This window comes from Heteronotia binoei, chromosome 16, assembly GCF_032191835.1.
Source record: "Heteronotia binoei isolate CCM8104 ecotype False Entrance Well chromosome 16, APGP_CSIRO_Hbin_v1, whole genome shotgun sequence".
NCBI lineage: Eukaryota > Metazoa > Chordata > Lepidosauria > Squamata > Gekkonidae > Heteronotia > Heteronotia binoei.
In genome coordinates, this window is record NC_083238.1 from 54,835,459 (window position 1) to 55,085,138 (window position 249,680).

At 46.9% G+C, this 249,680-nt stretch overlaps 3 protein-coding genes across 4 annotated transcripts; 1 reads left to right on the forward strand and 2 right to left on the reverse strand.

Annotated features, from left to right (window-relative positions):
* Nucleotides 1–40,889: 40,889 nt before the first annotated feature.
* Nucleotides 40,890–41,732, reverse strand: LOC132585256 (integral membrane protein 2A-like). The gene has a single exon (XM_060257059.1). The coding sequence runs from the start codon at nucleotides 41,730–41,732 to the stop codon at nucleotides 40,965–40,967; it is 768 nt and encodes a 255-aa protein (XP_060113042.1). The 3' UTR covers nucleotides 40,890–40,964.
* A 59,202-nt stretch (nucleotides 41,733–100,934) lies between these two features.
* GLS (glutaminase) lies at nucleotides 100,935–195,391 on the forward strand. Of its 2 annotated transcripts, XM_060257409.1 has the most exons (17): nucleotides 100,935–101,045; nucleotides 102,770–102,891; nucleotides 104,385–104,514; nucleotides 109,370–109,449; nucleotides 120,383–120,546; nucleotides 124,934–124,992; nucleotides 139,999–140,031; nucleotides 141,599–141,657; nucleotides 144,456–144,522; nucleotides 147,191–147,241; nucleotides 149,791–149,967; nucleotides 153,059–153,190; nucleotides 154,845–154,937; nucleotides 186,550–186,611; nucleotides 187,255–187,331; nucleotides 187,424–187,487; nucleotides 192,796–195,391. In XM_060257409.1, the coding sequence occupies exons 2-17, from the start codon at nucleotides 102,821–102,823 to the stop codon at nucleotides 192,950–192,952; spliced, it is 1,476 nt and encodes a 491-aa protein (XP_060113392.1). In that variant the 5' UTR covers nucleotides 100,935–101,045; nucleotides 102,770–102,820; the 3' UTR covers nucleotides 192,953–195,391. The 2 variants fall into 2 exon arrangements, with proteins under 2 accessions (XP_060113392.1, XP_060113393.1); XM_060257410.1 differs by lacking the exons at nucleotides 100,935–101,045; nucleotides 102,770–102,891; nucleotides 104,385–104,514; ... (1 more) ...; nucleotides 120,383–120,546; nucleotides 124,934–124,992 and adding an exon at nucleotides 137,139–137,282 and having other exon boundaries at nucleotides 192,796–193,140.
* Nucleotides 195,392–198,622: 3,231 nt separating this feature from the next.
* STAT1 (signal transducer and activator of transcription 1) lies at nucleotides 198,623–241,637 on the reverse strand. Its single transcript, XM_060257408.1, has 23 exons — nucleotides 241,499–241,637; nucleotides 240,855–240,999; nucleotides 236,450–236,548; nucleotides 235,618–235,707; nucleotides 232,143–232,221; nucleotides 229,868–229,959; nucleotides 228,964–229,115; nucleotides 227,026–227,184; nucleotides 226,845–226,937; nucleotides 225,838–225,897; nucleotides 224,346–224,375; nucleotides 224,162–224,252; nucleotides 222,208–222,246; nucleotides 220,427–220,510; nucleotides 218,151–218,249; nucleotides 215,670–215,805; nucleotides 214,401–214,450; nucleotides 210,795–210,889; nucleotides 209,336–209,475; nucleotides 208,134–208,319; nucleotides 206,374–206,446; nucleotides 202,298–202,397; nucleotides 198,623–198,973 (listed from the first exon to the last, which is right to left on the reverse strand). Exons 1-23 carry the CDS (start codon nucleotides 241,624–241,626, stop codon nucleotides 198,950–198,952), a joined length of 2,244 nt encoding a protein of 747 aa, XP_060113391.1. The 5' UTR covers nucleotides 241,627–241,637; the 3' UTR covers nucleotides 198,623–198,949.
* Between the last annotated feature and the right edge of the window lie 8,043 nt (nucleotides 241,638–249,680).

Below are 249,680 nucleotides of genomic sequence, written 5' to 3' on the forward strand. Positions count from 1 at the left end.
TATGGATACCCTGTAGGGCAGGGATGGCCCAACTTGCTTAATGTAAGAGCCACATAGAATAAACGTCAGGTGTTCGAGAGCCGCAAGATGTGAACAAATGTTACACACATGTCTTTATTAAAACTCTCAATAATTTCTTTGCACAGAAAAATGACATATATATGCACTTTCCAACATGACCATGCTAGGAAGAGACTTTTTTAAAAACAAAAGATGGGAATAACGGCCTCCATAAGACCAGCACAGGGAAAGGCTAGGGAATTATTTTTTGGCACCAGTGAGAGAAGAAAACACACATGTACCATAGAAATCACTGGCCACAATTTGACACCAAGGTTAGGAAATACAGCTCCTACAAAAGCTATGTAACTAACTATGTACAAAAGTCCTCTTTAATTTTGCTCCTCTTTCCAGTGGCTCTGTCAGCTCTTGTGCTCTCTTTCCAGTCTAGGTCTCCGGGCAACCTCTATGGTGGAGAAGAGCTCGCATGCCTGCCTATTTCCCCCTCCAGCCCCACTTCACACATGGCAAAAACAGTCATCTACCTATGGGTCAGTGCTCAGAGAGTGACTGAGGTCCTAATGCTAAACATGCTTACTTGAGCGTACGTTTGCATTAAGTTCCTCCTCAACCTCTGGGAGTTGCACAGTATGTGTGAAAGAGCTGCATGTGGCTCCCGAGCCACAGTTTGGCCACCCCTTGTGTAGGGTGTTCAAGACAAGAGACAGAGGTGGTTTGCCATTAAAGGTAAAAGGTAGTCCCCTGTGCAAGCACCAGTCGTTTCCAACTCTGGGATGACGCTGCTTTCACAACGTTTTCACAGCAGACTTTTGACGGGGTGGTTTGCCATTGCCTTCCCCAGTCCTCTACGCTTCCCCCCCCCCCCCCCAGCAAGCTGGGCACTCCTTTTACCGACCTCGGAAGGATGGAAGGCTGAGTCGTCCTGGAGCCGGCTACCTGAACCAGCTTCTGCTGGGATTGAACTCAAGTCGTGAGCAGAGGGCTCCGACTGCAGTACTGCAGTTTTACCACTCTGCGCCACGGGGCTCATTTGCCATTGCCTGCCTCTAAATACAGACCCTGGAATTCCTTGGGGGTCTCTCATCCAAGTACTAGACAGGAATAACCCTGCTTAGCTTCCGAGATCTGATGAGATCTGGCCAGCCTGGGCTATCTAGGACAAGAGCTGATAATTCATAGGTAAAGGAAAATGCAGAGTAAGGCTGAAAGTCTTGCCTGGTAATATTCAAACAAGTTCAGTATCATGACCTGCAGGTAGGGTTGCCAAGTCTAACTCAGAAAATACCTAGGGACTCTGAGGCAGAGCTAGGAGACTTTGGGGGTGGAGCCAGGAGACTTTCCCATTCCCTAAAACAAATAAATAAAAATGCAGAAGTGCAGTTCCCCTGAACGCAGTCTTCAATTCCTTATCCTCCAGCAGCTGGCTGCACTTCCACTTCCACTTCTCACACACACACACACACACGCACACTCATACCCATACTAACATACGAAGCAGCCCAAATGAACACCGTTTCTGACGTTCAACCAGCCAACGTGATCTTAGGATCCCCTCTGGCTTACGGAGATTGCACATACCTGAAATCTAGTGCTTTTTTTGAGCAGGAGTGCGGTTCGGGCTGGCTTTGTATCAGGGGGCGTGGCCTAATATGCAAATAAGTTCCTGCTGGGCTTTTTCTACAAAAAGCCCTGTGCAAAACAACGATGATGTCAGGGGGTGTGGCCTAATGTGCAAATGAGTTCCTGCTAGGCTTTTTCTACAAATAAAGCTCTGCCAAAATGTATGTCTCCAATGCGTGGGGAAAATATCCCCATGCCAAGAGAGTAGAACTTAGCCCCACTTGATCTTTTGAAAATCGTGAGCGGAACCTCCAAGGGAGGTGTGTAGCCCCAATTGGCAAAGCTATTTCAAGACCAGTGGGAAAGTTACCACTGCATTCTGTCTGGAGCAACTGAAGGCCCAACCCTCCGGCATCTATTTTGGGCTGTTTTTGTTGATTCTCCAAACACTGATTATTTTGAAAATGATTCAGGAGCGGTGTGGATAACTCCAGCTGGTGCCTTTTTATTTTTAATTCATAAGTGACGTCACGAAACGATGCAGAGTAATGTTAGGAACTCAGCAAACCTAACTGGTTCTTGAGCACAAGGGAAGCCATGAGGTTGGATTCGCAATCTCATGACTGCTGGAAGCAAGGAGATGCATTTAACATGCCCTAGGGTTGCCAAGTCCAACTGAAGAAATATCTGGGGACTTTGGGGGTGGAGCCAGGAGCAAGGTTGGGACAAGCCTAATTGAACTCCAAAGGGAATTCTGGCCATCACATTTAAACGGATGACACCTTTTAAATAAGAGCCCCGTGACGCAGAGTGTTAAAGCTGCAATACTGCAGTCCTAAGCTCTGCTCACGACCTGAGTTTGATCTCCGGTGGAAGCTGGGTTTTCAGGTAGCCGGCTCGAGGTTGACTCAGCCTTCCATCCTTCTGAGGTCAGTCAAAAGAGTTCCCAGCTTGCTGGGGGGGAAAGCGTAGAGGACTGGGGAAGGCAAGGGCAAACCACCCCGCAAAAAGTCTGCCGCAAAAATGTTGTGAAAGCAACATCACCCCAGAGTCGGAAACGACTGGTGCTTGCACGGGGGACCTTTCCTTTTTTTCCTCCCCACCTTTTAAATGCCTCACCTCCATTGGAAACAATGAAGGATAGGGGTACCTTCTTTCGGGGCTCATAGAACTGGATCCCTAACTCCAATCTTTTTGAAACTTGGAGTGTCTTTTGAGGAGAGGTGTTGGATGCTATGCTGCAACTTTGGTGTCTCTACCTCAAAAAACAATCCCCCCCCCCAGAGCCCCTGATACCCACAGATCTATTCTCCATTATACCCTATGGGAATTGGTCTTCACAGGGAATAATGGAGTGCCCAGCAGACATCTCCCTCCCCCCCTTCTTTCTGATAACCCTGAAGCAGGGGGAGGGCTTCCAAACTGGAGGACCCCCTGCCCACACCTGGGGATTGGCAACCCTAGCATGCCCCCTACCGGGAGGTCAGGGAGCAGATGACCTTGAACTCAAAACACTTAGATCAGGGGTGTCAAACTCATTTGTTATGAGGGCCGGAGAAGAGATAAATGAGACTTTTATCAGGCCGGGCCATGTATGTCACACAATGTAATGCCAGAGAGTAGAGATATAAACTTTATAAACGACACAAACACAACTAAAGGTTGTTTAAAAATGTAAAATAAAACATGCTTAAAACATTAGCACTCGTTGGTCTTAAAGGTGCTTTCTTTGTATCTCTCCCGTGCGATCCAGGGAACAAAGGAAGCTCTGGCTCTTTCCTTCCTTCCCCAGGGGACCAGGAGGGAAAGAAGCCTCAACCAATAGAAGGAAGAGAGGCTTGGCTCAGCAACTCTGCTGTGCGATTGAGGGGGCCTGGCAAAGCGAGCTCTCCCTCCCCCTTCCTCCCCAAGGGAGGACCCTCGGTCAACAGAGAAATAGAGGCTTTGCTCTGTAGCTCCTGTGCGATTGAGCAAGCCTGGCAAAGCAAGCTGTGACGCAGAAGGAAGCAAGATAGAGGGAGAAGGAAGCAGATGACAGCCAGGTGCTCGGGGGCCTGATAGGAGCCCTCTGGGAGCCTGATTCAGCCCCCGGGGCTGCATGTTTGACAGTTGACACCTCTCCCTTAGGCCATCCACAGGTGACCCTGCTGAGCTTCTGAGATCTGATGAGGTCAGGCTATCCTGGGCCATCCAGGTCAGGGCAAAAAGCATACAGAGATGGCTCACCATTGTCTGCCTCTGCAAAGCAACCCTGGACATCCTTGGTGGTCTCCCATTTAAGGATTAACCAGGGCTGACCCTGTTTAGCTTCCAAGAGCTGATAAGATCAGGCTAGCCTGGGACATCCAGGTCAAGGCACAGGGGCCGAATCAGGCTCCCAAAGGGCTCCTATCAGGCCCTCCAGCAACTGGCTGTCGTCTGCTTCCTTCTCCCTCTCTTGCTTCCTTCTGCATCACACCTTGCTTTGCCAGGCTTGCTCAATCGCACAGGAGCTACGGAGCAAAGCCTCTCTTTTCTCCATTGGCTGGGGCTTCTCCCTTGGGGAGGAGGGCGGGGAGGCAGCGCTTGCTTTGCCAGACTCTCTCAATCGCACAGCAGAGCTACTGAGCCAAGCCTCTCTCTTTTCTATTGGCTGAGGCTCCTCCCCCTCCTGGTCCCTTGGGGAAGGAAGGAAAGAGCCAGAGCTTCCTTTGCCCAGTTCCCTGGCTTGCACAGGAGAGATACAAAGAAGGCACCTTTAAGACCAACGAGTGCTAACCTTATATTTCTGCTCCCTGGCGTTACATTTTATGACACACATATCCCAGGCTGACAAGGTCTCATTTATGTCAGATCCAGCCCACGGAACAACTGAGCTTGACACCCATGATCTATAGCTTGCCTCTTCTCTTAAAACCCAAGAATATGCAATAGAATGTTTTATCTCACAATGGATTGGGATGAATTGACTATGAAGCAGCAGGAATTCCCACACCAGCAACATTTATTGTCAGCCTAGGCAGTTATGGGCGAAGGGGGTGGCGGGGGAGCTGTAGGCTGGCCTCAGGTGTCTAATCCACATGTATTTTCATGCCCGCACACCCGAGTTTGTTATTAACAAGGCGGGGTGGAAGAGGGTGCTAATTAGCCCACGCAAACATTAGGCTAATAAAGGTTGTTTATTAAGGTAGTTTATAAAACTGCAAGTCTTTCAGAAGTCTTCCCAGCACAAGGAGAAAGGCGGGACATTGGAGGTGTCCATGAGCGTTATGGAGCCTTCAGAGGTGGTGGATGAACATAAAATGCCCCCAGTTCATTATCCGACCCTGTCTTTATACCTTAGGCATATCAGTTCTCCAAGACTTGGAGCTATTTTCCTATTCAGAACGTAAGAGAAGCCATGTTGGATTAGGCCAACGGCCCATCCAGTCCAACACTCTGTATCACACAGTGGTCAAAAAACTCAGGTGCCATCAGGAGGTCCACCAGTGGGGCCAGGACACTAGAAGCCCTCCCACTGTTGCCCCTCCCAAGCACCAAGAATACAGAGCATCACTTGCCCCAGACATAAGAACGTGAGAGAAGCCATGTTGGATCAGGCCAATAGCCCATCCAGACCAACACTCTGTGTCACACAGTGGTAAAAAAACTCAGGTGCCATCAGGAGGTCCACCAGTGGGGTCAGGACACTAGAAGCCCTCCCACTGTTGCCCCTCCCAAGCACCAAGAATACAGAGCATCACTTGCCCCAGACATAAGAACGTGAGAGAAGCCATGTTGGATCAGGCCAATGGCCCATCCAGTCCAACACTCTGTGTCACACAGTGGTCAAAAAACTCAGGTGCCATCAGGAGGTCCACCAGTGAGGCCAGGACACTAGACGCCCTCCCACTGTGCCCTCCCAAGCACCAAGAATACAGAGCATCACTTGCCCCAGACAGAGAGTTCCAACAATACACTGTGGCTAATCTCTACTGATGGACCTCTGTTCTGTATGCTTATCCATTCCCCTCTTGAAGCTGTCTATACTTGTAGCCACCACCACCTCCTGTGGCAGTGAATTCCACGTGTGAATCACCCTTTGGGTGAAGAAGGACTTCCCTTTATCCGTTCTAACCTGACTGCTCAGCAATTTCACGGAGTGCCCACGGGTTCTTGTATTGTGAGAAAAGGACTTCTTTCTCTACCTTCTTTATCCCGTGCATAACCTTGTAAACCTCTATCAGTTTGGTGTAGTGGTTAAGTGTGCGGACTCTTATCTGGAAGAACCAGGTTTGATTCCCCACTCCTCCACTTGCACCTGCTGGCATGGCCTTGGGTCAGCCATAGCTCTGGCAGAGGTTGTCCTTGAAAGGGCAGCTGCTGTGAGAGCCCTCTCCAGCCCCACCCACCTCACAGGGTGTCTGTTGTGGGGGAGGAAGGGAAAGGAGATTGTGAGCCGCTCTGAGACTCTTCGGAGTGGAGGGCGGGATATAAATCCAATATCTTCTTCATCTTCTTCTATCATGTCACCCCGCAGTGGACGTTTCTCCAACAGCAATTAACTGATGGTATTTGTAAAAAGTGCAGACCTGGACAGGCCAGGCTAGCCCCGTCTCATCAGATCTCAGAAGCTAAGAAGGGTCAGCCCGGGTTAGTCCTTGGAGGGGAGACCACCAAGGAAGCCTAGGGTTGCTATGCAGAGGTAGACATTGGCCAACCACCTAGGGTTCCCAGGTCCAATTCAAGAAATATCTGGGAACTTTAGGGGCGGAGCCAAGAAACATTCAGGGTGGAGCCAGGAGACATTGGGGGTGGAGCCAGGAGCAAGGTTGGGACAAGCGTCATTGAACTCCAAAGGGAGTTCTGGCTACCATATTTAAAGGGACTTATCACCTTTTAGATGCCTTCCCTCCATTGGAAATAATGAAGGATAGGGGCACCTACTTTGGGGGCTCATAGAATTGGACCCCTTGGTCCAACCCTTTTGAAACTTGGAGGGCGTTTTGAGGAGAGGCAGTGGATGCTATGCTGAAAAATGGGTGGCTTTACCTCAAAAAACATCCCCCCCAGCCTGAGATACCCGCAGATCATTTCTCCATTATACCCTATGGCAATTAGTCTCCATAAAGAATAATGGAGTGCCCAGCAGACATTTCCCTCCCCCTCCCGGCTTCCTGAAGTGGGGGGAGGGCCTCCAAACTGGCAGATCTCCTGCCCCCAACTGGGGATCGGCAACCCTAATATGGGTTGAGCTTAGGGTTGCAAGTCCAATTCAAGAAATATCTGGGGACTTTGGGGGCGGAGCCAGTAGACTTTGGGGGTGGAGCCAGCAGCAATGTTGTGACAAGCACCGTTGAACTCCAAAGGGAGTTCTGGCCATCACATTTCAAGGGGCCGCACACCTTTTCAATGCCTTCCCTCCCTTGGAAATTGTGAAGGATAGGGGCACCTTCATTGGGGGCTCATAGAATTGGACCCGTTGGCCAGTCCTTTTGAAATGTGGAGGATCCCTTGCCTTGAAAACCCGATGAGGGGTTACCACAAGTTGTCTGCCACTCGACATCCCTTTCCACCATCATTTGCGAGAGAGTGGTCATCCGGAGATCCAGTTTGGTGTAGTGGTTAAGTGTGCGGACTCTTATCTGGGAGAACCGGGTTTGATTCCCCACTCCTCCACTTGCACCTGCTAGCATGGCCTTGGGTCAGCCATAGCTCTGGCAGAGGTTGTCCTTGAAAGGGCAGCTGCTGTGAGAGCTCTCTCAGCCCCCCCCACCTCACGGGGTGTCTGTTGTGGGGGGAGAAGATATAGGAGATTGTGAGCCGCTCTGAGTCTCTGTCCTTGAAAGGGCAGCTGCTGTGAGAGCCCTTTCCAGTCCCACCCACCTCACAGGGTGTCTGTTGCGGGGGAGGAAGGTAAAGGAGATTGTGAGCCGCTCTGAGACTCTTCAGAGTGGAGGGCGGGATATAAATCCAATATCTTCTTCTTCCTCTGCATTTTACTTGTGGGGTGGGGCGGTTTTGCAAATGAGAAAAGTCTGGTTCTGACTTCCTCTCAGGCCTTTATCAGTTCATTGGAGCCCGTCTGCCAATCCTAGGATGGGCAAACCCCAGGTGGGGGCAGGGGATCCCCTGGTTTGGAGGCCCGCCCCCTGCTTCAGGGTCATCAGAAAGCAGGGGGGTGGGGAATGTCCCCTGGGCACTCCATATTTCCTATGGAGACCGATTCCCATAGGATGTAATGGAGAATTGATCTGTGGGTATCTGGGGCTCTGGGGGGCTGTGTTTTGAGGTAGAGACACCACATTTGTAGCATAGCACCCGGTGCCTCTCCCCAAAATACCCTCCGAATTTGAAAAGGATTGAACTAAGGGGTCCAATTCTATGAAACCGAAAAGAAAGTGCCCCATCCTTCATTATTTCCAATGGAGGGAAGGAATTGAAAAGGTATGCAGTCCCTTGAAATGTGATGGCCAGAACTCCCTTCAATCATGCTTGTCCCCACCTTGCTCCCGGCTCCACCCTCAAAGTCTCCTGGCTTTTTGAGGTAGAGGCACCACATTTTCAGCATAGCATCTGATGACTCCCCTCAAAATGCTCGCCAAGTTTCAAAAAGATCGGACCACGGGGTCCAGTTCTATGAGTCCCAAAAGAAGGTGCCCCTCTCCTTCATTATTTCTAAAGTAGGGAAGGCATTTAAAAGGTGTGCGCTTACCTTTAAATGCGATAACCAGAACTCCCTTTGGAGTTCAAGTATGCTTGTCACAACTTTGCTTCTGGCTCCACCCCCAATGTCTCTTGGCTTCACCCCCAAAGTCCCCAGATATTTCTTGAATTGGACTTGGCAACCCTAGCCAATCCGGACAACCATTCTTTCTGGTAGTTAGGGGAACTCTTGGGCAAAACCCAAAGACCTCTGGTGAAAAAATGTATTCCGCTTTGAGGTGGTTGAGGCCGGGTCTAAATTGCTTTAAGAAGACTCACGTGAGTGAGGTGAATCATAAGGGGATATATTCAAATGAATGAAAGTCAGTGGTAACTACAGAGTGGTGACAGGTTTCCTAGGAATGTATTTCAGCTGCAAAACACAGCTGTGGGAAGTTCCAATCCAGGCTGGAGTCAAAGTTCTGGAAAGGGGCTTTATCTCTTCCCACTTTTCCATGCCTCTGCTGAAAATGCCACCCACCCGTGGTTCTGCTTTAAGCCCTAATAGAGAGGAAAAGGTAGGCACAATACAGGTTCCTCCCTCCCTCCCTCTCTCCTTCTCCTCTCCTCCTTCTCTTCTTCTCCTTCTTCTCTTCCTCCTCCTCTTCTCCTCCTCTTCCTTCATCTTCTCCTTCTCGTTCTTCTCCTCCTCCTCCTTCTTTCCTTCTTCTCCTTCTTTTCCTTCTTCTCCTTCTCCTCCTCCTCTTCTTCTCCTCCTCTTCTCCTTCTCTTCCTTCATCTTCTCCTTCTCCTCCTCCTCCTCCTCCTCCTCACTCTTCTTATCCTTCTCCTCCTCATTCTTCTTTCCTTCTTCTCCTTCTCCTTTTTTCCTTCTCCGTCTCCTCCTTCTTTTTCTTCTCCTCCTCCACCTTCTCCTCCTCGTTCTTCTTTCCTTCTTCTCCTTCTCCTCCTCGTTCTTCTTTCCTTCTTCTCCTTCTCCTCCTTCTTTTCCTTCTCCTCCTCCACCTTCTCCTTCTCCTTCTCCTCCTCCACCTTCTCCTTCTCCTCTCCTCCTCCTTCTTCTCCTCCTTCTCCTCCTCCTTCGCAATTGTGAGGCAGGGGATTTCCATTTGAGGAAACAGCACCTCAAGAAGAGTTAAAGCTCAGCACTAAAGCTTGGCCAGCTTCTCAGATATGGTTGCTAACCGCCAGGTGAGAGCTTCAGTTCTTCCAGAATCATAACTGATCTCTAAACCGTGGAGACCAGATCCCCTGGAAGAAAGGCCTGCTTTGGAGGGTAGACTCTAAGATCTGACAAACGTTCTAATATTTCCTCCCCACACAAAAAATGGGAAAGGAACCAAAACATATCAAGCAGACCAATGGAAATCTTCATCTTGCCCCTGGGCCACATAGGAGAAAGTAATTTCAAAAGTATGATGGGAGTAAGGTTTGATGATGACAATTCTAATTCAAGCAGCATTGTCAGGGAGATGCTGAGCTGATGGGATTTAATACACCTCCCGGTGATGTCAGGGGTGTGTGGCTTCTTCAAATGGGTCATGCTAATGAGCTCCAGAAGGTGGGGACTCTCACTGATTAACCGTAAAGCTCATGGGATTCCAATTCTGTGATCTGGACAGTCTGTGGCTGCCATCACACTTGCTAAATCATGCACTTTTGATCCACTTTCAGCGCACTTTCCAACGGGATTTTACGGTGTGAACTGGCAAAATCCAGTTGGAAAGTTCACTGACAGCGGATTGAAAGTGCATGATTTAGTGCAGGGGCGGCCCTACTGTGGGTTGGAAACCACGTGTGGCTCTTCCACACCTATTGTGTGGCTCTTGAAGCCCTCACTGCTCCATCGGCCAGCTTGGAGAAGGCATTTGTCTCTTTAAATCGCTTCTCCGAGCCAAGCTAGCTGGCAGCTTGGCGAAGGCATTTAAATTTAAAATTCCTTGCTTACCACCTCTCCCTCCCTCCTATTTGCTTTCCTCCCTCCCTGTCTTGCGGCTCTCAGACATCTGATGTTTATTCTACGTGGCTCTTAAGTTAACCAAGTTTGGCCACCCCTGATTTAGTGTGTGTGATCTCGGCCTATATGTGAGATCTAGTTGGAGTTCACCTCTTACATAGTGTTTTTTTTTTCCTTTTACACCCTTGTTACCTGCTTTGAACCTTTGGGAAAGGGCGGGGTAACCTTCCACACAAGTTAGCTGAAGGCTTGTTGGTGCAAGAGCATCGTATGGTTCCCAGTTATCTCCCCAAGAGTCAGAAGAAGATGCTTTTCCACAGGCCTCGGATTCAACAGGAGCGCAGCTCCTGAACCTTCCTGAGGGTTCCTCCTTCTCCTCCCCACCTACCTTGTCCATTGAATAGGAGGTGCAGCTGCATAACAATCCTCGGATTAGGAGAGCGGGCAGCCAGCCAGTTTGTACTTTGGCCGTTTGTACTCTGCAGAATATTTGAGCTTTGTGCCTCTTGTAAATGTTTGAATGTATTTTGAAGCTTGTAAAAGCCTTCGGTGAAACAGGCCAATACGCGTGTGTTCTCTGTTGTGTTCTCGTGCTGGACTGCCAATTACCCCTACACCAGCATGTGCCGGAAGAAACCTCTGGAGTGTTGGACTCTCCATTCACGGCCAACTTCTTTCCCAGATCTCCACCATAAAGACTATGAACTTCTATTATGAATTGAAAGGACATTGGGTTTCTGGGTGATTTCTTGCACTTTTGCTTAAACTGTTTGATAAGCTTTATATTTTCGTAATTGTGGCTGGTCTTCCATGGATGCCTTGGGGCTTGTTGCCTCTTTTCCTTTCCACGTTACTCTTTGTGTTGCTGCAATCCCCAGGTGGGGGCAGAGGATCCCCCGGTTTGGGGGCCCTCCCCGCCCCGCTTCAGGGTCATCAGAAAGTGTGGGGGGGGCAGGAGGGAAATGTCTGCTGGGCGCTCATTATTCCCTATGGAGACCAATCCCCGTAGGGAATAATGGAGAATTGATTGGCGGGTATCTGGGGCCTTGGAGGGGCTGTTTTTTGAGGTAGAGGCACCAAATTTGCAGCATCGCATCTGATGCCTCTCCTCAAAATGCTCTCTGAGTTTCAAAGGGATTGGACCATGGGGTCCAATTCTATGAGCCCCCAAAGAAGGTGCCCCTATCCTTCATGATTTCCAAGGAGGAAAGGCATTTAAAAGGTGCGCGGCCCCTTTCAATGTAATGGCCAGAACTCCCTTTGGAGTCCAATTAAGCTTATCACAACCTTGCTCCTGGCTCCACCCCCAAAGTCTCCTGGCTCCACCCCCAAAGTCCCCAGATATTTCTTGAATTGGACTTGGCAACCCTACCAGCCAACCACCACAGGCTTTGCCACGTTCCCAGCAGCCCTCATTAACCCCTGGAGAAGCCCACGCCACCTTTTCTCCACTTCTTATGTGATTTTGGGCAGCAGGTGACTTGCTGGCCTTTTGACTTGTGGGGGGGAGGGGACCCAGGAGAGCCCCAAGCGAGCGAAGCCTGCTTGGGCTGGCTGGATCTCTAGCCAGCCCAAGCAGGCCTCGCTCACCTGGGGCAGCATTTGCGAATGAGTTATGCTAATGAGCTCCTCCACCTATTTTTCTATAAAATGACCCTTGCTTTTCTACCATTATGGAGTGCATTCATACACGGTTGATATTTTCCCCTAGAATTGCCGAGTGTGGGAACCTCCGCATTTATCTTCGCCTCCTTGGAATAATCCATTTCTGTGTTTTTTATTTGAGGGTGATTTCAGAGGAACGCCTGCTATGGGAAACAAGGTGGAGCACATGAAGCTGCCTTATACTGAACTACAACTTTGGTCCATCAAGGTCAGTATTGCCTGCTCAGACTGGCAGCTGCTCTCCAGGTTTCAGGCAGAGATCTTCTCCCTCTCCTTCTCCTCCTCCTCCTACATCATCTTCTCCTCCTTCTCCTTCTCCTCCTCATCATCCTCCTCATCCTTTTTGTCCTTCTCCTCCTTCTTCCCTTCCTCTTCCTCCTTCTTCTCCTCCTCCTCTTCCCTTCATTTGGAAATAATGAAGGATTGGAGCACCTTCTTTTGGGGCTCACAGAATTGGACCCCTTGGTCTAATCTTTTTGAAATTCGAAATTTGAAGGGTGTTTTGAGGAGAGGCACTGGATGCTATGCTGCAAATTTGGTGCCTCTACCTAAAAAAACAGAGCCCCCCGCCCCGAGCCCCAGATACCCATGGATCAATCCATTGGGAATTGGTCTCCATAGAGAATAATGGAGTGCCCAGCAGACACTTCCTCCCCCCTCCCCTGCTTTCTGATGACCCTGAAGCGGGAGGAGAGCCTCCAAACCAGGGGATCCCCTGCCCCCACCTGGGGATTGACAACCCAAGGGCACAACCCACAGATTGGATCACCTAGAGAGGTGGAAGAATGGAGGGGGACACACAAGGGGCAATTTGGGGAGACCTGGATCTTACTTTGCCAGGCCCAGAGCATTATGGTCCATAAAAGCCAGTCGCACAGTGCATTTAGTCTACCTTCAAAGCACTTTAGGGATCATTTGTAAGTGGATTTTGCCATTTCACTCCGTAAAATCCAATCGCAAGGTGCATTCCTTCCACATTCAAAGCAATTTAGTGATTATTTGTGAGTGGGTTTTGTGATTTCCTGCAGTAAGATCCAGTTGCAAAGTGCAGCATTCAGCATCTGAGAAAACACCACCACGGGGTGTGAACTGTGGCTGTGCAGTATTCACAATGATGTGGTTCTGTTCTCAGTTCCCTTTTTTACACGATGAGAACTGAACAGGGGAGCCTCTTGCAGCTACTTCTTCTTGGAAGCAAAACGGAACTTAAGACCGGGATGTAAGTCACCTCACCTACGAAGTATAATTATGTGGATTTCCAATTATTTGGCTCTCACTGTAGGAGAGATCCATGACTCTTTCTCTGTGTCAGAGAAATGCTTGGAAAATTGCTGGCCTTTCTCATTTTAGTGGAAAGACGGGATTCGGGTTTTTTTCCCCCTTGCTCACAGGAACTCTAGTGGAACCTTAGACCAGGGATGGCCAAACTTGCTTAATGTAAGAGCCACATACAGACTAAAAGTCAGTTACTCGAGAGCTGCAAGATACGATCACCAGAGGGAGGGAGGGAGGAAGGAAGGAAGGAAGGAAGGAAGGAAGGAAGGAAGGAAGGAAGGAAGGAAGGAAGGAAGGAAGGAAGGAAGGAAGGAAGGAAGGAAGGAAGGAAGGAAGGGAGGAAGGAAGGGAGGGAGGGAGGGAGGGAGGGAGGGAGATTAATAGCGAGTCTAGACATACATTTCTGATCCTCTTGCTTGCCAGCAATCCTCCTGTTAACATTTTCTTGGCAAATGGTGTCAAATTTTTCAAAAATGCAAATGATGCTTCTCAGAGCTTTTTTTGTAGCAGGAACTCCGTTGCATATTAGGGCACACACCCCTGTTATAGCCAATCCTCCTGTAGCTTACAGGAGGCCTTGTATAAAAAGCCCTGTAAGCTCTTGAAGGATTGGCTACATCAACAAAAAAAAGCCCTGGTGTTTCTCATGATTGCCAACACCAGGTTGGGGGATTCCTGGATTTAGGGGTGGAGCTTGGGAGGGGAGGGTCCAATGCCATAGAGATCCACCTCCCCAAGCAGCCATTTTCTCCAGGGGGACAGATCTCTGTCACCTGGAGGTCAGTTGACTTTTTGGGGGAGGGTCTCCAGGTGGCAGTTAGAGGCTGACAATCCTAGGGATAAATGCCCCTGCTTTCAGCAGAGATAAGATAAAGAATTTAGAGCCTTGCTGTACCCTGAATAGCCCATGCAAGCCCGATCTGGTCAGATCTTGGAAGCTAAGCAGGAAGCAGGGCTGACTCTGGGAAGAAGAAAAAGAAGAGAAAAAGAAAAAAGGAGAAGAAAAAGGAGGAGGAGGAGAAGAGAAAAAGAAGAAAGAAGAAAAAGGAGAAGAAGAAATAAAAGAAGAAGAGAAAAAGAAGAAAAAGAAAAAGGAGGAGAAGAAAAAGATGATGATATTATTGGATTTATAGCCCACCCATCACACTGAATCTCAGAGTCTCAGAATGGCTTACAATCTTCTTTACCTTCCCTCCCCCCACAACTGACGCCCTGTGAGCAATATTCGCTCTAAGCTGCAGAGTCTTGTGAGCAAAAATTCTACTTAGTGAGCTACTGGCGTTAAAGTTGTGAGCCACTGCATAAATTAGTCTGCTCTGGTGCCCTTTTTCAGAGCTGGAGGCTAAGAAACTGTGAGCTAGCTCACTAACTCAGCTTAGAGGGAACACTGCCTGTGAGGTAGGTGGGGCTGAAAGAGTTCTCCCAGAAGCTGTCCTTTCAAGGACAACTCTTCGAGAGCTATGGCTGACCCAAGGCCCTTCCAGCAGCTGCAAGTGTAGGAGTGGGGAATCAAACCTGGTTCTCCCAGATAAGAGTCCAGGCACTTAACCACTACACCAAACGGATACCTGGATGGGAGATCTTGGAATACCAGGAGTTGGGAGGTGGGGCAGGTTTTATTCAGCCACTTCCTTAAATATCCTCCAGGCCCCCAGTTGGGATCAGTCACCAGAGCTTGCCATGACTTCCAGGTACGTACACCCACAAAAATACAACTTTAGAGAATTTAGAACTCTTAACTGTCAGTGCCTTCTAAGATAGCTTCTCCAACCACCTGGGGCGCAAGCCAAATTCATGCATGCATGTAGACTCTGGTCGACAGGGTGTAGATCAGAGAGCGATCAGATGAGTCACAGAAATACATGGAAACAGAGAGAGAGAGAGAGAGAGAAAGTGCCCATGTTTGAAGAAAGTGTTTGCGTTCGGCAGGGAGTGGGGGAATTTTTGACAACCGTTTTCTGCACATGAGTCAGAGAGGAGGTTGGAGTGGGTGGGTGAACACATCTGGGGGTGTCAGAGAGAGAGAGAGAGAGAGACAGCACAGATCGATGGCTGTAATTAAGTCGTTAGCAAAATCACTATAATAGTCGAACAAATTTAAAGGCACGGGTTTCAAATGGAGCCACACTTTTAAAAAAAAAAAACCTCTTTTTTTAGAAAGACAGGAAAATCTCAAGGCCATTACAATCAGGTCTCATTTTGGGCGGGAGCTCCAGAACTTCTATTTTAACATGCTCTTTATGCCAGTTTGGTGTAGTGGTTAAGTGCACGGAGTCTTATCTAGGAGAACAGGGTTTGATTCCCCACTCCTCCACTTGCACCTGCTGAAATGGCCTTGGGTCAGCCATAGCTCTGGCAGAGGTTGTCCTTGAAAGGGCAGCTGCTGTGAGAGCCCTCTCAGCCCCACCTACCTCGCAGGATGTCTGTTGTGGGGAAGGTAAAGGAGATTGTGAGCGCTCTGAGACTCTTCGGAGTGGAGGGCGGGATATAAATCCAGTATCTTCATCTACCTCACAGGGTGTCTGTTGTGGTGGGGGGGAGTAAAGGAGATTGTGACTACTCTGAGATTCAGAGTGTAGGGCGGGATATAAATTCAATATTTTTCTTCTTCTTCTTCTTCTTCTTCCCCCTCCCCCTCCCCAAATACTTGCTTCTGGGCTCCATTGTTCAAACCCCTTGTGAGTATTTTGCTGAACTCTAAGATTTGACAAACTTTCTAATATTTTTCCCCACCAAAAATGGTAAAAGAACCAAAACCTATCAAGCGGGCAGATGGGAATCTTCCTCATGCCACTGTGGCCACATAGGAGAAAGGAATTTAAAAAGTATGATGGGAGTGACGTTTTCTTATGACCATTCTAATTTAAGAAGCATTTTCAGGGAGATGCTGAGCGGATATGATTTAGTACCCCTTCAGGTGATGTCAGGGTGTTTGTGTGGCATATACAGATGAGTTGTGCAAATGAGTTGTGGTAATGAGCTCCAGTATCTCTTTTTCTACAAAATGACCCCCCCCCCCCCCCCGGGTTACAATGCTGTGACATCTGAAAGAACTTCAAGAAGTGCAGGTTGCTAGGTGAGAAAAATCTGCCTGTTGATTCCTTGAATCAAGACAATTCCAGGTTGTTTTCCGGGAAAGGGAAATTGTTCAACAGCTACCTGCGTGATCTCTTTGAGACCTGTTATTTGCTTGTAGCTGCGAATGGAGAGCAGACGCTTACCAGCAAAGAAAACAAAAACAATTTAAGAGGAAAAATGTTCTTTGGATTTGGTCACGTTTTTTATTTAAGGAAAGGAAAGGTTCCCTGTGCAAGCACCAGTCGTTTCCGACTCTGGGGTGACGTTGCTTTCACGTTTTCAAGGCAGACTTTTTACGGGGTGGTTTGCCATTGCCTTCCCCAGTCCTCTGTGCTTTCCCCCCAGCAAGCTGGGGTCTCATTTTACCAACCTCGGAAGGATGGAACGCTGAGTCAACCTCGAGCTGGCTATCTGAAAACCCAGCTTCCACCGGGGATCGAACTCAGGTCGTGAGCGGAGCTTAGGACTGCAGTACTGCAGCTTTAACACTCCGCCACGGGGCATTTTTATTTTTATTTAAAAGTCACTAATTTTGGTAAAAGGAGCCCCATGGCGCAGAGTGGTAAGTACTGTAGTCCAAGCTCTCTGCTCACGACCTGAGTTTGATCCCGGTGGAAGCTGGGTTCAGGTAGCCAGCTCAAGGTTGACTCAGCCTTCCATCCTTCCGAGGGCGATAAAATGAGTACCCAGCTTGCTGGGGGGGAAGCATAGAGGCAATGGCAAACCACTTCGTAAAAAGTCTGGCGTGAAAACGTCGTGATGCGACGTCACCCCAAAGTCGGAAACGACTGGTGCTTGCAAAGAGGACTGCCTTTTTAACTTTAATTTTGGTAAACGTTTGCCCCCTCGCCTTTTGCTAATGTCTAAGTTGCCAACTCTAGGATGGAGTATTCTCGGTGATTTGGGGGGGTGAAGTCTAGGGGGGGTTGGGGTGGGGAGGGGTGTCAAACATGCAAGCCGAGGGCTGAACCAGGCCCCCGGAGGGCTCCTATCAGGTCCTCGAGCAACTTGCTCTTGTCTGCTTCCTTCTCCCTCTCTCTTGCTTCCTACTGCATCTCAGCTTCCTTTCCAAGGCTTACTCAATCACATAGGAGCTTCAGAGCAAAGCCTCTATTTTCTCCACTGGCTGCGGCTCCTCCCTGGGCTCTTGCCCCTCTGAGTCAGTATCTCTTTCTCACTCCCTGTAAAGTCTAGGAAGATGATGAGGTAGGACCTCACCTGGATTCTTGTGTTCAGTTTTGGGCACCACATTTTAAGAAGGATATAGACAAGCTGGAACGGGTCCAGAGGAGGGCGACAAAGATGGTGAGGGGTCTGGAGACCAAGTCCTATGAGGAAAGGTTGAAGGAGCTGGGGATGTTTAGCCTGGAGAGGAGGCGGCTGAGAGGTGATAGGATCACCATCTTCAAGTACCTCAAGGGCTGTCCTATAGAGGAGGGCGTGGAATTGTTTTCTGTGGCCCCGGAAGGTAGGACCAGAACCAATGGGAAGAAATTAAATCCGAAGAGTTTCCGCCTCAACATTAGGAAGAACTTCCTGACCGTTAGAGCGATTCCTCAGTGGAACAGGCTTCCTTGGGAGGTGGTGGGCTCTCCTTCCTTGGACGTTTTTCAACAGAGGCTAGATGGCCATCTGACAGCAATGAGGATCCTGTGAATTTAGGGAGAAGTGAGTTTCCAGCATTGTGCAGGGGGTTAGACTAGATGACCCTGGAGGTCTCTTCCCACTCTATGATTGTATTATTCACTCCATTGACCAAGAACAACCCAAACTTCCCAGGCTCGAACCTGGCTTCTCTTAATTAAAGCAACTGGGAAGAGCACCTGAGATGAGTCACCGAGCAATGCCTTTGCCAGCTTCCCTTGCCCCACCCAAGGGAGGTGGGAGGGTGTTGGTTCCGCATGCGCTCTCAGTTTTGCGTGGGTCACCAATGCAAATGTCATCTTTGCAAACATATGCTGAAGAGTGTCTCTTCCTCTCCCTCCCCCCCTGCCATTTACTTTGGGGGTGGAAGAGGAGGGATGCAAATATTTAAGGAGAAACAGCCTCATGTCAAGTAATTCTTTGACCATCAACCCAAATACAGCCTGTCCCGACCCCCCTCTCTCTTTTGACTCCCCTTCTCCATCATTCTCCCCTTCCCCTGCTCTGACAATCCCTCCTTTCTTTCTCCCTCTCCTGCTTGTCAATATTCGTCCATCTTTCTCTCTCCTTACCATGGCTAGCCTTGCCACTAGGCAAATTTCCTAGGATGCTGGCCTCCTGGGATTGCCAAACTGGGTGCTCCGAGGGCTTTTTTTGTAGCAGGAACTTCTTTGCATATCAGGCCACACACACCCTGATGTAGCCAACCCTCCAAGAGCTTACAGGGCTCTTCGTACAGGGCCTACTGTAAGCTCCAGGAGGATTGGCTACCTCAGGGAGGTGTGGCCTGATATGCAAGGGAGTTCCTGCTACAAATAAAAAGCCCTGGTAACTTTGAATATGCAGTAATGATGACCAGGGCTTTGTTTGTGTGTCTAGCAGGAGCTCCTTTGCATATCCTGATGTAGCCAATCCTCCTGGAGCTTACAGTAGGTCCTGCACTAAGAGCCCTGTCAGCTCTGGGAATATTGGCTACATAAGAGGGGTGTGGCCTAATATGCAAGTTCCTGCTAAAAAAAAAATCCTGGTGCCCCCCATGTGACTTGGTGAGGTTATCAGTGCAGGGTAGGGTTGCCAAGTCCAATTCAAGAAATATCTGGAGACTTTGGGGGTGGAGCCAGGAGACTTTGGGGGGTGGAGCCAGGAGACATTGGGGCAGAGCCAGGAACAAGGGTGTGACAAGCATAATTGAACTCCAAGGGAGTTCTGGCCATCACATTTAAAGGGACAGTACAGCTTTTTAAATGTCTTCCTTCTATTGGAAATAATGAAGGATAGGGGCACCTTCTTTTGGGGCTCATAGAATTGGACCCCCTGGTCCAATCGTTTTGAAACTTGGGGGATACTTTGGGGAGAGGCACTAGATACTATACTGAACATTTGCTGCCTCTACCTCAAAAAACAGTTCCCCCAGAGCCCCTGTAACCTCCTGATCAATTCCCCATTATACCCTATGAGAATAAATCTCCACATAGGGAATAATGAAGTGCTCAGCAGACGTTTCGCTCCCCCTCCCCCGTTTCTGGTGACTCTGAAGCAGGGGATTGGCCTCTCTACTCACGAGTTGCTGCCAACTTCTTCCAAGTAACACAGACACCTCATCCCAAGAGGAAGCCTTTCAATCAGAGACTGGAGCCTCCGGAGGGGGAAAGGCACATGGTTCTCTGGGAGCGGGGCTTCCCCCCGCTGGCCAGCTGACTGGGAGCGGGAAGGAGCCTGGGAAAGCGGAAGAACCCCCGCTGGGACCTGGGGATTGGCAAGCCTAGTGCAGGGGGGCCCAGAAGTGAGCCTTGCCTAGGGCACCAGACAGTCTAGGGCCAACCCTTCTCCTTACCTTGATCTCCTCTTGCTGGGGGGGACCCACAAGACTTGTGGGAGGGATCCCATTCCCCTCCCCCTGCCCATAGCTGAGCCTGGTGCAGCTCCAAGCCTCCGGAACCACCCCAGGGACCCTCTGCAGCCGTGTCTGGGAAGGGCTGTGGGCCCATTATGGTGGTTCCTGGACTCTGCCGCTAGCCCCACGCTGGGACTAACCCCTGGCCTCATCTGTGCTTGCATAGAGAATGAGCTTTTGTTTGGGGCAGGGCTTTTTTAAATAGGAAAGGCCCAGCAGGAACTCGTTTGCAAATCAGGCCACGCCCCCTGGCATCGCCATTGTTTCACACAAGGCTTTGGGGGGGTTAAAAAAAGCCCAGCAGGAACTAATTTGCATATTAGGCCACACCCACTAATGGCACCATTGGTCCACGTGGGGCTTTTTTTAAGAAAAAGCCCAGCAGGAACTCATTTGCATATTAAGCCACACCCTCTGGTGCAAAGCCAGCCAGAATGGTGTTCCTGCTCAAAAAAAGCTCTGATTTGTGGGATAATTTACTCCCCAATGTGGGTTTTTTAAAAAAAAGATTTCAGATTTTTGTGCAAACCGGGGGGAGGGGAGCTCCCAAGTTTGCAGGGAAATCTTAGTCTTAGTCTTATATTTATTTAGCATTTAGATATCTGCAGATGAAGGACACTGTTCACTATTTGGGGAGGGACGGTGGCTCAGTGGTAGAGCATCTGTTTGGTAAGCAGAAGGTCCCAGGTTCAATCCCCGGCATCTCCAAAAAAGGGTCCAGGCAAATAGGTGTGAAAAGCCTCAGCTTGAGACCCTGGAGAGCTGCTGCCAGTCTGAGAAGACAATACTGACTTTGATGGACCCAGGGTCTGATTCAGTATAAGGCAGCTTCATATGTTCATTAGATATACAGATTTTTAAAAACTTTTTATTGTTAACTTTCCAAGCAAACAAGATCTCTACAACATGCTGACAAATATGCAAGCACACAACCCAGAATGAGAGGCACGTGTGCCAGTGTCACAATTAACAATCTCATAAGCAAAACGGTACAGAACCAGCACCTTCATCTCATAGTACTTCAAGGGCTGTCCTAGTATAGAGGATGGTGCGGAATTGTTTTCTGCAGCCCCAGAAGGTAGGACCAGAACCAGCGAGTTGCAATGAAATCAGAAGAGTTTCCGGCTCAACATTAGAAACTTCCTGAGTGGTTCCTCAGTGGAACAGGCTTCCTCAGTAGGTGATGGGCTCTCCTTCCTTGGAGGTTTTTAAACAGAGGCTAGAGGGCCATCTGACAGCAATGAGGATCCTGTGAATTTGGGGGTAGGTGTTTGTGAGTTTAGAGTGGTTCCTCAGTGGAACAGGCTTCCTCCTTGGGAGGTGGTGGGCTCTCCTTCCTTGGAGGTTTTTCAACAGAGGCTAGATGGCCATCTGACAGCAATGCAGATCCTGTGAACTTACGCAGATCATGAGAAGAAGGGAAGGGGGTGTTACATTTGAGTTTCCTGAACTGTGCAAGGGGTTGCTTTAGATGACCCTGGAGGGCTCTCCCAGCTCCATGGTTCTACGATCACCATCTTCAAGTACTTGAAGGGCTGTCATGTAGAGGATGGTGCGGAATTGTTTTCTGTGGCCCCGGAAGGTAGGACCAGAACCAATGGGTTGAAATTAAATCAAAAGAGTTTCCGGCTCAACATTAGGAAGAACTTCCTGGCCGCTAGAGCGGTTCCTTGGTGGAACAGGCTTCCTCCTTGGGAGGTGCTGGGCTCTCCTTCCTTGGAGGTTTTTAAACAGAGGTTAGATGGCCTTCCTGAGCATTAGAGTGGTTCCTCAGTGGAATAGGCTTCCTCGGGAGGTGGTAGGCTCTCCTTCCTTGGAGCTTTAGAAACAGAGGTTAGATGGCCACCTGACAGCAATGAAGATCCTGTGAATTTAGGGGGAGGCGTTTGTGGGTTTCCTGCATTGTGCAGGGGGTTGGACTAGATGACCGTGGAGGTGCCTTCCAACTCTATGATTCTATGATATACCTAGGACCTCTGCAGATTTTTGCTCCTTCAATGCTACAGGTAATTTCAGGCATCGTTCCTACAATTTATCAAGAGGTTCTTTTTTGTGTCACCTTTCGTGCAGAAAAAGTGGGTTTTGTATTTTATTTTATTTTATTGCAAAAAAGGGGGAGGTGGGATTTGGAATTGCGGCAAATGGTAGAAGATTTGGGGTGTTGTTGTTTTTTTAAAAGGAGCTCCTTGTGCTTCGAAATAGAAAGGAACGCCGAATAATAGTGACAATTTCCAGCAATCATTCTGATTTGCTTCATAATTGCACGCCCACCTAGTTTTGCTCTGATTAAACATGTGTGAAAGATGCTCAACGGCTGTTGGGCCGGGCCATGTAATGCTACCGGCTGATCCTAAGAGGTTGCAGGTCCGTTTTATGCATACACACACACAAGACAGACAATCAGGGATATGATTGCGGCCTGCAATCCAAACTCGGTGGAAGGTGTGGGGTCAAAGAGTCCAAGGCTAAACCCTGTGGGTAGGCTTCCCAATCCCCAGGTCCCAGCGGGGGATCCCCCAGCTTGTTGGCGGGGAAGCCTTACCCCCGCAGTCACCATGCAGCTCTAGATCTTGGACAGGTTTAGAAACCTGCAAACAGGTCCATTTCAAAATGTGTGTGTGTCTGCGTGCCTTTAAAGTTGAGCAGGAAGTACTTCATGGGAAGGGTCAGCAACACAGTCCCTCGGCTTGTTTTGCTTTCGTTTCAGAGCAACTAAGTGTGTTTGTGTGTGTGAGAGAGAGGGAGAGCAGCGTAGCCCCTGTTCTTTTCGGATGTCCTTGTGGAGGAACCAGACCCAATAAGTGTGTATGTGTGTGAGAGAGAGGGGTGCCAATCCCCAGGTTTGGAGGCCCCACCCCACTTTAGGGTCAGCAGAAAGCGGCAGGGGGAAGGGAAATGTCTACTGGGCAGTTGATCCGCGGGTATCTCGGGCTTTCTGGGGGGCTGTTTTTTGAGGTAGAGGCACCAAATTTTCAGCATAACATCCAGTGCATCTCCCCAAAATACCCCCCCCCAAGTTTCAAAAAGATTGGACCAGGGGATCCAATTCTATGAGCCCCCCAAAAAGGTGCCCCTATCCTTCATTATTTCCTACGGAAGGAAGGCATTTTAAAAGGTGTGCTGTCCCTTTAAATGTGATGGCCAGAACTCCCTTGGAGTTCAATTATGCTTGTCACACCCTTGCTCCTGGCTCCACCCCCAATGTCTCCAGGCTCCACCCCCAAATTCCCCAGATATTTCTTGAATTGGACTTGGCAACCCTACCTTTAGGTCCCCTTTGCTTTATTATTTTTTTTAAAGTGTATGAAGTTTTATTGAATATTTGTCAAAACAGATGTTTATTCTATAGGCAAGCCTCATTCAAGAGCCAGTTTGGTGTGGTGGTTAAGTATGTGGACTCTTATCTGGGAGAACCTGGTTTGATTCCCCACTCCTCCACTTGCAGCTGCTGGAATGGCCTTGGGTCAGCCATTGCTTTTGTAGGAGTTGTCCTTGAAAGGGCAGCTTCTGTTAGAGCTCTCTCAGCCCCACCTACCTCACAGGTGTCTGTTGTGGGGGAGAAAGGAAAAGGAGATCATAAGCCTCTCTGAGACTCTGGAATTCAGAGTGAAGGGTGGGGTATAAATCCAATATCGTCATCGTCGTCATCTTCTTCTTCATCATCATCATTTTAGGCAGGAGCTCACAGGAGCGGAGCTCTGGAACCTCTAAATTTTATTGTGCCTTTTCTATTTTACCCCTCCTTTCAAAAAAACCCAAACTTGCTTCTGGGCTCCATTGTTCAAATCCTCTGAGAATTTTGCTGAATAAGATTTAACAAACTTTCTAAAATTTATAAACTTTATAAAGCACACCGATAAACACAATTACAGATTTATTAAAGAAAACAAAATAAAATATTCTTAAAAGATTAGCACTAAAGTCTGCCGTGAAAATGTTGTAAAAGCAACATCACCCCAGAGTCAAAAATGACTGGTGCTTGCAAAGGGAACTACCTTTACTTTTAAAAATATTTTATTTACATGCGTTTTTATTTACATTACAGAAATCTCATGGTCAATGCTTTGAGCCTAAGACCCAGGGGGAAATGGCTGGGCATTGCGAGCTTTTGTACGCAAATTGCTTCGTGTGCTGGACAGCCAGTGGAGAAAACAGAGGTTTTGCTCTGTAGCTCTGCTGTGTGATTGAGGAAGCCTGGCAAAGCCAGCTGAGATGCAGAAGGAAGCCAGAGAGGGAGAAGGAAACAGACAACACTGAGCTGCTCGTGGGCCTGATAGGAGCCTTTCAGGAGCCTGATCCAGCCCTTGGGCTGCATATTTGACATCCCTGGTTGAAATGCTTCCTTACATACCTATCAGGCTACAAGTAAATCAGTGGTGATATTCATTGTTGTGCTATGCCATTACGCAGCATAAAAAACCCAGTATCCCTTTTTGCCGGCAGAGTGTTGTTACGCCATCTTTGGTGTGTAGGCAGCACTCCCAAGGACTGTTTCATTAGGAGCAGAAGCCCAATGGCAATTGGAAGATGAACAAAATTCATTCCAGCCGGTTTGTTTGTGAGTCAGAGCTTCTTCCGTCGGAACAAACGTCTGGAAGGCGCCACCGGACTCCTCTTTAATCCTGCAGGGTCACACGGCTTCTCCCCTAGAATTAATTAACAAGCCAGTCATTAATTAAAACTGCTCCCTGACCTTCGTTTCCAAGGTCAGCCGTGTTGGCTGGCAGTAGAACAGCTGGATGCAGAAGTCTCCGCCTTCAAAGTCCCACAGCATTCGATAGCCTAGTGTTGGAATGCATTGCTCCTCTATGACCTCAGAGCAGTTCAGCCAATAGCAACTAGGAAAACTGTAATTCCACTTCAATTCTCTGTGATACTAGAACAGCTCTTTATTGTTTGAAAATGTTCGCACGTTCATGTCTCACGTTTCTGCACTACTTAAACATTAAGGAGACTGAGATATATGTAACAGATATATAGTGCCATTTTCTAAGCTAAGTAACGCTCATTCCAAGAACACTTTCTTGTGAGTAAGGCTCTTCCTCCTCCTCTTCCTTTCCTCCTCCTCCTCTTCTTTGGTGTAGTGGTTAAAAGCACGGACTCTTATCTGGGAGAACCGGGTTTGATTCCCCACTTCTCCACCTGCAGCTGCTGGCATGGTCTTGGGTAAACCATAGCTCTTGCAGGACTTGTCCTTGAAAGGGCAGCTTCTGGGAGAGCTCTCTCAGCCCCTCAGTTGTGGGGGAAGGAAATAAAGGAGATTGTAAGCCGCTCTGAGACTATGATTCAGAGAGAAGGACGGGGTATAAATCTGCAGTCTTCTTCTCCTCCTCCTCCTTCTTCATTGTGTTTCCGAGGAGCCCTTTTAAGCCCTCTGGATTCACGAACAAACAACAGGACAAAAATTCATCAAGGAGATGAGCTTAGACTGCTGTTTTATCTCTGCGGAAGAAAACAGCATTCCCGCAGGTCTCTTTTCTACTGTCTTAATTCTAATTCTATACCAACAGGGCCCATTCCATTAAAAATAATAATCATAAAGAAGCTACGGTGAGGCACCACACAGCTGCGTGGACTGGTGCTCAGGAAGGATGATTCAGCGCGACCAGAGCCAAGAGAAGAGTGAGTAGGGCTCTCTGTGCGCAAGTGGACGTGGGCGGCTTAACTACAAGAGGAGCAAATTAGAATTATGTGTCAGGGACTGCCGCACATTGGGAGAGGAGCCCTGGGAGTTATTAATCAGTCGCAGGAAAGACAGTTTTTGAGTTTGTGAAGAGAAGCAAAAGAGTTTTTTTTTTTAAAAAAAGATGTTCGAAATACTATCTAGACAGCTATTATTATTCTGTACCCTGTGGGCTTTAAAAAAGAAACAAAACCACAATCCAATGAAGCATGACTTGAGCATGAATAAAAATTTGGCCCTGAGGTGGCTTTTCAGAGGGACGCCGCCGCCCCTGCGAGCGTGAGGCATCGGTTCGGAGCGCCTCAAACAAAAAATATTGTCAAGGCCTCCGTCGAGAGAAGCCGGCTTTTGTGAAAAGGAAGGCGAAAAGCACTCAGAGAAGCGCTCAGGCCGCAGTTGGGCTTCCTCACAGGACCTGCAAAAAACCAAATCAGCATAATTGGAGGCTGGAAATACACAACCCCTGTCAGCATTTGAAGCGACTTCGTTCCGGGACTGAGCAGTCACTGTAATTAGAGTGAGCCAGGTGTCATTGCCAAAGAGAAGGAACAAAATTGCAGGTCGGAGGGGTGACGCTGAGGCAGGTAACCAACAGACTGGTGAACCAAACAGGGAAACGAAACTTCGCGTCTGAACGTGCTGATTGCTCGTCTCAGAGGGCGGTGTCCGGGAAAACGAATGAGGGGGGACATGTGGTAAGGACTTGAAGGGCTGTCCTATAGAGGATGATGTGGAATTGTTTTCTGTGGCCCCTGAAGGTAGGACCAGAATGAACGGGTTGAAATTAAATCAAAGGAGTTTCCGGCTCAACATTCGGAAGAACTTCCTGACTGCTGGAGCGGTTCCTCAGTGGAACAGGTTTCCTCCTCAGGAGGTGGTGGGCTCTCCTTCCTTGGAGGTTTCTAAACAGGCTGGATGGCCATCTGACAGCAATGAGGATCCTGTGAACTTAGGGGGAGGTATTTGTGAGTTTCCTGCATTGTGCAGGGGGTTGGACTCGATGACCCCTGAGGTCCCCCTCCCCACAACAGACACCCTGTGAGGTAGGTGGGGCTGAGAGAGCTCTGAGTGAACTGCTCTTGAGCAGAACACCTCTAAGAGAGCTAGGACTAGCCCAAGGTCACCCAGCTGGCTGCATGTGGAGGAGCGGGGAATCAAACCTGGTTCTCCAAGATTAGAATCTGCGCTCTTAACCACTACACCAAACTTGCCCTCAGTAGTTGGATCACATGCCATGGAGAGTTATCAACGATGAGTTGGGAAATTCCTGGAGATTTGGGGCAGAGCTTGGGGGAGGGCGGGGCTTGGGGAGGGGGAGGATACCTGGGCAGGATACAATGCCATAGAAACTATCCTTCAGAGAAGGGTTCCAGATCCTCTCTGACCACTGACAGGGGCTGGAGGGTAGGGTTGCTAGATCGAGGCCGGGAATTTCCTGGATGCTTGGGGATAGAACCTGGGAACAGGCCCATAGCCACCAGAGGGTCTGTGGGGGCACTGCCCCTGACTTCCAGGTTTGGCTGTCAGGGGCACAGCCTGGTTTTCTTCTTTTTCTTCTTTGGTTATGGCTGAGCCGGGAGAAGCAACTCCAGCTGCAAAGTGTTTGCAGTGTGTCTACTTGAACGAATACAGACTGGAGCTCCCCTAGCCAACAGATATTCGTTTTTACAAAGCAGTAGACAAGTGCACCTTTAAGACCAACTAAATTTTATTCAGAATGTCAGCTTTCGCACGCTCGTAAGCAAGACTTCATTAGACAAAATGGGAACGGAAGCAGCAATTCTTAATATAAGTGGGCAGTGTGGAATCCTGGGAATGTTTTTAGCAGATTAAAAGAATCACAAATAGGGATCTGTGTCTGTTAGTGTTAGGACAAAGCGGGGCTGAAACAGCACTGGAGGCTGATAAAAAGCAGACTGCGGTTGTCGGTGCGAAGTGCCGTAAAGCGAGGTAACATTCTGGCTTTGTTCGTTTAAATAGAGGGCATGGTTTCTCAAGAGGTTATAACATCCGTTATAGTTTGCCAAAGGGGAAAAAAAGGAAGACATTAAAATACAGTGGAGGATGGGTTAGTATATGCAATAAGACAGACAGCCAATATCCCCCATATGAGTATGCCAATACAAAAAAAACAAAAACAACCCCCCCCCCAATATTCTGATACACTGTTCTAAAAGAAATAATATAAGTTAGCCATTACTAAGGATCCATAAAAACAAAAAAGGCCTCTTCCCTTTAATAACTCAAGACCCCTATAGGCCAAGGTGGCTGCAATTGGTCAGAAGCAACTTAGAAAGTATAGGATTCTCACTTGAAAACCTCTTGGCGCAGAGCTATGCCAAAGCAAAAAGTATTATCAAACAAAGAATCTGCGATATAGAGAGACAAAAGGATCTAGAACAGGCCCCCTCTTTTTTAGCATCTACTGAGACCAAATATGTTATGAGGACGGCCAAGTACTTTTTTTATTTGGAGGTACCAGCCCACAGAAGAGCCTTTACGTTGGCTCGATGCGCAGCCATGCCCTCAAAGGTGCTAGAAGGGAAATATAGAAAAGTCCCGTATGAAGACCGACGCTGTCCTTGTGTTATGGGAGAGGTGGAGTCGATGACCCATATGTTTTTTCGATGCCCTTTCCACCAAGTACAGAGGGATAGGTTTGTTTCCCCGTTTGTAGTTAAACCAATGGCAGACGCGGATGAGGCATGTTTGGAGAAACTTTTGGTGGATGCAAGTCCAACTATCTCTAGACAGGTAGCCAAATTTTGCCATTATCTTGTGAAGTTCCATACTAAGAAACAAGAAACTGCAGGTCTTGTATGACCTCTTGGAATTTTAGTTTATAAATGTTTTTATATACTCTGATTTAAAGGATTTATATAAATTGGAACTGACTTGAATTTTAAAATCGGTTAAATTATATTTTAGTTATCTTGGATTGTATAGGTGGGGAAATGTTCAAGTATTTTATGTTTTTTTAGGAGGGTATTTTATACTATCTTAGGTATTTTAAGAGGGTTTTATATGATGTGTCGCAGTTTTTATATTGGTCTATGACTGTAATAAAGTTCATTCATTCATCATTCAAGTTAGCCATTAGAAAAAAAACAGGTGATATATTCATTATTGTAATGCAAGGCCAGATCTGGGGGGGGGCAGAGGGGGGGGCTTGCCCCGGGTGCCGATTGAGGGGGGGGCGCATAATTGGGTATGGAGTCCATTGTATTCTATGGGACCATAAGACAGAACGACCCATTTATTTATTTATTTATTTCGATTTATATCCCGCCCTACCCCACCGAAGTGGGCTCAGGGCGGCTCACAACACAAAAATTCTAACAATAAAATTAAGAATTAAAATACATTAATAATTTGCACAATAAAATAAACACAATTCATCGGCGTGCTATCCTACAGTCTTCCTTCAAATATTCAGATGCCGGTCAGTTGTATGCCAACCGGAAGAGGACTGTCTTACAGGCCCTGCGGAACTGCCCAAGGTTCCGCAGGGCCCTCACCTCTTCCGGCAGCTGGTTCCACCAGCAAGGGGCTGTGATCGAAAAAGCCCTGTCCCTAGTTGACTTCAGACGGGCCTCTTTTGGCCCGGGGATTGTAAGGAGATTTTGAGAACCCGATCTCAGTACTCTCTGGGGAACATATGGGGAGAGACAGTCCCTAAGGTAGGCAGGTCCTAGGCCATATAGGGCTTTATAAGGGGGGCGTCATTTTTTAATTTTGCTCCCCCTCGAAAAACATGTAGATCCAGCCCTGTTGTAATGGCTGCATTTGGAGCGTAAAAGCTGAAGAAGGCATCTTCATTGAAACCGGTCTGGAGCTTCTTGATTTGGCTGCAGTATCCATCCCTTTGTTATTCTTCAATGAGCCATTTCAGGATAATTTGGGAATAGGACTTGGACTGTGCACGGGTATCGTTTATGGACATGATTTGTTTAATCTTTCAGACAGTGCCTGTTGGTCAGCTGCACGGATGTTCTTTACTGCAAGATACTAGAGGTTGGTTACAGAAATCGTTGTCATAATTGTTCCTTATTGGCACAGGACTCTTGTGCTACACAGTTTTCCATCGTTTACCAATGATTTCAAACTGTGGTTCTTCCTTGGTTTTGCTTGAGCTGGCAAGTCGTTATTAGCAGCAGCCGGAACCGGGAGAGCTGAGCAAGTCACAGTTCACTGCAGCAGCAAAACCGGCAGATGGAGAGGAGACGGGAGTGGCAGGGTGGAAGAAGCCATGGGGAATGGGCCAGGAAGGTGGGGGCGGATGGAGTTGCCCCACATGCATCATGTCCAAACGCAGGGGGGGGGAGCCGCCCGGCCATTTAGTCCCCCTCCCTACCGCAAGCCGCCCATGGGCCGTGGTCTCTATGGACTTCATAGTAGAACTCCCCCTGTCCCAAGGGAAAACGGTGATACTGGTGGTAGTGGACACCTTCTCAAAGCAAGCCCACTTCATCCCTTGCAAGAAATTGCCCACGGCCCGAAAGCTAGCCCAACTTTTCTTTAATCACGTGGTACGCCTACACTCATTCCCTGAGAAGGTCATTAGTGACCGCGGGCCGCAGTTCGTTGCCAACTTCTGGCGGGAGTTTTGCAAGCTAGCTGGCATCGAACAGGGTCTTAGCTCCGCTTACCACCCGCAGACGGACGGACAGACTGAGAGGGTGAACGGGCTTCTGGAACAGTATTTAAGATGTTACATTAACTACCAACAAACGAATTGGGTAGATCTCTTGCCATTCACCGAATACGACTACAACAACAGCTTCCACAGCTCTACCAAAACCTCTCCCTTCCAGATAGTGAACGGTTACGAGGGGAAGCCCTTCCCGAACCTTCCCCTCCCCGCAGGGCCTGCCGAGCCCACTTCGTGTCAGCCATGGTGGGAGAGGATAAAGGCCAGTTGGAAAGTGATACAGGAAAACCTGGAGGAGGCGAAAAAAGAGTACAAAAGACACTTTGACAAAAAACACGCCCCCCAATGGGATTTGAAAGAAAGGGAAACTGTATTTCTGTCTACCAAGAATCTACCCCTGCCCCAAGGGTGTCGCAAACTCGCTCTAAAATACCTAGGTCCATTCAAAATAAAAAAGGTGATCAACAAAGTGACTGTGGAGTTAGAGCTACCCAAATCCTTGAGTAAGATCCACCCTGTTTTTCATTGCAGCCTTCTTCGCAAGGATCCTGGAGCTACGCAATTCCATCCTCGTCCCCCGGAGCCGCCTCCGACTATAGTGAAGGGTCAGAGTCACCATGAGGTGCTAGAAATCCTGGACTCTAAGGTCCAAAGGGGGACGCTATATTACCTGATAAGATGGAAATACTTTCCCCCTAGCTGTGATGAATGGGTGAAGGCTAGTGATGTATCTGCACCGCAATTGCTCAGAAAATTTCACCTACTGTACCCGCACAAGCCCAAGCCGAAGAGCTTAGGGGGGGCAGTATGTCAGAACTTGTAACTTTATGTGCTTTGCTTGACTAAACTGACTCCATGTTATAACTTAGAGTGCCTGACAGCGGTCATTGACCCAGGCCCCTTTGCTATGCAAAATATTTAGGGCAGTAAGACAGGTGGCAGAAAGTCTCTGCTCAATATCCACAGGTGCCCTTTGAAGCCGGGCCGTTTGGCCTTCGCAATAGGGGGGCATCCTCCTTTGCTGATAACGAAGGCTGGGAAGAAGAGACAATCGCTTGAGCCCGTGTGACTTATTGTTTTACTATGCTTTGCTGTGGGCATAAAATGTAACCAACTGCCCAGACTCGCCATTACTGTTATTTCGTTTCTATAGTACTGTTGTTCTTCAATAAAGATCCTAACTTGCAACAAGTATTGGACTCGCTTGAAGTTCATCCAAGTTCTGACACAGTCCCTAAGGTAGGCAGGTCCTAGGCCATAAAGGGCTTTATAAGGGGGACGTCATTTTTTAATTTTGCCCCCCCCCTCAAAAAACATGTAGATCCGGTCCTGTTATAATGGCTGCATTTGGAGCGTAAAAGCTGAAGAAGGCATCTTCACCGAAACCTGTCCGGAGCTTCTTGATTTGGCTGCAGTATCCATCCCTTTGTTATTCTTCAATGAGCCATTTCAGGATAATTTGGGAATAGGACTTGGACTGTGCACGGGTATCATTTATGGACATGATTTGTTTAATCTTTCAGACAGTGCCTGTTGGTCAGCTGCACGGATGTTCTTTACTGCAAGATACTAGAGGTTGGTTACAGAAATCGTTGTCATAATTGTTCCTTATTGGCACAGGACTCTTGTGCTACACAGTTTTCCATCGTTTACCAACGATTTCAAACTGTGGTTCTTCCTTGGTTTTGCTTGAGCTGGCAAGTCGTCATTAGCAGCAGCCGGAACCGGGAGAGCTGAGCAAGTCACAGTTCACTGCAGCAGCAAAAGCGGCAGATGGAGAGGAGACGGGAGTGGCAGGGTGGAAGAAGCCATGGGGAATGGGCCAGGAAGGTGGGGGCGGATGGAGTTGCTGGCTGCAAAGGGCCAGGGTGGGGGAGAAGGAGGTGGAAGGAACCCCCCACCTCCCTGCTTGCATGGAAGGTGCAGTCCTTTCTCGACTCCATAGTTTTAAGATTGGCTGCCTCAAACTGGCCTCTTTCAGAGCCTTTAGCTTTTGCCCTGAACCCAACTTTTGCTCCCCGACTTTTAAAATCCTGGCTACGGCCCAGCTGGAGATGTCTGAGCCATCAGAATGGACATATGAAGCTGCCTTCTACTGAATCAGACCCTCGGTCCATCAAAGTCAATCTTGTCTACTCAGACTGGCAGCGGCTCTCCAGGGTCTCAAGCTGAGGTTTTTCACACCTATTTGCCTGGACCCTTTTTTGGAGATGCCGGGGACTGAACCTGGGACCTTCTGCTTCCCAAGCAGATGCTCTGCCACTGAGCCACCGTCCCTCCCCCTTGAAAGTAATGTGGCCTTGAAAGAGTGGGCCACCAGAGCCTGGGAATATAAATTCAAAGACATTACACGGGAGTGGATTTGGCGGCAAAATAGCGTTGCCAAACCCCAGGTGGGGCCGGAGGAGAGAGAGCCATGCAGGCATTCACGTTAAATCAACCTCAAACCGTTAGAAATTCAAGAAATATTGTTTATATAGCAAATTATTCATAGAAGATACAGCGTATCACAAAGTCCAAAGAAAAACTACTCCCGAAACAACCGTTCCTCTATTGATGTCGACAGTCTGTTCCTTGAGATTGGAGTCGGGAAGTGTGCAACGCCGTGGAAACAGAGTTTCCAATGTTTCAGTTCTTCTCTGTTAGCCAATATCTGGATGGAATGCAGCAAGGCGATAAGACGCGACAGGGATGCGCTCGATGCCGTTTCACGCGAGGCTTCAACGAGCTGCATAGATGGAAGTTAAAAATCACTAATACATAAACACTGCGATTTCTGAATTGCAGTGTTTATGTATTAGAATTGGAGCATTGGACTCTGTTTCCACGGCGTTGCACACGACTTTCCGGCTCCAATCGCAAGGAACAGACTGTCGGATATCAATAGAGGAACGGTTGTTTCGGGAGTAGTTTTTCTTTACGTTTTGTGATACACTGTGTTTTCTATGAATCATTTGTTATATAAACAATTGAATTTCTAAGGGTTTGAGGTTGATTTAACATGAATACCCGCATGGCTTTCTCCTCCTGCTCTACCTTTTCACATTACTCTGTTTCGTTGCTAAATCTGGTAGGGCCTGAAAATCACCTGGAATTAATTCCTGTCCCCCACCCCGAGAAAATGGCTGTTTTGGAGGGTGGGATTTATTCCTCCAGTGATACTGGCTGAAGAGCTGCTGAATGGAGAATGCTATGAAAGATACAATTGACTTTTAAACAATCCTTAGACAGCGCACCTTTTTAGAGGGTTGCCGAGGTACACACGACTGAGCGCTCTCGGTTTTGGTTTTCACCAGCGTACAACAGTTGCGAGTTGCTATAAATTGTGCTTTGCCCAGAGAGGAAAAAGGGTGAATGTCTATGGAGATTCCATGTGGTTAATCCAGCACGACCCCTGCTGGCTAGAGTATGGTACTGCGTGATTTCTTGTTTCTGTCTAACTTGGAACTCTAAATTCAAGAAGAATTTGAGAGGAGCAGAATTTTGGATGCTTCCCAGGATGTCAAGCCCTTAGTAGACCCTCAAACATATTAATTTAATATACAGTTTAGCTTAATTGGTCTTTTTTTGAAACTATTTAGAAGACACTGCTGCCCTCTGTTGCACTGGTAACACATCTGTTTTAAGAAGCTGGATTTTCAACCGTGTGATGCGGTGGCTAAAAAGGCAAATGCAATTTTGGGCTGTATCAACAGAAGTCTAGTGTCCTGATCACGTGAAGTGATGGTATTGCTTTACTCTGCTCTGGGAAGACCTCACTTGGAGTATCATGTTCAGCTTTGGGCACCACATTTTAAGAACATAAAACAAGAGAAGCCGTGTTGGATCAGGGCAATGGCCCATCCAGTCCAACACTCTGTGTCACATAAGAACATAAGAGAAGCCATGTTGGATCAGGCCAATGGCCCATCCAGTCCAACACTCTGTGTCACATAAGAACATAAGAGAAGCCATGTTGGATCAGGCCAATGGCCCATCCAGTCCAACACTCTGTCACACAGGGGCCAAAAAACCAGATGCCATCAGGAGGTCCACCAGCGGGGCCAGGACTTTTACTGGATTTGTAGCTTTATGGGTGCCAACTGTCTTTTCCGCAAACCACCCTGAACTCTGGAGAGGCAAGAGAAAATGGTCTGAAATAAATACCCGCATTCCCTTTCCAGCCACTTCATTGTCTGCCTCTCCCTCTAGCTTTGCATTTGATGGGAATTTGACTCATTGCAGCAAAGAGGGACAGGACGGAGCCTCCAGAATTCTCCCACGAGAAATGTCAAGGGATATGGCTATTTCTTGTTTTGCTAGAGTTGCCAATCCCCAGGTGTGGTAAATAAAAAAACCGCTAAGAGACAGCATACATTTTAAACAACAAAACAGTGTAATGTAAAGGTCAGTGGTGTCCTGACAGAGCTTGCACGCAGAACTTCAAATAGACAAGAGCGTGTAGCAAGAAGACATTAATGGAAGACAGTTCCAAAGCAGTCTTTCCAATCACCAAGGAGTGACAATTTCCCAGTATTTAGTTCATGGAACTAAAGGAGCCCTTCCAAAGACGTCTGTTCTAAATATCAAGACGTTTCACCCGTCTTTCTTCCGTTTGCAGGCTTTTTTATCGATAGAACTAGAAATATATACACACGTGTCATATTAAATTGTCATACGATTGTCAAAAAATAGTCAAACAGTTGTCAAAATGTTTTCGATCGCGGCCCCTACCCTATGGAACCGACTCCCCGAGGAGGTGCGGGCCCTGCGGAGCCTTGAACAGTTCCGCAGGGCCTGCAAGACCATCCTTTTTAAATCAGCATATTCGGACTGCTAAGAAAAATGGTAATCAAAGATCCGCCAATGCGGTCTAAAGATCTATACCGCAGTATAATTGTATTTACTAGACTGGTTCTTAATTTAATGTTTTAATGTTTTATTGTTCTATATTGTAATTCTAATGTTTTATTTATTATGATGTGTTTTTATGGATTGTTGTTAGCCGCCCTGAGCCTGCCAAGGTGGGGGAGGGCGGGATATAAATGAAATTAATAAATAATAAATAATAAAATAAATAAACAGAACACTCACCCCAATCTTTACAATACATTCACAGGAGACCAACAAGGTCCACAACATGTCTGTAGGATTTCCAGGTTCTCAAAACTCTAGAGCCATGTTGCAACATTTAAAAGACCAACAGGTGAGCTTAATTAAGCCAACAGCAGCCTCGTTAAGGGGCCCCTAACTATACATGTTCAAGCTAACTATACATACAAAAAACACCAAACGAGCAATTTATAAAAATACAGTGTAATCAATTGCCCTGTTCAACCCCATAGGTTCAGATGCTTTTAAATCATAAATGAACCTTGATTCTCTCTGTAAAAGACACCTCTGAATATCCAGTCTCTAAATGGTCATCAGGAAGTGTGTGGGAAGGGATATGCGTGCTGCCCATTCCATTATTCCCTACGGAGACCGATTCCCATACGGTATAATGGAGAATTGATCTGCAGGTATCTGGGTCTCTGGGGGGGGGCTGTGTTTTGAGGTAGAGGCATCGTATTTTCAGCATAGCATTTGGTGCCTCTCTTCAAAAGACCCTCCAAGTTTCAAAGGGACTGGACCAGGGGGTCCAATTTTATGAGCCCCCAAAGAAGGTGCCCCTATCCTTCATTCTTTCCAAGGGAGGGAAGGCATTTAAAAGGTGTGCGGTCCCTTTAAATGTGATGGCCAGAACTCCCTTTGGAGTTCAATAAGGCTTGTCACACCCTTCCTCCTGGCTCCGCCCCCAATGTCTCCTGGCTCCACCCTCAAAGTCCCCAGATATTTCTTGAGTTGGACTTGGTGTCCCTAAATGTGGTTTTTTTTTAAAAAAAAAAATCCCTGCCTACATTTCCAGTTGGAGAACTGTGTGCCAGGCTCTCCCTCCAGCAAGAACGTGGGGGGTGTGGCCTAATATGCAAATAAGTTCCTATGGGGCCTTTTCTACAACAACAACAAAAGTCCTGATTGTGTTTTTTTCAACCTGTTATTGGTTTGGCTGTTCTAAGGTTGCCAGGTCTTACATCACCCAGTAGCAAGGGTGGAATTCTAGCAGGAGCTCCTTTGCATATTAGGCCACACACCCCTGACGTAGCCAATCCTCCAAGAGCTTACAAGGCTCTTTTGTGTAAGGATTGGCTACATCAAGGAGGTGTGGCCTAATATGCAAAGGAGCTCCTGCTAGAATTCCACCCCTGCCCAGTGGTAGAACATAAGAACATAAGAGAAGCCATGTTGGATCAGGCCAACGGCCCATCAAGTCCAACACTCTGTGTCACACAGTGGCAAAAAATTTTTTATATACACACATACACTGTGGCTAATAGCCACTGATGGACCTGTGCTCCATATTTTTATCTAAACCCCTCTTGAAGGTGGCTATACTTGTGGCCGTCACCACCTCCTGTGGCAGTGAATTCCACATGTTAATCACCCTTTGGGATACAGATCTCCACCATCTGGAAATCAGTTGTAATCCTGGGGGGTCGTCAGTCCCCCCCCCCCCCCCCCCACAACTCCAGCGACAACATTTAACTATTAGATAGGTGCTCACAACCACCATCTTACTCTTTCACCATGACAGGCTTTGCGCGTTCCACAGACGCAACTGCAGAGGCACTCAAATCCAGGCACAGCTCAACAGAGACAAGCTGTTCTTGCCTGTCTTTTGGCTTAAACAATTCCCAGGTGTCTTTGTGCCTTTTGGCTCAGAAAGTAATTGCTCTGAATGCATCAACTCAGGGCACGGGAACAATATCTATAAAACCTATCCACATCAAAATGAAAATAAATTTGACAGCACAGTCGCGCCTTCAAACAGCAAGAAACCAAACAGCTTATAGAATTATAGAGTTGGAAGGAACCTCCAGGGTCATCTAGCCCAAACCCCTGCACAATGCAGGAAACCCACAAACACCTCCCCCTAAGTTCACTGGATCCTCATTGCTGTCAGGTGGCCATCTAGCCTCTGTTGAAAAACCTCCAAGGAAGGAGAGCCCACCACCTCCCGAGGAAGCCTGTTCCACTGAGGAACCGCTCTAACCGTCAGGAAATTCTTCCGAATCATAGAGCTGGAAGGGACCTCCAGGGTCATCTAGTCCAACCCCCTGCACAATGCAGGAAATTCACAAATACCTCCTCCTAAATTCACAGGATCTGCATTGTTGTCAGATGGCCATCCAGCCTCGGTAGAAAAACTTCCAAGGAAGGAGAGCCCACCACCTCCTGAGGAAGCCTGTTCCACTGAGGAACCGCTCTGACTGTCAGGAAGTTCTTCCTAACGTTGAGCCGGAAACTCTTTTGATTTAATTTCAACACATTGGTTCTGGCCCTCCCTTCCGGGCCAAGGAAAACAATTCCACACCCTCCTCTATAGAACAGCCCTTCAAGTCCTTGAAGATGGTGATCCTATCACAGCCGCCTCCTCTCCGGGCTAGACATCCCCAGCTCCTTCAACCTTTCTTCATAGGACTCGGTCTCCAGACTCCTCACCATCTTCGTCGCCCTCCTCTGGACCCCTTCCAGCTTGTCTAGATCCTTCTTAAAATGTGATGCCCAAAACTGAACACTGGACTCCAGGTGAGGTCTTACCAGAGCAGAGTAAAGCGATACCTTATCGTATTACACCACCTAACTAGCCTTCCAGCACTGATTGCTCAAGATCGGGCCAATACGGCTGACATCTTTTGGACACTTCAGCTGTGACAAGTATGTCTTAATCAACGTGTCCACGTCATCCATGCTCCCATGCTGCCTAAATTAAATTCTGATCCAATGGTCTAATTGTTTTAACTCCCAATCCATTTTAACTGTTTGATTGTTCTATTATTTCTCTGTGATTGTTTTACTATGTTGAATTCTGCCCTGAGCCCACTATGGGAAAGGGAGGACTATAAATTGACAGAAATAAATAAAAAAAATTGACTGGTTTTGATCCGGGTTAATTTCTACTAGTGTGCTCTGTGGTTTCTGGAATTGGGCTGCTATACTGCCTTGTTCCTCAAAGGGTAGGGCACAAAATAATTGAAGGAGCTTTGTATTTGCTGTGTCCAGCTGATTAACTTTTAGGGAGAATGGCAAAGTGTGATGTTCTCCGGGTGCAGGCAGGCAGGAGTCCAAAGCCAGTCCAAGGTCAAAGTCCAGGAAGTCAAGCAGGAGACAGGTAACCAATGCAGAATCACAAACCAGAATCAGAAGTCAATGTCCAAAAGCCAAAAGGTCAGGCTGCCAAGGAAATCAAGCAGGTCAGGATCAGGAAGGAGCATGGATGCAAGCCAGAGAATAGACTTGTTGCTTCCACAAGGTTACCAGGTCCTGGGTGGGAGCTATATGAGAGTCTTAATCAGCCTGCTTCCTGGGTGGTAATGACTCTGCTAGAACTCAGGTCTGAGAGATCTGAAGCATTGGCGTGCCTCATGTCTTCGCTCTGAAAGTTCTTTCTGGAGCCTGCATCAAACTCTTGAGATGGGAGGAGGAGAGCTTGGAGGAGATTGATCATCAATAGCTGACACTGGGGCCTGGAGAGTGATTGATGGGCCAGCTGTTGTTTGTTCAGCTGAGGAACTGGCTGGCAACTCTTCCAGGTCTGTTAACCCTTCCAGCTCCTCCTCGTCAGGGCTCATGACACAAAGGAGGAAAGATTTTGGCTTCATCGGGCTGATTGAAGCTCGCACAGATCATCCTATCCAGTAAGTCTGGCTGGTGAACATGAGCTTTCTTAGTCGGTGAAAATTTAATCAAAGTTCTATGTAGTAGAAGGCTGAATTCTCGTTGAGAGTATCGTCTTCCAATCCTTAAGGGGGCTTGATATGACAAGTGGCTTCTTGATCAGATTATACAAGGGAAGTTGGATTCCACACCTTTTAAAATAAGTGGCCCCAATGAACATCATTACTGGGATCCTAGGTGTGAAAGGTTAGAATCTCTCTCTCTCCCCAAATTGACCCCTGTAACTCTTCAACAAAAGTTTGTATAGTCAAAGTGATGGTATTCCCAGTAGTATTGTATGGCTGTGAAAGCTGGATCATAAGGAAGGTTGAACGCAGAAGAATAGATGCTTTTGAGATGTGGTGCTGGAGAAGAATCTTGAGAGTCCCTTGGACTCCAAGAAGATCAAATCAGTCAGTCCTAAGGGAAATCAACCAAGACTGTTCCCTGGAAGGTCAGATGCTCAACATTAGGAAGAACTCCCTGACTGTTAGAGCGACTCCTCAGTGGAACAGGCTTCCTCAAGAGGTGGTGGGCTCTCCTTCCTTGGAGGTTTTTAAACAGAGGCTAGATGGCCATCTGACAACGATGAAGATCCTGTGCATTTAGGGGGAGGTGTTTGTGAGCTTCCTGCATAGTGCAGGGGGTTGGAATAGATGACCCTGGAGGTCCCTTCCAACTCTATGATTTTATGATTCTATGCTGAAGCTGAAGTGCAAATCCTTTGGCCACCCAATGAGAAGGGAGCACTTCCTGGAGAAGACCCTGATGCTGGGAAAGACGGAAGGCAAAAGAAGAAGGGGACGGCAAAAGATGAGTGGGCTGGACAGCATGACCGACGTAACTAACACGAATTTGAGCAACTGAACAACGACAACTCTTTAGTAAATTTTAGATTAATAGGGAACTGAGTGGAACAAATGCTTTTTCACACTCTAAGAAGTAGGACAAGTGCTTTTTAGCATTTCACTTTCCCTACCAGTTAATCAGTTATCTTTGAAAGGAAAGACAGTCACTACAATCTGAAGATTATTCACCTGGAGTACATTCTTATTTTTTTTGAAAGGGGAGGAGGGTAAGTCCTTTTCTTGATATTAATATTAAATAAAGACCTTCTACAGGATATTACATTTTTAAAGGAATTTCTGAATAAAAGGGGCTTCCTGTGCTTTTGTATTCCTGATTCAGTGGTTTTCTCTTAAGAAGACCATTTGTAACAAACTCAGGTCTCATAGATAAATTTCAGTGTGTCACTATAAGCATAGTTCGTGACATCAGCACGATATCTCGAGACCTCTTTCCAATGTTCTCATCAGGAATTACCATATCATCTTTCCTCACTGAAATTGGGGTAGGTATTTGTGGGTTTCCTACATTGTGCAGGGGGTTGGACTAGATGACCCTGGAGGTCCCTTCCGACTATGATTCTATGATTGAAATAAATGAATCATTTTGGTTCAGAGAGTGGAATCTGTCAAGTTCCTCCACCTCCACCTGGTTCTGCTGCATTAAAGGGTCAAACCTATTTTGGGGGAAACTGGAGAGACATTAGGGTTTTTTTTGGTGTAGTGGTTAAGTGTGCAGACTCTTATCTGGGAGAACCAGGTTTGATTCCCCACTCCTCCACTTGCACCTGCTGGAATGGCCTTGGGTCAGCCATAGCTCTGGCAGAGGTTGTCCTTGAAGGGGCAGCTGCTGTGACAGCCCTCTCCAGCCCCACCCACCGCACAGGGTGTCTGTTGTGGAGGAGGAAGGTAAAGTAGATTGTGAGCCTCTCTGAGACTCTTCGGAGTGGAGGGCGGGATATAAATCCAATATCTTCTTCTTTTTTGAAGTCCTCTAGTCGGCTTTGTTTTGGTTTCCTGTTAAGATCACCATCCAAAGAACAGGACTGTTTCTTGTTTATTTCAGTAATTCCTAATATGAATCTATTCACTCTAACTGAGCGACACCAGGGGCCCAAAACAAACCAAAGCAGCAACGTCGTGACTTTGGAACGTGCCTCCCCCCCCCCTTTTCTTAAATCTAAGCAACACACTCACACACACAACCCATAATGCTTTTGATTATCACAGCACTTCTTTTTTAAAAAAAATTCTGTAGTTTAAATTGTAAACCTTGGACTCTTTGGTGAAGATGCGAGATTTGTTACTTTCCAGCCCATTCTTTTTCTTTTTCATTGCTGACAGATCTTGGTTTCCACAACAAACTCATTTTCAAAGTGCCGGATAGAGTGGCATTTTTCAGCAGAGCGTTTTGGGAGACCCCGGATCGTATCTCTGCGCTGAAGTCTGAATGTCCCCCTCCCTGCACAGAACCGATGAATGAAAACACCCAGATCTGACACGTTTTCAATCTCTTCTGTCACAAACACTTCTTCACGAATAAGGTAAGTCTGAGGCAGAAGGGAACCTGCTTCTAATTTTGCAAAGAGGTTGATCAGGTTCCGGGGAGGCAAAACAACTGAGGTATCCAGGGGGATCACATAGCAGTTACCCAGTTGCAGGTCGAGGTAGGCCGTCAAAAGCCTGTTGAAATCATGAATAATAGCCGCAGGATAGCCGTCCGATAAATTTGGAACCGGGATATCGATGATCGCCACATTATCATCCTCCCGGATATCAGCAACTTCAGCGATAGGCAGGAGGTACGATTCCGCAGCATTATCTGGATCAGACTCTACCTCATAGTATAGCTGTCCATGGAAGACTTCTTGCCTTAGAATCAAGTACTTGTAGATGGAGGCTCTACCAACCGCCACTCCTGCTACGACAAACGCAAGGCCCAACAGGACCAGCGCACAACTTCCAGGCGAGCTTTCAGGGCTGAGAGTTGCAACTGTTGGATCCTTGTCACTCACTGAGGCCTCCACCTCTTCCTTCTTAGGCTCATCGTTGTAGGCAAAGGGTGACTGGAATGTAGTGTTTGTCGTCTTCTTCACCATCGTGCTTGGGCTCGGGCCTCCTCCACTTCTGCGAGTGTCGCCGTCAATTCCCGCTACCGGCACTGCTTCCAGTCCGGTTACTGCGCAGGCAGTCTCTCCCTCGGTGAACTCCCTCGGTGAGCTCCCCCCTCCCTCATGCTGACTCTACCTGGGCCTCAGAATCCCCAGCAATGTTGAATGGGGGCTGCCTAGCAACCCACAAAATGTAGTCTCATGAGATCTCAGTGACACGTTATGGCCAGGGCTTTATTTGTAGCAGGAACTCCTTTGCATATTAGGCCACAATCCCCTGATGTAGCCAATCGTTCTGGAGCTTACAGCAGGCCCTGTGGTAAGAGCCCTGTAAGCTCTTGGAGGATTGGCTACATCAGGGGGCTGTGGCCTAATGTGCAAAGGAGCTCCTGCTATAAAAAAAAAAAAAAAGCCCTGATTACAGCTATGTTGTGAGTGTATGACAGATTACAGGTATTCAGGTACTCCGAACACCACAAATCCTTCTTCTAAATTTATGGAAAGGTCTTCAACTAACAAAACCTCAAAAGGTGCTGCTTTCGATTAGGTTTACAGTGGCTAAATCTGCTATTGCTGCTAAGTGAAAGGCACCCACTCCACCTTTGGTTCGTAGAGTTTTCCCCTCCCAAATGGCTAGAGCGTCCAGGTAAAACCATAGACTTTTCCCGGAAACGCCTAGAGCGGCTGTGAGTGACGTCACCAGCATGATGACGTCACTTCCGGGTGATGTCATTGTATTGCGTGTGCACAAAAGTCCCCCGCCAGAGAGCGCAGGGGACTTCGGAACCCTAGCATTTCCGTGTTTTCATTCTCCTTGTTTGGAAGTGCCTGTTTCTTGGGGGGGGGGGGGGGGAGGTTCCTGTCCCACATGTATTTTGCTCCCTCTAGTGGTCAGTTTGATATCACACTGGTTTATGGCTAGCATAAGAGCCAGAGTCCAGGCGCATCTGAAAGACTAACAAAATTTGTGGGAAGGGAGGAGTTTTCAGGAGTCATTGCTGCGAACGTCTTCAGATATTTCAGTTGGATTCCCAACTCCTCCTCCACATGCAGCAGCTGGGTGACCTTGGGCCAGTAGCAGTTCTCTCAGAGCTCTCTCAGCCCCACCTGCCTCACAGGGTGCCTGTTGTGGGGAGAGGAAGGGAAGGAGATTGGAAGCTGCTCTAAGACTCCAAGTGAAGGGTGGGGTATAAAATCAGCCTCCTCCTCCTTCTCTTCCATTTTATCCTGGCAACAACCCTGTGAGGTAGGTTAGGCTGGGAGCATGGGAATTCGAATGTGAATCTCCCCAAATCCTAGTTAATCACAGTGCTATACCATAATGGTTCTCAACAATAGTATTTTATTATTGTAAATGTAAGCTACCCTGAACACCTGCCTGAAAATCAGGGTGCAGCTTTCTTAAGCAGATAAAAACACAATATACTTTCCATTCTCCACAGAAGCGGAAAGACAAAGGAAAGAATGCAGCCCAGGGATGGCCAAAATGTGGCTCCTTCCTTCCTTCCTTCCTTCCTTCCTTCCTTCCTTCCTTCCTTCCTTCCTTCCTTCCTTCCTTCCTTCCTTCCTTCCTTCCTTCCTTCCAACTACCTACATCTATCTATCTAGCTATCTATCTGTCTGTCTGTCTGTCTGTCCGTCCGTCCTTCCTTCCTTCCTTCCTTCCTTCCTTCCTTCCTACATCTATCTGTCTGTCTGTCTGTCCGTCCGTCCTTCCTTCCTTCCTACATCTATCTATCTGTCTGTCTGTCCGTCCGTCCTTCCTTCCTTCCTTCCTTCCCTCCTTCCTTCCTTCCTTCCTTCCTTCCTTCCTTCCTTCCTACATCTATCTATCTATCTGTCTGTCTGTCTGTCTGTCTGTCTGTCCGTCCGTCCTTCCTTCCTTCCTTCCTTCCTTCCTTCCTTCCTTCCTTCCTTCCCTCCCTCCCTCCCTCCCTCCCTCCCTCCCTCAAACATCTGACATTCATGTCTTGCGGCTCTCAATCATCTGACTTTATTCTATGTGACTCTTATGTTAAGCAAGTTTGGCCACCCCTGGTGTAGTCTATGTTTTTGGGAACTGCACTACAAGAGAAACAAACAAACAAACAAACAAACAAACAACCTTTGGGCTGCATTGAACCTCAGCATGGACACTTCATTTGGATATCGCGTGTAGGCGTCTCAAGACAGCGCCTATAGCAGACTAGCGAATCTGTGCTGATTTTTTCTTTTTTGGTGGTACTCTCCTGCCACCCAGTGGGCAAAAATAAAATTCCCTCCTGCTTTCACCAAGGATGTCAAACTCATTTGTTACAAGGGCCGGATCTGACATAAATGGGACCTTGTCAGGCCGTGCCATGTGTGTACCTATTGAAGATCAGGTAGCAGAAACATAAACTTTTCAAGGACACAGAAAACACAAAGTTTTTTTAAACTCCTTTGCATCTTAGGCCACACCCCCTTGATGTAGCCAATCCTCCAAGAGCTCACAAGGCCTACTGTAAGCTCCCAAAGGATTGGCTACATCAGGGGGCATGGGCTAAAATGCAAAGGAGTTCATCATTGTTGCATACTCTGTGTTATCAGGGTGTTTTTTTGTAGCAGGAACTCCTTTGCATCTTAGGCCACACCCCCTTGATGTAGCAAATCCTCCAAGAGCTTCCAGGGCTCTTCTTACAGGGCCTACTGTCAGCTCCAGGAGGATTGCCTACATCAGGGGTGTGTGGCCTAAAATGCAAAGGAGTTCCTGCTACAAAAAAAGCCCTAGGTTTATTTCTACTGATATAGCTGAGAACTGTGGAATGTATTATATGTGTAAAATAGAAAACTTTGGGAGGGCTTGATAATCGAATGCACGAACTCATAGAGGTGCAGTTGCCAAACTCCGGGAGGGGCCAGGAGATCTGCTGGAAATACAGCTGGACAATTCAGTTTAATTTCTTTGGAGAATATGGCTGCTTGGGAAGGTGACTCAGTGGCATTCTGCACTGCTGAGGTCTGCCCCCTCTCCAAAACCCCACCCTGAAACATCCAGGTCTTTCCCAACCCAGAGCTGACAGCACTATGGGGCATGCAAGTCATTTCAGTTTCGCCTGTTTTGCTTTCCCATTGCACCCATTCATTTCTGCGCACGTGGCGCGATGACATCATCGCACAGGGCATGTCGTGCTGGGGACACTCTAGGATTCACGGTAAAACTCTATGGTGACTATAGAGTTTTTACCGTGAATCCTAGAGTGTCCCCAGCACAACAATGGGGCTCTTTGGGGGTGGGGATCACCCAGCGGCCTGCTCTGTGGCAGTGGGTCGGGGCCTCCCAAACTGAGGGGTCCCCCACCCCCGGCAGGAATTTGGTAGCCGTAGCTACTACTGTTCACTTCCACTGTCTCCTCTCCTGCCACCTTCCTTGCCTCACTTGATTGGCTGAGGGGCTCGGCCTGTTGTTTCTCACCAGCCATTCCTTAGGGAACATCATGGTGCCTCGGTTGGGGCAAAAAGAATATCCATGGTGCCAGGGAGAGACAGCTGAGGGAAAGTCTCCCACAATCCTCTTGGCTGTCTGTTTGGACAGCTGACCAACTTCCAGCCTGGCGATAGCCCCTTAAGTGGTCACAGCAGGTGGGCTTGTGGGAAGGGGGAGGAAGTCGTGGTAGGTGCAGGGGCAGAGAAAAAAAAGAGAAGGAAGTGGAAAAATCCAAGCCAAGGAAATGAATGTTTGTGTGTTCATTCATTCATTCATTTGTCTGTTCATTCATTCATTCATTTGTTCGTTCGTTTCATTCATTTGTTCGTTCGTTCATTCATTTGTTCGTTCGTTCATTCATTCATTTGTTCGTTCGTTCGTTCATTTGTTTGTTCGTTCGTTCATTGATGGGTCATTTCATAGAAAAAGACGTGCTGAAGCTCATTAGTACAACTTATTAGCAGAACTCCTTTGCACATGCCACATGCCCCTGACATCAACGGAAAGCGTACCAAGTTATATCAGCTCAGCATCTACCATCAAATGCTTCTTGAATTAGAATCGTTATCGTAAAACCATCTTCCCATTATACTTTTTAAATTACTTTCTCCTATGTGGTCACAGGGGCATGAGGAAGATTTCCATCTGTCTGCTTTATATGTTTTGGTTCTTTCCCTTTTTTTTAATGGGGAAAAATATTAAAAAGTTTGTCAAATCTTAGAGTTCAGCAAAATTCTTAGAGGAGTTTGAACAATGGAAACAAAGAAAGAAAGAGAACAATAAAATTTAGAGGTTCTGGAGCTCCACTCCTGTGAGCTCTTGCCCAAAATGAGGCCTGCATCCATCCATCCATCCATCCATCCATCCATCCATCCATCCATCCATCCATCCATCCATCCATTCATTGTTGGAACTCTCTGTCTAGGGCAGTGATGCTCTGTATTCTTAGTGCTTGGGGGGGCACAGTGGGAGGGCTTCTAGTAGTCCTGGCCCACTGGTGGACCACCTGATGGCACTTGGTATTTTTGGCCACTGTGTGACACAGAGTGTTGGACTGGATGGGCCATTGGCCTGATCCAACATGGTTTCTCTTATGTTCTTATGTGACACAGAGTGTTGGACTGGATGGGCCATTGGCCTGATCCAACATGTCTTCCCTTATGTTCTTATGTGACACAGAGTGTTGGATTGGATGGGCCATTGGCCTGATCCAACATGGCTTCCCTTATGTGACACAGAGTGTTGGACTGGATGGGCCATTGGCCTGATCCAACATGGCTTCCCTTATGTTCTTATGTGACACAGAGTGTTGGACTGGATGGGCCATTGGCCTGATCCAACATGGCTTCTCTTATATTCTTACGTGACACAGAGTGTTGGACTGGATGGGCCAATGGCCTGATCCAACATGGCTTCTCTTATGTTCTTCTGTGACACAGAGTGTTGGACTGGATGGGCCATTGGCCTGATCCAATGTGGCTTCTCTTATGTTCTTATGTGACACAGAGTGTTGGACTGGATGGGCCACTGGCCTGATCCAACATGGCTTCTCTTATGTTCTTATATGACACAGAGTGTTGGACTGGATGGGCCAATGGCCTGATCCAACATGGCTTCTCTTATGTTCATCCATTCATTTATTTATTCACTCACTCACTCATCTGATGCTTGCCCCATTCAGTCTTGTGGTCCAAACGAAAGGGACAAATGGGCCTTTCCTCTCAGTGTTTGGTCATTTATCTGGGAACGCATTTTAACTCCTGTTTCCTCAATAACAGTTCAGCTGAGGTTCTAAAGACGCAGAGCTGCTCCTTGGGGACCAGCCTGGCGCAGTAACATTTGAAAAGAAATCTGGCTCTCTGTTTTTTGGGCGTCGCAGCCGTCCCGGGAACTGCAAAAAAAGAAAACTAATCTTCACCCTTTTTGTTTAAAAAAAAAATCTAATCCCAGATTATCTATTTGCTATCGCAGAATAGAAAAAACGGACCGTGCGAGAGCAGGAAGCAGATTAATGGGAGGTCAGAGTAGGACACGGTTAGTAAATCTCTCTCTTCCCATCTCTCTGTTTCTCTGCGTGCGTCTGTCTGTCTCTCTGGAGCCACCGAAATACCATACGGCTGCTTCTGTGGTTGAAGACACAAGCGCAAGTAGCTTTGAATTTGGACAGATCGGAACAGAAGAAGAAGAAGACTGTAGATTTATACCGTGTCCTTCTTTCTGAATCAGAGTCTCAGAGCGACTCACAATCTCCTTTTTATCTTCTCCCCCCACAACAGACACCCTGTGAGGTGGGTGGGGCTGAGAGGGCCTTCACAGAAGCTGCCCTTTCAAGGACAACCTCTGCCAGAGCTATGGCTAACCCAAGGCCATTCCAGCAGGCACAAGTGGAGGAGGAGGAAGAAGACTGTAGATTTATACCCCGCCCTTCTCTCTGAATCAGACTCAGAGCGGATCACAATCTCCCATATCTTCTCCCCCAACAACAGACACCCTGTGAAGTGAGTGGGGCTGAGAGGGCTCTCACAGCACCTTCCCTTTCAAGGACAGAGACTCAGAGCAGCTTACAATCTCCTATATCTTCTCCCCCCACAACAGACACCCTGTGAGGTGGGTGGGGCTGAGAGGGCTCTCACAACAGCTGCCCTTTCAAGGACAGAGACTCAGAACAGCCTACAATCTCCTTTATCTTCTTCCCCCACAACAGACACCCTGTGAGGTGGGTGGGGCTGCGAGGGCTCTCACAGCAGCTGCCCTTTCAGGGACAACTCTGCAAGAGCTATAGCTGACCCAAGGCCATTCCAGCAGGTGCAAGTGGAGGAGTGCGGACTGGTGGAGGAATCCTTCTTGCCACTGGGTAGTCTTGCCATTTCTCTTGCTATTAGTATACTTGCACAGAGAACATGTGTCATATGGAGAGCCAGTTTGGTGTAGGGGTTAAGTGTGCGGACTCTTACCTGGGAGAACCGGGTTTGATTCCCCACTCCTCCACTTGCACCTGCTGGCATGGCCTTGGGTCAGCCATAGCTCTGGCAGAGGTTGTCCTTGAAAGGGCAGCTGCTGTAAGAGCTCTCTCAGCCCCACCCACCTCACAGGGTGTCTGTTGTGGGGGAGGAAGGTAAAGGAGATTGTGAGCTGCTCTGAGACTCTGTCCTTGAAAGGGCAGCTGCTGTGAGAGCCCTCTCCAGCCCCACCGACCTCACAGGGTGTCTGTTGTGGGGGAGGAAGGTAAAAGAGATTGTGAGCCACTCTGAGACTCTGAGTGGAGGGCGGGATATAAATCCGATATTATCTTCTTCTTCTTCCCCTCTCTGAGAGCCATCTTGGTGTAGTGGTTAAAGTGGCGGGCTGTAATCCGGAGAAGCAGGTTTAGAGTTGCCAATCCCCTGGTGAGGGCAGGGGATCCCCCAGTTTGAAGGCCCTCCCCCTGCTTCAGGGTCATCAGAAAGCAAGGGGGGGATGGAAATGTCTGCTGGGAACTCCATTATTCCTATGGAGACCGATTCCCATAGGTTATAATGGAGACTTGATCTGTGTGTATCTGTTGCTTTTGGGGGGGGGGCTGTTTTTGAGATAGAGGTACCAAATTTTCAACATAGCATCCAAAGCCTCTCCCCAAAATATCCCTCCAAGTTTCAAAAAGATTAGACCGGGGGTCCAGTTCTATGACCCCAAAAGAAGGTGCCCCTATCTTTCATCTGATATACATCGTTTTGTATTATAGCACCTTATCTGTTGTGGTTTTAATTCATCTATTTATTTAATGTATTTTATTGTATAATATATTTACTGTAATTCATGGCACTTTCCATGTTTGTGAGCCGCCCTGAGCCTGCCTTGGTGGGGAGGGCGGGATATAAATAAAATTATTATTATTATTATTATTATTTCCTATGGAAGGAAGGCATTTAAAAAGGTGTGCAGTCCCTTTCAATGTGATGGTCAGAACTCCCTTTGGACTTCAATGATGCTTGCCACACCCTTGCTCCTGGCTCTGTCCCCAAAGTCTCCTGGCTCCACCCCCAAAGTCCCCAGATATTTCTTGAATTGGACTTGGCAACCCTGCACACCCCTGTTGTAGCCAATCCTCCAAGAGCTTACAAGGCTCTTTTTTGTAAGCTCTTGGAGGATTGGCTCCATCAGGGAGGTGTGGCCTAATATGCAAAGGAGCTCCTGCTAGAATTCCACCCCTGGCTACCTACCTAAATCTACCTCACAGGGTAGTGCTGAGGAAAAAACTGAGGAGAGAAGAAGAATGTAAGTGTTTTGGGCCCCCGTTGCAGAGAAAGGCAGGGTATCAACGAAGTAAATAAATTTAAAAAGTGCTGAGGAAAAGCGGATATATCATCGTTGACGTGACCCTGTTTTCTCATTTCATCTCTGTAATTTTGACTTTTGGGAGAAAGTAAGCCAATCAGTCTTTGATGCGGAATGTTGCTATAGAAGGAAACTGCTGTGATGTGCAGTTCAACCGCCTTCTTATTTTCTGAAGCCAACGGATCAGCATATGTATGTCTTTGACAGCCCGCATCATCTTGCTGGCTCTTCTTCAGCGCTTCCGTTTTATTATCTCTTCATGTGCCTGGCCTCCGAAAATAGCAGGATTACTTCCATTTATGTCGCAAAAGAGTGAAACGGTGACAAACGCCACGTTGCGATGGTCAAAAAGCGGACACACACTCGCACACGCAGCGAGAGAAAAGAATCCTTTAGAAACAACGTTTTTGAATTGCGGGCTCAGGAGAACAACCGGCTGTTTAAATGGGTCAGGTGGAAGCAGCAATCCTAAAGACAGGAAGAGCAGGTTGCATAAAAGATTTAAGAAATTCATTGGAAAGCTCTGACTCAGGAGTAATCTGCCCATCGTACAAAGCTGGGGTATTTTTAGCTCGGCCCCAAACTTCTGAAAAAAGGAAACTTTGGAACAACACTGCAATAATGTGACTGTCGTTGGTGTGTGCCGCTACATCGTACCTTGAGAATCTGTAGGGTGGCCAGGTCTGTGTGGGAAGATACCTGGAGACTTAGGGGGTGGACCTGGGAAAGGGCGGGGTTTGGGGAGGGGAGGGGCCTCAGCATGGTCCAATACCATAGTGTTTGTACCGAACTATGTAAGAAACCCACATCTGGTAGTATCTGTCTTTGTTTTGCTGGCATCTAACCAGCTCCTTTGCATATTAGGCCACACACACCCTGATGTAGCCAATCCTCCTGGAGCTTACAGGGCTCTTTTTTGTAAGCTCACAGAGGATTGGCTACCTCAGGGGGTGTGGCCTAATATGCAAAGGAGCTCCTGCTAGAATTCCACCCCTGCGTCTAATCTATCCGTCCCCTTTACATGAGCTGGGCAAAAACCCATTTTGATGTAGTGGTGAAGCACGTGGAGTCTAATCTGGGAGAACCAGGTCTGATTCCCCCACACTTCCACATGCACCTGCTGGTGTGACCTTGAGTCAGTCACAAGTTCTCTCAGAGCTGTTCTACTCAAAGGCAGGTCTGGAAAGAGCTCTCTCAGCCCCACCTCCCACACAGGGTGTCTGTCATGGGGAGGGGAAGGGAAAAGAAATTGTCAGCCGCTCTGAAACTCCAAGTGAAGGGTGGGGTATAAATCTTCTCCTCCCATTTTCCAAAATCCCTTGGTGGCTTTGGGACCCCTGCTGTAAGGAGGAGAACATACTTTGGTAATCTGGTCATCTCTACTAGGTAGCCATTTACTTGAGGAATAGGGTTGCCAAGTCCAATTTGGGGACTTTGGAGGTGGAGGCAGGAGACCTTGTGGGTGGAGCCAGGAAACTTTCGGGCTGGAGCTAGGAACAAGATTGTGACAAGCATAATTGAATTTCAAAGAAAGTTCTGGCCATCACATTTAAAGGGATCACACACCGTTTAAATGCCTTCCCTCCATTGGGAATAATGAAGAATAGAGCAGTGTGAAATAACAGTCCGATTTTGAAAGTACTACCTTACAAGAGCGGTGTGAAATAACATTCTGATTTTGAAAGTACTACCTTACAAGAGTGATGTGAAATAACATTCTGATTTTGAAAGTACTACCTTACAAGAGCGGTGTGAAATAACATTCCGCTTTTGAAAGTACTACCTTACAAGAGCGGTGTGAAATAACATTCTGATTTTGAAAGTACTACCTTACAAGAGTGGTGTGAAATAACATTCCGATTTTGAAATACTACCTTACAAGAGTGGTGTGAAATAACATTCCGATTTTGAAATACTACCTTACAAGAGTGGTGTGAAATAACATTCCGATTTTGAAATACTACCTTACAAGAGTGGTGTGAAATAACATTCCGATTTTGAAAGTACTACCTTACAAGAGTGGTGTGAAATAACTTACAAGAGTGGTGTGAAATAACATTCCGATTTTGAAAGTACTACCTTACAAGAGGGGTGTGAAAGAACTTTTTGATTTTGTTCTACAGATATTTCATGAATTTTGGTTTGTGATGATAATTGCATCATGGTGAAAGAAATTGCTTAAGCATTTGTTTGCAGCATAAAAACGCAATGGTTTATTTATAGTGTTTGCTAATCAGTACACGGCAGTTTCCGGTTTGCCCCACCTGGGGATCGCCAACCCTATGGAGGAAACTGTCCTTGGGGGTTGTTTTGCAGTCAAGAGCTTGGTTAGCCGTTTAAAAAATCCTTTCACAGTGCTTACAAATCAGCGTTCTTAATTTTGCATTGGCTTCTGTTCCCTACCCCTGACACACATCGGCCCACGAGGAGTTCCCATTGCCAAGTAAATCTTTTGCTCTCTGAAGCAGGTTTTTGCAGGCTGAATCAGCACTTGCGGATGACTCATCTGTGGTATTTTGTTTCCCCACAAAACCAGGCCCAGAGAAGGACAGGATGCTTGGCCTCCAGGTGGGCTCTGGAGAGCTCCCCAGATTACAACTGATCCCCAGGTGACAGAGATCAATTCCTGTTGTAAGGAAAAATTGAGCCAGTTTGGTGTAGCCAGGGCTTTCTTTGTCGAAAAAGCCCAGCAGGAACTCATTTGCATATTAAGCCACACCTCTTGACACCAAACCAGCCGGAACTGCGTTCCTGTGCATTCCTGCTCAAAAAAAGAGCCAGTTTGGTGTAGTGGTTAAGTGCATGGACCCTTATCTGGGAGAACCAGGTTTGATTCCCCACTACTCCAGTTTGGTGTAGTGGTTAAGTGTGCTGTCTCTGATCTGGGAGAACGGGGTTTGATTCCCCACTCCTCCACTTGCACTTGCTGGAATGGCCTTGGGTCAGCCAAAGCTCTTGCAGAGTTGTCCTTGAAAGGGCAGCTGCTGTGTGAGTCCTCTCAGCCCCACCCACCTCACAGGGTGTTTGTTGTGGGGGAAGAAGATAAAGGAGATCATAGACCACTCTGTCCTTGAAAGGGCAGCTGCTGTGAGAGCCCTCTCAGCCCCTCCCACCTCACAGGGTGTCTGTTGTGGGGGAAGAAGATAAAGGAGATCATAGGCCGCTCTGAGACTCTGTCCTTGAAAGGGCAGCTTCTGAGAGAGCCCTCTCATCCCCACCCACCTCACAGGGTATCTGTTGTGGGGGAAGAAAATAAAGGAGATTGTAAGCCACTCTAAGGCTCTGATTCAGAAAGAAGGGCAGGATATAAATCTGCATGTTTCTTCTTCTTTCTCTGGAGAAGATGGCAGCTTTGGAGGGCGGGTTATGTGGCATTGTACCCCACTGAGGTCCCTCTCTTGCCCAACCCTAGGGCTGCCAGGTCTGAGTCAAGAAATATCTGGGGTCCTTGGGGGCGAAGCCAGAAGACTTTGGGGTGGAGCCAGGTTGTAACAAGCATAATTAGACTGCAGAGGGAGTTCTGGTCATCACGTTTAAAGGGACTGCACACCTTTTAAATGCCTTCCCTCTCTTGGAAATAATAGAGGACAGGGCACATGGAATCAGGCTCATAGAACTGGACCCCCGGGTCCAATCTTTTTGGAACTTGGCGAGTTTTTTGAGGGGAGGCTCCTGATGCAATGCTGAAAATCTGGTGCCTCTATCTAAAAAAAACCAGTTCCCCTCTCCAGAGCCCCACATACCCACAGATCAATTCTCCATTATACCCTATAGGGAACAATGGAGTGCCCAGCAGACATTTCCCTCCCCTCCCCCTGCTTTCTGATGACCCTGAAGTGGGGGAGGGCCTCCAAACTGGAGGATCCCCTGCCCCCACCTGGGGATTGGCAACCCTGCCCAACTCCCAGCCTCCTTAGGTTCCACCCCCAAATCTCCAGGAATTTCCCCACAGGCGGTGGCAACCCTAAATCCTCCAAAGGAGAGAAAGCATTTGCTGTGTGGGAGTGGGTAGGAGACAACAATTGGAGGAGGCGTTTTTTTTTCTGGCCCTTCGTGAAGATTGATGTTAAGCCCTGGGCCTCTTAACCATGACAAATGTCTCTTCAGGAGCCTCTTACGTTGGAGGCTGTGAAGGTGCGCACCAAAAAAGCACAAGGTCAGGTCAGGGAACACAATACCACAAAGCATCGACAACAGCTGGACACCATATTCTCAATCTCAATGCGCGTTTGCTGAGAAAATAGAGGTCATTTCCGGGGCCTGGCCCTAGAGTCCCAGGGATAGGGAACGTTGGCTCTCCAGATGTTTTCTGCCTACAACTCCCCTCAGCCCCAGCCAGCATGGGGGTGCCCAGTTCGGCACCCCAAAAAGTCCAGTGCCCTAGACAATCACCTGGTTTGCCTAGTGGACTGTATTCTCCCTCTCCAGACCCCTCCTTTCACCAGAATTAAACTTTGTTGGCCTTAAAGGTGCCACTGGACTTTGTTCTGTGGCTTCAGACCAACATGGCTGCCCACTCGAATCTATCTTCTGTAAGTGTGTGTGTGTGAGAGAGAGAGAGAGAGAGACAGAGACAGAGAGAGACAGAGACAGAAAGAGTTTTTCTTTCTCACACACATAACAGTCAGTAAGCTTATGACAGATCAGAGTATCAATTCGGTTCTCCTCAGCTGACCTTTCTGGTCTGACTGTAAACAGCCCTCGGCCATGGGCTGAAGTTGCGTCCTCTCTCGTGTCTCAGCAAGGCACGCATACTTTGGATTTTGGTCCAAATGACGCTCACAAAGCGACCAAGGTGTCGTCGTGAGCGGTGTGTTCGGGCACGTGGCTCCATCGATTGTTTCCAAGTAGGCACCTGGGGGTAGGAGGGCAGCGGGGGACACCGGCCGACGCTGTCTGAGATGATGTGGAGCGGAGGCCAAGTCTCTCTGACTCGGGGGCAGAACGATACGTGAGCTGCTTGACCTATGAGACCTGGAACCCATCTGGGCATGCTTTTGCTCATTCGAAGGGGTGACGGCCCTTTCTGGGACTAGAACGGCATTCCTCGTATGAGTGACATCTCACATGACCTTTGCACTACTGAGTGTCATTCACCTTGTTGGCAGAAGAGCTATCTTTATATTTGGGGAAGTCAACATGGGTCGGGCCGCCGAGGGCAGGGAATTTATGTGCTCCCTCCTCTTCACAAACTATGCTGCTGGCCTCACACACACACAGTCACTCCTTGTGATTGTCATATTAGTTTCACCCGGGGTGGAATTATAGCAGGAGCTTTTTTGCATATTAGGCCACACACCCCTGATGTAGCCGATCCTCCAGGAGCTTACAAGGCTCTTTTTTGTAAACTCTTGATGATGATGGTGAGGATGATGATATCGGATTTATATCCCACCCTCTGCTTCGAATCTCAGAGCAGCTTACAATCTCTTTTATCTTTCTCCCCCACAACAGACACCCTGCGAGGTAGGTGGGGCTGAGAGAGCTCTGACAGAAACTGCCTTTTCAAGGACAACTTCTATGAGAGCTCTGGCTGACCCAAGGCCATTCCAGCAGCTGCAAGTGGAGGAGTGGGGAATCAAACCTGTTTCTCTCATATAAGAGTCCGCACACTTAACCACTACACCAAACTAGCTCTCTTGGAGGATTGGCTCCATCAGGGGTGTGTGGCCTAATATGCAAAGGAGCTCCTGCTAGAATTCTACCCCTGGTTTCACCTAACTTTTGAATGGGTTTTCAAGGCCAGATGAACCATTAGGCCAAAACTTCTATGGCATATGGTTGCCACCTGCCAAATGGGATTAAAACTGATTCACTAGCAGGGGTCATTTTGTAGGAGGAGGGGAAGAAGAAGAAGAGGAAGGAGAAGAAGAAAGAAGATATTGATTGATATCCCTCCCTCCATTCTGAATCTCAAAGCGGTTTACAACTTCCTTTCCTTTCCTCCCCCACAACAGACACCCTGAGAGGTGGGTGGGGCTGAGAGAGCTCTCTCAGAAGCTGCCCTTTCAAGGACAGAGTCTCAGAGCGGCCTACGATCTCCTTTATCTTCTTCCCCCACAACAGACACCCTGTGAGGTGGGTGGGGCTGAGAAGACTCTCACAGAGGCTGCCCTTTCAAGGACAACTCCTGCCGGCTGACCCAAGGCCATGCTAGCAGGTACAAGTGGAGGAGTGGGGAATCAAACCCCGTTCTCCCAGATAAGAGTCCGCGCGCTTAACAACTACACCAAACTGGTTCTCATTAGCCAAAGCTCATTAGCACAACTCATTTGCGCATGCCACTCTCCCCTGACATCACCAGAAGGTGGACCAAATAATATCAGCTCTGCATCAACCTTAAAATGCTTTTTGCATTATAATTGTCATAATAAAAGCTTACTCCCATCACACTGTTGAAGTGACTGTCTCCTATGTGGCCATAGTGGCACGATGAAAATTTCCATCTGTCTGCTTTAAATTTCCATCTGTCTACTTTATATGTTTTGGTTATTTCCGCATTTTTTTTGTGGGGAAAAATATTAGCAAGTTTGTCAAATCTTAGAGTTCAGCAAAATTCTCACAGGGGGGTTGAACAATGGAGCCCAGAAGCAAGTATTTTTTTGAAGGGGGGGTTAAGAAAGAAAGAGCACAATCAAATGTAGACGTTCTGGAGCTCCGCTCCTGTAAGCTCCTGTCCAAAATGAGGCATGTCCTTTACGTAGAGTAACTTCATCCGTGAAGGGTATCCACAAAGCTGAAAACTCTCAAACGCTCAAGTGGAACCATTTCTTGTATTCATGCCCGTGAAGGGTGAACTGTGCTGAAGATCACTGAACAAGGAAGGTACATCCTGCCAACAAGTTTCAAGGGTATAATTCAAACAGCTCATGCCATTTTTCCCCCTTGATTTGGAAAACCATTTCAGGAGTTGCCAATCCCCAGGTGGGTAACAACCAGAATAAACCACTGAGAAATTATACATCGCAAACGAATGCTAAACAAATCTCTTTTATATCCTGCTTCAAATATAAGTATGCTTTCTTCACAGACCACGATTCTTATCAATGTCCGTAAATAAATCAAGATGCAAATACTTCTCCATCAATTTTGTAAGATGGTACTCAAGTCCACTGTCCTATCACTCATGTTGAAAGATGCAGACAGTACCAAAATTTGAACCATTTCTCAGTTGGGTAGCGGACCGAAATCTGGCAGCTGCCCAGGTCCTAGGTTCAGTCTGTATTTCGTTCATCTTCCACTGCCCGCTTGTCTTTACATTCCGGAACTTCAACATAAATAAAATCACCATTTAACATATAAAACATACAACAAGACACGCAAATTATACTCTTAATATATGGCCATCAATGCTCACCCCATGCTAAAGCAATTGCTCATACAACACATAGCTCACAGATTTTTAGCCTTTAGCGCACACTGTTCAAAGACACTAAGTGGGTGCCTTTTGGGCCCAGTTGTAGATTCTCAACATAACCTATCCTCTTGGGGAATATTGATTTAAAATATTTATATCACTCCCTAAACTCAAAACGACTCACCCAGCAGCAATAGGTGGAAGTCTGCGTCCAGGGGCACCATTAAGACCAACAAAGTTTTATTCCAGGTATGCATGCCCACTTCCTCAGATACATTGAAGCGGAAGTTGCCCGCCAATACATATAGGTAGAAGTTGAACAGCAAATCAGCATACGACATAATGAAGATGTTTTAGAGGAGATGGATGGAGCATAGCAGGTTCTCAGCTGATTACTCTTAGCACTTTGCAATTGAATAGGGTTGCCAGGTCCAACTCAAGAAATCTCTGGGGACTTTTGGAGTGGAGCCAGGAGACTTTGGGGGGTGGAGCCAGGAGCAAGGGTGGGACGAGCACAATTGAACTCCAAAAGGGAGTTCTGGTCATCACATTGAAAGGGACTGAACACCTTTTAAAGGTAGGTGGGGAGGAGGAGGGGGAACCCTCAGGAAGCTTCAGGAACTGTGCTCCTGTGAGCTCCTGCTGAATCTGAGGCCTGCCAATATATACTGTACTCAAATTGTAGCAATCATTATACTGATAAGTGACATCATTGCCCGAGGCCTTGGAGGACTTGGCAACCCTATCTTCTGTTCTCAGGAAGGCCTCAGCCTCTCTGCTCTGTTGTTGGCCCTCCAGAGGAACTGGTTGGCCACTGTGTGAGACAGGATGCTGGAGAAGATGGACCCTCACTGGTCTGATCCAGCAGGGCTCTTCTGATGTCCTTCTCAGGGGAAGGCCTTGACCTCTGTGCCCTGCTGTTGGCCCTCCAGAGGAAATGGCTGGCCTCTGTGTGAGACAGGATGCTGGGCTAGATGGACCACTGGTCTGATCCAGCAGGGCTCTTCTGATGTTCTTAGGGAGGCCTCTGTGCCCAGTTGCTGGCTCTCCAGAGGAACTGGTTGGCCACTGTGGGAAACAGGATGCTGGACTAGATGGACCCTCCCTGGTCTGATCCAGCAGGGCTCTTCTGATGTTCTTAGGAAGGCCTTGGCCTCTCTGCCCTGTTGTTGGCTCTCCAGAAGAACTGGTTGGCCACTGTGGGAGACAGGATGGAGGACTAGGTGAACCCTCATAGGTCTGATCCAGCAGAACTTGGCAGATGTTCTTATTGAACCCAGGGCCTTCTGCATGCCAAGCAGATGTTTTACCAATGAGCCACTTTGCCTGGATCAGCAGCATGTTGTTTGTTGGCTGGCGAAACCACATGGAACACCTTGGTAATGGAATAATTTGTGCACCATTGTCAGTTATTAATTGGGATGGGCCAAATACTTTCTCCTTCCTCTAACTCTGCCAATGTCCCAAACACTCCGTCATCACCTGAAATTCTCGTGCCTCAGAATGCTTTGGAAGACAATTACCTTGTTCAAACGCAATGACCTTCGACTGGAATGCAACATTCTAAGGCGCTGTTGGTAGCACAGGACTGAATTAACGCTATGGAGGAAAAACAAATATATTCCAGTGCCTTCAAAAAAAAATGAGTTCCTCTCTAAACAAACATAGATACCCAAAGCAAAAACCAAATTACTTGCTGCTAATTCAAGAAGCGTTGAAAGGCTTGTTAGATCTCAGAAGCTAAGCAGGGTCAACTCTGGCAAGTACTTGCCAGAGTACCTCCAAGGAATACCAGACCCGGGAGGCAGAGGCAGGATTTATTCAGCCACCTCCCTGAATATCCTCCAGGCCCCCAGTAGGTGTCAGTCACCAGAGGTCGCCATGACTTCCAGAAGCACACATGCGCACACATGTGCACAGATAGAGCACCCCCCAGAGGAATAATGTCACTTCTGCGTGACATAGGTACTTTTTATAGCAGGAACTGCTTTGCATATTAGGCCACACACTCCTGATGTAGCCAATCCTCCCTTACAGTAGGCCCTGTATGAAGAGCCCTGTAAGCTCCAGGAGGATTGGCTACATCAGGGGTGTGTGGCCTAATATGCAAAGGAGTTCCTGCTACCAAAAAAGCCCTGGGTGACATCATTGTGCCAGGTGTGCTTTTCACACACGAAGAAGGTAAGAACTGGCCATCCTACTGCCGGCTGGAGATAGGGTTGCTAAACCCAATTCAAGAAATATCTGGGGACTTTGGGGGTGGAGCCAGGAGACTTTGGGGGTGGAGCCAGGAGCAAGGTTGTGACGAGCAGAATTGAGCTCCAAAGGGAGCTTTGGCCATCACATTTAAAGGGACGGCACACCTTTTCAATGCCTTCCAAATAGGAGTACCTATTTGGGGGCTCATAGAATTGGACCCCCTGGTCCAATCTTTTCAAACCTTGGAGGGTATTCTGGGGAGAGGCACTGGATGCTATGCTGAAAATTTGACGCCTCTACCTCAAAAAACAAGCCCCCCAGAGCCCCACGGATCCATTCTCGATTATATCCTGTGGGAATCTGTCTCCATAGGGAATAATGGAGTGCCCAGCAGACATTTCCCTCTCCCCCAAGGCTTTCTAATGACCCTGAGGCGGGGGGAGGCCTTCCAAACTGGGGGATCCCCCACCTGGGGATTGGCAACCCTAGCTGGAGATCAGTTATAAAAATGGAATATCTCCAGGCCAGTCCGGGTGGCTGGAAAACCCACTCCCAAGCCGCTGACTCCCTGTTGTACCATAGGACCACAAAACACGATGCTAAAAATATGAGTGAATGCAGGGATCATTTCGTAGAAAAAGAGGTGCTGGCGCTCATTTGCATGCCTCATTTGGTATGCCACACACCCCCTGATGTCACTGGAAGGGGCACTCAACTGTTATCAGCTCAGCATCTACCTTAAAAGGCTTCTTGAATTCTAATTGTCATTATCGAACCTTACTCCCAGCATATTTTTTCAGTGGCCACAGTGGCATGAGGAAAATTTCCATCCGTCTGCTTAATATGTTTTGGTTTTTTCCCCATTTTTCGTGGGGGGAAATAGTAGAAAGGTTGTCAAATCTTTGAGTAGAGCAAAATTCTCACAGGGGGTTTGAACAATGGAGCCCAGAAGCAAGTGTTCTTTTTGGGGGGGGCGGGGGGGTTAGAAAGGGCACAATAAAATTTAGAGCAGGGGTGTCAAACGTGCAGTTCGGGGGCCGAATCAGGCCTCCGGAGGGCTCCTATCAGGCCCCTGAGCAGCTGGCTGTCATCTGCTTCCTTCTCCCTCTCTCTTGCTTCCTTCTGCACCACAGCTTGCTCTGCCAGGCGTGCTGAATGGCAAAGGAGCTACGGAGCAAAACCTCTGTTTTCTCCATTGGCTGAGGCTCCTCCCTTGGGGAGGAAGGGGGGAGGAATACATGCAAACAATAACAGCATTGTGCCCACGGTGTAGGAGCTCCATTAAGAAGTGGCACTTCTATTGGATGAGGCTCCTCCCCCTCCTGGTTCCCTGGGGAAGGAAGGAAAGAGCCAGAGCCTTCTTTGCCCAGTTCCCTGGATCCCATGGGAGAAATACATACCCACACAGCTTCAAGAACGAAAGTGGTTCATGTCCTATTTCCTGGAGCCTTCACCTAATGTTCACTTTTGTCGCTTGGGAGGATGAAAAGGTTTTTTTTGTGGCCCAGCGAAGATCAAACTTCCCATAATCTATGGAGCAGGCCCCGTTGCCATAGGAACAAGTTTGGACTTTAATCCCATGAATATTTCCTTTTGGAGAGATTCCAGAGGTTTGATCTACTCAGGGTCAGTGTCTCCAAACAGAGGACGAGTTTCCCATCCCACTAGATGGTCTGTAATGTGCCTTACAGGGATGCCAGCCTCCAGGCAGCACCTGGGGATCCCCTGGAATTACAGCTCATCTCTGAGCTACAGAGGCCAGTTTCCTCTGGAGAATATGGCTTCTTTGGCGGGTGGGCTCTATGGCATTTTACCCTACCGAAGTACCTGTCGTATCAAGACTCCATCCCCAATTCTCCAGGAGTTTCCTAACCTGGATCTGGCAACCCCATTTGGGGAGGGATGGTGGCTCAGTGGTAGCACATCTGCTTGGCAAGCAGAAGGTCCCAGGTTCAATCCCCGGCATCTCCAACTAAAAAGGGTCCAGGCAAGCAGGCGTGAAAAACCTCCGATTGAGACCCTAGAGAGCCGCTGCCAGTCTGAGTAGACAAGACTGACTTTGATGGACCGAGGGTCTGATTCAGCAGAAGGCAGCTTTGTATGTTCATTCCCCCCCCCCCCAAATTTCCTGCCAAAGTAGGGTTGCCAAGTCTAATTCAAGAAATATCTGGGGACTTTGGGGGTGGAGCCAGGAGCAAGGTTGTGACAAGCATAACTGAACTCCAGAGGGAGTTCTGGCCATCACATTTAAAGGGACCACACTCTTTTTAAATGCCTTCCCTCCATTGGAAATAATGAAGGATAGGGAAACCTTCTTTGGGGGCTCATGGAATTGGACCTCCTGATCCAATCCTTTTGAAACTTGGGGGGGTACTTTAGGGGGAAGCAACGGACACTATGCTGGAAATGTGGTGCCTCTACCTCAAAAACAGCCCCCCCCAGAGCCTCAGATACCAGCAGATCAATTCTCCATTATACCTTATGGGAATTGGTCTCCATAGGGAATAATGGAATGCCCAGCAAACATTTCCCTCCCCACCCCTGCTTTCTGATAACCCTGAAGCGGGGGGAGGGCCTCCAAACCGGGGGATCCCCTGCCCCCACCTGGGGATTGGTAACCGTAGGTCAGAGGGAACTTGGCAACCCTACTACCCCCCAAAGTCTTCAGAAATTTCCTAGCCTGGAGTTGGAAACCCTAGGCAGCAGCCACAAGGAACAGTTATGAGCCCCTGGCCTTCTTTTTGCCTCAGTGCCCCCTCGCTTAGCCTCTGTGATTGGCTGGGTCAGAAGTGAGACATTACAGGAAGTGTCTTGGGTTTCCAGGGCCCTTTTAACTTCCCCCTGCTGCGCCCGGTGTGCATGAAGTCGCAGGTACAGGAGAGCACAAGTCAGCATATTTGCTGATCAAATGGAAACTGGGCAGAAAATGAGACCAGCCCGGGTGCCCTTAGAAAGCGAGGGTGATTAGAAAGGTCAGGGAGGTCAGCTGAGAAGGGCAGAACTCCCATGAATGCTGGAGGAAGCCGGCTTCTGTGTTATGAATGTCAACGCAGCTGTGCCGAAAGCAAGCCTGGCTTGTTTTGCTTTGGGTAGCTGGCACTGTCCATGTGACTGCCTCTCGGCGCACCACAAAAATTCCTTCTCTGGCTCGGTTAGAACCTGCAAGGTTTCCCCAGGAATTGATGTAACGATGCATTGCAGCATCACGCCCTCCGTGATAATGTAATGAAGAAGAAGGAGGAGGAGGAGGAGGAGGAGAAGATGATATTGGATTTATCCACTCCACTCCAAATCTCAGAGTCTCAGAGCAGCTCACAATCTCCTTTATCTTCCTCCCCCACAACAGAAATCCTGTGAGGTGGGTGGGGACAAGAGAGCGATCCCAAAAGCTGCCTTTTCAAGGGCAGAGGGGCTTACAATCTCCTTTACCCTCCTCCCCCAGAACAGACACCCTGTGAGGTGGGTGGGGCTGAGAGAGCTCTCCCAGAAGCTGCCTTTCCAGGACAACTCTGCAAGTGTTATGGCAGACCCAAGGTCATTCCAGCAGCTGCAAGTGGAGGAGTGGGGAATCAAACCCGGTTCTCCCAGATAAGAGTCTGCGCACTTCACCACTACACCAAACTAGCTCTCATTCTAGCTGAGAATGAATAACTGACACAAAGTCACCCCAAAGCTTTCATTTTTAGGCATTGCAGAAATCCAGACTTGGGTGATGACTGATTGGATGTTAGCACCTTTAAAATTAAAGCTGGGGGTGGGGAGCTTTGAAAAGAGGGGCTGAAACTATATTCGTAAAGCTTTGGGGCGGTTGAGTTGATTTGGAGCCAGAGTAGGTCAACGAGATGCAATCTCCTTGTATATACATACTTAAAATTTGCTTAGGAGCCCTGCAAATCAGTGTAGGTCAAGGAGATAAGATAAACATGTCAACGTTGAACAAGAACTTTCCAGGCGAATGGTCTGTGTGACTGTCATGTGCACAGATCTGTTGATAGGAAGGCAGCCACGCTGTCACCTTTCTGCTTTCTCAAGAAACACTTGTTGAATGCGGTTGGATTCTGGATTTACCCATATATATGTGGCAGAAAGAAGTTTAACATTCTGATATTCTGCAGTGTTGATAACAAGTCCGGGCCTCATTTTGGGCAGGAGCTCACAGGAACGGACCTCTGGAACCTCTAAATTTTATTGTGCTCTTTCTTTTTTACTTCCCCCCCCCAAAAAAAAATAATCTTGCTTCTGGGCTCAGTTGTTCAAGCCCCCTGTGAGAATTTTGTTGAACTCTTAAGATTCGACAAACTTTCTAATATCTCCCCCAACAAAAAATGGGAAAATAACTAGAACATATCAAGCAGACAGAAGGAAATCTTCATCATGCCACTGTGGTCACATAGGAGAAAACGAGGGGTTTTTGGTAGAAAAAGCCCAGCAGGAACCTATTTGCATATTAGGCCACATCCCTGATGTCACCATTGTTTCACACGGAGCTTTTTTGTAGAAAAGGCCCAGCAGGAACTCATTTGCATATTAGGCCACCCCCTGATGTCACCATTGTTTCACACTGAGCTTTTTTTTGTAGAAAAGGCCCAGCAGGAACTCATTTGTATATTAGGCCACACTCCTGATGTCACCATTGTTTCACACGGAGCTTTTTTGTAGAAAAGGCCCAGCAGGAACCTATTTGCATATTAGGCCACACCCCTGATGTCACCATTGTTTCACGCTGAGCTTTTTTTGTAGAAAAGGCCCAGCAGGAACTCATTTGCATATTAGGCCACACACCCTGATGCCAAGCCGGCCAAAACTGTGTTCCTGATTTTAAAAAGCCCTGGGAGAAAGTAATTCAAAAAGTATGGTGGGAGTAAGGTTTTATTATAATTCAAGAAGCATTTTAAGGTATATACTGAGCTGATATAATTTAGTACACCTTCTGGCGATGTCAGGGGTGTGTGGCATAGGCAAATGTTATGCAAATGAGCTGTGCTAATGAGCTCCGGTACCTCTTTTTCTATGACAGGACCCCAATTAAGTCTATTTCTAAGAACTGGTGGTTTCTTTCTATGCCACTTAGACATGATGGTTTCAGGGTGCAGCTCTAGGAATTGCCAGAAACTCGATTATTTCACCATAGAGTTTCCAGTGGTTGATAGAGCTACTTTTTGTCATTTCTGGTTTTCTCTGGAAGTGATGTAACAGAGTTCAAACCAGTCTGGGGAGTTATTCCCCACACCGTTAAGACATTCAAACAGAACACAGGACTGCAGGCAGTTCCAGGTTCCAGTGGGGTGTGCGGGCCTGTGCCTTCATGAATGGGAAGGCGGGGCACAGAGCGAGAGAGAAGTCCTTTGGCTATGTCACTTCTGGATGGAGACCCAGAGATGACATTATTGTGTCAAACAATGCTATGGAATTTCCCCAATCTCTACGGTGAATATCATAGAAACTGAGAAGATTCCTAGAGAGGAATGCTATAGCCATATGCCTTCTGGACTGGGGAGTTAACTCAACCGGGTGCTTCTGGCTGATTTGCAACATTTCCCATGTTGGGACAAATAATTGCTGAGAGGCTGGGGAGAAGCTGTGGCTCAGTTGTAGAGGGTCTGCTTGGCATGCAGAATGTCCCAGGTTCAATCCCCGGCATCTCCAGTCGAAAGGACCAGGGAGGAGGTGATGGGAAAGACCTCAGTCCGAGACCTTGGCGAGCCAGTGCCAGTCTGAGGAGACAAGACTGACTGTGATGGACCCAATGGTTTGATTCAGTATAAGGTAGCGTCAGCTGCTTGGAATGCAGAAAGTCCCAGGTTTGATCCCTGGCATCTCCAGTTAAAAGGACAGGGCAGGAGGTGATGGGAAAGACCTCCACCTGAGACAAAGGAGACCCTCTGTCAGTCTGAATAGATTATACTGGCTTTGATGGACTGAGGGTCTGATTCAGTGGCAGAGCCTCTGCTTGGTATGCAGAAGGTCCCAGGTTCAATCCCCGGCATCTTCAGTTGAAAGGTCCAGGCAGGAGGTGATGGGGAAGACCTCTACCTGAGACCCTGAAGGTCCCAGGTTCAATCCCCGGCATCTCCAGTTGAAAGGACCAGGTAGCAGGTGAAGGGAAAGCTCTACCTGAGACCCTGAAGAGCTGCTGCCTGTCTGAGGAGACAATACTGACCCTGATGCACTCTGATTTAGTTCATGTGTGTTCACATTCATGTGTGTTCATGTGCTATCAGACCACTTGCCTGAGCAGTAAACATCTGTGGTGTTGTGTCCCCAGGACACGACTAAATTTAACATGTCCTAATGATCCTACGAGGTCATGAATATGGCCTTCTCACGTTTCCAGAAACAAAGGCTTAGATAAGCTTCCTTCCACCAGGGGTGGAATTCTAGCAGGAGCTCTTTTGCATATTACGCCACACACCCCTGATGGAGCCAATCCTCCAAGAGATTACAAGGCTCTTTTTTTGTAAGATCTTGGAGGATTGGCTCCATCAGGGGTGTGTGGCCTAATATGCAAAGGAGCTCTTGCTAGAATTCCACCCCTGCCTTCCACGAATCGGATAACTTGGCATCCGCTTTTCATTTCCCATTTCATTTTCATCTGTTATGATGGTCATCGTATTTGACACAAAATGACATTTAGCATGGTGGGTTTTTTTAAAAATAGCTGCAGGTCAGCGCCTTCAGGCGGCACGAATGACAAAACTTTGGTTCCAAACCGCTTTACCCTTCTGACAGAAAGAAAGAAGTCTCTCATGTTCAGATGGTGTTGGGCAGGTCGCGCTGAACTCGACGCCACCTGTTTTTAAAGGAATCTGATTTTTTTTTAACTGGTTTGATGTTGGTTTTAATCTGTTTTTGTGAGTACTTGATGTCAACTGCCCTGAGTCCGGACATCGGGAAGGGCACTCTTAAATCTAATCTAATAAATAAATAGTAATGACTGATATTTGATCCCATAAACATAGGACTGCCAGCTTTGAGTGGGGAGATATTTGGGGATTTTGGGGAGGTGGAATCTGGGGAGGAAGGCTTTTGAGGAGGGAACAGACGTCAGCAGGGTACGATGCAATAAGGCCCACCCACCGGGGCTGGCCTTAAACTGTGTGGCTAACTTCTGGTTCCCCCCCCCACCCCCTGCTCTGATAATGTCACTGAGTCACATGAAGGAAGAAGAAGAAGATCAGGGCTTTTTTTGAGCAGGAACACACAGGAACGCAGTTCCGGCTGGCTTGGCATCTGGGGGTGTGGTCTAATATGCAAATGAGTTCCTGTTGGGTTTTTTCTACAAAAAAACCTGATGATGATGATGATGAAGAAGAAGAAGAAGAAGTAGATGATGATGATGAGGAGGATGCTATTGGATTTATTTCCAGCCCTATATTCTGAATCTCAGAATGGTCACAATCTCCTTTACCTCCCCCCCCCCACACACGCAAAACAGACACCCTGTGAGGTGGGTGGGGCTGAGAGGGCTCTCACAGCGGCTGCCCTTTCAAGGACAACTCCTGCAATAGTTATGGCCGACCCAAGGCCGTCCAGCAGCTGCAAGCAGAGGAATGGGGAATCCAACGCGGTTTTCCCAGATAAGAGTCCGCACACTTCACCACTACACCAAACTGGCTCAGCAAAATGCCCAGCTTGGTGCCCCCAGAAGGCTGGTGCCCTAGTTTGCCTCCAAAGCAGCCATTTTATCCAGGGAAACTGATTTCTCTCATCTGCAGATCCACCATGAAAGCTCTAGAGTCCACCCCTGATGGAGAAATCTCCCAAAATGGAATTTGGGGGACTCTCCAGGTCCCACCTGGAAGCTGGCATCCCCATAGGACCCTCCATTCTACTTAGCTTTTTATCCTTGTAGGTTTCATAACCCTTAGCGTAACCTTTTCGGCACTAGAAGGAGAATCCCCCGCTCCCTTTTTCACTCGTAGAAAAACTGTCTGCATCCCACCCATAATGTTTGAAACCTGTTGTTAAAGGACTTTGGACAGCTGGCCTGGGGGGAAAAAAGGTTTTGCCAGCCGCAGTAGACAATTTCTGCCTTTTCAGACTTCCAGAATGACTCAGCGTCAGAAGGCTGCGGATGGAAATATCTGGCAATGCACCAAGGTGGGAAAGAGCTTGCCAAGACCAATTGTTTGGTGGAACACTGAGGTCTAAATTCACACGTGGATTGGTGGCTTTGGTGACTTCCCTTTTGGTGAAGAATCCCACAATGCTTTGTTAGAATCATAGAGTTGGAAGGGACCTCCAGGGTCATCTAGTCCAACCCCCTGCACAATTCAGGAAACTCACAAACACCTCCCCTTAAATTCACAGGATCTTCATCCCTGTCAGATGGCCATCTAGCCTCTGTTTCAAAACCTCCAAGGAAGGAGAGCCCACCACCTCCCAAGGAGGAAGCCTGTTCCACTGATGAATCGCTCTAACAGTCAGGAAGTTCTTCCTAATGTTGAGCAGGAAACTCTTTTGATTTAATTTCAACCCATTGGTTCTGGTCCTACCTTCTGGGGTCACAGAAAAAATTCTACTCCATCCTCTATATCAGGGGTGGCCAACGGTAGCTCTCCGGATGTTTTTTGCCTACAACTCCCATCAGCCCCAGCCAGCATGGCCAATGGCTGGGGCTGATGGGAGTTGTAGGCAAAAAACCTCTGGAGAGTTACTGTTGGCCACCCCTGCTCTATATGACAGCCCTTCAAGTACTTGAAGATGGGTGATCCTATCACCTCTCAGCCGCCTCCTCTCCAGGCTAAACATGCACAGCTCCTTCAACCTTTCTTCATAAGACTTGGTCTCCAGACCCCTCACCATCTTCGTCACCCTCCTCTGGACCCGTTCCAGCTTGTCTATATCCTTCTTAAAATGGGGTGCCCCAAACTGAACACAAGACTCCGGGTGAGGTCTTACCGGAGCAGAGTAAAGCAATACCATCACTTCACGTAATCTGGACACTATACTTCTGTTGATACAGCCCAAAATTGCATTTGCCTTTTTAGCCACTGCATCACACTGTTGACTCATGTTCAGCGTATGTTGCCAATCTGTAGGTGCTTGGAGATCTCCTGCTATTACAGTTGGCCTCAAGACAACCAAGATCAGTTCCTGTGGAGAAAATGGCTGCTTGGGAGGGTGGAGTCTATGGCATTATATCCGACTGTAGTCTCTCCTTGTCCCAAACTCCGCCTTCCCTAGGCTCCACCCCCCAGATCTCCAGCTATTTCCCAAACCAGAGCCGGCAACCCAAACGGTGTGAATATTGACTAGGAGATGAGGTCAGAAGCAGATTGCATGTTGTGGCAACCCATCCAGTGATATGGTTGCCAACTTCCAGGTGGGTCCTGGAGATCTCCTAGAATTACAGCTGGTTTCCAGGATGCAGAGATTAATTCCCCCAGAGCAAATTGCTGTTTTTTTTTGGGGGGGGGGTCTCTGTGCCATAACAGTCTGCCGTTCCCAGACTCCACCCTCATATCTCAAGGAATTTCATAATTTAAACCAGGGATGACCAAACTTTCTTAATGTAAGAGCCACATAGAATAAATGTCTGATGTTTGAGAGCTGCAAGATGGATTGATGAATGGATGGAAGGAAGGAAGGCAAATAGATGGGAAGGGTGGGAGAGGTGGAAAGAAAGCAACTTTAACTTTAAATGCATTCTCCAAGCCAGCTGATAGGGCAGCGGGGGCTTTGAGAGCCACACAATATGTGTGAAAGCCACAATTTGCCCACCCCGGATCTAAACTTTTACTCAACTTAAATAACTTGCTAGTGGAACTTGGCTGTTTCAGACATCTTTGCAGTCAACCTGCAATTTTGCCAATTCTCTCTGGAGCGAGGCGTAATCTGTTTAAGTCCTGGGTGGGCGGGAAACCCACTTTCTGGGGGGAGCATAAAACTGCAGATTTCCTTCGCCAAGGGACATTACATCATATCAGATTTCTTTGCTATTATCACTCTCGCGAGTTTCTTCCTGCTTTCCTCGGTGTACCATATCTCAATCTGAATATTAGGCTACTGTTCCCCAAATGTTTGCCTTCTACAGCTTCCCCCCTCAGCTTAAAATTACCATAGTTACTGTTTATACATCTGTTCCTTTCTCCTCTGAGGAATCTGTTGAGTAGGAGCTATTCCCATTGGATGTGGAATGACTCCGAGAGTTAATTGTAATTGGTGTCAGGATACAATACATATTATTTGAAGTGTGCAGTGCCCCAAACACTCTCCCATGAGCCAGATGCATGCCCCTGCGTGTTACATTCACACTAATAAACAGTGAGCTTTGCGTGTGATCGCTAGGTGCTTTCTGCTGAGAAAAATCTGCACCCCTTTTTTCTGTTTGGAAAGGCACTTTCCCCTATATCATAAGAGAAGCCGTGTTGGATCAGGCCAATGGCCCATCCAGTCCAACACTCTGTGTCACATAAGAACATAAGAGAAGCCATGTTGGATCAGGCCAATGGCCCATCCAGTCCAACACATGTGTGTCACATAAGAACATAAGAGAAGCCGTGTTGGATCAGGCCAATGGCCCATCCAGTCCAACACTCTGTGTCACATAAGAACATAAGAGAAGCCGTGTTGGATCAGGCCAATGGCCCATCCAGTCCAACATTCTGTGTCACATAAGAACATAAGAGAAGCCGTGTTGGATCAGGCCAATGGCCCCTCCATTCCAACACTCTGTGTCACATAAGAACATAAGAGAAGCCATGCTGGATCAGGCCAATGGCCCATCCAGTCCAACACTCTGGAGGTCCATCAGTGGGGCCAGGACACTAGAAGTCCTCACACTGTTGCCCCTCCCAAGCACCAAGAATACAGAGCATCACTTGCCCCAGGCAGAGAGTTCCAACAATACGCTGTGGCTAATAACCACTGATGGACCTCTGCTTCAGATGTTGATCCAATTGCCTCTTGAAGCTGGCAATGCTTGTAGCCGTCACCACCTCCTGTGGCAGTGAATTCCACGTGTTAATCAGCCTTTGGGTGAAGAAATACTTCCTTTCATCAGTTCTAACCCAACTGCTCAGCAATTTCATTGCATGTCCACAAGTTCTTGTATTGTGAGAAAGGGAGAAAAGGACTTCTTTCTCTACCTTCTCTACCCTGTGCATACTCTTGTAAATCTCTGTCATGTCACCCCTCAGTTGACATTTCTCCAAGCTAATATCAAATGTGGCATAGTCAATGAAAGCACTTAAAATAGCCAAGTTGATGTCATTTCCAAGATAAACCTTATTTTCTACTGCTTATCTAGAAGCCCCCCCCCCCCCCGCGGTGTTGGTGGGTGTCGAGCTCCCTCACCCACCAACACCTTTCTTGAGGCCCACCAATGCTTTTGGGAAGCAGGTGGGGCCAAGTGGTGCTTTTCCCAGCAAGGCTTCCAATTGGCCACTGGAGATTTGATTGGCTTTGCAGATTTCTAAAAAATCCTGCTTTGGCAGCCGCTGTTACCACAGCACAAGGCTCTTCGCTGTGTGGCTGAAGGCAAGCTGTGGCAGCCATCTTGGGATCCAGGGATCCAGCCAGTGGAGGGGGAATTACTCCTCCCAAAACAAGCAAGGAACCAGAAATAAACGTGACATGTCTGTCTATGTCACTCATAAGCGATATAGGCACATCGGGGCTGTCGGGGGCGACGTTCTAGTTTCTGGGTGAAGCCTCTATGGTAGATGTTGTGTCCTAGGCTCAAATGGGAGAACTGTTACTTTGGAGGGAAGCCGAACAGGCCAGAGCTTGAACTCCACACCAGGGTTGCAGAGAAGTCCTAAGCGTGCCCAATCAGGGGAAGGTGAAACTTAAGTAGCCAGTCAACATCCAGGCTCATACTGTACCCTGATAGGCCCTTAGGCCCCTGTAAATAGCCAATCCGTGTAGATAGTTAAGGACCAATCAGAAGGGGGCAAGAATTGTATAAAGGAGCGGGCAGTTTGAACAGGTCTGTGTTCCTGAAGTAAAGCTTCCTGAAATCACTCTCCGACTCTGGTCTCTTATTGCGCCGACCCCAGTACCTTACAGTTGAATTATCTTCTAACCAAAGTTTTGCCCCCAAACTAGAGCATCATCCTGCAACATCACTGATGTGTCTACATCACTTCTGACACGTCACATTTATTTCCAGCTTCTTGCCTGTTTGGGGGGGAGTAATTTCCCATTGGGCAACCAGCTGGCCAGTGGTGCAGAGGAGCTCCCAAAACCAGGGAACCCTAGTCCCTTCGGCAGTGTGGTGTGGACAGTGTGATTTGTGTGATGACATCACCTGGAAGTGATGTCATCGTGCAGGGCATGTTGCACCGGGGTCACTCTAGGATTCATGGTAAAGCTATATAGTTTTATTGCAAATCCTAGAGTGTCCCCAGCACAACGCTCTAGGATTTGCAGTCAAAACTCCTAGAGCATCCCCAGCACAACGTGCTTGGTGTGATGACATCACTTCCAGGTGACATCATTGCACAGGGGACATCAATGGGCACCATGTCCTCCCCCCACCCCTGTTTCAGTTATTTTAGCTTCATGGGTGAGTTCAGGCATTTGGTCTACTGTGGAAGAAGAAGAAGAAGATATTGGATTTATATCCTGTCCTCCACTCCAAATCTCAGAGTCTCAGAGCCGCTCACAATCTCCTTTACCTTCCTCCCCCACAACAGACACCCTGTGAGGTGGATGGGGCTGAGAGGGCTCTCACAACAGCTGCCCTTTCAAGGACAACCTCTGCCAGAGCTATGGCTGACCCAAGGCCATTTCAGCACGTGCAAGTGGAGGAGTGGGGAATCAAACCCGGTTCTCCCAGATAAGAGTCCGCACACTTAACCACTACACCAAACTGGCTCTCACCATTTTAAGCAGGGTTGCATGAGATTATGCCAAGGGCACCAGAATTCTTCGGTGTATGTACACCCATGCATTTTGTGCCTTTTATGAACCTCCCAGTTAGTCAAGTGACCACGTCCAGGTCAATCAGCAAAGTTTATCGTCCCCGACAGTTGTGTAAAAATAACCAGAGGTGTTCTAAGAGCTTCGACTTCTCAGCCAACAAATTGGAACGAGTTCCATCAGGGCATATATGATAATATTAAGTTAAGTTATTGGGATTTAGCCCAATTCCGCAAGGCTTGCAAAACAACATTATTTCGAATGGCCTTCAACCAAAGTATATAGTATATAGTGTTTAACATCATAGTATGGAACTAGCACCGAAACTGTTGTTTTAAAATTGCATATTGTTTAATTTTAACTGATTATTGTAACTGTTTTTTATTGTTTTATTGTTCTATTGTTGATATCCAATGTTGTTAGCCGCCCTGAGCCTGCTTTGGTGGGGAGGGCGGGATATAAATGCAAAATAAATAAAATAAATAAATAAAAAATAAATAAAACGTTAGTGACCGCAGTAAGGTTCTGTCATTTGGTTTGCATTGTTGGTGTGTCTAGAGTAAAGGTACAAAGTCCTGGGTATTTCCTCTCTGAGGCAGTTGCAGGCAAAGAGGTATGTGTTGCTTACACAGAATTTGACAAGCATAAATATGTCTAGGAATTGTAAGCAACGTTTCCCGTGGCCACCTTTACCCTGGCAGGGATCCTAATGATCTTCGCAGCAGAACAAAATAGGAGTCCATTGCACTTTTAAGACCAACTTAGTTTTATTCAGAACATAAGCTTTCATGCGCTCTTAAGCACACTTCATCAGACGAGGAATCCGGCACAGTGAACAGAGCCATACATAGCTGAGCAGAGTCATACAGAGCTGGTAGGCAGTGGCCCAGAATGCAACATGGTACAGATTTAAGAACCAATGACAGAATAGTGAAATTATCTGATGGGCAGTGGTTTAGAATGTAAAATGGTACAAATGCATGACAGAATAGTAAAATTAACAAATTGGGCAAACCTTTGATCTGAGCAGCATGAGCATGCGGAAGCAACAAAACAGCAGTATGTCAAAATGTATTGACACACTCAATATTGGGGTATTGGTTGTTTATCCCATTACATCTACTGAACCCATCTCTCATTATATTTTAATGTATTTTTCTCCTAAACACAAACTATATGTATCTTGCATGTTAAAAGGTAAACTAGCTGGATGGGAAAACTTCTGAGATAGAAATTCCTTCCTTTTGGCCCAGGTTTATAACAATAGAGTCATTAACAGACACTCTCACATTTTGACGTACTACTGTTTTGTTGCTTTCACGTGCTCATGCTACACAGGTCAAACGTTTGCTCAATTTGTTAATTTTACTATTCTGTCATCGGATCTTATATTTGTACCATTTTGCATTCTAAACCTCTGCCTACCAGATAATTTTACTATTCTGTCATTGGATCTTAAATCTGTACCATGTTGCATTCCGGGCCACTGCCTACCAGCTATGTCTGGCTTTGCTCACTGAGCTGGATTCCTCTTCTGATGAAGTGTACTTAGAACACAGGAAAGCTTACGTTCTGAATAAAACTAAGTTGGTCTTAAAGGTGCAACTTGACTCCTGCTTTGTTCGACGGCTTCAGACCAACACGGCTGCCTCCTTGGCTTGATCACGGCAGGCAGAGATCCAGCAGGGCTAGCCATTTATCTGGCCCAAAAGTACCTTAAAATTGCACGCCTTACCGGTTGAATTTCTTCCTGCAGTGCTGCTCCCGACAGAAGCACGGCCGGAAAAAACAACAACAACGGCGCCGGCGCTGAACTAATGAATGGAGCCAAAAGAATCTCCAAACCCAGCAAATCTAGAATGGAGCCGCCGAAAAAGAATGAAACTAAACCGGGGTGCGTGCATGCATGTTAATTCTCTCCGAGCTGCTGCTAATATCTGGCATGGCGTTTTTTTAAAGCTTGCAAGCCGACTGCTTTGTTTCCAAAGCTTCGTTGCTGTGCGGCGCCAAGCGCTGAAAACCTTTAGAAAGAATAGTCACTAATAACCTGAGAATTCTCCCCTTTGACTGTGTATTATAACTCTGAATTATAAAGCTGCAGACAATTACAGGAACTTTGAACAAAAGCCATGAAGCTGCTTTCTGAGAGTTGAAAGATGGAACTTCAGGGGTCCTCAAAGTGACGGCTGTGGGCACCGCAGTGCCCTTCTTCCTGGTGCCCCCAAAGTGTGCTTAGAAAGTAGGTGGAGCTCAATGAGGCTTTTACCCAGCAGGACTTCTGACTGGCCACCGGAGAGCCAATCAGCTGCACAGATGAAAACAACGTTGTTTCGGAGGCAGCTGCCACCATAGTAGCTGTTGTATTTTCTCTCAGTCCGATTTCCTAAGTGTATTTTTAAAATTACCCCTCTTCTCCCCTGCCCTTGGGTTTCCTTTGTGTGGTTGGCTCCGCCTCTTTCAGCAGCCATTTTGCAATTGCGCCCGCCACCTGGTATTAGAATTCCAAAGGTGCCCATATGCTGAAAAAAGAGTGGGGACCCCCATGTTGCTTCCTGTTTTCTTGGGAGTCCATTAGGATTCTGGTTTTTGGATGTCTATTTAAAGAATGAGAGACCTATGTCTGTAAATTATTCGGTTAGCTACTGTAAGTTTTCTTTTCGTCTTCTTAACCCAAGATATATATTCACTCACTTAAATATTCAAGAGAGCCTGAACAAACTGTGCTAATGACTTACTGCTAAGCTACTGCAGGGGTGGCCAAACTGTGGCTCTTTCACACATATTGTCTGGCTCTCACATATTGTGTGAGCCAGTCTGGTGTAGTGGTGAAGTGCGCGGACTCTTATTTGGGAGAACTGGATTTGATTCCCCACTCCTTCACTTGCACCTGCTAGCATGGCCTTGGGTCAGCCATAGCTCTGGCAGAGGTTATCCTTGAAAGGGCAGCTGCTGTGAGAGCCCTCTCAGCCCCACCCACCTCACAGGGTGTCTGTTTGGGGGGAAGAAGATATAGGAGATTGTAAGCTGCTCTTAGTCTCTGATTCAGAGAGAAGGGCAGGTTATAAATCTGCAGTCTTCCTCCTCTTCCTTCTGCTCCTTCTTCTTCTCTCAAAGCCCCCACCACCCCCGCAGGCCAGCTTGGAGAAGGCATTTCTCTCTTTAAATCATTTCTCCAAGCCAGGTGGCAGCTTAGAGAATGCATTTGAAGTTAAAGTTGCTTTCTTTCTACCTGTACCTCCCCCTCCCCATCTTCCTTCCTTCCTTCCTTCCTTCCTTCCTTCCTTCCTTCCTTCCTTCCTTCCTTCCTTCCTTCCGTCTTGCAGCTCTCAGACATCTGACACTTATTCTATGTGGTCCTTACGTTAAACAAGTTTGGCCACCCCTGTATTAGAGCTACCATGCCCATTTATTTATATATCCATTTCATTCCCTCCTTTTCCCCGGAAGGGGGCAGCACAAAAAGGACACGTCACGAAAGTCACTTGTATCCATGGCAACCTCAGTGTGACATTGCAGCAGCTGGTTCCAGTTCCAACACATTTGGAAGCACAACACACAACAGGAATAGAAAGTGCCGCCTATGGAATATGCGTCTTCAGCAACATACAAACTGCGTTAGATGCCGGTTCTCTAGGTGGCGAACAATCATTGTATTTCCATTTTGACTTTTTTTTTTTTAACAAAGAGAAAAAGAATCTCTCTGTTTTGGTGTTAGAAAACGGAAGATACACTTTACTTGCTAAGTTTTAGGATGCCTTTAAAGCCAGAATGCTTAGAACGGTCGTAAGGAATAGGGTTGCCAATTTCAGGTTGGGAAATTCCTGGAGATATGGGGGGGGTGAATTCTGGAGAGAATGGAATTGGGGGAGGACAGAAGCCACCCTCCAAAGCAGCCATTTTCTCCAGGGGAACGGATCTCTGTATTGACAGGGGTGGAATTCTAGCAGCAGCTCCTTTGCATATTAGGCCACACACCCCTGATGCAGCCAATCCTCCGAGAGCTTACAAAAAAAGAGCCTCGTAAGCTCTTGGAGGATTGGCTGCATCAGAGGTGTATGCAAAGGAGCTCTTGCTAGATTTCCACACCTGAGTATTGAGACCAATTGTAATTCATGGAGATCTTAGGGTTGCCAGGTGTGTTTTGGAAAATACCTGGAGACTCTGGGGGTGGAGCCAGGAGGGGGTGGAGTTTGGAGAGGGGAGGAGCCTCAGTGTGGCACATTGCCATAGAGTCCACCCTTCAAAACAGCCATTTTCTCCGGGGGAGCTGATCTCTGCCAGCTGGAGAGCAGTTGCAAAAGTGGGAGGTCTCCAGGCCTCACCTGGAAGCTGGCAACCCTAGGAGATCTCCAGGTCCTACCTGAAGATTGGCAACCTTAATTCCAAAAGTCTGTTGTACATATATATTTTTTTAAATTTTCAACCTGTTTTTCTGCTTCTGCTGTGGTTCTAGCAAGGTTGAACCCAACGCCTGACGTTCCCCGCCCCTTTTCTGTTTTCGCGGGAAACGTTGATACGAGAATCTTGCTCAAAACGATATCCTCGGTCCCTTTGCTCCCTCGTTTCTTCTCAAGTAAAATGGTTTCGCTGAAACTTGCAGAAGTGCAAAGAGTGGGTCTATAAACGAGGAACTCGGACAGAAATGCAAAGGTAAAAAATGAGAGAGCCTACAGGAAGGGAAAATACATTTATTTTATTTATTTTTATTTATTTATTTAGAATTTATATCCCGCCCTTCCCACGAGTGGCTCAGGGACTCATGAAAGGAACAATGGTGCATTATATCTGTCAATAGGACCTTCCAGCTAAGACCCATGTCCATAAAACATACGTTCAATTTGCAAGCCAGAGTAGATGTTTCTGCAAACCCAAGAAAGACCCCCCTCACCATTCCGACTTTAAAACTGAATGGAAATGTTCAGGGCTTTTTTTTTGTAGAAAAAGCCCAGCCAGTACTCATTTGCATATTAGGCCACACACCCCGACGGCAAGCCTGCTGGAACTGCATTCCTGTGCGTTCCTGCTCAAAAGAAGCCCGATTGAAATGTTTCAAAACAGTACGCTTTCAATCCGCTTTCCAACTGGATTTTCCTGCATGAAACGACAGCATCCGCTTGCCAAGGGGCGCCAAAGTAAAGTGGATTGGAGCTGCGTTATTTAGCATGTGTGGCCAAGCCCTGTAGTCTTGTACAGGAAGTGTTTCATTTAAACTACTACTTTATGATTTTATTATTTCGTACCGCTTTATTATGTATTATTGCTACTACTTTTTATAATGATTATTATTGCTGTGTCCGTAATAACCGTGAGGTGACTGCGCTTGCGAAGGGTCACTGAAGTGGATTGGAACGGCGTTATTTAGCATGTGTGGTTCTGTACAGGAAGTCTTTTGCTTAAACGACTACTTTATGAAAGAAAAGCGTGCTGGTTATTACCTTTAAAGCCCTATATGGCCAGGGTCCTGCATACCTTGGGGATCGCCTTTCCCTGCACATGCCCCAGCGAGCACTTCGGTCCGGGTCTCAAAACCTATTGACAGTCCCCAGCATCAGAGAAGCGAAGCTCAAAGCAACAAGAGCCAGGGCCTTTTCCGTTGCTGCCCCTCGCTGGTAGAATGAGCTGCCGGAAAAGATCAGGGCCCTGCGAGAGCTTTCACAGTTTCGCAGGGCCTGCGAAACGGCACTCTTCCGCCAGGCATTTTTATCACGATAACATCTGCAGCAGCGGGATTGGCCCATAGAAACATCACCGATGGTCTACCTCTTTATGTTATTGCGATCCTAGGAGCTCTTAGAAGGGCTAACCACCAATCAGTTCGCTGCCTGAAACCTTGATGCCAGTATAAGTAGATGTTTTTAGAAATTGTTTTTATGCTTTATGTTTTTATTAGGGACCCTCGTTATCATGTAAACTGACAGAAATAGTGTCAGGAACATCATTGTTACTGTCAGATTAAGTTAACTGTGAATTGAATTGCTTTTAAATAATGTTAATTTTAAAGCCTGTATATTTATTGTATTGTATATCTATGGATGTTGTTAGCCGCCCTGAGCCTGCTTCAGCGGGGAGGGCGGGATATAAATAAAATTTTACTTTTATTATTATTATTATTATTATTATTATTGTTGTTGTTGTTGTTGTTGTTGTTGTTGTTGTTTTATTTTATTTGGTCACACAATGTAACGGCGTGACCTCAAATTTGTGAGCCACCCTGAGGCTGCCTCGGCAGTAGGGTTGCCAATCCCCAGGTGGGGGCAGGGGATCCCCCGGTTTGGAGGCCCTCCCCCCGTTTCAGGGTCATCAGAAAGCGGGGGGAGGGGAGGGAAATGTCTGCTGGGAACTCTGTTATTCCCTATGGAAATTTATTCCCATAGAAAATAATGGAGAATTGATCTGCGGGTACCTGGGGCTCTGGGGGGGGGGCTGTATTTTGAGGTAGAGGCACCAAATTTTCCGTATAGCATCTAGTGCCTCTCCCCAAAATACCCCCCAAGTTTCAAAAAAGATTGGACCAGGGGGTCCAATTCTATGAGCCCCAAAAGAAGGTGCCCCTGTCCTTCATTATTTCCTATGGAAGGAAGGCATTGAAAAGATGTGCTGTCCCTTTAAATGGATGGCCAGAACTCCCTTTGGAGTTCAATTATGCTTGTCACAGCCTTGATCTTGGCTCCACCCCTAATGTCTCCTGGCTCCACCCCCAAAGTCTCCTGGCTCCACCCCCCAAAGTCCCCAGATATTTCTTAAATTGGACTTGGCAACTCTACTCGGCGGGGAGGGCGGGATATAAATCAAATAAATAAATAAATGATTATCATTATTGTGTATTACTACTTTAAAAAAAAAAAAAGATTGTTATTCCTGTGTCCATAATAACCATGAGACGACTGTGCGCTTGCAAAGGGTCGCTGAAGAGGATGGGAATGGCGTTATTTAGCATGTGTGCGGCAGTGTTGCACAGAAAATCTTTTATTGAGACGATTCCCTTATGATTTATTGTGACTTTATTATGTATTACTACTACCGCTGCAGCTTTGGAATGATTACTGCGGCGCGGAACAACTGTGAGGCGCCTGAGGCGTCTCTCGGCGCCCGAGGCGGGAAAGCGCAGCCTCCGCCCTTCCCCCTCCCCTCCCCTCCCCAGCGGCCTCTGCGGGCCGGCCTCCAAGTGCGCCACATCTTCCACGCGCCCGGAGGGGGCGGGGCGCCTGCGGAGCGACGGCGGCGCGGGCCAATGGGCGCGCTCTGCGCCTGACACCCGGGCGGTGCCGCCCAATGGGCTGGGCGGCGAGGCGGGGCTTGGAGGACGGGCCGCCGGGCGAGGCACTTCTCCCCTCAGTGGCGGCGGCGACGGCCGAGAAGGATGATGCGGCTCCGGAGCGCGGCGCTGTGGCGGGACCTGCTGAGGGGCGGCCCGGCGTGGGTGGCGAGCGGAGGGCCAGGGCCGGGCTGGGGCTGCTGCCGGCGGGTGGCGCTCAGGAGGCTCCACGCGGCGTGGCCTGCAGCCTTCCTCCGCGCCCTGCCCGGCGGCCCCGCAGCCGCCTTCTGCACCCGCTCCGAGGGGGTCCTGGAGGAGCCCGGCAAGGGAAGCCCCGCCCCCAGCGCCCCCCCCGCCGAGGCCCCCCCCGGGACGCCCCCGAAGGAAGAAGCAGCAGCGGCAGCAGCGGGGGCCGAGAAGTGAGTCCCTCCCCTCTTCCCAGCCATACTTTCCCTTCTGGCCCTCCCTCCCCTCTTTCCCTCTTTTCTCCCTTCCATCCATCCTCGCTTCTAGCCTTCCCTTCCTCTGTCCCTCCATGCCTTTCTTTCTTTCCTTCCCTCTTTCCCTCCATCCTTCCGTCCTTCTAGCCTCCTTTCCCTCTTTCTAGCCTCCCTTCCCTGCCTTCCTTCTTTCCCTCCATCCTTCTGTCCTTCTATCCTGCCTCCCTTCCATCCTTCCTCCCCTCTTTTCTCCTTTCCATCCATCCTTGCTTCTGCCCTTCTAGCCTTCTTTTTAGCCTTCCTTTCCTCTGTCCCTCCATACTTTTCCTTCCTTCCATCCATCTATCCTTCTTTCCTTCCCTCCATCCTTCTTTTCCTTCCAGTCTTCCGTCCTTCTAGCCTGCCTTCCTTCTTTCCCTCTTTCTAGCCTCCTTTCCCTGCCTTCCTTCGTTCCCTCTTTCTATGCTCCCTTCCCTCTTTCCATCCATACTTTTCCTTCTATTCTTTCTTTCCCTCCATCCTTCTTGTCCTTCTAGCCTCCCTCCCATCCTTCCTCCCCTCTTTTCTCCTTTCCATCCATCCTTGCTTCTGCCCTTCTAGCCTTCTTTTTAGCCTTCCTTTCCTCTGTCCCTCCATACTTTTCCTTCCTTCCATCCATCTATCCTTCTTTCCTTCCCTCCATCCTTCTTTTCCTTCCAGTCTTCCGTCCTTCTAGCCTGCCTTCCTTCTTTCCCTCTTTCTAGCCTCCTTTCCCTGCCTTCCTTCGTTCCCTCTTTCTATGCTCTCTTCCCTCTTTCCATCCATACTTTTCTTTCTATCCTTTCTTTCCCTCCATCCTTCTTGTCCTTCTAGCCTCCCTCCCATCCTTCCTCCCCTCTTTCCTTCTTTTCTCCCTTTCATCCATCCTTGCTTCTGCCCTTCTAGCCTTATTTTTAGCCTTCCTTTCCTCTATCCCTCCATAATTTTCCTTCCTTCCATCCATCCTTCTTTCCTTCCCTCTTTCCCTCCATCCTTCTTTTCCTTCCGTCCTTCTAGCCTTCCTTCCTTCCTTCCTTCTTTCCTTCCATCCTTCCCCCTTTCCTTCCATTTTTCCTTACTTCCCTCTTTCCCTCCATCCTTCTTTTCTTTCCTTGCTTGCTTCTGTCCCTTTCTTTCTTTCTTCCTTCCTTCCACAAGGCAGGGGTGCAGGACTTGTGCTTCTCTAGTTTTTGACTTGCAACAACAACCCTGTGAGGTGGGCCAGGCAAAGACAGAATGGCTGGTCTGAGATTAGCCAGAAAGGTTCGCGATCCCTTTCCCCCCTTTCTGTTCTAGTTCCATACCAGTTCTGCAAGGTAGGTGATGCAGAGAGAGGGTGGCTGGCCCAAGATGTGCTGGAGAGGACCATGATCCTTCCTAGGCTCCCTCTCCCTTCAAGGATCTTCAGGATATTCTTTCTTTCCTGGGAGGATGGATGCTTAGGGCCCGTCCTGGCTGGCCTTGGGATGGGCAGCCTGGTGCTCTCTCTCTTGGCCTCTAGCTCCTTTTGGGTCGGTCCTTCCTTCCTTCCACCAGTTTGGAGTGCAGGCCTTGTGCTTGTCTAGTTTTTGACTTGCAACAACAACCCTGTGAAGTGGGCCAGGCAGAGAGAGAGAATGGCCAGCCCGGGGTCAGCCAGAAAGGTCCATGCTCCCTTCTTTGTTTTCCCCTGTCCTGGTTCCATAACAATTCTGCGAGGGCAGGTGATGCAGAGAGAGGGCCAGAATTCCACCTAGGCTGCCTCTTTCTTCTTCAGGGCGTTCTTCTCACTTTCCTGGGTTGTTCACTGTTATATTTGCACCCTGCCTTTGTCCCTGATGGGGACCTTCTGTCCTTCTCCTGTATGCTCAGTTAATCTGTACAACAGCTCTGCAAGGTGGGCTGGGCAGAAAGACAATGAATGGCTGCCCAAGGTCATCCAGGAAGGTCCACGCTTCCTTCTCCTTCTGTTCTATTTCCGCAATGTTCCTGTGAGGTAGGCGTTACAGAGAGGGTGTCCAGCCCAAGATCTTCTAGAAAGGAACATGATTCTTCCTGGACTGCTCCTTCCTTCAGTGATCATCAGGGTTTTCTTCTCTTGGGTTATTTAGGAATTTATTATATTTGCACCTTGCCTTTATTCCTGATGGGGACCCAAAAAGCCTCACATCTTTCTCTTGTAGGCTCCATTTTATCTGTACAACAACCCAGTGAGGTGGTCTAGACAGGGAGAGAGAATGCCCAGGGTCAGCCAGGAAGGCCCACAAAACCCTTCTCTTTCTTCTGTTTTACTTCCACAATGATCCTGAAAGGTAGGTGGTGCAGGGAGAGAGTGAGCAGCCCAAGATCCGCTAGAGAGGGCCGTTTTCCTTCCTAGGTTGCCCTTTTCAGGGATTCTTCTCTCTCCTGGGTTATTTGGTCATTTAGAGCCTGTTTGGTGTAGTGGTGAAGTGCACGGACTCTTATCTGGGAGAACTGGGTTTGATTTCCCACTCCCCCATTTGCACCTGCTGAAATGGCGTTGGGTCAGCCATAGCTATCGCAGGAGTTGTCCTTAAAAGGGCATCTTCTGTGAGAGCCCTCTCAGCTCCAACCACCTCACAGGGTGTCTGTTGTGGGGGGAAAAGATATAGGAGATTGTAAGCCGCTCTGAGTCTCTGATTCAGAGAGAAGGGCAGGGTATAAATCTGCAGTTCTTCTTCTCCCTCACGTGCACCCTGGCTTTGTCCCTGATGGGGACCCAAAATGTCTCACGTCCTTCTCTCATTTCCTCCATTTTATTCCCACAACAGCCCTGTGAGGTTGACTGGGCAGAGGGACAGAATGACAGGCCAAAGGTCAGCTAGAAATGATGCTTCTTTCTCCCAACTGTTTTATTTCCACCACAACCCTGTGAGATGGAAGGCGGCTGGCCCAATATCTGTCATAGAGGGCTGTGATGCTTCGTAGACTGACCTTCTTTCAAGAATTCTCAGGCCGTTCGTCTCTCTATTCAGTCATTTATTATGTTTGCATCCTGCCTTGGCTGCCCAGCAGGAACCCAGAGTCTGAAGATCCTTGAAGGGCAGCCTAGGAAAAATCATGTCTCTCACTAGCAGAAATTGGGCCTGTCATCTTTCCTCTGTATTCTCCATTTTATCTCCACAGCAGCCCTGGGGGAAGGGTTAGGATGAGACTGAGACAGCATGGCTGTCCCAAGATCTGCCAGGAAAGTCCGTGATCCTTTCTTTTTTTATCTGTACAACAGCATTTGGAGATAGGTTAGGCCAGGCGTGGGGAACCTTTTTTCTGCCAAGGGCCATATGGATATTTATAACATCATTCGTGGGCCATAAAAAAATTATCAACTTAAAAAACAGTGCTCTGCTGAGGGAGAATGATTCAGGCCAGCAAAATTAATGCAAATAATTGTTCTTCTATTTGAAGTCATGTGGGGGAGAGCCTAATCTGGCGTGCGCGCACACACGGCCCGCCGTCCTAGGCAAAAGCCCAGCAGGAACTCAGTAGCATATTAGACCACATCCCCTAATATTAGCATATTAGGCTACACCATCTGGGATAACCAAGTGCAAACTGAACGGTGACAGTAACTTTAACTGGCCCTGCAGCAATTCTGGCCGGCCAGCCAGGCCCCAGGGAGGCTGCCGCACAGTGCATCTGGGCCCTGTGATCCCTGCCTGGCCCTGCGGATGCTGCTGCACGGTGCGTCTGGGCTCCGCAATCCTCACTGGTCAGCCAGGCCCCAGAGAGGCTGCCACATGGCTCGATGGCTGGGGCTGATGGGAGTTGTAGGCAAAAAACATCTGGAGAGCTACCGTTGGCCACCCCTGGTGTAGAGGACTGGGGAAGGCAATGGCAAACTGCCCCGTAAAAAGTCTGCCGTGAAAACATCATGATGTGACGTCACCCCAGAGTCAGAAACGACTGGCGCTTTCACAGGGGACTACCTTTACCTTTTTAAAAAATCTTGTGGCAGACTGTTGAGGCAGACACAGAGAGGCATAAGAGGAGCCCTATTGGATCAGGTCAATGGCCCATCCAGCCCAACACTTTGTGTCACTCTGTAAACCAGGTGCCATCAGGATGTCCACCAGTGGGGCCAGGACACTAGAAGCCCTCCCACTGTCACCCTCCCCACCCCCCAAGCACCAAGAATACAGAGCATCACTGCCCCAGACAGAGAGTTCCAACAATATGCTGTGGCTAATAGCCACTGATGGGACCTCTGCTCCATATGCTTATCCAATCCCCTCTTGAAGCTGGATGACTAGCCCAAAGTCAGGCAGAAAACATTCTTTCTCTGCTTTGTCTCCACGACAGTGCTGTGGGGGTAGGTGATTCTGATGAAGAGCACACCTCCTAGGGCACCTGGTCACTTATGGGAAAGTGGGGTTTTGCACTTGAGTCTCACCAGCTGTATCGCAGCGTTCTGCTCTTATTCTTTCAGTCCGTAGGGCTTGGATCAGTGGTCCTACTGTGTTTTGTTTCCACAACAGCCTTGTAAGGGAGGAGAGAATGAGTGCGTGTCACAGGCCCAAGCTCACCCAAGAAGCTTTGAGGCAGAGGTGGAATTTGAACTTGGGTCTTTCTCAGGCCTCTGATTCAGCGGGAGCTCACAGGAGTTTAGCTCCTGAACCTTTCTGAGAGTTCCACCTCCTCCTTCCCACCTCGTCCATTGAATACTAGGTGCAGCTGCATAACAATCCCTGGATGAGCTCCGCCACCTATTTTTCTACAAAACAACCCCTGGTCTTTCTAGTTTGAAAGTCAGACTCTACAATTTGGGGTTGGATTTTGTGTGTCTCCTTAAATGGTGATGAGTCCAGTAGCACTTTTAATACTTAACAGATTTTCGAGAAACACAGGTTTTTTCGTTAGATCCATCCTCTGGATCTTAGATGATGACTCTCTAGGAAGTGAAATATCAAGGGGGGGGGTTGTTCTACGTGTATCATTTTTTTACTTGCTTTTAAAAGCATTCATTGTACTTCACATGGGTCCCTCCCATGTGTCGTCTTCACAACAACAGCCCTTAAAGGTAGGCTGAGAATTTATATCTCAAGATGCCTCATTGTGTTTCATGGCTGATTGGATATCTGAATCCAGGCCTCTTTGGTTCTTGTGCGACACTAACCACGCAGGCTCTTCTTTTTTAAAAACTTTTTAAAAATTACTGCTAACATTATTCAGTATACAGTCACAGTTGGCAGCTGCATCCCATGACCACAATGCAGGAGAAAACTTCTCTGTTCTTCCTCAAAATTTGAGTAACCTGGTGAATTTAAGTGTTGGAATCCAAGGTACCAGGACTTGGTCTTCGTATCAGTGTTCATCACTTAAGTACTTAGTTTTTGGAAACTGTCAGCACCCCTGGGCATGTGCTGGGATCTTTCCCTTATCTCTGAGTAATTGCAACAGAAGTCTTGTGGCATCTTAAGGGCAACAGGATTTATTCCAGCATAAGTTTTTGTGAGTTAACAGGTTGCCTTTTCAGATGGTATGTAGAAGAAATAATATTTTATCCTTTTGTTGAAAAAACTTCTAAAGAGGAGGGGTGAAACAGAGGAGTTGGGCCAGAAAAGTTTGTTGTGAATCCTGTTATCTAAATCTTACAAGTGGGATTCTTTGTGCAAGGGACTGAAGCAGATGGAAATGTTACAGCTGAGCAAAGATGAGAAAGATCCGAGGTTCCAATCTGTTTTTCGTGCGGTATAGAAAGACAAAAGTGTAAGTAGTTAAGATAAAAAGGTAAAGGTAGTCCCCTGTGCAAGCACCAGTCGTTTCTGACTCTGGGGTGACGTCGCATCACAGTGTTTTTATGGCAGACTTTTTACGGGGTGGTTTGCCATTGCCTTCCCCAGTCATCTACACTTTCCCTCTGGGGACTCCTTTTACCGACCTTGGAAGGATGGAAGGCTGAGTCAACCTTGAGCTGGTGACCTGAACCCAGCTTCTGCCAGGATCGAATTCAGGTCATGTGCAGAGATCTTGGACTGCAGTACTGCAGTTTTACCACTCTGCGCCACAGGGCTGCTAAGTAGTTAAGATGAGCCGCATTAAATGAAGATGTCTGAAGCTGTTTGAAAAATTAACTTACATCAGTAAAGGATTATAATACATTACCGTGTGTTAGCAGCTGATTAAAGTTTGGAAAAAGTGGGTCCTGTTGAGCTGTTAGAAATTATGAGGTGAGAGAGGCCTGGAATCTTTGACCTGCTATCATCCCTTATGCATGAGGACCAAATCTGGTGCAATCTCTTAGAGAATCACACCTGGAAAATTTATGACATGATTCACACCCAGCCTCCTTGGGTAACGTTTCTGTATGAAATGTGGAATATGTTGTCTTTATAGCCTCCGAGAGATTGGACTCTTGACTCATGAAACCGCTCGCTGTAATAAATGTTGTCACTCTTTCAGGCGCCATGTGCCTTTTGATTTCTTATTTTGCTTCTAGTGGACTAACACGGCCCGCCCCGTTGGAATTAATTGCCGCTAACCCTTGCTGCTGCTAGTATTTCTGAGCAATGTGGCATGTAGGTCAAAGAAAGAGTCTGGTTTCACAATGGATACCGGGACTTCATTTCCCTTTGAAAATGAAGCATTGCTGGTGTTCACGTGAAACATTTTGCTCGAAGTAGCCCCGTGCTGGGGTAGTTACTGTTTCAGTGCTTCTTAGCTTGTCTGTTGCAATAAAGGGATTGAAAGAAACTGTAGAAGCGTGATTCTGTATCCCATTCCTCGTCATTTCATGTCTGAGGAAATGCGCTGTTCTGCTTGATATGTGTTTTGGATCAGTGATTATAGAGGTAATCTTTTAAGTTTCCTTGCGCTTTCCATTATGTTGAGCTGTCACCCACCCATCTGTCTCATCATCCCCTCTGCTTCTTATGACGATGTTGGAGGGAAGGGATTAAGTCAGGGGTGGCCAAACTGTGGCTCTTTCACACATACCATGTGGCTTTTGAAGCTCCCACTGTCCCAACGGCCGGCTTGGAAGAAGGTATTTGTCTCTTTAAATAACTTCTCCAAGACAGCCGACGGCTTGAAGAATGCATTTAAAGTTGCCTTCCCTCCCTCCCTCTCTCCTGTCTTGTGGCTCTCAAACATCTGATGTTCATTCTGTGTGGCTCTTACGTTAAGCAAGTTTGGCCACTCCTGAATTAGGGAAATAGGGCCCTGAAATGCCACACTGGCTGTTGTGCCATCCTTAACAACCCTCAGACGAATTCTGTCCCCTGCCAGTCGCCAGCAGCAAGAACTAAGCTTTACTGGAGCATAAGAAGAAACTGCTGGTTGTGCCTTTAATAACACGATCCTGGTACATACTCAAGTGTTGCCACGGGCACGGTTTGAAGTGTTCTAGCCGTCTGAGTCGCTTTCCTGTGGACCGCATGGCTCTTCTTTTAGAGGAAGATCCGCTTCCTTACGTTGGAGGAAGGCTGCTTAGAACGTCTAGCCAAAGGAGAGATGCGCACCATTCCATATTGCCTGTGAAGAATTTTCTAGCTGAATGAGTCACACTGTAACAGTGAGTCTGTACTGGTACAAGAGACAGGCTGCCTTAGCAATGAACTGCTTTTTTGACAATTGTGGTTGGCCTTCTTAGGAAACAATGCCATAGGAATATACCGCTGCATAGAAATATTCACCAATTACCGGCTTCCTTCCACATCAATTCTGATGCTTGCTGGTTTGATTTCTATCTCTCTCTCTCTCTGCACGCTGGAGAAATTATCTAAGCCAGCGACAGTTGGTAATATTAGATTAACGTGTTTGCGGTAGCTGCTTATCTCAAGGCTGTGCAGCTTTCCATTCAGAGAGCTGAAATGGTTTAATTTTCATTGCCGGCCTCGGTCACTGTTTCTAGAAGGAGGAATTTCTCCTGAATGTTGTCTTTAGAGCTCTTAAGGTCTCAAGCCACGCATAACTTATTTTTGCCTTGGTGTGGTGGTGGTGAGTGTAGAGTTGCATTATCACACAGCAAGTTTACTCAATGGAATCATCACGAAAACCATGTGTGGTTCATTCAGACTCTTCTCACGTGCCTTTATTAAGAACCTAAGAGAAGCCATGTTGGATCAGGCCAATGGCCCATCCAGTCCTACACTCTGTGTCACACAGTGTCCAAAATTTTTTTATTTATATATATATATTATAATTTTTTTGGCCACTGTGTGACACAGAGTGTTAGAAAACTGAAAGCATCCTCAGGAATCTGAAAATCAGAGTTGAAGAACTGATGGTGGGGACAGCGGCAGGGTTGCGTAACCTCTTCATCTTCCACTCTTTTTCTGCTCAAAATTACACCCAGCTCCTGCCGTTTATCTCCTGGGGTTGAGAAAGAATTTACACTGTCGTCTTCTGGTAGCGCAAAGGCGCAGGATTGGGGCTGATTTGAGTGGGAGAATGTCTGGAGGGGAGGTTAAAGTTCACTTATGCTTCTCCATGCAGAGATTATAACCTTCCAGGGCAGCTGTTTTAAACATCTGGGGAAGGGTGGGGGGAGAGGTGGATGTGCCTGCATCATATTGAGTTTTGCCCCTTGATATGAGAAGGATCTTACTGTGTTCTGGTCCAGAAAACAAGAATGTGTCTGGTTCTCATGAGAAGATGCTGAAATCATGGAATCAGAGTTGGAAGGGACCTCCAGGGTCATCTAGTCCAACTCACTGCATAATGGAGGAAATTCACAATTCCCTCTCCCCCCCCCCCCAGTTCAGGATCCACATTGCTGTCAGATGGCCATCCAGCCTCTGTTGAAAAACCTCCAAGGAAGGAGAGCCCACCACCTCATGAGGAAGCCTGTTCCACTGAGGAACCGCTCTAACGGTCAGGAAGTTCTTCCTAATGTGGAGCTGGAAAGTCTTCTGATTTAATTTCAGCTTGTTGGTTCTGGTCCTACCTTCTGGGGCCACAGAAAACAATTCCACACTGTCCTCAATATAACAGTCTTTCAAGTACTTGAAGATGGTGATTGTATCACCTCTCAGCCGCCTCCTCTCCAGGGTAAACATTCCCAGCTCCTTCAACCTTTCTTCATAGGACGGTCTCCAGACCCCTCACCATCTTTTTCACCCTTCTCTGGACCCATTTCAGCTTGCCTATATCCTCCTTAAAATGTGGTGTCCAGAACTGAACTATAGGTGAGGTCTTACCAGAGCAGAGTAAAGCGATACCATCACTTCACGTAATCTGGACATTTTGCTTCTACTGATACAGCCCCAAATTGCATTTGCCTTTTTAGCTACTGCATCACACTGTTGACTCATGTTCAGCATATGGTCCACTCAGACCCTAGATCCTGTTCACGCAGACTGTTGCCAAGACACATCTCCCCCATCCTACAACCGTGCATTGGATTTTTGCTATCTAAATGCAGAACTGTACACTTACCTTTGTTAAAATTCATTTTATTGGTTTCATTTCTGTTTTCCAGCCCATCAAGATCATCCTGTATCCTATTTCTGTCCTCTACTGTATTTGCAACCCCTCCGAATTTAAATCAGTCTCTGAAACCAGATGATGACTGTTTGAAACAACAGGGGATAAAACCTGATTCTAACCATCCAGCTGCCTGATTCTAATTCATGTTACCACTGATTTGATGCCCCTCGAATTCATCATGTCATCTCTCTATAGCTCTGCTTGTTGCTGAAAAGAGCAAAAATTCTGTACCTATCCCAGGCTATTCAGTTGAAACCAAGTATTCTAAAAGCAAGCTAGTTTTGGGATTTATTTATATTTTTGGTAGGACAATTTTAGTATTTTTAACACGGTTTTCTAGCGTGGCATGATTTTCTAGTCTTCAAGCAGTTGCTGTTTCATGTTCTGGGCAGACTATGTTTCTAAATCTGAAATGAGAACATTTTCAGCAACCATACATTGGTGCTGAAGGAACTGCTTTTGGTGGAACACAAGGAGATCAGATAAAAGGTTCATTCAAAGAGTAATGAACATGTGGAATTCACTGCTGCAGGAAGTGGTGGCAGCTACAAGCATAGCCAGCTTGGATAAATATATAGAGCAGAGATCCATCAGTGGCTGTTAGCAACAAGGTATAAATTGAGCGCTCTGTGGGGCAGTAATGATCTGTATTCTTGGTGCTTGGGTGGCAACAGTGGGAGGGTTTCTAGAGTTCTGGCACCGCTGTTGGATCTCCTGTTGGCCCCTGGGTTTTGGCCCGTGTGTGACAGAGTGCTGGACTGGATGGGCCACTAGCCTGATCCAACATGGCTTCTCTTACGTTCTTATCTCTGGGGCAGTGATGTTCTGTTTTCTTGGTGCATGAGGGGCAACCGTGGGAGGGCTTCTGGGGTTCTGGCCCTGCTGGTGGACCTCCTGATGTCCCCTGGGTTTTGGCCAGTGTGTGACACAGAGTGTTGGGCTGGATGGGCCACTAGCCTGATCCAGCATGGCTTCTCTTATGTTCTTATGAGTCAAGTGTTGATTTCTGAAATTGCAATTTTTAGGAGAATAAGCGTGAGTCTCATTTTGATATCTCTAGATCATTGTTTCCCAAAGTGGGCGATATTGCCCCCTGGAATGGTCCAGGGGGGTGGTGGTAGCCTTGGGTGCAATTGGGGGGCGATGAATAAAAATAAGGGGGCAGTGGAAGCATAAAGGGAGAAGAGAAGAGGGTGGGAGGTGTCAAAACATCACATTTCTTGGAGGGGTCCAGAATCTTTAATTTAGAGAAAAATTCCGGTTAACAAAAATAAAGGGTTCCTTTTTGTCTACCACTTAATCCAAATTCACCCAGTTAGACTAGTCATGAGGATCAGAACTCCTTCCGCATAAAATATAAGAAGGAAGCAGTTTATTTACAAGATAGAATAAAAAAAAAGAGGTGTACAGATAAACAAGAAACACAGAAACAAGTCTATCCTAGCCAATACTTCCTACAACTAGCAGCCTCTCAAGGTTGCTTGCAGTTTCTCTCTCAGCAATACAGTTCAAGTCAGGACAGTGGAAGCACTGAGGCAATTGAACAAACTTCTCTGAAGAGTTCCAACCTGTAACTTTCTCCTCACAAGGATTTCTGCGGAGTGTCAAGCTTCTTACACTCCTCTGGTTACCTGATGGTTGCTTCTGTTGATTTCAACCAGCTGTAATGTCCCAGACACAGAGTGTCTTCTGCAGGACCAGTGTGTGGGAGTAGATGGGATAGGTGACAGCCTAGGGTGCCACCCTGCCAGGGGGTAATGCTGGGCGCTGCCTTACTCCCCCTTCCCATATGGCATGATCACGCCAGCCAGCAGGCAAGCCAAGAGCTCTGGGCAGCACTACCATGTCACTGCTTTTCTTTGCAGGACAAACGTTGCCTGTGCTTGTAGAAACCTCCGAAGAGCACCCCATTTTACCGCTGCCCGCTGCTTTCGTGTTGAAAGCAGCTGGGTGGTGGCACCTTCCCATTGCACCAGTCAGAGCTGAAGGTTTCCAGGGGGGCGCTGAGTATTTTTTTTTTCTGAAAAGGGGGCGTTAGGCCAAATAAGTTTGGGAACCTCTGCTGTAGATATGAGAGAGGTCAGTTTAGTCCTGTTTTCGGTGCTTTACTTGCTCTGCTAAGGTAGTTTCAGGGGGTAGCTGTGTTGGTTCGGAGTAGAACAGCTCTCCTCTGACAGAGGGAACTTGGACTCTTGAAAGTTTAAAATCTTGTTGGTGTCTAAGATGCTACTGGACTCAAATCTAGCTGTTCTGTCAAAGTAGAGTCATAGAATCATAAAAGTTGGAAGGGATCTCCAGGGTCATCTGGTCCAATCCCCTGCACAATGCAGGAAATTCACAAACACCTCCCCCTAAATCCACAGGATCTGCATTGCATTGCAGTACAACCCAAGTAATATGGGTTGTATTTTTCTCTCATGTATCTATAGATATTTATCAATACAGAGAGAGGGAAAATAAACAGTTTAGTTTTGCTGTGTGTGTTGCTAAGTACACTGCTTGCTTTTATAATGGATTTTTGAACAACAGAGAAGCAAGTTTGGGAACATCATTTCCCTTACCAACAAAATGTTTTTGTTTAAAAGCAAGGAGAGTGTCTACTTTGTGTATTTTCATTCTGCATTGGCAGTTCTAAGTGAAGGCGCATGAAATCTTCCAGGGAAAGAAATAGCGCTCGGTGGGTGGAGTTTTGTGTCTGGCCTCCATAAAATTATCACGAGAGTAGTGATTGCCTCTTTTTGAGTTATCAGATGGTCTTCATCCTAAGATAATAACCCACACATGACCCTCTCGCCCTCTTACAGCTCGTTATTCTATCACACTCGGCGTCCCCAGCAAGTGCCGGCTCAAAAATATTACTGACTGAATACATTTCAGACCCTTCTCTATGGGATACTTCGTTGCCTAAAATATTGCAAGATGACATTTTCTCATGTGTAACTCAAACCACAGGAAAGTGATAGATCCAAGTGGGTAGCCGTGTTGGTCTGAAGCGGCGGAATAAAGTAGGAGTCCAGTGCACCTTTAAGACCAACAAAGTTTTATTCAGAACGTAAGCTTTTGTGTGCTCCAAGCACACTTCATCAGACGAGGAATGAGGTACAGTGAGCAGAGCTACATGGAGCTGGCAGGCAGTGGCTTAGAATGCGAAATGGTACAAATTTAAGATCCAATGACAGAATAGTAAAAACAACAAATTGAGCAAACCTTTGATCTGGGTAGCCAAAACTGCCCTCTTTTTGGCCCGGGCTTTTATAATGTAGTGATTGATAAACATTCTCACATTTTGACATATTACTGTTTTATTCCTTTCTCACGCTACCCAGATCAAAGGTTTGCTCAGTTTGTTAATTTTACTCTTCTGTCATTGGATCTTAAATTTGTACCATTTTGCATTCTAAACCACTGCCTACCAGCTCTATGTAGCTCTGCTCACTGTATCTGATTCCTCGTCTGATGAAGTGTGCTTGGAGCACACAAAAGCGTACGTTCTGAATAAAACTTTGTTGGTCTTAAAGGTAAGCTTGACTCCTACTTTGTTCCACAGGAAAGTGAGTATAAACATCATCATCGCTCCTTAGCAGCTCACATGTGAAAAATACGGACATATCAGAGATCCTGTTATAGTTCCCTACATCTCTAGTGAGGTGTAGCTTTCACATCCTATTCCTGATCCTGAGTTTATTCCCTGGATGTAGCAATTTGTGTTGGTCCATATTGAATTTTCACTATCCATGTGTATATATATTTATAAAACTTACACCCGTCCTTTCTGCCCTCTTCAGGGCCATCAAAGCAGCTAACGCATTAAAACCCCAACTTATAAAACCATTAAAATCAAACACAATTAAAGCAATTGATACTGAGCTAAAATACACATGAAAAGAATTACCTATACTTTTCGCACCGTAAGGCACTCCGGACCATAGGACGCACCTTCCTCCTGGGGGGCGATCTGCCTCCGCCTCTGATCCCCGCGCTTCCCCCGCGCCTGCCTGCCTGGCTCCAGCTATGATGCTTACAGCAGGCGCCAGGATCGCTCCCTCCGCACTCCGATCCCAGCGCTTGCTTTAAGCATCAGAGCTGGAGCCAGGCAGGCAGGCAAGGACGAAGCACGCCACCCTCTCCGCAGCCGGCGCTCACGAAGTCAGTATTGTCTTCTCAGACTGGCAGCGGCTCTCCAGGGTCTCAAAGCTGAGGTTTTTCACACCTGTTTTCACACCTGTTTCACACCTGTTTGGACCCTGTTTAGTTGGAGATGCCAGGGATTGAACCTGGGACCTTCTGCTTCCTAAGCAGATGCTCTACTACTGAGCCACCATTCCTCCCTGTTCCACAGGAAAGTGGATGACTTACGCTGTGTGAATTGTTTTCTGTATTTGTAATCTGCCCTGAGGCTCAGTGGAAAAGTTGGGCTGTAATCGAAGTAAAACGAATGCAGGAATGAATAACTTTATCGAAGTCTTTGAAGGCAGAAAAATATGACCGCGCAAATGGTATACTGTAAATACGTGAGGACAGAAATTCTCTCCTTATCCTGTGTTCCTTCCTCCATCTATTTTCCAAGTAAGACTTAGTATAAATGAGGGTGAAAATCAGTGTTCCCTCGAAGCTGAGTTGGTGTGAGCTAGCTCACAGTTTTTTAGCCTCTGGCTCATTCATTTTTGTCTTAGCTTCGGAAGGATGACCCCAGAGCAAACTCATTTACACAGTAGCCAAATGGCTTGCACACAGCTTTAATACCAGTAGCTCACAAAGTAGAATTTTTGCTCAAGGACTCCACAACTTAGAGGGAGCATTGGTGAAAAGGACAAACGTGGGAATGGGCACAGCTGTCTTGGTGCCTTCATTGTACGGGCTTGTTTTGGTCTCAAGGAAAGAAGTACAGCAAGGTATGCTCTTTTCTTCAGCCTAAGATTTGGCAGTGCTAGATTTCAGGCACCTATCTTTGTAGTGAGAGAGGAATTTGTATGTTCTTTCTTTGATCCATTGAGTTTGCTGCTTTGTGTGTGTGAATGTTCTCCTGGTAGGCTTGGGAAAAGGTCGCAGCGTTCCTACTGCTAGTAGAGATCTAGTCCTGCCCTTGCTGATCTGCGTTCTTGTAATTGAGGTCAGAAATAGCACATCGATAACACTGATGTCTGTGCAGAAGGGTTTATATGAGTACTTTTGTTTCAGCTTCGTTCTTAGTAGTTTAAGGTAGCATATTTGCTGCTTTCCCCACTGTCATATCAGTTACAGTTTCTAGAACCCAGAGTATCTTCCCTCTGTGTGTGTGTGTGTGTGAAATTTACACAGTTGCTCAGTTTGCAGAGAGAAAATGTTCATGCAGGGTCTGATTAAGGAACTGTGAGCAGAAAAATCACAAAACAAACATTTCTTCTTCTTTCTATGGAAAGTTGGGGTCAGTTGGCATGACATGGCTTGTGGGAACATGGGAGGTGAAGGGTGCGGGTTGATTCTTGCAGGGCTCCCCCCTCTCTTTTTCTGCCAGCTCCCCCCCCCCCAAGGTATATCACTCTTTGTTCAAAACTCCATAAGGTTGGGGAGAGGAGAGGAATAGGGAAGACACCATTATGTGAACTTGACTCATGATTCATTGACTCCAACCCAGCGTTCAGGAGTTGAGCGTTCGGAGTTCATGTGACCGACTTCAGTGTTCTAAAGTAACAGAAGGATAGCAGATAGTTACAAGATGCTATGTCAGGTACAGGGAAACTTTTGACCTAGGGATCAGTCTGAATTTACTGAAGGTCCAGTACCTGTTTGTGGATACATTTCCCACATGCGTGTAGCTTCTCCTTGTGGATTAGGCCTGATTGTGTCTGTGAGGCTGTACTTGGTTTATCCAGCCGCAGTCCTCATCTTGTGTGTTTTTATGACATTATTTTGGCTAACTTTATAACTCCATGTTCAATTTCTTCTGAAGAAGAAGACCAGGGGTGGCCAAACTGTGGCCCTCAAAGCCCCCACTGCCTCATGTTTGGAGAAGGCATTTGTCTCCTTTAATCACTAACGCCAAGCCAGCCGGCAGCTTGGAGAATGCATTTGAAATTGCTCTCTTTCCACCTCTCCTCCCTTCCCCATCTGTCTTCCTTCTGTCTTTTGGCTCTCAAACACCTGATGTTCATGTCTTGCCACTCTCAAACATCTGATGTTTGATCTATGCGGCTTCTACTTTAAGCAAGTTTGGCCATCCCGGAACAAGACACTGGTTCTTTTACATGGATTTTTTTCCTTATACGCATCTTTCCCTTTGACTAAGAGGTATTGCACAGTGGCCATTTCAGCCCCATAACCAAAGAACTACATACGACACCAAGAAAACTATATTTGATAAGTGTATTTTATAGGGTAGATGATGGAAGGACGTAATTCAGTCACCAGAGTGATAACTCGGAAGAGGCAATGTTCCCTCTAAGCTGTGGAGTCTTGTGAGCAAAAATTCTACTTTGTGAGCTGCTGGCATTAAAGTTGGGAGCTGCAGTGCTTGTCATAGCTGCAAGTTAATTTAGTAAAATTGGAGGATGAGACAGTTTGATTTGTTTTTAAGAAGAATTGTTTAGTTGTACAGTGCTTTACTAGCTTACTAAAAGAACTATTCTTTTTTTTCTTTGTCCTGGTAAAAGAAGAAAGGAAGGTAACATTTAATGGAGATTCTTATACTTGTAGGTAAAAACATTAGAGAGGTGGATTTATAATTAATATATTTGTACTGGTTTCTGTTTTCCCCATTCTGTATGCTCCCTTTTCTTGCTTTTCCCTTTCTTTTATGTATAATCTGCAATGCTGCTATCTTGTAGTAGTTGAAATCAATAAAACTTTTTAAAAATCTAAAGTTGTGAGCTGCTGGCATTAAAAGTTGTGAGCTACTGCATCAATTAGTTTGCTCTAGGGCTGTTTTTCCTGAGCTGAGACTAAAACGTGTGAGCTGGAGGCTGAAAAATTGTGACACAGAAATTGTGACATCAGCTTAGAGGGAACATGGGCGACAACTAGTTTGTTTTTTTAAAGAGATCTATAGCCCTTATCTGAAATGTGTAGTCTTAATAACATAAGAGAAGCCATGTTGGATCAGGCCAATGGCCCATCCAGTCCAACACTCTGTGTCACATAAGAACATAAGAGAAGCCATGTTGGATCAGGCCAGTGGCCCATCCAGTCCAACACTCTATGTCACTTAAGAACATAAGAGAAGCCCTGTTGGATCAGGCCAGTGGCCCCTCCAGTCCAACACTCTGTGTCACTTAAGAACATAAGAGAAGCCCTGTTGGATCAGGCCAGTGGCCCCTCCAGTCCAACACTCTGTGTCACATAAGAACATAAGAGAAGCCATGTTGGATCAGGCCAGTGGCCCATCCAGTCCAACACTCTGTGTCCCATAAGAACATAAGAGAAGCCATGTTGGATCAGGCCAGTGGCCCCTCCAGTCCAACACTCTGTGTCACATAAGAACATAAGAGAAGCCATGTTGGATCAGGCCAGTGGCCCATCCAGTCCAACACTCTATGTCACTTAAGAACATAAGAGAAGCCCTGTTGGATCAGGCCAGTGGCCCATCCAGTCCAACACTCTATGTCACTTAAGAACATAAGAGAAGCCCTGTTGGATCAGGCCAGTGGCCCATCCAGTCCAACACTCTGTGTCACATAAGAACATAAGAGAAGCCATGTTGGATCAGGCCAGTGGCCCATCCAGTCCAACACTCTATGTCACTTAAGAACATAAGAGAAGCCCTGTTGGATCAGGCCAGTGGCCCATCCAGTCCAACATTCTGTGTCACATAAGAACATAAGAGAAGCCATGTTGGATCAGGCCAGTGGCCCATCCAGTCCAACACTCTATGTCACTTAAGAACATAAGAGAAGCCCTGTTGGATCAGGCCAGTGGCCCATCCAGTCCAACATTCTGTGTCACATAAGAACATAAGAGAAGCCATGTTGGATCAGGCCAGTGGCCCATCCAGTCCAACACTCTGTGTCACAGAAGAACATAAGAGAAGCCATGTTGGATCAGGCCAATGGCCCATCCAGTCCAACACTCTGTGTCACAGAAGAACATAAGAGAAGCCGTGTTGGATCAGGCCAATGGCCCATCCAGTCCAACACTCTATGTCACTTAAGAACATAAGAGAAGCCCTGTTGGATCAGGCCAGTGGCCCATCCAGTCCAACATTCTGTGTCACATAAGAACATAAGAGAAGCCATGTTGGATCAGGCCAGTGGCCCATCCAGTCCAACACTCTGTGTCACAGAAGAACATAAGAGAAGCCATGTTGGATCAGGCCAATGGCCCATCCAGTCCAACACTCTGTGTCACAGAAGAACATAAGAGAAGCCGTGTTGGATCAGGCCAATGGCCCATCCAGTCCAACACTCTGTGTCACATAAGAACATAAGAGAAGCCATGTTGGATCAGGCCAATGGCCCATCCAGTCCAACACTCTGTGTCACATAAGAACATAAGAGAAGCCATGTTGGATCAGGCCATTGGCCCATCCAGTCCAACAATCTGTGTCACATAAGAACATAAGAGAAACCATGTTGGATCAGGCCAATGGCCCATCCAGTCCAACAATCTGTGTCACATAAGAACATAAGAGAAGCCCTGTTGGATCAGGCCAGTGGCCCATCCAGTCCAACAATCTGTGTCACATAAGAACATAAGAGAAGCCATGTTGGATCAGGCCAGTGGCCCATCCAGTCCAACAATCTGTGTCACACAGTGGCCAAAAAATCCAAGTGCCATCAGTGGGGCTAGAAGGCCTCCCACTGTGCCCCCCCCCCCCCCAAGCACCAAGAATACAGAGCATCACTGCCCCAGACAGAGTTCCAACAATCTTATTTTGCAAACGGAGAAACTATATTGCAGAGGATGAGAAGGAGCACTATTCTGAAATCTCTTCGTAGCCTTGTATTGGGTGTTCCAGCACTTGTTTTTGTTGACTGCCACGTGTCCTGTCTTCACATTAATTTATTTATACATGAAGATTGCAGCTTCGCAGAGAGCAAACACTTCCATATAGATATTATCTCAGTCATGACAATACAAAAAACAGGTGTGCTATCTTGGTTCCTTTTTTTTGGCATCCAGAATGTGTGCTTTTTTAAAGTGTTTAATGGCACTAAAACACTGCTCTTAATCTGAACAAACATTACATAATGTTATTGACCTGAGAAATAGGGGGAGAAAAAGCTTATACTGCAGTTTAAACTGATAAGCTCTGTCCAAGAATAGTCGATTTGGGGGCATTTTCTGTGTGTCAAAGTGAATGTTGGCCATGTTTGCTTTGTCAGCCGGTTCAATTTCACAGCTAAATATTGAGCTAGTCTGCTTGATTTAACAGCCGCAGATGGGAAAGATACCTTGGAAAATTTTGTGTAGATTGTATTTATTTCACAACATTGAATAGTCAGAATTTTGAATGCTAGGCACTTAAAATCTTAAAATATACCATGCCTCGTTAAGTCAAAACTAATATCAATGGGTTGCACTTGTATTTACTGTTCCATTGTGTGTCTTTTCAATGTGGACACTCAGGTAGGTAGGTAGATAGATAGACAGACAGCTAGATGTTTTCATGGCTGAGATTGTGGCAGTTTCCCCATAAATGTCCAGTGGGGTGTCTATTCAGGATTTTTTTTAGACGCTATATTTCAATACTTTTAAGTATTTTAAGAGATTTTTTTTTACAGAACTCAAATTCTGATATTTCTCTAAAATGTAAGCAGTTTGCTGTAGACAGGAGATCTGCACATCTTGAGGATCTCTGCATCTGTGCTTCTCTCGCATCATCTTCTCATGCCTCATATCAGTCTCACTTCTGAAACTGTAGAGCTGAAGCTCCTAAGGAAGTGTTATAAAAAGTCAAAATCCAGGACCAGGCTTCAGGCTTTATTTCCTTGTCCTTAGCTGGAAAGTATCTTCAGATACAGGGAATCAGTTTATTCATGAGCCCCTTAATCTGCTTTTGCTGTTGTTTAAATTAAGAAATATTAACAAAAGCCTTCACGCCCAAATTTAATACTGCATGCTGGCTTCGTTCCTGTAACGTGCTTTTGCAAATGCAATATTGTGAAATGACGCTTTTCCACTGACAACACTTACCTGCGAGTAGGCCCCATTGACTAGATCTCAGCAGGATTCTGAGTAGGTATTGTTGGAGTAGTATTGTTGGAATTCTCTGTCTGGGGCAAGTGATGCTCTGTATTCTTGGTGTTTGGGGGGGCCACAGTGGGAGGGCTTCTGGTGTCCTGGCCCCACTGATGGACCTCCTGATGGCGCCTGGGTTTTTTTGGCCACTGTGTGACACAGAGTGCTGGACTGGATGGGCCATTGTCCTGATCCAACATGGCTTCTCTTATGTTCTTATGACTGGGGCAGTGATGCTCTGTATTCTTGGTGCTTGGGGGGGCCACAGTGGGAGGGCTTCTGGTGTCCTGGCCCCACTGATGGATCTCCTGATGGCGTCTGGGTTTCTTTGGCCCCTGTGTGACACAGAGTGTTTTAACTGGATGGGCCATTTGCCTGATCCAACATGGCTTCTCTTACGTTCTTACGTGACACAGAGTGTTGGACTGGATGGGCCATTGGCCTGATCCAACATGGCTTCTCTTATGTGACACAGAGTGCTGGACTGGATGGGCCATTGGCCTGATCCAACATGGCTTCTCTTACGTTCTTATGACTGGGGCAGTGATGCTCCGTATTCTTGGTGCTTGGGGGGGCCACAGTGGGAGGGCTTCTGGTGTCCTGGCCCCACTGATGGATCTCCTGATGGCGTCTGGGTTTCTTTGGCCCCTGTGTGACACAGAGTGTTTTAACTGGATGGGCCATTTGCTTGATCCAACATGGCTTCTCTTACGTTCTTACGTGACACAGAGTGTTGGACTGGATGGGCCATTGGCCTTATCCAACATGGCTTCTCTTATGTGACACAGAGTGTTGGACTGGATGGGCCATTTGCCTGATCCAACATGGCTTCTCTTATGTTCTTAGGTTTGCTTTGGATTATTCTGTAAGGTTCCATTCAACAGACTTACTGTAATGAAGCACAGCTTTTTTTTTTAATGGAGGAAGGCTAGGGTTGCCAATCCCCAGGTGGGGGCAGGGGATCCCCTGGTTTGGAGGCCCTCCCCCCCTTCAGGGTCATCAGAAAGCAGGGTGGGGGAGGGAAATGTCTGCTGGGCACTCCCATTACTCCCTATGAAGATCGATTCCCATAGGGAATAATGGAGAATTGAACTGCGGATACCTGTGGAGGCTATTTTTTGAGTTCGAAGCACCAGAATTTCAGCATAGCATCCAGTGCCTCTCCCCAAAATACCCTCCAAGTTCCAAAAGGATTGGACTAGGGGGTTAAATTCTATGAGCCCCCAAGGAAGGAGCCCCTATCCTTCATTATTTCCTATGGAAGGAAGGCATTTAGAAGGCGTGCTGTCCCTTGAAATGTGATGGCCAGAACTCCCTTTGGAGTACAGTCATGCTTGTCACAGGCTTGATCTTGGCTCCACCCTGAGGTCTCCTGGCTCCTCCCCCAAAGTCCCCAGATATTTCTTGAATTGGACTTGGCAACCCTAAGAAAGGCATCCCTTCAGTGAAGAAAAGGCTGTTTTTCGTTGGAGTCGCAAGATTCAGCCCAATATTTTTTGCACAGCTTTAGCTTAACTGGCAGGTGCTGCTTCTGAAGCGTTGGCTGCTTTTGGCTTAAGGTCTGTGTTGCTAATTGGAAAGGAATGATACAGCAGGTGTTTTTAGCGGTGCCACATAGCCCACGTGGATCCAAGTGTTTGACTGGTAATTTAATAATCGCGGTTACAGGACAGCAGGGACGGCACTGGAGCTGTTTTCTCACCATGGGTCCTTTGTTTTGTTTCTTTTTAGTAAGACGAAGCAAGGCCTTTTGCCCAGCTTGGAGGACTTGCTGTTCTACACCATTGCAGAAGGGCAAGAGAAAATACCAGTTCATAAGTTCATTACGGTAAGTTTTTTAAAGCTTTAAATCACTCCTCTAAGTCAAGCTTGCCAGCTGCTTGGAGAATGCATTTAAAGTTAAAGTTGCTTTTTTCCACACACCCCCTCCCTCCCTCCCTCCCTCCCTCCCTCCCTCCCTCCCTCCCTCCTCCTTCCTTCCTTCCTTCCTTCCTTCCTTCCTTCCTTCCTTCCTTCCTTCCTTCCTTCCTTCCTTCCTTCCTTCCTTCCTTCCTTCCTTCCTTCCTTCCTGTCTTGCGGTTCTCACACATCTGACATTTATTCAGTGTGGCTCTTACGTTAAGCAAAGTTTGGCCACCCTTGTTCAAGACCAACAAAGTTTTATTCAGAATGTAAGCTTTGTTGTTTATGCACACTTCGTCAGATGATGAAATGGGGTACAGCGAGCACTGCTACATATAGCTGGTGGGCATTTCACTACTTCGCCATTGGTTTTTAACTTTGTACTACTTTGCATGTTTAACCACTGCCTACAAGCAATGTGCAGCAGTGCTTACTGTAGCCCATTTCATTGTCTGATGAAGTGCGCATGCACACGAGAGCTTACATTCTGGGAAAAAAAACTTGGTTGGTCTTACAGGTGCTGCTGGAATCCAACTTTGTTCTGTGTGTGTGTTTTAATTACACTTGTCCCTTGCTCTTGAGATTCTTCTGGGTTTGTGCACGGCTGCCTCCTGCAGTGGCCAATTTATGGTTGTGCCCACCATCCCTTGTCATGATTCTAAAGGTGCCCCCAGGCTTAAAAACTTTGGGGACCACTGCATACTGAATTTAGATCCAAGTGGGCAGCTATGTTGGCCCAAAGCAGTAGAACAGTTAGAGTCCAGTAGCACCTTTTTTAAGACCAACAAAGTTTTATTCAAGGTGTGAGTGTGCACCTGAAAGCTTGTACCTTGAATAAAACTTCGTTGGTCTTAAAGGTGCCACTGGACTCTTGACTTTGTTCTGCATACTGAATTGTAACTGCCCTCAAGCATTTCCCCTCTGCTCTGCTCTAATCAAGTTGATTACGCTATGCATGATACATTTACAAGCATTCTTTCAATACCCCTCCTGCCTTCTGACTAAGGGATAAGGCCTTGTCTCTCCATTCCTACTTGTGTTTGATGAAGGGGACTTTAACTCTCCAAAACTTATACCCTGAAAAATCTTCTCAGTCTCTGAGGTGCTACCAGATTTTAATCTCTCTGCATGTTAGCATGCTCTCAAACATGGTTATGCTGAGGGACTAGAGAGCAGAGGTACCCTGTTAGCTGGCTGCTGCGTTGTGTTGGGAAACTCAGTTTGATAGTGCTAGAGTTGTGTGTTACGTGGACAGGGTCTTTTCTGCTCTGGCCCCTATCTGCTGGAACTCTTCCAAATACCCATGCCCTGCAGGACTTATTTCCATTCCGCAGGGCATGTAAGGGCAGGGCATGTAAGCTGTTCCGCCAGGTGTTTGGTTGAGAACAACGACAGTCTTCCATCTAGTCTGGTATTCTTTTTTTTCCCTCTGTCTCCATCCCCTCTGAGACAATGACATTCTAGGAATTTTGTAATTTTGTATTTTAATTTCTGAAATCTCTTTTGTACAATTTGTAATTTTATCATTGCTGTAAGTTGCCCCCTGAGCCCTGTTTTCAGGGGACGGTGGCCTAAAAAAACGAAGTTAATAGTAACAACAACAAAAGAGAACATTCATGATCTTCTTCTCTCTCCCTTGAAACTCTCCAGGCTCTTAAATCTACGGGTTTGCGTACCTCTGATCCAAGGCTGAAGGAATGTATGGATATGCTAAGACTGACTCTGCAGACAACCTCCGATGGTGTCATGCTAGATAAAGATCTCTTTAAAAAGTAAGGAACTTGTAGATTTGAAACCACGGGCTGAAACTTGCAGCGTTCCGTTCAGTCAGGGAGATGAAAAGCTAGCTCTCCCCATGGCGCATGGCATTTCGGAGACTGGTGGTTCTAAAAAGAGCAGGCACCGTTTACTGTGCCCTGTAAACTTTTGGGGTGGCCAGGTGGAAGGCTAAGAGGCTGCAGGCAAGGAAAATTTGCAAAACCTTCAGAGTAACATTCCTCTAAACTTATTTCATATTAGCAGTCCGTCTTTGCAGAATAGCCTTTACAGAAAACTAAGTATCTGGTATAATACATCCTGCTGAGCAGCAGGGATTGAATTCTAGCAAATACTCCTTTGCATATTAGGCCACACACCCCTGATGTAGGTAGCCAATCCTCCAAGAGCTTTCAAGGCTCTTTTTTGTGAGCTTTTGGAGGATTGGGTACATCAGGGGTGTGTGGCCTAATATGCAAAGGAGCTCCTGCTACAATTCCACCCCTGCTGGGCAGAATTACACCATAATATTTTCTGGGACTTTTCCCTCCTCTTATTGCTGAATGACAAGGAGTTGTAGCTCATTGTTAGAACATCAGATTTGCACGCAGAAGATCTCAGGTTCAACCCTTGGCATCGCCGTTTAAAGCTACCAGGTAAAATTTAAAAGGATCAGGTAGAGGTCTTCTGCATGCGATGTCAAAAACCTCTTCCCGACAACCAAGAGAGGCGCGACCAGTTAAGAGTAGACAGCACTGACCCTGATAGATCAGTGATCTGGCTTTTGGTATAAGGCGGGGTTGTATGTTCATGAAATGTTGGTTTCTGAATTGTTGACTCATTCGCCATGCCTATTAAGTAGTATTGTGGAATGATACAGGCATAAGAGCCCTCTCATAGCGGTATTTGCCGTTTGTTCATCTGAAAGTGTGGTATAATTCCAACATTTGGGCTGAGAAGAAGTAGAAGAAGGCTGCAGATTTATACCCCGCCCTTCTCCCTGAATCAGAGACTCAGAGCGGCTTACAATCTCCTATATCCCCTCACAACAGACACCCTGTGAGGTGGATGGGGCTGAGAGGGCTCTCTCAGCAGCTGCCCTTTCAAGGACAGAGTGGCTCACAATCTCCTATATCTTCTCCCCCCACAACAGACACCCTGGGAGGTGGGTGGGACTGAGAGAGCTCTCACAGCAGCTGCCCATTCAAGGACAACTCTGTGAGAGCTATGGCTAACCCAAGGCCATTCCAGCAGGTGCAAGCGGAAGAGTGGGGAATCAAACCCGGTTCTCCCAGATAAGAGTCAGCACGCTTAACCACTACACCAAATTGGCTCTCTTGCAAAGAGCCAAGTTAAGCCCAGTTTAAAATTAAATTAAATTAAATTAAAATTATTTCTTGCCTGTAATGTTTGGGGAAAAAACATATTTATTCACTTTTCTATATGTGGGGGCTCCTATAAAGTAATATTCATACTTGGACCTTGGCATTTTTTTTTTTTAATTTTACAGGTGCGTTCAAAGCAATATCGTCTTGCTTACTCAGGCTTTCCGGCGGAAGTTTGTGATTCCTGATTACGTTTCCTTTACCTCTCATATTGATGAACTATATGAGAGTGCTAAAAAGCAATCTGGAGGAAAGGTAAACAACCATGAATACTGTGGTGTTCTGAATATTTCCCTAGCATAAGAGCCGTGTTTTTATTACTTCCTTTGGCATATATTCTTAAGGTCGTGGAATCTGTGAATTAGGCTTTATTTATTGGGGTGCATCTTTGCTGCCTCATCAGAGTCCACCTTGAGGCAGCTTATGCTGAAGCTCTGTGTGTGTATATGTATGAAGTGCTGTAAAGTCACTTCTGTCTTAAAGCGACCCTGTGAATTAACGTCCTCCAAAACAACCTCTATCATTAGCAGCTGTTCTCTTGCAAACTGAGGGCCTTTGTGTGGCTTCTTTGACAGAGTCAATCCATCTCTGGTCCCTCTCTTGTCTTGCTGCCTTCAGTTTTTCCCAGGATTATTGTCTTTTCTAGTGAATCTTGTCTTCTCATGATCAAAGTGCAGTAGCCACAGTTTAACCCAGGGGTGTCAAACATGCAGCCTGGGGGCCAAATCAGACCTTCGGAGGACTCCTCTCAGGCCCCCGAGCAACTGGCTGTTATCTGCTTCCTTCTCCCTCTCTCTTGCTTCCTTCTGCATTGCAGCTTGCTTTGCCAGCCTTGCTCAGTCGCACAGCAGAGCTACAGAGCAAAGTCTCTATTTTCTCCATTGACTGAGGCTCCTTGCTTCGGGAGGAAGTGGGGAGGGAGAGCTTGCTTTGCCTGTCTCTCTCACTTGCACAATGCTGAGAGCTACTGAGCCAAGCCTCTCTTCCTTCTATTGGCAGAGGCTCCCTTGCTCCTAGTCCCCTGGGGAGGGAAGGAAAGAGCCAGAGCTTCCTTTGCCCAGTTCCCAGGATCCCATGGGAGAGATACAAAGAAAGCACCTTTCAGACCAATGAGTGCTAATGTTTTAAATCATTGTGTTTGTTTGTGTCCTTTATAAAATTTATTTTTTTGCTGCCTGATCTTAAAAAGGTGCACAAATGGTCCAGCCCGACAAGGTCTCATCTATGTCAGATCCGGCCCTCATAACAAATGAGTTTGACACCCCTGGTTTAGCCATTTCAGCTTCTGGGGGGAGTTTAAGCTTGATTTGGCCTAGGACCCACCGATATTTCTCTTTGGCTATCCACGGTATCCATAAGACTCTCCTCCACGTTTAAAACTAATTTTTTTCTTCCTGTCTGCTTTCTTCATTGTCCAACTTTCACACTCATACGTAGTAATGGGGAATACTATCAGGGCTCTTTTTTTGTAGCAGGAACTCCTTTACGTATTAGTGCGCCCCCCTCTGATGTAGCTAATCCTCCAAAAGTTTACAGGGCTGTTCTTACAGGGCCTACTGTCAGCTCCAGGACGATTGGCTACATCAGAGGTGTGTGGCTTAACATGCAGAGGAGTTCCTGCTTCAAAACACGCCCTGAATACTATGTTATGAATTAACTTGACTTTGGTCACTAGCGACACATCCTTGCACTTTTCCGGCTCTTTCGTGACTGCCCTTCTTCTGAAGTGCTGGATCTCTGAATATGCATACGACTTATTCGTAACGGCCGGCAGCTAGGCCACACCACAGCTCAGCAGTCATGTGTGGTGGATTCCTTGAGGCTCCCCCCTCTTTCCTCCGGTTTGTGCAGAGCAGAAAGTTGGCAGAAATTCCTGCTATTTGTGCAGTCTCTGAGCTCAGCCTCTGATTCCTTCCACTTCCTCTGGGGCTTTTCGCTTAGAGCTGTATGGGATAGCGTGGTGTGCCTTTGGCCAGCTGCTGTGTTCACCTTATGCATTCTTCTGCTTCCCCTAAGGAGCTTGGGATGGCATACGTGGTTCTTCCTTCCTCCCATCTTGGAGCTACAACAGCCCTGTAGCCCAGGGGTGTCAAACTCCTTTGTTACGAAGGCCAAATTCCTGTTAACAGGAGGAGGAGGTGGAGCCTCAGCCAATAGAAGGGAAGAGAGGCTTAGCTCAGTAGCTCAGCATTGCGATTGAGAGAGCCTGGAAAAGCAAGCTCTCCCTCCCACATTCCTCTCCAAGAGAGGAGCCTCAGCCAGTGGAGCAAATAGAGGCTTTGTTCTGTAGCTCATGTGCGTTTGAGCAAGCCTGGCATAAATGAGACCTTGTTGGGCTGGGCCATCTGTGTCATGATATGTAATGCCAGGTAGCAGAGATACAGCCTTCGAAAAGGATGCAAATAAACACAATTAAAGATCGCTTAAAAAAAAAAAAAGAATGCTTAAAACAGTAGCACTCGTTGGTCTTAAAGGTGCTTTCTTTGTATCTCTCCCATGGGATCCAGGGAACTGGGCAAAGGAAACAAAGCCAGTGGAGAAAATAGAGGCTTTGCTCTTTCCTTCCTTCCCCAGGGAACCAGGAGGAGGAGGAGCCTCAGCCAATAGAAGGGGAGAGAGGCTTGGCTCAGTAGCTCAGCATTGCGATTGAGAGAGCCTGGCAAAGCAAGCTCTCCCTCCCGCATTCCACTCCAAGAGAGGAGCCTCAGCCAGTGGAGCAAATAGAGGCTTTGTTCTGTAGCTCATGTGCGATTGAGCAAGCCTGGCGAAGCAAGCTGTGATAGAGAAGGAAGCAGATGACACCTAGTTGCTTGGAGGCCTGATAGGAGCCCTCATTTGGCCCCCAGGCTGCATGTTTGACACCCCTGAGGAAGAGAGGGCCTGAGAGAGTGCAGTTGGCCCCAGGTCATTAATGCGAGGAAAAGTTGAAGGCAGCAAGAAAAGAGGAAGACCCGAGATGAGACGGATTGAGTCAGTAAAGAAAGCCGTGGGCCCCAGTTTGCAAGCAGTGATCCCTCTAAGCTGCAGAGCCTTGTGAGCAAAAGTTCTACTTTGTGAGCTTTGGCATTAAAGTTGTGAGCTCCTGCGTCAATGAGTGTGCTCTGCGGTCATCCTTCCCAAGTAAAAAATGTGTGAGCTGAAGGCTAAAAATGTGTGAGCTGGCTCATTCCAATTCAGCTTAGAGGGAGCACTGTTTGCAAGGCTGTTCTGGATGGGACGTTTCGGAGGACATTCGAGTCATAGTGTTGTCAGAGGCGGATGGACAGCATTTAACACACACGGATGCTCATTGAGCATCACGACTTAAGTTTGGTTGAGGAGAGGCTCTGCAGTCTGCTGTAATCCTAAAGGGCATTTGATATTTGAAAGAACTTGCATCAGATTGGGCCTTGTGACCCAACGCCAAAGCATGATCTACAAGTCTGTAAAACTTCCACTCTACCTTTTGCTCAAAAATGTTTGTTATTACTGGTTTAACGTGATTAACATGTTTGTCAGTGGTCCCATTCAACTGGCGTATGCAGGTGTGAAATTCTAGCAGGAGCTCCTTTGCATATTAGGCCACACGCCCCTGATGCAGCCAGTCCTCCAAGAGCTTACAAAAAAGAGCCTTGTAAGGGGTGGAATTCTAGCAGGAGCTGCTTTGCATATTAGGCCACACACCCCTGATGTAGCCAATCCTCCCAAGAGCTTACAGAAAAGAGCCTTGTAAGGGGTGGAATTCTAGCAGGAGCTGCTTTGCATATTAGGCCACACACCCCTGATGCAGCCAGTCCTCCAAGAGCTTACAAAAAAGAGCCTTGTAAGGGGTGGAATTCTAGCAGGAGCTGCTTTGCATATTAGGCCACACACCCCTGATGTAGCCAATCCTCCCAAGAGCTTACAAAAAAGAGCCTTGTAAGGGGTGGAATTCTAGCAGGAGCTGCTTTGCATATTAGGCCACACACCCCTGATGTAGCCAGTCCTCCCAAGAGCTTACAAAAAAGAGCCTTGTAAGGGGTGGAATTCTAGCAGGAGCTGCTTTGCATATTAGGCCACACACCCCTGATGTAGCCAATCCTCCCAAGAGCTTACAAAAAAGAGCCTTGTAAGGGGTGGAATTCTAGCAGGAGCTGCTTTGCATATTAGGCCACACACCCCTGATGCAGCCAATCCTCCAAGAGCTTACAAAAAAGAGCCTTGTAAGGGGTGGAATTCTAGCAGGAGCTGCTTTGCATATTAGGCCACACACCCCTGATGTAGAAGAAGAAGATGAAGAAGATATTGGATTTATATCCCGCCCTCCACTCCAAAGAGTCTCAGAGCGGCTCACAATCTCCTTTACCTTCCTCCCCCACAACAGACACTCTGTGAGGTGGGTGGGGCTGGAGAGGGCTCTCACAGCAGCTGCCTTTTCAAGGACAACTTCTGCCACAGCTATGGCTGACCCAAGGCCATGCTAGCAGGTGCAAGTGGAGGAGTGGGGAATCAAACCCGGTTCTCCCAGATAAGAGTCCGCACACTTAACCACTACACCAAACTGTGCATATTAGGCCACACACCCCTGATGTAGCCAATCCTCCCAAGAGCTTACAAAAAAGAGCCTTGTAAGCTTCTGGAGGATTGGCTACATTGGGGGTGTGTGGCCTAATATGCAAAGGAGCTCCTGCTAGAATTCCAGCCCTGGGTGTATGTAAGCTGGCTTCTGGATGATTTTTCTTTTTGTATGCCGTGATTGATGAACATGCTCTTGCTTGTATCTTTTCATGCAACTAGCGTCCTTCCCCTGTGCCCCCCCCCCTTTCATGTGGCTCAGACTGAAATATATAGCAGGGATGGCCAACGGTAGCTCTCCAGATGTTTTTTTTGCCTACAACTCCCATCAGCCCCAGCCATCGGCCATGCTGGCTGGGGCTGATGGGAGTTGTAGGCAAAAAAACATCTGGAGCGCTACCGTTGGGCACCCCTGATATATAGAATTGAAGGGCCCTTTTAGTCAAGATGGAGGGAGAGATTAAAGGATCTTGGGTTTGCTCTTCCGACTGAACCTTTCCCCTGGGCGTAATTTTGTTAACTATACCGCAAGACTTGCAGACCTTAAACTTAGCAGCATTATTTCTGATCTAAATAGGTCGCCGACTATATTCCCCAACTGGCGAAGTTCAGCCCCGATTTGTGGGGAGTGTCTGTTTGCACAGTGGACGGACAGAGGTAGGTTGAAACATTTTTAAATATCTGAGCTGCCCGGAGAATTCCAGCTGATGGAGGCAGAATCTTATCTGTGAGGAGTCAGAATCGCCATGGTAGTTTTGCAAAGCTGCCCTTACGAAGTTAGCTGGAAGTCTTTTTTTTTTTTTCATAGAACTTTGGGAATAGTCGTTGCTTGGCTAAATTCTCGTTGAAAAACTTCAATTGGCTGAGTTGCAGAATTTAGAATTCTGATAAAACTGGTTCTGTTCAGACTAACAGCTATAGAACTGAGATATTAAAATAGCTTCATACAATGTAAGTTATGATGCTCAATAGTCCGGTATTATGGATTTCTCAATGTGAGGGGAAGGTTATTGGAACGAGTACAACCTGAGCTTTGTTAGGAAAACCAAACTGTGAAGTTGTTAGCAGAGGTGAAAGGACTTGTGAGGTGCTGATCGGCAGTAGAGGCCAGTTTGGTGTAGTGGTTAAGTGTACGGATTCTTACCTGGGAGAACCGGGTTTGATTCCCCACTCCTCCACTTGCAGCTGCTGGAATGACCTTGGGTCAGCCATAGCTCTCGTGGGAGTTGTCCTTGAAAGGGCAGCTGCTGTAAGAGTTCTCTCAGCCCCACCCACCTCACAGGGTGTCTGTTGTGAAGGGGTGGGAGGTAAAGGAGATTGTGAGATTCAGAGTATAGGGTGGGATATTAATCCAATATCTTCTTTTAGTTGGTACTGGGCTTTCGAAAACGCGAATACAAGTTCAGGGGTAAAAACTATGCTGTGTGATATTTCTAGATATAGTTTTGGACTGTCTGGGCAACAGTGCCTTTCATACTCTCTCAGCCAATAAGACTGTAGACTTATTCTAAGGAATGGGGAAGAAATAAAAACAAATGATCATTAGGTATGCATGCTCTCTTGCCCAATAGCAGCCTAATTCTGGACAGAGGCCAAAACAGCAGATCATAAAAGGTACAAGGAGGGCAGTTGTGTAAAATGAATAAGGTTATCATTAATGTCTGTGGAATTAACGTAGCCTCTGTGGTGTATGTTTTGCTTTCTTCTAAAGTTTTCCTCTAATTTTGTAGTCTAGCTCAGTGGCTCTGGATAATCATACAGTGATCCCACGCAACAATCCTGTAACAGTGCTTCATTTGTCTGTAGTAGCGTGTTATTTAATTTTGTTGGTTGTCTGTCTTACATCAGTGTGATTTAACCGGTGTGATCCACCTCGAGTCTTGCTGAGGAAGGGCGGTCTATGAATGAAGTAAATGTAAGAAATTTAAACCTCAAATGATAGAAGTGCAGTCTGCGGCTTTAATTCAAAGAATGCTGAGCAAGATCTTGCAAGAGGCAGTTTGGTGTCGTGGTTAAGCGCACGGACTCTTCTCTGGGGGAACCGGGTTTGATTGCCCGCTCTTCCACTTGCACCTGCTGGAATGGCCTTGGGTCAGCCATAGCTCTCATAAGAGTCCTTGAAAGAGTCCTCTCAGCTCCACCTACCTCACAGGGTGTCTGTTGGGGGCGGGGAGGTAAAGGGGATTGTGACTGAAGGTAAAGGAGACTCTGAGATTCAGAGTATAGAGTGGGATATAAATCCAATATCATCATCAAGACAGTGGTGAGATCTTGGCTACTGTTTTCCTTATTCGTACCTTTATGCATTTAAAACACTTGCGTGCTGAATCTTCAGAGACCTGGTGATTCAAACGCAGATTAATTGCAGGAATAAATGTGTAGAATCTGGGTATGCAGTCATGCACTTTTAAGTGTTATCTTTGACTTTCAAAAGCCACAAGAGAGTTGCTATTGATTCTGGCGGGTGGCAGTTTGTACCCTCGTAGCAGCTAGAATCCTTTTTTGCCCATCTTCTGAAGACATGCTGTCTAATGCTGACGTTTGTGCTCCTAATAGAATTTTTGGCAAGGTTCTGCGTTTAGGAAACCCACAAACAATGGAAGTAACTTGCTTATCCAAAGCACCCTAGTTTCTTGACGCATTTTGAGCGTAATGCCTTCCTTTGCGGCTGCGGAGACTGATTAGAAAGCATATAAATATTGATTATAAAAGCAAAGTTTGTAGTAGAGCTGAAACCACGTACTGTGTGGGTTTCGTTTTCTTTAGTGACAGTGGCCACTTCCAGTTTGTATCCCAACCCAACCCCCCCAGTCTTGAGTTTTTTAGTGTTCACAGGGGACCATGCTTGAAGCTCTAAAGCAGGGGCATCAAACATGTGGCCCGGGGGCCAAATGAGGCCTCTGGAGGGCTCATATCAGGCCCTCGAGCAAGTCTGCTTTCTTCTCCCTCTCTCTTTCAGAGATTGTTAAATAAAATATTGCAAGAGTGCTAATCTTTTAAGCATGTTTTATTTGGACAGAAGTCTTGGGTGTGTGCTCGATGCAATGAGCTCCTGGTCCTCAGGGAACGAGTTCGTACCCTTGAGGCCGAGGTGACTGCCCTGGAGAAGCAGAGACGGTCAGTTAGGCACTTGGGGAGGACTCTCGGGGGCGTATTAGATGAGCCCCACTCTGAACGTAGCAGCCCCGTTGCTGCCAGAGAGCGTGAGGGTCAAGAGGGAACAGGGCACTGTGCTGAGGATAAGGGGAATGCACCCTCAGAAGGGACCTCTTCTTCGGTTGGTGAGTGGGAATCCTTTCGCGCCAAGGAACCATCCCTGAGCAGGGGGAGAGGGGGGGGTTTGGTAGTTGGTGATTCGATCCTTAGGCAAGTAGACAGCAGGGTGGCGAAACCGCGTACTGACCGTATGGTGACTTGCCTGCCTGGTGACTTGCCTACACATTACGCGTGTAGTAGATAGACTGATAGACAGTGCTGGGGAGGAGCCTGTGGTCGTGGTGCATGTTGGCACCAACGATGTGGGGAAATGCAGTCGTGAGGTCCTGGAGGAAAAATTTAGGCTGCTAGGCAGGAGACTTAAGGCCAGGACCTCCAAGGTAGCCTTCTCAGAAGTGCTACCTGTTCCACGTGCAGGGCAGGAGAGACAGGCACAAATTAGAAGTCTCAATGTGTGGATGAGACGATGGTGTAAAGAGGAAGGGTTTAAGTTTGTTAGGCACTGGGATGCTTTCTGGAACAAGCGGGAGCTGTACAAAAGAGACAGTCTCCACTTGTCCCCGGATGGAACCAGGCTGCTGGCGCTTAAAATCAAAAAGGTGGCAGAGCAGTTTTTAAACTAAATCTTGGGGGAAAGCCGACAGGAGATGAAATGTCTCTAGTTCGGGAGGACTTGTCTCAAAGAGATGAAGGGTTGGCTGCTATTTTTCTACCGGGTAACGGACCAGAGTTGTCCACTGTGATGATGACAAACAGTATGGACTGTCTGCCTGAGTCTCGAGGCGGCAGGAGGAAGGTGGCGGGCCTAGCTTGCCTGGGAAATTACAGATGTTTGTATGCAAATGCTAGAAGTGTTCGAAGTAAAATTGGTGAATTGGAATGTTTAGTGTTGGGAGAAAACATAGACATTGTGGGAATTTCAGAAACTTGGTGGAATGAGGAGAATCAGTGGGACACGGTGATTCCTGGATATAAGTTATAACGGAAGGAGGATAGGGAGGGAAGGGTTGGAGGTGGGGTGGCTCTGTATGTCAGAGAGGATATACGGTCCAGTAAGACTGAGGTCAGGATTAGATTCCCTTTTAGAAATGCTTTGGGCTGAAATAGAGGGCCCAAAAAGAAATTTAACTATGGGAGTTTGTTATCGCCCACCAAATCAAAAGATAGACGACGATTAAAATATGATGGAAGGCTTAAAGATAGCGGCTAAACGTAAAAACTGTGTTGTCATAGGTGATTTTAACTACCCGCAGATTGATTGGGTCAATATGTGTTCTGGTTGAGAGAAAGAGATTGAGTTTCTTGATGCTCTCAGTGACTGTGCTATGGAGCAGATGGTCTCAGAACCTACCAGGGGTGGGGCGATCCTGGATTTGGTCCTAAGTAATGCCCAAGACTTGGTGAGAGATGTAAAAGTGATTGCGCCGCTTGGGAGCAGTGACCATAATGTTATTGATTTCACCGTTTGTATAAATAGGGAGTTGCCCAAAAAGACCGCCACAACCACGTTTAACTTTAAAAGGGGTAAATTCACTGAGATGAGGAGGCATGTGAGGAGGAAACTGAAAGGAAAGGTAAATACGGTCAAAACCCTTGGGGAAGCTTGGAGACTATTTAAAACTATAATCCTAGAAGCGCAGATAAAATACATACCACAAAAAGGCATAAGAAAAGGCCTGCATGGTTAACAAACAAAGTAATGGAAGCTGTAAAAGGTCAGAAGGACTCCTTTAAGCGGTGGAAAACCGGTCCAAGTGAGATTAGTAAAAGGGAACACAGGCTGTGGCAAATCAAATGCAAAACTGTGATCAGGCAGGCAAAAAGAGACTATGAGGAGCATATTAAAAAAACATAAAGACCAACAATAAAAATTTCTTCAAATATATTAGAAGTAGGAAACCAGCCAGGGAGGCATTGGGGCCCTTGGATGACCATGGGACAAAAGGATTACTGGAGGAGGATAGGGAAATGGCTGAGAAGCTGAATGAATTTTTTGCCTCCGTCTTCACTGTGGAAGATGAGAACTTTTTGCCTGCCCCAGAACCACTAATTTTGGAAGGGGTGTTGAAAGATCTGAGTCAGATTGAGGTGACAAAAGAGGAGGTCCTACAACTGATGGACGAATTAAAAACTAATAAGTCACCGGGTCCGGATGGCATACATCCGAGAGTTCTGAAAGAACTCAAAGTTGAACTTGTGGATCTTTTAACAAAAATCTGTAATCTTTCATTGAAATCTGCCTCTGTTCCTGAGGACTGGAAGGTAGCAAATGTCACCCCCATCTTTAAAAAGGGTTCCAGAGGAGATCCGGGAAATTACAGGCCAGTCAGTCTGACTTCAATACCAGGAAAGTTGGTAAAATCATTATCAAGGACAGAATGAGTAGGCACATTGATGGACACGGGTTACTGAGGAAGACTCAGCATGGGTTCTGTAAGGGAAGATCTTGCCTCACTAACCTGTTACATTTCTTTGAGGGGGTGAACAAACATGTGGACAAAGGAGACCCAATAGATGTTGTTTACCTTGACTTCCAGAAAGCTTTTGATAAAGTTCCTCATCAAAGGCTCCTTAGAAAGCTTGAGAGTCATGGAGTAAAAGGACAAGTCCTCTTGTGGATCAAAAACTGGCTGAGTAATAGGAAGCAGAGAGTGAGTATAAATGGGCAGTCTTCGCAGTAGAGGATGGTAAGCAGTGGGGTGCCGCAGGGCTCGGTACTGGGTCCCATGCTCTTTAACTTGTTCATAAATGATTTAGAGTTGGGAGTGAGCAGTGAAGTGGCCAAGTTTGCGGATGACACTAAATTGTTCAGGGTGGTGAGAACCAGAGAAGATTGTGAGGAACTCCAAAGGGATCTGTTGAGGCTGGGTGAGTGGGCGTCAACGTGGCAGATGCGGTTCAATGTGGCCAAGTGCAAAGTAATGCACATTGGGGCCAAGAATCCCAGCTACAAATACAAGTTGATGGGGTGTGAACTGGCAGAGACTGACCAAGAGAGAGATCTTGGGGTCGTGGTAGATAACTCACTGAAAATGTCAAGACAGTGTGCGTTTGCAATAAAAAAGGCCAACGCCATGCTGGGAATTATTAGGAAGGGAATTGAAATCAAATCAGCCAGTATCATAATGCCTCTGTATAAATCGATGGTGTGGTCTCATTTGGAGTACTGTGTGCAGTTTGGTGTAGTGGTTAAGTGTGCGGACTCTTATCTGGGAGAACCGGGTTTGATTCCCCACTTCTCCACTTGCACCTGCTAGCATGGCCTTGGGTCAGCCATAGCTCTGGCAGAGGTTGTCCTTGAAAGAGCAGCTGCTGTAAGAGCCCTCTCCAGCCCCACCCACCTCACAGGGTGTCTGTTGTGGGGGAGGAAGGTAAAGGAGATTGTGAGCCGCTCTGAGACTCTTCGGAGTGGAGGGCGGGATATAAATCCAATATCTTCTTCTTCTTCTGCAGTTCTGGTCGCCGCACCTCAAAAAGGATATTATAGCATTGGAGAAAGTCCAGAAAAGGGCAACTAGAATGATTAAAGGGCTGGAACACTTTCCCTATGAAGAAAGGTTGAAACGCTTGGGACTCTTTAGCTTGGAGAAACGTCGACTGCAGGGTGACATGATAGAGGTTTACAAGATAATGCATGGGATGGAGAAAGTAGAGAAAGAAGTACTTTTCTCCCTTTCTCCCAATACAAGAACTCGTGGGCATTCGATGAAATTGCTGAGCAGCCAGGTTAAAACGGATAAAAGGAAGTACTTCTTCACCCAAAGGGTGATTAACATGTGGAATTCACTGCCACAGGAGGTGGTGGCGGCCACAAGCATAGCCACCTTCAAGAGGGGTTTAGATAAAAATATGGAGCAGATGTCCATCAGTGGCTATTAGCCACAGTGTGTGTGTGTGTGTGTATAAATTTTTTGCCACTGTGTGACACAGAGTGTTGGACTGGATGGGCCATTGGCCTGATCTAACATGGCTTCTCTTATGTTCTTATTTAAAGCTTTAAAACAATCTTTGATTGTGTTTTTCCGTGTAGACTACAGTCCCGAATCATTTATCCAAGTAACTTTGAATCCTTTAGTACAGTGTAACCCTGTTGCCTGCATAGGAAAAGCTTTTTGAATGATTCAGTTTTGCGTAGATCCAGGTGGGCAGCCATTTTGGCCTGAAGCAGTAGAACAAATTTTGAGTCCAGGTGGCATCTTTTAAGACCAACAAAGTTTTATGCCAGGTGTGAGATTTACACACAAAAAAGTTTTTTGCAAGGTGTGAGCTTTCATGTTCAAAAAAAGTTTCATTCAGACCGCGAGCTTTCTGAGGACGTGTGCTTGCGCACAAAAGCTCACACCTTGAATAATACTTTGCTGGCCTCTAAGGTGCCACTGGGCTCAAAAGTTGTTCTTTAGTTTTGCAGTGTGTTTGCAGACGTCCAGGAGAGAAGGAAGCCTTGTTGATCTTCTCAGGCGGAGAACACATTTTGTGGGTAACACAGTTTCACATGCAGCTTCTCTGTACAGCCATCCTTCTCGTTGGCTTCTATGCAAAACCAGAGACTCTTCCAAATAAGCCTCGTAAAACATCATACCATTGGAAATATGGCTCAGTTGGTCCAGGAAGTATGTAATAGAGAAGGTTAAGAATACAGACCTAGTGTATTTAACAATCATCAGTTTTCCGTTGAGTAGGAACAGAATGTCCGTTTTAGATAATACAAGGCTTTTAGAATGTCCTAAGCTTTCTTGTACAACAGGGGTCCCCAACCCCTGGGCCGTGGACCGGTACTGGGCCGTGGCCTGTTAGCAACCGGGCTGTGAGTGGTATAATTATTTCATTATATGTTATAATGTAGTAGTAATAATAATACGACATTGGATTTATATCCTGCCCTCCACTCTGAATCTCAGAATGGCTTACAATCTCCTTTATCTTCCTCCCCCACAACAGACACCCTGTGAGGTGGGTGGGGCTGAGAGAGCTCTCACAGCAGCTTCCCTTTCGAGGACAACTCTGTGAGAGCTATGGCTGACCCAAGGCCATTCCAGCAGCTGCAAGTGGAGGAGTGAGAAATCAAACCCAGTTCTCCCAGATAAGAGTCTATATACTTAACCACCACACCAAAATAAAGTGCGCAATTGTATCATCCCGAAACCATGCCCCCCGCTCCCCCCCAATCCATGGAAAAATTGTCTTCCACAAAACCGGTCCCTGGTGCCAAAAAGATTGGGGACCGCTGTTCTACAACTGCTTTGGAAATACATAATATAAAATAGTTTATGTAAATCATTAGGTTGCACTCATGACCAGTGTTCCTTCTGAGCTGTGTTAGTGAAAGCTAGCTCAGTTTTTTAGCCTCCAACTCACACAGTTTGGTCTTAGCACAGGAAAAAATGGCCCCAGAGCAAACTAATTTATTCAGTACCTCACAATTTTAATGCCAGTAGCTCACAAAGTAGAATTTTTGCTCACAAGAATCCACGGCTTATAGGAAGTATTGCTTATGACAATATAGAGATCAATAAAACTCACCTGAAATATAGAGCTTCATTCTTGCCAGTTTTATTTCTAGAAGTAAATAGCGGAGGCCTAGCAAACTTTGATAGGCGTTCTCCCTTACTCTTGAATCATGTTTTAAACCACCATAAGATAAACTTAGTTCTAGTCAACATTTGCTTTGTACGTAACATTGTGATAAAGATTGGAACTAATCAGTTTTGCAAACTTGCTCCGATAACGTTTTTGACTTTGTGCATATCTTTTTGTCCGTGTGTACTTGCTGTGTACGGGCCGCTAAGTCGAACAAATACATACATGTGTATGCATGCCTTCTAGGTTTTTATTTGTACCTTTTGCTGTTTTGGGTCGGTGGTAGCAGGTGGTTATTAAGACCTTGGTGGGCTAAGATCAACTCGGAAGATAACTAATTGTACAAGTCTGGTGGCTTAGTTCTAAAATATGTAATAAAGCTTAGGTTTTGCGGGGGTTTTTTGGTTCAAGTCTAATTTCTGGATGGCTTTGCAGTCTCGAACTCCACTGAACAAAAACATAAAAGGCTCAGGAAGTTTAAAGTGAAGTTAAAGTAACAAAGTTTGGTTCCAAACGTGGGTTCTTCCAGCAGAATATCATGACGCATTTTCAACACAACACCTTGTTTTTTCTTTCTGCCAAGTGGGATAAAGATGGACAGGTGTAAAAATCAAACCATCTGATCTTTTGAGCCAGTGTGATATACCATTATTTACGCGGGGGGTGATGAGCAGTTACTGTTCATCCGTTTGTATTTTTATCAGTTACTGGAGTGCTTCCAGTAACTGATAAAATACAAATGGTTTGTTCAGTTTCTTTCGTCTCCTTTTCTTTAAAAAAAATGATATATTTGAGATCTGCCCTGATAATCTCGTCCAATGAAATATCCTGCTACAGTTTCTAATTAAAATTAATATTTTGTAAAAAAATAATTTGAAAAAGAATACTTGGAGTAACGGTGGGGTTTCAGAACTCTTTATGAACTGTTTCTGGAGGACGGTATTTGGAGAAAATACATTTACCTCACATCTGCAAGTTGGGAAATAAGCTAGTGGTTTTGGTGTTGGCTCTCATTTTGGCTCTGTTTTCTGGCAGATAGGACATTGAAAGCAAGTGACATGGGCTTAGTTTTTAACGCTTTCAAGGGTTCTGGGTGCCTGTTATTCACACTGTACTTTCCCTATGAAGAAAGGTTAAAATGCTTGAGGCTTTTTAGTTTGGAGAAATGTCGACTGCGGGGTGACATGATAGAGGTTTGCAAGATGATGCATGGGATGGAGAAAGTAGAGAAAGAAGTACTTTTCTCCATTTCTCACAATACAAGAACTCATGGCCATTCAATGAAATTGCTGAGCAGTCGGGTTAGAACTGATAGAAGGAAATATTTTTTCACCCAAAGGGTGATTAACATGTGGAATTCACTGCCACAGGAGGTGGTGGCAGCTACAAGCATAGCCAGCTTCAAGAGGGGATTAGATAAGCATATAGAGCAGAGGTCCATTAGTGGCTATTAGCCACAGCATATTGTTGGAACTTTCTGACTGGGGCAGCGACGCTCTGTATTCTTGGTGCTTGGGGGGAGGCACAGTGGAAGGGCTTCTAGCCCCACTAGTGGACCTCCTGATGGCACATGGGGGGGGGGGTGCCACTTTGTGACGCAGAGTGTTGGACTGGATGGGCCATTGGCCTGATCCAACATGGCTTCTCTTATGTTCTTATGCACTGTTTATGGCTCTGCCTCAAATATTAGGGGCTGTGACTCAGAAGAGGAGCATCTGCTTGGCACGCAGAAGGTCCCAGGTTCAATCCTCAGCATCTCCAGTTAAAATATATGGCAGTAGGTGATGAGAAGGACTTCCACCTGAGACTCTGCTAGTCTGAACAGACAAAATACTGACATTTATGGGCCAAGGGTCTGAGGTGGGAGGGGCCATGACTCGCTGGAAGAGCCTCTGCTAGGCATGCAGAAGGTCCCATGTTCAATCCCCATCATCTCCAGTTAAAAAAGACCAGGCAGTAGGTGGCAGGAAAGACCTCAGCCTGAGGCCCTGGAGAGCTGCTGCCAGTCTGAGTAGACAATACTGACCTCATAAGAACATAAGAGTAGCCATGTTAAATCAGGCCAATGGCCCATCCAGTCCAACACTCTGTGTCACACAGTGGCCAAAAAAACCACAGGTGCCATCAGGAGGTCCATCAGTGGGGCCAGGGCACTAGAAGCTCTCCCACTGTGCCCCCCACCCCAAGCACCAAGAATACAGAACATCACTGCCCCAGACAGAGAGCTCTAACATTACGCTATGGCTAATAGCCACTGAAGGACCTCTGCTTCGTATGTTTATCCAGTCCCCTCTTGAAGCTGGCTATGCTTGTAGCTGCCACCACCTCCTGTGGCAGTGAATTCCACGTGTTAATCACCCTTTGGGTGAAGAAGTACTTCCTTTTATCTGTTTTTAACCCGACTGCTCGGCAATTTCATTGAATGCCCAGGAGTTCTCATATTGTGAGAAAGGGAGAAAAGTACTTCTTTCTCTACCTCCTCTGTCCCATGCATAATCTTGTAAACCTCGATCATGTCACCCCCTCAGTCGACCTCAACGAACCCGGTGTCTGACTCAGCGTAAGACAGCTTCATGTACCACCAGTGCATCCAGGCATCCTTTGTTAGTATTAGAATAAAGTGAAAAGGCATTATTTCCCCCCCCCCCCGCCCTGCCCCGAAAGGTTGTAAGGAGCAAAGAATGATGTTAATAGAATCCCTCTCCCAAGCTCTTGCCAGAGGACATGACTATATCTCTGCCTCCGAAGATATTTGGCAGCAACTTTAGAAGTCTCCGATTGTATTTGTTTCTCACAGGCATTCTATCGGAGATACCAAAGTCCCGTTTTGTCTCCAGTCCTGCGTGAAGCCTCTGAAGTATGCGATCGCTGTTAATGACCTTGGCACCGAATACGTGCACAGATATGTCGGCAAAGAACCGAGTGGTCTGCGATTCAATAAATTGTTCCTCAACGAAGACGGTACGTTACCTCTTTATGTCTTATCAGTTAAGCAACGTTCAATCCAACAAAGCAGTTCAGAGAGGACGGGGTTTGTGGACAGACGGAGGAGGGAGAGGAGAAGGGGCTGGCATTTGCCCATCCTACTCATGAACTCCCTCACGCATCTTTACTCAGTAGGAGATGTTATATTTGTTGCTTGTGTTTGAGATAGGAGTAAACAAATGGCCTTTGTTTTGAACAAAACGTTTGAGAAAGTTGTGAGCACTTCCGATTACGATGGGCAGAAGCGTCAAGCGGCACGCTGACTTCCAAAAATTCTTAAGCCACCGTGTCCCTGGTTATTTTCGTGGACCCAAGGAACTGACACTGGTTTTGCCACTGGGCAGAGTCGTTGCTTAGTTTGCTAGAGACGTTGCTAGGGACGGTGGCTTAGAGGTGGCGCATCTGCTTGGGAAGCAGAAGGTCCCAGGTTCAATCCCTGGCATCTCCAACTAAAAAGGGTCCAGGCAAGTAGGTGTGAAAAACTTCAGCTTGAGGCCCTGGAGAGCCGCTGCCAGTCTGAGTAGACAACACTGACTTTGATGGACCGAGGGTCTGATTCAGTAGAAGGCAGCTTCATATGTCATATGTTCATATGTAGTTTCCTTAAGTCTAGGATTGGTTGCCATCAGGGTGTTTGTTTGTTTTTTGTAGCAGGAACTCCTTTGCATATTAGGCCACATGCCCCTGATGCAGCCAATCCTTCAAGAGTTTACAAGGCTCTTCTTACGGGGCCTACTGTGAGCTCTTGGAGGATTGGTTAAATCTGGGGGGTGTAGCCTAATATGCAAAGGAGTTCCTGCTACAAAAAAAGCTCTGATTAATATTAGTACATCATCAGTATCTCATGCAGTTCTCTTGCACCGGAGACTTAAAACAACTTAATCCACAAAAACAATGGGCATTTAAAAAAGTACAACCTAGCAATTCAGTATAGGATGGTACATATGTCTACCAGTTCTTGGGATGATCTGTGTTGTGATCTGTGTCCATAGTCACTGCCAGTAATTCTTGTTTTTTTCAAGGTGCATTCTTAGCAGGTATCAGTAGTTCTGATGTGCTGCTAGCAGATTCCTTGTTGCTCTTAAATCTACTGGTAACGCTTAATATAATTTCTTGCCCGATTTGTGCGTAATACAACTGGTGTGCATAATACAAGCCAGTTTGGTGTAGTGGTTAAGTGTGTGGACTCTTATCTGGGAGAACCGGGTTTGATTCCCCACTCCTCCACTTGCACCTGCTGGAATAGCCTTGGGCCAGCCATAGCTATTACAGGAGTTGTCCTTGAAAGGGCAGCTGCTGTGAGAGCCCTCTCAGCCCCATCCACCTCACAGGGGGTCTGTTGTTGGGGGAGAAGATATAGAAGATTGTAAGCCATTCTGAGTCTCTGATTCAGAGAGAAGGGCGGGGTATAAATCTGCAGTCTTCTTCTGGATTTCATTAGTGAAAAACGCCCAGTTTGGTGTAGTGGTTAAGTGCGCAGACTCTTATCTGGGAGAACCGGGTTTGATTCCCCACTCCACCACTTGCACCTGCTGGAATAACCTTGGGCCAGCCATAGCTATTACAGGAGTTGTCCTTGAAAGGGCAGCTGCTGTGAGAGCCCTCTCAGCCCCACCCACCTCACAGGGGGGTCTGTTGTTGGGGGAGAAGATATAGAAGATTGTAAGCCACTCTGAGTCTGTGATTCAGAGAGAAGGGCAGGGTATAAATCTGCAGTCGTCTTCTCCTCCTCCTCCTCCTCATAGTATAGCTTCTTGCCTTCTAAACTATCAGTCCCAACAGTTCCTACTGCCATGTCTGCTTGGCCATAATGGTAAATCACGTGGATATGATGGATAGGAATCCCCTGGGCGTCGGCAGCAGGAAAACTGCTGCAAGCTCTGTGTGTGTGAGTCGTCATTATTGTTCACACAAGTGTGTTGCCTTAACAAAATGTTGTATCCCGGAAGGTGCCAGATGAGTTGGGTTAAACTTGCCCTTAATTCTTTTTTTCCCCCTCAGCTGTTACTGGCAGACAGCTGTGTTAAATTAAAGCAAGAGTTACATTCCTGAAAGCTTTGAAGGTCAATTTCAGAGTTCTGGCTCCTGTAAAACTGCCCTTCCCTAAATTAAAATGTGTTTGGTTTTGAGGGGAGCGGGTACAGCAGAGGATAAGGAGTGGTTATCACCACCAAGGATTGTGTTTAAAACTGAATTGAGTTATGTTTTGGTGATATATTTTAAGATTGAAGTGAAGCACTGGATTTCATTAGGGAAAAATGCCCAGTGGCTCTCACTCCGTAAGACAAGACCAGCACTCTGTTGCTACGATACAGAATTAATTTTTAATAGAATGGGAGGAAAGATGTGGCATTTGTCAGCCGTGTGATTCATTCACGGAGGAATAGCTTTCCTGTGTTTGTCTGTTTGGGATGAAATGTTTCTTACGCCTTAAGTTGAGTTTGATAACTAGCGTTTAAATGGCGGACCCAGAAAGCGTTATCCTAATTTTCACGGTATTTGCAGCCAGTGGAACACTCTGTTCAAATAGTATTACTACTTTTCTAGTCATAAATTGTGGCATTCGTGTTTTCTGGCCTGTAAGTCCTATTACATTTGTTTCTAAAAAAAAACAAATACCCAATTATCTTTGAACAGAGAGATTCCAAGACAACCATAAAATGTATAAATTAAATGGAAACTGCTGAAGAACAGTTAGTTCTCGGTGTCCTTTCAGTCTTTCAGTGTTGAATATAGGCTCGAAGCACACAAGTTAAGTCAAACCAGTGATGACTCTCCCAGTATTTCTGGAAGCCACCTCCTGTACCAGTCAGCTTCAAAACAAAATTTAATTCTAAACGAGATGTTTATAATATTAAAAAAAAATAATGATCTTTGCAGACAGAAGTTTGCTCGTTCAATATAACATGTCTAAACTTCATTACTTTTCTTTTGGTTTTTGATCCCTGTATGGTATTATTAGCTTTTGTGCAAAGTAACTTGGTCCAAATTTTAGACTGAGTAATCTCTTCCATCCAGAAGTTAATCTCTTAATACAAAAGAGCTGATCTACCTTAGCGTCCTTGGTATAGTTCCAGCTGTCTAATCTGTGCCAAAGGCAAAAGCCATCGACCATTGCATCTAAAAATTACCACGCCGCCCAGCTCGATGTTTCATTAGTATATAGTGCTTGTACTTTCATTGACTGTCCTAAATATAGCCTGTCAGTGACATCTCAACACAGGATGACCAGTGTTGGAATACTTAAAATGGTTTTGAATTACAAACTTTTATTAAGAGACTCTATTTCTATGTAACTATTTTGTATTAGGCAGCTTGAGAATCATGGATCTTGTATTTGATTTAACTTCCCCCTTTATTCGGAGTTTTTAGCCAATACGCGTCTGGTCTGCAGAATAAAATGAATAATAATTAAAGCTGTCACGCATTGCAGTATTGAAGTATATAGGGAAAGGTCATGCATTAGTAGCTTACAAAGTAGTTCCTGTTTAGTAACTTTAGCGGGGGGTTTTAAATATATAAATACTGTTTTAAATGTAAAATTGCTTTTTGTAACGTTTCTTGGTACAGTGGTAGGGGAATTAAAAAAAAAAGAGTGACCGCCCGCCTCCTAGAAACATTTGGTGGTCCCCAGGAAAGGTGTTAGTGGGTCCCTTGGCACCCGTATGATCCATGTTGGAGGCCTGTGCTTTTAGGATGTGTAGCAGCTGACAGGAGGTGGCCTGCCATAGTCATTAGCTGTTTGTTGGAAACAGCTGAAGGGGTGGGTGGGTAGCAGGCCCATAGCTGGAAAATTCCAGTTGGGGGAGCCCACGGAAAAAATTTTTGAATGGAGAGCACCCCCCCTCTGGCGACCCCCACTCTCTCTGCTGCCACTTTTTCCCCTGTGACTCTGGATGCCCTGCCCTCCTCTGTGCGGCACCTCCCCCTCCCACACTGGCCGCCCCAGCGCTGAACTTGCTGATTGTGCTGGAAAGCTGGCATAGACACCGCCGTCTTCTGTGCGGTTTTTCTCGTGATCATGTGGTCGGCAGGGGCTGCCTTGCAAGATCCCCAAGGAGCCTACTCTTTACTTTTTCACCCCATTAGTGGGTGGGAGGGAGTGGGAGATGCCACGCAGAGGGGGGCTGGGCTGCCAGAGCCGTGGGGAGAAAAGTGGCAGCGGAGAGAGTGGTGGCCTGAGAAAAGAGGGGCCATAAAGATCCAGGGGGGGGGTTGGGGGGGCGTGCCACCTTGGGCCCCTCCATGGCTACGGGCCTGGTGGGTAGGGTATATTCCTGATATACAAGGTAGCTTTTCCCCCCTGGTTGTGGTATTCATCGCTTGACGAGATCACACGACTGAATTAGCTTCTGTTTTGCAGACAAACCTCACAATCCTATGGTGAACGCTGGAGCGATTGTGGTTACCTCCTTGATCAAGGTAAATTGTTTATACTTAGTTCTCCCGAGAGCTGCATTGTGAGCGGGGTATTTTTTTTGTATGTGTGGGAAGTTACGTCACATTGCTCTAGCTTTTCTGTAGCCGCAGAAACTTGATAACTTGAACTGCTCTCTGTGCTAGAGAGATGTAAGCAGAAAAACTGTGGCACCTGCAAAATCCAGGTTAAATCCAGAGGGGCTTGCATCTTTTCCCGGAGCTTTCCCACAAGCTGTCCCCTCTCACAACGTTCAGATCATGTACAGATCTGGTGCACAAATGTTTGAAAGGGAAAACAGCGCTGGTATTTATGCCTTCTATTTCTCATTGTTTGGTTTTTGATCATCTCCCGGTTTTTACCACTTGTTCCAAATCCCAAATTGTGTTCCAAAGCTAAGGGAACAAGGGGCAGGGCCAGATCTAGGGGGTGGCAGAAGGGGGGTGCTTGACCCGGGCGCTGACAGTGGGGGGGGGGGCACCAAATTGGGTATGGAGTCCATTGTATTCTATGGGACCATAAGATAGAATGGCCCATAAGAAGGCACCATTTTTTAATTTTGCCTCCCCCCCTCAAAAAACATGTAGATCCAGTCCTAACAAGGGGAGAGGACCCGTTTTGCGGGCACCTTCTATGAAAGTTTATGTTAAAAGTGGCAATGTATACAGGCCCTTCTGGATGTACACACTCCCCCCCCCCCCGAAAATGCTACAAAAATAAAAAAGCACCAGATAAATGTAACTCCTTCTGTTTAGCGCACACTGGAGCATGCAGCTAACTTTAAATAATCATTTTTAGTGGAAATGTGATTTGGACTTTTATGCATTGGTTTTAACATGCACTTTAAAGGGTTTGCTAAATCTTACTCAGAGTTCTTGAGGTAGTGGAGCTCTTGTAAAAGGTTTTACAAGAAAATGCTTAATTATACACCATGGTATGAGCATGCTTGATAGATTGACAGTTTTGTGAAGTGCATTGTCAAATCCCTTCACAGTTCTTTAAATATTAAATATTCTCATGTTTTATTGTGTTCTCATTTGCAGGATTTTTTTCCTTAGATAAATGTCTTTGGAAAGCAGTTGGCTTAGTAACTTAACTAACACAGGGCCACTGGATATGTTTTATTTCATATATAGCATGGTCATGTTTAATATATTGTAACTCATTCAGATTTCTGCATCACTAATACACCTTAAGTACTATAAATGCAATTTGTATTGTGAGAATTTAAAATCTAATTTTGCACCTGTGGATTTCTAGAAACGAATGAAAACTCTCATTCTGTAGTTTCGAAGTAGATTTCTAAAATTTGGCAGCTTTTATGATATTTGCATCTTAACCTCCATTCATTTGTTGTAGAACTTTCAGTTATGAAAGGCTGTTTTTTTTAGACGGCTCATTATTTTCTGCTTTTCTTTATATTGAAGAAAGTATTAAGAACATCCTGTTAAAACATTTATCTTTAATAGCTGTAGGTGAAGGAAAATGGCCTTAAGTGTGACAGGTAAATTTATTCATGTTTAATTTTTTCCCCCCTCTGTAGGTTTAATGAACATAAACGTTGATAATGAGTTTTAAACAGTAGATACATCGTCAAGCGTACGAGTGCCCTTTTTTTTTAACTTAAGTACTCGCTTAGTTGGAAGAAAGTTCCATTGAAGTTAGTTTGATTTTAATTTACAACTTGGTGGCTCAAATCCAGCCCGTGTGTTTTTTTTGGAAGGGATTTATCCCCAGAGGGTCAGAGAGGATCCTTCAAGAATATCATGGAGCGTTGGGGAGGGACTGTAGCGTGGTGGGGGAAATTAGACCCTCCCCAACAAGTTTCCCTGACGAGAGCAGTGGCGGACTGGCCAGGGTGTCAGCTAGCCCGATGGCAAGTGGGCCCCTGTAGGCCCCCGATGAAGTGAGCCCCCTTAAACATTAGACAATGTTAAAAATGTCAGTGATCTTTTAGTAGCTTGAAAATATAATTGAAGTTTCAGTATTATTACTGTAATGCAACTAAAATTTATGTTGTATTTGGGGTTGCCAGCCTCCAGGCGGGGCCTGGGGATCTCCCGCTTTTACAACTGATCTCCAGCTGGCAAAGTTCAGCTCCCCTGGAGAAAATGCAATCTGTATTTACATTTAGTATCTACTGTATGCTGCCAGTGATATGTACAATATATGTACACTGTAATTACTTACATATATGTATTTCTCAAAGGTTTTAATTGTACCTTTTCCCACTTGTGTATTTTTTGAAAATGTTATTTATTTCTTACAAAAATTAAATGAAAGCCTTATAGTTGTGGGTGGGCCTCCTACGTCTCCAGGCGACCAATGTTTTTAGACCCAGTCCGCCACTGCAAGAGAGAATATACTTGTTCCCTCATCTTCCTGTAGACCGCTTCCCATTTGCAGAAAGGTAGCCTCCAAATCAACGTATGGCCTATCGAAGTGAAAAACATAACTCAGCATTACGCAGCAGCGTCAGTGTAAGTTTCCCCCTGTTGCTACGTAGCGCAGCTTAAATTGTCACTGCATGCAATGGTGACAGTATCCCAAGGAAACCATTAACTCCTTCTCCAGCCAGTACTGGATTGCACTGAAACTTTGCATGTAGAGGTACCTGCATGTCCAGCAGCCATAAATCACTGTCTTGCATCATTTGTCGAGAGAGACCATTTCATGTGCTACATCCGCTAGGAGGCTATCGACGAAAGTCAGAGAAAACAATCAGGAGGATGACTTAGCTAATTGGAACGCTAAAAGGACGCTTGGCTTGCTTACACTTCGGCAAAAGTTTTCCAGAATTAAAGCGGCCCGTCCCCTGAATTAAAGCAAGTTTTTAGTGGCATCCTTAAGAGCAGGCTGCTCTCCTGTTTCATTGGAAATGGGACATACTCCTTAGTAAGAGCATGTAGGATTTCAACAGCCTTATAGGTTAGCCCACTGGGTCATCTCAGTGGCCTGTGCAGAGCATTTTACCCTGAAAAGAAGTGAAAAAGGCAACTGGTTTTGTAAACCTTCTCTGCCTAATCACCCAGAGGCCTTCCTCGCTCATAGGGGATAATCAGATGACTTGCCTTTTCCGTGTCTGTACTGAGCCTGTAATTGGATTTATTGACAATGGGTATAATCCTCAGCGGCTTAGTAACTTAAATGTTTTATTCATTTGTGAGACGCCCAGGCCTCAGATTCAGCAGGAGCTCACAGGAGCGCAGCTCCTGAACCTTTATGAGGGTTCCCCCTCTTCCTCCCCACCTACCTTGTCCACTGAATAGTAGGTGCAGCTGCATAACAATTCCTGGATTGTGAGAGTAGGCAGCCAGCCAGCCACCAGGGGCTTTGCCACACCCCCAGCAGCCCTCATTAACCCCTGGAGAAGCCAGCGCCACCCTTTCTCCACTTCTTATGTGATTTTGGGCAGCGGGGGGCTTGCTGGCCTTTTGACTGGGGGGGGGGGCAGCCCAGGAGAGCCCCAGGTAAGCGAGGCCTGCTTGGGCTGGCTGGATCTCTAGCCAGCCCAAGCAGACCTTGCTTGCCCGGGAGCTCCTTTGTTGCGTTGGGTTGCTTTTGGCTGGGGGGATATGCTAATGACATGCTAATGAGCTCTGCCACCAGGTTTTTTTTTTACAAAATGATCCCTGGATTAAAACATGGATTAAAAACATAGACCAATAGTGTTAACTTTGCTACTTGTTCCATTATGTTTTCTTAGCTAGCTTAAAAGTAGTAACATGTCATGGTACGTGACATCATTTAAAAGTGCACTGAGTTATGTAAAAGTACACTCGTAAGTTCTGTGGGTCCCAGACAGTGTCTCCTCTAAACTGGGTTTGTGAGCAGCTGTTCATTAACACCAGAAGCCATGCTCAGCGTCGGTTTGGAGCCACACAGGGTCTTGCACTGCCCGTTGCCCGTTTTAAGATGACAGCAGTTATATTTTCTGCTCGGGATATGAACTGCTTAGCTCAATACCGGGGGTGGTGGTTTGTGTGTGGATTAGAGGAAACATTGGCAAACGAGTGCTTACAGTGACTCGAATTTTTAAATTGCGCTTTGCGTCGGTGCACTTTTTTAGTAGACGAAGCTGTGTTGAAAAACAAGAAAGGGCAAAGTAAACCGGTGGATGTCTAAAACTTACCCTATGCACAATACAGCTTTGTCTGAGGCCCGATCAGTGCACGCAGTGATACGGTAGTGACACAAAGTTTACTGTTTTCTACGATCTCCAACCTTTTTTGAGCTTGTGGGCACATTTGGAATTCTGATGCGGTATCGTGGGCGCAGGAACAAAATGGCTGCCTCAGGAGGCAGAGCCAGTCACAGAAGGTTGGCCACAGTTTAACTGTAGCGACACAGTTTAGATTCTTGTGCTTGCGGTGGCAAAGTCTACACAGCCAGTCGCATCTCCGTTAGCTGGGCAAAAGCCCTACTACCTGAAAACACTTAGCGGGCAGTAGAAAGGTTAGGGGCCCCACCCGTAGATTAAACGTTTCATGTAAGCAGAAAATTTAGCATAGCATGTAGAGACTTAGGCTAAAGTTTGTCTTCTCGGTGTGCTATTTTTTTTGTGTTTTCAGGGAGAGCATAAAGTGTGTCTCTCCCTAGAGTCTGAAGCTGCCCAACCACTTCCTCATTCAGCTGCCCTTGGGGTGAAACTAAAGAATGGAGCATTGCTAGGTAGCTGGAGATAAGATGGTGGCCATAGATGGATCTTCAGTTCAATTTAGGAAGCCAGTTCTCTTTCAGTGGCTTGGAATTCTGGGATTTGTGCATGCTGACTCACCATTGACATGATCAAGATGTGCCCACTTAGGGTGGATCTGATGTTATGGTAGTCACGTGAAGAGTTCCTGAAAAGGCTCCCATTGGTGATTGTTGCACGTGTCTGCTTTAACACATGAGAGCTACCCGGCCAGGTGGAGATTACCATCTCGGTATCTCTGTAAGCATGCCAGTACACTTTTATTGGAGCAAACAGGAAGTTAATTCCCAGTCAAATTCCCATGCAGACTGAAGGTCAATTTTCACTTTCTTCCACTGCGTAGTGTGTACCTCCTTAACTTTATACAGGATGTATTTTCTTGAATAGACTGTGCAGTTTTCTGACTCCGAGACTTAAATAAATGAATTTTGAAGGAGTTGCTTACATGCATAATCTTACTAATCCATGACAGCGTTGAGCTGTCATTCTTGGCAGGTTGAATTTTTTCCCGTCAGTTGTTCTTTCAGGCAGATACCGCAATATTGGGGCACAGTGGGAGGGCTTCTAGTGTCCTGGCCCCACTGGTGGACTTCTTGATGGGTTTTTTTGGCCACTGTGTGACAGAGAATGTTGGACTGGTGGATGGGCCATTGGCCTGATCCAACATGGCTTCTCTTATGTTCTTAGTATTCCCTTTGAGAATAGACGATGTGAATATTGTTTATTGGAACCCGATTCAGTTGCCTTGTGTTTTGTAAGATTCGTCAGCAACTTCTTGGCCCTGTTATCTCTAATTGCTCTGGTCTTCCAGAAAGAATTACCCAGTGTTTTCTTGCTGACAAAATCTCCCAGATTGACGGAACTAGTAGCTTAGTATTTGTCTATTGTACTACACAAGGGCTGTTATATTTCTAGACTAAGACTGTGAATATTTGATCTTTTTTGCTTCTGCGTGCCGCTTCTCTATGATATTGTTTTTACTACCCCTTGGACAGTATAACTTTTACCGGATTTTACCCATTCTGATCCTGCCCGTACTTTTTATTTCACTCTTTTATGCCATTAAAGGTTTTTTTTTAATTTGAATTTTGAAAGTCACCCCCTTCCACGGACAGAAATCTAAGTTGAATCCAGCCTAAAGTCTAGGGTTCTGTCGTTTTAAACTTTAAATATTCATTTATTATTTATTAATTCGGTATATATCCTGCCCTCCCCGCCGAAGCAGGCTCAGGGCAGCTTACATATTCATAATACATCACATAAAAACCAGTTGATCAACATGTTCCTAGTACCTTAAAACATATAAAATGCACAAAACAGTTTTAGGTGCTATGATAATCCTTAAACGATAGTTTATTTAATTTAATAATGCCGGATAGCTGCCTATCCAATGGTGTCTAATTTTGCCATCAGCTGTTACTACCAGATGTTCCTTAACGAAAACAGATCTTAGGGTTTGAGGTACTTGTACTTTGAGGTGGTTCAGATCATTCAATTTCTATTGCGGTCTTCAATCTTAGTAAATGCTTGGTGGAAGAGCACCATCTCGCAGGCCCCTGTGGAACTGTGGAAGCTGTTACAGGGCCCTAACCTCCTTGGGGAGCTCATTCCACCAGCAGGGAGCTGCCACAGAGCAGGCCCTGGCTCTGGTCATTGTGAGCCTGGCCTCTTTGAGGCCGGGGATTGAAAGCAGGTTTTGCAACCCTGACTGAAGTGCTCTCCAAGGAGCATGTGGGGAAAGGTGGTCCCAAAGGTATGCAGGTCCCTGGCCCTGTAGGGTGGTCCCGAAGTTATGCAGGTCCCTGTATGAACCCTCAATGCACACTAGGAAGCCAGGTATGACACTGTTTGTGCAACTAATTTTAATATCAAAATATAACTTTATTGCATTGTTTTAGGAGTGATTATATCAAAACGATCATTTGCGCCAGGGTCAGTAAACTTAATTTAAAAGTAAGCATGAATAGGTGGCCTTGAGTTCTTGAGGAAAAGTTGAGTTTCAACAGCGATTCTGCTATATATATATACACACACACATGCGTGCGCACACACACACATACACATATATACAGGGCTTTTTTGTAGAAAAGCCCAGCAGGAACTCATTTGCATATTAGGCCACACCCCTGACACCAAGGCAGCCGAAACTGCATTCCTGTGCGTTCCTGCTCAAAAAAAGCCCTGTTTGTGTGTATATATATATATTAGACTGATCATCAGTTCGTGTTTTTTGCTGCGTTCTGGTGCGTGTAGCCCAGAATGCGAACCAACACCCCCCACCCCACCCCCGGCTAAACTATATCCTAATGTATGCTGTTGGACCTTTCTTATTACTTTTTCCATTTAAGGTAATGGAAGAATTTCTCTGCTTCTAAAATATCAGTATTGAAAGGTGTGAGTAATACTATTTGGCATTCATTGTATCTTTGAGGCTGGCAGAGTGTAACATTTTTCTCGACTGCTGATTGTCTAATTAAATTTATACCGCTGCCTTAGGTCCTTAATTTAAGGATATTGGCTTGAATCCTAACTTTCATTTTTGCTCATTCCAGGTATTTTGTTTACTGAGGAAGGGGAGGGCCATTTTTGCTGACCCCTCCCACTGTTATTGCAGCCCCCCCCCTTTAGCCCCCATAGTGTTCGTGGGATTTCACTGACTCAGAGGGGCAAAGTTTCATGGGTTATCAAAGCCCGCAGGTGGAGGGGGGTGACATTTTCTTTGTATGCTCCGCAGCTGTTTCTGCGGCATACAGCCCAGACCTATAGAAACATATTTTTTTATCCTGTCGATCGTTATACTAATAGCAAAGGGGGGTGCTTTTTGTTCTGGATTTTTTTTGGGGGGGGGGGAGCCTGTTGCAGTATTGTCTATGAGTGCTAGGGGGTGATTACATGGACACCACCAAGGGTCAGTCTGTCCCTTAACAGGCATATGGGATTAGGTCTTCCTGCCCCTACACCCCGAGTAGGGTTGTTCTAAATTTAGATCGGTGATATGCTGTGGCCTTTCAACTCTCACTCTTTATATTTTTAATTGATTTTTTTAAAAAAATATACAAGTTAATATCAATATTAATATTCATATACCATTAATTAAACTTATGGAATCAGGTTGTAAACAAGCATAAATACTTACATGCATACAATAAAATATCGAGTAAGGATTTTAAGTTATAAAGATGTATCTAGATATGTAGACCATTTTCTATCCAGGGAGAGAGGTCAAGATGAAAACGAAATTAAGATTAAGACAATTATTCCTGTATCAAAACACAGTTGATCTAATTGAACCCATATTATCATTTAAACTATTAATTATGCATTGCTATGAATTCTTAACTGCCTAAATATTCTCTATGCAAACTATTACAGGTTATTCCATAATTTACTATCTGGTAATTATAATTAGGTGTGATCCATGACTAGCACAGTAAAAGAAAAGGAAGGTAGAAAAAAAGAGAAATAAAAAAAACATTAGTAAATTGAAAAGAAACAAAAAAACACAACTGAGGGAAAATTTAAAAGACTTATAAGTAGAGAAGATCAACTCTCCATTTAGTATATTAACACTTCAGGGTCTATAGATTTAGAATATTTCTACGTTGCTTTATCAGAGCCCTACTCAAGGTGGTATAGAAGATGAAGATATTGGATTTATACTCCACCCTTCTCTCTGAATCAGAGTCTCAGAGCGGCTCACAATATCCTTTATCTTCCTTCCCCACAACAGATACCCTGTGTGGTGGGTGGGGCTGAGAGGACTCTCAAAGCAGCTGCCCTTTCAAGGACAACCTCTGCGAGAGCTATGGCTGACCCAAGGCCATTCCAGCAGCTGCAAGTGGAGGAGTGGGGAATCAAACCCGGTTCTCCCAGATAAGAGAGCTCTGGCTGACCCAAGGCCATTCCAGCAGCTGCAAGTGGAGGAGTGGGGAATCAAACCCGGTTCTCCCAGATAAGAGAGCTCTGGCTGACCCAAGGCCATTCCAGCAGCTGCAAGTGGAGGAGTGGGGAATCAAACCCAGTTCTCCCAGATAAGAGTCCACACACTTAATCACTACACCAAACTGGCTTCCAACTGAAAACCGCTGTACACAATTGAAAACTGCAGTATAGAACACAAGCCATTGAAAAATACAAGCTGTTAGACATAAGCGGCATTAAAACTATCCATAAAATGGAGCAGACCATTAAAAGTTGATGAGATAAACTCCTAATTAGAAGTTAGGCTAAAAAGATGTGTTTCAGCCTGGCATTTAAAAGAAGGTAAAGCGCGTGCGCAGTTCATGTCACAGAGGAAGGTGTTCGAAGGGTGATAAATATAAAGGAACGTCTTCAAACACAGATAACCTTTTCTGATCCTGGCCAACCAATTGTTATTTCTTAGCATTTCAAATTAGTATGTCTTAGAAATGTTTTGAATTTTCCTTTAAACCACATAATCTGCCATTCCTTTGATAATGAGCAAAAATCTGCTTTCTCAAACGTGGTCCTTTAGGGCAGGGTTGGCCAACGGTAGCTCTCCAGATGTTTTCTGCCTACAACTCCCCATCAACCCCAGCCATTGGCCATGCTGGCTGGGGCTGATGGGAGTTGTAGACAAAAAACATCTGGAGAGCTACCGTTGGCCACCCCTGCTTTAGGGTCTTTAAGCCTCCATTATTCCCGTATATAACACCTGAGTGGCAAAAGGATTGTTGCTTCCATGGTAACAGCCCTTGAAAAATATTACATTTGTTTTCATTGTTGTAATCTTCCGAAGTTTCCCAGTGAGTAAGTAGTGTGTTGCTGGGATTTGAAGCCTTTGTTCCAGGTTTAAATATTTCAGAATATGGGTACAGAAAAGAAAGGAACCATTTTAAAATGCAAAGAATCATCCCCAAAGTCAAGTTAATATGTAATTAAGGGGGGGGGGGGAATATAATAGAATTGCATAAAATTAGGCATGTAGTACAGAGATTGGACAGAGAGAACTTCTCTATCTCACAAAATACTAGAGCAGTAGGATGTAGCAATGACCATAGGTATAGGCAGTTTTAAAAGCGGGTTGGACAGATTCTTGGACGTCTGTCAGTGGCTACTAGCCATAGCGGCTGAAGAGAACTTGAACATTCAAAGGCACTAATCCTCTGAATCCCAGAGACAGGAGGCAACATCAGGGGAAGGCCTCAGCCTTTGTGTCCTGTTGTTGGCCTTCTGGAGGAACTGGTCGGCCACTGTGTGAGACAGGATGCTGGACTAGATGGACCACTGGTCTGATCCTGCTGGGCTTTTCTGATGTTCTTAGGAAGGCCTCGGCCTCTCTGCCCTGTTGTTGGCCATACAGAGGAACTGGTTGGCCACTGTGTGAGACAGGATGCTGGACTAGATGGACCATTGGTCTGATCCTGCTGGGCTTTTCTGATGTTCTTAGGAAGGCCTCGGCCTCTCTGCCCTGTTGTTGGCCATACAGAGGAACTGGCTAGCCCCTGTGTGAGACAGGATGCTGGACTGGATGGACCATTGGTCTGATCCAACAGGGATCTTATGATGTTCTTATGAAGGCCTCAGCCTTTCCCGCCCTGTTGTTGGCCCTCCAGAGGAACTGGTTAGGCCCTGTGTGAGACAGGATGCTGGACTGGATGGACCAGTGGTCTGGCCCTGCAGGGCTCTTCTTATGTTATAGATAGATTCATGGAGGATAAATCTGTCGCTGGCTACTAACAATGGTGGCTGAGGGGAACCATCACATTCAGAGGCACTCATCTGAAAACCAGCACCAGGAGGCAACATCAGGGGAAGCCCTTGGCCTCTCTGCCCTGTTGTTGGTCCTCCAGAGGAACTGGTGCGAGATGGGATGCTGGACTAGATGGACCGCTGGCCTGATTCCTCAGGTTTCTTCTCATGTTGGGAAGGGTCAATGCTCACAGTACTGAGTTTGCGTCCTGAGCTTTTCCAGGTATTGAGGTGGTATACGATGCTCTGGCTGGGTTAAAGTTCGTATCAACACGTTAGTGTAGAAAGTGGCTCGTTGAAAGACTGGTTTGCCAGTTTTTGTTGTTATCTGATAAGATCACGATATCTTTTGATGCAGAATGGCTGTTGAGACATACGTTAATATTGCCCTGACCTGGCTAGCCCAGGGAAACTTGATCTTGTCAGATCTCGGAAGTTAAGCAGGGTCAACTCTGGCAATTACTTGGATGGGAGACCTTGGAATACCAGTGGTTGGGAGGGCGGGCAGGCTTTATTCAGCCACCTCTCTGAATTATCCTCCAGGCCCCCGGTAGAGGTCAGTCACCAGAGGTCGACATGACTTCCAGGTGTACACACATGCACATAGAAATACAAAAAAATACGTACACTAATATTTTAAACTAGGGTGTAGGGTGCAAAAGTCTATGAAGTTCAATACAAGCAATAGTATTAGCAGCCAGTGATTTGTATGTATATACCTAGGCATCATGTACATACCAAAACTGAAATTATTCGGTTTTAGAAATTGTAAGAATTGTTGCACGCCAGTAAAACTTTAGTATGAATAACATGGGGGCGCAGCCACTAGCAGTGACGCTGACCCAATTTAAAATGGTGCGTGAGTGAGGGTACGTTCCATTGGATCTTCTTGGTCTTAAATTAGGTCTATGTTCCTCGATGTGCATTTGTATATACACGGTAGAGTGAGTGTGTGTATATACACATAAATATACATGCAAGCATGCACACGGTCAGTGTATAAATGTATATCTTATGTTGTGTGAAGTTACATTTTTTTTTGCATGGTACGTTCATGGAATTGCTTGTAAAATGTCGTCAGTAAAACCTGGGAGAATTTAGAAACTGGAAAAAAAATCAGACCCCCGAGCCATAAATAAAACATCGAAGAGAACAAGAACTGCTCTGTCTTCCATCGTCAAATTGCCAGGGAAAAATGTCAGGATTTCCAAGGGGGGAACAAAAAACAAGGCTTTGTGTTCTGTTTCTGTTTGTTACAGTGACTCTACCTACAAGTTATGTCTGTTTAAAAGAAAAAGACAACTCAAAAGCTAGGAAGGCAAGTTCTCTCTCCTGGGAAGTGGAGGTTCTTAAGAGCTTTGAGAGCATTATCTCTACGATGTAGGGGCCTTGACACACGCCAGCACTTGAGCTGGTATATAGGAGAAGGCTGTGAAAAAGATGCAGTGACCTTTGCGGGTCAAATCCTAATGCAATGTTAAAAGAAACCAATATCTGCCTTTTAATAAAAGCTGAAATAAGTTTGCTTGGTCGGATGCTCTGTTGCTATGTGTATTTTGTTAAAAATGAACTTATAAGAGTTCTTTTTTGCTGTTTAAAGGGGAACAGACAACCAAACTGTTCTGTATTCTTGCATTAATAACCTATCTTCCCCCTTCAATGCAGGGGAGAAAAGCAAAACTTGTTTCAGTTCCTATCTTTAACCATAACCATACAGAAATAACCACTGCAGACTCTCCCATGACTAATGCCCACCCACTTTTCCCAGAGAGACTTTCACTGTGCATTTAAAAGGTTTTTTTTTTTTGTGGTTTAAATGTTGTTACATATTTTACAGCATTAGGATCTTTGGAATATTTTGACAACTGCAAGAGTTCAATGAAGTTGGTAATTCCTTCTTTTAATTATTTTTTTCATTGAACAGATTTGGAGTTACTTTTTAACAAAAAAGCCTTTGTTTTTTATTTTTTTTTAAAAATGCCTTTCGACACAATGCTTAATATTTTTGGCATACTTTTAGATAATCGTTGACTCTGTGGGGTAGCGGCAGTTTGAAATCTGTTGGTGCATAACCCTTGACACGGCAGTGTGGTGTATTCTTTCATCTGCCTGCAGATCACTAGAGGAACTGGTGCGTGTGGCTTCCCAGGTTATCTGCAACACCCTAAATCCGCTTTGTAGAATGGGAAATGAGGCTGGCTTTATGCATTTTGTCGCGTAGGATGCTGGTACATATAAAACCACCGGGGTTTGTTTTCCATCTTTGACACTAAATATAGTAATGTTTTCTTTAGATTGCAAATCTAACTTTAAAAGTTTAAAACAGGCGTTTCTGTGGCAGGCCCAGTTGAAATCGAGGCGTTCTGTTGTTAAAATAACAGAATTGCAGCAGATACCTCTTTCGGAAGTATCTAACGTGGGGAGTCCCCAACGTGGTGTTCGTGGGCACCCCGATACCCACTGACACTATCTGGTGCCCACCAAGTATTTTTTAAAAAGCGGGCCAGGCCAGGTGAGGCTGTCGCCCAACAAGGCTTCTGGTTGGCCTGGGAAGATGTGATTAGCTTTGCGGATTTGTTTTTTTTTAAAAACAGCATTGCTTTGTCAGCAGCTGCCACCACAGCACAAGGATTTTCACTGTGCGGATGAAAGTAAGCTGCAGCAGCCATTTTGGGGCTGATTCCGCTTCCTGCAGAAGCCACCGCACTGTGCGCAAAGTCCAAACATGCCCTGTGCGCAAAGTCCAAACATGCCCTGTGCGAAAAGTCCAAACATGCCCACAAGCTCAAAAAGGCTGGGGACGCTGGTCCAGCAAGATAAGGATAAGAGCTGTTGTTGTCTCTTGTTCTGAGTTCTCCCATCTGTTGCCCTGTTAAAACCCCTCCACTAAAACCTTCCTTTATGCCAGAGTGGCCTCCCTCTGTAACTCTACATGGCTGTGTATCCCTATATATATATAAGTTTGGCCACACAACTCTAAATATTTGTGCAGAATTAGGCTCTCTGTTATAGGGGGGGGGAGGGACCTTGCTAGCCAAAGGCCAAATTCCTATGGAAACAACCTTTAAATATTTAGGTTTCTAAAAAGTATCTGTAACTTCTGTAGGGAAGAAACCTGCCCCGCAAGTGGAGCACTTTCTATTCAGGATGGTGTCCCCCCCCCCCTCCCACGCACTTAACGTAGGGCCAGGGTTCATAGGAGCCTGGTGACGATGCCCCGGCTTTATCCACTCGCTGCAGGAAGCATCAGTGCAATGTCAGCGCTTCTGTTGGCAACTGCAGTGTGTTAGAATTGCCCACGAACTTCCAGGGCGTATCGTTGTGCCGAACAGAAAGAGACCATAAAGCTCCCCCCCCCAGCAGAGAAAAGAGGGCATAAATATTGTGTCCAGTCCTTTACTGCCCGCCCACTTAAAACCGGGTCGTTAACTTTAATATTTGCCACTTTTTTTTAAAAAAAAAAAATCCCAATTAGCTGTGGGAAAAATTATTTCTGCTAACCCAGTTTCTGGCACACCGGGTAGTCGTCATCACCGCAGTGCCAGCGAACCGCTGTTCGTTGCGCTCTGCTGGTGGAGCTCCCCGAATCTGCACTCGAGATGCAGGACCGGGTCCCCAACAGTGTGAATTCCCAACAGGGCTCTTTTCATCCCCGCCAACTCTTTTGCGCGTAGTTTTCATTAGAGCAGTGCTCTGTACCCAGTAGCAGGCTGAATAAGCAAGACTAGCCTGATTTCGTCAGAGCTTGGAAGCGAAGCAGAGTCGACCCCGGTTCGTACTTGGATGGGTGACCACCAAGGAGGAGAGGGGTCGCTATGCAGAGGCAGGCAACGTCAAGCCACCTCTGAACATCTCCTGCCTTGAAAATCTGACGAGATCACCGTAGGTCGATTGTGCCTTAATGGCACACATTATTATTGTTGTACCCAAGTAATGAGTTGTTGGCTATAACACAACCAGTGTTCCCTCTAAGCTGAGTTAGCGTGAGCTATCTCACAGATTTTTAGCCTCCAGCGCACACATTTTTGTCTTAGCTCAGGGATGACCCCAGAGCCCACTAATTTGTGCAGTTTAATGCCAGGAACTCAGAAAGTAGAGTTTTTGCTCACAACTTTAATGCCAGGAGCTCAGAAAGTAGAGTTTTTGCTCACAAGACTCTGCAGTTTAGAGGGTACATTGAACACAACTATCTGCATAAGAACGAATTTCCTTAGTATCCAGCATAATAGAAAGTGTATCCAGTGATTACAGTAAATTGCAGAGGCAATTCCTGGCCACTCATTTATAACTGTTCAGTAAAGAACATGTAAAATAAAGCTAGCCTTATTCAATGTTCAGCCCTATTTCTTACATATTAGAAACTTATTAATTAAAACTTTCTATAGTATTCTTTGAGCTTTATGTAAACAGTTTAGTTTCCTAACTTTAGGCAATTAGATTAATAAGTAAAAGTAATGATTTAATGTTTAATAATATTGAAGTAGCCATAGATAGACGAATTAGAATTTATTACATAGGTTTTGCTTTTTAAACTAAGTGAAATTAGATCAAAAGCTTTCCCTTGTATTAACAAACTTTGTAAATGTGTTTTCTTTCCTTTCAGCAAGGAGCAAATAATGCAGAGAAATTTGACTATGTGAGTGAGTCTTACGCATTTTAAAACTTATTTCCATATATAAGTTTGTATGTACGTGGCTGTATTGTATTGGTGTATTTTCCATTTCCCCTTTTCTTCTGATTTGTGGGAAAGCTTTCTGCTAATCAGAATCTGTTGACTGAACATAACGTGTGTGCATCTAAATTCTACTTGTTGCTTAATGCCACTGAAATTGTGGAGGGGTCGTGGCTTGGTCATAGAGCATATCAGGGCTCTTTTTCTAGCTGGAGCTCCTCTGCATATTAGGCCACTCCCCCCTGATGTAGCCAATCCTCCTGGAGCTTACAGTAGGCTCTGTACTAAGAGTCCTCTAAGCTCATGGAGGAGTGCTTACATTGGGGGCGTGGTCTAATATGCAGAGGAGCCCCTGCTAGAAGAAGAGCCCTGGAGCGTATTCTTGGAATACCAAAGTTCCCAGGTTCAATCCCTGGCATTCCCAGTTAAAAAAAACGATCAGATGGTAGGTGATATAAAAGATCTCTACCTGAGACCCTGGAGAGCTGCTGCCAGCGAGAGTAGACAATACTGGCCTCGATGGATACCAGTGTTCATGCTTGGTATAAGGCAGCTTCATTTCGGGAAGGGGCTGTGGCTCAGTGGAAGAGCCTCAGCTTGGTATGCAGAAGGTTCAATCCCCAGTTTCTCCAGTTGAAAGGACCAGGCAGTAGGTGATGGGAAAGACCTCAGCCTGAGACCCTGGAGAGCCAGGAGGAGAAGCCATTGCTCAGTGGAAGACCCTCAGCTTGGTATGCAGAAGGTCCCAAGTTCAATCCCCAGCTTCTCCAGTTGAAAGGACCAGGCAGTAGGTGATGGGAAAGACCTCAGTCTGAGACCCTGGAGAGCCAAGAGGAGAAGCTGTGGCTCAGTGGAAGAACCTCTGCTTGGCATGCAGAAGGTCCCAGGTTCAATCCCTGGCATCTCCAATTAAAAGGACCAGGCAGGAGGTGATGGGAAAGACCTCAACCTGTGACCCTGGAGCGCCAGAAAGAGGAGCCATGGTTCAATGGAAGAGCCTCAGCTTGGTATGCATAAGGTCCCAGATTCAATCCCAGCTTCTCCATTTGAAAGGACCAGGCAGTAGGTGATGGGAAAGACCTCAGCCTGAGACCTTGGAGAGCCAGAAGGGGGAGCCATGGCTCAGTGGAAGAGCCTCTGCTTGGCATGCAGAAGGTCCCAGGTTCAATCCCCGGCATCTCCAATTAAAAGGACCAGGCAGGAGGTTATGGGAAAGACCTCAGCCTGAGACCCTGGAGAACTAGAAGGAGGAGCCATGGCTCAGTGGAAGAGCCTCAGCTTGGTATGCATAAGGTCCCAAGTTCAATCCCCAGCTTCTCCAGTTGAAGGGACCAGGCAGTAGGCGATGGGAAAGACCTCAGCCTGAGAGCTTGGAGAGCTGCTGCCCATCTGAATAGACAATATTGACCTTGAGAGACCCAAGGGTTTGATTCAGCATAAGCGGCTTCATACACACAGTGAATCTTCTTGCTAGCTTTATGATAGGATGTGTTGTACTCCTGAAAAAAAAGCTCTGATGCTTCTTCAATAGGTGATGCAGTTCATGAATAAGATGGCTGGAAATGAATATGTCGGGTTCAGTAATGCCACGTAAGTATTTTTGTTGTTTGTTTTGAAATTCACCTCCCAATCAGGTACCTACCACGAGCCCAGGTAGCAATGGATTTAGAACATGTGCCAATTACTCTGGAAAGTAATTTGGTGTAGTGGTTAAGTGAGCGGACTCTTATCTGGGAGAACTGGGTTTGATTCCCCACTCCTCCACTTGCACCTGCTAGCATGGCCTTGGGTCAGCCATAGCTCTGGCAGAGGTTGTCCTTGAAACAGCAGCTGCTGGGAGAGCCCTCTCCAGCCCCACCCACCTCACAGGGTGTCTGTTGTGGGGGAGGAATGTAAAGAAGATTGTGAGCCGCTCTGAGACTCTTCGGAGTGGAGGGCGGGATATAAATCCAATATCTTCTTCTCTTTTTTTTTTAAAGGGCCTGCTAAAACTCTTACTTCATTGGCTTATTTCCAGCCAACTCAAACCATCCAGAGAAAGAGATTTTTAGAGTACATTTGAAAGACATTGATGCTGGAGTGTAGCCGGGGGAGTAGCCATTGAAAATGCTTCTCTGCAGTTTTTGAACTCAGGTCTCAGCCAGTAGCATAGTTGCTGCGACTTGAGGAATGCTGTGCTCTCTCTTTGGTACATTGGGCCCAAATGGTTGAGGGAAGCTGCAGTCTGAGCTCTCTGCTTATGACCTGAGTTCGATCCCAGCAGAAGCTGGGTTCAGGTAGCTGGCTCCAGGTTGACTCAGCCTTCCATCCTTCTGAGGTCGGTAAAATGTGTAAAAGACTGAGGAAGGCAATGGCAAACCACCCCATAAAAAGTCTGCCGTGAAAACATCATGATGGACGTCGTCCCAGAGTCGGAAACAACTGGTGCTTGCACAGGGGACTACCTTGACCTTCTAATGTACACAATGCAAAACTGTATCTTATTTTTACCATGCTTAATTTGGGAAACTAGGAATTGATCTGCAGTTTCTTGTTCTTTCACCAGTTTTTGTCTCCAGAACCGTTGCTCTCCCCCCACCGTGCCAGTGACCTAGCTGATACCCTGACTAGCTTAGCAGGACCTGGTTTGCCACCTTTCAGCGGCACAAACTCCCCTGCTTGTTGGCCAGTGGGAATGTGGGGGCCGGGGGCTGGTTGCACCTGGCTCCCTGTAGCCACACCTGGCAGAGCAAGCAGCCACTAGGTTACTTAGCTGTGGCCGTTTTAACTAAGCCATGGCTTCGCTTCACTTTTGAACCAGCCCTGTCCCGCTTAGTTGCATAATACCTCTACTGTAAGAATGAATGATTTCCTGCTGCGGAACTTTGCAGCGTGGCATCATAGTTTTGAGGGCAGGTGGAGAGGTTGTGGCAGGCCTATAGCTAACCACGGGGCCTGGCCCCCTGACAGTTTTTTAGAGGCCCTCACCCCCATCCCAGGGCTGCTCCTTTCCCCCCCCCCTCTCATGCGTGAGGGCTAGTGGGTGCTCCTTCAAGCCCCTCCCGTGTGATTTAAATCACACAAGAGGGAGAGGGACAGCCCCAGACTCTCCCAACTTCCTACTGTCCCCTTGCAGCCCCTCCCCGCCACAGCCCCTAGCTACGGGGCTGGGTTGTGGCTATATTTTATAGCCAATACTCGGCCAATCTTGAGCTCCTCTGTCTTCTGCACTTCCTTAGGTTTTTGTTGTATCATAAGTTTGTTCAGGTCATTCACCCAAGAAATACTTAAGTGAGAAGCACCCCCTCATTTTGAGGATTAGTGTCCCATAGCACTGACTTCTGTTCTCTCATCAAAGTAATCCCCACAAATCCAGTTTCTCCTATTAAAGTTACAGCCAGTGCTTTGCCAGTCGTGTCCTTTCCTTAAAAGGAACCTCCACTAACAGTGCTAAGCAGAATCAGTGATGGAGGGTGGAACATTTTCCAAAGCAGAGATTCTTCCGATGAATATAGAAACGGGAAATTTTGTGCCACGCAGACAAAAAAAAAGTGTGCTAGTTGGGTAAACGTGGGATATGAAGCATAGAGAAACCCCAGTGCGGGTACATGTTGTATTTGCTTTTCTTTTGTTAAATTATTTATCTAAAAACCTGAATCAGAAAATTTGCTAGCAGATTTTCCTATTCAGATTTTTTCCCCCAGAAAACGCACATCAATGAACAGAGTAGACAGGCCCGCAGCCAGAAAATTTTGGGTGGAGGGGCCCAGGAGCTAAAAAATTCGGCGGGGAGGGGCCCTGGGGCTCGGCTGCTGCTTTCGTCCAGCAGCCAGCTCACCCGGCCCCAGCTCTCTCACTGTCCCCCTCTCTCATGCTGCCATTCTCTCTATCTCGTTGCCACTCTTTCACTGTCCCCCCTCTATATCTCGCTGCCCCCCTGCTCTATCTGCCACCGTCCCCATTGCTACCCCCTCACTCTTTGCCCCTCTCCTGTTCTTCTCTTGCTGTTCCTCTCTCTCTCTATCCCCCCTGCTCTCTCACACTCTCTCTCTCTCGCTGGTCTGTTGGAGGGACCCTACATAGGGGAGGGGGGGTTTAATAGGGCGGCCTGCCCCCCCCCCCCCGGTCTCCCCCATAGCTACGGGCCTGAGAGTAGAGGACAATGATCACTCTGTCTTTTCATTTTTCTTGTCATACTGTTTTTCTGAAATGGTTTGCAGTAGCTTAACAGAAATATCAAAATGCAGGAATAGTTGTGGGGATATGAGAATTCTAACTCCCCTCCAAAACAAGTTTCTAGATTAGTAGCTGTTTGTATGATCTCATTTTTAAAAAAATTACACCTAGCTAACCTAAAAGGACATACCCGTGTCAGAAGCACTCAGTACTGCATTTCTGTACCTTATTAGGTTCCAGTCTGAAAGAGAGAGCGGAGACCGAAACTTTGCTATAGGCTATTACCTAAAAGAGAAGAAGGTAAGTTTTGAATAAATGCAGTGGTGTCTTACAAGATGATATTGTATCTCAGCTTTTTTTTTGGGGGGGGGGGGACCCAGCTAGCGAGAAAAATAGAATTTCTGCATAGTCTATAAAAGGGGGTATGAATCTAATTTCCAAATGGAGTTATACGCATACAGTAGAACCACAGTGACTGCTCTGAAGCTGCAATCAATACAGTCTATCCAAGCATACCTTTTCCTGTGTCAGGAAAAACCAGTTCTGCTGCCGTCCAGCAGAAGGTGCTTCTCCATAGCCCAGATTGGCCAGCGCTCGTGATGTCTTGACCCTACCCTGTCCACATTCTCAAAGCAGTCTACACCTTTTTTTTTAAAAACAAACCCGTGCTATAAGAACGTGTTGTGCTTTTAAAGACTGAGGGAAAAACACAAACAGATGCCCTGCCTGAAGCATGCTGAAGGGGCAAAACTAGCAGTTGGATTTATATTGAAGCAAAAGGTAGTTGGACTCATTTTGCTGTGGGATAACTAGTTTGATATCCAATTGTGCTGGCTTAAAATCAATAGGTTTAGGTTTGCATGAACTTCAGTGAGATAACCTGCGAGATTTCCTACTGATAGATTTGTGTTGAAGTTAAGCCAGTTGACTCCTTGGGGATATACTGTCATGGTTTTAGGACTGGGGTGGCTAAACTGTGGCTCACACATATTGTTGAGGCTCTTGAAGCCCCCACCTCCCCAGTGACTGGCTTGGAGAAGGCATTTGCCTCTCTAAATGACTTCTCCAAGCAAAGCAAACTGGCGGGTTGGAGAATACATTTAAAGTTAAAGTTGCTTTCTTTCCACCTCTCCCTCCTCCCATTTATCTGCTTTCCTTCTTTCGTTCCTTCCTTTCAGCTCTCCCAACGTCTGACATTCATGTCTTGCTGCACTCAAGCATCTGACATTTATTTTGTGTGTCTCTTACATTAAGCAAGCGGCCCCATGGCGCAGAGTGGTAAAGCAGCAAGTATTGCAGTCGGAGCCCTCTGCTCACGACCTGAGTTAGGTTCCTGCGGAAGCTGGATACTCCTCTATCTGGCCTGGAATATCAGACTAGGCCTCAGTTAAACCCCTGATTTGAACACGTGTGAGTGAGAGAACCGCCCACTTGAATAGTCTTCGCCTAGCCAACCTGATAAGGGCCCCGTGGCGCAGAGTGGTAAAGCTGCAGTACTGCAGTCGGAGCCCTCTGCTCATGACCTGAGTTCGATTCCTGCGGAAGCTGGATACTCCTCTATCTGGCCTGGAGTATCAGACTAGGCCTCAGTTAAAACCCCTGATTTGATTTATTTATTTATTTATTACATTTTATTTATATCCTGCCCTCTCCGCAAGTGGACTCAGGGCGGCTCACAGTATCTACACAATTAAACCAGTACAATATATAAAACCATAATTTAACATTTTCAGTTTAAAAAACATATTACAATTAAAAATTATTAAAACCATTTTAAAGTGCTGGGTGATTTGAACACGTGTGGGTGAGAGAACCGCCCACTTGAATAGTCTTCGCCTAGCCAACCTGATAAGGGCCCCGTGGCGCAGAGTGGTAAAGCTGCAGTACTGCAGTCGGAGCCCTCTGCTCACGACCTGAGTTCGATCCCAGTGGAAGCAGGGTTCAGGTAGCTGGCTCGAGGTTGACAGCCATCCTTCCGAGGTCGGTCAAATGAGTCCCCAGCTTGCTGGGGGGGAAAGTGTAGATGACTGGGGAAGGCAATGGCAAACCACCCCGTAAAAAGTCTGCCATGAGAACGTCGTGAAAGCAACGTCACCCCAGAGTCGGAAACGACTGGTGCTTGCACAAGGGACCTTTCCTTTTTTCCTACATTAAGCAAGTTTGGCCACCCTTGGTTTAGGGCATCTGTTATGGTATGACAGGGAAGCAACTAGGTTGAGGGAAGGAGGGCGGGCCCGGCACATGCTGAAATGGCATCCCAGGCACCCCAAACTTTTATTCCATTTAGGAAGTTGCTCTGGCCTTCTGCTAGTTTTTCGTGCAAGTAATTGCTGGGAAGGTACAGAGCTACATGAAGAAGCTTTACTCAGGGGTGGCCAAACTGTGGCTTGGGAGCCACATGTGGCTCTTTCACTCACATTGCGTGGCTCTTGAAGGTCCCACCACTGTCAGCTGGCTTGGAAAGGGCATTTGTTGCTTTCAGTCATTTCACCAAGCCAAGCCAGCTGGCGGTTTGGAGAATGTATTTTAAGTAAAAATTGTTTTCTTTCCACACCTCTCTCCCCATCTATTTGCCTCTCTTCCTTCCTTCCTTCCTTCCTTCCTTCCTTCCTTCCTTCCTTCCTTCCTTCCTTCCTTCCTTCCTTCCTTCCTTCCTTCCTTCCTTCCTTCCTTCCTTCCTTCCTTCCTTCCTGTCTGCTCTCAAACACCTGATGTTTATTCTATATGGCTCTTACATCAAGCAAGTTTGGCCACCCCTGGCTTTACTTTAAGTGTTCATTTAAGGGATGAAAAGAAACATTGGATATATCCACATCTGTGAAGTTGCTTCTAAGTAATGGTGATATTGTATAACTTGAGTACTTCGCCAGAGTTCAGTCGATTCTGCAATATCTCGCGATCTTCAGCTCACATTTGTTGAATTCCTTGGTGTGTCACAGTGTGTTAAATTTGCTACGATGTTTTCCAGTGTTTTCCAGAAGGCACAGATATGGTTGGCATCCTAGACTTCTACTTCCAGGTAACAGCTTAATCGTCACTTCTGTCATTTAAAAATGAAAATTATTAAAACCCAGAAACACTTCAAAGACGGACAACCTTTTCCACTCGATAAGCTTTCATGAATCAAAGCTCGCTTCCTGATGATGTGAACTCTGACTCACAAAAGCTTATCTACTGGAAAATTTTGTTTGGCTCTAAGTTACCTCTGCACTCAAATTTTATTGTGCTTCTACTGACTAACATGGCGATCCAACCTGAAAGGAAAAAAACCCATAAATCTGCAGAATTAGGGCAAGTATAATGAACATATGAAGCTGCCTTATACTGAATCAGACACTTGGTCCATCAAAGTCAGTATTGTCTTCTCAGACTGGCAGCGGCTCTCCAGGGTCTCAAGCTGAGGTTTTTCACACCTACTTGCCTGGACCCTTTTTTGGAGATGCCGGGGATTGAACCTGGGACCTTCTGCTTACCAAGCAGATGCTCTACCACTGAGCCACCGTCCCTCCCCTCATGTTGCCTGATAGTTCAAAATTATGGCTGACATTAAACCCTACTACAGTACCAATTCCATCACCCTCGTGATGCAGCTGAAATTCATAATTTCTGGCTTCTGGTCACCCAGTTTTCAGCTGCAGTCTCTAAAGGGCATTATGTCCTGAGAATTCTTTTTACCACTTGTCACGACTCGGGGGATATTATCAATTGCTGCCACCACTCTGGGTTAAGGGTCTCCCTTGAGAAGGCCCAGAGTCCGCTCTCAAGCCCTTCCTGGCTTCCCTTAGCTTAGGCCAAATAATGGGCGTGAGGACCAGGCAGAGTGAACAACAAGAAGGTTTATTTTAGTGCAATATAAATTAAGATGCATTAACCAGTAAAAGGGTGAAGGGAAAATAAACAAATGCCCTAACTCGTCTATGTATACAGTCCCTAAACTAATGCTAACACTTACCCCCTTGGGGTAAGGGCCCTTCCCCTGCTTCAAGCTCTTTAGGCACAGCCTGCCTCCAGCTTAGCCTTCCAGGGAAAGAACACTCACTTCCTGAGCTTGGCCGTTATGTATTCTCTTCCCAGGCCCCACCCCCTCCAAAATCTTTGCTACCCAATCAGAGGGACAGAGGGGATCCTGGGAGATGTAGGCTTTCCCCAGTAACTCCTAAGCAGGCTTCCCTGGGGCCTGCAGGCCTCACTAGGCCCGGGATCGTGACACTGCTTATCTGGATTCTGTGCAACCAGGCTGATACACGGCTGCGCCTCTCCCCAGTCCTGCAGTTCCAAATACATCCCCGGAAATGTAATTCCACAAAGCACGACTGTGTAGCGTAACAGTGCAGTGAGACTTTTCGTTGATTTGCCGAATTTTTGGTGGTTTTCATTGGAGTTCATGTGCCAATATCCACTCATCACACTCAAGCCTAGAAGGGATTAGTTTACCCTGTTTACACTGCACAGCTTGGGGTCTTTTGGCTTGTGTCTCCCTGAACTTCAGTTGTCAGTTCAGCTATATTTACACCACTGGATTACTGAGGCTTGGGGAAGTGAGCAAGAAAGCTAATTCTCTAGCCCCAGAGGCCTGCAATGTTGCTAATTGTACTGTGGGGGAGGGGGGAGGCTTTTCTAATTGTTCCTCACCCTTGATACCTTGTAAGCCCACAATTTTTTGGGCTAAAGTGAATTTGTCATGATTCTGGGTTAAATTTTGTGAACCAGACAGCATAAAGAACAAAGTGAATTTGTCATGATTCTGTCTTAAGATGACAGGCTCATTCTCTAATAGATGGTATGTTTTGGGCACCAAGAAAAAGTAAGATACGATACATTGTGAAATTAGAACCATGTTCTGTGTTGTGCTAATGATGGCTGCTATCAGATTTTTCCTATCCTTTAAAGTATTTCCTTATCATCTGCTGAGAATGCGCGAGTACAGTCTTTCATCCTACTCTTGACTCTTTCGGCCAGTTTGGTGTAGTGGTTAAGTGCATGGGCTCTTAGCCGGGAGGACTGGGTTTGATTCCCCACTCCTCCCCTTGCCGCTGCTGGAATGGCCTTGGGTCAGTCATAGCTCTCGCAGAGCTGTCCTTGAAAGGGCAGCTTCTGGGAGAGCTCTCTCAGCCCCACCTATCTCTCAAGGGTGTCTGTAGTGAGGGAGGAAAGTAAAGGAGAATGTAAGCCTCTCTGAGACTCTGAAATACAGAGTGAAAGGCATGGTATAAACCCTATATCTTCATCATCTTTTTTTTTTACTTCTTTCTATATACAATCTCGACAAAGCTGGAATCCAGTGGCATTTTTAAAACCAGCCACGTTTTATTCAAGGTATAAGTTTTTGTGTGCATGCACACTTCCTCAGATACATGCACACAAAAGCTTATATCTCGAATAAAATTTGGCTGGTCTAAAAGGTGCCAATGGACTCCAGCTTTGTTCTTTATGCTGTCTGGTTCACAAAATACTCAGTAGCCCTGCTATCCACAGTGAACGTCCAACTGCGCACTTGCACGATAATCGCCTTTGTGCTTGGGGGAAGGAAGGGCGGACACTGAACAAGCTCGCTTTCTCTTTCCCAAGCTGTGCTCCATCGAAGTGACCTGTGAGTCGGCCAGCGTGATGGCAGCGACCCTGGCGAACGGCGGGTTCTGCCCCATCACCGGGGAGAGGGTCCTGAGTCCCGAAGCCGTTCGGAACACCCTCAGCTTGATGCATTCCTGCGGCATGTACGATTTCTCTGGACAGTTTGCCTTCCACGTAAGTATGCCTTTCTCTGCACTCGGATTTCAGAAGAGGGCTGTGCTAAGGTTCCCTCAAGCATACGGACAACTAACTTTTATTCTGTCAAGCAGTGGACTCCAGGTCCTTTATTAAGAGGGGTGTAGGAGATCTACTAAAAGGTACCATGTCCTAGACTGGAGGTGGCCAAACTGTGGCTCTTTCACACATATTGTGTGGCTCGAAGCCCCCACCGCCCAGTCGGCCAGCTAGAAGAAGACATTTCTCTCCTTAAATCACTTCTCCAAGCCAAGCCAGCTGGCAGCTTGGAGAATGCATTTAAAGTTAAAATTGCTTTCTTTCCAGCTCTCCCTCCCCATCTAATTTCCTTCCTCCCTCCCCTGACATTCAAGCCTTGCAGCTCTCAAACATCTGGCATTTATTCTATGTGGCTCTTACATTAATCAAGTTTCTCCGCCCCCGCCCTAAGCACTAATAGGTCAGTCCAGGTATGAAAGTTTGCTGTGCAACTGAGGTTGCAAAGTCTGTTCATGGAGAGCTGCCCAGATCCTGTGTTTCGCTGCTCCTTAAATATTGGGGCACGTGCCTGCTAGACAGTTACCTGGCATTCAGACGGCAGGCGGCATTTTCCACGTGGCAGAGTCCTGATCTCGGCAGGAAAGATCTGAAGAGGAAGAGTTTGGATGCATTGAGACAGAACTTAAATTTCCCTTTTGTCTTGCCTGGCCTCCAGATCACTTTCTGTCTTGTCTGCTGTTTTCATTGGCACATGCACCTTTCACAGATGAGCAGGGATTCCTCTCTGCTTGCCCTCTTTCTTTTTCTAAAGGGCAGACTGGACTCTGTTCCTACCAGAATCCTCCACCTGTTTCGGTCCCAGCTTTTCAGTCTTAAGAGAAATATGTTACAAGGTTTTCTTTCTTTAGCTGTCAGACCACAAGAGCACACAGAAGATCCTTGCTAGATCAATCCATCTAGTCCAGCATCCTGTCTCACACAGTGGCTGACACATTCTTCTGGAGGACCAGCAACAGGGCAGAGAAGCCGAGGCCTTCCTAATAACATCAGAAGAGCCCTGCTAGATCAGACCAGGGAGGGTCCATCTAGTCCAGCCTCCTGTCTTACACACTGGCCGACCAGTTCCTCTGGAGGGCCGACAACAGGGCGCAGAGACCAAGTCTTTTCCCTGATGTTGCCTCCTGGGACTAGTATTCTGAGATCACCATTCTCTGAATGCAGAAATTCCCGATAGTCACCATAGCTTGTAGCCACTGGTGGACCTCTCCTCCATAAATCTGTCTATGCCTGTAGCCATTGTTGCATCCTCTGGCAGCAAATTCCACACATTAATCACTCATTGAGTAGAGAAGTCTTTCCTTGTACTTCATCTCAACTCACAGCTGCTTGCATTAAAATCAGCAAACGGGTCATCGTCAACATGATAGAGGTTTACAAGATGATGCATGGGATAGAAAAGGTAGAGAAAGAAGTACTTTTTTCCTTTTCTCACAGTACGACTCGTGGGCACTCAATGAAATTGCTGAGCAGTCGGGTTAGAACGGATAAAAGGAAGTCCTTCACCCAGAGAGTGATTAACAGGTGGAATTCACTGCCACAGGAGGTGGCGGCAGCTACAAGCATAGAGGGCTTCCAGAGGGGATTGGATAAAGATCTGGAGCCAGAGGTCCATCAGTGGCTCTTAGCCATAGAGTATAGCTGGAACTCTTGTCTGGGACAGTGATGCTTTGTATTCTTGGTGCTTGAGGGGACACAGTGAGAGGGCTTCTAGTGTCCTGGCCCCACTGATGGACCTCCTGATGGCACCTGGGTTTTGGCCACTGTGTGACACAGAATGTTGGACTGGATGGGCCATTGGCCTGATCCAACATGGCTTCTCTTATGTTCTTATGTGACACAGAGTGTTGGACTGGAGGGGCCATTGGCCTGATCCAACGTGGCTTCTCTTATGTGACACAGAGTGCTGGACTGGATGGGCCATTGGCCTGATCCAACATGTCTTCTCTTATGTTCTTATGTGACACAGAGTGTTGGACTGAATGGGCCATTGGCCTGATCCAACGTGGCTTCTCTTATGTGACACAGAGTGCTGGACTGGATGGGCCATTGGCCTGATCCAACATGTCTTCTCTTATGTTCTTATGTGACACAGAGTGTTGGACTGGAGGGGCCATTGGCCTGATCCAACGTGGCTTCTCTTATGTGACACAGAGTGCTGGACTGGATGGGCCATTGGCCTGATCCAACATGGCTTCTCTTATGTTCTTATGTGACACAGAGTGTTGGACTGGAGGGGCCATTGGCCTGATCCAACGTGGCTTCTCTTATGTGACACAGAATGTTGGACTGGATGGGCCATTGGCCTGATCCAACATGTCTTCTCTTATGTTCTTATGTGACACAGAGTGTTGGACTGAATGGGCCATTGGCCTGATCCAACATGGCTTCTCTTATGTTCTTATGTGACACAGAGTGTTGGACTGGAGGGGCCATTGGCCTGATCCAACATGACTTCTCTTATGTGACACAGAGTGTTGGACTGAATGGGCCATTGGCCTGATCCAGCATGGCTTCTCTTACGTTCTTATGTGACACAGAGTGTTGGACTGAATGGGCCATTGGCCTGATCCAACATGGCTTCTCTTATGTTCTTATGTGACACAGAGTGTTGGACTGAATGGGCCATTGGCCTGATCCAACATGGCTTCTCTTATGTTCTTATGTGACACAGAGTGTTGGACTGGAGGGGCCATTGGCCTGATCCAACATGACTTCTCTTATGTGACACAGAGTGTTGGACTGAATGGGCCATTGGCCTGATCCAGCATGGCTTCTCTTATGTTCTTATGTGACACAGAGTGTTGGACTGAATGGGCCATTGGCCTGATCCAACATGGCTTCTCTTATGTTCTTATGTGACACAGAGTGTTGGACTGAATGGGCCATTGGCCTGATCCAACATGGCTTCTCTTACGTTCTTATCCTTGTTTGCATAGCAGCAGAAGTGCCACTGTCACAGCAGCCATCTTGGCTGGACGTTGCTCCAGTGCTGATTGACACCGTCGTCTGCTTGTTCTTCCCTCCCGTTTAGGTCGGTCTTCCTGCAAAATCAGGGGTTGCCGGCGGCATCCTCTTGGTGGTTCCTAACGTGATGGGAATGATGTGCTGGTCTCCGCCTCTGGACAAGATGGGCAATAGTGTTAAAGGGATACACTTCTGTCATGTAAGTAAGGTTTCCATGGACTCTTCCCTGCTCCCTGGTCCCAAAACTATCATTTATTAGGCTGTGTTCTGCACAGGTCAGAATTCGTCATTAGTTTTCCTGCTTGTCTACCAGCTTCAGGCTCGCTCCTTGGTGTTTCTGAAGATTTGATCAAGACGGGTCACGCTGTGTTAGTGTGCCCATAGCAGTAGAAAAGAGGAAGAATCCAGTAGCACCTGAAAGACCAACAAAATTAGTGGCAGGGCTTTCGAGTTTTTGTGAGTCACAGCTGAACGGTATCTGAAGCAAGCGGCAACTCACACATCTCATCGTTTTTGTTAGTCCTTAAGGCACTACTGAACAAGAACAGAGTGTTAGACATATGGAGTGCCAGCTATTTGAAGGAGGGCTGAACATAAAGTGAGTCCCCAGCTTGCTGGTGGTAAAGCATAGACAACTGGGGAAGGCAATGGCAAACCACCCCGTCAAAAGCCTGCTGAGAAAACGTAATGCGACGTTACCCCACGGGCCGGTGACGACTCGGTGCTTGCACAGGGGGGCTACCTTTACTTTTTTTGAACGTATATGTTAGTCTGTGCTTGTTTTATGTGTAGATATTGTGTTATGTCTGTAGCAGTAGGAAAAAAGCAAGAGTCCAGGAGCACCTTAAAGACTAACAGAATTTGTGGAAGGACAGGAGCTTTCGTGAGTCACTGCTGTCTTCAGCAGAATTGAGGAACCGAGCAGCAGTGACTCCTGAAAGTTCATCCCCTGCCACAGATTTGGTTAGCTGGACTCTGGGTCTCTTCTTCTTCTTTATGGATAGAAATACTTTTTCCCTTCTCTTCTTTCCTATTCCCCCAAATTGGAGTATTGGCTCCGTGTGATGTGCTGTGCTAGTTATTCCTGTGTTAATTGTCGCATGGGAGAACGCCTCCGGGAGGAAGGAGCTGTCTGAAACAGCAGTACATGCGTTGCTGTTGAGGCTTTGCCTACACCCACAGTTGAAGTTCAGCTATTGAAATGTGAAGCATCTTAACTTGCGTTTTTGGAACTTGAAAAAAGGCTTCAGAAAGGCTACTGGAACTTTTGCACAAGGAATTTCCCCCAGCACTAGCGCTTTAATTGACCCGCGGGAGCGGGTGAACGGATACTCATGCTTTGAAGTCAGAAATTGACACGCTTAGAGAATATATGGATTTTTCCATTCCTCTTCCTTAATAAGTGTAAATTTTGTATGGATGTGATGGTTTCTTGTTTATGAAATGTATTTTTGATATTGAGAAAGGACATGGAGAGTTTTTTGATACACTGTAAGTTTGTTCTGTCATTTTTTCATTATTTTTCCACAGCCTTTTTTTTTTTTTGGTTGTAGTTTTTGATTACAGCTGAGCCTATAAATGATTTGGGTTGCCTTCAAATTTGGTCAGCGGATAATACCAGGGTAGCATGAGGTTTTTCTTAAGGGTGAGGAAGCGAAGCCTTATAATTTGTATTTGGGGGCAGCAGGTCATGCTCAGTTAATACTTTTTTTCCTCCTTAAGGGTGAGGAAGCGCTACACATTATGGTTCATACTTGGACAGTGGATAAATGCCAGTCTTTAGGTGACACAGACATAATACTGTGTAATGTGGTTTTGCTGTGTCCGATAATGCGATGCTTCGGTCATTGCAGGAACTGGTTTCCCTGTGCAATTTCCACAATTACGACAACCTGCGGCACTTTGCGAAGAAGCTCGATCCTCGGCGAGAAGGGGGTGATCAGCGGGTGAGTCCCGGGGGTGCCTCAGTGTGTCGTGTGCCTTGTAGTTGCTTCCCGTTCCCTGTTATAGGATTGCTCAATGACATGTATCGCATCAATACTTCCGTCCTGAGTGTGCAAAACGGCACTTACATCGGGCGCTGCGCATGGCGCGTTAGCCGCTGGCTTCAAACGTTCTCCTTTAATGGCAACCTGGCGCATCGCAGTGCTTTTTTTGTCATACGCTCAGGCTAATTTGAAGGAAGTCTGTGGCTGGAGTTTGCCTGCCTCTCATTATCGGTAGGCCTGACTTCCTCCTGGGTCAGCGACTGCAAAGAAAAATAGGCAAAATCTTCCATGCCTTTGGGCTGCTCAGCTCATACAACGTTAATTTGTAGATGTGAAATGGGAAGGCCCTTCGCTAGGGTTGCCAGCTCCAGGTTGGGAAATGCCTGGGGGTGGAGCCTGAGGAGGGTGGGGCTTGGGGAGGAGAGGGGCTTCAGTGTTTCACAATGCTAGAGAGTCTGCCTTCCAAAGCAGCCGTTTTCTCTAGAGGAACTGCTCTCCATGGGATCATTTCTAACCCCGTGAGTTCTCCAGCCACCACACGGAGGCTATAACCAACTGGGAAGGAGAATCACGGACAAGACGGTAAAGCCACGATATAATACCGTGATCAAACAAAAAATGCCACCTACTTAGAAATATAAATCTCTTGTGTATTGAAGAAGTAAACTGCAGATTTGTACCCCGCCCTTCTCTCTGAGTCAGTGTCTCAGATCGGCTTAGTCTCCTTTATCTTCTTCCCCCACAACAGACATCCTGTGAGGTGGGTGGGGCTGAGAGAGCTCTCCCAGAATCTGCCCTTTCAAGGACAGAGTCTCAGAGTGGCCTACAATCTCCTACATCTTCTTCCCCCCACCCAACAGACACCCTGTGAGGTGGATGGGGCTGAGAGAGCTCTCCCAGAAGCTGCCTTTTCAAGGCAACTCCTGCGAGAGCTAACAAAGGCCATTCTAGCAGCTGCAAGTGGAGGAGTCGGAAATCAAACTCGGTTCTCCCAGATAAGAGTCCGCACACTTAGCCAAGCTCCAGACTTATTTGGTAACCAAGATTTTAATGCAACAATTCATAAATACAGTTTTAAAGTAAATCAGATTCATGTGTCCATAGAAATTTATGCCGTCCAAACTCGATGGGCAGAAAGTGCTCGTAGCAGAAAGCGCTTCTAGTGCTCACATTTCCCCTCTTCTTATGGGTAAAGAACTTCTCATGCCTTTTTCTATGGAGACACCAGCCTCAGTAATCCTCCATTTCAAAGAGGCCTTTATCAAAGAGGGGTCGAGAAGCGACTCAGAACTCCAGCATTTCTTATTTCTTGAACATTGCAAGCACCAGTTCTTCGGAGATTGGAATCGCTTCTGCCTTGTTTCTGCCTTTTGTCATTATTTCAGTTAGCTTTTAACCGAATGATGACCACTGCCGCAATATTAGATTTAATTGGATGTCCAAGAACACTGAATGCCATCCTTAATCATACGGGATTAGCACCAGATCGTTTAAACTGTTTATTTTAATGTTTATTTTATAAATTGTTTATTTTAATGTTTAACTGTTTTTATCGTTATTCTATTATTTTTGTGAGCTGCCCTGAGCTCGCTTCGGCGGGGAGGGCGGGATAAGAATCAAATAAACTTAACTAAACTTTCCGGTTTGGCGTTTGGGCTGCATAAATTTCTGTAGATGTTTTGAAACTGATTTACTTTAAAAATGTATTTATGGATTGTCGTATTGAAATCTTGGTGACAAATAAAGTCTGGAGCTTCAGTATGTAAGAGATTTATATTTCTGAGAAGGTGGCACTTTTGTTTAATCACGGTATTGCAGGAAGTGGCCAATGGTAGCTCTCCAGATATTTTTTGCCTACCAACTCCCATCAGCCCCAGCCAGCGTGGCCAGTGTCTGGGACTGATGGGAGTTGTAGGCGAAAAACATCTGGAGAGCTACCCTTGGCCACCCCTGCGATATTGTATAGTTGTTTTACCACCTGGAGGGTGTCATACCTATCCTTTGCTGAGTTTTCATTTGGAACTTGGAACCATATACTTGTCCTTATACAAATGTAATAAAGGCTAGAAGTTCTTAGTTAACTATATCGGTCCAGAGATTGGTGAGAAAAGAGCCCCAGTGTTTTTTCAATACTCCGTTCAGCAGCAGCGAAGGTTGTTCTGTACTCTCCGAGCATTCTGACTGCAGGAGGAAACAGGAGCAAAAGGAACGCACCTCTTCCAGTTAAAAAGGAATTCAGGTACTTGCTGGGACAGAAGGGGCCTGAGTGCACACCCAAAGGCCTTGTTATCCAAGCAGTGCTCAGTGTAGACACCTTCAAAGGACCTTCCCCTGGGGAAGGAAGGAAAGAGCCAGAGCTTCCTGTGCCCAGTTCCCTGGATCCCATGGGAGAGATACAAAGAAAGCACCTTTAAGACCAACAAGTGCTAATGTCTTAAGCATGTTTTATTTTAAGTTTTTTATAAAAAATCTTTAGTCATATTTGTCTGTGTCCTTTGGAAGACAAAAGATGGCAGTGAAGTATGTAAAGGGCCTTTGAACCCAAAGGATTGTTTGGTTGCTCCTCTGTAGCTTTTTGAGGTCACGGCGTTCAGAATAAAGACCAGTTGACTAGGGGAGTAGAAGCATGGCTTTGTAAAAGTCTCATAACTAGTTGTTGTAGATTTTCCGGGCTGTGTGGCGGTGGTCTTGGCATTGTGAGATCTGACGTTTCGCCAGCAACTGACTGGTCTTCTCAGAGGTGTAAGCCAGAAAACACAGCGCGGAAAATCTACAGTAACCAATGGGCTCTGGCTGTGAAAGCCTTTGACAACATATAGTCCCATAACTTGTCCGGAAAAGCATTGTTCCCACATCTGTCACAGATGTTGAGGCAGCGGAGGGTCAACAGCCTGGTCAGCCCTCCTTGCTAAATATCAGTAATTCTAGAATGTTTCTTTTGTGCTGGCAAACTAATAAATCATGTATGTTGCTTGAATAACTAGCATTCCTTTGGACCGTTGGACTGTGAGAGCCTCCAGTACGAGCTTGCGTTAAAAGAGACTGTGTGGAAAAAAGTGTCACCCGAGTCAAATGAGGACATCTCCACTACTGTAGTGTATAGAATGGAAGGTCGGGGAGAGCAAAACTGAAGGAGCGGGCTCTAGTTTCATGGTTCATTTTTTAAAATCTTTTAAACGCACTCCGATTCCTCTAGATCAGGGGTGTCAAACATGTGGCTGTCATCTGCTTCCTTCTCCCCCTCTCTTGCTTCCTTCTGCATCTCAACTTGCTTTGCAAGGCTTGCTCAATCGCACAGGAACTACAGAGCAAAGCCCCGTTTTCTCCATTGGCTGAGGCTCCTCCCCCTCCTGGTCCCCTGGGGAAGGAAGGAAAGAGCCAGAGCTTCCTGTGCCCAGTTCCCTGGATCCCATGGGAGAGATACAAAGATAGCACCTTTAAGACCAACAAGTGCTAATGTCTTAAGCATGTTTTATTTTTAAGTTTTTTATAAAAATTTTTAGTCATATTTGTCTGTGTCCTTTTAAAAGTTTATATCTCTGCTACCTTATCTTAAATAGGTATACACACGGCTCAGCCCGACATGGCCTGGCCCAACAAGGTCTAATTTATGTCCGATCCGGCCTTCATAAGAAATGAGTTTGACACCCCTGCTCTAGATCATGGCTTTCCAAATATTTCGGTTTGATTTTTGTTTTTGCTTTCTTCTGTTTTCTTTGATTTGTAAATAATGTTTAAGATACCAAAAAATAATACCTAATTTTATACAGATTTCTCTAAATAGTTTTTTCAGGAAGCACTGGGAGGGTGGGGAGGAAACCTTGTGAAGGTGTCATTGCGGCTAAAAATTTAGTTGCATCGTGTTCATAAGGAATAAGCTCGGAAGGGAAATTCTGTAGGTAGTGTAGAAAAATTTGCGGTGCAGCAGAAGATGAAGGCAAAATCGTAACAAGCAGCAGCAACAGAGGTAGGAGAATCAGTTCCCGAAACAGTTGAAAGAATAACTCGGTGTTCCCTTTAAGCTGTGCACATGAGCAGCCACTAAGAAGCTTCGCTCAGCAGCAATCTGTCCCATCACCCTGTTTAAGATGACAGCAGTTCTATTTTGCTTAGGATGTGAACTGCCCCACTCGGGGGGGGGGGCAGGAATTAAAGGGAACATTGGCCGTTCGTCAAGTTTTCAGGGAGTTTTGGGTGGTTCGGCAAACAATATTCCTCCCATTAAACTGGGTGGTTCGGCAAACAATATTCCTCCCATTAAACTAATAGGAAAAATAAATCCAGCTCCAATACCTTACTCCCAAAAAAGGCATTGGGATGGTAGCACCATGATTAGAAGGAAACCAGCTGCTTGTGATCGTCTTCAGATATTTGCACAGGGTGGGTAGGTAGGTTCTGCCGCCGTTCCTCTGCTCCCATTTTTGAAAGGTCTTATGCATGAGAGAGAATACGTTTCTTTCTTTGTGGTCTGGAGTCTGGTCTTCCTTGCCAAGAGACTGGAAGCTCCGTGTGTTGGAAGGGGCATCTTTTGGATCTTGCCCATTTACTCGCAAGCAAGTTGTTGCCCTCAGTCTCTTCAAGTAAAGTCCATTGTTTAACCTAAACATTGTGAGCAAGACTGAAAATTAGGTCACGATAGCAAGGCTTTTATTACGAACATTATATGTCAATATGTTTAAAAAAATATTAAAATGTATCACAGTATAGAAAATAGCATTCCCAAATTACTCACAGCATATTGTAATAGTGTTGCTTATATTGAATATTTTAATGATTAATTATATTTTTGTGACAGTAGCCCAGGCAGAGAAGGGCAGATTGAGATAGTGCCTCCGACAATATACCAAGAAAGTTGTTATCATATACGCTGAGCACAGTCAGGTTGCATAAAATTTCAGGAGTAGTAGTCAAGGTGTAACTTTGCCCTTGATTATCAGATATCAGGGTGAGCAGAGAAACAGTGATCTATAATGTACCTCCCGTGACCCAATTTCAAGGACACTCCATGGCATTCTGGCAAAGCGTTAGATTGATGTTACCTGGAAAGACGCTTCTTGAATTCTTAAGCAAGGTGGATAATTTAGCATAATTTAACACACATTATTTATGCTTTAGTTCTGAATTCCAGTCTATAGTAGTTGCAGACTGGTGTGTTGGGAGATCCCGACACTGGAAACTTGCCCTGTCAGTTTCAAAACACAATTGGGAATTATGGAGGAAGAGCCATGGGTCAGTAGTAGAACATCTGCTTGGCACGCAGAAGGTCCCAGGTTCAATCCGCAGCATCTCCAATTAAAAACAGCTGGGCAGTAGGTGATACAAAAGACCTCAGCCTGGAGAGCTGGTGCCAGTTCAAGTAGACAATACTGACCTTGATGAACCATGGGTCTGATTCAGTATTTTTGTATATTTTTAAATACAGGATATGAAACAAAAAATTATAAACCTGTTCACCGTTAATTGATGCGCGATGCCCGTATTTTATATTGGGGAGGGGGGAAATAGGGTGAGGTCCTGGCTGATTTTGGCACCTGCTTGCAAAGTAAATTGAGAAGGGGTTCCCCCTCCAAGAAGTTTGAGATCCACTTCCTTAGAGATCCCAATCTCTTCACCCTTTGAAGAAGATAAGTCTGCTTTGGCAGTTACCCCGGGATTCAAGGAGAGCCCTATTTTGTGTGGCATGGAAACTCACAAAGAGTTTGCAGGGCCTGCAAAACAGAGCTATTCCATTGGGCCTTCGAAATGAAGGCAGTGGGCGTCCCAATTAAACTAAGTTGACCTCCCTCGCTGAAGTATCCCTTCTGCTGAAGTATTCTGTCCTCAGAAGGCCCAGTCAAAGTTTGATGCTACCCTTTTGATCTGTTGGTTCCAGTTTGAAACTGTATTTAATCCAATCAATTCTGTCTCCTGCTCTGAAATCAGGTGGTTTTAATTGTTTTAATGGTTATGTTTTATTGATTTTAACTGCTTTGATCTTGTTGTAATCCGCCGTGAGCTCATTTGTGGGGTAGGGCAGGATAAAAATCCTCTAAATAAAATAAAATATAAAGAAAGAAAGAAAGAAAATGGGTTCTGACCTCATTGAAACGAAGGTCGGGATGGGGAAGATGGCCTCCTCACCCTGTAGCAATTGTCTGGCGGCAAATATTTTGCATCTCAAAGCATTTGGCAAAGGCTGACGTCAGTGCCATGGGGAAATGACGTTCAGCAGAAGAAATGCTCTTCTGTTTGACATCGATGCCTTCTCTGACAGAGCAAATCATTTGCCTACACCAACATTCTAAAATTGTCATTTTGTCACCCAGTAACAGCCCCTCTGACGGAACAGCTTTTCCGTCTGCAGGGGATTTTTTTCTGTTCTCCCACACTCTTGGATCCGGTGACTCGAAGGGGCACAGTAATAGGCTGGAGTGTGGGCACAGAAGGGGACAAGGGGGGACACGGAGGAGGAAATCGCCTCCTTTTAGTGAAACTGCACTCACAGTGCTTAAGACCCAAGCTGTAATACCTGCCCCCCCTCCCCCCACGCAGACACACAAGACTCAAGGTGTTTTCATACATGAAGACTGAACGGGAGTTTGAGCCTATTTCATAGGGCCAGTGAGCGTCCCTCCTGCAGGATAACAGTTTGGTAAGAAAGCTCACTGATACTACAAAGCAAGCTTTTAAAATTCACCTTAAAAATCAGCTGAAGCAAGAATTGCTCTGGAGCCTTCTTCAGGAAAACGGCCCATACACAGCAGCCTTAGAGAGTAGGATATGTGGTTAGTCAGCTAATGGAGAACAGGGGCTACATTCAGGAGTAGAATTCACATTCAGGAGAATCTGTATTGTTTTACGAGCACGGCTATGATTATGGTGTTAAAAAGGTTGACAGAATATTTTGTGTTTTGTTGAAGTTATATCATTAATAAAGCTTTAGCGTACATCTGTGTTAACAACAACTCTAGTTCTTGATATTCAAGTATTATATTTGTCGTTTTCTTTTTTGTCCTGTTCCCCCCCTCCCTTTCCCTTTGCTGGCATCATTAGCACTTCCTTGAAATTGTAATCTTTGTTTTGCCCTTTTAACCTTTGTTTTGGCATGTGTTGTGATGCTTTTTTTGCCTCGGTTTCAGCGATCCGTTGTGTGTTCATGTTTCATTTGCACCGTATGTTATTTATGTATCTTCAGCGCACATGCTTTTGTATAATAATAAATTTATTTTAAGCTGATCCTTCTGTATTTTTCCTTTTTGAAACGCTTCTTTAGCATAGCTTGCCTCTAGGAATAACAGCCTTGCCAGATTTTTTTACACTAAAAAACCCAAAAGAAATTAGTATGCTGCGTGAAAGTGATCCATCCCCATTGGTATCACATTTAGTTATTAGTTAGGCTTGAGTAAGAATTCAGTTGTTTGTCTGTCTGATTCTCGTGTTGCTTGTTACCTTTTCTCAGTGTTTCATTTCTCTGACATAGCAGAAATGCTCTGTGCAGTCTTCCATGCATCCGTTAGGGTTTTCCTGACCCCTTTTCACCACACACCCCTTCCCAAGCTGTCCTCAGGATTGGGGCAAATCTCTGAAATCATATTTAATGGGTGGGTGGGGGGGTAGACCAGAAAACCTCCAAGGAAGGAGAGCCAATCAACAGAAGTCTAGTGTCCAGATCACGTGAAGTGATGGTGTTGCTTTACTCTGCTCTGGTAAGACCTCACCTGGAGTCTTGTGTTCAGTTTTGGGCACCACATTTTAAGAAGGATATAGACAAGCTGGAACGGGTCCAGAGGAGAGCGACAAAAATGGTGAGGGGTCTGGAGACCGAGTCCTGTGAGGAAAGGTTGAAAGAGCTGGGAATGTTTTGCCTGGAGAGGAGGCGGCTGAGAGGTGATAGGATTACCATCTTCAAGTACTTGAAGGGCTGTCATATAGAGGATGATGTGGAATTGTTTTCTGTGCCCCAGAAGGTAGGACCAGAACCAGTGGGTTGGAATTAAACCCCATCAGCCCCAACCATTGGCCATGTTGGCTGGGGCTGACGGGAGTTGTAGGCAAAAAACATCTGGAGAGCTACCATTGGCCACCCCTGCTCCAGAATATCTTAAATATACTCTTTCAAGCCTTCTTTAATCCACTTACTTTGATTGATTGTTAAGCAATAGAGGTCAGTGTGTAATCTCTTTTGGCTGTAACCAGTGTCCTTTTATGAACTGATTTACAGACCATTGAATGATTGCATCCCTGAAGTCTGAATGAACACTCAGTTTGTTATAGAACAAAACAGTAGACAGGTTGCATCTTTAAGACCAACTAAGTTTTATTCAGAATTTAAGCTTTCGTATGCTCTAAGCAGACTTCATCAGACAAAAATGGAATGGCAAGCAATCCTGAATATAGAGAAAGTGGGTAGTGAGTTGGTATGTAGAGTCATGGAAATGTTTTTAGCAGATTAAAAGAATCACAACTTGGGGTCTGTGTTTGTTAGTGTTGTTAACTGGGCTGAAACAACAGTGGAGGGTGACAAAAAGCCAGATAGATGTCGTAGGTGTGAAGTGCCATAAAGTATGCCCTTCACACAACTAGATACACGTCCAAATGAAGATTATGTATGTGGTTATCCAAACTGAAGAGGGTTCCATGATAAAGTGTGACCTTGGCAGTGGATCCAAAACCTGTTAGGGTTCATGTATACAGATGGGCATGAACCAGCTTGCGAACCAAACTTCATGATGAGTTTTCGGCTGATTTGCTCTTCTGCTGTTTTGTGGCAGTCTGCTGTCTCACAACTTCACAGACTTTTAAAGGTCAGTGGTAGAGCGTCTGCATGATACGCAGAAAGTCCCAGGCTCAATCCCTGGCATCTCCAGTTAAGGATCAGGTCATAAGTGATGTGAAGACCTCAGCTTGAGACCCTGGAGAGCCGTTGTCCATTATGAGTGGACAATACTGACGTCTGTAGATCGATGTTCTGATTCAGTGTAGGGCAACTTCCTATCTTTATATGACCACATTTCACTGTGAACAAGAAAACTCATTTGAATTGGAGGAACAGGCTGGACAAAATCCTTGTACTTCCTCCTTGGGCGCATCGGTAAATCTGATTTTCAGTGTGGCTAAATTGTGGATACCTACATCCAGAGGCTGGGGCCAAGGTTAGACAAGATGGGTCTTTCTACAAACTTGAAAAACTCCCCAGCTTTGCAGAGAATCCTCAGCCTCTAAAACAGGGGTGTCAAACATGTTGTCCAGGGGCTGAATTAGGCCCCCAGAGGGCTCCTATCAGGCCCCTGAGCAACTGCCCGTCATCTGCTTCTTTCTCCCTCTCTCTTGCTCCTGTCTGCAAAACAGCTTGCTTTGCAAAGCTTGCTCGATTGCACAGGAGCTGCAGAGCAAAACTTCTGTTTTCTCCATTGGCTGAGGCTCCTCCCTTGGGGAGGAAGAAGGGGGGCAGAACTTGTTTTTCCAGGCTCTCAACTGCACAGCAGAGCTACTGATCTAAGCCTCTCTTCCTTTTATTGGCTGAGGCTCCTCCCCCCCCCCCGCCAGTCCCCTAGGGAAGGAAGGAACGCGCCAGAGCTTCCTTTGCCCAGTTCCCTGGATCCTATGGGAGAAATACAAAAAAAGCACCTTTAAGACGAACGAGTGCTAACGTTTTAAGCATGTGTTTGTGTCCTTTATGAAGTTTATATCTCTGCTACCTAATCTTAGGTACATACATGGCCTGGCCTGACATGACTCGGCCCACCCAACATGGCCCGGCCCAACAAGGTCTCATTTATGTCATATCCGGCTCTCCTAACAAATGAGTTTGACACCCCTGCTCTAAAATAATAAACGTTGGGGTTTTATAATATGCAATGAATGCCCTCAGTGGCCATTGCTTGGCAAACGCAACCATATCACCTGTCTTAAAAGGCAGAGGCTGGGCCCATTCCAGGGAAGTTTTGGGCTTTGGGAGAGGATTTATCGGAGAAGAAGGAAAGAGAGAAACATGGAGGCTGTAGGGCAGGGATGGGGAACCTTTTTTCTGCCAAGGGCCATATGGATATTTATAACATCATTTGTGGGCCATAAAAAATTATCAACTTAAAATACAGTGCTCCACTGAGGGAGAATGATTTAGGCCAGCAAAATGAATGCAAATAATTGTTTTTCTATTTGAAGTAATGTGGGGAGAGCCTAATCCGGTGCACACACACACACACTTGGTCCGCCGCCCTAGGCAAATGCATAGGTCCAGAGCTTTATTGTAGAAAAAGCCCAGCAGGAACTCAGTAGCATATTAGGTCACACACTCATTAGCATATTAGGCCACACCCTCTGGGATAATCAAGTGCAAACTGAACTGTGACAGTCTTTTCCAGGCTCTGCAGTAATTCTGGCCAGCCGGCCAGGCCCCAGGTAGGCTGCCACACAGTACATCTGGGCCCTGTGATCCCTGCCTGGCCCTGGGGAGGCTGCTGCACAGCGCGGCTGGGCCCCACAATCCTCGCTGGCCAGCCAGGCCCCAGGGAGGCTGCCACATGGCTCGGTTCAGCCCAGCAATCCCCGAGGGCCACACCAAGTGACCTCGAGGGCCGTATAAGGCCCTCGGACAGAGCTTCCCCACCTCTGCTGTAGGGGGCTTACAGGAAAGGAAATAGTAGGGAAGAGGACAATGAGAGGTGTCCCAGTTATAATTATTCTATTTACAAAGTCCTTAATCCTAATTGTATTATAACTGCAGAATCGCAAGATATCAATTAGAGTTGCCCTACTTTAGTGAAACTGATTTGAAGCCACAGCCCATTCCTAATGGCATATTTACACTCGCCTGCTTTAAATTCAGGTTTCTAGCTTCAATAAATTGTCTTGGAGATTTGGTTGTATCATCGTAAACCACTAAAGCAGGATATCGCAAGCGTTTATTCTGTTTTTGGTACCTGAATCTTCACACAATCACTGCATTCCCCCCCCCCCAAGGTAAGTTTCCTAATCTTTCTTGACCATGACTTGTTTGTTCGATAAAATGGAAATCTCTAAAAAACACACACACACACCGTAATTGCTGCTATGAACTTGGACTTCAGCGAACATCCCAAACCCATGAGATGTTCCAATCATCAAATTGTGTCTTGATATTGTAATGTCACAGACGCCATTTAAGATTTGAGTCACCAAGTTGATTAATTCTTACAATGTTCTGCAATACTTAGTGTAAATGAAAATGTGCGAGAGGTATGTTTTTCTTCTAAAGCTGCGACCTCTTTGTACTTCTTCCCAGTCCATTCCTAGGGGTTCTCCTGCTCTTTTAGAAAAGCTTTTGGGGGGCTGCAGAGGGAAAGGGCAAATCTATTATGTGCGTTTTCAGTCACAATTCATAAGCTTCAACTGAATTTCCCAATGCCTTGAAAACACTTTTCTCTCTCTCAAACGTAACGTTAAAAAGATCTCTTCTTGAGCGCTTCTGCTAAAAGCTCATTTCATCTTCTCTATTCTGGAAGGCCTTAAATGTGTTCCAAAAAGGCAGCTCAGTCACCAAATAAATAAATAAAATAAAATAAATAAATTTCTTTTTCATAGAAAACCTCTTATATTTCCCTGCTTTCAGTCCTCCTTTGATCCTTGCCCGAATATTCGTAACACCTGCATACCTGTGGGACGTAAGTTTTCTGAGCTTTGCTTGGTTTCACACTCCTGGCTTGCTTTTCTAATGCATGAAACTTTGCCTCAGTTAGCAGAACTGTTATCAGCTTTCATTGGAGAACGTTTTCCCTTTTGTGCTTGAGATTCTGTACTTTATGACACTGGTGTGAAATCATATATGCAGCCTATTGACTAGTCTCTAACTGCTAACTATCAGACATTTCTACCAGCTGGGAAAGGAAAGGAAAGGAAAGGTCCCCTGTGCAAGCACCAGTCGTTTCCGACTCTGGAGTGACGTTGCTTTCACAACGTTTTCACGGCAGACTTTTGACGGGGTGGTTTGCCATTGCCTTCCCCAGTCCTCTACACTTTCCCCCCAGCAAGCTGGGGACTCGTTTTACCGACCTCGGAAGGGTGGAAGGCTGAGTCAACCTTGGGCCGTGCGCCACGGGAGGTACAAATCCATCCAAGCCCGAGTCCCACACTTAAACATTCCACAGTGATTTCTTCTTCACGTTGTATGGTTTCCCACCAACCTCTGCTTAAGGACTGATAGGGCACCTATTAATCTTCTGCTTCTCCATTTCTAAGGCCCACTGGGTTCTTTGAAAAGATGAGGACAACCCCTGCGCCGCTGGTGTTCCACATTCATTTTGGTCTGCCTGTTCTCCCATCTTGGATGCCAGCAAGAATTCAGACACATTGGCTGTCTTTGGCGATAGAGGAAGGGGCACGGGGTGGATAATCGAGCCAATGAGAAAATCCATGAGAGACTCATTCCGAGAATCAGAGCCTGAAATCCTGACTATATGCAACATTAATTTACATTTTAGGGACAGCAGCGTATTTTACCAGCTTACCAACAGTTGAACATCTTTATACTTGATGGGGCCTGTTTGAATTGTGTATTATCAGGTGTACTGATTGTTTCAGTTGACATCTACGGTCCTTTTTGATTCTGAGCAAGACCTACCAAAACTTTGCTATCTGCTAAGAATTTTAAGAACATAACAGAAGCCATGTTGGATCAGGTCAATGACCCATCCACTCGAATACTGTGTCACACAGTCACCAAAAAACCCCCAGGTGCCATCAGGAGGTCCACCAGTGTGGCCAGGACACTAGAAGCCCTCCCACTGTTGCCCCCCTCACCAAGCACCAAGAATACAGAGCATCTAGAAATGGTTGATGGACTGATGGACCTCTGCTCCATATGTTTATCCAATCCCCTCTTGAAGCTGACTGTGCTTGTAGCTCCACCACCACCACTATTTCGACCCAAAGCATTTCTAGAAGCGAATTTTGCGGAATACAAGAAGACCAAAGCATGCTGTTTACAACACGGGGTATGCCTATATATAATAATCCCAGTGGGAAAAAGAAGGCTGAACACACGGCCCAGATGATTTCAACTGGATTTCTTTTCACCTAAGCTAGAAGAAGGATCTTTGTACTCCTCCATTGTTTTCATTCCCTGGTTCAAAATATTTGGTACTGGTGATTGTAAGATGGTTAGAAATGCACGTAGAATACCACACACACACCTGTGGATGCTGCAATAAAAACCTTGCTGTGCAATCCTAAAAGCACTTTTCCTGGGAGTAAACCCCCTTGAATAAAATGAGACTTACTTTGGAGTAGACTTGCTTAGGATTTCCTAGCCAATGCTGTTTTGCAGTAAGGGGAAGGGGCAGGTAGGTGCGCAAAGGAGACACTGCCTACTGATCGTTCCCAATGATCTGCGCTGTGTAGGATTTACACATTTATCACAGGGTCATTTTTATTCACCATCTTTTGAGTATGAACTGACTGGGTAGAACAGGGGTGTCGAACTCATTTGTTATGAGGACTGGATATGACATAAATGAGACCTTGGTGGGCTGGGCCATGTGTGTACCTATAAGATTAGGTAGGAAAGATGTAAAGCGCACAAACACAATTGAAGATTTTTTTAAAACTTAAAACATGCTTAAAACATTAGCACTCGTTGATCTTAAAGGTGCTTTTCCAGGGAACTGGGAAAAGGAAGCTTGGGCTCTTTCCTTTGTTCCCCAGGGGACCAGAAGGGGAAGGAGCCTCAGTCAATAGAAGGAAGAGAGGTTTGGCTCAGTAGCTCTGCTGTGGGATTGAGAGAGCCTGGCAAAGCAAGCTGTGATGCAGAAGAAGATATTGGATTTATATCCCGCCCTCCACTCCAAAGAGTCTCAGAGCGGCTCACAATCTCCTTTACCTTCCTCCCCGACAACAGACACCCTGTGAGGTGGGTGGGGCTGGAGAGGGCTCTCACAGCAGCTGCCCTTTCAAGGACAACCTCTGCCAGAGCTATGGTTGACCCAAGGCCATTCCAGCAGGTGCAAGTGGAGGAGTGGGGAATCAAACCCAGTTCTCCCAGATAAGAGTCCTCACACTTAACCACTACACCAAACTGGCTCTCCTGGAAGGAAGCAAGAGAGAGGAAGAAGGAAGCAGATGACAGCCAGTTGCTCAGGGACCTGATAGGAGCCCTCCAGGGGTCTGATTTGGCCCCTGAGTGGCATGTTTGACACCCCTGGTGTAGAAGCTCCCTCAAGCTCTGCCAATTCTGAATAGGATGACTCACCCCCACAGGGAGGGCAGAAGCTCAAACCCTAGCTCATCTTCATACACACGTGCATGGGTGCATACATATACACAGGCCCTGAATTCAGCAGGAGCTCACAGGAGCACAGCTCCTGAACCTTTCCGAGGGTTCCCCCTCTTCCTCCCCACCTAACTTGTCCATTGAATAGTAGGTGCAGCTGCATAACAATCCCTGGATTAGGAGAGCGGGCAGCCAGCCAGCCGCCAGGAGCTTTGTCACGGCCCCAGCAGCCCTCATTAACCCCTGGAGAAGCCCACACCACCATTTCTCCACATGTGATTTGGGGCGGCGGGCAGCTTGCCTTTTGATTGCGGGGGGGACAGCAAGGAGAGCCTCAGGTGAGCGAGGCCTTCTTGGGCTGGCTGGATCTCTAGCCAGCCCAAGCAGGCCTTGCTCGCCTGGGGCTCTCCTTTCTTGCGTCGTGTTGCTTTCGACTGGTGGGGCGTAATGACATATGCTAATGAGCTCCACCACCTATTTTTCTACAAAATGACCCCTGTATATACACGTCTCCCAGCCTGCTAGTGGTTAAAAAGAGCCAGGGAAGGGAAGCTCAAAGGGTTGGGGAGGAATTCTCTTGATGGCAGTAGCTTCCTTACTGAAGGACCATTCTCGGGAGAGCGTTCAGAAGGTTTGCATGTATGTGTGTGTGTTAATAATCCATTGAACACATGAAGCTACCTTCTGTTGGGGGACCTTTGGTCCCTCACCGGCGGTATCGTCTGCTCGGATAGGCAGCAGCTCTCCGGGGTCTCAAGCTGAGTTCTTTCCCATCACCTACCACCTGGTCCTTTTGACTGGAGAGGCTGGGGATCGAACCTGGGAACTTGGGCACGCCAAGCACAACCACAGCCCTTCGCATCTTATCTGGGAGAACCGGGTTTGATGCCCCACTCCTTCACTTGCAGCAGCTGGAATGGCCTTGGATTAGCCATAGCTCTCGTAGGAGTTGTCCTTGAAAGGACAGCTTCTGGGAGAACTCTCTCAGCCCCACCCACCTCACAGGGTGTCTGTATTAACATTACAGAACAGACATATGAAGAATTAGTTAAGCAACATTCAGTAGAAAATAGCATATAAGCACAATAACTCTTAGCAAGTGAAATATACCAATATTGTTAAGAGTAAGAGTCTACATCATGTATCTGTGAGCATTACCTAAGGGTAAGGTTTTCGTAATAATATTAAAATATGAAAATATTAACATGGAAGTACTGTCTGACATCAGCCCAAATTTCATTAAAATAAAAATAACAATACTAACGGGAAAGGAAAGGTCCCCTGTGCAAGCACCAGTCGTTTCCGACTCTGGGGTGACGTTGCTTTCACAATGTTTTCACGGCAGACTTTTTACAGGGTGGTTTGCCATTGCTTTCCTCAGTCCTCTACACCCCCCCCCCCCAGCAAGCTATACTCCTTTTACCGACCTTGGAAGGATGGAAGGCTGAGTCAACCTCGAGCCGGCTACCTGAAAACCCAGCTACCACCTGGGATCGAACTCAGGTTGTGAGCAGAGCAGAGCTTAGGACTGCAGTACTGCAGCTCTAACACACTGCGCCGTGGAGCTCGTGAATACTAACAACAGTAGTAATAATAATAATAATAATAATAATAGTAATTATAATAATAATAGTAATAATAATAATAATAGTAATAATAAGTGAAATGTGAAAGAGAGAGAGAGAAGATAATAATACAGATAATAATATAGATAATAATATAGATAATAATACAGATAATAATACAGATAATAATATGAGGTAAGTAGTATATAAACAAGATTAATACTAAATCTGAGTCAAAGATTCAGAGAATTTTTCTATAAGTTGAGTTGCTTGGCAGGATATCTTGAGATCTAAGTCTCCTGTTTAATAATTAACAAAAGTGCTTTGGACCTCTCTGCTTCACAAAAAAGATGGGAGTACAAAAAAAGAATCACGCAAAGCAAGAGATGGTGTCAGGTGGTGCCGAAGAATTGTTCGGCTTTGCTGGGACATTCACCTTCCAGTATCCTGAAACACAATTCTTGTTATCTGCGGAAGCAGATACAATAACCAGATGCTGACTCTTACTTCCTGTCTGTATAATAGGACAATGCCCTTAGACATCCTCTCTTGTTGTATGTTATCAACCTGGCATTTCCATGTTATGTCTCCTGCTCAGTAGATATAGCAGGAAGCCTGTCGGTGGCTTCATTTACCGTCCCCCCCCTTGCTTGCTTATCTCTAAGCTTGCTATCTCACTAGTTGGTGCAGTTCCAAATTCTTAATTTATGTAAATATAATGGCTGTTAGGTTAGAAACACTCAGATGAGGACGTCCCTTAACACTGTTGACTTTTTGGAAGCAGAATGGCTCACACACCAGGCAGAACTAGTCTCACACCAGGCTCACACACCAGGCAGAACTAGTCTTGCAATTTTTTGGGTTGCATTCTGTGAGAAACACGATCCTCAGCAGTGTTCCCTCTAAGCTGCGTTAGCGTGAGCTAGCTCACAGATTTTTAGCCTCCAGCTCACACATTTTTGTCTCGGCTCAGGAAGGAGGACCCCAGAACACAGTAATTTATGCAGTAGCTCCCAACTTTCATGCCAGTCGCTGACAAGTCCCCAAGCCCTTCAATAAAAGAGGCTCTTTGTAATTCAAAAAAACATTTTAATGGAAGGCAGCTTGGTATACTTCAGACACTAGGTCAGTGAAGAAACGGACCTAGTTCAAAAATGGCACAGGTTATGTAGGCCAGGGGTGGCCAACGGTAGCTCTCCAGATGTTTTTTGCCTACAACTTCCATCAGTCCCGGCCATCGGCCATGCTGGCTGGGGCTGATGGGAGTTGTAGGCAAAAAAACATCTGGAGAGCTACCGTTGGCCACCCCTGATATAGGCGGTTAATAGCGGCCGTAAATCTGAGCGAGCAAGCATTTCAAACTACAGGGGTTAAACAGTTACATCAACAAGCTTAGTGAGGTACAGAAAGAGATAAAGGTATTCTAAGGTGGAAGTCAATGCCCTTGAAATGGGTAGTGCTTTTGGTTTTGTTTCTCACAGCTACATTCCAAGTACACATTCCAATAGAGACGCATAACAGACTACAGGGACTTGGCAGCAGCTCACAAAGTAGAATTTTTGCTCATAAGACTTTGAAGCTTAGAGGGAATCTTGATCCTCAGTATATATTTTTTTCATGATATGCAACATGAAAGTTGGGAAGTTGAGCAGGGCGTCACTGGTGTGTTCATCCTGATCAATGTTTGTTTCACTGGGTTCATCCACTCTAGGTTTTTGTTGTTGTTGTGAGGCTGGGAGGTAACTGGATGACAATCCAGCTACCTAAACTTCACGAGTGTCTGTCTTCCGTGCCTGGAGAGAAGTCGGCTGTGGAGTTCGGCCTCAAGGCTGTTTTACGTGGAGAAAAGGAGTAGAAATTGAAATGGTGATTGAATTTTTATTGGATCATACAGGTGGTGCTTCTGGATTATTTTGAATGGCAGCCCCTTCTACAGCACATTATAGTAGTTGATCTAGAACACGGATCTTCCAGCATGTTTTATTCTATGACTCCTCTTTTCTGGTGTATTTTTAAAATTTACTTCCAGTTTGGTGTAGTGGTGAAGTGCACGGGCTCTTATCTGGGAGAACCGGGTTTGATTCCCAACTCCTCCACTTGCAGCTGCTGGGGTCAGCCATAGCTCTCGCAGAGCTGTCCTCGAAAGGGCAGCTTCTCGGAGAGCTCTCTCAGCCCCACCTACCTCACAGGGTGTCTGTTGTGGGGGAGGGGGAGGGAAAGGAGATTGTAAGCCACTCTGAGACTCTGATTTAGAGAAAAAGGTGGGGTATAAATCTGCGGTCGTCTTCTTCCCTGCACTTGAGCTTCCTCTGTGTGTGCAGTTGACTCCATCTTCCACAGTGGCTGTTTTGTGGTGGCACCCATCACCCTGTGACAGAATTTTAAAGGTGCCAGCAGGCTCAAAATGATTTGGAACCCATGGCCTAGAGGCAACACACATTGGGTGGGGGAGGGAATCCTGAAAATCAATTTGCGTTGGACAGTTCTTGAAACGTTGACAAAACTAGAAATGTGTTACAAGTCTGTCGCTTTGATGATGAGAATGGAAAGATATTCCTTGGATCATAAATCATCTCAAAGGAGGCTATATCTTCATGGCTGAGTGGGTTACAGAGAAGTGAGATCCATAAAATTGCACACTTTGATATACCAAAATCAGTTTTATTATTGATGTCTCCAGAATGGGATGTAGTCTTCAATTTCAACATAGAAGGGACTATTTCTTCTTCCCTCTGTATTTGTACAGTTACTGGTGGTAAACATTTCTTTACAGGGATTATTTCTATGAACTTTGTGGAACATCTGGCGTGATAAATATTTCAACTCAAGGCTGTTTTACGTGGAGAAAAGGAGTAGAAATTGAAATGGTGATTGAATTTTTATTGGATCATAAACTGCCGTGAGGCCTATTTCGAGGAAAATGTGGTCTATAAACTTTAAAATAAAGCAAACTCAATTACCTCAGCTTTTCACTCAGAAAGAATACCATATGGCTGCAGTGCACAGGGAGGGGCCATCTGCTAGGCATGCAGGAAGTTACAGGTTAAATCCCTGACATCTCCAGTTAAAAAGACCAGACAGTACGTGATGGAAAAGACCTCTGCCTGAGACCCTGGGGAGCTGTCGTCCGTCTGAATAGACAATACTTCCCTTGATGGACCAAGGGTGTGATTCAGTATAAGGCGGCTTCATGTGTTCGTGTGTAGCTAGGGTTGCCAAGTCCAGAAATATCTGGGGACTTTGGGGGTGAAGCCAGGAGACTTTGGGGGTGGAGCCAAGATCAAGGCTGTGACAAGCACAATTGAACTCCAAATGAAGTTCTGGCCATCACATTTAAAGGGACGGCACACCTTTTCAATGCCTTCCTTTCATAGGAAATAATGAAGGATAGGGGCACCTTCTTTAGGGGCTCATAGAATTGGACCCCCTGGTCCAATCGTTTTGAAACTTGGGGGATATTTTGGGGAGAGGGACTAGATGCTGTACTGAAAATTTGGTACCTCTATCTCAAAAAATAGCCCCCCCCCCAGAGCCCCAGATACCCGCGGATCAATTCTCCATTATTTTCTATGGGAATAAATCTCCATAGGGAATAACAGAGTTCCCAGCAGACATTTCGCTCCCCTCCCCCCGCTTTCTGACGACCCTGAAGCGGGGGGAGGGCCTCCAAACCGGGGGATCCCCTGCCCCCACTTGGGGATTGGCAACCCTATGTGTAGCAGATACCTATTCGGCCTTACCTGGAAAATATGTAATGAGGCACCATAACGTGGTTCCTGCGAATATTATATTCCTGCAGTGAATTATTCTTGGCTGTCTATTTTTGGTGTAAGTCCAAAGTTATCCCTGCCTTCCTTGAACGCTTTTAAACAGAGGCTAGATGGCCATCTGACAGCAATGAAGATCCTGTGAATTTACGGGGAGGCGTTTGTGAGTTTCCTGCATTGTGCAGGGGGTTGGACCAGATGACCCTGGAGGTCCCTTCCCACTATGATTCTATAAACTTCAGCCTTTTTGCCGCCTGTGGAAGACTGCCTGCAGAATCTAATGGGCTTCTCCTTGTTGCAGATGGTTAAAAACTGGATTGTAGAACATGGGTCCTGACCCAGGTGTGGCTTAGGCTAGCCCAATCTTGTCAGAGCTCAGAAGAAAAGAGACAACTAAGGGGGAGGGGGGGACACGACAGAAGTGTATAAAATTATACATGGAGTGGAGAGAATTGACAAAAGAGAACGTTTTCTTCCTCTCCCAAATGGACAACCTGAGGGCATCCAATGAAGCTGATGGGCCGTAGGTTCAGGAGAGATGACAGGAGATACTCCTTGACCCAGAGAGTGATTCAAATGTGGAATGCACTGCCAGAGGATGTAGTGATGGTCGCAGGAATTAAGAGCTTTCAAAAGGGGATGAGATAGATGCAAGGAGGATAGGTCTACCAGCGGTTACTTATGGTAGCTGAGGGGAACCTCCATGTTGAGATGCACTAAGTAAGCCTCGGAATCCCAGAGGTAGGAGGCAACATCACGGGACAGCCTCAGGCTTCTATGTCCTGTTGTTGGCTGCCTAGAGGAACTGGTTGGCCACCATGTGAGACAGGATGCTGGACTAGATGGACCCTCGCTGGTCTGATCCATCAAGGCTCTTCTGATGTCCTTAGGAAGGCCTTCACTGCTCTGCCCTGTCGTTGGCCCTCCAAAGGAACTGGTTGGCCACTTGTGAGACAGGATGTTGGACTAGATGGACCACTGGTCTGATCCATCAAGGCTCTTCTGATGTTCTTAGGAAGGCCTTCACTGCTCTGCCCTGTCGTTGGCCCTCCAAAGGAACTGGTTGGCCACTTGTGAGACAGGATGTTGGACTAGATGGACCACTGGTCTGATCCACCAGGGCTCTTTTGATGTTCTCATGAAGGCTTCGGCCACTATGCCCTGTTGTTGGCCCTCCAGAAGAACTGGTTGGCCACTGCGTGAGCCAGGATGCTAGACTGGATGGACCACTGGTCTGATCCAACAGGGCTTTCCTTAAGCTAAACAGAGTCAGCCCTGGTTAGTACTTGGATGGTAGATCACCAAGAAAGGCAATTGGAAACCACCTCTGTTTTCTCTTGGCTTGAAAACTCTCCAGGGCTGTGACACGACTGAACTTTCCACTGCGGAATGGGGCCTTTGCTATGTTATGCACCACAGAACGTGACCCAGTAAATATAACATTTTAGGGTGAAAACTGAGCTCTCAGGTGGTACCTGCCTGTTCCAAATGATAGCTTTGAGAGAATCTCTATCTGTCACATGCAATACTGGCTGCTTTCAAGCACTATTGTAGTGAGATTTTTTGCGTGATCGTGATTTTAGCAACAGCTCGGTCTTCATGTCTGATAGCTGTTTCATAGCACTTAAAGCAATTTCCTTCCTGGTGGAACACCCAGCAGCTTCACTACAAACCCGCTCACGTCACACAGTTCAGAAGCTATTTTTTGAATATTTGAGTTAATCCTGAATCGAGCCGGATTAGCGAGGGCACATCCTGTTAACAATAGGTGCCGAGGCCCCGCGAGGACAGCAGCTGTCGCCATGTTCCGCCTTTGGACGCCTGCCCTTGATGCAGCTCTGCGAGGAGTAAGGCAGATCACACGGCAGCCTGGGAAACGGTCTGCGTTCCTGGTGTGGTGTTGCCTCTATGACACAACTGAGATCCAAGATGACTTTCCAGGGAGCAGACAGACGGGTTGAAAGTAGACCCGGGGGAGACTGCAGCTAACAGTCTCATAGAATGAAACGCTCTGAAAACTGGCTCCTTTTGAGGATTCCTGTGTGAGGATCTCAGCCTCTATGCCCTGATTGTTGGCTTTGGAGGGCGGTATCTTAGCTACTTGATGAAACAGGATCCTGGACTGGATGGACCATTGGTCTGATCCAGCAGAACTCTTCTTATGTCTCGATGATTGGTAATTGTAAAGTACTGGGGTCGGTGCAGTAAGAGACCAGAGTCTGAGAGTGATTTCAGCAAGCTTTACTTCAGGAACTCACACACAACAACAACCCTGTTCAAACTTCCCGCTCCTTTATACAATTCTTGCCCCCTTCTGATTGGTCCTTAACTATCTACACGGATTGGCTATTTACAGGGCCCTAAGGGCCTATCAGGGTACAGTATGAGCCTGGATGTTGATTGGCTACTTATGTTTCAATCCTTCCCCTGATTGGGCATGCTTAGGACTTCTCTGGAACCCTGGTGTGGAGTTCAAGCTCTGGCTTGTTCGGCTTCCCTCCAAAAGTAACAGTTCTCCCATTTGAACCTAGGACACAACAGTAATTATTGGTAATCCCCGGGCCGAAGGGAGGCCAAACTAAAGACCACCAGAGAGAGGGCTTTCTCGATTGCAGCCCCCTACTGGTGGAACCAACTGCCAGAGGAAATGAGGGCCTTGCGGAACCTTGTTCAGTTCCGCAAGGCCTGCAAGACCGCTCTCTTCCGATTGGCTTTTAATGGATGCGGAGCCTACTTCGTAGGAAACTGGAGAAATGCCGCCGCCGCTGAAAATATACATCTAATGAGATTAGCACCAAAAATTTTTGATAGTTTTAAATGATAGAATCTGTAGTTTTATAAATATGTATTGTTTTAATTGTTGCTGTGATTTTATTCTGTGAGCTGCCCTGAGCCTGCTTTGGTGGTGAGGGCGGGATATAAATCAAATAAATAAATGATGATTAAGAAGATATTGGATTTATATCTTGCCCTCCACGCTGAATCTCAGAGTCTCAGAACAGCTCACAATCTCTTTCTTCCTCCCCTACAACAGACACCCTGTGAGATGGGCGGGGCAGAGAGGACTCTCACAGCAGCTGCCCTTTCAAGGACAACCTCTGCCAGAGCTAGGGCTGACCCAAGGCCATTCCCACAGGTGTAAGTAGAGGAGTGGGGAATCAAACCCGGTTCTCCCAGATAAGAGTCCACAGACTTAACCACTACACAAGTCTGCTGAATACTGTAAATACACAAAGTTAAAGGTGTATTTTATCCCTATGCCCCCAGTATGTTCTGATCACTACAGTGAGCCCAGGAGGGCCTGTTATTAGGGAGACAGGGTACTGGAGGTCAGATCTGAAAGCCAGATGAATTGAATTAACTGAGCTCTAAAGCTTAGTGAATGGAATCCCTGCTGCATAACTTCATTTACAATGAGTGGGCAGGCACTTTTACAATTTGAAAACCCTCTGCTTTATAAGAGAAACATTGACCAAGAATCTTCGGTGACCATTAATCTTTTCCTCCGGACTTCTCAGTAACTGAAACATTTACACGGCGAGATTGTTCCGCTTTCCTTTTCCTGGTGGAGAGATTATGTGGAAAAGATTAAAAGCTGCTAATGTCTATGCTTCATCAAAAATCCCAAGGACTGGAGTGTAGGAAGAATTGTAGGAAATTAGATACAACTGCCACGACCCCCAGCACAAAATTCTCAGGCAGTTAATTCGGTTTGGAGCAAAATCAGTCTATTCAAGGGAATTTTTGTTGCTTTGGCAGCTTGTGGTATAGAGGGAGAGTTGTCGCCTTCTTTTGAATGAGGAAGGGCATGCACTCAGAGGGAGAATAAACCCCTTCTGCTTTGAGATGGGGAATACTTCATTTGAACTGCTTGTTGGAGGAATTAAACGAAGGTCATACATTCTTCAGAAGGTCATAAATTCACTCTCCAGAAGGGTTGGGAATCAAATGTGAATGACCATTTTCAGCAGTGCACACCTGAAATTCTGTGTAGTTTTTTGTGAGCCAGCATGGTGTAATTGGTTAAGATCGGCAGACTCAAAAGAGTTTTAAATCAAGAGTTTCCGGCTCAACATTAAGAAGAACTTCCTGACCATTAGAGTGGTTCCGCAGTCGAACAGGCTTCCTCAGGAGGTGGTGGCGTCTCCTCCCTTGGAGATTTTTAAGATGGACAGATTCTAATCTGGAGAACCAGGCTTGATTCCCCACTCTTCCACATGTAGCCAGCTGGATGACCTTGGGTTAGTCCCAGTTCTCTCAGGATTCTCTTGGGCTTTCCTGCCTCACAGGTGCCTGTTATGGGGAGAGGAAGGGAAAGGCAATTGTAAGCGACTTTCTGTCACAGCTGTGCACATTTCTCTTCCATTTGCTTGTTTAAATAGTTTGATCCTGCTTTACATTTAGGTAGGATTTTTCTTACCTAAATGTAAAGTTCTGCATTTAGGTAGGAAAAATCCAATGCATGGTTATAGGATGGGGGAGACTTGTCTTAGCAGTAGTATGTGCGAAAAGGATCTAGGGGTCTTAGTGGATAATTCACTGAACATGAGTCAACAGTGTGATGCAGTGGCTAAAAAGGCAAATGCAATTTTGGTCTGTATCAACAGAAGTATGGTGTCCAGATCACATGAAGTGATGGTATCACTTTACTCTGCTCAGACCTCACCTGGAGTAATGTGTTCAATTTTGGGCACCACATTTTAAGAAGGATATAGACAAATTGGAACAGGTCCAGAGGAGGGCGACAAAGATGGTGAGGGGTCTGGAGACCAAGTCCTATGAGGAAAGGGTGAAGGAGCTGGGCGCGTTTAGCCTGGAGAGGAGGTGGCTGAGAGATGATATCTCCATCTTCAAGTACTTGAAGGGCTGTCGTATAGAGGATGGTGTGGAAATGTTTTCTGTGGCCTTAGAAGGTAGGACCAGAACCAATGGGTTGAAATTAAATCAAAAGAGTTTCCGTCTCAACATTAGGAAGAACTTCCTGACCGTTAGAGTGGTTCCTCGGTGGAACAGGCTTCCTCGGGAAGTGGTGGGCTCTCCTTCCTTGGAGGTTTTTCAACAGAGGCTAGGTGGCCATCTGACAGCAATGAAGATCCTGTGAATTTAGGGGGAGGTGATTGTGAGTTTAGAGCAGTTCCTCAGTGGAACAAGCTTCCTCAGGAGGTGGTGGGCTCTCCTTCCTTGGAGGTTTTTCAACAGAGGCTAGGTGGCCATCTGACAGCAATGAAGATCCTGTGAATTTAGGGGGAGGTGATTGTGAGTTTAGAGCAGTTCCTCAGTGGAACAAGCTTCCTCAGGAGGTGGTGGGCTCTCCTTCCTTGGAGGTTTTTAAACAGAGGCTATGTGGCCATCTGACACCAATGAAGATCCTGTGAATTTAGGGGGAGGTGTTTGTGAGTTTCCTGCATTGTGCAGGGGGTTGGACTAGATGACTCTGGAGGTCCCTTCCAACTGTATGATTCTATGATTCCTGACCGTTAGAGCAGTTCCTCAGTGGAGCAGGCTTCCTCAGGAGGTGGTGGGCTCTCCTTCCTTGGAGGTTTTTAAACAGAGGCTATGTGGCCATCTGACACCAATGAAGATCCTGTGAATTTAGGGGGAGGTGTTTGTGAGTTTCTGTTGCATTGTATAGGAGGTTGGACTAGATGACGCTGGAGGTCCCGTCCAACTCTATGATTCTGTAAATCTACTCCAACTCCAGGGACTCAAAGCAGCCTACAAAATGAAATAAAACACAATTTGAGGACATATGATCCAGCCGGAGCTTCCTCTCCCGAGACCCTCTTGAAGCAAATGAAAAGACACAAGGTCATCCTAAGCTAATGCTCGATCCGACACCCCATCTCACACAAGGGTGTGGCTGCAAACCACAGGCTGAACCAGACACAAAAGACTGTACAGCCTCTTTGCAAATGCAGAGGCGTCAGAAAGAGAGTTTCCATGCTGGGAATTCTCTCCGCACTTTCCTCTATCTTTCGCCCAACATTTCCACGTGTAGCCATTATAGCAACTGTTGTGACTTATCCTTTTTTTTTCTTTTTCACATATATGCTTTGACTGCTGTACTGCAGTATCAACACACAGATATTAGCCCTCTTCCTGCAGCACCGCCCAACACTTTCCATTTCCTTTATTTAGTATGCAGGGAAATAATTGCATGGTGAAGCTGGAAAGAACCATTTGAGCAGTGAATTTCTCCAGTCTGCTCCGGCCATCATACAGCTTCTCTCTGTTCTTTCCCAGGCAATCTGGACAAAACCTGCCTGCACCTTTCCCCATATATCTACCCAATAAAAAGGGCTGAAGGATTCGTAAAGAAAAAAAATGGCGTCTGCAAGGGGTTGGTTGATAAGTGTGACAGTTCCGCCAATGTGTGCCGGGCGTGAAAATTTGCACCATTCCTTCCGTACAACATGATAATATGTTGTGAACAGTGTTCTTTTTCTAAAAGGCTGGAATAAACCAATTTTGTGAAAGCGAGTATTGAGGACAAGGGAAAATTTGAAAGAGGGCAATACGGCTCAATATCCTGTGCAATCTGGGGTGGGGGGAAGTGTTCCAGTTTGGAATCCCAATGGAGCAGATCCTTTAGAGTGGCAGCAGTTTCACTTAATTAATTCTTGTCGTTATGATTAAACGATATAGTGTCATTTGTACTCGCGGCCTTATTTAGAGCACAAGAAAACAGATTTCCTGCCGTAAGGCACTTCCCAGTCAAAAACAAGGGACCCCAGTCTTTTTTAACACCATATTGGGTGCCACTCCCAAATGGCTGCCACAAGGGGTGGTGGTGGTTGTTGTTCAGTTGCATATTTGAGTCCGACTCTTTGCGACCCCCTGGTCCAAGTCACGCCAGGCCCTCCTGTCTTCCACCATCCTCCAAAGTCTGCTCAAATTCGTGTTAGTTACATCAGTAACGCCGTCCAGCCATCTCCTCTTTTGCTGTCCCCTTCTTCTTTGGCCTTCTGTCTTTCCCAGCATCAGGATCTTCCCCAGGGAGTGCTCCCTTCTCATTGGGTGGCCAAAGTATTTGAGCTTCAGCTTCAGCATGTGACCTTCCAGGGAACAGGCTGGGTTGGTTTCCCTTAGGACTGACTGATTGGATCTTCTTGCAGTCCAAGGGACTCTTAAGAGTCTTCTCCAGCACAACATCGCAAAAAAACCCCCAAAAACCCAGGGGTGGAGCCAACCACAAAATGTCAGGGAGTTCCATCGTGTGTAACTCTTAATAGTAACTCAACCTTTTCAGGCAGAAGCTGTGTTTAACAGAACTTTTTTTCAAATGAACAAATTCTTTTCAAATCTTTTCTGGCAGACGCACAGCGTATCTTTAGTCATCCAGTGGAGATCCTTGTACTGTGGTGGCAGCAATGTTCTTTAAAATCTGCATGTCCAATCAGATATCTAATGACCCAGAAGAAGTCTGTACTGAAACAGCTGAAACAAGGTCTCAGACGGCTAGAGAGGCAATGGCGGCGTACCCGTGACAAAGCGGCTAGAACATCTTATAGGAAGTTTATGAAGTCCTATGAGATGGCAGTTAAGGCCGCAAAGAAAACATACTTTGCGGCCAAGATTGCGTCTGCAAATTCGCGCCCGGCACAATTGTTTAGGGTAATTCGGAATTTTACTACATTGCCACAGGGCAATCCAAACACTAAGGAATTGGAGATAGGCTGTGAGGCTTTCGCGAAATTCTTTGCAGACAAGATCCAGTCGCTCCGCCACGACTGCCCTGCCAATTTAGACACAGTAAGAGAACTCAGGACCCAATGCGTGTCTTCTGGTTTGATCTTGGACTGCTTTGACCCACTTAGCTTGGAGGAAGTCAACAGAATTCTTGTCACAGCACGCCCAACGACTTGTGATCTGGACCCATGCCCCTCCTGGCTAATTAGGGCTTGCCAGGAGGAGCTAAGATGTCCTATACGGGACATCGTAAATAGATCTCTTTCAGAGGGTCTCTTTCCAACACCCCTGAAAGAGGCAGTGGTCTGCCATCTCCTGAAAAAGGCTACATCAGACCCGGCCGAATTGGCTCACTACTGGCCGGTCTCAAACTTGCCCTTTTTGGGGCAAAATTATAGAGAGGGCTGTGGCGTTGCAGTTGCAGGACTTTCTGGATGACGCTTCCACCTTAGATCCATATCAGTCCGGCTTCCGCCCGGGCCATGGGACGGAGACAGTTCTGGTCGCCCTCATGGATGACCTCCGGCGACATCTGGATCGAGGCAGCTCGACAATATTGCTGTTGTTGGACCTGTCGGCAGCGTTCGACATGGTCGACCACCGGCTGCTGACCCGTCACCTCGCCGATGCAGGAATTCAGGGGCTAGCCTTACAGTGGCTCTCCTCCTTCCTTGAAGATCGGGGACAAAGGGTGGCGATTGGAGGAGAGCTGTCCCAGAGGCACCCACTTAACTGTGGGGTGCCCCAGGGGGCAGTTCTCTCCCCGATGTTATTTAACATCTACATGTGCCCCCTTGCCCAGATTGCCCGGAGGTATGGGCTGGGCTGCCACCAGTATGCTGATGACACCCAGCTTTATTGATGGACGGCCGGTCTGACGATGTCCCTATAAATCTGGACTGGGCGTTGCAAGCCGTGGCGGACTGGCTCAGGCTGAGTGGGCTGAAGCTGAATCCAGCGAAGACTGAGGTCCTTTGCGTAGGTCGCGGTGGGCCAGGAGGGGAGAGCTCCCTACCAACCTTTGACAGTGCGTCACTGATTCCAGTGCGCAGGGTCAAGAGTTTGGGAGTGCTACTGGAGCCTTCCTTGACAATGGAGGCCCAGATAGCTGCCACTGCTAAATCCGCCTTCTTCCATCTTAGGAGGGCGAGGCAGTTGGCCCCCTTCCTGGAACATAGAGACCTGGCAACTGTGATCCACGCAACGGTCACCCCGAGGCTGGACTACTGTAATGCCCTCTACATGGGGCTGCCTTTATACCGAATTCGGAAACTACAGCTAGTGCAGAATGCGGCGGCCAGGCTGTTAGTGGGACTACTTCGGTGGGAACATGTGCAGCCTAGGCTGCGGGATCTGCACTGGCTGCCGATTGTGTTCGGAGTTCGCTATAAGGTGCTGGTTATTACCTTTAAAGCCCTATATGGTCAAGGACCTGCCTACCTTAGGGACCGCCTCTCCCCATATGTTCCTCAGAGAGCACTGAGATCCAGTTCACAAAATCTTTTAAAAGTCCCTGGACCAAGGGAGGTTAGATTGAAAACAACGAGGGAGCAAGCCTTCTCAACAATGGCTCCCCAGTGGTGGAATCAACTACCAGAAGAGGTGCGAGCCCTGCGAGACCTAAATCAGTTTCGCAGGGCTTGCAAAACTGCCCTCTTTCAACTTGCATTAAGATGAAACCCGGGAAATGACATCTAGCCATCTTATACATAGCCTGAACTGTAGCACCGGAACTTATAATTTATAATGGTCTATTCTGTTTATCTAAGTTTAACTTAATTTATCTATTTTATCTATTTTAATTGTTTAATTGTTCTGTAGTAATATTGTATTTTATTGTAATCATGGTGTATACCGTGTCGTGTTAGCCGCCCTGAGCGTGCCTTTGGTGGGGGAGGGCAGGATATAAAAATAAATTTATTATTATTATTATTATTACTGTACGGAAGCTCCATCTGGCCCCGCCTACTTTCCAAAACCTCTGGGCGGGTGCCAGGAAGGGTGTCAGTCGGCACTGTGGGGGCACCATGTTGGGGACCCCTGGTCTAACACTGAAAACGAGGGAGACGATAAAGGGGGTCAACAGTAAGCAGAATAGGCACGGATTCGTTTTGAGGCGCTCAGGCTTCTAGGAGGGTCGCAAACTTGCATTGGAGGGTTCTAGGAGGGTCGCAAACTGGCCAGAAGCGCAGGGTCTTAAAGCAGAGAAACTTGGTATGGATGGCGACCCAGTGCGTCCATGGAAAATGCGGGGAGGCTCAACAGTGCGTCTCATGGTCCTGGCCCCGACCTGGTGGAATCAGGTCCCTACGGAGATCCGGGCCCTACCTGGCTTGCTGGCCTTTCGTAGAGCCTACAAAACGGAGCTGTTCCGCCAGGTCTTTGGATGAGGCAGTGAGCATCTATTTATCGTATTTATCAATTGGTTGGCCTCCCCCCCTACTGCTCTACTGTATTGTGGTGCTGTATTGTGGTACTATTTTTGGGCTATACCGCCTTGCTGTCATGTCATCTTGCTGAATCATCTTGTTGCACTTTAATGATTGCTGAAATGGGTTTTATTATGATTTTATTGTGATTTTATTTCAATTTGCTATACTCCGCTGAGCCCCCAAATGGGGGAATGGGCGGAATATAAACTAATAACAATAATAATGTGCAGGGCCGGCCCTAGGGTATGTAGCGCCCCAGGCAGACTTGCCGCCCACCGCCTCCATGGCGCTGCCCCCTTCCCTCTTGCACTCTGGTCCCCGCCACCACTCAGAGAACAATACGGAGACTGCACACCGGCCAGGAGCCCTCACAGGCAGCAAAATTTGGGCATTTGCCTATGGTGCTGGGCCAGAAGGGCCCAACTTGGCACCTTCCCCAGCCCAGTGCCCTAGGCAAATGCCTAACTTGCCTAGTGGGAGGGCTGGCTCCGGCTACGCCATCTCTCCCTTCCCTGTGTGGCAGCATTTGGAAAGCAGCACTGTTGATCGTATGGAGAGGGGCACATGTCCGACCATTTGCCTGCCCATGGGGCTGCCAATTCTGTGTTGGGAAATCCCTGGAAATTTGGGAAGAGGAGCCTGGGGAAGACCTCCCCGGAGTCCATCGATTCCACCATGTCTGGAGATCAGTTAGACCAGGGATGTCAAACATGCAATTTGGGGGCCAAATCAGGCCCCCAAGCAACTACTGTCATCTACTTCCTTCTCCCTCTCTCTTGCTTCGTTCTGCATAAAAGCTTGCTCTATTGCACAGGAGCTATAGAGCAAAACCTCTGTTTTCTCCATTGGCCGAGGCTCCTTCCTTGAGGAGGAAGGGGGGGGAGGAATAGCTTGCTTCGCCAGGCTCTCTCAATCTCACAGCAGAGCTACTGAGCCAAGCCTTTCTTCCTTCTATTGGCCGAGGCTCCTCCTCCTTCTGGTCTCCTGGGGAAGGAAGAAAAGAGCCAGAGCTTCCTTTGCCCAGTTCCCTGGATCCCATGGGAGAAATACAAAGAAAGCATCTTTAAAACCAATGAGCGCTAACGTTTTAAGCATATTTTAAGTTTTAAAAACATATATATTTGTGTTTGTCTGTGTCCTTTATAAAGTTTATATCTCTGCTACCTAATCTTAAATAGGTACAGACACGGCCCAACAGGGTCTCATGTCAGATCCAGCCCGCATAACAAATGAGTTTGACACCCCTGAGTTAGACTGCCAAGAGATCTCCGGGCTTTACCTGCAACCTTGTTTAAGCACAGTTGCCCCCTGCAGGCTGGGCCAGGGTACTGACACCCACTCTCTTTTCCTGCACATTCTCAGAAACACGGGGCCATCTTCTGCACTGGCCAAGAGAAACCGCAGTGTATAGATCAGAGGTGGCCAACGGTAGCTCTCCAGATGTTTTTTTGCCTACAACTCCCATCAGCTCCAGCCAGCATGGCCGATGGCTGGGGCTGATGGGACTTGTAGGCCAAAAAAAATCTGGAGAGCTACCGTTGCCCCCCCCCCCCCCCGGTGTAGATGATCTGAAGGGCCGTTCCCACCCATGCACAAAAGATAGTGGCAGGCTTTTGAGGTAACTGCTGAGGGTAGTAGGGTGTTTTTATTGGGGGTGGGGAGACAGCAAGAGAAGAGAATGGGGAAGAGAAGCCTTGGGAGACTGCATTGAGCTAGTTGCCTGGAAGTTGTGCAAACTGAACGGTCTGTGGCAGCAGTCGTGGTCGGTAAATTTGCCCCAGAGTTTCAAGTGCGCCTCGTCGTATTTTATGTTGCTTTTCAAGCTTTCCGAGGAATGAGAAAGCCAGCCCCTTTTCAATTTTTTTTCTTTCTCCCCCCCCTTCCCATTTGCAGGTGAAATCTGTCATAAATCTCTTGTTTGCTGCCTACACGGGTGACGTATCAGCACTGCGAAGGTAAAAATGATACTTATTTAGTGCTGTGCGAATAATATGTGAGGTGTGCTTAAAAAGGGGATTAGACAAATTCATGGATGATAGGTGTATCGGTGGCTACTAGCCATGGGGGCTAAAAGGAACCTCCACATTCGTAGGCAGTAAACCTCTTAATATCAGCACCAGGAGGCAACATCAGGGGAAGGCCTAAGGCCTTTTTATTGGCCTTCCAGAGGAAGTGGTTGAGCACAGTGTGAGACAGAATGCTGGACTAGATGGACCACTGGGCTGATCCAACAGGGCTCTTCTGATGTTCTTAGGAAGGCCTCGGCCTCTCTGCCCTGTGGCTGGCCCTCCAGAGGAACTGGTTGGCCGCTGTATGAGACAGGATGCTGGACTAGATGGACCATTGGTCTGATCCAGCAGGGCTCTTCTGATGTTCCCAGGAAGGCCTCAGCCTCTCTGCCCTGTTGTTGGCCCTCCAGAGGAAGTGGTTGGCCACTGTGTGAGACAGGAGGCTGGGCTAGATCGACCACTGGTCTGATCCAGCAGGATTCTTCTTACGTTCTTATGTCTACTTCGTATTTGCTTTGGCAGAATAAATCAGAAGCGATAGATTTAGGACAGGATTTATGTCTTCTCTTTTTCCGTCTTTCCCATTTAGGTTTGCCTTGTCGGGCATGGATATGGAGCAGAGGGACTACGACTCCCGGACAGCGTTACATGTAGCGGCCGCAGAAGGTTGTGGCTGTGAATAATGACTGGAATTGCGATTGCGTTTAGCATGCATAATGACAGAGCAAGCGTATTAAACTATCGCTTTTGTATTGCAGGTCACGTTGAGGTAGTTAAATTTCTGCTGGAGGCCTGCAAAGTAAATCCTTTCCCCAAAGACAGGTGAGCATCTGTACAAAAAAAATCCAGAGAACGAGGAACTGCGAGCCAGTTTGGTGTAGTGGTTAAGTGCCTGGACTCTTATCTGGGAGAACCGGGTTTGATTCTCCACTGCTCCACTTGCACCTGCTGAGATGGCCTTGGGTCAGCTATAACTCTTGCAGGAGTTGTCCTTGAAAAGGCAGCTGCTGTGAGAGCCCTCTCAGCCCCGCCCACCTCACAGGGCGTCTGTTGTGGAGGGAGAAGATATAGATTATAAGCCGCTCTAAGTCTCTGATTCAGAGAGAAGGGTGGGATATAAATCTACAATCTTCTTCCCAGTTATATCAGGGCTATCACAGCTTCAGAAGCCATGAGCCTCCACAGAGTTCTTACACTGAAAACATTAGAAGGGAACCTGATGAGAATTCTGCCTCTTTGAGGTTTAGCGCAAAGCACTGCCCATTTTTAAGCCAGCCATCTGTTAATTCTTCTATCAAGAACATAAAAAAAAAAAACCCAGAAATTCTGTTTGTTCCCAATATTTAAAGAACAGAATGTCTTGTTATGTTCTTTGAGAAAAACACAAAGTCAAGAAGATGTTATTAAACCTGGGTAGCTTACATTTTCTGGCGCGTTACGATCCTATCTGCCTGCGTACTTGTGCAAAGGTAACAAATGCAGTCAGATCCAGTATCGGCATGGCTAAATCAGTCGATTTCAACGAGCTCCAGTGCACTTAATTTAGGATCAGGCGGTTAGTGAGACCCTGGGAACTTTGCAGGTGGAGATTTCTGTGAACTGCACCCGTCCCATAATCATTAACATTACTTCTGTTTCTCCCCCAAGTTTATTGCTTTTTAAAGCACACAAAATGTTCTACTAGAGTCAAACAAGTTTGTGAAGTTAGTCCAGTAAAGGTAAAAAGGTAAAGGTAGTTCCCTGTGCGAGCACCAGTCATTTTTGACTCTGGGGTGACGTTGCTTTTACAGTGTTTTCACGGCAGACTTTTTACGGGGTGGTTTGCCATTGCCTTCCCCAGTCATCTACACTTTCCCCCCAGCAAGCTGGGGACTCATTTCACCAACCTCGGAAGGATGGAAGGCTGAGTCAACCTGGAGCCGGCTACCTGAGCCAGCTTCCGTTGGGATTGAACTCTGTGCCATGGGGCTCTTATTAGCCCAGTATTTACAGCAAGTAGTGTAGAGCAGGTCTCCTTCCAACCTCTCGACCTTCAAGAAAGCATGCCATCAAATGTGACTGTGCATATATGCAGCGTGCGGCCTTTTCCCCCCTCCCTAAATGTTTCCTGTGCCTGAACCTTGTAATTCCTTCTGCTGATTACACATGCTATAACCTTACCCATTCACTATTCAGTAGATTATTGCTGGCAGTTTAAAATGCGTCCGCTAGTGGGCTTATGAAAAACAAATGAAAAGACAGTCACATTCCCAAAAAATGCTTGCAAGTTTGCTTTTCCAAAACAGGAATATAATTGTTAATGTACCCGGAGGGAGGGGTTGTCAGCAATCAGGGGTATGTTACTTTGCCTCTCTGTGTGTCTAGAAAACAGAATTAATCATATTCTTATGGGAAAATAAATACAGAACAACACAAAACCTCTGTGACAAGCAGGCCTTGGATTCAGCCTTGCCCATTGAATAGTTGGTGCAGCTGCAGAACAATCCCTGGATGAGCTCCACCCCCTATTTTTCTACAACATGACCCCTGGTGACAAGAACTGATGCATAGGCTCAGATCTTCCAAGCCTTCTACACACTGCCTGCTCCCCAAACTCTCCAGGGGGATTGTGGAGGATTGTCTCCGTTTGGGCCATCTCTGCCCCCTCGCCAGTTGTGCCCCTCCCTTTTTTGGGGCTCCCTCATGAGTTTGACCACCTATGGTAATGCAAGACGGTGGATTAAATCCTTAATGCATTTCCCTCTCTGGCAATTTAGTTGTTCTTGTATGTTAAAGAGTTCTAGCTGAAAAGCTCCAAGCAGAGGATTGGAACCCACCGAAGATTGCAGCTGACATAAGGAGAGGCGAGTTTTCGCCGGTTTCCTTCCTCTTACTGTTGACGTTCAGTTTCTCCAACCACATCGTTCCTGGTTCCCCCGTCCACCAGAACAAGCGTTCTGGACGGCAGGAAGAGAAAAGAAACTGCACTTTGAGGATAGGTGTCAGTGGAAATGTTCTGCCAAATCCAAGCCCCAGACCGAGCTTCCTCCAGCTTGACGGAAAAGCTCCGGACTTGTAGCCGCCAGTGCAGCTTGCTTCTTTGCGTTACGTGAACCAACATTATACAAAAGGCAGCTCAGAGCTGCATAAGAATCGCTGTTGGAGCAGACTAAGCATGGCAATTGTAGGTCAAGCTAGCCAGTTGGGTTATAGGCCTCTACCAGGCTGCCTGAGATTTTTTTTTTGCCATCTCTTAGGGAGGAGAGAGCCACAATGCGAAGTCTCTGTGCCTTTGTTTTAAATTGTTTCCTGTTTAACTGTTTGTATTGTTATTCTATTACACTTGTGAGCCGCTTCAGCGGGGAGAGTGGGATATAAATCAAATAAACTGAACTAAATGTCGTTGCAAAGCAGAACAGGGGCCAGCTGTCAGCCCTTCTTTGGTGTCTTGATGCAGGAATGTTAGTTTTGTGCCCCTGAGGTAAAAGATTAGAAGACATTGGATTTATATCCCGCCCTCCACTCCAAAGAGTCTCAGAGCGGCTCACGATCTCCTTTATCTTCCTCCCCCACAACAGACACCCTGTGAGGTAGATTAAGATATTGGATTTATATCCCGCCCTCCACTCCAAATCTCAGAGCGGCTCACGATCTCCTTTATCTTCCTCCCCCACAACGGACACCCTTTGAGGTAGGTGGGGCTGAGAGAGCTCTGACAGAAGCTGCCCTTTCAAGGACAATCTCTGCCAGACAGAGAGTCCAGTAGCATCTTAAGAGACCAACAAGATTTTCAGAGTATCAGCTTTTGAGAGGGGTCCCTTTGTCAGATAGGGGACTTCCATTCCTATTTGTATCTTATAGAGAATTTTTTTTCTCTCTCAAAATACTCGAACTTTAGGACATCCAGTGAAGCTGATGGGCAGTAGTACGTTCAGGGGCGGTCAAAAGGAAAAGCTGCTTCATGCAGAATGATTAAAATGCGGAATCTGCTGCCACAGGATGTAGCGATGGCCACAGCAATAAAGAGTGTTCAAAGGGGATGAGATAGATTCGTGGAGGATAAGTCTGTCAGCGGCCATGGTGACTGAGGGGAACCTCCACATTCAGAGGTACTAATTCTCTGAATCCCAGAGCCAGGAGGCGACATCAGGAGAAAGCCTTGGCCTCTATGCTCTGTTGTCGGCTGTCCAGAGGACGTGGTTGGCCACTGTGTGAGACAGGAGGCTGGACTAGGTGGACCATTGATCTGATCCAGCAGGGCTCTTCTGATGTTCTTAGGAAGACCTCAGCATCTATACTCTGTTGTTGGCCCTGCAGAGGAGATGGGTGGCCACTGTGTGAGACAGGAGGCTGGAATAGGTGGACCATTGATCTGATCCAGCAGGGCTCTTCTGATGTTCTTAGGAAGACCTCAGCATCTATGCTCTGTTGTTGGCCCTGCAGAGGAGATGGGTGGCCACTGTGTGAGACAGGAGGCTGGACTAGGTGTACCATTGATCTGATCCAGCAGGGCTCTTCTGATGTTCTTAGGAAGACCTCAGCATCTATGCTCTGTTGTTGGCCCTGCAGAGGAGATGGGTGGCCACTGTGTGAGACAGGAGGCTGGACTAGGTGGACCATTGATCTGATCCAGCAGGGCTCTTCTGATGTTCTTAGGAAGACCTCAGCATCTATGCTCTGTTGTTGGCCCTGCAGAGGAGATGGGTGGCCACTGTGTGAGACAGGAGGCTGGACTAGGTGGACCATTGATCTGATCCAGCAGGGCTCTTCTGATGTTCTTAGGAAGACCTCAGCATCTATGCTCTGTTGTTGGCCCTGCAGAGGAGATGGGTGGCCACTGTGTGAGACAGGAGGCTGGACTAGGTGGACCATTGATCTGATCCAGCAGGGCTCTTCTGATGTTCTTAGGAAGACCTCAGCATCTATGCTCTGTTGTTGGCCCTGCAGAGGAGATGGGTGGCCACTGTGTGAGACAGGAGGCTGGACTAGGTGGACCATTGATCTGATCCAGCAGGGCTTTTCTGATGTTCTTAGGAAGGCCTCGGCCTCTATGCTGTTGTTGGCCCTCCAGAGGAGATGGTTGGCCACTGTGTGGGACAGGAGGCTGGACTAGGTAGACCATTGATCTGATCCAGCAGGGCTTTTCTGATGTTCTTAGGAAGGCCTCAGCCTCTATGTTGTTGTTGGCCCTCCAGAGATGGTTGGCCACTGTGTGGGACAGGAGGCTGGACTAGGTGGACCATTGATCTGATCCAGCAGGGCTTTTCTGATGTTCTTAGGAAGGCCTCGGCCTCTATGCTGTTGTTGGCCCTCCAGAGGAGATGGTTGGCCACTGTGTGGGATAGGAGGCTGGACTAGGTAGACCATTGATCTGATCCAGCAGGGCTTTTCTGATGTTCTTAGGAAGACCTCAGCCTCTATGCCCTGTTGTTGGCCCTCCAGGGGAGATGGGTGGCCACTGTGTGAGACAGGAGGCTGGATTAGGTGGACCATTGATCTGATCCAGCAGGGCTTTTCTGATGTTCTTAGGAAGACCTCAGCCTCTATGCCCTGTTGTTGGCCCTCCAGGGGAGATGGGTGGCCACTGTGTGAGACAGGAGGCTGGACTAGGTGGACCATTGATCTGATCCAGCAGGGCTCTTCTGATGTTCTTAGGAAGACCTCAGCCTCTATGCCCTGTTGTTGGCCCTCCAGGGGAGATGGGTGGCCACTGTGTGGGACAGGAGGCTGGACTAGGTAGACCATTGATCTGATCCAGCAGGGCTTTTCTGATGTTCTTAGGAAGGCCTCAGCCTCTATGTTGTTGTTGGCCCTCCAGAGATGGTTGGCCACTGTGTGAGACAGGAGGCGGGACTAGGTGGACCATTGATCTGATCCAGCAGGGAGGGCTCTTTCGATCTTATGAGTTCTCAGAAGCTCATACCCTGAAAATCTTGTTGAACTCTTAAGGCCTTCCTGGACTATAATCTAGCTCTTCTACTGTAGACCAACAGGACTGCCCTCTGACACTCTTTTAGATAAAAGGTTGCACATGAGCACAATGCAAATAGATTACATTTGTTCAAGAGCATTTTCCATGTAAAGATTTAGGTAGCTCCCAACCCTCTTATTTGAGAATACTTCTTTCCTTGAAAGCGTTGTCTCATTGCAGATGGAACAACACTCCCATGGATGAAGCTTTGCACTTTGGACACCACGACTTGTTTAAAATTCTTCAGGAGTATCAGGTCCAGTACACCCCGCCAGAAGACTCCAGCAACAGCAAGGAAGATCAAACTGTACAGAAAAACCTAGACGGCTTACTATAATAACCCTTCTTCACCTAGATCCAAGAACCGAGTCGTGTATCTTTAATTGTGGAGAATTGATTATGGAGAGCGTGTGTGTTTCTATTGGTTAGTGATGTATATTTTACAGAAGTATCTCTTCGTTTCAGTGTTACTGGAGCTTTTCTTCGTTTACGCACACAGGGACAAATCTCGTTCTCTGACTTGGGGGGGTGGAATTAACAAAAATCCCCCTTCAAGATCCTCCCTCGATAATGTGAGCAATATTACCTCCTGCCACATATAACCAAGAGAGAAGTAACTGTCGTTTGTTCTGTGCACTACTTATTTTATTTTTTTGTTGTTGAGTGAAACTTTACTCCGTGGTCAAGAACTCCCCCGCGTTGCTTGCTTTAAAAAAAAAAAAAATGAATGAAGCGCTGTTTAGAGTGTGCTTGTGGACTAGTGTGCGAGCAGCCGTGTGGTCTTGCTAGATTTCGAGAGTCGATGCGGACATGTTTTGTCTGCGCATGTTGAGCACTTAACATTGCTCCCCCCCCCCACTACCTTTTCGCGCTACCTCGTGGCATCATGTGATTTCTCCCCTCCCAAACTATGAACTAGTAGTTTGTGTTCTAGGTTTACCTTTTCTTTGAAAAGCACTGCATCAGGGAATCTGTTCAAAGGTTTGCTTGACCAAAAAACATAGAATATAATTTGATCATCTCACGTTAGGCTTGTAGACAGTGTTTTGTTTCAAGCCCCTTTGCCTTTCTAGTCGCACAGGTTTGTGTGCATTTCTCTTTTCACGAGCTTTCCCCCGTTGCTGGTAACTTTTCCTTTCAGCTTTGCTTCTTTCTTTTCTTATGCTTCCATGTCAGATCTCAGCCAATCCGCACTGCTTCCTTTTGTGAACAGTGGAAAGCTAATGTAAACCCCCCTGATATCCTTAATAATTTGTATCAAGCTACTGTGGGGGTTAAAGATCGTGGTGTGACTTGACAACAGCAGAAGCCAAGGCTGTTGCTGTGAAAGCGGTTGAACGGTATTCTGTGAACGGTGGAAGATCCGGGCCAAAGACCAATCTTGCTTCTGCGTCAAACCCGCTACGCATACAGCTTGTGCAGTGGATCCGAGTCCTACAAGATCAAGGCTACAGTGATATCCTTTGGCCATCATGATGTCACTGTCAGTATTTCGCATGCCATCCTCCAATCTGTGGAAGGAAGGGGCTACACTAAAACCTTAAATTGAAACTATTGTTGCTGCTGCAGTGACCCTTGCTTTGGGAAGCAGGCTAGAGGAAGATGTCCTCAGCCGCCTTCTTCGTTGCTCATGATAAAAACGAGGAAGGGGAGACTAGTTTTGGCTTGTGCTAAAGTCAAGGAGAGCGTGGAGGTGAAGCTCTTGAGTAGGCCCTAGACCGAAGTACTTTGTTGAACTAGCATATCCAAACCCAGACTCGTCTGTCCTGGCCCGTGAAAATTTGGGCCGACCGTTATTTCCCCCCCCCCCCCCCCCCGGCCAAATCAACCCTTGGCACCCACCTTCTTTTAACCAAATTGAGAATGGAACATATGCAGGTCATGAGCCCCTGGCAACACTGCTCGGACCTATAAAGCCTGCAGGTCCAGAGGGGGTGAAGCCAGCTACCAACACGATTTAATCCTGCACCTTATTCGCTAACATTTCAGTGTTCTGTATTTCCCATAATCCCTCCTTTATCTCCTCAGCTGGTAACGTTACAAAGTAGATTGTGTGTGTGAATATATATATATAGACACGCCTATATGCAAATAAAGCCATTTTATGTATTTTGTTTCTCCCGCTGGAGCTACTTCAACATCACCCTAATTCCGCAAAGTTTGCTTTCATTCCATTTTACTGTACAATGAAGTTACGTTTTGTAAAGCTTTAGTATTCCTTGGTTGCGAGTTTTTTAATAATGTACATTTATTTATGCACCATTCCTCAGTTTCAGCTGCTCATGGTTGTTTGGTTAAGGTTTTTTTTTTGGTTTTGGTTGAGCGTTGATATTGTTTTGCTCCAAAGAACCCCCCACTATTTAAAGTATCCGCATTTATTACAGCAACTAGGAGCGATGAAGCTAACTTCATGCTTCACGCGCAACTATTACAATGGATTTAGAATCACCCATTCCATCTTTTCTGTGGATAAATGTGTCATTATTGGGCCGATGTCCTTTTTTTTTTAGCTGAACAGCTGGACTATCGACAGATGTTTTTAGTGACCCCAATTGTGATCGATTTGGCTTGATCTTTGACAAGACTCTTTTATCGTAGAGAATTTAAACCGTGATGAATGTATTTGCTTCTGACAAGTTTCCCATGACTGAATAGACTTTGACAATACTTGAGCTGTAGCTGTTCTGGAAAATAAGAGGTTATTTTCAGGACTACAAATGAGATGGTGTTGCTTTTTACAACATAATAAACAGGAATACAAAAAAACAAAACAAAACTAGTGCTCATCTTTACTGCCGCAAAACCAGACCTGTGTTCTTGGGGGTACTCGAGCTTTTCAACCCAGGCACCTCTGGGATTCTGACACTGTGGTGGGCGTAGCTACAAAATGGCTGCCGCAGCTTACCATTTGTCCTCCAGTGAAGATTTTTGTGCTGTGGTGGCAGCTACTGCCAAAGCAACGTTTTAAAAAAACTGCACAACCAATCAAATCTTCAGTGGCCAATCAGAAGCCCTGTTGGGCAAAAGCACGACCTGGGCCCACCCACGTGACCAACACCAGGAGAAGTGCTGCGGCTGTGGTGCTCACTGGCGGACCCATGGTGTGTTGACATAAACCAGGGGTGGGGAACCTCCATCCCAAGGGCTGTCACTCGGTGTGGCCCTCGGGGATTGCTGGGCTGAACCGAGCCACGTGGCAGCCTCTCTGGGGCCTGGCTGGCCAGTGAGGATCGTGGGGCCCAGCCACCCTGTGCAGCAGCCTCCCCAGGGCCAGGCAGGGATCACAGGGCCCAGATGTACTGTGCGGCAGCCTCCCTGGGGCCTGGAAAAGTTACTGTCACCATTTAGTTTGCACTTGGTTATCCCAGAGGGTGTGGCCTAATATGCTAATATTAGGGGATGTGGTCTAATATGCTACTGAGTTCCTGCTGGGCTTTTTCTACAAAAAAGCTCTGGACCTATGCATTTGCCTAGGGCGGCGGGCCAGGGGTGTGTGTGTCAGATTAGGCTCTCCCCACGTGACTTCAAATAGAACAATTATTTGCATTAGTTTTGCTGGCTTGAATCATTCTTCCTCAGTGGAGCACTGTTTTTTTAAGTTGATACTTTTTTATGGCCCGCGAATGATGTTATAAATATCCATATGGCCCTTGGCAGAAAAAAGGTTCCCCACCCGACATAAACCTTCCCCCCCTTCTAAAAGAAAGCCCAATGCTACACATTTTATTGGCTGTCTTGGGTGTGGAGCACCCCCTCCAACAGGGACGGTGTTACAGTTGCTAAGCAGACTCAGTAGAGCAGCCAGTCTCTTTTGATAGACACAAGTTTGCACGTCCTTGCTCCTTTGGTCCCTCACAAGAGCTGTTGCCAGCTACATTCAAATCAGTGGGAGGGCACAGGTTCCAAAGCTGACTTTGCTTTTCAGCTGGATGGCCCCGAGCCCACAATAAAGCTGTGTGACTGGCCCAAGTGTTTTGTGTCAGACTAGGCTCTGGAGAGCCGGGTTTTAATCCCCCTGGCTCTCCAGATCATGTCATGGAAGCTGGCTGAATGATCTTGGGCCAGTCACATATCTCACCCCCTCGCATCCTCTGTAGTACCACATGCCTCCAAATCCCACCCCTCCCCCTTTCTAATTTGGGTGCTGTCAGTTACGAGCATCCACTTTGGCACCACTTTGATCTGTAGAATCACAGAGTTGGAAGGGACCTCCAGGGTCATCTAGTCAACACTGCACGATGCAGGAAACTCACAAATCCCTCCCCCTAAATTCACGGGATCTTCATTGCTGTCAGATGGTCATCTAGCCTCTGTTGAAAAACCTCCAAGGAAGGAGAGCACACCATTCTTTCATGCCAAAGAGTAATTAACTCATGGGATTCAGCATTGCTGAAAGAGATGGCCGCTACTAGGACAGGCAGCTTCAGGAAGGAATTGGGTAAACATCTGGAGCAGAGGTCCACCAGTGACTTTTGCAACAAGGTAATAGATCAGGGGTGGCCAAGGGTAGCTCTCCAGATGTTTTTTTGCCTACAACTCCCATCAGCCCCAGCCAGCATGGCCAATGGCTGGGGCTGATGGGAGTTGTAGGCAAAAAAAAACATTTGGAGAGCTACTGTTGGCCACCCCTGCAATAGAAGCACTCTGTCTGGGGCAGGGATCCTATGTATGCTTTGTACTTGGGGGGCAACCATGGGAGGCCTGCAGTTCTGGCCCCACTGGTAAACCCGATGGCCCCTGGGTTTTGGCCACTGTGTGACAGTGTTGGACTGGATGGGCCATTGGCCTGATCCAACGTGGCTTCTCTTATGTCTGGGGCAGTGATGTTCTGTATTCTTGGTTCTTGGAGGAGGGCAACAGTGGGAGGGCTTCTGGAGTTCTGGCCTTGCTGGCAGACCTGATGGCATCAGGGTTTGGCCACTGCGTGACACAGAGTGTTGGACTGGATAGGCCACTGGCCTGATCCAACATGGCTTCTCTTATGTTCTTAAGTGACAGAGTGTTGGGCTGGAGGGGCCATTGGCCTGATCCAACATGGCTTCTCTTATGTTCTTATGTGACACAGAGTGTTGGACTGGATAGACCACTGGCCTGATCCAACATGGCTTCTCTTATGCCCACTTCCCATGCACATCATGCTCATTTGTGCTACACTCAGGCAATAGCCACTGGCCTTTTATAAGTGGTCCATTTGAATAATTGCCTCCCCCTCCCCACACACATCAGCCAATTTTGTTCTCTCATAGGTGGAGACCACAGGTACGAAACAGCACCAGAAAAGAGAAGATCAGTAAAGCAAGATGGAGGCAAATCCTATTAAATCAAAGCTTTGTTTGAGAAAAAAGGTTATTATAACTCCTAAGAGAGCAACTATGCATGCCTTAAACATTGCTCAACCCAGCCAGAAAACATAAGCAAGGTAATATGCAATGTTGCATCCTCCAGGCATCCCCTCTGTGGAGCCATGTGGTTTGTGATCCCCCCCTTCTGATCGCATGCTGTCACTAATGAGAGTCCACCATAATGGTGACTTCAATGCCAACTTCCTGCTTCCCTGCAGAAAGTGTCACTGTCCAAAGCTTGGAAAAGAGCCAGTATGGTGGTGTTTCCTATCAGACTAGGTTCCGGGACAGCCAGGTTCCATTTACCCCTCCATCATGGAAGCTGGCGGAATGATCTTCTGCCTGTCACACGCTCCGCCTAACCTATGTTGCAGGGTTATTGCTGTGAGGTTAAAGAGGTGGAGGGGAGAGCGATACCGTAAGCCACATTATGTCCTCAGAGTAGTGGGATGTAATTGTTTAAAAAAACACCCTTTTGCCAATGCAGAACTCCTAATGAGCTCTCACCACTCAGAGAAACCACTTGCCTAGTTTCTAATGAAGCCACCGTGTGATACAACCTCTCCAGGCAAGACGAGAGTGCTTATCTTTCAGTCCAGTCTCTCCAAAGAAATCAGCATGTCCGTTTCAAAGCATTCAACTTCATAAGCTTTACACTCGTCGGCGCGGAATGCCCCCTTTATTTTCTGGCCAACCAACTGAGAAAGAAACAGGAAAGGGAAGGGATACCAGAAGGAGGCAAACGTGAAGTCCTACTTACTGAACAATTAATTCTTGAAAGCAAGCGAAAAACGTTTCTGGTTTCTGAAGCCGCAACAAACGCAAAGGCAGAACCTGACAGGGTCTGGTGCGCTAGGATATTATGGAAGTGGATCCTCTTTGCACAGACTAGTTTGAGGCCCGTCTTACAGCCTTGCTAGGATCCTAACTAGCTGCAAAACTAGCAGGTAGGAAAGTGACTCATGCTTCTGTGCAGGCTCCCGAAGAGGCACTTAGGGATCACAGTTTGAATACATCTAGAAGGGGGGAAAAAAACCACATGTTACTTCGGTCATAACAAAGAATATACTTCATGCTATGACAAGAGTATTTGGTTGCAGAGCACGCCCGTTGTCAACGACACAACAGATACATCTCCCCTCTAAAAGGTAAAGGTAGTCCCCCTGTGCAAGCATCAGTCATTTCCGACTCTGGGGTCACGTTGCTTTCACAAGGTTTTGACGGCAGATTTTTCCCCTCCTACCTCCTAGCATTTTTTTTTTGCCATCCTTACGAAGTTCGAGACCAGTGGCATCTTTAAAGGCGAACCGAGTTTTATTCAAGGTAGAAGCTTTTGTGGGTGTGTGTGCACACCAAAAATTACACCTTGAATAACACTTTGTTGGTCTCAAAGGTGCTACTGGACTTGAAGTTAGCTCTGCCTCAGATCAACATGCCTACCCACCTGAATCGTTCTTTTGCCATCACTGGTATTAATGTCTAAACCATGAATTGCTTGGTGATACTTACGTGCGTACAAAAATCACACACAAATACAGGGTTCCTCAGCCTTTTGGAGCCTGCGGGGGCACCTTTGGAACTCTGAGAGGTAATGGGGAGCACCACCCCAACCCCAACATGGCTGCCACAGGAGATGGAGCCAACCCCAACATGGCCACCGCAGGAGATGGAGCCAAACAGAATCACTCCCTCTCACGCTTCTTGAAAGGAAGGAAATGTGGAAAAGGGAAATGGAACCACACATTGACTAAGGAAAGCCCAGATTCTTCCCAGTTCTTCTCATCGTCCAATTGGAAACCCTTTCGTTTGAATGAGGGCAGCCAATAACAAGCCCTGCCTTATAATGGCCCCACCCACTCTTTGGAACAGTGAGCACGAAGGGAAGTACTAATGTTGCCATGGCGCCCATGGGCACCATGTTGGCAAAACCTGCGCTAATAAATCCAAATAACTAATCTGAATCTTTTGTTATCGACTATAATAAGATGCTGGATCGGGGAAGGAAAGATCTACATCCACACTGTGCAAACCAAGGTTATTAGCTTCCTTGTGCAGATTGTGGGCTTCCATTTATGCCTCCTTTATGCAGAAAAAAATGGGGAAACACCCCGTCCGATACACCGCCCTCGCTTATTCGAGGGAAGGTCTGGATTACAGAAGCAACAAAGCCATATGAAAAGGTTCTTTAGAAAGCTAGATTGGGCAGCGGCACACAAACCTCATCGGAAAAGCCTTATTGGCATGAAAGAACATAAGAGAAGCCATGGTGGATCAGGCCAGTGGCCCAACCAGTCCAACACTGTGTGTCACAGTGGCTGTGTCACACAGCCATCAGGAGGTTCACAAGTGGGGCTAGAAGCCCTTCCACTTTGCCCCCTCCCAAGCACCAAGAATACAGAGCATCATTGCCCCAGACAGTTCCAACAATACACTGTGGCTAATAGCCGCTGATGGACCTCTGCTCCATATTTCATCCAATCCCCTCTTGAAGCTGGCTATGCTTGTAGCCGCCGCCACCTCCTGTGGCAGTGAATTTCACATGTTAATCAGTGTTGTGTACTGAGTTTCACATTTGGCGGGAGCGCACCTGCATGGCAACATCAGGACCCAAGAGACTCGTTACAATAAGACTTTATGGGGACCAATGAACAGGTTTGGCACGAAGCTCAACTGTTGCGATTTGGTATGGGGTCCTGGGGGGTGTTTCTTTGCATGCATAAAAGCAGGGTCGCAGCCCCACCATCTTGTCTTGTTCTGGTGTTATCAAGAAAGTATGTTCCTGTTTTGAACATCAATGCATCGAACCCAGTATTTTACATATAGACATATACAATAGAAGGACGGCTTAATTACAAATTAGGAGAGTGTAGAGTCCATACAAAGTAAGATTAAAAGTACAAGATAAAGGAAAGGTCCCCTGTGCAAGCACCAGTCGTTTCCGACTCTGGGGTGACGTTGCTTTCACAACGTTTTCATGGTAGACTTTTTACGGGGTGGTTTGCCATTGCCTTCCCCAGTCATCTACACTTTCCCCCCTGCAAGCTGGGCACTCATTTTACCGACCTTGGAAGGATGGAAGGCTGAATCAACCTGAGCCGACTACCTGAAACCAGCTTTCGCTGGGATCAAACTCAGGTCGTGAGCAGAGTTCAGACCACAGTACTGCTGCTTTACCACTCTTAATACGCAGTATTACTTATCAGGGCTTGTAACCATAACACTATGAAGAAACTTTGCTACTACTTCAGCTATTTCAGTATCTGAATTATTACGCAAGAAAAGTACCATAAAATCATTGGAAGTCTAAGAGGGAAGCTAATACGGAATATAAAAAGATCACAACAGGATGCCAGATAAGAAGGGCACACACGAACTTCTGTCCATGTTACTGACACATAACTCTTGGCACATAGGCTCTGACCTTACACCTATCTTGATCAATTCTGGATCATGCGGCATACAATAAGACACTGGATGCAATATGTACGCCCTTAAGACACAAGGCTGCAGAATAAGAGGCCTCAAGAATATCTCTAAGCCTTTGTCACTTCATTAAATTTCCTTGTGGTCCAGCATTGTTCTATTGCATTCTGCATTATATAATAATAATATTTTATTTTTATCCCGCCCTCCCCACCTCGGCAGGCTCAGGGCGGCTAACAACATTTCATAAAAACATACCATAATAATCAAAACAATTAAATTTAACAATATAAGACATTAAACTTAACAATTTTAAAACCAGTCAATACAATTTAAAGTTAATAACTTCATCTTCATCTGCCAGTACTGATGGAAATTGATGCTAGTTCTGCTAGTACCAGCAGTGCGGTATAGGTCTTTAAGCCGCATTTGACGGATCCCTGATTTACGGTCCTCTCTGGCAATCCGAATATGCAAGTCTAAAAAGGGAGGTCTTGCCAGAGCCAATAGGTGTACTTACCTTTCTGACCTCTGAAGACCAGTCTAGGTCGAAACACGTCAGGTCAGGCTGAGTGGGTTCCCATTGTGGTTTTATGATTGTATTAGCCACAGCATATTGTTGGAACTGTCTGGGGCAGTGATGCTGTGTATTCTTGGTGCTTGAGAGGGGGCAAAGTGGAAGGGCTTCTAGCCCCACTTGTGAACCTCCTGATGGCTGTGTGATAAAGGATAGAAGCTTATGATGGGCCCTTAAATGGTTTTAGCTTTCTACGATAAATACACGTATGTTGGTTTATGATTTATTTTACACTTTGTTTTTAACGTTCGGCCCTTTAATTGCGTATTAACCTTTCAGCTTTCTTACTCCAGTTTTTGGGTTCAGTTTCTTCTTTGTTTTCCCCACATTATTGACTCACCATGATTTCAGTGGGGCTCACCACCCGAGAGAACTCATCAAATTCTTCCGGGGACATGGGCAGAAGGTTGTCCGGGATATGCAATTTGGAGGACGCGTTGCTGGAAGACAAGAAGGGAGAGGAGACAAGAACGGGGTGGGTCGAATGAATCTGCAGCTGTGATCAAGAAGCCTCCCTCAGTCATAATATTCCTCTACCTCCACTATGTATTGGTATTCTTAGATCTACTGAGGCAGAGACCTTAAATGTTGTCTAGAAGCGAGTTAAACAAAGAGGGAGGAAACGGACTTTGCTTTGCCTTGAGACAGGAACCGCCCTCTCATCGTGGCACAGCCAACGTTCCCTCTAAGCTGCAGAGTCTTGTGAGCAAAAATTCTACTTTGTGAGCTCCTGGTATTAAAGTTGTGAGCGACTGCATCAATTAGTGTGCTCTGGGGTCCTCCTTCCTGAGCGAAGATAAAGATGTGTTAGCTGGAGACTAAAGATCTGTCAGCTAGCTCACGCTAACTCAGCTTAGAGGGAACGCTGGGCACAACTTTCCCCCAAAAACCTAAGCCCGGTTTTCAAAAACGAACGAAGCTCAGTTCTTAACAGATAATTTGTTTTCAGCTGGGAACACCAGAAAGGTCTTTCTCAGAGGGATTCCGTTCGGGAGAGAGACCCATTCTTCCTTCGTGGCTGCTGAGGCAGGACCCCCACCCCCCGTAGCTGTGCGCATCCAAAGAGCAACACATTCCACATAATGTTGAAAAGAGCCAGAGTCCAGGAGCAACTGAAAGACGAACAAAACTTGTGACTTTTGTGAGTCGCCGCTCACTTCTTCAGAACTCACAACAGCTCCTCCCCTGCCACCAATTTTGTTAGTCTTTCAGGTGTTCCTGGATTCTTGTTCTCCCCTGCTACAGGCAGACTGACACGGCTACCCATCTTGATCCATGCTGCAAGGTTTTATTTTTTGAGATTTATATCCCGCTTTACACTACATGCAGGCTCAGGGTGGCTCATGTCACATTATAATATAATGCAATGCTATCGTAAGCCACATTTCTTTTCTTCCTTATATATAGCCAGAGATATTATGTCATATCTAATCAACCCGCCCGCAAAAAAACCAAAACCCTGCCTATCCTGAGAATTACTTCATACACAACCTGCTCCAAGATGACAGACAAGCCCTGAAACATTTTGTTTATAAATTTAGAGCAGGGGTATCAAACAGGCAGCCCAGGGGCTGAATCAGACCCCCCCCCCAAGGGTTCCTATCGGGCCCGCGAGCAAGTCTGCTTTCTTCCCCCTCTCTCTTCCTTCTGTGTCACAGCTTGCTCAATTGCACAGGAGCTACAGATCAAAACCTCTATTTTTTCCATTGGCTGAGGCTCCTCCCATGGGAAGGAAGGGGGAGGAGGAAGTTTGCTTTGCCAGGCCTTCTCAATCGCACAGTAGAGCTACTGAGCCAAGCCTCTTTTCCTTCTACTGGCTGAGGCTCCTCCCCTGCGGAGGGAGGGAAAGAGCCAGAGCTTCCTTTGCCCAGTTCCCTCAATCACACAGGAGAGATACAAAATCTTTTAACTGTGTTTGTCAGTATCCTTTAAAAAGTTTATATCTACACTACCTGGCATTACATTTCATGGCACACATGGCCCAGCCTGACAAGGTCTCATTTAAGTCAGATCCAGCCCTCATAACAAATGAGTCTGATACCCCTGTTCTAGAGCATAGTTTGTTTATTTATTCCGGGATTTATATCCCGCCCTTCCCACGAGTGGCTCAGGGCGGCTTACAACAACCAATAAAACAATAAAATCGGAACAAAGTAATCACATTTAAAATCAAGCATTTAAAAACCTAAAAACCTTAACATTTTTAACATTAAAACTATACAGTAATCACAGAGATCTAGGAAGCTACATTTATCCAGTCAGGCGTAGGCTAACCGGAAGAGGGTCGTCTTACAGGCCCTGCGGAACTGAGTAAGATTGTCAGTTGTGCCATACCGATAATCTTGTTAACCATTCTGAGCTTTTAGCGGGCATAAATTTAAATGTTAACAAAAAAGTGAGCACTGACACACACATACACAAGCAAAAGAAGAAGACTGCAGATTTATACCCCACCCTTCTCTCTCAATCAGTCTCAGAATGGCTTACAATCTCCTGTATCTCCTTCCCCCACAACAGACACTACAATAAGAAAGGCCAACGCCATGCTGGGAATTATTAGGAAGGGAATTGAAAACAAATCAGCCAGTATCATAATGCCCCTGTATAAATCGATGGTGCGGTCTCATTTGGAGTACTGTGTGCAGTTCTGGTCGCCGCACCTCAAAAAGGATATTATAGCTTTAGAGAAGGTGCAGAGAAGGGCAACTAGAATGATTAAAGGGCTGGAGCACTTTCCCTATGAAGAAAGGTTGAAACGCTTGGGACTCTTTAGCTTGGAGAAACGTCGACTGAGGGGTGACATGATAGAGGTTTACAAGATAATGCATGGGATGGAGAAAGTAGAGAAAGAAGTACTTTTCTCCCTTTCTCACAATACAAGAACTCGTGGGCATTCGATGAAATTGCTGAGCAGACAGGTTAAAACGGATAAAAGGAAGTACTTCTTCACCCAAAGGGTGATTAACATGTGGAATTCACTGCCACAGGAGGTGGTGGCGTCCACAAGCATAGCCACCTTCAAGAAGGGGTTAGATAAAAATATGGAGCAGAGGTCCATCAGTGGCTATTAGCCACAGTGTGTGTGTGTATATATATATATATATATTTGGCCGCTGTGTGACACAGAATGTTGGACTGGATGGGCCATTGGCCTGATCTAACATGGCTTCTCTTATGTTCTTATGACACCCTGTGAGGTAGGTGGGGCTGAGAGGGCTCTCCCAGAAGTTACCTTTTCGAGGACAACACCTAAGAGAACTATGGCTGACCCAAGGCCATTCCAGCAGCTGCAAGTGGAGGAGTGGGGAATCCAACCCGGTTCTCCCAGATAAGAGTCCGCGCACTTCACCACTACACCAAAGTGACACAAAGCACAGCTTTCAGGCTCACAGCCAAAGAGACAGAAAACCACGGCAATAATGAAAACAGCCACAAAAGGAAGCCAGGAGGTTAAAAAAAAAAAATCCATTGGATTGAGACCAGCAAGTGCAGAGGTGGGAGAAGTGAAACAGAAAAGTTGTGGGGAGGCGACAGTACATGAAGACATACAGAAGAGTACGTGGACATGCTTGGCTTCTGAAATTGGACGAGTCTGGGCTACCCAGCATGTATACCAGAAGGAGGAAGCTGACGAGGAGGGCGCAAACAAGAAAAATGAGCGTAATGAAATCAATGAGACAAGCGGCTGTCGTCGGCCCCCCGAGAACACAGCCCTGCCGAGCGTGGATGGGTGAGCAGAAAAGCATGCCGTAAGTAGCCTAGTACACTGTAGACCCCCCCCCCCCCACATTACGAAGAAAATGGCTACTTAAAGGAAGTTGCTGATCACTGTTCTAACCATTCAACCTTTCTCTGCTTCGCCCTCTCTTGCCTTTCCGCCAGTTCTCCAAGGAGCCTCCGCTCCACTGAAATATTCGCGCCTTATTCGCTCTCTCTCCTCCGTCTTCGTCTTTCTCCTTCCTTTACCCCTCCCTCCTCACCAGGCACAAATCCTCAATGGACATACACTCCTCCCTCCCCAAAACCGTGAAGGCTCTGCTCAGCCTTTACGCTGCATTCAACTGAAGAAGCACATTATACCGATGGAGAATATCAAGAGTTTATTTTTGACAGCTGTGTACGTTTTCAAGTGTAAGCAGGGGGACAGGAATGGAGTGGTGGTGACCTTTGGTGGCCGGCAGCCATCCCTGAGTGGTAGAAGGGCAGGTGAACCCCATAGTCGCTTCTAGAATCAGTGCAAATATGGAACCCAGCGGTGCCACTGACGTGGGCAGGCACATGTGGCCATGTTGTGTGAGAAGGAAGAAGGTGAACCGACCATTCCAACCCCCTTATTCAAAACCATGCAGCCGCTCTAGCAGCAAACAAAACAAGCAGATTTGAAGCTGCATGCGGGTTTCTTCTCGGCAAACTCACACTTCAGACACAGAGATTAATTCGGTTTTGATGTATCCCTTTCTGTCACTGTCCACGTCCATGGGTTCAGAAGCTAGAATGGGAACAAAGGCATCTTTTTAGGGCCACAGAGTTAGCAATTTTACTTTACAACAACAAAAAAACAAGCGTCTCTTCCTTCAACACATCTAGCTGGTCTAAGACGGCGCTCTTTCTTTCCACTTTATCTCGCCGGCACCTCTGAGAGGAAGCTGGGCTGAAAGACCCAGCTAATGAAGCAAGTTCTGTCAAGAGGTCGAGATTTGAACCCAGGACTCAGCCCGTGCCCCCCACCAAGTCTTGACTCGGACCCCACACTGCGATAAGGCCAACCACCCTACCATACAAATGATGGACAACTTGTTAAGAATCGAGCCCAGTCACACCTTACAGACCAATAAGATTTTCGGAAAATAAATTTCGAAGACAGTCAACGCTCCCCTTCGTTAGGTGGGGACCGCCATTCTGGCTCGTATCTGGCAAAGGGAGTGTTCTCAAAAGCTACCTACCTTCGAAATCTTGTCGGTCCCTAAAGCACGACTGGACTTGAGTCTAGCTCTCTATTCTTTGAAACTTTTTGGATTTTTTTTTTTTTGCATGTGGGGGTATCCCAAGTCTGCAGAAAAATATGTTCAGCGTTGGTGTGGTCTTGATCAGGGCTTTTCTTTTTTGAGCGGGAACGCAGTTCCGGCTGGCTTGGCATCAGGGGGTGTGGCCTAACATGCAAAGGAGCTCCTGCTGGGCTTTATTATTTTTAAAAAACAGAGAAAACTCACAGAGAGTCCATTCTGGTGTAGTGGTGAAGTGCATGGGCTCTTACCTGGGAGAACCGGGCTTGATTCCCCACTCCGCAACTTGCAGCTGCTGGAATGGCTTTGGGTCAGCCATAGCTCTCACAGGAGTTGTCCTTGAAAGGGCAGCTGCTGTGAGAGCTCTCTCAGCCCCACCCACCTTACAGGGTGTCTCAGCCCCACCTACCTCATACAGAGCCACTTTGGTGTAGTGGTGAAATGCGCAGGCTCTTATCTGGGAGAACTGGGCTTGATTCCCCACTCCTCCACTTGCAGCTGCTGGGATGGCCTTGGGTCAGCCATAGCTCTCTTAGGAGTTGTCCTTGAAAGGGCAGCTGCTGTGAGAGCCTCTCAGCCCCACCCACCTCACAGAGTATCTGTCGTGGGGGGAGAAGATGTAGGAGATTGTAAGCTGCTCTGAGTCTCTGATTCAGAGAGAAGGGCGGGGTATAAATCTGCAATCCTCCTTCTTTATCAGATTTATATCCTGCCCTACCCTAATAGGCTCAGGGCGGGATATCCAAAAAGCCCTGTGTGAAACAATGGTGATGTCGGGGTGGGGGTGGCCTAATATGCAGATGAGTTCCTGCTGGACTGTAAATAGTTCCTGCTGGGCTTTTTCTACAAAAAAAGCCCTGGTCCCGATCCATGGATTATGTAACCACAGAAGGCCAAATATCGCTATTAGATATATAGATAAAATCATGTCCCTTCGAAAACCTGATGCTGCTGCCGTTTTGCAAAGCAGGAACAAGGATGAAGGAATTTTAGAACAAAAGCAGAGGAGAGCGATGGACCCTTGTATTTTCCACACACACACCCCATCGTCCATGTTTTAGGTCAGAGAACTGCCCCCCTCAATTGAGTCCGTCATTGTAGAAAACAGGGAAAGGCGCAAACACACCCACTTGCCATCATACAAATTTGACTTCCTCCCGAAAGATAACTTACTCTCCTTGGGTCTGGAATAGTATTTTCCAAAGGCGTGGTCTTTGGGAATGTCTGGATACAAGAATTTCAGTGGATTTTCTGGGATATTTTCTGCCGCCATCACCTTGTACGTGCGGATTATATCGGGCAAGGTTATGGCACCCAGTTCCTTCTTCGTGTAGGGTTCCACCGAGTGGTAATAGCGCTCTGGTCAAAAAGAGAGAACAGGATTTGCCCTTGATGTGGGATGCAGACGAAGAAAAGTTGAGAGATCCTGCACGACTAAAGCTGTCTCCATCAAAGCTAGAGCTGTGTGCCAGGCTCCCTTAATCACACAGCAGAACTACCCAGCCAAGCTCCTCCTCCCTCTCCCTCCCACAGGGAAGAGACGGCTAGAGTTGTGCCAGGCTGTCTTAATCACACAGCAGAGCTACAGAGCCAAGCTCCTCCACTGGCTAAGGCTCCTCCTTTCTACCCCTCCCTTGGGGAAGAGATAGCTAGAGTTGTGTCAGGGTCTCTCAATCACACAGCAGAGCTACAGAACGAAGCTCCTCCATTGGCTGAGACTCCTCCCTCCCCCTCTCTTGGGAGAGGGAGGGGGAAAGAGCAAGGAGAGCTGCTTTGCTTGGATGCCTCACACCCACAGAAAAAAACAAAAATGGTGTCTACAGAAGCAGGAGAGAGGGAAAAGGAAGCAGACCATAGGCCGTTCCTCAGGGCACGAAGCCCTCTTGACACTTGAAACCCTTGCTCTAGGCAACATTCAACCATTAAAAACAAGTTAAAAGCAAGAACAAGAAATGACAGCTGCATTATCCAAGCAGGTGAGAAGAAAGCCAAAGCAAAGGTGGAGGAAGAGAAAAAAGGAGAAAAAGAGGAGGGTGCCGGCTATGATGGAACCATCTCTGTCCTCAGCCAAAACCCACCTCTGCCTTACAGACCCTGGGGAGTTACATTAGGTCCAGGAGGGGTCCCGGTGGTATTTGGAAGAAAGTTCCACCAGGCCAGAGCCAGGGCTGTAAAAGCCCCAGTTCTGGTTGAGGACAGCCCAGTATCTTTAGAGACAGGGGCCACCAGTAGATTGTTCTCAGCAGAGCGTAACAGTCTTCTGGGGACATACCGGAGGAGGGGGTCCCAAAGGTATGCAGGTCCCAGACCGGTCAAGGCCTTAAAAGTCAACACCAGAACCTTGAACCTGATTAGAGGGAACGGTTCTCGCTTACCCTCCGGCGGCCCTTCGACCCAGGTAAAAGTGAGCGCTCCATCCCTGCTGCTTTCGCTGAATCTCAAAAGGAAGGTCCCGATCTCCTTATCCTTCAGGAGGTTCCGCTCCCCATCCTTGCTGATAAAGCCCACGATACTTCTACAAAGTCAGAAACAGAGAAAGGCGTGTGCATGCGATCACCTGCCAACGAGACGCACACAAAGCTGGCCCGTGAACTAGTAGGCTCATTTCTTCTGCTGGTCTGAGGAAGTTCATGGGTAACAACAAGCCTTTTTAATGTGCTTTGCTTAGAGATTTTCCTATCCCTATCCTGCCTGAAGCTCTGGAGCTGGGGTCTCCAACCATTTTGAGTCTGTGGGCACCGTTACAATTTGAAATAGGGAAATGGGCATGACCACAAAATGGCCGCCGTGAGAGGCGGAGCCAACCACCACATAGAGAGGAAGCCAAAATGCAGGGGAGGGTGGAATAGTATTTTCCAAAGGCGTGGTCTTTGGGAATGTCTGGATACAAGAATTTCAGTGGAATTTCTGGGATATTTTCCGCCGCCATCACCTTGTAAGTGCAGATTATATTGGGCAAGGTTATGGCACCCAATTCCTTCTTCATGTAGGGTTCCACCGAGTGGTATTGGCGGTGTGGTCAAAAAGAGAGAACAGGATTTGCCCTTGATGCGGGATGGGTAACAAGAAGCCTTTTTAATGTTGTTTGTTTAGATGTTTTCCTACCCCTGTCCTGTCTGGAGCTGGGGTCCCCAACCATTTTGAGTCTGCGGGAACCGTTACAATTCGAAATAGGGAAATGGGCATGACCACAAAATGGCCGTGGCCAACCAGTTCCTCTGGAGGGCCAAAAACAGCAAAGAGGCTGTGGGCACCATTACAATTTGAAATAGGGAAATGGGCGCAACCACAAAATGGCCACCGTGAGAGGCGGAGCCAACCACCACACAGAGAGGAAGCCAAAATGCAGGGGATAAGAGGGACAAGTTTTTAAAATGCACTGGGAAAAGACGAGTCAGAGAGAGAATAAAACCAGCGCTGTAGTGCAGCTGTCACCGAAATGGCATTTTAATCTGCATAGCCAATCAGATCTCAAATGGACAACTGGAAACCGTACTGGGCAGGAACCCCCCAGGCCCCACCCACTATCTCAAAACATTTGGCAGGCACCAGGGTGCTCTTGTGCACCAGATTGAGGGCCCCTGGTTTAGAGGATAAAAGGGAGGCAAGAAAGGCAAGCCATGTTGGCCAATGGCCAAAGGCTGGGGCTGATGGGGAGTTGTAGGCAAAAAAACATCTGGAGAGCCACTGTTCCCTACCCCTGCATCTAGTGCGAAATCGGTAAGAGACAGAATGGAGATAAGATTCCGAAACCGCACTAGCAACTCCAGAGAGTCACGTCCATTTAAGCACACCAGCAAGTCCAGGCCCATTGCAAGCGTCAGACATCCTTACCCATCGTTCCAGAGGCACAGGAGGTATTTCTTAATGAGCTCCAGGATTCCTTCAATCCACAGCCAGAACGGGAAGTTTTTTTCGTTCATGTTTTCCTGAAATTAGACAAGCTAAGTTAGAACCCTTTCAAAAGTTATCATGCTACCTGGCTGAAAACAGGAGTCACGCATTAGTTCACGGATGATCTCAAGATTTTTTTTTTAAAGAGAGAACCCATTCTTTTTGGGGGGGGGTGGGACATTTCACATCCCTTTCTTCTAGGTATTTCACTCCTTGGGGAGGGATGGTGACTCGGTGGTAGAGCATCTGCTTGGGAAGCAGAAGGTCCCAGGTTCAATCCCTGGCATCTCCACAAAAAGGGTCCAGGCAAATAGGTGTGAAAAACCTCAGCTTGAGACCCTGGAGAGCCGCTGCCAGTCTGAGAAGACAATACTGACTTTGATGGACCAAAGGTCTGATTCAGTATAAGGCAGCTTCATATGTTCCTAGAGAAGCCCCCAATGTTCCCTCTATGCTGCAGAGTCTTGTGAGCAAAAATTCTACTTTGCGAGCCACCGGCATTCAAGTTGGGAGCTGCTGCATAAATCATCGTGCTCTGAGGTCCTCCTTCCTGAGCAAAGACAAAAATGGGTGAGCTGGAGGCTAAAAATTTGTGAGCTAGCTCACACTAACTCAGCTTATGAGGGAACACTGGAAGCCCCTGTGAGATTCCCCTGGAAACACGCCAAGACAACCAAGATGCTGTATCAACCTGCTTTCTGAACGTCTCCTGTTCACATCAGGTGTTGTTACGGGGAAGAGAATCTCTTATCCGAAAATGTACTGGTTCTTTTAGGTGTAGTCACCCCCAGACCTAGTTAGCATTTGGGTGGGATACCTCTAAGGAATACCAGGGTGGAGACGCAGAGGCAGGCAATGGCGAAACCACCCCTGAATTCTTCTTTCCTTGAAAATCCTACGGGGTCGCCATAAATCAGCTGCGACTTGATAGCATTTCCCACCATCAGACGTAGCCACAGACTCCTTCTGTTCTCTTTTTAAAGAGGGATTTCTCTTTTGTTTCTCTTGGAAGAGAAACCACCCATGCAGCTGTGTTGTGTTCAGGGCTTTTTTTGTAGCTGGAACTCCTTTGCATATTAGTCCACACCCCTCTTATGTAGCCAATCCTCCTGGAGATTACAGTAGGCCCTGTACTGAGCCCTGTAAACTCTTGGCTTGGCTACAGGAGTAGAATTCTAGCAGAAGCCTCCTTTGCATATTAGGCCACACGCCCGATGTAGCCAATACTCCTGGAGCTTACAGTAGGCCCTGTACTAAGAGCCCTGTAAGCTCTTAGAGGATTGGCTACATCAGAGGGGTGTGGCCTAATAGGCAAAGGAACTACTGCTACGAAAAAAACCCTTGTTGTGTTCAACGTCACCGAATGGTGATCTGACAGGAGGAGAGGGAGGCTGCGGAAGAATTTGCTGGCCTCTGAGCATCTACAAAGTGAAATTCTGCGCACACACACACTCCCCCTTCCTGCCCCTCTTCTCTTCAAGCATCTCTTTGATCAAAACGGAATGGGTTAGGAACTGGCTCTGAAAGCTTAAAAAGAGGGATTGTCGGATTTCCAGGGAGAAACTAGGCAAGGAGGAATTAACAACTTTAGGTCGTGGAAACCGAATCAGAGCAGATGGTTGGATGACCCTGGAGATCCCCTTCCAACTCTATGATTCTACGTTTCAGTAAAATTTAGGAAGGACCTGTCCATAGCACATTTTATTAGTCAGCGCCCTCTGCTGGTAACTGAGAAGAATGCTGAGATTTAGGAACGCAAGAAATTGAATTCTTTCATCAAATAGAGATGAGAGGGAACAGGGAGGAGATACAGGCATTATTACTCTTTCCATTATCCCTGCTTGCAAGTGTCTACGTTTTATTGTCCTGCCCCCCCTCACCTTCCCCACAATTGGCAAAGCCAGTTTTCGTTAACAGATGACAAGAATGACTGGTTATTGTACCCCCTCCCAAAAATGTCTCTCCTCTTGCCATCTCAAGTGCAGCTTGGAAGAAAGAGTTCAATGCTGACAGGATCCAAACAGAGGATCGCTCCCAATCAGTGTTCCCTCTAAGCTGAGTTAGTGTGAGCTACCTCACAATTCTTTAGCCTCCTGCTCATACCTTTTTGTCTCGGCTCAGGAAAAATGGCCCCAGAGCACAATAAGAACATAAGAGAAGCCATGTTGGATCAGGCCAATGGCCCCTCCAGTCCAACACTCTGTGTCACATAAGAACATAAGAGAAGCCATATTGGATCAGGCCAATGGCCCCTCCAGTCCAACACTCTGTGTCACATAAGAACATAAGAGAAGCCCTGTTGGATCAGGCCAATGGCCCCTCCAGTCCAACACTCTGTGTCACATAAGAACATAAGAGAAGCCATGTTGGATCAGGCCAATGGCCCCTCCAGTCCAACACTCTGTGTCACATAAGAACATAAGAGAAGCCATGTTGGATCAGGCCAATGGCCCATCCAGTCCAACACTCTGTGTCACATAAGAACATAAGAGAAGCCATGTTGGATCAGGCCAATGGCCCCTCCAGTCCAACATTCTGTGTCACACAGTGGCCAATATATGTGTGTGTGTGTGTGTGTGTGTATATATATATATATACACACACACATATACATACACACACACACATATATATACTGTGGCTAATAGCCACTGATGGACCTCTGCTCTATATTTTTATCCAATTCCCTCTTAAAGCTGGCTATGCTTGTAGCCGCCACCACCTCCTGTGGCAGTGAATTCGACATGTTAATCACCCTTTGGGTGAAGAAGTACTTCCTTTTATCCGTTTTAACCTGACTGCTCAGCAATTTTATTGAATGCCCACGAGTTCTTGTATTGTGAGAAAGGGAAAAAAGGGTCCAGGCAAATAGGTGTGAAAAACCTCAGCTTGAGACCCTGGAGAGCTGCTGCCAGTCTGAGTAGACAATACTGACTTTGATGGACCAAGGGTCTGATTCAGTATAAGGCAGCTTCATATGTTCATATGTACTTCTTTCTCTTTCTCCATCCCATGCATAATCTTGTAAACCTCTATCATGTCACCCCACAGTCAACGTTTCTCCAAGCTAAAGAGCCCCAAGCATAATTTGAGTAGCTCGCAACTTTAATGCCAGTGGCTCACAAAGCAGGATTTTTCCTCACAAGACTTCGCAGCTTAGAGGGAATGTTGCTCCTAATGTGGTTCTTCCGCTCTCATACGAACAGCTCAGAATTATTGTCTTGAGGGGAGGACAGTGGCTCAGTGGGAGAGCAGCTGCTTGTCATGCAGAAGGTCCCAGGTTCAAGTTCTGGCATCGTCAACTAAAAGTATCAGAGGGTAGGTTGATGTGGAAGACTGTGACTGCTAGTCCGATCAGACAGTCCAGACTTTTAGTCTGAGGAGGAGAAACATACGGAGTAGAGCAGTGTTCCCTCTAAGCTGAGTTAGTGCAAGTTAGCTGAGTTAGTGCGAGCTAGCTCTACTACTGAGCCACTGTCCCTCACTGACCTCCACATGGATTGGATCAAGCTCCGTCTAATTTGCGGACACTCAGGAACAGCCTACCTTACAGAATCTGCTCCAGGTGATGCCATCGTCCGTACCTGCGTTGGGACCTGAAAGGAAAACAAGTTTTCAGATATTTACGACTAGATCTCCCTGTGATAGGATCTCCCTATTTCCGAGGTAAAAAGCTACCTTTGCCTCTGCATCGGGAACATGGCCAGGGAGGGGTTTCATCTTGCTCACTTTAGTGGTGTGTGTGTCATGAGCCCTGACGAGGAGCTGGAAGGGTTAACAGACCTGAAAGAGTTGCCAACCAGTTCCTCAGCTGAACAAACAGCAGCTGGCCCATCAATCACTCTCCAGGCACCAGTGCCAGCCGTTGACAATCAATCTTTTCCAAGCTCTCCTCCCCTGATCTCAAGAGTTCGAAGCAGGCTCCGGAAAGAACTTTCAGAGCGAAGACTTGAGGCACGCCGAGGCTTCAGATCTCTCAGCCCTGAGTTCTAGCAGAGTCGCTGCCACCCAGGGAGCAGGATGATTGAGGCTTCTATATAGCTCCCACTCAGGACCTGGTAACCTTGTGGAAGCAACAAGTCTATTCTCTGGCTCGCAAAAACATGCTCCTTCCTGATCCTGACCTGCTTGATTTCCTTGGCAGCCTGACCTTTTGGCTTTTGGACACTGACTTCTGATTCCGGTTTGTGATTCTGCATTGGTGACTTGGCTCCTGCTTGACTTCCTGGACTTTGACCTTTGACTGGCTTTGGACTCCTGCCTGCCTGCACCCTGAGAACGTGACAGTGTGTGTGTGGAGGGAGGGAATTGATGGAAACAGGAGATTTCTATCACAAAAATAGCACAGAGGGCAGGGTCCCAGTACAGTAGCCCCACACCACATCTTTCCTCCCCCCCCCAGCAGACCAGGAAGGGGAGGAGCCTCAGCCAATAGAAGGGAGACAGGCTTGGCTCAGTAGCTCTGCTGTGAGATTGAGAGAGCCCAGCAAAGCAAGCTATTCCTCCCCCCTTCCTCCCCAAAGAAGTAGAGTTGATAGGGAAAATAGGGACTTTGCTCTGTAGCTCCTGTGCGATTGAGGAAGCCTGGCAAAGCAAGCTGTGATGCAGAAGGAAGCAAGAGGAAGAAGGAAGCAGATGACAGCCAGTTGCTCAGGGGCCTAATTCGGCCCCTGGGCTGCATGTTTAACATCGGCCTCCAGTGAGAAGGGAAAGTTGTCCAACGGACCACAGTTAAGAACGTGTTTGTTTTTTCCTTGAAAGGGCAGAAGCGATCCAAGGTTTGCCAAGCGCACCAAGACTGATGCTGCCACGTACCGAGTACTTTCTCTGCCAGCATGTTCAACTGATCGGCGTTCAGCCCTCTTTTGGTCATGGATGAAAACTGCCAGCTCAGCACTTCGGAAAGCTGTGCCCATCTCGCACACGGGGGGTTCAGGAAAAAGGACAAATTCTAAAAATGGGAAAGAACAAAACCTAGAGCTGGGACATCAAATGGGTGAGACAGAAGAAGTCCGCAAATGCCTTCCTTTTTTAACGACCCCGACTTTTCCAAGTACCTTCCTGTTCCACCCCCCCCAACCAGTGGCTCTTCAAGCTGGAGACCCAAAAGCAGACACAACGCTGTTACTTGGGGAAAGCACCAGAGTTCACTGTCACAGGAGGTGGCAGTGGCTACAAGCATAGCCAGCTTCAAGAGGGCGTTGGATAAGCATATGGAGCAGAAGTTCAGCAGCGGCTATTAGCCACAGCCTATTGTTGGAACTCTCTGTCTGTGGCAGTGATGCTCAGTATTCCTGTGCTGGGGGGAGCACAGTGGAAGGGCTTCAAGCCCCACTGATGGACCTCTTGATGGCACTTGGGTTTTTTGGCCACCGTGTGATACAGAGTGTTGGACTGGATAGGCCACTGGCCTGATCCAACACAGCTTCTCTTATGTTCTTATGTCTGGTGCAGTGATGCGCTGTATTCTTGGTGCTTGGGGGGCTACAGCGGGGGGACTTCTAGTGTCCTGCCCCACTGATGGACCTCCTGATGGCACTTGTTTTTTTTGGCCACTGTGTGCTGACTGAGTGTTGGACTGAATGAGCCACTGGCCTGATCCAACATGGCTTCTCTTATGTTCTTATGATGTGTGAGCAGAAACCTTTAAGGGGCTCCTTGAGTGTATGGGTGTCACGTGTTGTCCTATGAATTACATGACCTCCAAAGTGTCCTATCACTAACAGCTTCAGAACAAAAGAGAAGCCATGTTGGATCAGGCCAATGGCCCATCCAGTCCGACACTCTGTGTCCCATAAGAACATAAGAGAAGCCATGTTGGATCAGACCAGTGGCCCATCCAGTTCAACACTCTGTGTCCCATAAGAACATAAGAGAAGCCATGCTGGATCAGGCCAGTGGCCCATCCAGTCCGACACTCTGTGTCATACAGCGGCCAAAACCCAGGAGTCATCAGGAGGTCCACCAGCACAGCTAGAACTCCAGAAGCCCCCCCACACACACTGTTGCTCCCAAGCACTAAGAATGCAGATCATCACTGCCCTAGACATAAGAGAAGCCATGTTGGATCAGGCCAATGGCCCATCCAGTCCAACACTGTATCACACCGTGGCCAAAACCCAGGGGCCACCAGCAGGGCCAGAACCCAAGAAGCCCTCCCACTGTTGGCCCCCCCAAGCACCAAAAAGAAGATATTGGATTTATATCCCGCCCTCCACTCAGAGCGGCTCACAATCTCCTTAACTTCCTCCCCAACAACAGACACCCTGTGAGGTGGGTGGGGCTGAAAGGGCTCTCACAGCAGCTGCCCTTTCAAGGACAACCTCTGCGAGAGCTATGGCTGACCCAAGGCCATTCCAGCAGGTGCAAGTGGAGGAGTGGGGAATCAAACCCGGTTCTCCCAGGTAAGAGTCTGCACACTTAACCACTACACCATACTGGCTCACCAGCTTCCAAAAATACAGAGCATCACATAAGAGAAGCCATGTCAGATCAGGCTAATGGCCCATCCAGTCCAACACACTGTGTGACACCATGGCCTTACTCAGATCTTGCAAATCAATCTATTTCCTGCTGAGTCTCCTTCTTTTCCTGTGACCAAAGTATTATAATCTCACTGTAACTATTTTAGCTTCTAGGAAATCAAAACAGGCTTGATTTGACTTAGAACCCACTCATTCGTCTTCTTGGTGGTCCACGGTATCCATACAACTCTCCTCCATCACCACATTTAAAAAAATATATATAAATTTTCTTCCTGTCAGCTTTCTTGTCCTTGACTGCCAGCTAAGTACTTTATAGGGAAAATAATAATTAAAAAATATTCAGGCAGACCACTCAAAATTAAAAAGTACCCTGAAAATTCATTTGAGATTTTTTTTTAAATCCCAGAATTGTTAATCTTCACATAATACTCTTGGAACAAAGTGGGATCTTTAGTATTCCTTGAATTTTCCTCAAATTTGGGTCTTTGGGTTGAATATGACTTCTTACAATATTATTTTCAGATTCAGAAATTACACCTTGTGCTTTTCTATGCCATCATTCTCCATGTCTTTTTTTATCAATGGTACGTGAGTTTAATTTAACACTGGTGTCTCATTGCCATGTTTTCACATTTTCTCCATTTTTAGTCTTGTACAGCAACTGCAATTGCGTTTTTCTTACATTAAAAAAACCCCTGGAATTGGAATACCAACTCTGGTAATGAGACTATAAAATAACACATTTATCTCGCCAGACAAAATGTGAAGAGAAGCTTTCGTTTCTTTTCCCCTCATTCGTTTCGATCGTTACCTTGGGTTCGCTGGAAAGCATGTTGTACCACAAAATGGAGGCCCACCCGCTTGGCAGTTGGCTGACGTTGGAGATCACAACAATAGGAAGGGAAGTAGTCTAGAAAGGCAAGAGGGGCAGGAGACAACAGAGAAAAATGCTTGCAATAAATTTTTAAAAATCAACCAATGAGCCAAAATAACTTGAGAAAGAGAAGGAGATGATTATATTGGATTTATATCCCACCCTCCACTCCAAATCTCAGAGTGGTCACAATCTCCTTTGCTCTCCCCACCCCCCACAACAGACACCCTGTGAGGTGGTAAGGCTGAGAGAGCTGACAGAAGCTGCACTTTCAAGGACAACTCCTGCGAGAGCTATGGCTGACCCAAGGCCATGCTAGCAGGTGCAAGTGGAGGAGTGGGGAATCAAACCCGGTTCTCCCAGATAAGAGTCTGCGCACTTCACCACTACACCAAACTGGCTCTGGATTTATACTGCACTCTTCTCTCTGAAGCAGTCTCAGATCAGCTTACAAACTCCTTTATCTTCTTCCCCCACAACTGACACCCTGTGAGGTGGGAAGGGCTGAGAGAGTTGAACACACACAGGCTGTGATCACATACACTACGTAATGCACTTTCAGTCCACTTTCCAAGTGGATTTCCCTGTGTGAACTGGCAAAATCCAGTTGGAAAGTGCACCGAAAGTGGACTGAAAGTGCGTTTAGAAGAAGACTGCAGATTTATACCCTGCCCTTCTCTCTGAATCAGAGTCTCAGAGTGGCTTACATTCTCCTTTATCTTCCTCCCCCACAACAGACATGCTGTGAGGTGGGTGGGGCTGAGAGAGCTCTCCCAGAAGCTGTCCTTTCAAGGACAGCTGTGCCAGAGCTCTGGCTGACCCAAAGCCATTCCAGCAGCTGCAAGTGGAGGAATGAGGAATCAAACCTGGTTCTCCCAGATAAGAGAGCTCTGGCTGACCCAAGGCCATTCCAGCAGCTGCGAGTGGAGGAGTGGGGAATCAAACCTGGTTCTCCCAGATAAGAGAGCTATGACTGACCCAAGGCCATTCCAGCAGCTGCAAGTGAAGCAGGGTGGAATCAAACATGGTTCTCCCAGATAAGACTCTGCATACTTAACCCCTACACCAAACCGGCTTTCTGCAATGGTCCATGCAAGGATATTAGCACCTGCTGAATCACAACCAAGCAGATTAATTACCATTGCTTCAAAGAGACATTTTTTTAGTTTAGTTTTCTGGAACTCTGCCTTATAACATTACTAGTTTCTGCGTTACCAGCTAAAGCAATTTGTGCTTCAGCACTGAGGAATCTTGCACTGTTAGGCATGACTGCCAGCTACAGGTGGGGCCCGGAGATCTCTTAGCATAAGCACTCATCTCCAGGCAATGGAGATCAGATCCCCTGGAGAAAACGGCTGCTTTGGAGAAGAGACTCTATGGCAGGGGTGGCCAACGGTAGCTCTCCAGATGTTTTTTGCCTACAACTCCCATCGGCCCCAGCCATTGGCCATGCTGGCTGGGGCTGATGGGAGTTGTAGGCAAAAAAAATCTGGAGAGCTACCGCTGGCCACCCCTGCTCTATGGCATTACTCCCCATTGAGGCATGGCTCCTTTCCAAACCTCTCACTCCCCAGACTCCCCACCCCCCTCAAAAAAATCTCCAGGAATTTCCCAACCCAGACTTTGCAATGCTATCATTAGCATCCCATTAAATTTGGGAGACACAAAGTTGGACTGGTAATTTGGTTCCTAAACCGGTAAAACATTCCCCACTTCTGTATTTTTTCCCCCAAAGTGCCTTTAATTTGTTGCTGCTGTTATTCCCTGTAACAGAGGGTAGGATCTTGTGGTGGGGGTCAGTCCACATCCCTCCCCGGCAACCCCAGGGCTTGTTTTGTAGCAGGAACTCCTTTGCATATTAGTTCACACCAGGGGTGGAATTCTAGCAGGAGCTCCTTTGCATATTAGGCCGCACACCCCTGATGTAGCCAATCCTCCAAGAGTTTGCAAGGTTCTTTTATGTAAGCTCTTGGAGGATTGGCTAAATAATGGGGGTGTGGCCTAACATGCAAAGCAGCTCCTGCTAGAATTCCACCCCTGATGTAGCCAATCCTCCAAGAGCTTACAGGGCTCTTAGTACAGGACCTACTGTAAAATCCAGGTGGATCGGCTACATCAGGGGTGTGTGGCCTAATATGCAAAGGAGTTCCTGCTACAAAAAAAGAAGCCCTGGGCAACCGTAATTCAGACAGGGACTTGATTCCCCAACTTACCTCTAGATCGATGATTAGTCCCCCCTGTTCCAGCGTTGTCTCAAAACAGAGAGAATGGAGTTCTTCTGTTACTATTAAAGGCCCCTTTTTGTCGGGGGAGGGAAGAGAAAGAAACAGAGTCTTTATATACAGTTTCATACAGCTTGACGTTTCTACCCCAGGTACTTCACGGGCTCAGAAACCATCAAGTATTCTGTAATTTTAAAAAAATTCCAGCTCCTTCTAGGACTGGTGAATGGGGTCTGAACGTGCTGAGACGGAGAGGAAAAAAGATCTCGGGGTCATAGTAGACAGCTCAACGAAAGCGTCAGCCCCAGTGTGTTGCAGCAGTTTAAAAAAAAAAAAAAAGGCAAGCTCTGCATTTCGGATTATTAGGAAAGGGTCTGAGAAAAAAGCGGCTGATACTGTAGCACACCTGTGTAGATCTATAGTGGCCTCATTTGGAATACTGCGGGCAGTTCTGGCCACCATTACCTCAAAAAAGGACATCATAAAGGTGGGGAAAAGTCCAGAGGGCGGCAACCAAGATGAAGAGGGGGTTGGAGCCCCACCCCTATGATGAAAGGCTGAAGAGTCTGGGACTTTTCAGTTTAGAAGGGAGATGGACCAGGCCTCGGATTCAGTGGAAGTCCACAAAAGCACAGCTCCTGAACCTTTCTGAGTTCCACTTCCTCCTTCTGAGAGTTCCACCTCCTTGTTTATTGAATAGTAGGTGCAGCTGCATAACAATCCCTGAATGAGCTCCACCACCTATTTTGCTACAAAATGACCCATGGAGATGACTAAGGGGGAGACATGATAAGAGCATATGAAGCTTCCTTCTACTGAATCAGACCCTCGGTCCATCAAAGTCAGTATTGTCTACTCAGACTGGCAGTGGCTCTCCAGGGTCTCAAGCTAAGGTTTTTCACGCCTATTTGCCTGGACCCTTTTAGTTGGATTGAACCTGGGACCTTCTGCTTACCAAGCAGATGCTCTACCACTGAGCCACCGTCCCTCCCCATGTTCACGATAAGAGGTCTATAACATTCTGCATAGGGCGGAGAGAACTGACATGGAGAGCTTTTTCTCCCAGTGTTGGTTTTATTATCTCACACTCCTCTTTCCCACAGCGTTTAAAAACGCCTGGTCTCCGGGTGTGTGTCTCTCTCTGTGTTTGTGTGAGTGCGTGTGACTCTCATGGAGTAAGAAACCTAAAAGGTTAATATGCAATTAAAGGGCCGAACATTAGAAAAACGAGCAAAAAAATCATAAATCAACATACATGTATTTATTGTTGAAAGCTAAAACCATTTAAGGGCCCATCATAAGCCTCTATCCTATGTAAAATCATAAAACCTCAATGGGAACCCACTCAACTTGACCTGATGCGTTTCGACCTAAATTGGTCTTCTTCAGAGGTCAGAAAGAAAGTGCACATATTGGCTCATAATACAGAACAGAATAAAAGAATAGAACAATGCTGGACCACAAGGAAATTTAGTGAAGTGACAAAGGCTTAGAGATATTCTTGAGGCCTCTTGTTCTATAGCCTGATGTCTTAATCAAGAGCATACCTGTAGCATTCAGTGTTTTTTGTATGCCATGTGGTCCAGAATTGATCAAGTAAAGTCAGAACCTATGTGCCAAGAGTTGTGTGTGAGGCCATTTTGTGGTTGTGTCCACTACCCAGAGGTTTCCACAAGCTCCGGAAGATTGGGGCCTCTGGTGCATCACTTCATGGGGGAAAAACCCAACTAAACAAAGGTAAGGTGTACCACGTTGTGGGGGGGTCATCTTACCTCATTCGTTCTGGAGACGTTTTTCTGCTCTTTTAATTGCTGCCAGCAAACAAAATAAAACAAAATCTTCAATTTCAAGTTTTTCCCCCAATGTGGGACAGATCCAAAAGTACATTTCATTCCACCACATTGTTTGTCAGGTAAGTTAGCCCCAGAACGTTTAGGGCCTTAAAACCAGAGCCTTGAAGTGGATCTGGTGTTGAACGGGAACGAGTGCAGATGGTGAAGCACTAGTTGGATATGTGCTGACACAGGGGGTGCTATTTAACTAGAGATGCTGGGGATTGAACCTGTGACCTTCCTCAACGCCAAGGAGATGTTCCATCACTGCCACGCTCCCTCACTTCCTATTGTTAATAGCCACCCCCCCCTTGTGGAAGGGGGCACTTTGACCATCATGGTGGAAGAACATCTATGGTATGCTTAGAGATGTGAAGGCCCGGAAAAATTCGGGGGGGGGGGGGGGGAACGGTTTTTTCCCATTTTTTTCCTGAAGCCTTTTTTTATTTTTTTCCAAAAATTGGAAAAATTGAAAAAAAGAAAAAGAAAGGGAAAAAATGATTATGGAACGTTTTATTTTAACATAATGAATAAAATATTTTAAGACAAGGTGTTCAAATATTTTCCAAATCATTTCTAAAAAATATGTATGATATCAGATTATTCTAATTTCTGTGCACTGAGGACAAGCAAATCCTAGGCCATGCCCATTCACTGAAACTTAGTCCTACACTCCCTTCTATACACTTCCCCCCTCTTCAATCCTTTCTATGAGAATGAGTTTTTTATTTTTATTTAATGCTGTGGAGAGGAAATATGAATAATTGTTACTTCTGGATTTTTAACAATTGTTTTGTGGAGGTTTTTTGTCTGTTCCACATAAACTAGTAAACAGTTCAGGAGATTGTTGCTCCATTTGTTACAATTACAAATAAATATTATTTAAAAAGTAAATTCTGTTTGTAATGATTGTTTGGATATATTTTTAATATGCTAGTTGTGATAATTTTGTGCCAAGTAAAATTGCCCATAGTCATATTTTATGTTTCTAAAGTAACAGAATGACTTTCAATCTGGAAAAGAAAAAAGTGCTAATGTAGCATTTCCCCCCCCCCTCCAATTTTTCCGATTTTGGGCTTTTCCCCCGATCTTCAAAATTTCCAGAAATTTTACATCTCTAAGAATGCTGTGCTTCAGTATCTTAACTAACATTCACCATGCAGAAATATATACACTGGTACTTCTCATTTAGGGACAGCTCTGGGTTTAATAGATATGCATTACATTTATAACCATGCCTTTTTCCTGTGTCCACATGCTGTTAAGTACCAAGATCCATGCCCTGGTCTTTTAGTTTTCATAAGAAATTCTGTAGAACAATGTAACTTTAAAATATTCATAACATACAATGTATGATACTAAGTCTGGCTATATTCAACCAACTGGTTTAAAATTCTGCTTGTCTCGCCATATTTTAACATCCTGTGGCTTAAAATTCTGCTTGTCTCGCCATATTTTAACATCCTGTACTACAACCAAGAGCCCCGTGGCACAGAGTGGTTAAGCTGCAGTACTGCAGTCATAGCCCTCTGCTCATGACCTGAGTTCAATCCCAGCGAAAGCTGGTTCAGGTAGCCAGCTCCAGGTTGATTCAACCTTCCATCCTTCTGAAGTTGGTAAAATGAGTACCCAGCTTGCTGGGGGAAAAGTGTAAATGACTGGGGAAGGCAATGGCAAACCTGTCTGAGTGTGAAAACGTGAAAAAAAAAGTCTGCTGTGAAAATGTTGTGAAAGCAACGTCACCCCAGAGTTGAAAACGAATGGTGCTTGCGCACAGGGGACTACCTTTACCATTTTTTACTACAACTGAGGGATGCAATTACCTTCCTTTGACCAGTTCTGAAGAGTGTTCAGAAAAAAACCTGAAAATAGTTTCTTTAAGAAGTGCCCTCACCAGATGTCTGAATTCTGCTGACAGACTTCCATTCGACTCCTCCATGTTCATTACTTTGGAATTTGTCCCCAAGATGTTAAATTTTCTAAACCTGTATATTCAGAAAGATAGGTCTGTGAAGAAAAGGAAGAGTCTCGCATTTAACAAAATGCACGGTTGGAGGATGAAAAGGGAGAAAACTTACCCTTTTACTGTGTTCTTCTCATTCACATCTCTGCAAAGGAAGAAAAGAAACAAGATCAGATCTTTTTAAAGGGGATTTCTCTCTTATCTAATTAAAATATCAATGGGGGGGGGGGAAATCCACCACATAGCCCCCACTAAATATTTCTTGCCAAGGCAGTGATATAACTGAAAAGAACCTTTTCATGGAAAAAATGTGGAAAGTCTGAAAATTGTGGTATCTGAGGGACAAACTACACAGATTTCTTTCTAAGTTGCGACTTGATTTCCCCAATTTGACTCTCACTCCCTTCAGTCAGACCGTCAACTACTGCGAACCCAAGCATTACAGAGGCCTGATTTGGATCGGAACCGCAGGGGCAGAAAAGGGATTCAAATCTTCAAATCATCGCCAAGTCAGCTTCGGTGGGCCAGTCGTGTTACCTCAACCCAGGTTTCGTGAAGGTGAAAAAAAGGAGAGAGAGTTGCGTACGCGACACCCTGGACTCTTTAGGAGGAAAATGTGATTATGGAGGAAAAATCAAGTTCCCTGTCATTCACCTTTTTCGAATTTTAGAAAACTCAAAAGCTTTTAAGCTTAAAAATTAATGCTGGGGGGAAAACAAGAGAAAATGGCGGTACAGACAAGAGGGAAACAAAGTCCGTATAACTTTATGCCAGGCAAACAAAAGCAAGCAACGTGTATCCTTTGGTGGTGGAAAGCTTTGTCAAGTCGCCGCTGACCTCTGGTGACTTTTATGGGGTTTTCAAGGCAAGAGACGACCAGGGGTGATTTGTCATTGTTGGCGCTGCATAACAACCCTGGCTTTCCCTCAGGAACTCCCACCCAAGTACTAACCAGGGCAGGCCTTGCTTGGCTTCCAAGATCTAATGAGACTGGGCTAACTTGGGCCATCCTGGGAACGCTCCTCTATCTTTTACCCCCCCCCCCCACATCAGAAAAGAAAACCACAGCAGCTACAGAAAGATGCAGAATAGCAGCATTCATAGAATCATAGGGTTGGGAGGGACCTCCAGGGTCATCTAGTCCAACCCCCTGCACAATGCAGGAAACTCACAAACACCTCCCCCTAAATTCACAGGATCTTCACTCCTGTCAGATGGCTATCCAGCCTCTGTTTCAAAACCTCCAAGGAAGGAGAGCCCATCACCTCCCTAGGAGGAAGCCTGTTCCACTGAGGAACCACTCTAAATTCGCAAACACCTCCCCCTAAATTCACAGGATCTTCATTGCTGTCAGATGGCTATCCAGCCTCTGTTTCAAAACCTCCAACGAAAGAGAGCCCACCACCTCCCGACGAAGCCTGTTCCACTGAGGAACCACTCTAATGGTCAGGAAGTTCTTCCTAATGTTGAGCCGGAAACTCTTTTGATTTAATTTCAACCCATTATTATTCCAGCATTGCTGGAATGAAAAAGAGCATCGGCTGATTTCCGGTTGGAAGAGGGAAACCTCTAAGTCTGGATGTTCACCCGTACCAGATGTCACTTACTTATCAAACACAACCTGCACTTTTAATTTATAATTCAGCTCCTGCAGTTTCACCAGCAATCTGGAAAGACAAAGAACACAGTATTACTCCAGGGAGGAGACAGCTTCTCTGCTCCAGATCTCCTTCATATTCTCAACATTCTGTGTGAACTGTTCTTCCAAACTCTTTTTGCATAAAAACGTGTATCAGGTATCGATTCAGACTGTACTCTGCCTGCTTCGTAACTTCTGAAATGCCTTCATACGTTGGTTTCAGCGTGTGAACATACAGTAAAAACGATGCTGCTGTCATGAACCACTCACAACTACAATAGCCACCTATGCTCTCAAGTATGGAGCCAGCGATAACTTTCCGCTAACAGAAGGAGGGGTAATTTTCAGCTATCCCCCCAGCTACAGACCTCCAATTCACCCTCACTCCACACTTGTACCACACGTTTCCCAGAATCAGCGTATCAGTGGGATACAGGGAAGTTTCGTTCCACCAACTAAAACATTGCGGAAATTTATTATTATTTATTTATTACTTTAAATTTCTATCCCGCCCTCTTCGCAAGCAGACTCACAGCGGCTAACCGTCAGTTCGATCATCTATAATACCATTTAAAACCAATAAAATACAATTTAAAAACATTTTGTGGTGCTCTACAACTTCGATAAAGGCTTCGAAATTATCACTGAGATCTAACCCTCTGTGTATCCACACCATCCATAAAATAAAAAGCGGTTCTAACAATATGTTCTTTATTAATGAGAAGCTACCAGTGCTAAGACAGAGAAAATGCAGGTCAAGTATAAAGCATGACTTAAGGTTAGAGTGGATTCATAAATATTACCCTAAGCAGGGGGAAAACCTGGAAAAATTCACCTTTGTTTCGCTACAACTCTCATTAGCGGTGTGTGTTACACATGGTACAATTTTATCTTTAATTCTGAATTTAAAGAAGGGCTACACAGTGTCCAACAACTTTAGAACTATTTATTTGGGCCGCTTTAAAAAAAAATTACCTCAGTTTTACTGTAAATTGTACTCCAGTCTTCAGAACCAATGGTCTCTGAGAGTGAGTGGGCATACAAGGCTGCCTTTCAACCACGAAGGAACTAGACAGAGAATGAAGAATGAAAATGTGGATTTGCCTCAATATGGGCATGTGAAATTTAGGGCGCAAGCAAGACACATGCCGCTTACCACTGAATGAGCTGTTTGAAGAGGCCCAACGTCCGATCGTGAAGCATCTTTTTGTGCTGGGTGATGGGGTCGGTATCGTAGGTGTACTTCTGCTCCAGCTCTTCCAGTTTTTTAAGCTGCTGCCGGACTTGCTGAAGGCTCTCGGCTACGGTAGTAAACCTGTCGTCACAAAGCGGGTATCTTAAGCAGTGTTATGCTCCTTTCTGAGGCAGCGATACCACAGAACGTCGCATAATACTGCTGCTAGCCAAACTAAGTCAGACCTTCCTAAACCGCTTGAATTCAGCGGGCTTAAAAAGAGCGCAACTTTGCTTAGGACAGAGGTGTTACGACTTTATTAGCATGATATTGAGAAAACTAGACAATAATGTTAGGAAAAGTTAAAGACAGCTGGAAAGAGGAAGACCAAAACATGGGATGGATTGACTCCATCAAGGAAGCTACAACCCTCAGTTGCCAAGACCCAAACAAGACAACTAGCAACCGGACATTTTGCAGGACATTAATTTGTAAGGTTGCCTTGAGTTCGAAGTGATCTGACAGCACATCGCACACACAGGAAAACCCAGTTGGGTACATGTTCTGTAGATTTCACGCCATCTTTCAGCTGTATAGTGGGGACGTGTCTATTTATTACATGTTTGATTATATTTTAAGAGCCCCATGGCGCAGAGTGTTAAAGCTGCAGTACTGCAGTCCTAAGCTCTGCTCATGACATGAGTTCGATCCCCGGTGGAAGCTGGGTTTTCAGGTAGCCGGCTGGAGGTTAACTCAGCCTTCCATCCTTCCGAGGTCGGTAAAAGGAGTCCCCAGCTTGCTGGGGGGGTGTGTGTGTGTAGATGACTGGGGAAGACAATGGCAAACCACCCCGTAAAAAGTCTGCCATGAAAACATTGTGAAAGCAACGTCACCCCAGAGTCGGAAACGATTGGTGCTTGCACAGGGGACCTTTCCTTTCCTGATTGTATTTTTATGATATTAATACTTGAACTGAATGTTTTTATAAATGACGCCACCCGCTCTGAGCCTGGTCTCTCGGGGTTATGAATTAAACAAACAAACAAATAATAAAGTTAGTCTAAACAGGGGTGTCAAACATGCGGCCCGGGGGCCAAATCAGGCCCCCAAGCAACTGGCTGTCATCGCTTTCCTTCTCCCTCTCGCTTGCTTCCTTCAGTTATCAGAGACTGTTCAATAAAACATTGCAAGAGTTCTAATCTTTTAAGCAAGTCTGATTTAAAGTTCAAGTTTATTTAAATTTTTAAAAAACCCTTTTTGTGTTTGTCTATGTCCTTTATAAAGTTTATGTCTCCACTACACTTGACACACACAGCCAGGGCCTAACTTGCTTAGCTTCCAAGATCTGATGAGATCAAGCTAGCCTGGGCTGTCCACGCATGAGACGTTCATGGGTGGTTTGCCAATGCCTACCTCCATTTCACGGCCCTGACCTTCCTTGGAGGTCTCCCACCCAATAATAACCAAGGCCCACCTTGCTGAGTTTCCAAGACCTGAGGACAGCAAGCTAAGCTGGGTCGTTCTGGTGAGGGATTCTTTTCTTGTTAGTGCATTGAAAATAAAAAAACTTCTGAAAAGACTTTGAGGAGAAGCACTTCCCAAAATGAGCTGAAAAAAAATAGTCTAATGGGAGGAAAACCAGGGGTAGGAATTCTAGCAGGAGCTCCTTTGCATATTAGGCCCCACCCCCCTGATGTAGCCAATCCTCCAAGAGCTTACAGGGTTCTTTTTTGTAAGCTCTTGGAGGATTGGCTACATCAGGGGGTGGGGCCTAATATGCAAAGGAGCTCCTGCTAAAATTCCACCCCTGGGGAAACCTGATGATTTATGGAAAGCAAAGTTCTCAAATGCATTTTCCCACTGGCCCTCTCTTTCTAGGCCTCTCTCAACCCCCACCTATGGGGGGGCGAAGAGACCTACCAGTTCTGCAGCTGGTCCAGGCACGCGTTGGGCGGCCCCCCGATGCAAGCGATTTGCTGCCGGCGCTTCCACTCCACCAGGTCTTCGTTAATCAACGCGTTCTGCGTGTGCTCCGTGATGTTCAGCAAGGATGTGATCTTGCGCACCACATCCTAAAGGGAAAAATAAGTTCCACCGAAAAATTGGTCCCCCTCAAAGGCACCTGAAGTTGCAATCTGGCAACGGAGATAGCGTACCAAGAGAATTTTCCAGATCGGCAGCCAAAATTTAAAAAACGCGAATTGATTTTCAAATTTTCTAATTTCATAGGTTTAGAAGATGATATTGGATTTATATCCCGCCCCCCACTCCGAAGAGTCTGAGCAGCTCACAATCTCCTTTATCTTCTTCCCCCCCACAACAGACACCCTGTGAGGTGGGTGGGGCTGAGAGGGCTCTCACAGCAGCTGCCCTTTCAAGGACCACCTCTGCCAGAGCTATGGCTGACCCAAGGTCATGCTAGCAGATGCAAGTGGAGGAGTGGGGAATCAAACCCGGTTCTCCCAGATAAGAGTCTGCACACTTAACCACTACACCAAACTGGCTCTCTGGTTTAGCAGGGACTGAGGCTCAATCCAGCCCAAAATCTACAACATTTCCCAAAAAAAATCAGCCTCCTCAGAGACACTTGGGGTGATAACAGATGGGTGGTTTAAGCTACCATGGGCCCAGCCGGACCAAAAAAGCGCATCCACATGCACGCATCTGCCTCCCGTCCCGACCGCAGCCCGCCCGGGGCCGGGTCTAAGCCACCACGGAAAAATTCTGAGGTGGCTTCAAGGCGCCTCCCAGCCATCCAGTGCTCTGGAAGGTCTCCAGAAGGGCCCGTGTGCAGCCACCAGCTGCAATCCCACCGAAGCATCACCTGTCGCATGATGTCGAGCTGCAAATACATGGTGTGCAGCTGCATTTTCTCCTTGATGCTCTCCTCCTGCGTCATGCTGTTGGCCTCATTCTCTGCAAGACACAGATAGGGAAAATATTGCCTCAGGCTGTATTGTAAGCCAGTTCAGATCTCAAAATGGGCACCAGAGAAGAAATCTGCAGAACTTCAAAGACATATCCCTCCCCCCTGCCCAACCACACAATATTTCCACGTTTCAACAGCCGGAAAGGTCTGGGGGGGGGGGGGGGGGAGAGAAAGTGACAGTCACGCCCAGTAGCATTTCTGCCCTCTTTAAAAAGACAGAAATAGAGTTCAAAACAGAAAGGTTCTATTTAGGACGCAAAAAGACAGTTCCAAGGCCGACTTCCTGGATGACAGGGCTCTTAACACAAGTGGGACTCCCAACAGACAAACACACACCCTACTGCGAAATGTGTGTGAGAATTTTGAAATGCTGAACTATAGCGGAACACTAAGTCCTTTTTGTTGATCTTGGTACTGCATGTATTGAGAGCCAGTTTGGTATAGGAGTTAAGTGGGTGGACTCAAATCTGGGAGAACTGGGTTTGACTCCCCACTGCTCCACTTCAGCCATAGCTCTCATAGGAGTTGTCCTTGAAAGGGCAGCTTTTGGGAGAGCTCTCTCAGCCTCACCACCTCACAGGGCGTCTGCTGTGGGGGGGGGGGCGGGGTAGAGGAGATTGTGACCCCTCTGAGACTCTGAGAATCAGAGTATAGGGTGGGATATAAATCCAATATCATCATCTTCATGCGGCTGTTTCATTGCTTTGGGGTAGTGGTTAAGTGCACGGACTCTTATCTGGGGGAACCAGGTTCGATTACCTACTCCTCCACACACACCTGCTGATGTGATATTGGGTCAGCCACATGTTCTCAGATCTGTTCCTCTCAGGAGCAGTTTCTGTCAGAGCTCTCTCAGCTCCACCTACCTCACAGTGTGTCAGTTGTGGGGAGGGGAAGGGAAAGGAAATTTGTAAGATGATCTGAGACTCCTTTCGCTAGCGAAGGGTGGGGTATAGATCCAATCTCTTCTTTTATTAATACTTTTCAAGCTTATCTTTTTTCAAAATAAACTGAGGGGGAGAGTGGTGAATGCCACCCCAAAATAACTGCCACATGAGGCAGAGCTGAATGAAATACCTTCCCTCTCCCGCCTCCTGGGAAGAAGGAAAACCTGAAGGGGAAACATGATTACATCCTGGTTTCTTTTTAAAAATGAACCCCAAAATGGCTGCCACAGGAGGTGGAGCTGAATGAAATAACTTCCTTCTCCAGACTCCTGCCTCCTGGGAAGAAGGAAAGCCTGAAGGGGGAACATTACTAAAAACTGTCTTAAAAAAAAAAAAGAGGGTGGTGAATACCACGCCAAAATGGCTGCCACAGGAGGCGGAGCTAAATGGAATACTTCCCTTCTCTCACCTCCTGGGAAGAAGGAAAGCCTGAAGGGGAAATGGAACCACATTGTGACAAAAAAGAGAGAGAGAGGTGAACACCACCTCAAAATGGCTGCCATAGGAGGCGGAGCTGAATGGAATACCTTCCCTCTCATGCCACCTGGGAGGAAGGAAAGCCTGAAGGGGAAATGGAACTACATACTGATTGAAAGAAAGCCCAGGTGCTTCTCAGTCTTCCTCATCCTCCAGGGGAAAACCCTTTCGTTTGGGTGAAGTCAGCCAATCACAGGCCCTGCCTTACAGTGGCCCAACCTACTTTCTGAAAAGCTCAGCAGACACCTTGGTTCTAAGGAGTTCTGTGATCCACCTTAGGGCTCTATCCACCTGCCTGCCGATCAGAAACGCCTTTGACATTGGCTGGTTGACTGGGGGGTGAACCGAGGCACGGGCAGGCAGCCGATTCTAGAAGGAAATGTGAGAAGTTCTAAGAGCCTAGAAATGTGAATTCAGAAATAGGGGAAGCAACAAAATCGGAGGAAAAAGAGAAAGTGAAACCCAGGCTGAAAGGAGATCTGTACACGACCATGACTTCCTACAAGGAGTTGAAACAACTGGCAAAATCCTACAGGCCTCTAACAGTTCTGCATTCTTGGAAAATACAGTTTTAATATCTCAAGCAAATTTGTCCGGTGAACTGAAGGATGGAAAGTCCCTTGGAGAGACTTGCAGTGAACTCTGGACTTTCCCCAAATGTACTGAATTTTGCATTCTGCAATTGACTTGATGTCCAAAAATCACTGCAGGGGCATTTAGTTGGAATTGCCATGTTCTGAACTCACCTCTGACCTGCAAAGTTTTGTACTTGAAGTCATATTCATCCTGTGCGTCCTCCAGATTCTTGATGAACTGTTCTATTTCCTGGAAAAGCAAGAACTTTGTCAGGCATTCCAAGCATAGAAGACATACCGAAGCACGAATCCTCTGAATCCCAGAGGAAGGTCTCAGCCTCTCTGCCCTGTTGCTGGCACTCCAGAGGAACTGGTTGGCCCCTGCGTGAGACAGGATGCTGGATTAGATGGACCCTCACTGGTCTGACCCAGCAGGGATCTTCTTACGTTCTAAGGAAGGCCTCAGCCTCTGTGCCCTGTTGTTGGCCACCCAGAGGAACTGGTTGGCCCCTCTGTGAGACAGGAGGCTGGACTAGATGGACCACTGGCCTCATCCAGCAGGGCCCTTCTGATGCTCTTAGGAAGGCCTCAACCTCACTGCCCTGTTGTTGACTCTCCAGAGGAACTGGCTGGCCACTGTGTGAGACAGAATACTGGACCGGATGGACCGCTGGTCTAATCCAGCAGGGCTCTTCTGATGTTCTTAGGAAGGCCTCGGCCTCTATGCCATGTTTATTTTGCCTTCCAGAAGAGCTGGTTGGCCACTGTGTGAGACAGGAGGCTGGGCTGGATGGACCACTGGTCTGAACCAGCAGGGCTCTTCTGATGTTCTTAGGAAGGCCTCACCCTCTGTGCCCTGTTGTTGGCCCTCCAAAGGAACTGATTGGCCACTGTGTGAGACAGGAGGCTGGACTAGATGGCCCACTGGGCTGATCCAGCAGGACTCTTCTGAGGTTCTTAGTGAGTTCCTGGTTTGCAAGGCATGAAGAGACTCTACTTTGCCAGTTCTGATGTTGCTGGACAGTTAACCAGTTCCAGGGACACAAAACCTAGTGTCCATTCCTGGACCAAAGAAGGGTAGGCGGCTGTGCTGCACACAGGCTAGGGCCTTCTCGGTGGCAGCACCAAAAATGTGGACTACCCTCCCGGAGGCCATAAGGGCCATGCGGGATCTTTCTCAATTCCGCAGGGCCTGCAAAACTGAACAATTTCGACAGGCCTTCAACACCTAAACCGGGAGAGGATTGCCACCCTGCACTGCTGAGAAGCTACGGCTATTGTAGGCTCACTATCAGAAAAGAAAGATCCCGCCCATATCGAAGTTGTACAGCACCATAAGATGTTTTAATTGTATTTTATTGGTTTTAAATTGTAATTATAGATGTTTGAACTGACTGTTAGCCACCCTGAGTCCGCTTGCGGAGAAGGCGGGATAGAAATCTAAAGTAATAAATAGAAAAAGCAAGACTTATTGATTCATTTAGACTGTGCCTTTTTCAGCAACGGGGACCCAACACGGCTTGCCTTTTTCTTGCCTCCCTTTTATCCTCTAAACCAGGTGCCCTCAAATCTGATGCGCAAGGGCACCCTGGAGCCTAACCCCTTTCCTGGTGCCTGCCAAATGTTTTGAGAAAGTGGGTGGGGCCGGGGGGGGGGGTTTCCCTGACCAGTAAGGTTTCCAATTGTCCATTTGAGATCTGATTGGCTATGCAGATTAAAATGCCATTTCGGTGACAGCTGCACTACAGTGCTGGTTTTATTCTCTCTCTGACTCGTCTTTTTCCAGCGCATTTTAAAAACTTGTCCCTCTTATCCCCTGCATTTTGGCTTCCTCTCTGTGTGGTGGTTGGCTCTGCCTCCCACGGTGGCCATTTTGTGGTTGCGCCCATTTCACCACTGGTCTGATCCAGCAGGGCTCGCTCCCCTTATGTCCTTAGGAAGGCCTCGGCCTCTTTGCCCTGTTGCTGGCCATCTAGAGAAGCTGGTTGGCCACCGTGTGAGACAGGACGCTGGACAAGATGGACCACTGGCCTGATCCATCGGGTCTTTTCTTCTGCTTGTGAGCTAAACCCAGATTCGGAAAGAGATATCAGTCAATCCCCGTGCAAGTTGAAAACACTTTTGCCGGGTCAGCTGGAAACACCCCAAGGACAATCATAACATTGTGGTGCTCCTTAGAACATATGAAGAATGGTTTAGCCAACCCTACAAATTGTGCACAGTTTATGAGTTGCTGATCCTGGACCAAAATCATATAAATCACACATTCTTCACTTGTGTATCACAGCATGCATGCCAAGACATTTCCCCCCAAACTCCAAGAAGGTAAAAAGCGTAGATTTTGCACTTTAACTTTAGAAGACGACAACTTTGGATTTATACCCCGCCCTTCACTCTGAATCTCAGAGCGGCTTACAATCTCCTTTACCTTCCTCCCCCACGACAGACACCTTGTGAGGTAGGTGGGGCTGAGAGAGCTCCCCCAGCAGCTGCCCTTTCAAGGACAGCTCTGCGAGAGCTATGGCTGACCCAAGGCCATTCCAGCAATTGGAAGTGGAGGAGTGGGGAATCAAACCCGGTTCTCCCAGATAAGAGAGTGGAATGGCTGCAGCTCAGTGGCAGAGCATCTGCTTGGGATGCAGAAGGTCCCAGGTTCAATTCCTGGTGTCTCCAGTTACAACAATGATGTTAGCAGGTGCTGTGAAAGACTTCAAGCTGAGACCCTGGTGAGCTGCTGCCAGTCCAAGCAGACGATATTGAGCTTAAAGGACCAGGGGACCGATTCAGTATGAAGCCACTTCCTGTGTTCCAAGCATCTGAGAAGGAGCTATGGCTCAATGTTAGAGCATCGACTTTGTATGCAGACTGTCCCAGGTTTGACCCCCAAGCAGTGTTTCCTTTAAGCTGCGTGGGTGAGAAAAAGAATGATATTGGATTTATACCCCGCTTTGCACTCCAAATCTCAGTGTGGCTCACCATCTTCCTTTACCTTCCTCCCTCACAACAAGACACCCTGTGAGGTAGGTGGGGCTGAGACAGCTCTGACAGAAGCTGCCTTTCCAAGGACAACTCTGAGAGAGCTATGGCTGACCCAAGAGGGCCATTCCAGCAGCTGCAAGTGGAGGAGTGGGGAATCAAACCCGGTTCTCCTAGATTAAGAGTCTGCGCACTTAACCCCTACAACAAACTGACTCTCAACATAGGAAATATAGGAAGCCCTGCCCAGCTGCAATCTGGAACCGTGAAGCCTCTTGTGCTGCCCCAATTGCTTATTTTAAGATTACAACACTTCCATTCTGCCCTGGGTGTGAATTGCTCCACAAAGGGAGGGGGGGAGGGATGGAGAGGGAACATTGCAAGCTCTCCAGTTGAAAAACAATCTAACACGATGATTTTTTTAAATTAGATTTTTATTCTGCCCCTCCCTTAGAGATTAGGATTTCAGGTGTCCAACGAGATCATGTGATAACAATAACGAAACCATGCTTCCCATAAAATCCAAGCAAGGTGATGGGAAAAGACCTCAGTCTGAGACCCTGGAAAGCCACAGCCGGTCTGAGTAGATGAGTAGAAGATGCTGCCTCCGATGGACCGGGGGGGGGGGGGGGGGGTTCCAGGAGAAAGCAGCTTCACAAATTCAACTTACCGTGACGTTGTCCTTCACGTTTTTGACTTTTCCGTCCAGCTCTTTCTGCCGCACCAACACGACCGTATTCTGCGTGCTCCCCACTTGCATCTGGAATTGGAAAGAGAACGCAGACCCCCTGCAATAACGCACACTGTCTAGATTGGGGGTGGCCAAACTGTGGCTCTCGAAGCCCCCACTATTGGTGGCTTGGAGAATGCATTTAAAGTTGCTTTCTTTCCACCTCTCCTTCTCTCCTCCCTCCCTCCCCTCTTTTCCTCCCTTCCTGGCTCTCAAACGACATTCATGTCCTGCGGCTCTCAAACATCTGACGTTTATTCTATGTGGCTCTTACGTTAAGCAAGTCTGGCCACCCAAACTTGGTCTAGAGCATCTTGATGGGCACACAGAAGAGATTCTGCTGTCCGCACGGTCTCAACCGTGCCTTCCCACCTCGACACAAGAAGGAAACGAAGCACACACACAAACACACTGCAACCCTGGGAAGTTGGTGAGGCTGAGTTTCAAAAGTCACCTGCATGCTTCCGGAGCAGAGGGAAGATTCGAATCCAGGTCTCCAGATCCTAATCTAATACTGACTGCTACACGACACCCATGACCTTTTGAAAAGCAAGCCTCTGCACACACACACCCAAAGCCCCTGAACACACCTGTAAGCCTTCTTGCATTCTTTTTTTTTCCTGCCAGGAAAAGACTATTCGAAGTGCTGAGTAAACAGGCTACATTTGGGGAGATGTGTACATTCAGACGTGCAGAACTTCCAGACGGAACCCTTCTGCTGCCCTGCTCCTGGGACATTGTTCCCCTCTGCAGACCCCGGAAGAAAATTTACCTTATCTGCCAATTCGGCGGTATGAAGGATTTTCCGTTCTTCGCACAGACACTTGGAGACGAGCATAGCCATGTACATAGGATCTTCCTCAAAGGTGTTCTGCGTCAAAAGAAGAGGACGTCACCAGGGCCTCTTTTGAGCAGGAACATAGTTCCGGCTGGCTTGGTGCCAGGGGGTGTGGCCTAAAATGCAAGTGAGATCCTACGGGCCTTTTTCTACAAAGTCCTATGTCAGGGGTGGCTAATGGTAGCTCTCCAAATGTTTTTTTTTGCCTACAACTCCCATCAGCCCCAGCCATTGGCCGTGCTGGCTGGGGCTGATGGGAGTTGTAGGCAAAAAAAAAAAAACCATCTGGAGAGCTACCGTTGGCCACCCCTGCCCTATATGAAACAATGGTGCTGTCAGGGGGTGTGGCCTAATATACAAATGAAATCCTACAGGCCTTTTTCTACAAAAAGCCCTATGTCAGGGGTAGCCAACGGTAGCTCTCCAAATGTTTTTTTTTGGCCTACAACTCCCATCAGCCCCAGCCATTGGCCATGCTGGCTGAGGCTGATGGGAGTTGTAGGCAAAAAAAAATATGGAGAGCTACCGTTGGCCACCCCTGCCCTATGTGAAACAATGGGGATGTCAGGGGTGTGTGGCCTAATATGCAAATGATTTCCTGCTTGGCTTTTCCTATCCCCAAAAAAGCCCCGGACGCCGCAATGGATAAGACTGCGACAGCCAGTCACCAAGTCCCATCGACAACCTGCAGTGCCGCGTCGCTCAGCCTGCGCGGTTGCTAGGAAAGCATGCTGCTTCGGTATGGTGGTGGTGGAAGGTGCCATCACGTGGCCGCTGGTGTGGCCACCCCTCTAGGATTTTCAAGGCAAGAGACACTCAGAGGTGGCTGGCCACCGCCTGCCTCTGCGTAGCGACCCTGGGCTTCCTTGGTGGTCTCCCATCCAAGTGCTCCCTAGGAATGACCCTGCTTAGCTTGAGAGAGCTGACAAGTTTGGGCTACCCTGGGCCGTCCAAGTCAAGGCAATTGATGAACGGAGGTGGTTCTGCCATAGCCTGCCTCTGCCACTTCCTTGGTGGCCTCCCATCCAAGTACTAAACAGGGCCGGTCCCTGCTTAGCTTCTGAGATCTGGCTCGCCTGGGCCATCCAGGTAAAGAGAGATGAACCCAGGTGGTTTGCCATTGCCTGCCTCTGCGTAGCAACCCTGGACTCCCATATATAGCCTCCCATCCTAGTGTTAACCAGGGCCGGCCCCTGCTTAGCTTCTGAGATCAGGCTCACCTGGGCCATCCAGGTCAGGGCAGAGAGGAACAGAGGTGGTCTGTCACGGTCTGCCTCTGCGTAGCGACCCCGGACCTTCCTTGGTGGTCTCCCATCCAAGTGCTAACTAGGAACGACCCTGCTTAGCTTCTGAGATCTGACAAGATTGGGCTAGCCTGGGCCGTCCAAGTCAAGGCAATTGATGAACGGAGGTGGTTCTGCCATAGCCTGCCTCTGCCACTTCCTTGGTGGCCTCCCATCCAAGTACTAACCAGGGCTGGTCCCTGCTTAAGCTTCTGAGATCAGGCTCACCTGGGCCATCCAGGTCAGGGCAGAGAGGAACAGAGGTGGTCTGTCACGGTCTGCCTCTGCGTAGCGACCCCGGACCTTCCTTGGTGGTCTCCCATCCAAGTGCTAACTAGGAACAACCCTGCTTAGCTTCTGACAAGATTGGGCTAGCCCGGGCCATCTAAGTCAAGGCAAGAGATGAACGGAGGTGGTTCCGCCATAGCCTGCCTCTGCGAAGCAACCATGGACTTCCCTTGGTGGTCTCCCATCCAAGTACAAACCAGGGCTCACACTGCTTAGCTTCTGAGATCTGATGAGACTGGGCTAGCCTGGGCCATCCAGATCAGGGCAAGAGATGAACAGAGGTGGTTTTCCCATTGCCTGCCTCTGCGTAGCAACCCTGGACCTTCCTTGGCGGTCTCCCATCCAAGTGCTAACCAGGGCTGACCCAGCTTAACTTCAGAGATCTGATGAGATCAGGCTAGCCTGGGCCAAGGCAAGAGATGAACGGAGGTGATTTGTCACTGCCTGTCTCTGCGTAGCAACCCTGGACTTCCTTGGGGGTCTTTCATCCAAGCGCTAACCAGGGCTGACCCAGCTTAGCTTCAGAGATCTGAGGAGACTGAGCTTGCCAGGGCCGTCCTGGTTCAGCACGCTTCTCTAGAAGGCACGGCATATTCACACGGCCGCCTGGATGTGCAAGAGGCATGAGAGAAGCCAGCCAGCCAGCCAACCCCGCACCCTTCTGTCGCTTTGGATTTGGGCACCTCGTGTTTTGCTTGTTTTCAGTGCTCCCGTTTCGAGCGTCAAGCCCAAGCGCTAAGTTAAAGGCAAAAAGATAGTCCCCTGTGCAAGCACCTGTCGGAGTGACGTCGCATCACGACGTTTTCACGGCAGACTTTGTTACAGGGTGGTTTGCCCTTGCCTTCCCCAGTCCTTTACGCTTTCCCCCCAGCAAGCTGGGTGCTCATTTTACCCACCTCGGAAGGATGGAAGGCTGAGTCAACCTCGAGCCGGCGAACCTGAACCCAGCTTCCGCCGGGATCGAACTCAGGCTGTGAGCAGAGGGCTTGGATGGTAGCACTGCAGCTTTACCACTCTGCGCCCCGGGGCTGCTAGCACTGAGCTAGCAAGCAAGAAATCAGATCCCAGGCAGAACCAGCTCGACACAGCTGCGAACCAACTCGCATAAACCATGCCAGCCCATTTCCCCGTGGCCCCCCCACGGCACAGAGATCCAGAGTGTTACATCCGCAGCAGCAAATTCTGGTCAACTGCCACTTGGGTGTAAACGGGCATCCCCAAGCCACAGGGCTGGCCCTTCCACTAGGCAAACTAGGGGATTGCCTAGGGTGCCAGCCTTCTGGGGGCGCAGAATTGGGTGCCCACCGTGTGGCGTATCAGTGCAGGGGGAGGGGGGATGCCAGAAGCTAGCCTTGCCTAGGATGCCATTTAGAGCTGACCCTGCCAAGCCAGACAAATAAATCGGCTCCTTTTCAAACGGCGAGAGGAGGAGGAGGATGCAATTTTGGTTTTTTTTTAAAGGAAAGATCTGCCAGCCGCATTCAAGGATGGGAAAACACGCTACGCGCCTTACACAGAAATCAGGCCTGCGGGTGCCAGCCAGGATGGATCTGTCAACATCCGTTTTGAAAAAAAACTGGGTGATAACAGACGGGGAGGCAGGCAGCCCAAAAAAGCATGTACACATGCGCACATCTGCCTGCTGTCCGTGTCCTGCACGCAGCCCGCCCGGGGCCAGATTGAAGCCGCCTCGGAAAGGTACCACTGTCAAGGAAAGGTCCCCAGTGCAAGCACCGGTCATTCTGACTCTAGGGTGAAGTTGCTCTCAGAGTGTTTTCACGGCAGACTTTTTATGGGGCGGTTTGCCATTGCCTTCCCCAGTCCTCTACACTCCCCCCCGCCCCCCAGCAAGCTGGGGACTCATTTTACCGACCTCGGAAGGATGGAAGGCTGAGTCAACCTTGGGCCAGCTACCTGAACCAGCTTCCGCTGGGATCAAACTCAGGTCCAGAGCAGAACTTAGGACTGCAGCTGTAACACTCTGTGCCATAGGGCTCTTCTCCGAAGCTAAGGATATTGTTTAAATGGTTGGCGTTGTTAATAATCTGGCGATTGGTCTGCTTGCCTACAGGTCCCCTGTGCAAGCACCACTAGTTTCCGACTCTGGGGTGACGTTGCTCTCACAGCGTTTTCATGGCAGACTTTTTACAGGGTGGTTTGCCATTGCCTTCCCCAGTCCTCTACACTTCCGCCCCACCCCCAGCAAGCTGGGGACTCCTTTGACCGACTTCGGAAGGATGGAAGGCTGAGTCAACCTCGAGCCGGTGACCTGAAAACCCAGCTTCCGCCGGGGATCGAACTCAGGTCGTGAGCAGAGCTTAGGACTGCAGTACTGCAGCTTTAACACTCTGCGCCATGGTACCTAAAATCTGAGGCAGCTCCGAAGTGCTTCCCTGGCTATCTATACGGCCAGGGAGCGCCCAGGGAGCGGCCAACACGTAGGAGCGCTCTGGAAGCTCTTCCACAGTGCACTCAGCCTTTCCCTGTTCCGAGGGCAGGCCGCATGATGTCCAGAGGCTCCCGGCCACTCCTTTTTTTTGCCGGTTTTCTTCTGGGATGACTTGATGCCGCCCTGAGCCGTTGCTTTTTTTTTTTTTAGAGGAGCGTTTTTAAACGAGTCTCTTTTTTTAAAAAAAATGTTTCTAAAAAACACTTGGGGGAGGCACCAGAGAAGGGGTCTGTTAGCCCCATGGTGCTGACGGGCCCCTTAAATCTCTGGCATTCGCTCCACCATTCTCGCGTGTCAGCGATGCACAATGCAGACCCACCTGCAGGTTCCGCTTGCTCTTCCTGATGTTGTGCTGCAGCAGGAAGTTGTTCTCCTGCGTGAAGCGGCTGTACTGATCGTCCAGCTGCGACAGAAGGTTCTGGAACAGCAGGGTGGCCAAGGAATAATCGTTGGCAGCATGTTCCCTAGGAAACAGAAGGAACCGCAGACCTGTTGCTCGTTGTTTTTAAAGCCTACAATAGATACTTTCGTCATCCTTTGGAGCCCATCAACGCCTTGACGGTTGGCAGAAGTCCTCGAGATGTGATTTGTGAGGGGGAAATGGATGGGAGGTGTGTTTTCTCTTTTTCCCCAAAAAAGATTTTTTAAAAGTCAAGCTCTCAGGAGCCTTGTCCCCTTCTAAATGGTTCCACAAGGTGTTTTTTATTTTGTAGCAGGGGCTCCTTTGCACGTTAGGCCATCCTCCTGATGTAGCCAATCCTTTAAGAGTTTACAGTGGGCCCTGTACTAAGAGCCCTGTAAGCTCCAGGAGGACTGGCTACATCAGGGGGAGGGGGGGCCTAATATGCATAGGAGCTCCTGCCACCAAAAAAGCCCTGAATACAAACATGACCGCCAGCCAAAAGTTCTGCAAATGTTAAGAGTCCCATTATCATGACGCGTGACCCCACATCAGCCTCTCACCAGTCTTGGCTTTCCAGCCATGATGCCAGATACTGTCGGATTTCCATGGGAAAGGAGTCATCATACAGCTGGTGTACCTGTTCCAGGAACTTGGAATCCAGCTGCTGCAGTTTGTACCACTGGCTCATCCTGAGGGAATCAAGGCACGTTAAGATTTAGAACCCACATCCCCTGCTGTGCTTCAGCTGAAAGATTTGGGCCAATTTGGAGGACGGAAGAAGTGCAAGTGGGCTTTTTCTCCAGAGGGCAGCCATGTTAATCCGCTATAAAACAGATAGATTTGAATCCAGTAGTACCATAGAGACTACCGGGATTTGGGGGAATCTAAACTTTCAAAAGTCAACGCTCCTGCTATCTGATGAAGAAAGTGTTAATAGGTAGAGATGGGCACAAACCATCTTTCTGCAGTTCAGTTCATGGCTGAACCACAAACCGATATGCGCGTTCATGAACCAAACTGGTTTGAGAGCTATTTCAAGTTTAATCCCCTGCTTTCTCCTCCCCACGACAAGCGCCAGAGAGCAGAAGCAAGGGTTTATGGGGATCCAAGGCACTGACACCCCTGCTTTTTGCTCTTGCAATGAATTGCATCAGAATTCATGGAAGTTTGCAGCAAGCTCTTCAGTTCACAAATATCACTTTAGAAACCACAAACCGGCCTAAAATTTGTGATGAAGCTGAGTTCATGAACCGGTTCGTGCCCGTCCCTAGTAACAGGGGTGCACTCTACAAAATGATTTGCATCCTTGCTTAGATAAATTATTAGAGACTGCAGTCTGTATTTCTGTGTATCGCTTGCTGCAATTATTACATAATTCTGCTCCGCTTAATGTGACATGCCAATACCTACACTTTGCTTCAGTTCTCTTTTTGACTTCTGGTTGGCTCTATAACCCTGTTGCATTGTTTAATGGATGACTTACTCTTTTTATTTTCTGTCAGTCACAGTATTTATACCAGGGGTGACCAAACTTGCTTAACATAAGAGCCACATAGAATAAATGGCAGACGTTGGAGAGCCACAAGACATGAATGTCTGATGCTTGAGAGCTGCAGGAAGGAGGGAAGGCAGGCAAATAGATGGGGGGAGAGAGGTGGAAAGAAAGCAACTTTAAATGCATTCTCCATGCCACTGGCTGGCTTGGCTTGCAGAAGTGTTTTAAAGAGACAAATGTCTTTTCTGACCTAGTGAGGGTTTCGAGAGCCACATAATACGTGTGACAGATCCACAAGGCCACCCATGTTTGGCCACCGCTGATTTACACTCTGCCTATCTCATTTGGACTCAAGGCTAAATTAAAAACTGTCAAATACCACCAATTAATCAATTTCCCACTAGGGCATCTGAGGATGGAGAATTCAGACTCTAAAATATGTCTAAATCATTCTGTCAAAATTGTGCTCATTTTAAAGTTCAAAAAAAAAAAAGGGGGAACGGTTGCAGTTATGGAAGCAAGAAAAAATGCCAGAAAAATAGGATTGGATTGTAAAAGTTATAACATGGAGTGAGATGGACAAACTAACATGAATCTTAAGAGACTATGATTTTGAAGTGTATGAAAAGGAGTGGAAAAAGTTTAGATGTTATGTAGAAGAAGGATATTGGAATATAAAAGGATATTGGACAATTTTTTGATAATGATAATACTAGAAAAAAGTAGAATATGAATATAGGTTCTTATGGTTTAAGGGTATCTTTAAATGTTAGTATTTTAAGTATATAACTTCGGCGGGAGTCAAGTAACGGGGGGAGGGCGGACTAGAAAATAGCATATAGGATAGATAAAAGGAAGGTATTAATGGATATGGTTACCATATGTTATCAATAAAATTGTGTTTACCACAAAAAAAGTAAACGGTGGTGGTGATGGGGACTGAACAAACCCCACCCAGAAGACCCCACACCAGCCTTTTTTATACTTCCTCCCTTTCTCACAATATGAAAACTCCTGGATGGTCAATGAAATCGGGTTAGAACAGATAAAAGATATTGGATTTATATCCCGCCCTATACTCTGAATTTCAGAGTCTCACAGCGGTCACAATCCCCTTTACCTCCCCCCCCCCCCGTCCCCACAACAGACACCCTGTGAGGTGGGTGGGGCTGAGAGAGCTCTTACAGCAGCTGCCCTTTCAAGGACAACTCCTACAAGAGCTATGGCTGACCCAGCAGCTGCAAGTGGAGGAGGGGGGAATCAAACCTGGTTCTCCCAGATCAGAGTCTGCACACTTTACCACTGCATCAAACTGGCTCTCTACAGCAAAGGGTGATTAACACATGGAATTCACTGCCACAGGAGGTGGCGGCGGCTACAAACATAAACAGCTTCAAGAGGGTATGGGATCAATATATGGAGCAGAGGTCCATCAGTGGCTATTAGCCACAGCGTATTGTTGGAACTCTGTCTGGGGCAAGTGATACTCTGTATTCTTGGTGCTTGGGAGCGGGCAGCAGTGGGAGGGCTTTTAGTGCCCTGGCCCCACTGATGCATCTCCTGATGCCACCTGGGTTTTTTGGCCACTGTGTGACACAGAGTGTTGGATCTGGATGGGCCATTGGCCTGATCCAACATGGCTTTTCTTATGTTTTATATGACACAGAGTGTTGGACTGCATGGGCCACTGGCCTGATCCAACATGGCTTCTCTTATGTTCTTACAGTATGTTACAGAAGTGACTACACCCCCTCACATTTTGTAAATATTTATCTTTTCATGTGACAACACTGAAGAAATGACACTTGGCTATAATGCAAAGTAGTGAGTCTACAGCTTGTATAACAGTGTAAATGTGCTGTCCCCTCAAAAATCACGCAACACACAGCTACAGAGGGACCCATGAATGCCAACATGTACTGTGACATACTGAAGCAGAACATGATCCCCAACCCTTTGGAGACCGGGCCGCAGAAAGCTTGCGAGATTTGCAGTCCCCCTTCGGAGTCTGCCGTGAAAACGTTGTGAGAGCAACGTCACCCCAGAGTCGGAAACGACTGGTGCTTGCACAGGGGACTATTCCTTTCCTTTCCTATAAATCTATTGCACGGATTCTCTTCCCCTTTGCCTGCACGTCGGAACGCGGAGCAAAAAATCTCGGGCGCAAGACTCGGGGTAGGGGGAAACCTCGCAGGGTTTACTCGTGAGCAGGGCTTTTTTTTTTTTTTTAGCAAGGACACCTTTGCCTTTTAGGCCTCACCCACCCCTGCTGGAGCCAATCCTCCAAGAGCCTCTGCAGGGCTCTTCTTACAGTGGCTTAACATGCAAAGGAGTGCTTGCTACCAAAAAAGAAAAAGTCCTGCTCGTGAGTAAATGCGACTCGTTGCACCCCCTGCCCTTCCCCCCTCTCGCGTGGCCCCGATCCCCCTGCTTGCAAACGCTTTCCCCGGCTGGGCTAACTGCATTTACCTGGTTGCAGCTGCAAGACCCCGCGCAAGTCCTCCCTCCGGTTGGGCAATGCCTCAGTGAAAACGAAACCGATTCTCGACTCGGAAATAACAAAGGGGACCTGACGGGGGCAGCCAATCAGCGAGCAGAGCAGAGCCCCCCTGCAGGGAGCAGCCAATCAAGAGAGAAGAGAGGCTTGGGCCCGGGCGAGGCTGTTCCCGCAGCTCGACCACCCTCCCTCCGTCCTCTGCGCTATGAGGCTTGCAGTGGCGTTTGTTTGATGGATGTTTTCCTGGATGAAGGTTAATTGGCATTTAATTTTAAAAAGGAAACCTTTGCAGTGACAGCAAAACGCCTTTTTGTTTTTTGGTGAACCTCAGTTGTGTCGGGATAAAAAGCAAAATCTAAAGGGGTTAGAGCGTCAGAGAAGGGCTGAGAAGCTGGGGGAAGAAACCCTGGATGTGTTAATGTTTTTTAAAAAATGCGTTAAAATGTATTTGATTTATTTTAAAACGTAAAAAAAGGATTTATAATTTATCCACTTCTATAAAAATGTTGAACAATACATAAAATATTGAACAAAGCAAAAGTCAAGTTGCATCTTTTAAGACCAACAAAGTTTTATTAAGAAAGCCAGTTTGGTGTAGTGATGAAGTGCCCTGACACTTATCTGAGAGAACCGGGTTTGATTCCCCACTCCTCCACTTGCAGCTGCTGGAATGGCCTTGGGTCAGCCATAGCTCTGGCAGGAGTTGTCCTTGAAAGGGCAGCTTCTGGGAGAGCTCACTCAGCCCCACCTGCCTCACAGGGTGTCTGTTGTGGGGGAAGAAGATAAAGGAGAATGTAAGTCGATCTGAGACTCTGATTCAGAGAGAAGGGCAAGGTATAAATCTACGGTCTTCTTCTTATCTGGGAGAACTGGATTTGTTTCCCCACTCCTCCACTTGAAGCTGCTGGAATGGCCTTGGGTCAGCCATAGCTCTGGCAGAGGTTGTCCTTGAAAGGGCAGCTGCTGTGAGAGCCCTCTCAGCCACACCCACCTCACAGGGTGTCCGTTGTTGTGTGAGAGCTGGACCATAAGGAAGGCCGAGCACAGAGAAATAGATGCTAGAAGCGCACAGAATAAATGTCAGGTGTTTGAGAGCCACAAGACAGGAACGCCAGGAGTTTGGGAGCCGCAAAACATGAACATATTAGATGTTTGAGAGCCAGAAGAAAGGATGGAAAATAGACTGGGGAGGGAGAGGTGGAAAGCAAGCAACTTTAAGTGCATTCTCCAAGCCACTGGATGGCTTGCCTTGGAGAAGTGATTTAAAGAGACAAACGCCTTCTCCAAGCCAGCCGACAGGACGGTGGGGGCTACGAGAGCCACACAAAATGTATTTTGTTTATATCCCACCCAAAGCAACTGGCATTCTCCTTCCGTTGTTTCCTCACAACAACCCCGTGAGGTGGGATAGGCTGAGAGAGGGGGGCCCAGAGATCTCTGGGAATTACAACAGATCTCCGGCCCGTGGAGATCAGTTCTCCTTGGAGAAAGTGGCAGCTTTGAAAGGTGGACTCTGTAGCTCCTTGAGGTCCCGCCTCTTCCTAAGCCCTGCCCACCCAGGGCTCCACCCCCCCCCCCCCCGCAAACCTCCAGGTGTTTCCCAACCCAGAGCCAACAATCTGATTCTTTATAGAAGACATGAGGACTATAAAACTCCGGGTACTGCCAACGAAAGTCCGTATAGTCAAAGCGATGGTATTCCCAGTAGTAATATGGCTGTGAGAGTTGGACCATAAGGAAGGCTGAAGAATAGATGCTTTTGAGCTGTGGTGCTGGAGAAGACTCTTGAGAGTCCCTTGGACTGCAAGAAGATCCAATCAGTCACTCCTAAGGGAAATCAACCCTGATTGTTCCCTGGAAGGCCAGATGCTGAAGCTGAAGCTCAAATCCTTTGGACCCCAAATGAGAAGGGAGCACTCGCTGGAGAAGATCCTGATGCTGGGAAAGACAGAAGGCCAAAGAAGAAGGGGACGGCAAAAGAGGAGATGGGGTGGACAGCATTACTAATGCAACTAACACGAATTTGAGCATACTTTGGAAGACAGGAGGGCCTGGCTTGACTCAGTCCAGGGGGTCGCAAAGAGTCAGACTCGACTGCCCGACTGAACAACAACACACTGCTATTGTGGCGCGAGGTGTGTGGTATCTCTTTGTGGTATCTCTTTGTGTGTCTTTTTCTCATGGCTGCAGGGGTTGCACACAGTGCACATTGGGCTGGTTTCTTTCTTTTTTTGCTGCCAAGTCCGACCCCTTGAGATTTTCAGGGTAAGAGACTTCAGGGGTGGTTTGCCATTGCCTTTCCAAAATCATCCTCTGGAGTTCTTTTCCTTAGTAATTCTAATCTTTGGAAATGGAAAACAGCTGTTTTTACTGCAGAATAGTATAATGCAAGCACAGGGCCGCAATATGCCAAGCACGGAAGGAAGAAAAATCTCTGTGCAACCTAGAAGCTTTCCAGCAGAGCAGAGATTTGAACCTGGCTCTCCCAGAACCTCATCTGCCATTCAAACCCACTTATGCATCCAGTGTAACAACATAAGAAGAGCCCTGCTGGATCATAGAGTTAGAAGGGACCTCCAGGGCTATCTAGATGGGGGGTGCTCAAACTGTGACTTGGAAACCACATGGGGCTCTTTCATAAATATTGTGTGGCTCTTGAAGCCCCCACCACCCTGTCAGCTGCCTTGGAGAAGGCATTTGTCTCTTTAAATCACTTCGCCAAACCGGGTGGTGGCTTGGAGAATGCATTTAAAGTTGCTTTCATTCCACCTCTCCCCACATCTATCTTCCTTCCTTCCTTCCTTCCTTCCTTCCTTCCTTCCTTCCTTCCTTCCTTCCTTCCTTCCTTCCTTCCTTCCTTCCTTCCTTCCTTCCTTCCTTCCTTCCATATCCCGCCCTCCCCTATTTAGCTCAGGGCGGCTAACAACAGTTAAAATACATAATGTTAAAATATAACACAAAATCATTAAAATTCATTGTACACATACAATACATTTGCACATATTGTACGCATACATTTGCACATGTTGTACATATGCATTTGCACATATTGTACACATACAACACAGCATATATTGTGCACATACATTTGCACATATCGTACACATGCAACACAGTTGCACATATTGTACAAATACAACACATTAGCCCATATTGTACACATACAATACAGATAGATCCAAGCGGGCAGCTGTGTTGGTCTGAAGCAGTTGAACAAAGCAGGAGTCAAGTTTCACCTTTAAGACCAACCAATTTTTATTTAGAACGTAAGCACACTTGATCAGCCGAGGAATCCAGCTCAGTGAGCAGAGCCAGACATAGCTGGTAGGCAGTGGCCCAGAATGCAACATGGTACAGATTTAAGAACCAATGACAGTGAAGTAAAATTATCTGGTAGGCAGGGGTTTACAATGTAAAATGGTACAATGACAAAAGAGTAAAATTAACAAATTGAGCAAACATACAATACAGTTGCACATATGCAATTCAGTTGACCCTCCGTTGCCCCGGAGAGGCCACCAGAATGACTGCAGGGGGGGGGGGTGGTCCCGGGAACAGCCGCGGCCACGTGGTTTCCGAGAAGCCGGCGGGGCTCCGGGAAGGCAGTTGACCGAAAGCGAAAGTCAGGCAGCAAAGATGCAGGCAGGTGGCGGAGGGAAGGGGAAGGGGGGGGGGATGCGCGTGGCTGGCAGCGGGCTGCAAAGCGAACCTCTGGACTGCTCGCCTCGGCTTGCCAACCTCTAGGCAGCGCCTGGAGAGCTCCCGGAATGGCAACGCGATCTCCAGTTTGCAAGGATCCGGCAGACGGAGGCTCCTTTAGAGGGTGGAGTCTGAGGCGGGGGTCCACATCGGGAGGCTTGGAACTGACCTGGCGGGGTTGGGAGGAAGATGAATCTAAAGCTGGGGTGTCAAACATGCGGCCCGGGGACCAAATCAGGCCCTCGGAGGTCTCCTATCAGCCCGCCCCCCCCCCCCCCCCAGCAACTGGCTGTCGTCTGCTTCCTTCTCCCTCTCTCTTGCTTCTTTCTGCATCTTGGCTTGCTTTGCCAGGCTTGCTTAATCACACGGGAGCTACCAAGCAAAGCAGTTCTTTCATACATATTATGTAACTCTTGAAGCCCCCAGCTACCCTGTCAACCAGTTTGTAGAAGGCATTGGTCTCTCTAAATCGCTACTCCAAGCCAAGCCAGCCAGTGGCATGGAGAATGCATTTAAAGTTGCTTTCTTTCCACCTCTCCCTCCCCATCTATTTTCCTCCCTCCCTCCCTTCCTGTAAGTGCAATATGTTCTATGATCAGAATTAATGCAGATCTGAAGCCACATTCTACACTTCTACATGTATGCCATTAAAAAAGCTGTTTTCAATTTTCAAAAAGTGGAATTACTACGAAAACGAACTCCAAACAGTTATTTTTTTGCGAGGGGTGGTGCGGGTGGTTTGCAGCTGTGTGGGTCTGCAGAAGAGCTGGATTCGAGTCTAGCATGCATTTTCGGTACACTTAAGCTAGTAGATTTTCACGTTTTGCATAGGAAAATCCAGAGGCAAAGGACTGCTAAAGGGCGTGAAAGCACACTGAAGAAGTGAGCGGTGACACACAAAAATACCTGCTACTGGACTCTTGGTCTTTTCTCCATTCTGCAGACACTGTACACTAGAAAAATCTATCTGTCCAGACAATTTGTGTCTCTGAGGGCTATTGGGTTATGCGTATCTGTGCATAAAGAGATTCAGCTGTAGCTAGTGGGCCGT

Bases quoted from the DNA above. Each gene is read 5' to 3' on its own strand.
- LOC132585256 (XM_060257059.1), bottom strand. From the start codon at position 41,732: ATGGTGAAGAAGACGACAAACACTACATTCCAGTCACCCTTTGCCTAC.
- GLS (XM_060257409.1), top strand. From the start codon at position 102,821: ATGGATATGCTAAGACTGACTCTGCAGACAACCTCCGATGGTGTCATG. The intron at 120,547-124,933 runs GTACGTTACCTC...TCTGTTTTGCAG, and splicing joins ATTGTTCCTCAACGAAGACG to ACAAACCTCACAATCCTATG. The intron at 187,488-192,795 runs GTGAGCATCTGT...GTCTCATTGCAG, and splicing joins AATCCTTTCCCCAAAGACAG to ATGGAACAACACTCCCATGG.
- STAT1 (XM_060257408.1), bottom strand. From the start codon at position 241,626: ATGAGCCAGTGGTACAAACTGCAGCAGCTGGATTCCAAGTTCCTGGAA. The intron at 235,708-236,449 runs GTAAATTTTCTT...TTCCAATTCCAG, and splicing joins CCGCCGAATTGGCAGATAAG to ATGCAAGTGGGGAGCACGCA. The intron at 215,806-218,150 runs GTAACGATCGAA...TCCCATTTTTAG, and splicing joins TGCTTTCCAGCGAACCCAAG to AATTTGTCCTTTTTCCTGAA.